Source organism: Lutra lutra, chromosome 12 (assembly GCF_902655055.1).
Source record: "Lutra lutra chromosome 12, mLutLut1.2, whole genome shotgun sequence".
Lineage (NCBI taxonomy): Eukaryota > Metazoa > Chordata > Mammalia > Carnivora > Mustelidae > Lutra > Lutra lutra.
Window position 1 is genome coordinate 84205982 of NC_062289.1, and position 285910 is coordinate 84491891.

A 285910-nucleotide genomic window follows, 5' to 3' on the forward strand; every position below is an offset into this window, starting at 1 on the left:
AAGAAAGAATTCTTGAGATGTCTTTTGTGGGAAAAGATGGTTTTCTTCCGGGATAGGACCCATGGACCAAAAGAGTTGGTGCCCCAGGGCTGTGAGGTGTGGCTGAATCTGTACTTGGGAGTTGGACAAGTCAGGAAGAGGAAAGTTTTCAAAACTTTCATATGCTAATGAAGACCTACAGGATATCCTAGGCATCTCCATTAGCAAGCTAAGGCTGTTTTTCCCTCCAGCAAGGCATTAAGATTTTGGAGCTTCCTGGAAGAATGTCCCAGGATGCGGCCAGGGTGTGGGCTCGTGCTTTCTCTCCAGCTAGCCTTCCGCTCCACTCCGTTATCATAAGGAAGCTTAATTTTATCCTCTATTTCTTTTGTCTTTGTTCCTCGTATCAGTTCCCAGGGGCTGGGAAAATGGCGAGATAGTGCGTTAGTGTTTAATGTGGATGGAATCTCAGTTTTGCAAGGCAAAATTCTGGAGATGGATCGTGGTGATGGTTGATACGCTCTGGGGCAAGAGAGAATTCTTGAGACGCTTTTGATGCAAAAAGGTGTTTTTGTTGAAGCAGGATCTGTGGGCAGGAAGGGTTGCACTGGGGTTGTGAGGAGTGACTGATTTATAGACCTTTTATTTGGTGGAGGTTAAGAGAGAAAGGAAGTCTCTAAGGAATTTGGAAGTGAGATTGTGAGGGCCTTGAGGGTCTGGCTGTTATTAGATAAGGTCATTTACTCCTGTCTAGTAAAACCTTACTGGTGACACCCTTCAGATGTCTATCAGTGGGCCATTTGATTGGAGGATGATAGCCAGCGAGATCTTGGAGAGGCAGAGATAAAGAAGTTTCCAAAGGGACTTTTATATGTGAAAGAAGACTTACAGGAGGTTGTAAGATTTAAGAGAGATTTAAGGTTATCTGCATCTCTTTTGCCCCTGTTCTTCCCATCAATGGTTACCCAACAATGTCAGTGTACTTACTACCAATAAACTGTATATTTAAAAACGGTTGAGGGGCGCCTGGGTGGCTCAGTGGGTTGAGCCGCTGCCTTCAGCTCAGGTCATGATCCCAGGTCCTGGGTTCGAGCCCCCCATCGGGCTCTCTGCTCAGCGGGGAGCCTGCTTCCTCCTCTCTCTCTGCCTGCCTCTCTGCCTACTTGGGATTTCTGTCAAATAAATAAATAAAATCTTAAAAAAAAAAAACGGTTGAAATGGTAAATTCTGTTATGTGCATTTACCACAATTAGAAACTCTCTTTAAATGTAATGAAAAAAAAAGAAAGAATACGGCTCCCCGTCTATACTGGGAATGTTCTGTGTCTTCATTTAGGTGCTCATTACACGGGCATGTTCACTTTGTGGAAATCCATTATGATTTCTGTACTTTTCTGTATATTACTTTACTCCGGTAGAATTAGTAATTATGTTTGTTTCTGATCAATGGCTAGGTAGAGAGCTCATGGTCATTTAAAGGAGAATATACTTCATCCAAATGATGTGGTTTCAGAAAATAGGGGAGGTTTGGTGGGGTGAGGTCTGGAGCCAACCGTCTTTGGTGCAAGATGGTTTTATCAAAGCACGAGGACAGGACCTGTGGGCAGAAAGTGCTGCTGCCCCAGGGTGGTGAGGGGTGACTGGTTATATACTTGGGAGCTGGGGGAGGTAAGGAGAAGGGAGGTTTCAACAGGATTTTCATGTGTTAAAGACACAGGATACTAGAGGCCTTTCCATTGTCAAGTTAAAGTTGTTTTTCCCCTCTAGCAAGACATTAATATTAAGATAGTTGGGAGCATCTTGGAAGAAGAGCACACATGTCCCACCCAGGAGTGGGGCCGTGGGGAGAGAGCAGGGGAGCAAGGGGAGGAGCAGAGGGAGAAAGGATCTCAAGCAGGGGCGCCTGGGTGGCTCAGTGGGTTAAAGCCTCTGCCTTCAGCTCAGGTCATGATCTCAGGGTCCTGGAATCGAGCCCCACATCGGGCGCTCTGCTTAGCAGGGAGCCTCCTTCCTCCTCTCTCTCTGCCTGCCTCTCTGCCTACTTGTGATCTCTGTCAAATAAATAAATAAAATCTTTATTTATGATAAAGATTTATGAAATCTTTAATTAAAAAAAAACAACCAACTCTTGGTTTTGGCTCAGGTCGTGATCTCAAGGACGTGAGATCACACACTCAGCATGAAGTCTGCTTGTCTGTCCCCAAATCTTTAAAAAAAAATGTAAAAGAGAGCCAGACAAGCAAGAACATATGCATTCATATCATTTGATGACAAACGTTTGCCTACACATTCCGGTTTCTATGATCAAAAACAGCAACTATAGGACATGTGACATAATGGAGTGGGAAGGAGAGGAGGAAATTTTGTAAATTACTACTTCTTCTTTTTGATGACATAACAAAAGGCAAGGTGAAGGCAAAAGGCGACCTGACACCCCACATACTCCCCCGCCCCAAGGTGGAAGTGGGATCTCTGTGACATTTCATAGGTACTTGTGACTGCCCAAGAACAAAGGAAGGAGAAAGCAAATGGCCACTGATAAAGATCACAGTCAGGAAGGACATAAGACTCCATCAGTTTGTAACTGTCTTAATGATTTACAAAAGAAGCACAATCTTGAGAATAGTTAGATCTTCGGAAACCCTTAGACTCAATTTCTTTTTTTTTTTTTTTTTTTTTAAAGATTTTATTTACTTATTTGACAGAGAGAAATCACAAGTAAGCAGAGAGGCAGGCAGAGAGAGAGGAGGAAGCAGGCTCCCTGCTGAGCAGAAAGCCCGATGCGGGGCTCGAACCCAGGACCTGGGATCATGACCTGAGCCGAAGGCAGCGGCCCAACCCACCGAGCCACCCAGGCGCCCCTAGTCTCAATTTCCTGGAGCCCTAATGTCATCTTCCCCCTCCGTAGGATAAAAAACGCTATATAATTAGTCACTTCACACTTACAATGCAGGTTTTTCTCCCCACGGGTCCTGTCCCATGCTTTTTTCTTCTTTTTTTAGTTTATTTATTTGAGAGATAGAGAGGTCATAAGCAAAGGGGAGAGGCAGAGGGAGAAGCAGACTCCCAGCTGAGCAGGGATACCAATGCGGACCTCGATCCCAGGACCCCAGGACCATGACCCGAGCTGCAGGCAGGCATCCAAACGACTGAACCTCACAGGCATCCCTGTCCCCGTGCTTTAATAAAATCACCTTTTTGGCATGGAAATGTCTCAAGACTTCTTTTTTGGCCATTTGCTCTCAGACCTATGGAATATGAGTAACATATCTTCTTAAGGCTTAAGAAAAAAATCAAGTCTATAAAAAGAATATTGGGAAAAAAATGACTTGGCAATAACCATGGTTTTGAGGGGCGCCAGACTGGCTCAGTCGGTTAGGCATCCAACTCTTGATTTCAGCTCAGGTCATGATCTCAGGATCGTGAAATGGAGCCTGTGTCTGGTTTGAGCTGAGCCTGAGTTGGCTTGAAATTCTCTCTCCCCTTGTCCTCTGACCCTCTTCCCACTCATGCTCTCTTCCTCTCTCTAAAAATAAATAAAAGCTTGGGGCACCTGGATGGCTCAGTCGTTTAAGTGTCTGCCTTTGGCTCGGGTCATGATCCCAGGGTCCGGGGATTGAGCACCACATCGGGCTCCCTGCTCAACAGAGAGCCTGCTTCTCCTCCCTCTGCCTGCCACTCTGCTACTTGTGCTCTTTCTCAAATAGATAAAACATTAAATACATACATACATACACATATACCTTTTAAAAAAATCCTGGGAGGGTGGTTCCTGGGTGGTTCAGTTGGTTGGGCATCTGACTCTTGATTTCAGCTCAGGTCATGATCTCAGGGTTATAAGATTGAGCTCCACATTGGGCTCTGTGCTGGGTATGGAGTCTGCTTAAGATTCTCTCTCTTCCTCTAAAATAAAGAAATCTTTAAAAAAATATTAAAATATAATCTTGGTTTTGAGATATCATTCCTCTGGTTGATCTCTTATCTCTTTGATAACAAGGAATGTCCCAATGCTTCATACGTATACACATGCATATTCACATAAATAAGATGTTCTCTCTCTCTCTCTTTTTTAAGATTTTTTAAATTTGAGAGCATGAGAGAAAGCACGAGACAGGGGAGGGGTCAGAGGGAGAAGCAGACTCCCTGTTGAGTGGGGAGCTCCACGTGGGACTTGATCCTGGGGCTCTGGAATCATAACTTGAGCAGAAGGCAGACGCTTAACCAACTGAGCCACTTGAGGTGCCCACGATCATTCAGTCTTATCTGGTATCTTGGATGAGTCTAGGTATACATATTGAAAAAATGTTGAAAAAATCTGAAAGTATCAAAGTGGTTCAAAAGCTATCGGGTATAGTGATGTTTTTCATAATAGCCAGAAGGTAGGAGCAACCGGAATGTCCATCAATGGATGAATAGATAAACAAAGCGTAGTCCTTCCATAATATGGAATTTCATTCCACCATGAAAACAAATGGAGCTGTGACACATGCTCCGTGATGAACTTTGGAAACAGCATACGAAGTGAAAGAAGTCAGGCACAAAGGGACACATATCGTATGACTCTATTTATAGGAAAGGTCCAGAATAGGTAAAGCCATAGCAGTGGTGGTTGCTTTGGAGAAGGCTAGGGTTGGAGGGGGCTAGCCCCTAAAGGACACAGAGTTTCTTTTAGAGGTAAGGTAAATATTCTCAAATTGACTGCGATGATGGTTATATCTGTAAAACATCCAGGTGTACACTTTAAATGGGTGAACTGTATGGTATCTGAACTATACCTCAAGAAAGCTTTTTTAAAAAAAGCTATAAGAGGGGCTCCTAGGTGGCTCCGTTGTTAGGCATCTGCCTTCGGCTCAGGTCATGATCCCAGAGTCCTGGGAACGGGCCCTGCCGATATCAGGCTCCCTGCTCAGCGGGGAGCCTGCTTCTCCCTCTCCCACTCCCCCTGTTTATGTTCCTGCTCTTACTGTCTCTGTCAAATAAATAAATAATATTTTTTAAAAAGCTATAAGTAGTTATCAAGGGAAAGTCAGTTCACAGGTCACATTCTTGAGTTCTATGAACACTGGATGGAGAGTTCAAAAAGAGGATTGCTCTAGAAATTTCTTTTTGCCCTTTAGAAAATAGTCAGCTTTGGTTGAGTCTAGAAGCACATGCTCTTGCTTTCTGGTTGTTTTCAAATATGCAAAGAATGCCAGAAAACATGGCTACCACTTTGTCTTTCTCTAATGTTTTGTAGAGTTTATGGTAAGACTTAGCTGTTGTGAGTTAACATTTAGACTCATTTCAAGGGATCCAGTGTGTTACATAAACACTGCAAACAGGTTCCAAATCTCTGGGCCCCAGAAGACACAGGAGAAAGAAGACTGAATATCCAATGTTTTGCCAGGCCAGGATTTCATCCAGAAGGGAGCAGAGGGAGAGCACCCTGCTAATAAAATTCTCTACCTCAAGTAGTTAAAAGCAATGGAAATCTGTCACCTCACTCAGAGCAAGAGATGATGAAAGTTTGGGCATGAGTCATGAGAATTAAATATAGTAGTGCCTTTAGTTGGTTGTTGCTAACTTCCCCCTTTCCGTGTAACCAGGTGCTGTCATGTGTTCACATGATCGTGACACATTCGAGGAAGGAATTTTACCCTGAAAATAGATAGTTAATTTATTTCATACATATTTATTAAGTCTATTATATGAGACTCTGTTCTACGGTTTGGGGACAACATGATTAGTGAGACTATAAACCCGTCAGCCAAGATGACTTCGGATTGCTTTAAGAAGGCACGAAGAGGGACACCTGGGGGGCTCAGTTGGTTAAGCCGCTGCCATTGGCTCAGGTCATGATCCCGGGTCCTGGGATCGAGTCCCACATTGGGCTCCTTGCTCGGCAGGGAGCCTGCTTCTCTCTCTGCCTCTGTCTGCCACTCTGCCTGCTGTGTTTTCCACCCTCCACCCTCTGCCCCGGGCTCTGACAAATAAATAAGATCTTTAAAAAAAAAAAAAAGAAAAAAGAAGGAACTAAGAATGTAAATGCCATAGCAGGTGACTGGTGGGGGGTAGGCAACTTTGGTTGGGCTGGTTGCGAAGGCTGGCCGAAGGAGAAAGTGGTAGACATCCAGGCTAGAAAGGAAGCTCAGTCTAAATCATGCAGGACCTTCCTAAGCCACTATACGAATGGAAGGTAGCAATGAGCTGTAACTGAAGTCCAGCTGTCTTTTAAGATTTTATTTATTTGAGAGAGAAAGAGTGCTTGCACACACCAGTGGGGAGAGTGGCTGAGGGAGAGGGACAAGTAGACTCTCCGCTGAGTGGGGAGCCCCTGCCTGGCTCAGTACCAGGACCCTGAGATCATGACCTGAGCTGAAGTCAGATGCTTAACTGAGCCACCCAAGTACCTGTGAAATTCAGCGCCTTTTTTCTTTCTTTCTTTCTTTTTTTTTTTTTTTTTAACAAATGTGACCATTTCCAGGAGTGCCTTTTAGCAGTAGATCTATCCAGGGGAGAGGCTTTTTCCTTTTTTAAAATTTTTAAATGTAGGCTCCACACCAGCGTGGAGCCCAACGCAGGGCTTGAATTCAGGACCCTGAGATTAAGACCTGCGCTGATATCAAGAGTCAGTCGCTTAACCAACTTGAGGGGAGCCTTTTTGTAACTCATCTTCCTAAAATGGGCACACAGAGTCATTCCCCATTTGTTACCTTCTGGTGCCACCATTTGACCCCTTCTGTGCCTTGCACATTTATGCCCAAGAAGACAATTCCAGGTTCTGCTTCCAAAAGCAGTCAGATGGTTTTCTTAAGGTTCCATCACATAAGTATCAAAGAAATACAGACGTAAATATCTGAGATGCCATTTTTACCTATAATACCAGCAGGAAGTTTTTAAAAGTCAGACTGGTCCATGTTAGGGAGAAGAGGTAAAGCAGACCTGCCTCTTGCTGGTGGGAATGGGCGTTTGTGAAGATCTTTGAGAACACACGGAGTTTGGCAATGTGCATCAAGAGCTTTTAAGATGTTCTTCGTTCCCTTTGATCTGGTCAGTCTGATCCTGGGAATCCATCTAAAGGAAATAATCCCAAATACGGAAAAAAGCTTTGTGAAAAATATTGGTATGGTCCAAATGTCCAGAACAGAGCAAGTGGAGGAGCATTTAAACCTCCTCAGGAGGTTTTACAAATGAGGGAACTAAGGCTTTGAGAAGTTACGTAACTTGTCCGGGATCATGTAGCTAGTATGGGGCAGAGCTAGGATGCAAATCCAGGTTAGTTTTACCCCACAAGCCCAAGTTTTTAATCACAATGCTACACTGAGTTTTCTGTATAGAAATAATGTTTTTCTCAACTGGAAAAACAAAGGGAAGCTCATTCTGATTTATAAAATTCAGATTATTTAAGTTATACACCTCTCTAGAAAAAGACTGCAGAGGCAGGGATGCTGGGGGCGGCTGCAGGCCTTCAGCTCCACACTGCCCCCCCCAGGCCAGCTTGCGTACTGCTGCGGCTGATAGCGGGCGCACTGAGTCTCCCGAGCCCCCCTGCCAGATGGGTTCTGGTTTGGTTCTGTCATTCTTGGCATTGGCACGAAAATTAGAAGGTTGGAAAACGCAAAAGACTTGCTTCTTTTCTATTCTGGTCGTGGCGCGCGGCAGCCATCGCAGGGGGGTGACCAAGAGCAGCTGTGGGCTCCTCCAACTCAGTGTTGCAAAGTGGGGGCGCCCAACCCAGGGTCCTCAGCAGGCTCTGATCTCGGCTAACATCCCCTTCCGGTTCTGCCTCTCTAGCCTCCCCCTGCCCCTCAACCGCCCCCCACCCCGCCCCCACTTCCCTGTTGTTTTTCAGTCCTTCTAACACCCTTGTAACCAATTCCTGGCATCCAATCCCTCTGCCTAAAATAGCTAGACAGTGGTTTCTGTTTTTCAGCCTGGCCACTGGTACCTCTGCAACAAAACTTAGGACATATTTACTCCAATTACATTAGAAATACTGACACTGTTCTTATTTGTATCTGAAGATACAGGATATAAGTAGTCCTTTATCTTGTGGAGGGAGCAAAGTATCTTTGCATTTAGTTACTTCATAGGGGGTGCAGAAAAGATAGTGTCCTTAAGTTTATACAAGTGACTGGTAAAGAAAAGGTTTATTAATTCAAGATGTGAGTTCTTTACTGCATAATTAGACTGCTGTGAAGCGCCTTAGTTGTTATTTGCTGGTTAACATTTGACAAGTTGTATCAATTGCACAATTTTAAAACTGTAATAAATATGATTAGTTAATAGTAGACTCCAAACTTCCCTTGGTTCTTCTTAAAAAAGGTTGGATGATCCACTATGATCCACTAAGAAACATCTAAATGGGAAGAAGCACAGAAGCATTTTTATTAGTGTCATTTAGTTTTTTCAATAGAAAAGTCTGATAAACTATAAAATTGAAAAAAAATTATAAAATTGAAGACTTAACTGTATTGCTAAAAAAATCTCTATATTAAATTATTTGGCATTTAGATAGATAGGACTAGAGAAAAACATACATTTTAAGGGCCACAAATCTGTATCCTGAATCAATAATCTCCCTTTTATTTTTTTATTTTTAAAGATTTTATTTATTTGACAGAGAGATAGCAAGAGAGGGAACAAAAGCAGGGGGAGTGAGAGAGAGAGAAGCAGATTTCCCACTGAGCAGGGAGCCAGATGCAGGGCTTGATCCCATGACCTGGGGATCATGACCTGAGCTGAAGGCAGATGCTTAATAGCTGAGCCACCCAGGCGCCCCAATAATCTCCCTTTTAAAAAAAAGTAATCTGGGCGCCTGGGTGGCTCAGTGGGTTAGGCTGCTGCCGTCGGCTCAGGTCATGATCTCAGGGTCCTGGGATCGAGTCCCGCATCGGGCTCTCTGCTCAGCGGGGAGCCTGCTTCCCTCTCTCTCTCTGTCTACTTGTGATCTCTCTCTGTCAAATAAATAAATAAAATCTTTAAAAATAAAAAATAAAAAAAGTAATCTATGCCATTGAACGCACAGACTGGAAGTGTACAAGGGAAGTTATTAATGAAAGTTAACAAAATGTAGGCTTATTTTATGCCTGATCTGGACCCAAGGAGGGAAAAAAAGATACAATAATTTAATAAGGTTTACTAAAACTACCAAAACATGATCAAAGTAAAAAATTTTAGGGGTGCCTGTCTGGCTCAATCAGTGGAGCATGCAACTCTTGGGTCTCAGGTTGTGAGTTCAAGCCCCAAGTTGAGTGAAGTGATTAGTTAAAAGAAAAAGTTAAATCTTGGGACGCCTGGGTGGCTCAGTTGTTGGGTGTCTGCCTTTGGCTCAGGTCATGATTTCAGGGTCCTGGGATTGAGCCCTGCACGGGGCTCCTTGCTCAGCAGGGAGCCTGCTTCTCCCTCTGCCTGTGCTTGTGGCTCCCCCTCCTCATGCTCTCTCTCTCTCTCTAGCAAATAAATAAATAAAAATTTAAAAAATAAAATAAAATCTTTTTTTAAAAAGATTTCATTTATTTGTCAGGGAGAGTAAGAGAGTACAAGCAGGGCGAGTAGCAAAGGAAGAGGGAGAAGCAGGCTTCCTGTGAGCAGGAAGCCCGAAACAGGGCTCAATCCCAGAACCCTGGGATCATGACCGAGCCGAAAGCAGATGCTTAGCTGACTGAGCCACCCAGGCCACCCCCCCAAAAAACAGAATCTTGAAAAAAATAAATAAATAAAAAAGAGTAAAAAATGTTACCCTATATTTAAGTTAAGGATAGGAGTTAGAATAACTTATATGCACACTGCACACATGAAAACTTTTGGAAGGATGTATACTAAAATGTTAACAGTGATCCTATTTGTGGTAGCGAGATTTCAAGAGATTAGGGTTTTGTTTGTTTTCGGCTCTTGCAAAAATTTTTTTTTCTTAAAGAACTTATTTATTTGTCAGAAAGAGAGAGAGAAAAAGAGCACACAGGCAGGGAGAATGGTAGGCAGAGGGAGAAGCGGGCTCCCCACCAAGCAGGGAGCCCGATGTGGGGCATCCATCCCAGGATCCTGGGATCCTGGGATCCTGGGATCATGACCTGAGCTGAAGACAGATGCTTAATCGATTGAGCAACCAGGCACCCCTCAGTTTTTTTTTCTATGGTGAACGTGTTTTTGGGAATTAAAAAGGGGAAGAATTAAAAGGGATTAATCCCCAATTAATCAATGCTTCTTGAAATTTTTCACTTGCTTCAATATGAAAAATAAGACTTTATGAGGAATTGTAATGCTGGAAAGCATCCAAGAGACCATGGGGTCCAGATCCAAAAACTAAATCCTGCACAGGCTCAGCGACTGGCCCGAGGCCACACTGTCCGCTGAGTAGAATCATGGCCTCTTGATTTCTGGTCTAGGACCCACTTACACAAAAAGCAAAATACAACAATATACACAGTTACACATAAAAATAAATTTATCTCCACAACACCAGAACAAGTTGGTTCAATGTCAAGACCCTAAAAATATAAATGGTGTCAGATCAGGACCCAAGTAACAGTGGGCCAGCCTTACCTTCAGGATTTCACAGGGAGTGGTGTCTGGCGGTACAGGTTTCCCACAGTGCTTTGAATATTCAGTTATAAAGACTGAAGCTTCATCTAAACTATGGAATTGGAAAGCAAAAGAGAGTCATGAGGAAATTCTCGGGAGTAGGGGAGTCATAAATATGTTTGCTATCTTGACTGTGGTGATGGCTTTGCAGGGGTATATAAGTCAAAATTGATCAAACTGCATACTTGAAATATGGGCCTATATGTGCATGTGTGTATGTATATATATATATATATATATAGATTATATCTTAAAAAGTAATGTTTATAAATGACAACATGTAGCACTGGCTGGATCACAAGCAGGAAAGGAAATGCATGGAAAAGCAGAAGGAAATGCATGGCATGGTAATGAGAAAGGGATGCATCCTGAGTGGCCAAGGCAGTTAGAAGAAATGTGTGGATGGCCCAGGAAAGACTTCCGTCCTGATCGGGCTGCCATTCATCAGTGCCAGCCATTTCTCCCTTCTCCTTTTCGCTTTCCAAATCCATTCCCAACCCAAGAAGCTGGTTTCTAAACTTGTGGGTGTGGGAAAGTTAGACAATCAGGCTTAGCAAAAATTATATTACATAAAAGCCCCCAATTCTCTGAGCGAGTGTCTAAGGAAGAAAGCTATAACTCAGGCTTTGAAGCAGGACTGTGAGACACCTATCTGGGGGTTCAGAAAGCTTATTTGATTGTCTGACTCCAAGTTCATGGTCGAAGGGACTGAGTTATAGGATGACCAGCCTGTGGGTGTGTGTAGTAATGCTATAGCTTAATACACCGAGCCCTTTGTTACGGCCAGAGAATTGTGCAACTGTTTGACCTTTCCCTCCAAAATAAAGGTAAATTTTAAGGAAATTCTACAGTAAGATGTTTTTGTTTGTTTGCTAATTAACTTACCTTAACTCACTTGCCAGATAGTTTACCAAGTCAGTGATGTTGCTTGCATTCATCATGTGCAATTTCAACGCTTGGAAGTATTTTGTCTTTGCCAAAATCCCAAAGTCCTTCTTACTTATGATATTATTCAGAATCAGATTTCTAATCTATAGAATAACAGGTATCATTATATTAAAAATGTGTGAAATTCCAAGGCCTTATGCAATACCCAGAAGTTTCTTACAGTCACAAGTTAAATGAGCATTTTGTTGTAACTAAGCCTTTTTTCTAATGGAGTGGGGAAGAGGAGAGGTTTTGGCCCATTTTAGCAACAGATTAAATCAGCAAGTAATTACTGTTAAGCACTTTGGGACTTTTTCCGAATAAGATCTACTTACAACAACAAGCATTTAAGGCTACAGATTTTCCACTGAGCACAGCCCAAATAAGAGAGAGGGGTCTCTGCCTTTTAAAAAATTTACAAAAAGGGGCGCCTGGGTGGCTCAGTGGGTTAAGCCGCTGCCTTCGGCTCAGGTCATGATCTCAGGGTCCTGGGATCGAGCCCCGCATCGGGCTCTCTGCTCGGCAGGGAGCCTGCTTCCTCCTCTCTCTCTGCCTGCCTCTCTGCCTGCTTGTGATCTCTCTCTGTCAAATAAATAAATAAAATATTAAAAAATAAAAAAATAAAAAAAAATTAAAAATTTACAAAGGTTTTAATAAAAGCAAAATAATTTTACATATTGCCAAAAAGATATAGTAGTTTTCAGCTTAATTTTCATTTGGGGAAAATTATTACCTTCTAATATCAAATTTTTCATAGCAAAAATGAAATGAAATTGCCACTTACTTGATGTGAAAATCCTGCCAACTGGCCAGTATTCATATGCTCTTCTAATTGCTGTAAAATGATCTGAGGATTGCATGAGCCCAGAAAATTCTAGAGGAAAAAAAAAAAATCAAAACACAGTTAATGGAAAAGTGCTATTACTACTAATTTCTGTTAAATCTGAAAGGTTTTCATTTTTAAATTTGGAATATCTTTAAGAATTTCTATTATAGGAGGGGCGCCTGGGTGGCTCAGTGGGTTAAAGCCTCTGCCTTCGGCTCAGGTCATGATCCCAGAGTCCTGGGATCGAGCCCCGCATAGGGCTCTCAGCTCAGCAGGGAGCCTGCTTCCTCCTCTCTCTCTCTGCCTGCCTCCCTGCCTACTTGTGGTCTCTGTCTGTTAAATAAATAAATAAAATCTTAAAAAGAAAAAAAAAAAAGAATTTCTATTATAGGAAAAAAACCCCACCTCTATCATGTAACAAAAAATTATGGAAATAAGGAAGAAGACATTTTACAAATACCTATTGTAACAGCAAGAGCTGTTTAACAAGTATTTTGTCATTCTAAGTGCCAAAAGGAATCTATTTAAATACTAAAATTTTGAAAAGCATCAACGGATGAGTTTATGAATAGTAAAAAATAATAAAAAAAAAAGTAAAATAAAATAACCCGAAGTCAAAGACAAGCACAGATGGCTGTTAAAAAATGAACAAACCAAATGACAGATGAAAAAAATATGCATGTTCATTTATGTAGGTCTCGATCTACTGGCTTATCTACCTTTGGGGAAACACCGAAGATCATTACCAAGTGCTTTGTTCTATTTCTTCTGTATTGTATAGGGAATGAGTTATTTTTAAAAGTTCTGTCCTCAAAGTACTCATGGCTCCCTTTGTCAGACACCCACACACAAAACCCTCTCTCATCTCCCACATCCAATCACTAAGTCAAGCTGCTCTATTCAGTTCATCCTCGATGCCACCACCCCACCTTGGGGACGGACCCCCTCAAGCCTTTCTGGGCCGCCCACAGGCTGTTGTGTGTGGATCAAGTAAGATACATGTCCAGTCAACGGCTTCCCACTTCCCACTCTTCCCTTCTTGCCGCCTCTCTCCTCCGATCAAGCCCATGGATTGTTCCTTCTAAAGCAGTGCCTGAGCACTTCATCTTATTCTTGTAGGAAAACTGATTGTCCCCCGACCTCTACCCGATGGAGAACAAGGTCCAAATCTCTCTCGCCTTTTTTTTTTTTCTTTTGTGACAGACAGAGATCACAAGTAGGCAGAGAGGCAGGCAGAGAGAGAGGAGGAAGCAGGCTCCCCACTGAGCAAGGAGCCTGCTGTGGGGCTCGATCCCAGGACCCTGAGAGATCATGACCTGAGCCAAAGTCAGAGGCTTAACCAACTGAGCCACCTGAGTGCCCTGGTCCAAACCCCTCTTAAGGCATCCCTCAGATGGACCTTGATCTATCTTTCAGGCTTACCTCCTGCTAAACCTGCATACAAACCTCCCGCCCCACTCAAACGGATGCACTCAATGCCTTGCAGGTCTGGTAAAAAGGAAAATGCAAGCCTTTTGCTGGGGACATGCAGTATGAGACCTTCTGTTTCTTGGGCAGCCCCAGAGGAATAATTTGCCAAGATACCTTAATTTGCTGACGTCTTTTTTCGGAGTGGGGCATGAGCATTAGACAGGCCAGTGCAAAAGCAGGGAGCTCTAACTGGACATACTGCCTGGCTATTCCAACCATGTCGAGATCATCTGAAACGGGACATCTTCGAGAGAGCACATGAGTTTGTTAGTATTACTTACATTAATCCATGAGTTAATTACCCGACGGTGCTTTCAATGATTTTAAGCATTAAAGTGCTGGGGCATAACATACACTTAGGAAGGAGTAGCTCGAGTCTTTCACGGTATTCTTCGTGGAATAAAACAACCTACGGGAGCACAGAGTGCTCCTTGCTGCTGTGATTATGTCTGAGAGCCCACACGTGCCTGAAGACACGTTCTCTGAAGACTCAAAACCTCTCTGAAGACACTGCGTGATGGAGGTAGTTGGAAAAGTACTCTGTACATTAATTAAGACTAATTTTATTTTATTTATTTTTTTTTATTTGACAGAGAGAGATCACAAGCAGGCAGAGAGGCAGGCAGAGAGAGAGGAGGAAGCAGGTTCTCCGCTGAGCAGAGCCCAATGCGGGGCTCGATCCCAGGACCCTGAGATCATGACCTGAGCCGAAGGCAGCGGCTTAACCCGCTGAGCCACCCAGGCGCCCCTAATTAAGACTAATTTTAGAGAAGGCTTACTGACTTTCAGTTTACGAGCTGCTTGTGCAGAGTGGACACTGTAAAAATATGAGAGACAGTTTACCCTAGAAACAAGTGCTGTGCTTAACATCCCCAAAAGAAGGAATGACTCGAAAGACAGGTTTATTAGAAAGGAATTTTATAAGCAACAGGTATGACTTTTTGGGGTAGGAAGACAAGTATTTTACTTACTCTAGAACAGCGACGAGACTCTCACAGCAGTCTGACAACTGACTCGGGCTCAGAGGACAAGACGCTGAAAATAAACAGCAACAATGCACACACACGTACAGAGCTATAAAATGCTACTGTTGATGTTTCAGGGGAGAGAGAAATACCTGAAAGCAGGGGTATCTGAACCACACACTGCCAAGCTTTGCCGAAGTAGGGAACCTGGGGAGACAAGCACATTTTAGGATTCATGCCTGGGGTTTCACGAACTCTCTGGTTTTGTAGTCACAGAACTATGTGCTTAGAGCTTATGTTCAGGATGCTAAGACCAAAATCGTACACTGGCATCTTCCTGTTTGAGATGGTTAGATTTTAGGACAATTTCTCTCTCTCTTTCTTTCTCTTTCCTACCCTTCCTTCCTTCCTTTCTCTCTCCCCCTCCCTTTTCTTTTTATTATTTATTTATTTATTTTTTAAAAAAATATTTTATTTATTTGACAGACAGAGATCACAAGTAGGCAGAGAGGCAGGCAGAGAGGGGGAAACAGGCTCCTTGCTGAGCAGAGAGCCCGATGTTGGGCTCGATCCCAGGACCCTGAGATCATGACCTGAGCTGAAGGCAGAGGCTTAACCCACTGAGCCACCCAGGTGCCCCTTTCTCTCCTTTAAAAAAAGATTTTATTTATTTATTTGATAGAGAGAAACAGCAAGAGCAAGAACACAAGCAGGGGGAATGGGAGAGAGAAAGCAGGCTTAATGCTGAGCAGGGAGCCTGATGTGGGACTCGATCTCAGGACTCTGGGATCATGACCCAAGCCGAAGGCAGACGCTTAACTGACCAACCTCAAAGTAAATGAGGATCGTACAAGCCCCAGGCACTCACGCGCCCTCCTTCTTTCTTTCTCAAAGTAAACTCTATACCCAAAGCAGGATTCAAACTCATGACCCCAAGATCAAAAGTTGCATGCTTTACTGACTGAGCCAGGCAGGTGCCTTTAGGTAATTTTCTTCATAACTGTATAGTTCAGGGTCATATTATACAATCTTGGCTGATTCATTATTGTTTCATTTGGGGAAAAAAAGCATCAGAGCCCAACTCGGAAAATAAAACTTATACTATTGTGTGCCAGACGTTACGTAAGAGCCACAGGAAAGGGCCAAGCAGACAAGAGAAAGGATTTCGAAAAATGAATAAGGCAACATAAATTTCCACTTATAGGGGAAGGGTGAAGTGACTTATGCAACATTTTACTCCTTATTATAGAGAATAATTAAGAGTTAACAGTAATGAGATGCAAAAAAAATTATATGTAGAGGTCTCATAAGATCTAATAATCCCATACCTAACTAAATGCTCACAAGGAAAAAAACCACATATATCCACATAAAAACTTGTACACAAATGTTCATGGGGCATTGTTATTCTTTTTTTTTGGGGGGGGCATTGTTATTCTTAATAACCCAAAAATCCATCAACTGATGAATGGATTTTTCCAGTCATCATCATCGTGGGTGTGTCTGTACAGTGAACATCAGTTGGCAGTAAAAAGGTATCAAGCCCCGACATCTGATACCCAAGGATGAACCTTGAACACATGATGTCGAGTGAAGGGAGCCCGAACGGCCCTGTACTGCATGAGTCCACTGATATGACATGTCCAGCAAAAACACTTCCAGGGGTTGGAAGAGGGAGGAATAGGGAGTGACTGGTAATGAATATGGGGCATACTTTCGGGGTGAAGAAAATGTGCAAGAATTAGAGAGGTGGTGATGGTTGCACAATGCAGTGAATATATTAAAAACCACTTAATTGGGGCGCCTGGGTGGCTCAGTGGGTTAAGCCTCTGCCTTCGGCTCAGGTCATGATCTCAGTCAGGGTCCTATGATTGAGCCCCACATTGGGCTCTCTGCTCAGCGGGGAACCTGCTTTCCTCCCACTCTGCCTGCCTCCCTGCCTACTTGTGATCTCTGTCTGACCAATCAATCAATCAATCTTAAAAAAAAAAACTCACTTAATTATACATTTTATTGATTTCTGAATTTTATTTTTTTAGTAATCTTTACCCCCTATGTGGGGCTTGAACTCTAGACTCCAAGATCAAGAGTCACAATCTCTATGCACTGAGCCTGCCAGGTGCCCCTTAACTGTATACTTTAAAGGGGTACATTTTACATGGGAATTATAATCTCAATTAAAAAAAGAAAATAGGTCTCTATGTGCTCTATGGAAGAGTCTCCAAGGCACCAATGTTATGTGGGAAAAAAAATTATCTAGAATGTCATTGCATTTATATGTACAAAAATGTATACACACCCACACACATACAGACACACACATGTGCTTATATGATAACAGTAAAGTTCCAAACATAGTGCAAACATTAGTCACTTCTGGGGAGATAATTTTGATGGGAAATGGTAAAGGATAATTTTCATGTTTTATTCAGCATGTTTCTATATTGTTCTAATGTATTAAGCTAAGAATAAGTGATATATTTCCACATTACATAATGATTATATGGTACACAATCTGTGAAATGTAGAAAAGGGAAATAAGACATGGCGTCTGATTTAAAGATCCTCCAAGTCCAGGAGGGGTAGTTGAATGTGTAGCAAAACAAATTACACTGTGACAGGTGCTACCATAGAGCCAGGGTTTGGAGCGTCTACATGAAGGTGTGGCTCAGGAAGCCTGGAGGGCTGGGGCTGGTGAGGTCCTCGGAGAGGTGACCTCTGAGCCATGTACTCTGGGTCCTGGCCCTATTTTAATGGGATATCAGTTCTGTTCTTTACTGAGGAGCTGGTTACTTTACCCAATGCAACTGGCAGCCACAAGGCCATCAAGTATAAATATTAAATTCTTTTTGTTGTTGTTGCTAAAGATTTATTTACAGAGAGAGAGAGAGTGGGTACAAGTGTACATGAGCTGGGGGAGGGACAGAGAGAGAGAGAATCTCAAGCAGATTCCCCATTGAGCGCAGAGCGTGCCAAGAGCCTCGATTCCAGGACCCTGAGATCAAGACCTGAGCTGAAATCAAAAGTCAATGCTTAACTGAGCTATCCGGGTGCCCCTAAGGATTAAATTCTATAAAATTTACTTTAGGCGGGCGCCTGGGTGGCTCAGTGGGTTAAGCCGCTGCCTTCGGCTCAGGTCATGATCTCAGGGTCCTGGGATCGAGCCCCGCATCGGGCTCTCTGCTCAGCAGGGAGGCTGCTTCCTCCTCTCTCTCTGCCTGCCTCTCTGCCTGCTTGTGATCTCTCTCTGTCAAATAAATAAATAAAATCTCTAAAAAAAAAAAAAAAAATTTACTTTAGGAAACCACGTACCTGCCATAAAGAATGGATACTAGAGATGGCGGTTAAAACTTTCCTTAGATAAGGAATCTGGGGAAAAAAAATACAGTTCAGAAAATGACCAAAATGGAAAACTTCAACATGAAATATCAGATTCTTAAATTTTCAAAAAGGGATCAATAGAATGTATCTACCATGAGAACCACCAGGGAAGTTCAGTCACTAAATGACAAATATCAAAAAAGGTCAGGGAAGCTTCCATTTGTTTCCAGTGAAATTATGTCATTTTTGAGCCAGCACTTCCTCTGGCCCAAGACCAAGTTAAGTTTGGCACGAAACCAAGGGGAGTGAATGTTTGCAGCATACATCTGTGCGATCACCAGCCTCCGTGCAGAATGCTCAAGACTTGCTATGCAAAACCTTTCACACAGACTGCAGTCCAGGGCACAGAATCTTACCATGTTGAAGCCAAGAAGCTTTTGTAAGAGTCCGTTCCAAAGCTGCAGGTCATAGATTTTGTACTCCAAACAAAGCTCAGTCACCAATCTGACTGCCTGAAGCAGAAAAGGAATTAAAAAAAAAATCATACTGCTTCAAGATACCAGGAGATCAAACCACCTGTGGAAGAGGTAGGGCAGCTACACACAAAATATGCTTATAACCTAGGTGTGCCTACTGCCTGATTTCAGTGAAGGCCCCCAGTCTCTCTAATGAAAGAAAAAAAAGAAACTAAGATTATTCTTTTTCTTTCTTGCTGTCATGGATTCAAACAGCATCTCGGACTTTTCCCACCTTCTTCTTTCTACCCAAGAGCCGTTTGCCTTTTGGCCCCGTAACCTTCTCACCCTGGGCTCCAACTGCCTCAGAGACTGAATTCCCACAGGCAATGGAGAGAGAGGAGGAACACCCCTCCTGGCACGGGGACAGTCTCTTTCCCCCATCTGGATGTGGACACACAGGGCCTGGGAAGGGACTACAAAAGTGTCCTCTTGTTGGTGGTGGGGATCAAGCCCTAAGCTTTCAAGGACAGAGTGAAGCGGACCCTCTAAGCTGCGTGTCACCTGTCATGATAGGAAAGGAGAAACGGTCTCCGAGCAGTAGGCTTGTTCAGGAATGAAGAGCTTCTCTGGCTTCAGGCGTTTGGGTGAGTACGAGCACATCAGAGAAGATGAGGCACCCACCCTCAGACAACTCCAAGTACGTACCATGGATTCATGGCTGTGGTTTTTCCATAGACCCTTAATCATTCCTTCTTTAGGACTATTGCAAAATAATTCATATGTGATGGGGATATTCAAAGTCTCAAAGGATGCCAGAAAAGTTACACATTTCAAGTAAGATCTGGAAAACAGAGGCATGGATGGGAGTCATTCTGACGGACCACATTTACATTCAAGATAAAAGCCACCGTAGAGCAATATTAGGCCTCTTTATTTTATTTTATTTTAAGATTTTGTTTATTTGACAGATAGAGATCACAAGTAGGCAGAGAGGCAGGCAGAGAGAGAGAGAGGAGGAAGCAGGCTCCCTGCCAAGAAGAGAGCCCGATGCGGGGCTCGATCCCAGGACCCTGGGATCATGACCTGAGCCGAAGGCAGAGGCTTTAATCCACTGAGCCATGCAGGCGCCCCTAGGCCTCTTTACTTTTAAATGTCTATTTTTTAGGCTTCTAAATATATTCACTGAATATAATAGTAGAAAGAGATCAATATGAGCAAGATCAAGAAAACATTCAGTTCCTAAATGCCTCAAACAACTAGGGAAACAAGATGTTCTCAGAGGTCTATGTCCCCTTTGCCAAAATGGCAAGGATATTGGAGGCACCAGAACTAGGTTTACATGGCTACTCTCATGCACTCTTATAAACTGAGGGGCCTAAATGTACACTTCCAAAGAACCAATCTGTTTCCTTTTTCCCTTTTTTTTTTTTTAAAGTAAGCCCTACACCCAACTTGGGGCTCAACTCATGACCCCAGAGCAAGAGTCGAGTGCTCACTACTCGGTATTTGCCCCAAAGATACAAACATAGTGATCCAAAGGGGCACATGCACCCTAGTGTTTATGGCAGCAATGTCCACAATAGCCAAACTATGGAAAGAACCTAGATCCTAGATGTCCATCAGCAGATGAATGGATAAAGATGATGTGGTATATATATACAATGGAATACTATGCAGCCATCAAAAGAAACGAAATCTTGCCATTTGCAACGATGTGGATGGAACTAGAGGGTATTATGCTGAGCAAAATACGTCAATCGGAGAAAGACAATTATCATATGATTTCCCTGATATGAGGAATTTGAGAGGCAGGGAGGGGGGCTTCTGGGGTAGGGAAGGAAAAAATGAAACAAGATGGGATCGGGAGGGAGACAAACCATAAGAGACTCAATCTCACAAAACAAACTGAGGGTTGCAGGGGGGAGGGGGGTACGGAGAGGGTGGTTGGGTTGTGGACATTGGGGAGGGAATGTGCTATGGTGAGTGCTGTGAAGTGTGTAAGCCTGATGATCCATAGACCTGTACCCCTGGGGCTAATAATACATTATATGTTAATTTAAAAAAAAAAAAAGAATTGCGTTCTCTACCGACTGAGCCAGCCAGGCACCCCATGTTTCCTATTTCTTTTCTTTTCTTTCTTTCTTTCTTTTTTTTCTTAAAGATTTTATTTATTTACTTGACAGAGATCACAAGTAGGCAGAGAGGCAGGCAGAGAGAGAGGAAGGGAAGCAGGCTCCCTGCTGAGCAGAGAGCCTGACTCGGGGCTCGATCCCAGGACCCTGGGATCATGACCTGAGCCGAAGGCAGAAGCTTTAACCCACTGAGCCACCCACGCGCCCCGTTATTTCTTAACATAATCTACAAAATACCACTTACTTCACTTCTTCCATGGGCTTTTTGAAGAGAGATTCTATAGTTTCCTTGTCGGCCAAGTACAGGAGACACTGAAGAGCTCGTGCTCTGTGGGCAAATGTCAGCTGGCGCACGCCCAGGCTCTGTAAACCAAAGCAGGTGAGCAGAGGCACGCACGCGCATGTGCTGGGCCTGCGTGCGTGAGTTTCAGCTCAGGTAGCATAAACCTCACGTAACCAAAAACACTTAAGGTCAGTCTCTGCCTTTAGGGAGCCAGTGGTTCTCGGAGTGTGGTCCGCGTAGCCCTGGTGGGCCTCTCTCAGACTCTTCTAAGTGGGAAAGGGTCAGAACTAGGTTCACAGTGATGCTAAGACGTTATTTGCCCTGACACTGCATTGACCCTTGAGTTGGCGGGTAAAACGGCTGGTGCCGGTCAGGGGAGAGACAGCCACCCACCGGCGCAGTCCTAGTGCTCCCCACCGCTGAGCAAAGGGGACTGGTTTCCACTCACCAAGGTTCTTGGTGAGGCAGTAAAAATTAATTTTCTGATTTGTTTTTCTAATTAATTTTCTGATTAACCTCAACTCCCGAATACATTAACGAGTTTGCACTTGAGTACATATTCATTAACTAGAATGTATTCATCTGTGTTCCAGGCCCCGGAAGGGAAAGCACATGTGGAGCACAGCACAGACAGATGGTTTTTCAGGGAAAAGCACGTGGATGACTGAGCTATGAGCTGAACGGGGCACTTCTCACGGAGCACCATTTTTATCTGAAGCCACGACTGTCAGAAAAACTAATACACAAGGAAAGATAAAAGGGATGTCCATCCGTGTCCCCCCGTCCAACCATTGCTGGCATCTCAGATTTCCCCTCTTTTCTTCCTTCTGTCCAAGACCCATTTGTCTCCTGGCTCCACACTCTTTCTCTTCCTTGGTTCCAAATGGCTCAGAACAATCCCACAGACAAAAGCCTGAAGGCCGAAGAGGTGGTGTTGCCTTTAGGGAAAAGGGAAAGTTTCGTGTAGCTGAAGATTAGTGGGGAGGGAGGGAGGCAGGACTGGAGGGAGCAGCTCGTCCTGCAGGGCCCCTGGCAGAAGGAATGTTGCCTAACCAAGGAGTTAATAACTGCGAATGCAGACAACCGTGGGAACTGTCCATAGGTTCAGTTTGCCAACAGGAGATCACAGAAGCCAGCACTAAATGGGGCTCGCAGATACTGCAATCCTGATTACGAAGTAAGCTATGCAGTGCTCTGAATAAGTGTGTCAGTGAGCGTTATCTAAATCATCTGTTCATGGTATCAAGCACGGTAAAAATGCAGGGGAAAAATGCTAAGCTGAGGGGCGCCTGCGTGGCTCAGTGGGTTAAGCCGCTGCCTTCAGCTCAGGTCATGATCTCAGGGTCCTGGGATCGAGTCCCGCATCGGGCTCTCTGCTCAGCGGGGAGCCTGCTCCCTCCTCTCTCTCCGCCTGCCTCTCTCTCTACTTGTGATCTCTCTCTGTCAAATAAATAAATAAAATCTTTAAAAAAAAAAAATGCTAAGCTGAGATGCAGAAATCAGTTTTGACTCCGCGTCTCGGGCTTACGGTTGTAGCTGATGTTGCAAACACGAACAGCATTCTTGAACTGTAATCAATCGGACGAGACTGAAGGAGATACAGAACTCTGGAAAAAATATTGTAAATTACATTTCGATTTTAATTTAGGGATAGCTTACCCAAACAACAGATCCATTTTTATAGTCCTTAGAAAAAAAATCACTAGGCACCCCAAACATGGGTCTGAAGGGTCAAAGGCATTTTTGCTTTTCCCTTTAATGGATGCTTAATCTTTACTTGAGTTCTAATCATATCTAAAGACAATAAAAATAATAAATGCGAGCCCTCAGTCTTCTCACCTATCAGCTAGTCAATCTCTAACAATTAAAATTCTATTTAACAAATTAATACAAACGATAGCTACAAAGAACTTGGATACTACACATGGAAAATTCTGTTTTAATTCACAGAACCTGTTTAATGTTCAACCTCTAGACTCGGGCTGAATGGCCCCCTTCAGAGGAGAGTAAGATGGATATGGTGGGCGGGGTACAAGGGAGGGAGAGGGTGGAACTTTCAGTGGGAAAGGCAGGAAGTTACGAAATTGGCACGAAGTATCCCTTTGAGATCTCCTTGGGATTTTCATTTTTTCTGCTCTTTGAATTGTTTCCAAGACTTTCCATTATGACTGATTCAGTTAGACTTTGCAAGATGAATCGACCTCTTGCTTAGACAAAGGCGCCCTTGTGCTTGAAAGACTAAGCAAGGACAAGGTGGGGTCCATAGGAAAGGAGGGAATGGAGGGGGTGGTAAGCAAGCTCTGCCCAAAGCAGGAGAAATTCTTCTCTTGGGTTCGCCCTTCCCCATCCCCTCTCACTATCAGACCTCCAAGGCTGATACAGGGCTTCACAAGTGACTTGACCTATTTTTGGTCTGGAGCAGGAATGGCAAAAGGTTGGCATGCATGTCACCACTCCCTCTCCTGTCCCTGTGCCAAGCATCATTAGTAGATTACCACATCCTTTATGATCTGGGCCCAGATACAAGTCAGCAAGCCATGACCAATCAGATTTAGCACTTTAGACGAAACCCAAGTGCCTTCCTTGGTCTCAGTGTTAGATTAGAAGGGGAAATGGAATCCTGGTGGCCCATATGGGAACCAGCCCAGGTTACCAGGGTGAGAGAATACAAAGCAGGTCTGAGGCCAGAGTCCTAGCAAATAAGAGAGTTCTCCTTTGCTTGAGGTGCTTTCTCTGCTAAGGTTATTCTAGGAACCCTCAACATTAGTAGGGACTCACTGAGGGTTCAGAAATTCTGGATCTTGGTTGTTTCTTATTTATTCCACTAGAGACAGTTGTACATACTCATGGCCATATAGCAACAGAGTGATTCTTCTCAAAGACTCTGACCCAAGTTACATGAAGAAAGTCTTTTCAAAACCAACTTCTGACAGATTTATTGTAAGATTCCCACTGGGCAATAAGATAAGGGTGCATGGAAGTAAAGAGAGTACCTTCGTAGTGCTTCGTCTTCTTGAAGTTCAAATAATTCTGATGGTTTCTTTGAAAAAGTGAAAAAAAAGAAGTATAAAAACCACAGAAAGTTTCTTGACTATATAAGTTAACACAATCAAATGAAAAACCCAATATACAGAATTACATTTACACAGAAGAAATTAGAGTAGAATTGTGAAATTTTACTCTATTATGAAAAGATTTTTCCTTTAAAAAGGGGTTTCCTGAGGGTGCCTGGGTGGCTCAGATGGTTCAGCATCTGCCTTCAGCTCAGGTCATGATCCTAGCTTCCTGGGATCGAGCCCCACATCAGACTCCTGGCTCAGCGGGGAATCTGCTTCTCCCTCTCCCTCTGCCTCTCTCCCTGCTCATGCTCTTTCTCTCTCTGTATCTCTGTCTCAAATAAATAAATAAAATCCTTTAAGTGGTGGGTTTCCTCACATTTATTCACTTAGTAAATATTTACTGAGCACTTACTATGTGCCAGACACAATTCCAGGCACAAGGGTGGCCTGAGTGAACAAAAGAAATGTTCCTGTACTCCTGGTGTTTAGAGTCATTGGATAATTTTTTAAAAGGAAAGGACTCCATGAATTTTAAATGAGTCGTTCAGTAATTCCATATAAATTTATAAAAGTGCTCGGTACAGACACAGCTCCTTGCCTCAGGTGCTTTCGTTCAGTTTTCCACATTTACATAAAAGTTAAAACATGCTGGTTTCTGAGTCAACCAGATTCTACGCGGCCCAGCTCTGCTTCTAACCATGCCCAATAAGACATAGTCCCTGCTCTTCATAAACACTAAGTAAATAAAGTAATACTTGCTACACTGAACACCAAGGGATATAAAAACTAATTAAGAACTTAATGTCATTTTGGCTATGATATTTATTTACAAATAGATTTTTTTCCAAGCGTTTTTGCCAGGAAGATAGAGGAAGTCTCTCTGGTTGAGTTCTGCCTGCAAACAGTAGCAGTAGAGAAAATTCTGCATTTAGACTGCTGAATCCCAGCATAAAATCAGATGTTAATGACACTATTTCTAAAAAAGTGACACTATGTGCCTCCCGATGTGATATACTAAAAAGAACACATGACCTAAAAGGTGTTTGTGCCCAAAACACACAACCTGAATCTAATCACGAGAAACATCGTAAGACCCAGACATTTTGCAAACCAACTGGCCGGTGCCCTTTAGAAACATCAATATTCCACTAGAGTCAAAACAGACTGGAGTAAGCATCATCAATACATGCTCAATCAGGTTATATGTGTCGTGGGGAAAGGAGTATCAAGAGAAGCAAGTTATTATTATTTTTTAAAAAGATCTTATTTATTTATTTGACAGAGATCACAAGTAGGCAGAGAAACAGGCAGGGTCGGGGGAAACAGGATCCCTGCTGAGCAGAGAGCCCAATGCGGGGCTGGATCCCAAGACTGAGATCATGACCTGAGCTGAAGGCAGAGGCTTAACCCACTAAGCCACCACCCAGGACCCCCAAGAGAAGCAAGTTATTAAATTGTCTCCAAACACCTCCCCTAATAGTTACAAAAGGAAATACAGGAGAACTTTGTTAACAGGGACACTGACAACATTGTAACCAAGTTATTTAAATTCACATCACCTATTAGGGCAAATAGGTATCATGTGCCTCCATATGTCACACCCTGAGAAGGACACGACATCACTCAGGCAGGATTCTAGCCCAAACTGCATCATTTGAATCTTATCATGAGGAAAGACCAGAGGAACACAAACTGAGGGGCAGCTTATAGAATAACTGGTCTGTACTCTTCAAAAATGTGTCATAAAAGACAAGGAAAAGCCATGGAATTGTTTTGGATTAAGAGAGACTAAAGACACGAGAAATGTATACAATGCATGGTCATAGACTAGATCCTGGTCCCAGTGAAGGAGAGGAGAGGAAAGATTGCTATTAAAAAGAGCATTATTGGGGTGCCTGGGTGGCTCAGTGGGTTAAAGCCTCTGCCTTCAGCTCAGGTCATGATCCCAGGGTCCTGGGATCGAGCCCCGCATTGGGCTCCCTGCTCAGCGGGGAGCCTGCTTCCTCCTCTCTCTCTGCCTGCCTCTTTGCCTACTTGTGATCTCTGTCTGTCAAATAAATAAATAAAATCTTAAAAAAAAAAAAAAAGAGCATTATTGGGTCAATTCATTATATCGAACATGGATCAGCCTATGTTTATGGTACATAAATAGTGTATCAATTTTCAATTATCTAATTTTAAAAAAAAATTACTATTCTTTAATCTTAACAGTATTATTTTTCTTAAAGATTTTATTTATTTATTTGACAGAGAGAGACACAGCAAGAGGGGGAACACATGCAGGGGGAGTGGGAGAGGGAGAAGCAGGCTTCCCGCTGAGCAGGGAGCCCGGATGTGGGGCTTGATCCCAGGACCCTGGAATCATGACCTGAACCAAAGGCAGATGCTTAACCAGTGAACCACCCAGGGTGCCCCTCAATTATCTAATTTTGATAATGATACTGTGGTTAGGTAAGAGAAAAGCCTTGTTATCACTTCTCGGCCTTTTGGCTAAGGTCAAATGTAAGAGAAAAGCCTTGTTCTCAGGAAATACAGACTTCTTAAGGGGTAAAGGGCTATGCTATAGGCAATTCATCCTCAGACGGTCCAGAAAAATATTGTGAATATATATATATTATAGGGTGAAACAAATATGGCAGAATGTTAAACATTGATGCAGCTGTGTGGACGGTCTATAGGAATTCTTTTCAACTATTGCAACTTTTCTAGATATTTAAAATGATTTCAAATAAAAAGTTAAATCACATGACTCTAAGAACAGGCCACTTCTTTTATACAAGAATTCATCTAGAGTCACCATTCAAAAGGTAAAATAGTTGCAAAACAATATTTAAATGAAAAAGTAAACAACCTCATTAGAACTCATCAGATAGGGGCGCCTGGGTGGCTCAGTGGGTTACGCCTCTGCCTTCCGCTCAGGTCATGATCTCAGGGTCCTGGGATTGAGCCCCACATCGGGCTCTCTGCTCAGCGGGGAGCCTGCTTCCCCCTCCCTCTCTGCCTGCCTCTCTGCCTACTTGTGATCTCTCTGTCAAATAAATAAAAATAAAAACTTTGGGTGCCTGGGTGGCTCAGTGGGTTAAGCCTCTGCCTTCAGCTCAGGTCATGATCTCAGGGTCCTGGGATCGAGCCCCACAGTGGGCTCTCTGCTTGGCTGGGAGCCTGCTTCTCTCTCTCTGTCTGCCTCTCTGTCCACTTGTGATCTCTCTCTCTGTCAAATAAATAAATTTAAAAAAAATATAAAAATAAAAAAATAAATTCTTAAAAAAAAAAAAAGAACTCATCAGATAAGAGAAGGTATCAAAAAGGAGCTGTCATTCCTGGTTCTACGAGACTGGTTTCCTCATTAGAAGGTTCTTAGAAGGTTCTGTCAGTGCGGGATAACAGACCGAACAATAGACCCTCCAGGAGAACAGACTCACCTCCCCAGGCTTTGTGGCTGGGCACAGCCACTTCTCCAACAACATGTCCCAGACCTTCTCCAAATTAATTTCATTAACTTCGGCAATTTCCTTGGCGGCTGTGTGAATATCTGAGAAATTCAAGATAAAGAATTAAAAAAAAAAAAAAAAGAAAAGAAAAGAAAGAAAAACCCAAGTTTTTAATGCAAGATAACTGGGAATCAAAATGCTAATTCTCCTTGAGCAGAAAGATGAGTAGCGTCTTGTCCTCACCAGGATAATCTCTGCCGGACGGGTTCTGAATCCGTTGACTGATGCTCGGGTGTTCGTACAGACTGACGAGAAGATGTGCGGGTTTCCCTATGACTCTCAGACACTCCGCAGAGTCCAGTCTGTGGGCTCTGAGCACAGCTTCGGTGCCTGACCGCCGACACTGCACATGAAGTTTCTTCAACAAAGCCTCCGCTTTTTCGCGTGCCTCGTCCTTTAAAAAAAAAATCACAAGCAAAAAGAAACTCTCATGCTCTAAACCTCAGGCGAGATGAAGAATCCGTCTTTGTCAATCAACGTCCTTGTGTAGCTACACAAACCCTAACCTTCTTTCTCCCTTGTAGGCATCCGACCCTCCAAGACGCCCATCCCCGGGGCGGGATGAGAAGGGACATCTGGCATGAGTTAAGTGAAAAGAGAGAGGAAGGAGACTTCCACCATGTAGTCCAGACACACCTGAGATGGGATATTCTGGAGCCATCTCTCAGCTAGATACAAGCAGAATTTCAAGCTGGACATCTTGAAGGAACCTGAAAAGATGAAAAGATTTATAAGCAAATTTTAATCCAGACAAATGTATTTGAGTCAAATTTAAAAGACTATGTTTTTCTTTAAAAAAAAAAAAAAGACTATATTTTTAAAATGAGAATGCATATTCAGAGTAAAGAAACAATTTAAACAGGACAGAAGGATACACACATTTTAACCCAAATGGGATAAGGTCACACATGTAGTACATACGGTTTCCTTGTTCTCCCTATGCAGGTTCGTTGGATATCTTCCCAAGTTAACTATATAGTATTCCATTCTATGAATAGGCTCTATTTTTCTTTTTAAGATTTTATTGATTTATTTGACAGACAGAGATCACGAGTAGGCAGAGAGGCAGGCAGAGAGAGAGAGGAGGAAGCAGGCTCCCTACTGAGCAGCGAGCCCGATGCGCTCGATCCCAGGACCCTGAGCCGAAGGCAGAGGCTTAACCCACTGAGCCACCCAGGTGCCCTACGCTCTATTTTTTAAACAAGTTCCTGACAAATGAGCATGTAAAAAAATAGTTATTTTCAATTATTGATACAACTGAAAACGGAGCAGTGCGTGCCCGTGTTTGCGTGCTTGTTTAGTTACGCAAGAACACGTAAGGATTCATTACTAGAAGTGTGATGGATACTAGAAAGCATCAATTTCTATCCCTACCGACAAGGTGGAGAGTGCCACATCCCTGCACCCTGATGTGCTGGAGTGAACTGTGCTGACCTCACTGGAGCCTTTTCAGCATTCAGCAGATTCTAACAATGTCAGTAATGCACCAAGTGAAGTCTGAGGGCACACATAACATTTTTAACCACCATCAAAAGTTTTAAATGCCTCTCCTTAGAGATAGAGAAGTCCTTTTTTTTTTTTTTTTCTTTACTGCAAGTTCAAAACAACAAGCCAACCATACTGAGCCCATTTAGAAAAAGAATCCAATACCTTCTGGGATATCCTGGGTAAGACTGATGCCGATAGCCACAGCCCACTCTGGATTAACTATAGATAGTAAGTAGGATTCGATGGTCTGAGTGATCTTAGTTATGTCCTTGTTAATCAGTGTTGAGGATTTAGCTTGTGTTAACTTCAGGAGTTTGGGTTTCAGTTTTTTCTCAAAAACATGCTTGGCTGTAGACACGTACAGAGTGTCCAAAGAGAACTTCAAAAAGAGGAAAAGAAGAGTTAAGGCTGATTTATAGGCACTCCTCTAAAGGTTTACCTGAAAGCAGCCCCAAATCCTCCTACACAGGGTCTAAGTTAACTAGAGGGTATATACAGATACGTCTTACAAAGTCTCAACCCATTACCTTCATTAATTTGGAAATTAAGAGCAGTGTTGGGAATGATTCTTCACTGAGTTCTGTTGCTAAGAAGGAAATAAGAAGAATATGATTTGCTTAAGAAGAAAATAACTTGACTATTCAGTAATATTCATAAGTTAAGGAACATACAGAGAATTTTCCAGAAGTTCTGTGCTGTGCCAAAGAATATTAGGTGAAAAGGCAGTCTAGTTTGGGCAGCTGGCGGCAAACTTATCACATGCTCCAACATATACTGATATTCTAGGTCCACTGGAGGAGATATTCTTCTGTATGATTTCAAATGTTTCAGAAGACTCAATGCCTAGATTAAAATACAAATGTAATTTCCTGTGAGATTAAACCAGTCCTGTTTCCGAATTGTCTAACTTGATAGCATCACAGATTTCCATTCCTGAGATGGCCTGGTTTCCATAAAGATACACAAAACTTTTGTAGTTTTACCTCTAAGGTTATTCTTCTAAACCAAAACCATAATGTACATGATGGTTAAAGAAATTATGTGCGGAGAAACTAAAGGAACCCTGTTGTGGGTGGGATGTTTATGAGTCTGATAGTTCTCCATTCCTCTTCGAACAGTCTGACAGATCTCAAAAATGCTTGATTTCACTTCAAAGACATAGGCAGTCGATCTAAAATTAATCCTCTATACCCCTTACATCTCTTTAGCTTATATCGGATATTTTGGTGGGCTTGTAAAACCGTTTGAATCAACCCACTGTCTTTCAATCTTTAAAATCTAATTTAAAAAGAGACAAAAGCTACTGCAACCAAAATTCAGAGAAAACTAAGAAGTTACGGAAAGCACTAGGATTGAGTCAGTCCTACCTACTAATATAGAAAGTAGTATCTAACTTTAGGTCCCACATACATTTTTTTCCCGTCTGAATCACAAAAATTTTGCTTTAATTCTTCCAAATCAGTACTTTAGTGATGTCATGCTCTTGGACAAACTTAAAGTACTTTAGGAAAGCAAAAATAGGATTAAGATAAATGATAAAATATAGAGAGCATGAGAAGTCTTTTTATCTCTATATTCCTTTCAACGAAGAAGACAAGAATAAAATAGGAAGCACAAAGGATAGTCCAGAAAGATATCTGACTGCAATTTTGTAAATGATCCAAAAAGAAGCATAAAGGTAATTTTTAAATGTTTAATATATTAGTCATACCTGATTAATATTAATGTTGGTTATCTTTTCATCGGCTCTTTCTATAACTTTTAGGACAACTTCAATCATTTCATAGTCATAGGGATCCAACTGTATAAAAATAAAAATATATCAAAACTTAAGAAGATGGTCAGGGCAGGACATGGTTTTATTCAATACAGATCACAAACACAAAATCTCTGCACTATGGTGTGAGATTATTCTTTTAAAAATGAACTGAGGGGTGCCTGGATGGCTCAGTCATTGTCTGTCTTCGGCTCAGGTCATGATCCCAGGGTCCTGGGACCAAGCCCTGTATCAGGTTCCCTGCTTGGTGGGGGGCCTGCTTCTTCCTCTCCACTCTCCCTGCTTGTGTTCCCTCTCTCCCTGTGTCTCTCTCTGTCAAATAAAATCTTTACTAAATAAATAAATAAAAATGAACTGAAATGGGGGGACCTGGGGGGCTCAGTTGGTTAAGTGTCCAACTCTTGATTTCAGTGGCAGTCATGATCCTCAGGGTCATGAGATCGCCCCAAGCCCTAACCCCCATGTCTGGCTCCACACTGGGCATGGAGTCTGCTTAAGATTCTCTCTCTTTCTCACCCTGTGCCCTTCCCCTCATCTCTGCTTACATGCTCTCTCAAACACAAACAAAAAACCCTGAAATGTTCTTATCTCAAAATTAGTTCTTTATTAGTTCTATCAGGATAAATAAATGTTAAAATGTTTCCTCCTTCCTCTTTCTCTCTCTCTGCCTGCCTCTCTACTTGTGTTCTCTGCCTGTCAAATAAATAAAAATAAAAATCTTAAAAAAAAAAAAAGGGGGTGCCTGGGTGGCTCAGTGGGTTAAAGCCTCCACCTTCGGCTTAGGTCATGATCCCAGGGTCCTGGGATCAAGCCCTGCATTGGGCTCTCTGCTCAGCAGTAAGCCTGCTTCCCCCCATATCTCTCTCTCTGCCCACCTCTCCGCCTACTTTTGATCTCTGTCCGTCAAATAAATAAAAATAAAAATCTTTAAAATGTTTCCAAAGTGACTTTAAAAAGAAAGCTATTCCTAGGGTACTAAAAATCTAGAAAGAATAAAAATTTTCATAATTTATAAAATTTTATACTTTTTAAAATTTATTTTATTTTTTTTTTTAAGATTTTTATTTATTTACTTGACAGAGATCACAAGTAGGCAGAGAGGCAGGCAGAGAGAGAGGAAGGGAAGCAGGCTCCCTGCCGAGCAGAGAGCCCGATGCGGGGCTCGATCCCAGGACCCCGGGATCATGACCCGAGCCGAAGGCAGAGGCCCAACCCACTGAGCCACCCACGCGCCCCTAAAATTTTATATTTTTAAAAATTTTTTAAAAGGATTTTATTTTTTGTCAGAGAGAGAGAGCACACAAGCAGGGAGAACAGCAGGCAGAGGGAGAAGCAGGCTCCCCGCTAAACAAGGAGCCTGATGCAGGACTCGATCCCAGGACCCTGGGATCATGACCTGAGTCAAAGGAAGATGCTTAACCAACTGAGTCACTGAGGGGTATCCTTGTAAGATTTTTTTTTTTTTTTTTGACAGACAGAGATCACAAAAAGGCAGAGAGGCAGGCAGGCAGAGAAAGGGGCGGGGGGAAGCAGGCTCCCCGATGAGCAGAGAGCCCAATGTGGGGCTCGATCCCATGACCCTGGGATCATGACCTGAGCCCAAGGCAGAGGCTTTAACCCACTGAGCCACCCAGGTGCCCCCTTGTAAGATTTTTTAATTAGAATTCTATATCTTCCATTTAAGACAGGAAAAGTACACTAGGAGGAAATGAACCCTTTCTTGGTAATGATGTAACTGAAAGAGTGGGCCTCCAAGCAAAAGTTTCTCAAAGGACTGCATTCTGGCTCTAAGCATATACTGAAATGCAAAAATTAATTGGGTGGCATCTATGTATGCTCATAAAAAGAAAGGAAGTATTCTCTTTGTTCTTTGTTTTGCCCACACACCATTACTTTTTATTCCCATTTCTTTTTTTTTTTTTTTTAATTAATTTATTTATTTGACAGACAGAGATCACAAGTAGGTAGAGAGGCAGGCGTAGAGAGAGGAGGAAGTAGGCTTCCCGCCAAGCAGAGAGCCCGATGTGGGGCTCGATCCCAGGACCCCGGGACCATGACCTGAGCCGAAAGCAGAGGCTTTAACCCACTGAGCCACCCAGGCGCCCCTATTCCCATTTCTTAAATGCCAAATAAAGTCACAAGAATAACAGCACTTAACTAAGTGGGAATAGGATTTCTGTAGGACCTAGAACTTTTGAGCAAGTCTACATTATTTTTGGCTTTCAGGCCAAATATAAAACATAAGTATTTCTTGCAGTCTTACAATCCTCTTCACCCTTCCATCCACTTTTACTCCCTCAAGAAACTACCCTTCATGGGGTGCCTGGGTGGCTCAGTGGGCTAAAGCCTCTGCCTTTGTCTCAGGTCGTGATCCCAGGGTTCTGGGATCCAGCCCCGCATCCGGCTCTCTGCTCCGTGGGGAGCCTGCTTCCTCCCTCTCTCTCTCTGCCTCCCTCTCTGCCTGCTTGTGAACTCTGTCTGTCAAACAAATAAATAAATAAGTCCTTAAAAAAAAAAAAAGAAAGAAAAAGAAACTACCCTTCATCCTAAAAATTTCAATTCTCATAAAGATCTCCTAAGAAAATAGACAAGAGGGCAAATAGGTATATATACTAAGATACTCACTGTAACTTAGAATTGTGAAATGTACAAGTGATTTAAATATCCATTCATAAAGGCCTGGTTAAATACAGTGTGTTTCGTCCACACAGTGGAATAATTCCTATCTGTCAAAAATGAGACAGATGTATGTGTACTGTCATGGAATGACAATATTTTAAGTGAAAAAAAGAGAGTAACAGGATAGGATGATTAGCCTAAGATAGTCACCAAACTACTAACATTTTTATCTATGGGAATGGGGTTATAGAGAAATCTCACTTTTTGATTTATACTTCTCTCTAGTTTGACCTTTTCCAAGAATGTATACTAGAACACAAAGAATGTGTTTTCAAAAATCTAGAAAAAAAAAAGGCTATTTCTGAGGATGCCTGGGTGTCTCAGTCAGTTAAGTGTCTGTCTTCAGCTCAGGTCATGATCCCGGGCTCCTGGGATCAGGTCCCCACTGCATCAGGCTCCCTGCTCAGCGGGGAGCCTACTTCTCCCTCTCCCTCTGCCTGCTGCTTTTCCTGCTTATGCTCTCTCTCTCTGACAAATAAATAAAATCTTAAAAAAAAAAAAAAAGCTATTTCTATTTTCAGGAATAAAAGACCAGAAGGTTGCTGTATTAAACTAGTAACAAGATAGAAATCTAAAATAATTAAAATTTTTTAAAAATATAGGACTTGCATTTCCAGCTTAGTGATCCACATCTCTAAATGAACTAAGGGTAGGAGGCATGTTTGATGTGACCCAATACATTTGCTTCCCGTTCATCTACCTTATGGAGTATTCCACTAAGACTGATGACCAAATCTTTCGTGCTCGTCAGGAGAGGAACCATTTCCAGGGCTTTGGCCAGGAGTTTGGGGTGCTGCTGCTTGACAGGCTGCGTGCTCGCATCTCCCTGGTTCTGGCTGGCACTGGTGTTGTGTAGCAGTGTTTCGATGAAGAGCTGAAGAGCGGCATCACAGTCCAACTGAAATGTGCTAAGAGAAGTTTTCCATTACACCCTCTTCACCATGTGTGTGTACGTTTCCATACAATTTCTCCCCGACCCGATCCCATCACGAGACTTCCAACAACCCTCTCGTAGCCCAGCCTCAGTATCAGACCATAGCCCTGTCATCAGAATTAATTACTGCCTTTAAAAAAATCAGATCTTCTTCTTGGCAGATTTGTTGACATGGCACAATACTGGAAAGAAATTTGTAATAAAATTGAGAATATTTAATCCCTTTAACGGGGCAATTCTACTTTCACACATTTCACAGAAGTAGCCAAGATACATGTATAAGGGTGTCCACTGCAATAACTGTTTGTAATATTTAAAAACTGAGAACCACTCAGTCATCCATCAATGAGGGGCTAGTTGAATAATCTGTTCATAAAAAGGAATACCAGTGTTCAGGAGCTGAGGAAGGGCTCTATGTACCAGTCCTGTAAGACATCCTGGTAAGTAAATGATGCATACTACAAAATGGTTTGTAAAGTAGGATTCTGTTTTTGAGGAATGTAAAGAATGCATGTCAGCATTTGCATAGGGGAAATAAAAGAACAATAGAGGCCAAACTCTTTTAACAGTAATTATTCCTGAAGGGTGAGACTATGTGGAGCTTTGATTTGAGTATGTTTCATCTGAGTTAGAAAAATAATAAAGACTTAAAAATTAAGAATGCGGTTGGGGCGCCTGGGTGGCTCAGTGGGTTAAGCCTCTCCCTTTGGCTTAGGTCATGATCTCAGGGTCCTGGGATCGAGCCCCGCATCGGGTTCCTTGCTCAGCGGGGAGCCTGCTTCCCTCTCTCTCTCTGCCTGCTGCTCTGCCTACTTGTGATCATGCTCTCTCTCTGTCCAATAAATAATCAAATAATCTTTAAGAAAAAGATTAAGAATGAGGTTAATATAGACAGACAATTCCAATGTCTTAAGCCCTATTAATAAGATGGTAGTTTAACCCACTGAGCCACCCAGACGGCCCAGTAAGATGGTAGTTTAATCTGCTGCGCAGAGTAACAGAAATATCAAGAAAAGCTTTAAGTAGGACCATTTTATTTTTTTTATATTTTTATTTTTTATTTTTTTAAAGATTTTATTTATTTATTTGACAGATAGAGACCAGAAGTGGGCAGAGAGGCAGAAAGGAAGAGAGAGAGGGGGAAGCAGGCTCCTGTGAGCAGAAAGCCTAATGCGGGGCTCGATCCCAAGACCCTGAGATCATGACCTGAGCCGAAGGCAGAGGCTTTAACCCACTGAGCCACCCAGGCACCCCTAAGTAGGACCATTTTAAAGTCTTTCCCTGAAATTCTAAAAGCCATCTAAATTTACTCAGCTGGATTCCTCGGGGTAGAAGTGTCGCTATCACACAAATACAAATCATCAATGCCACAAAAGCAACAAGAATGTGAAATGAACTTGACATTATTCTAGCTATTTATATTGTAGAAAAGGGCTCAGTATGACAAAACCACACAAAAATCTGCCGGGAGTTCAAATTAATAAACGAGACAGTGTGCGTACCCCATTCTGGATTTGCAGCAGTCCAAACTGAAGAACGGCATGGTTCTGTTATTTCAAAGTACAGTTAGTCAAAGCTGCTTAGAGGTACGAGCACCCTGTAGCTTTTGACTTCTGGGTTCAGGATGGTGGCAGCCAGGGTCTGCTACCCCGTCCTCCGTCCACGGAAGAGCTGGGTACCCGCCTGGTGAGGAAGTGTGCTCGCAACAGTAACTCGGACTTCACTCATCTGCCACCAACTGGATGAGGGTTATAGCACTGTTGGTATTTTAAAAGCAGTCGCTTATTATTTGACCTTGAGCAGGTCACCTAGTACGGGTTTGTTTTCTCATACATAAATTGATGATAGTATGCAATAAAAATTGTAAAAAGGGGAGCCTGGGTGGCTCAGCGGGTTAAGCCTCTTCCTTCAGCTCGGGTCATGATCTCAGGTCCTGGGATCGAGCCCCACATCGGGCTCTCTGCTTATCGGGGAGCCTGCTTCCCCCTCTCTCTCTCTGCCGGCCTCTCTGCCTGCTTGTGATCTCTGTCTGTCAAATAAATAAAATCTTAAAAAAAAACTTAAAAAAATTATAAAAAGTTAAATGGTGGTGTGTGTGAAAGCACTTTGAAACTGGTAACGTGACAGCAAAATGGTCATCCTATTTATTAAATAAACGCCTGAGATAGTATTTATTCCTACTCATCACGGTAAACTGTTACCTGTCTATATCTATAAACAAAACATTCAGCCTTAGTGTTCTCTATTCACTTACTAAATTACTTTTAAAATTTCTCCCTAAATCATACTTTTCATTATGTCTTAATAAAACAACCCTGCCCCTGAGTTAATCTGATTTATAAGTTCAATTGCTCATTAACAATATTCCCAAATTTTCCTGAACATGGGGATCACCTAAAAATTAAGGATTAGATTCCTGGGCTTTGGCCCAGATCTGCTGAGTCAGAACCACCAGGGAGGGACCCAGGAATCTGTATTTTAGATCAGGTGCCCCAGGTCCTGTTCATCAAGAGGCAAGTCTGGGAAACGCTTAACAGTGAACTGAAAGGGTGATAACTTAAAAGAATTTAATCTGGTTCTGGGGTTTACTCAGTTTAGGGATGAACAAAAGTAAACACCAGAGGTCCATGGACCACGAGCAATAATCCTCTGTATTATCATGTTCTTGCAGTAAGGACTTCCAGTTCGTTAAGCTAACAGCAAAAAATACCACTAAGGTTTAAAGAATTACCAGCAATATTCCAGAATGAGGCTTGTGTCCATATCTATATTCTCCACGAGTGCTTTAATGAGGTCTTTCTTGGTGAGAAAATGTTGCCTGAAAACAGGTTGGAAAGAAATCTAGAAACAAAAAGAGCAAAAAAAAAAAAAGTAAAACTTACTACAATAAGGACACCACAGTGATTTGCCTTTTTATAGAGAAGACTATAAAGACTAAAAGACTCCTCCAACTTTTTTTTTTTTTAAATCACCCTACTCAATTGAGCATCATTCTGAGATTTCAGGTGTATTTGACTGTGGATCCAATATCTCTCTCAGTCACACTAATGTGGGGCCCTTCATCAGTCAAGTGGTTGGTTATCAGTACCATTACTACTGCATACGAATTAGGCTTCAAAACACATGCCATTTCTGCAGTGATTACATTCCTGATAAGCCTACTGTTCGCGAATAAGGTAAAATGTTTCTCATGCACAGTGTAAAGAAAATAGGGTTTCGTTTGTTTTTGCAAAGTGAAAAATGACGTTTCCCTAGCAGGAGTTCTTAAACTTTGGTATACCTGTGTATACACTGATGTTATCTTTAACCAAACAGCAGCACAGAAATATGAGACTAAAGGCTAGGTCTGAAACACCTTAGATCTTAATGCTAGATAAATATTTCTATAAATGAGAAAGCTAAGCAGATAAAAATGTCAAGCCCCTCCTAATTTCCTTAAAAATATAGAAAAAAGGAAATGAAGCCAATGGTCCTTATTTCTTTGAAAACACCAATGGGTATACTTAATATAACTAAAATCTATGCATCTACAATATACATCTTTTCTCTAAAGAAACAGACAATGAGATCTTTGTTTTAAGTTTTCCTGGAGAAAATCATCAGAACTGTGGTGCCTGGGTGGCTCAGTGGGTTAAGCCTCTGCCTTTGGCTCAGGTCATGATCTCAGGGTCCTGGGATCGAACCCCACATCGGGCTCTCTGCTCAGCAAAGAGCATGCTTTCTGCCCTCTCTCCTTCTGCCTGCCTCTCTGCCTACTTGTGACCTCTCTCTCTCTGTCAAACAACAACAACAACAACAACAAACCTTTAGAAAAATCATCAGAATGAACAAAACTTCATGGCACTCCAAAGAATACTCACACCAAGTTTGCCAAGACGAATACCCCACCGGGCATCAGTACTGAGCTCCCGGAACTTAAGCTCCGTTTCTATTTCCTGATAGAGGCTGGCCAGCTGAGAGCCCACCAGAGATATTGCCTGAAGAATTAAAATATAAAATTCAGTTGCAAATAGAATATTGGGTTTCATCTAAAAGGTGTTAGAATGTATTCTATTTAACAAAACTCATAACCTCTCTTTGGGATAACGTGGTGGAATGCATACATATTGCTTGATACAGTCATTATTCATAGGATAGTTAGGTCATTCAACTTTTAGTATGATGCCATAAATTTAGTCTGGCTTTTCTTCAAAGGAAAAGCCAAAGTTTGGTTATTCTGCAAACAAAACCCCTATAAAAAGCAAATTTTAAAACAAACAACAACAAAGACAAGTTTTGCATTGGTTAAACTTGTCCTTCAAAAAGAACTGGCTCATGGGTCTAAGATTTCAAATACCCTCGGGTAATTATAAGAAGTCAAGTTCTCTGGCTGCATACAGATTTAAGAAATAAAAAATATAATCCTTCTGGTTGAGCAATGCTTATAACCTGCATACACATTCACCGGTGAGCCAGTAGTCAAGGAAAAGTTTGTAGAAAGTGAGTGAGTGAGCTCAATGTGTCTTTTGTTTAAATCTTTAAGATCTGAGGGCAAAGCCGTTTCATTTCTTCCCCCTAAATGTTTTAATACTTGAAGAACTGAGGCCGTGTTTCCTTAGACCATACCAAAACTTTGTCGTAATTATGCCATGCTTTATCTATGAGCTTCCAGAGATTTTCAACCACTTCTTTTTGGGGTAAGAGAGTGCAGTAACCCAAGGCCAAGTCAAGATCCACCACGCGACAATTAAATACCTATCAGAAGAAAGCATTGGAGAACATTCTTTACAATCAAAACGGAATTTGGTCTCTGAAGGCTTGTTACTGAATTTAATTACAGACCCAAAGAAAGAATAAGTGTTTCATGAAAAGTTATTCAAAGTAACTCAGTTCTAACTTGTTTGCTTCGTTTTAACATCCTTTATCATTATCACAAATTTAAGGAAACAACTCTAGCAAGTTCTATATGGCATGACAATTCCATCACTTCTCTTCAAAACCCCAACACCCCCTCCCCCCTCTTATCCTCACTGAGAAATCAGAAGCAACCAGAAGAGGGAAAAAAAGAAAAAAGAGAGAGAGACAGCTTACCAAGAACAGATACTCACTTTGTGCAGTAATGTTGTAGCATTTCCCCTGATAAATGTAACGGCTTTCTCTTTCAATTCCATAACAACATGCTTTGATTTAACTAGTGTGGCCTCTCCAAACAACTTTTAGAAATGAATAAAAGAATATTTAGGTCCATTTCTAGCTATGCATCATTCTGAAAACTTTCCTCAAATATTAAGGAACTTTGAAAATTCATCATCATATGAAAAATGTGTTGGCATTTAATTTAGGATGACTGACCACAGTAGGCAGGGCAGGGGGAGGGTGGCGCTGGGTGGTGGAACTGACTGGCATGGGGCAGATAAAGTTTCAACCTAATGGGGTCACTGGGTTTGGAATAAGACGACACACCACTGCAACGTTAAAAGCTCGGGCGACTCATCTCACTTCTCGCAGTCTGCTTCCTCATTTGCAAAATGGAGACTCTCAGGGTTGTTGTCAAGATCGAGTATGAAAAGTGCACCCTGAACCGAACCCGAATCTTAGCAGCTAGCTGCTCAACAAATGTTTCTTACATCTGACAAATTATCAATGTCCTTGCTCCAGAGCCAAATGAGAAAATGTGGACTCCAAATTCCTTCGTTTGGCAGTGCTTTTGTATCTACATTCACCTGGAGTGAAAGCACTTGTTCTCCAAACTATACCTTTCCGCTCAGACTGGCATTCATGAAGCTAGATGCAGAGTGCTGAAGACAGGTACCAAATGAACCAACGACAAATCTTAGGGCCAGCTCCCACTGGCTAGATTCTTGAAGGTTCTGGAGCAAGGCAGAGATGGAGTTTATAATAGGTAAAATAAGGTTGTCTCCTGTGGAATGATAAAAGTATTTCATTTCAGTAGCAGTATTGTAATCCATTTAGATTTTTTTCTCAAAGAAAGAAGATCATATTACTGAAAATTTTTTCCAGGGACAAGCTACATCTTTAATGCAGAGGATGGTCATATATTTTGGTTCTCAAAGTGAGTAAATGAGAGAATTAACATGGGCTTGATTTAAGCCAGAAAATAACTAAGTTTGATTGTAATTTGTCTGTTTTGAGATGCTTAAGTCTTTAGCTGAGAAAAACCCATTTCCCTATTGGAAAGAGCAAAATTTATGAATAGATACATAAAAGTTACTGTTATAAGCCAAATGACAGAAGATCTTTCTGATCTTTCAGAAGAATAACACTGTAACAGTAATAACCAAGTAACCACCTCAAGAACATTAAGGCAGACTCATATTCAGGATTTCAAGGAATTTCCATATTGGTGTATTTATAAAATCATAACACAATATGTACATTTTTGATGTCAAATACCTTCATTAATAGAGCAGTATGGTAAGCTTGTCGAATCCAAGGGATATCTCTTGTTTTCTACAAAAGAGAGTAAAGTACATAACACTGAATAAAACAACTAACTCATATTACAAGAGATATTTAAATATTGTGCTATTATCAAATAATGTCCTAAAGCAAACTTCCACTTTAAATAAAATTTTTAAGTGTATACGGAAAAATACACAGATGAGTGTACAACCTGAAAAAGTGCATACATCCACATAACAGCACCCAAACCAAGAAACAAACCTCACCAGCACTCGAAGCCCCCGCTGGCCTCCATTCCAGTCACTACCCATCCCCAAGGGTAACCTAACCAGCCACTACCCTGATATCCAACAGCACGTCTTCCTTGTCGCCTGTCCTTGCACTTTATGTAAATGGAATTGGACAGTATGCCTTCTTTTGTGTTTGGCTTCTTTTGCTCAGCATTATGCCTGCGAGACTCACCATATTACCGTGTGGAGTTCTAGTTTCAAATCTCTGCAGTTTAAACTTGCATAAGGCAGGGGCGCCTGGGTGGCTCAGTGGATTAAAGCCTCTGCCTTCGGCTCAGGGCATGATCCCAGGGGCCTGGGATCGAGCCCCGCATCGGGCTCTCTGCTCAGCAGGAAGCTTGCTTCCTCCCTCTCTCTCTGCCTGCCTCTTTGCCTACTTGTGATAAATAAATAAAATCTTAAAAAAAACTTGCATAAGGCAGAAATACATGGAAAACAACAACACAAGTGACATTTACCAGCGAGAGGCACAAGCGATGCAATCAATTCATAAATAACCGGGAGCACCATCTGGGACTCAAGGACTATCCCATCTTCACTGAAGAAGTCACTGTAAGACCACTCTTCATAGGGATCTTTGTGAGTTCCGAAGGAAGTCTGAACACCAAACCACATGAGATGACACAAGTAAATACACTCCAAAACACAACGGCCACCTCCACCAGGCAGAACCCACGAGCAGATGTATTAGAGCCAAACACAGTTTTGAGGGTCAAAACGAACCATGGAGTCTGTTTTTTCAGGTCTGTGGCTTATAATAACACCATTTTAAATTAAATTGCTACTCTAAGAGAAGGACAATGTCCAGAGATGCCGGGATTGAGGCCCAACATTTCAAAACATAGTGCAACTTAAATTAGCCCATACATGTGATAGGAAAAGAGGTCTCATGCCCTTGAGTTTTCCAGGCTCGAATAAGAAAACACAAGAGGTAGGTTCATTCTTTTTGTAAAGTACACAAGTGATTTAAAAGTGGTACATAAAGGATGGGTGGGGTTTTATTTAAGGAAAAGAAATTCAATGGGGCGCCTGGGTGGCTCAGTGGGTTAAAGCCTCTGTCTTCAGCTCAGGTGATGATCCCAGGGGCCTGGGATCGAGCCCTGTATGGGGCTCTCTGCTCAGCGGGGAGCCTGCTTCCCTTTCTCTCTCTGCCTGTCTCTCTGCCTACTTGTGATCTCTGTCTGTCAAATAAATAAATAAAATCTTAAAAAAAAGAAAAAGAAATTCAAAAGCAATTACCTTCATTAGAATTCCACAGTCATCCATTTGGCACTGTCTGGAAAGCTCTACTGCCGTTAAGGTATATTTACATAGTTCTAAAGCATCCAGTAAAAAATCTGAAAGAAAATGGGGAAAAATCATTATACAAATATTTCATGTGCTTGGGATAATGAAAACAATCTTCCAGTAACTACCATTCAAAATTCTGAGGAAGGCCACAAGGTAGAGAGAAAAGTTTCCACAAACCTCTGACTACCGTAAATAATGCAGTTCAAGTTTTTCCTTAAGCTCAGATGAGAAATAAGATCATAGATGGAGAGGTAAGGAATTTCACAATGCCATTAAAGTGAGTATCAATAGGCGGAAATGACATTGTTAATACCTGTAAATATTTTCAAACAGTAATCCCCATAGAGGATTGATTATAACTGGCTCTTTATAAAATGGAGACAACGATCTTCTGTCCTTATGGCAACGTCCAATGGTACAGAGACAGCATGTGGGAGCCCAGTATGAAACAAAGCTATGTATATTATAAATCTTGTCACCTGGGCTGCAGATGGTGGCAGCTTGGCAAGCTAGAGCATGTATTTCGGAAGGAAGATTGAGGCCGACAGGTGTTGCCATCCGGACGTCGTTAGCCAACATGTGACAAAGCTTCTGACATGTCAGAAACAGCAATTTCCCGGTGTCCGTGTTGCAGTGATACCTAAATAAGTCTCTGGAAGAAAGGGTGTGTTGGAAGTTAGAGCACGCAGAGCAAAAGCAAATGCATTTGCCTTTCTTGGATTAATATATGACCACCACCATCATTTAAAATATCTTTATGCTGTATTCATGGTATCTAATGTGCTTCGTCTTCAAACTTACTTGGGATACCATTAACCAGAGTGCAAAGGCAAACTAAATTCAGTAGTTAGCTTACCCAACGACTCCGTGTTAGTTACTTGCCTTCTATGCTATGACTTTCTTTTTTCTTGAGAGGGAGAGAGAGAATGAGGGGAAGTAGAGGGGTAGAGAGAGAATCTCCACACCCAGTGTGGAGCCTGATGCGGGGCTCGATCTCACAACCCTGCGACCTTGACCTGAGACAAAATCAAGAGTCAGGACGCTTAATTGACTGAGCCACCCCGGCGCCCCTAGACTACCACTTTCTGATCCCGAAGTCCAAACTAGGCTCTGAGAGTGAGAAACCAAGAATGACTTCCATGAAAATGAAAATGTCACTGACCTGATCCCACCACCACAGAAGTCACGGAAGCAAGCGTTCCTTTCAGCCAAGCCATGCTCGCGCACACTGGGACTCGTGCACGCGCGTGCTCGCGCACGTTGGGACTCACCTGCACTTGGCCAGCGCTGCTTCCACATTCCCGTGGTTTAAGGCTCTCCAGGTCAGCTCGGCCTCCCGCTCCTGCGCAGACACCTGCAGCGCCAGCGCCTGTCTGTGCAGCTTGGACTCAGTGCTGAGGCTCCTGCCTTTACGGGCTGCAGGCTCCACGGTGCTCTGGGATTTGTGCCGGCTCTGCGTGACTTCGTGGGCTCTGATGTACTGTTCCCGGAGCTCTGCGACCAGGGCACTGTTGCTGTAATCGCCAAAGGACAGGAAGACCTCGAAGTTCTCCTAGCAAGGCAAGCAGGACAGCGCACATCTGTTTACTTCATGCTGTTAAAAACCACTGGCCAGGCTCAAACCTCGCCTTATTTCTTCCTCAAAGACTATTTGTAAATTAGTCTATTTACAAATAGACTATTCCCTTGTAAATTAAAGATTTGAGACTTCATATTTCAAATTATGAAAGTCATAGTATTAGAAAAAGTTTGGAAAATAGGAAAAGCCATCTTAATTCAGGATTCTCTCCGTGTCAGCGCTATTGACACCATTTCTCAGTGTCAGATCATTCTCTGTCGTGGGGGAGCCCAGACTAGCAGGAGGGACAGATTAAGTATTAGATTTGAGTGATTTCATGCTGGTGGCTCGAAGAACCCAGCTTTGCTCTTCTCTGTAATAACTCCCGGTTGGCCGCTAATTCCAGACCTAGAATTTATTTTTCTGACCCAATTAAAAAATCCCAGAGGCCCTCGGAAGGATACCAAGAAGTAGTGACAGTAAGTCAGCTCTTCTTCTTTTTTTTTTTAAGTAATCTTTAAGCCCCACTTGGGGCTCAAACTCACCACCCTGAAATCAAGAGTCACATGTTCTTCTGATGAACCATAACCCCTAGACCTTCTGTTTTGATGCCACACTTTAGAGCAAGGTTTCTCGGTCTTGCAAGATCCTTCTTTGTTGTGGGGGCTGTCTGCACATCGTAGCAGTGTCCCTGGCCGCGAGCCACTGGATGCCACCAAGCACCCTCCTTGCACTACTTGTGACAATCAAAAATATCTTCAGATACTGTCCCCTGGGCACAAACACACCTGAGTTGAGAAATGGTTAACCTAATAAACAGTGACCATTTGGTATTGCCTGAGTGTCTTTTCACCAGCATTTTGTGGCTGTGTGGGTAATTTCATGTATTACCTTCTGCAGTTAACTCTATGGCATTTCCCCTCTCTTCATCACTACATAGATTCCACAAATAATATTATTATTTTTTAAAGATTTATTTAAGAGAGAGTCTGGGTGAGGTGCCTGAATGGCTCAGCGGGCTAAAGCCTCTGCCTTTGGCTCAGGTCATGATCCCAGGGTACTGGGATTGAGCCCCGCATCGGGCTCTCTGCTCAGCGGGGAGCCTGCTTCCCCTTCTCTGCCTGCCTGCCTCTCTGCCTACTTGTGATCTCTATATGTCAAATAAATAAAATCTTTAAAAAAAAAAAAAAGAGAGAGTCTGGGTGGCTCGGTCAGTTAAAAATTTATTTGAACAAGTGAGAGAGGGGCACCTGGGTGGCTCAGTGGGTTAAAGCCTCTGCCTTCGGCTCTGGTCCGTGATCTCAGAGTCCTGGGATTGAGCCCCGAATCAGGCTCTCAGCTCGGCAGGGAGCCTGCTTCTTCTTCTATCTGCCTGCTCGCTACTTGTGATCTCTGTCTGTCAAATAAATAAATAAATAAATAAAATCTAAAAAAAAAAAAAAACCAAACCCACATTTGAATGAGCAAGAGAGAGAGAGGATGCGTGAGCCAGGGGAGTGGAGGCAGAGGGAGGGAAGCAGTCGGGCTCCATCCCACCCTGAGATCATGACCTGAGTCGAAATCAAGAGTCAGTTGCTTAACCGACTGAGCTACCCAGGCCCCTCACCACAAATACTATTTTTGATGGTTGTATAATAACTTGATCTATGGTGCAGCAATATTTATAAAATGTAAAATTTTGAAACTGACGTTTCCCCAAAAATATTAGTGATCTTTCCCAAAGGGGATGCATCATGTAGATACACTCACAGAAATAAATACTTATTCACAGAAATAAATATATTATTTCCTATATTTACTACAGATAAGATTTGTTATATGTCGCAGCTCCTGCCTTACTAGGAACCACAAAAATGTTTCTGCTTATGTAACCATAGACTATCTCTGGAAAAATACACAACAAACTGGTGCTGGTGGTGGCACTTAATGTGGGAAACTGAAGAGCTGGGAGTGTTAAGACAGAAGGAAGACTTGTTTTGCACTATATATATATATATATATATATTTTTTTTTAAAGATTTTATTTATTTATTTGACAGAGAGATCACAAGTAGGCAGAGAGGCAGGCAGAGAGAGGAGGAAGCAGGCTCCCTGCTGAGCAGAGAGCCCGATGCTGGGACTAGATCCCAGGACCCTGAGATCATGACTTGAGCTGAAGGCAGAGGCTCAACCCACTGAGCCACCCAGGTGCCCTATTATTTTAAACTTTTTTTTTGGATCAAAGAATTAATTTCTTATTGTTTACAACATGCAGTACAGAATTTTAGTAAGTTTATTTTTTATTGTGGTAAAATATACATAAAACTTACCATTTTAACCATTTTTAAAAACCTTTTGAATTATGTATCATCCATGAATAATCTAGTCAAAGATAAACATAGAAGTGATTAAACCAAGGAGTTTCTCTTTTTTTCTTTCCTTTTTTTTTAAAAGAAGATTTTATTTATTTATTTATTTGGCAAAGAAAGAGAGAGAGAGAGCATAAGCAGGGGAGCAGCAGGCAGAGGGAGGAGAAGCAGGCTCCCTGCAGAGCAGGGGGAGGCTGATGTGGGACTCGATCCCAGGACCCCAGGACCATGACTTGAGCCGAAGGCAGTCGTTGAACTGACTAAGCCACCCAGGCACCTGGTTTTCTTTTTTCAATGTGGATCTTTTCCCAAAGGAATGCAGCTTCTGTGTAGAGTCAACGTATTTCATGATTTTTAAAGGATATATACATTTTTTTATTTTCAGTAATCTCATTTTAACTGTTTACTGCTGCTGAGACAGTGCCAAATAGAATAAGCAAGGGTACTGGGGTCAGACAGGTGGGGTTTGAGGAGTGGTTCCGGTGTCTCACTCACCATGCTCACTGCAGCACTACTCACAACAGCCAAAAAGGAGAAACAACCCAAGGGTCCATCAACAGAGGAATAAATAAACATAGTCCATCCTCAGTGGAACGTGTAGCCATAAAAAGGAATGATGCACTGAAACCTGCTACACTGGGGATGAACCCTGAAAACATCATGCTGCCTGAAAGAGGCCAGACATGAAAGGATAAATATTGTGGGCTTCCACTTATACTGGAAATATACAGAATAGGCAAATTCAGAGACAGAAAGCCCATCAGAGGTTACCAGGGGCTGGAAGGAAAAGGGAGTGGGGAGCTGCTTCTTAATGGGTAAAAATGGATAAAACGAATAAAAAGCAGAGTTTCTGCCAGAGGTGATGAAAAGCAGATAGAGTTGAAGGTCATATCACACTGTGAATGTAATTAATGTCACTGAACTATATTGAAAAATGGCTAAAATGGCAAATTTTACATTGTTACCACAATTACGAAAACTTAATAATATACCCAAACCAATGATTATACACTTTGTTTCATGGAAGTGGGTTTTTTTTTTTTTTTAATTTATTTGATAGAGAGAGCAGAGAGAGCACTAGCTGGGGGGAGGGGCAGAGTGAGAGGGAGAAGCAGGCTCCCCGCTGAGCACGGAGCCCAATGGGGACTCAATCCCAGGACCCTGAGATCATGACCTGAGCCAAAGGCAGACACTTAACTGAATGAGCCACCCAGGTGCCCTGAATTACACACTTTAAATGGATGAACAGTGTGGTATATGAATTATATCTCCATAAGATTGTTTTTTAAGTGACAGAGACAGAGAAAAGGGAAACCATTAAGCTGTATTTAAAATTCCTGAAGGCTAGTACAGAAAATTTTAAGACTAATCATTTATGTCAAGTTCACTCATTAGTAATGTAATTAGTAAAGTAATAATGTTCAATATACCAACATCTTTTTTTTTTTTTTAAAGATTTTATTTATTTGACAGAGATCACAAATAGACAGAGAGGCAGGCAAAGAGAGAGAGGGGGAAGCAGGCTCCCTGCTGATCAGAGAGCCCGATGCGGGACTCGATCCCAGGACCCTGAGATCATGACCTGAGCCGAAGGCAGAGGCTTAACCCACTGAGCCACCCAGGCGCCCCAATATACCAACATCTTTACCTGCAAGCTAGCAACAACTTTAAATAGTTTCAGGATTTCTTCACATTCATCCTTCTTCTGTAGATTGTCTGTAATTAAATTTTTTAAAGTTATAGCAGACATCCAAATTTCCGTGCTGTCAGAATTTTTAAAAGCTAAAATTTTAGTTGGCTCTGGTTTTCTCATCTCAAGTCTTTTCAGAAGCTGAGGTAAGAGAATTTAAGTACAAAAAGAAATCTAATTATTCTATCTGAAGGTAGAAAAGAGAAATTTATGGGTAATAAAGAGCAATGACAATTTTTCTGAAATAAATTGTAGCTTTTTTCTCCAAGAGCATTTCTTTGTTAATGTTTTACTTAAGTTCAAGTTTAAATAGGTTTTTGCCTGATCATGACCAAATGATAAGTGAGAAACATGAGCAATAAGGACAAGGCACTAAAGAAATCTAGTGTAGCCTTAAACAGCTTACTGAAGCATGTAGTTGATAAGCTGATTTTTAGATGCTTCTGTTTCAACACTGGCAATCAAGAGAATAAAGCAAGGAAGACTTTTCATGAGGAAAAATGAGTGGGATCAATGGAGATAAATAAAGCCAGAAAAACCAGGGAAAGGACGAGGCCTGTCACTGATGCTACTTTCTGAAAAGGGCAAGCTTCAGAACAAAACCGAGATGAGGGCAGAGAGGTACAATCTACCTTTCTGGATGTCACACAGTATTTTAAGAATGTCTACGGATGTCTTCGCTACGGACATTCTCCAGGCCTTGTCCTGAAAAGAAAAATAGAAAATGAAATCTGCTTCCTTTATTTGCCACTTAGTATACATACAAACAAATATATAAACACCACAAAATCAGAAAAAAACAGTAAAAAATGTGAAAAAAAATGGGAGATCCATGTTAGAGGATGTCAGGCAGCTGAGAAATGGATCATAACTGAATCACACAGGGGGCGCCTGGGTGGCTCAGTGGGTTAAGCCTCTGCCTTCGGCTCAGGTCATGATCTCAGGGTCCTGGGATCGAGCCCCGAATCGGGCTCTCTGCTCAGCAGGGAGCCTGCTTCCTCCTCTCTCTCTGCCAGCCTCTTTGCCTGCTTGTGATCTCTGTCTGTCAAATAAATAAATAAATAAAATCTTAAAAAAAAAAAAATAACTGAATCACACAGAAGGTAAACATGAAAAACACCAGTATGAGCACTTAGATATATGGTTTAGAAATACCAAGAATACACAAATCCCACAAATCACCTTTTGGCTACACTATAATTAACCGTAACTCCAGTTTCGCCTTTTTTTTTTAAGATTTTATTTATTTATTTGACAGACAGAGATCATAAGTAGGCAGAGAGGCAGGCGGGGGTTGGGGAGGGAGAAGCAGGCTCCCTGCTGAGCAGAGAGCCCGATGTGGCACTTGATCCCAGGACCCTGGGATCATGACCTCAGCCAAAGGCAGCAGCTTAACCCACTGAGCCACTCAGGCATCCCAGTTTCACTTTTTTAATAGTTTTTATTATTTGACAAAACATTAGGCAAAGTTCTCTAGAAAAGTCAAAAAGAACTGAAGTTGTTTAAGTTCAGAGAATGAAAGTCCAAGAAATAATCATTATTTTGAAGGCCGACAAGATTAAAACAAACAAAAAGACAAGAAAAATCAAAGAAGGAAAAGCTTTAAAGATGAAACATGAAACGCTTAGACAGTGCTAGGACCACACAAAGTACTCCATTTCCACTACTGGGTACAGTCCAAGCTGGTGGTTAAGAATACGGACTCTGCTATTAGAGTTTGAGCTGAGGTTCTGCCATTTTCTAACAAGCTTGCAAAAGTCACTTATTTCAAAATGTTAGGTTTTTTTTTTTTTTTTAAGATTTATTAATTTGAAAGAGAGAGAGAGATACAGAGTACAAGCAGGGAGGAAGGGGCAGAGGGAGAAGCGGACTTCCTGTTGAGCGGGGAGCCCAATGTGGGGCTCAATCCCAAGACCCTGGGATCATGACCTGAGCCTGAGCCAAAGGCAGATGCTCAAGCAACTGAGCCAACCAGGTGCCCTTAAACTGTTATTTTCTGCACTTAATCTATAAGGAGCTGAGAACAGGAACGATCTCACAACTGTGTAGATAGTTCATTTAAAGTATTTAACCTAAGGCCTCCAGTATAGTAAAAGCATAATAAATATTTGATGCCAAAATAACCAAACTAATTTCCCTAAAGGCAAAAAAATTACTGAGATGGATTGCTGAGAGAGGTTGAGGGATAACTATCTCTAAAGGATAAAAAATATATATATATATGCCAACTATCCTGAATAAATTAGGTATTTGGTTCCTCACCTCCCTAAAGAAGAGAACTGGCGCTCTTGAAACTTCCCAGGTTTCAATGTTCTAAGATTACTTAGATTTCCATGCATTCTGTGGCTGACATGACTTTTTTTTTTTTTTAAAGATTTTATTTATTTATTTGACAGAGATTACAAGTAGGCAGAGAGGCAGGCAGAGAGAGGGGAAGCGAAGCAGGCTCCCCGCTGAGCAGATGTGGGGCTCGATCCCAGAACCCTGGGATCATGACCCGAGCCAAAGGCAGAGGCTTTAACCCACTGAGTCACCCAGGTGCCCCTGACATGACTTTTTAAAACTTATTTACTTGAGAGAGAGAAGCAAGAGTGAGTGGGGGGTGGGGCAGAGGTAGAGAATCTTCAAGGAGACTCCCCGCTGAGCTTGGAGCCTGATGTGGGGCTCAATCTCATGATCCCTGAGATCATGACCTGGCCAAAACCAAGAGCTGGATGCTTAATCGACTGGGTGTGGCTGACATCATTATTTGACAGTAATGACTATGTCCTATATAACACGAAACATGTTTATATTGCAAAGGTTTATGGAAAACCCTTCGTGTACAACATCTACTTCAATTAATCCTTCTGGTTTGTAGATCCCAGATTATCAGTGAGGGCTCAAGCCGTTGCTCCAAAACAGTCATATGTGGTTCTTTTCTATGCAGCAAATTTATACAAGGAGTTTTACATTAGGATGTTCTAGCAGTGAGAAGAGGAGATATTCCTATCTGCTTATCTATCTTTTCTATCCTGTTGATTACTATCCATAAATACTGGATTTATCTGTATTTAGTGAAAATCTCACCTCTTTAGAATCATCTGGTTCTTCTTGTAATGCCAACCGTGCCCATATGATTACCCGTTCTGCAGTTTTCTCAGCTTCAGCAGGAGGCAAAGACCTCAACAGAAGGACACAGTCTTCACCCTATAAACAGTGTTTGAAAGGAAGAAAAAACAGCTGGTACTTGTTAAGGACAGTTTAGACTTACCTCTTGCTTTTTTCTATTTAAAGGTGAAAAGACAGTATTTAAAAAAATAGAATATGATTTAATATTTTTAAAAAGCTGATAACTCTGGTTTTGATGACAGCAAACAAAAAAAATTAAATTCAAATACACCCTTTTGTATTTCATAATTCTTAACTATGCTCATGGTTATAGAATTATATCAGAATAAAGACATTTAAAATATAAAAAGAAAATGCACGCCCTATTCTGGAATCAAAGGGTCCTACAGTGTACAAAAAACATGAGTCTATGTTTCATAAACACCAAAGAATATGAAAGCCCAATAGCTAGTCATAAAATACTTTTAAAGAGCCTACAGATATGGGGGCGCCTGGGTGGCTCAGTCATTAGGTGTCTGCTTTTAGCTCAGATCATGATCCCAGGGTTCTGGGATCCAGCCCGCATTGGGCAACCTGCTCTGCGGGAAGCCTGCTTCTCCCTCTCCCCCTGCTTGTGTTCCCTCTCTCACTGTGTCTCTGTCAAATAAATAAATAAAATCTTAAAACAAACAAACAAACAAACCTACAGATATAAAGAATATGGCCAATCTAATATCTAATATTTTCATCCTCGTGTAACTTATTTTAAGATTTTATTTGTTTATTTGAGAGAGAGTGAGTGAGAGAGAGGGCACATAAGCAGTGGAAGTGGGAGAGGGAGAAGCAGACTCCTCACTGAGCAGGGAGCTAGACGCAGAGCTTGATCCCAGGATCCTGGGATTATGACCTGAGCCAAAGGCGATGCTTAACTGACTGAGCCATCCAGGTACCCCTTGGTATAACTTTCTTTTGTGATAATCTATTCAGATAATTTGAGTGATTTGAGCTTTTACAGATTTACTTAACAAAGAAACCTAAGAAAGGACAATACAGAAGTTTCATACCTGTTCTCTATCAATGAGGTCAATAATCCTTAGACTGTAAATTTCATCATTGGGCAACATATACGCTTGAGCCACCTTCAAAGCATCTTCTAAGGAAGATGGGACATCTTGCTTGAGAATGTATCTGACCACCCTCTGAAGCAGAGACAATATATACATTTCTTCATTATGAAATCTCAGAGAACCCAGAAGTCCTTTGTTCATAAAGGCAAAGTACTCATCAAATTAAAGTCAAGCAGCAAAAAACCCAAGCTGTGTGAAAAATTAAAACACGATTTATATTCTGAATTTTATGATAGTCTTGTCTACCTTCCCCCACCCTGGTTTTTTGGGGTATATAACTGACAAATAAACCCTGCGTATATTTAAGGTGTACAACATGATGATTTGATATACTCCTTTAGCTTCTTAATATCCTTGTTATCTTTACTATCCTAATAAACAAGTGCATACAAATTTTTTTAAAAAGACATTATTTTTTTATGTTTTATTTATTTAACTAAGTAATCTCTGCACCCAATGTAGGGCTTGAACTCATGATCCCAAGATTAAGAGTTGAACACTCCATCTACGGAGCTAGCCAGGCACCCCTGAACGTCCTATTCACACTCTATCCTACAAAAGGAAAGTAGTGGAGAACTTACCTCTGTTAGTCTTCAAGAATATGAAGTCCTCATTAGTTTTCCCAAGCTGCCCTCAGAATGGAACAGCGGGGTTCAAGACCCTTCAACTACTGTACTCACCATGATTTCCTTGTTTAAGAGGTTCACCTCCCTTATTCCATAGCCTCGTAGAAGTTTTTTCATCTCCATTAGTTTGTAACTTTCCTGTAATAACTTGACTCTGAAAGGAAATTTGCTCACAATTTTTAAAATGATTTTTAAAAAGATTTTACTTATTCATTTCTTTGAGAGAGGGAGAGAGTGAAGGAAGCTAGCACAAGGGGGTGTGGGGGGGATGGAAGGGCAGAGGGAGAGGGACAAGCAGACTATGCGCTGACCTCAAAGCCCAACATGGGGCTCGATCCCCAGACCCTGAGATCACAACCTGAGCTGAAATCAACAGTCAGACGCTCAACTGACTGAGCCACCCAGGTGCCCAAGAAATTTGCTGATATTAACATGGATTGTCTTTTTTTTTTTTTTTTAAATACTAAGGGATACAGTAAAGGGCATAAAACATAAATGAATGTCAAGGGGAAACAGGAGGCTTATCCAGCACCAACACCATTATCTGGGAGACTGCCATCTTACTTGGGATGGTCCATTTCTAGGTGCTGTCTCACCAGCTGCTCCACCGCTGCGCTCCAGGGAACCACCGCCGCGTACATTATCTTAAGCACAGCGTCGAATATGAGCTATGAAGATACACAAACACTGACCGTGCAGAAGAGCCCTCGGATTCACGTTTCATGGAAATTAATGACACTGCCTCATCTATAGCAGCAGAGGTCTTACATCTACAGTGTGGACGCTCAGAGTATCTCCTCTGACTGCAAAAGTATATGTTCCTTCTGATTCTCACATATCACAGGCAATTTCATTATTTAGAAAAACTCAGAAAAATATTTTCTCTGCTGAAAGTGAAGTCATATAGCTCGATTCCTTTCAACAGTCTCTAGTCTCTGTGTTTAAAAATATTTTGCATGACTTTATTCATAGTTTATAATGGTAACAGTGGGAAGTCATAATAAAAGTGTGTTATAACTTGGGGCGCCTGGGTGGCTCAGTGGGTTAAGCTGCTGCCTTCGGCTCAGGTCATGGTCTCAGGGTCCTGGGATCGAGTCCCGCGTCGGGCTCTCTGCTCGACGGGGGGCCTGCTTCTCTCTCTCTCTCTCTCTCTGCCTGCCTGCCTCTCTGTCTACTTGTGATTTCTCTCTGTCAAATAAATAATAAATAAAATCTTAAAAAAAAAAAAAAAAGTGTGTTATAACAGATTTTAAAAATGTGTCCGTGGGGACGCCTGAGTGGCTCAGTTGGTTAAGCAGCTGCCTTCGGCTCAGGTCATGATCGCGGCGTCCTGGGATCGAGTCCCACATCGGGCTCCTTGCTTGGCAGGGAGCCTGCTTCTCCCTCTGCCTCTGCCTGCCACTCTGTCTGCCTGTGCTCACTCTCGCTTCTCTCTCTATGACAAATAAATAAATAAAATCTTTAAAAAAAAAAAAAAAAAATGTGTCCGTGTTTGTGTAATCATAGAAAAGCCTAGAAATATATGCACCCAATCATCCATGGTAGTTTTTCTGGGGATGGGAATGAGAAAATTTTTACTTCTTCTTTTCTTTTTTTTTTTTTTAAGATTTTATTTATTTATTTGTTCGAGAGAGAGAGAGAGAGCGCGCATGAGCACAGGCAGACAGAGTGGTAGGCAGAGGCAGAGGGAGAAGCAGGCTCCCTGCCGAGCAAGGAGCCCGATGTGGGACTCGATCCCAGGACGCTGGGATCATGACCTGAGCCGAAGGCAGCTGCTTAACCAACTGAGCCACCCAGGCGTCCCTTTACTTCTTATTTTCTATAATGAAAGAAAATGGAATTATGGGTGGGTTTTATTTATTTTTATCCTTTTTCCGAACTTCACAAATTCTTCTTAACAAATTTGCTATTGCCTTTGTGATCAGAGAAAAGATGCAATGCTCAAAGGAAAATCTACATGGTCACTATCTACTTACATCTGTGTCCGATAAACATCCTATGACTGCCATGGCTTTTGCTTCCCATGCGGTTTCAAAGAGTGATGTGGACTTCGAGCTACATCTCTTCAATAAATCCTAAAAGGGGATAAACACATATTTTTTAAATTTCAAACTCTCAATAAAAAAAAAAAAAGTAAAACACATATAGATATAGAAAAACAGCTTTTATAGACGTGAAAAGAAAAAAAAAAAAACCAAAAACGACTTAACCATGAATGTGAAACAATGCTCAAAAAACAAAATTGCCAAGGCCTTGGCCTTTCGTTTTATATGGACAAGGAAACTTAAGAAGGAAATATTCTTTTTTTTTTTTTAAAGATTTTATTTATTTTTTCGACAGACAGAGATCACAAGTAGGCAGAGAAGCAGGCAGAGAGAGAGAGAGGAAGCAGGCTTCCTGCTGAGCAGAGATCCCGATGTGGGGCTTGATCCCAGGACCCTGGGATCATGACCTGAGCCGAAGGCAGAGGCTTAACCCATTGAGCCACCCAGGTGCCCCAAGAAGGAAATATTCTTGAAGAATCCACAAATGAGATGACTGCAGCTTATAAATGTGTGAAAACACGTGCTCACATGATTGAGCTCCTGTTCCTTTTATTTCACAATAAGCATTTGGAGGAAATCCTAATATTATCCCATTCTGCCCAAGGTTACCAGTCAATCAGTATACCATGTTAACCAATACAATCCACTGCATAAATCCCGATGGTAAAGCATGACATTCCCTATAGCGTTAGATGTTTATTTTATTTTATTTAAGATTTTACTTATTTATTTGACAGAGATCACAAGTAGGCAGAGGTGGGGTGGGCGGGGAGCAGACTCCCCACTGAGCAGAGAGCCCGATGCGGGGCTCGATCCCAGGACCCTGAGATCACAACCTGAGCCAAAGGCAGAGGCTTATAGGGTTAGATGTTTAAACAGTGACACACATAGACACAAGGGGAAAAGACTAGAGGTAAAGAAGTTACCTCTATGTAGAGCAGAAGAAGTTCCTCCTCTTGTAAGCCATGTTCCCGCATGTAAACTCTTATAAACTTCTCTAAGACAGAAGGAATCAGCTCTGGGGCTAACACTTTATCAAACATGCGGAACACAATGGTAGTTGTAGTCTCCTGGATGCCAAGAGAAAGGCGGCAGAGATGCAAGTTCTAGTCATGGTGGCTGTCATTAAAAAATAACACTTCCGATAAATCTAGGTTTTTACCTTCTCGAAATCAGAGAGGGCCAGTTTGCAGTTGTATTTCCTATGCAATGTGATCAATTCCTGCAAGTTATTTACCAGAGTCCTTAGCTGACGTACTTCCTCCGTGTTCTGATAATCCTTCTAAAAACAGAAGTGTGAGAGGGGAAATACACAGAAAAATCAGAATTATTTCAGATAAAATAAAAAAGGACCATGATTATGTACATAAGAGGAAATCTGTACCTAATGCCTGTAAATTTTGTGGAATTTTAACACATTAACTAGTGCAAATTTATAGATTAGAATCCAACAGAAATCTAAAGGCAATTTTTTTTCTCAACAAACAGAAAAACTTCAATGTTAGGGGTGCCTGGATGGCTTAGTCAGTTAAGCATCTGACTCTTTTTTTTTTTTTTTTAAAGATTTTATTTATTTATTTGAGAGAGAGACAGTGAGAGAGAGCATGAGCTAGGAGAAGGTCAGAGGGAGAAGCATGGAGCTGAGAGCCTGATGTGGGACTCGATCCCGGGATTCCAGGATCATGACCTGAGCCGAAGGCAGTCGTCCAACCAACTGAGCCACCCAGGCGTCCCTATGCATCTGACTCTTGATTTCAGCTCAGGTCATGATCTCAGGGTCCTGGGGGGATCAGGCCCTAGTTAGGCTCTGCATTCAGTGGGGAGTCTGTTTGAGGATTTTCTCCCTCTCCCCCTACTTGTGCTCTCTAAAATAAATAAATCTCCACACACCCAGTGTGGAGCCCGACGCAGGACTCAGTCCCGCGACCCTGAGATCACACCCAGAGCCCAAATCAAGAGTTGGACATCCTCAGTTGGACTGAGCCACATAGGCTACCCTAAGATTTTATTTTTTAAGTAATCTTTACACTTAATGCAGGGGTTGAATTTACACTGTGAGATCAAGAGTCTCACTCTCCACTGAGTTAGCCAGGTATCCCTGAACGTTAGTGTAATATTTTATGCTTATCTACAAAAACATCATTTAGATGGCCCTCAATATCCCATCTGTATAGATCAAGACATAGAGATCAGATATAAAGCTGTAACATTTCATAAACTTATATACAAGAAATACAATTTTCAATATTGATAAATACAATTAACAGGGAAAAGACAGAGTAGTGCTTTTTGACTTTTTTTTTTTAAGATTTTATTTATTTAATTGCCAGAGAGCACAAGCAGGGGAAGCAGCAGGCAGGGGGAGAAGCAGGGTTCCTGCCGAGCAAGGAGCCGGACGTAGGGCTCGATCCCAGGACTCTAGGATCACGACCTGAGCTGAAGGCAGATGCTTAACCAACTGAATGACCCAGGCATACCAGGACAGGGTAGTGTTTTATAGCAAGAAGAAAAGCTCTTCTATGGAAAAATGTATTATAATGATCAATATATACTGATCATATATATCAATACTAGTTGAAACGTATACCAAAAAATTCCTGTTTAATTTTTAATAGTATATAACCAGTAGGTACAATTATTAGCAAGAATCTGCTACATCTGGGGCGCCTGGGTGGCTCAGTCATTAGGTGTCTGTCTGCCTTCAGCTGAGGTCATGATCCCAGGATCCTGGGATGGAGCCCCACATTGGGCTCCCTGCTCGACAGGAAGCCTGCTTCTCCCTCTCCCACTCCCCCTGCTTGTGTTCCCTCTCTCACTGTCTGTCAAATGATTAAATAAAATCTTTAAAAAAAAAAAAAGAGGGGCGCCTGGGTGGCTCAGTGGGTTAAGCCGCTGCCTTCGGCTCAGGTCATGGTCTCAGGGTCCTGGGATCGAGCCCCGCATCGGGCTCTCTGCTCAGCAGGGAGCCTGCTTCCTCCTCTCTCTCTGCCTGCCTCTCTGCCTGCTTGTGATCTCTCTCTCTGTCAAATAAATAAATAAAATCTTAAAAAAAAAAAAAAAAAAAAAAAAAAGAATCTGCTATATCAGAAAGCAGAAGGAAATTTATTATTTATTTTTAGGCTCCAGAAATTTTTTTTTTTTAAATGATTTTATTTATTTATTTGAGAGAGAGAGAGAGAGCATGAGAGGAGAGAGGTCAGTGGGAGAAGCAGACTCCCTGCTGAGCTGGGAGTCTGATGTGGGACTCGATCCCAGGACTCCAGGATCATGACCTGAGCTGAAGGCAGTCGCTTAACCAACTGAGCCACCCAGGTGCCCCTAGGCTCCAGAAATTTAAGGAGTAGGTGCAATTTTATAATGTATATTACCATATATAAGGTTTACCTTCTGGTACTTAAGTCCTTAATACTTCAGAGTTGAGATCATACCGGGATGTCTCACATATTAATTTATAAACTAATTTATGGCACTCCAATGGACTTTTTTAAAATACAAGAATATACTTTCCTTCTTTTCAATATAATGAATGCTTTCTAGTTTTTAGAAACTTAAGGGGAAAAAGATATTAATTTCAGAAATTTAGAAGTCAAATACTAAATTCTGTTCAAGAACTTCAAATTAACATCAAATATAACAGCAGTGTTCTTAAGCTTAGTAACCTTTCTAGCACTGTTATTTTTTTTTCAGTCAAAAAAGTCCCAGCATTATTTTTTTTTTAATTTGATCTTTTAAAAAATTCACTAGTACTTAAGCCATAATGGCTATTGGAATGCCTAAGAACTGCAATCAGAGGGCGCCTGGGTGGCTCAGTGGGTTAGGCCGCTGCCTTCGGCTCAGGTCGTGATCTCAGGGTCCTGGGATCGAGCCCCGCATCGGGCTCTCTGCTCGGCAGGGAGCCTGCTTCCTCCTCTCTCTCTGCCTGCCTCTCTGCCTGCTTGTGATATCTCTCTGTCAAATAAATAAATAAAATCTTTAAAAAAAAAAAAAAAGAACTGCAATCAGAACTGGGAGTGGTTTGCTGGTTTAAATAAGATCTTGAAAACTAATCCTAAAGCATTATTAAATTTCATTCCTTTAAAGGACTGTAAATTGTTGCCAATGCAGAAAATTCCAATTATACTACTGAGGAGTACGTTTATATACAGTTTCCTGTTTGGTTGGTGAATTTTAGATGTACACATTAAAAGAACACACAAACAGAAAATGTAAGAAGTAGATGTATCTCTTAGTACATGTACACAAATCCTTTAACATAAACTGAATGCTTTATTACTGAAAATTCATTTTCTATTATCATACCAAGGAAATCCAATGCCAACAGGACACCAATGCCAGCTCATCTGGTTTTTCTGCTGTAAAAAATACCTCTGCCAGTTGAAGTCCATTTTCTGGCCAGTTTGCCTTTAAAGAGGAACACAGACCATTAAAAGTGATGTTGTATGCCACTGGGAGTGTTTGAAATGTCTTTTCAGTGCTAATTATACTAGTATTACCTTATCAGTTAATTCAAGGTTCCTGCCTGCTTGTTCCAACCATTTTGCAAGAATTTTCTGAAACAGACATATCATTTGAAAATAGTCAGTAGATAATCAAGGAAATAATTTAAAACCCCCATGATAATCTTTCAACAGAGACACTGAACTACCTGGCGTTACCGCCCTTTACTCTGCAGTGTTATAAGGCAAAGGCTAGACTTGAATGACCCAGAGTGGAAATACTGAAGGCCACTCACCTGTCCTTCAGGTACAGCCCTTCTCACGAATGGTATCACATCATTTTTAAGCCACGGGCAAAGCTTTTGCAAAGATACTGGTGTAGAAATTGAGTTGAGCAAGTTCTCAAGCATTTTCACATCAAATCTGCTTTCAAAATTTGCCTAAATTATACAGAGTGAGAAATTAGGATCTATCGGACGGATTTAAAATGACAGCCTCCCAAAATGGAAAGACTCATTAGGAAGTCATTTTAGGAAATATTTTACTGTCTTAATTACAAGCACGAAGGGTGATTTACTCTATACTGATGAATCGTTGGCAACCATGAATCCCATGAGCTCTCATGGCAGCAAGGACCAACTCATAAATTAGGGGGCAGTGGAACTGGCGGAGGAAGGAAAACTTAGCAGGAGGTGACAGTGCAAATCCAAACAAGCCATGTGTCCACGAGTGACATCACACCAAGATGCCACTTTCTGGACCTCACAATATCGGCCAGCATGGAGGGAATCTGAGCAGAGCTGCTAATGCACAATCCTTTACACAGTCTGAGCTGTAACAGGAACAACTTCACCAGCAGTACTTAAGAAAGCCCATCAATAAATCATTCAATAACACGTTGTTTTCTTTTTTCTTAAGATTTTAAAGATTCTATTTTATTATTTATTTGACAGAGATCACAAGTAGACAGAGAGGGAGGCAGGGGGTGGGGTGGGGGAAGCAGGCTCCCCGCTGCACAGGGAGCCCGATATGGGGCTTGATCCCAGGACCCTGAGATCATGACCTGAGCTGAAGGCAGAGGCTTACCCACTGAGCCATCTAGGCTCCCCCTTTCTTTTTTTTAAGATTTTAAAGTAATCTCTGAGCCCAATGTGGGGCTCGAACCCACAACACTGAGATCAAAAATCACATGCTCCACCGACTGAGCCAGCCAGGTGCCCCAAAATGTTGCCTTTTCAGCTAAGTTTAGGAGTTAATTGGACTTTGAATGAGATAAAACACACTTCTAAAGTAACTTCACCTCTAGTTTAATATCATCAGGAAAATTTTATCAAACATTCCATTGCCCACTCACACCTGACACCCTTCATTCACATGAAGACAATAGATTCAATCACCTATCCCAGGAGCCATAAAGCCATTAACAACAAAACCCAAAACAGATTACCCTATGTCGAAGCCAAAGGTACTGTGCACAAACAAGGTTTCCTTCTCGTAGCTGTAAAAAGATATCCTTAAGGTCATCTTCATTATTCAGAAATTCAATCCAAGAACTACCACTGCAAAGTAAGAGAGGGATAAAATTAGTAGTTAAAAAATTAAGGTCATAATGTTATAAGTGGATACCATTAGAAATTTTAACTAGTGGTTTAGTTTTTCCCCCGCCTCGAAGTTAAAAAAGTTCCAAAGATTGTACAGTAAAAAGTGGTTTCCTTCCTATCCCAGACTTATAGAGCTCCTGTCATCCTCCCTGAAAGTCATCTCTCCTTATAGGTTCTTCCTGGGATAATCATGCATATACGAGCAATTCTTTTAAGATTTTTTTTTTTTTAATTTATTTATTTGAGAGAGAGAGAGAGAAAGAGCACAAGCAAGAGCAAGAACCTGGGAAAGGGCAAAGGGCGAAGGAGAAGCAGACTCCCCAGTGAGCAGGAAGCCTGATGTGGGGCTCAATCCCAGGACCCCGAGATCATGACCTAAGCTGAAATCAGATACTTAACCAACTAAGTTGAAGTCAGATACTTCCTAATAACTTTTTTAAATGAATGAAGGGCTCCTGGATGGCTCAGTCAGTTAAGTCTGACTCTTGATTTTGGTTCAGGTCAAGATCTCGAGGTCCGGGACTGAGCCCTGTGGTAGGCTCTGCACTCAGCGGGGAGTCTGCTTGTCCCTCTCCCTCCCTCTCTCTAAAATAAATAAAATAAAATCTTTAAAATATATATACTGTTCTGTAAGTACCAGTCAATGAGATGAGGTAAGGGGAAAAAAATGAGGCAAAATTATCATTATTTGAATATATAATCACACACTTAGAAAAAATAAGGTCAGCTGGGACATTGTTTTTTTTTTTAATTTTTATTTATTTGACAGAGATAGAGAGAGATCACAAGTAGGCAGAGAGGCAGGCAGAGGCAGAGCGAGCAGGCTCCCTGCTCAGCACTGAGCCTAATGCTGGGCTCGATCCCAGGACCCTAAAATCATGACCTGATTTTATTGACCCAGCAACTGAAGCACGATTAAGAATAATAAAGGAATGCAAAGGTGCCTGGGTGGCTCAGTTGGTTAAGTGTCTGCCTTTGGCTCAGGTCATGATCCCAGGGTTGGGATTCTACATTGGGCTCCCTGCTCAGTGGTGAGTCTGCTTCACCCTCTCCCTCTGCCTCTCCCCTCTACTTGTGCATGCTCTCTCTCTAAAATAAATAAATAAAATCTTAAAAAGAAAAAAAAAAGGAATTCAATAAAGTAGTTGATTAAAAAGTAATTTTTAAAAATCAATAGTTTTTCATAGCTTTTCAAAAATATGATGGAGGGTGCCTGGGTGGCTCAGTGGGTTAAAGCCTCTGCCTTTGGCTCAGGTCATGATCCCAGGGTCCTGGGATCAAGTCCCGTATCTGGCTCTCTGCTCAGCAGGGAGCCTGCTTCCCTTCCTCTCTCTGCCTGCCTCTCTGCCTACCTGTGATCTCTGTCTGTCAAATAAATAAATAAAAAATCTTAAAAAAAATATATGATGGAGATATGTCCCATTTATAGCAGTAGGAAAAATATTTAAGAGCTATATAAAGACAACTGAGTAGATACTGCTCAGGAACGAAAAAAAGGACAGAATGAATAGGACATAATGTTCCTAAAAAGGAAGATTCAATAATGTAAAGATGCTGGTTCTCCCTAAATTGATCTTCCATTCAGCATACTCCCAATAAGAAAATAAAAATAAATAAAAATTTAAAATCCTAATAAAAGAGGATTTTTAAAAAAAGATTTTATGTATTTACTTGACAGAGAGAGAGAGAGAGAGACAGTGAGAGAGGGAACGCAAGCAGGGGAAGTGGGAGAGGGAGAAGCGGCTTCCTGCCGAGCAGGGAACCCAATGTGGGGCTCAATCCCAGGGTGTTGGGACCATGACCTGAGCCAAAGGCAGATGCTTAACGACTGAGCCACCCAGGGGCCCCCAAATAGGATTTTTTTTTTTAAAGATTTTATTTATTGGGGCACCTGGGTGGCTCAGTGGGTTAAAGCCTCTGCCTTCGGCTCAGGTGCTGATCCCAGGCTCCTGGGATCGAGCCCCGCATCGGGCTCTCTGCTCGGCGGGGAGCCTGCTGCCCTTCCTCTCTCTCTGCCTGCCTCTTTGCCTACTTGTGATCTCTGTCTGTCAAAATAAATAAATAAAATCTTTAAAAAAATATTTTATTTATTTATTTTGACAGACAGAGATCACAAGCAGGCAAAGAGGCAGGCAGAGAGAGAGGAAGATTTTATTTATTTGACAGACAGAGATCACAAGCAGGCAAAGAGGCAGGCAGAGAGAGAGGAAGGGAAGCAGGCTCCCCGCCGAGCAGAGAGCCCGATGCGGGGCTCCATCCCAGGAGCCTGGGATCAGCACCTGAGCCGAAGGCAGAGGCTTTAACCCACTGAGCCACCCAGACACCCCCACAAATAGAATTTTTTTTTAAGATTTTTATTTATTTATTTGACAGAGATCACAATAGGCAGAGAGGCAGGCAGAGAGAGAGGAGGAAGCACGCTCCCTGCTGAGCAGAGAGCCCGATGCGGGGCTTGATCCCAGGACCCTGGGATCATGACCTGAGCTGAAGGCAGAGGCTTTAACCCACTGAGCCACCCAGGCGCCCCTGAATAAATAAAATCTTTATTAAAAATTCTATTTGGGAGGGTGCGCCTGGGTGGCTCAGTGGGTTAAAGCCTCTGCCTTCAGCTCAGGTCATGATCCCAGGGTCCTGGGATGGAGTCCCGCATCGGGCTCTCTGTTCAGCAGGGAGCCTGCTTCCTTCTCTCTCTCTCTCTCTGCCTGCCTCTCTGTCTACTTGTGATCTCTGTCAAATAAATAAATAAAATCTTAAAAAAAAAAAAAGATTTTATTTATTCATTAGAGAGAGTATGTATGCATATGAGCAGGGGTGGGGCGGAGGGAGAGGGAGAAAGAGAATCTCAAGCAGACTGGGCACTGAATAAGAAGTGTGACGCAGGGCCCGACCTCAGGACCCTGAGATCACAACCCAAGCTGAGATCAAGTCATACACTTAACTGACTGAGCCACTCAGGTGCCCCCCAAATAAGATTTCTTTAAACTGGGTAAGGTACTACCCCAAAGATACAAACACAGTGATCCAAGGAGGCACCCGCACCCCACTGTTTATAGCAGCAGTGTCCATAATAGCCAAACTATGGAAAGAGCTCAGATGTCCCTCAATAGATGAATGGATAAAGGTGACGTCGTGTGTTTACAATGGAATATTAATTAGCCATCAAAGAAATTAAATCTTGCCATTTGCAACAACATGGATGGAACTAGAGGGTATTACAGCTAAGCGAAGTAAGTCAATCAGAGAAAAACAATTATATGACCTCACTGATATGCGGAATTTAAGGAACAAGGTAGAGGATCATAGGGGAAGAGAGGAAAAAATGAAACAGGTAAGGGAGACAAACATAAGAGACACTTAATCTTAGGAAATGAACTGAGTGTTGCTGGAGGGGAGAGGGGTCGGGAGACAGGGTGGCTAGGTGATGGATACTGGGGAGGGTATGTGTTGTGGCGAGCGCTGGGTGTTAGGTAAGACTGATGAATCACAGACCTGTACCCCTAAAATATAATACATTAAATATGTTAAGTAACCGAACTTAAATTTTTTAAAAAATGAAAGAAAAATTAGGAGTAAAAACACAAACATAGAAACAAACAAAAAAACTTGAATAATATTGGTTTGAAGGAATTAAAATGTAGGCATGAATCAAATCTCAAAAGAAGAAAACCAGTGAAGATGGTTTCTAGTTGCTGCTGTAACAGATTACCACAAACGTAACTGCTTAAGACCACAGAAATTTATTATCTTATAGGTTTGCGTGTTAGAAGCCCAATAAGTGTTCTCAGTGGGTCAAAGTCAAGGTGTTGGCAGAGGTGTTCCTTTGCAGAGTCTCTAGAGAAGAGTCTCTTTCCTTGCCTTTTCCAGCCTCTAGAGACCTCCCATAGTCCCTGGCTCGTTGTGCCTTCTTCCACTTTCAAAGTCAGCAACGTTGTATCTCAGACCATCCATCCTTTGTCACATCTCCTTCTGACCACAGCCAGGAAGGCTCCTCTGCTTTGAAGGACTCCAGTGATCCGAAGTTAACTCCCCATCTCAAGGTCCTCAACCTTCATCACATTTTGCCATGTGATTAACGGGGATTTGGACCTGGACATCTTTGAGGGGTTGTTATTCTGCCAACCGCAGGACCCTCACAAGCATAATGTCTCTAAGGTTTGTCCATGGGGCTGTGTGTGCACCAGCAGTTTGTTCTTTCTATTGCTAAGCAGTATTCTGTTGTATGAACACACCACAGTTATACACCTATTCTTCTGTTGGTGGATGTCTGGGTTATTACCCGTGTTTGGCTACTATGAACGAAAATGCATTTTTAAGTACACCTGAGTGATTCAATCAGTTAAGTGTCTGCCTTTGGCTCAGGTGATGATCTCAGGGTCCTGGGATCGAGTCTCATGTAGGGCTCCCTGCTCGGCAGGGAGTCTGCTTCTCCCCTTCCCTCTGCCTCTCCCCACTGCTCATTCTCTCTCTCTCTCTCTCAGATAAATAAATAAAATCTTTTAAAAAATGCATTTTTAGATTATTTTTTATTTCTCTTGGGTAAAGATGTAGGAGAATTGCTAGACTGCAGGGTAATCCTATGTTTGACTTTTCACATTTTCGGCCATTCATATATCTTCTCTTGTCAACTGTGTGTTCAAGTGTTATGCCCATGTTTTGTTTTTACTAGGCTACTTGCCTTTTTATTATTAGGTCATAAGTGGTTTTTCTATGTTCTAAAAACAAATCCTTTTTCAGATTAGAAAAAAGAGGATGTGGTATATCTATACAATGGAATACTACTCAGCCATCAAAAGAAATGAAATGTTGGCATTTGCAATGACATGGATAGAACTAGAGGGCATTACGTGATCAGAGAAAGCAATTATCATATGATCTCACTCACATGTGGAATTTAAGAAACAAAACAGAGGATTATAAGGGAAGGGAGGAAAAAACAAAGACAAAATCAGAGGAACAAACTATAAGAGACTCTTAATCATAGGAAACAAAGTGAGGGCTGCTGGAGGGGAGGGGGATGGGGGAATGGGTGATGGACATTAAGGAGTCTTGTAAGACTGATGAATTACTGACCTCTACCTCTGAAACTAACAATACATTATATGTTAATTAATTGAATTTAAATTTAAAAAAATTATAAATAAATAAACTGGGTAAGGTGATTCTCATTCTAAATGTCATACAGAAAAACAAACATGAGAAAATTGCCCCCCAGATTCTGAAAAGTATGGAAAGTATATCAGGGCTAGTTTATCAGATAATACGACATTCTAAAATCACATTAATTGGAGCGCCTGGGTGGCTCCGTGGGTTAAAGCCTCTGCCTTCGGCTCAGGTCATGATCTCAGAGTTCTGGGAACAAGCCCCACATCAGCCTCCTTGCTCATTGGGGAGTCTGCTTCTCCCTCTCCCTGTCCCTTCCCCCGACTCAGGCTCTCTCTTTCTATCTCTCAAATAAATAAATAAAATCTTTAAAAAACCCGAAAAACTATATGATACTGGTGAAAGAAAAATACAAAATCCACTGAATATAGAGTCCAGAGATAGACAAATACAGCAGGGAATGGGGATTGACTAGCCCCAAGGGAAAAATTTAAAGCTTCCCCCTTCATTGTTAATTTGCAAATAATTTCTATTATCTTTAAGATAACTACCTCTCATATGTGTAAATAGTGACATTCTTGGTGCACATGTTAGTATATCTAATAGAATCAACTGCCAGAAGTGAAATTGCTAAGGCAAAGATACGTGCATTTATTTTTTATTTTTTTAAAGATTTTATTTACTTATTTGACAGACAGAGATCACAAGTAGGCAGCGAAGCAGGCAGAGAGAGAGAAGGAAGCAAGTTCCCTGCTGAGCAGAGAGCCCGATGCGGGGCTTGATCCCAGGACCCTGGGATCATGACCTGAGCCGAAGGCAGAGGCTTTCACCCACTGAGCCACCCAGGCGCCCCAGATACGTGCATTTAAACTTGCCTTTCAAATCTATTAGTTCCACAGATGGTGGAGAAGAGTATCTACAACCTAGCAGGAAAATAATATTTTCCATCACCCGATTCCCAGAAACACATTTAGTCTAATTCATAATCTAAAAATAAAAAACGAAGAATGTACACACCTGAATTTTTCTGGTCCAAATGCTCCATAAAAAGTAGTCAATTTTGCATGAGCCCTTAGTACCTAGAAAAAAATAACATGATAATTTGAATGTCATATGCAAGAAAATTAAATTAAACCCCCCCCCCCTAGAAATTAGGCCTTCTATTTCAGAAGTCTGGCACATTTCACTTCATATTAGAGATCAATTCTCATAAATATAACCCAAAAAACCTTGGAATAATGGAAACATTTCCAATCACATTCAGTGCAATAAAATTGCAAAAGAGAAGGCATTTACACAATAATTGTAGGTGCTTTCAAAATTAACTAGTTTTCCCAGTGATTTATATAAATGCCCTTATGTTAAAATGCAGTTGGATTATACCAAAAATTTACTTTGCTTTAATAAGAGTTTAAACCATGATAGTTACCATCACGGTTAATATTTATTTGTGTGGTTAACCAATGCCAGACACAATGCAAAATGGTTTATATAAATTATTTCATCTGACTTCAAAATAACCCTATAAGTACTATTATTATTCCTATTTTTCAGTAAGGATACAAGAATTAAAATAAGTTGCTCTTGAAAAAATACAGGTCTATCTTGAGTTGAAAGACATACTGTAAAGGTACATTTACCCTCAAATTAAGTACAGTGTAATTACCTCTTTTAAACCATCAGAATAGACAGGAACAGTTTTATTTTCTTTTTTCAAAAGCTAAGATGAACAATGAGAAACAAAGTTAATATATCTGCTATATTAGTTTTTTTCATGAAGGAAGATGGATTTTCTGTGAAAGGACACAAATTATCAGGTCACAGTGAACTCTGAGATGAACAGTGAGTGATTAAAAAATGACATATCTTAAAAAAATAATGCAGCTTATGAAAACAGCTCACAATATTTTGCCCATCTATTACACCTTGATTTTAAGGAACATAACTAGCAACGGTATTCAGAGCTCACTGACGGAAACCTACGGCAGAAAATACACTTTAGGACATGTGTGCGATGGAGACAAGATTCATTTTTTCTGAGATGGTTTCTTTTGCATGAGACAAACTAACAGGTACAAATGTTATAAAAACCTACCCGGGTTTTGGCATAATTTAGCATTTCCTGTGTTGTTTCATAGGTTAGCCACTGAGCCTCCAAGCAGTAATTCACCACAAATTCATCGTCCTGTTTGAAAAATGCCAGACACAGTCAGGTGACCTAATGTCTATCAGTCTGTCCATCTGAATGCTGTCATACACGATGGGCAAAACACACCTGGATTTTATGTAGATTGTTCTTAGCTTCATCTATGAGTTTTTGCCATTCGGTCTGCTCGCTGGTGTCTGCGGAACTCAAGGCTAATCTCTCTAATATATCATTGGATTTCACCTTGTAAACAAGCTGTAATACAAACATGCTTCATTAAGCAACTTGAAGCAAAATACTATCCGTGCACGACTTCTTAGGCTGCAGGCAACAGGCTGTTATGAAAAAAAGGGGAAGCCTCATGTGGTCCAAGACTAAACAGTAAAGCAGGGAACACTCAGATAACCCAAAGGTAATCTAGATTGCCAAGAGTTACGGAGACCATTTGAGTCCTAAACTACACATGTCAAGCAGGGTACTAAGAGCCTTACGTGAATTGTCCCATTTAATTCTCATAAAAACCTGAGCAAGCATTTACACCTCATTGTATAACGGGATGAATACTAACATTCCCATTATACCACCAAGAAAACCAAGACTCCAGGAAGGGTAAGTAATGTACTTGAAACTATGCAGTTCCAAAGCGATGGAGCTGCTTTTTAAAATATGTCCACACGGGGCGCCTGAGTGGCTCAGTCGGTTAAGCATCCAACTCTTGGTTTGGGCTCAGATCATGATCTCAGGGTCATGAGATTAAGCCTCTTGTCAGGCTCCATGGAGCCTGCTTAAGATTCTCTCTCCCTCTCCCCGTGCCCCTCTCCCAGCTCACACACACTCTCTAAGAAAGAAAGGAAGAAAGAGAAAGAAGGAAAAAGAAATACCCAAAACTTTAGGTTCCTTTCTTATAACCAAGATGCCAACTTCAACAAGGACTCTCTAATTCTGAAAGCTAAAAATGATAAGAAAGCATAGTTTCTCTACTCATATTTTCCCACTCCCTGAAAACTGGTTTCACGGATTCTCATTTTTCACTCCATTCACTTTCCAATTTTAATTTTATTTATATTTTTAAAGTAATCTGTATGTTCAGTGTGGGGCTCAAACTCATGACCAAGAGTCACAAGCTCTACTGACTGAGCCAGCCAGGAGCCCCCATTCGTTTTTTTTTTTAAATTAGATATTACAGGGGCGCCTGGGTGGCTCAGCGGGTTAAACCTTTGCCTTGGTCTCAGGTCATGATCTCAGGCTCCTGGGATGGAGCCCTGCATCAGGCTCTCTGTTAGCAGGGAGCCTGCTTCCCCACCCCCTCTGCCTGCTGCTCTGCCTACTTGTGATCTCTCTCTGTTAAATAAATAAATAAAATATTTAAAAAATTAGTTATTACAGGGACGCCTGGATGGCTCAGTTGGTTAAGCAGCTGCCTTCGGCTCAGGTCATGATCCCAGCGTCCTGGGATCGAGTCCCACACCGGGCTCCTTGCTCTGCAGGGAGCCTGCTTCTCCCTCTGCCTCTGCTTGCCATTCTGTCTGCCTGTGCTCGCTCTCTCTCCCTCCCTCTCTCTCTCTGATAAATAAATAAAACCTTTAAAAAAAAATTAATTACAAAACTTTCAGATGTTCAAAAAGATAATATAACACTCATGTACTCATCACCCTACTTAAAAATAAATATTACCAATATAACTTAAGAACCCCCTCCTCTTCTTCCCAAATACATCATTCTCCTTGTCCCAACCAGAATTATCCATTACTCTGATTTTGGTGTTTAATATCCCATTAATCTCTATCCCTTTACTCATATACCTTTCTAAACAACACACAAAATTGCTTTGTATGTTTTAAAATGTCACACTTTTATTCATTTATTTTTAAAGATTTTGTTTATTTATTTTTGAGAGAGACAGAGATGGAAAGCGAGTGTCCGTTGTGGCAGCGGGAGCAAAGGGAAAAACAGACTCCCTGCTGAGCAGGCAGCCCAATGCGGGACTCGATCCCAGGACCCTGGGATCATGACCGGAGCAGAAGGCAGAGGCTTAACCCACTGAGCCACCCAGGCGCCCCGACATCTTCCACTTTTAATACTTGATCTTATCTATGGTATTTGAAACTACTAATCACTCTCCACTAGAATCTAAAGTTTCTCTTTCCTTGACTTCAATCTATAATCCTACATTCTTGCAGTTTTCCGCCTTCATTCCTTCCCACATATGCATACAGCCCTTCTTCCTCACGTCCTACATGCCAGTGCCCCTGGATCTCATCCTGAGATGCGATCTCTCTACTCTACACACTCACCCAGAGCGTTCTGAGCCATTCCCCGGTGATACCCCGACACCCAGAGGGGGTCTGGATTCAGCTCAGATCACTCTCCAACCTCCTACCAGATAGTCTCATTTCATAAGACCCCGTCCATGCAATTTTTACAAAGCAGACCCTTCATCTTCTACCACTACCTGCTCATCCACACATATTTCTCATTTTAGGGAGTGCCATCCCCATCCTTACGAGTATGCTGAGCCAGAGTCCTGCCAGGCCATTTCCTACATGTGTCCTCCCTATGTCTGATCACTTAGTCCCAGTGATTCTACCTCCTCTGCGCCTCTCATGTCTGACCGTCCCTCTTGTACATCTTCACCTCACTGCACGCACTGGGCTCAGGTCTCATGCAGAAAGCTGTTCAGTCTCCCAACTGGTCTTCACACTCCTAAGTCTGCCCCTTTCCAAACAATTCTCCAGCTTTACAAAGTGATAATCTAATCAAGACCCTTCTAGTAGTTCCCCATCACCTGCAGAATACAGTCTAAATCCTCTGCAGTGCACACAAGGATCCCCAGGCTCTGACCCCCTACTGTTCATCATCAGCTCCTTTTTTTTTTTCATGGTTTTTTTGTTTTGTTTTTTAAGACTTATTTATTTATTTGACGTACAGAGAGAGATAGTGAGAGACAGAGCACAAGCAGGGGGAGCAGCAGGCAGGCAGGCACAGGGAGAGGGAGAAGCAGGCTCCCTGCTGAGCAAGGAGCCCGATGTGGGATTCGATCCCAGGACCCTGGGATCATGACCTGAGCTGAAGGCAACCACTTAAGTCACTGAGCCACCCAGGCGTCCCATCACTAGCTCCTTTTACTCCTTTTCCCATATCACCTATTCTCCACTCCTACTTATAATCAGTGGGCATTCCTGGAAGCCTCAAAAGCCTCCCTTGGGGAGCCTGGGAGGCTCAGTCATTAAGTGTCTGCCTTTAGCTCAGGTCATGATCCCGGGGTCCTGGGGTCGAGCCCTGCATCGGGTTCCCTACTCCGCAGGAAGTCTGCTTCTCCCTCTCCCTCTCCCCCTGCTTGTGTTCCCTCTCTCCCCGTCTCTCTCTCTCTCTCTGTTAAATGAATAAATAAATATTTTTTAAAAAGCCTCCCTCACGTTACTCATGCTGTCCTTGCACCTAGAATTCCCTTCCTCTTCCCGGACCATCTGGAATATCTTCAAGATCTGACATAAAAATTACCTCCTCCGTGAAGGCTTTCCGCCCCAGTAAGCGTCAATCTCTCCTTTGAATCCCTAGTGTACTTTGGTCATATCTTAATTATAGGCTTGATCATTAAATTCCAATTATACTTTACATGTCTGTCTCCCCAGTCCCTGTTGCATGAAAAAAAGTGTTTGATGAACAAATGAATTCATGAATGATTTACCTCAACATCTAGTCCAAACTGAATTGCAAAGCTCTCGGCTTCGGCAAATCTGTGTTTGTGAAGTAACCGACTCAATCTGACAAGTTGAAAAAGAAATTTTAGTTAAGTTTTTATTAATCAGGGAATTTAAGTTTATCATTAAGTGGTACAGTCTAAAAGAAAATGAGCAGTTACCTGTTTTCTGGTAAAGCTTCTGTAAGACATCTGAGTACCACAACCGAGACTGAATCTTTAGAAAAGCTGAAAAAAGTTTTCACTGTAAGTCTTTTTATCATTAATATTAATAAGCAAATTGTAAGTCAGCTGCTATTTAACAACTTATTTGATAAAACAAAACATGACTTACGTTGAATCGTTTTTGCAAATTCCTTCCAGAAGGTATATGGTATCCTACAACAATTAAAAAAAAATGTTTAAAATTGAAATACAGAAATAATTCATTTTCTAGTTACTAAAGTAACAACTAGTTTGGGTGAGAATTATCCATCAACGGATTCTAAATTCACTGTCCAAAAACCACTGGGAAAAAGGATATTCCTGGAGTCTCAGGATAATACCACAGAATTTACTCAGCAATTACAAACAGGAAAAAGTACCTTACAGTGGAGAAATCTGCAGAACTGCCCTAACCAAGTAATCATACTTGTCATCACTAGTAATAGGACAAATGGCCATGAGCCCCTTAATGTGACACAGTTCAATACAGTATTACCTATGTGGTATCCTTGCCAAGAAAGTTCAGCACGCATCTAATTATGACAGATCCAAACAGAGAGACGTTCTATAACACAACAGGATAGGATTCAGAAAATGTCAAGCTCTTACAAAAACAAAAAGACTAGGGAACTATTAAAGCAGACTACCCTGTGACCGTGACAACAAAATTCCAAGCATGATGCTTGATTGGATGCTGGATCAAGGGAAAAAAAAAGAGTTTTAAAGTAATTGGCATCATTGGTAAAATCTGGATCTGGATGGTATGTTTCACAACAGCATTGTATTAATGTTAAATTTTCTGAGTGATAATGGTGCTATAGATGAATGCCCTTATTCTTAGGAGAGACCTGCTGAAGCCTTTAGGGGCAACAGGCCATGATGTCTGCAAGTAAATACAAATGGTTTGGAAAAACACTGTGTGTGTGTGTGTGTGTGTGTGTGTGTGAATATACGAAACAAACGTAATACGTTTTTTAACAAAGTCATAATTAAAAGGTAAGTACATAAAAGCAATGACCCTCCCCCCAAATTACTTATCATATTTCCTGCAGAAACACAAGAAAACTGAGAAGTAGATGATTCAGGTTTTATTTAAATAATATGCCTTTCTTTTCCTTATATGAAGACTAGTATTTGGCAAATGTATTTGAAAACACCTGGTAACATGAAATATACTTGTCCACCTGAGATCTTTCCAGGTATTATACCAGTTTCCACTCATGCTTAGTTTACTTAACTTTAAAGAAAAAAAAATTTTATTTAAGTAATCTTTACAGCCAGCGTGCGACTCAAACTCAGGACCCTGAGATCAGGAATTGCATGTTCTTCTGAGTCATCCAGGTGCCCCCTAGCTTACTTAATGGTTTTTTATTATAAAGTACAAAATACACATCAACATACTGTGCTAATTCCGGATTGGACCAGAGAGGAAACGCTAGATACTTCCAAAGAATACAGTATTTCCATCGTAGGTAATGAATAAACCATGAGATTCTTCATCTAGGAAAAACAGAAGAGCAATTAGTTTAGTAGGTCATATAAATTTATAAGAACAAGATAGTACCTCATAATCATGGGCCTAGATTAAAATATTTGGTACAAGGCTAAATGCAAAAAACAATTTTATAACTAAGTCCATTAGTGAATTATTTAAATGTTACATATAAAATTATGCTCTATTCCAACTTCCAAGTCTGCTGGATGAAAAACAATATGCCTGAAGTTCATTCTACAATTTGTATTTAAGGTGAATGTAATTCCTAATTATGAGTCACTCTAATGAACATTTTCTTGTGGATATTTTTAATTCTGCAATGCTCCACTTAAATGGGAAGTGGAGACTTAGAGCCATTTTTTAAAAGATTTTATTTATTTATTTATTTGTTTGGGGGTGGGGGAGAGAGAGAGCGTGTGCATGTGAGTCGGAGAGGAGCAGAGGGACAGGGACAAGCAGATTCTGTGCTGAGTGCAGGGCTCAATCTCACAACCCTGAGATCATGACTAGAGCTGAAATCAAGAGTTGGATGCTTAACTGACTGAGCCACCCAGGTAACCCTCCATTTCTTTCTTCTTTTTTTTTTTTTTTTAAATAAGAAAAAAAGAACTCTGGGGCAACTGGGTGGCTAAGTGAGTTAAGCCTCTGCCTTCAGCTCACGTCATGATCTCAGGGTCCTGGGATGGAGCCCCGCATCAGGCTCTCTGCTCAGCAGGGAGCCTGCCTCCCCGTCCCAGTGTTCTCTCTCTCTCTTTGTGAAATAAATAAAATCTTAAAAAAAAAAAAAAAAAAAGAACTCTGCAGGATTATTTCTGATTTGTCAAGTGTGTGTCAACAAAGAGTTAAAATGCTATGGGCCCTACTTAACCACTTCCATATTAGTTAATGCTATTTCTAACACATAATGGGGACAAATGTGAAATAGAATTTTGTAATACCTTCTTATCAGTAATAGTTGTCAGAGCTACTAATTTGAGATTTGTAATCCCTTGCCTGAAAGAGAAAAGAAGGTTTAAGTGAACCAAATAAGCTCTGCCAATTGCTAGATAAAGGCTAAGTCAAAGGAATATTCGAAAAGGTTAAAACTGATTCCTAAGAGGACAATGAACCTGGTTTCTTCATGCTCATGGTCCAGACTGACACCCTTTCTAACACAACCACTTGCAGGTTCGTAATGCCCGTATGTTCTCAATGCAGTGGGCTAACAATGGAATAATCCTTACCCTGTCAGTCTGTCCAGAGGGTTAGGTAGAATGTAATACATAATGAATGATTAAGAAACCTGGTTATAACAGAAGGGAAATCACTACTAGTGTCATAATGTACCACGTGACTGATGAGGGAGAATCTGCTTCTGTGGTAAGAAGAAAGTCTTCGATGTGAAGAGAGGGCCAGTTCCATACGGGAGTCAGCGTGTAAATGTCCCAGACGCTCAGCACATTCTGCAAAAAGGAACATTTCAAGGACATATCGTCTTAATGACATTTCAAGGTCTTCCATTGCAAGGATCTCTCTTTTGATACGTGTACTGAAATAAAGCACAGCACACCAGAGAGTAATTCACCCCAGCTCAAGTCCTTGTCTTTGTTAAGTTTGACAAATTTGTGTTACTCAACATAATACCAAATGAAAAAAATTGAAGGAGAAATATCAGAAACATACATCAGTATCAAGAACAAAAAGTAGATTGTCTATCAACTGGAACTTCTTTGCACCTACAAAAGAGAAAGCAAGGTGTGTAAAGATTACATTTTTGTGTTATAGATAGCCATGTTTAAATAATAAACTACCATTATTTACGGAAAGGCAGAACTACTACCCTTAACGGAGAAGCTCCCATTCTCATATTCCTGCCTCTGTATATTTTTAGATGACCACTAAAATGGAAAACCTCCCAAAATGAAGAGTAAACACTGCAACAGGTCAAGAACAATCATGTGTGTGGACAATTATCACACTAATCTGGCTTGTTTCAGAGCAGTAAAGTACAATGGCCCATTCGCCAGACTTAGCATACTGACATGAAAAGTAAAACTCACTCAGAGTGATCCCAACTAGATTCAATAACTTATTTTACCTCTGATAATCTCTGAATCAGTAACATTCTTAACTGTCATTCCTTCTCTTGAAGAGTCTGGTTCCCATCTTGAGAATGCACAATTACCAGCTCCCTACAGAGATGAAACGCCACATCAACTGCAAATTTGGTTCTTAGACCTGAAGTCTCCTCGAAATAGAAACACCCAAGTTGTACACGTGACTAATTTCAAAATATACTTATGTATTCAAACCCAACTAGTTTTTATCTTCCAGTTCCTCTCTTAGTCTGTTTTCAACAGAATAGAATAGAAAGAACAGCCAACTTGGCTGTTTGTTATCACATGAATTTTTATTTATTTATTTTTCTTTTTTCTTTATTTGACAGAGAGGTCACAAGCAGGCAGAGAGGCAGGCAGAGAGAGAGGAGGAAGCAGGCTCCCCGAGAGAGCAGAGAGCCCGATGCGGGGCTCGATCCCAGGACTCCGAGATCATGACCTGAGCCGAAGGCAGCGGCTTAACCCACTGAGCCACCCAGGCGCCCCATCACATGAATTTTTAATAAGGAGCGGGCACATTCATGCAAATTGCTCCAAAGACATGCGGTAAACTCTAAGACCTTCTCCAGCTGGATGAGATATAGTTTTTGGTTAAGTATTTTCATTAAAGTAACCACAGACTTTTGATAAAAAATTCAAAAATATTAATTTTAAATCATTTGAACCCCTAATGATACTAAACTGGAAAGAGAAATGTGACTGCTTCTTTTTTTTTTTTTTTTTTTTAAGATTTTATTTATTTATTTGACAGACAGATCACAAGTAGGCAGAGAGGCAGGCAGAGAAAGAGAGAGCGAGAGAGCGAGCAGGTTCCCCACTGAGCAGAGAGCCCAATGTGGAGCTCGATCCCAGGACCCTGAGATCATGACCTGAGCCGAAGGCAGAGGCTTAACCCACTGAGCCATCCAGGCGCCCCAATGTGACTGCTTCTTAATATAAAATACAAACCTGGCAGGTAAAAGTGTTACAAATGGCATAATTCTATCGAATCGTTGCTTATTTCTTGAATATAATTAGAATACACTCCTTGAATATAATTAGACTTTTTTGTTTTGGCCTAGATTCATAATTGAAAGGAATGCTAAATTTCAGATAGAAATTAGTGAAAATAAAGATGCACTATGTTTTCCAATATAGAAACTTAGGTGTTCTTATTGAGTTAATTTTACAACCTTAATTTTATAATTTCTCTGTTTCTGTTACACATTATGAATTAAATTGTAACTGAACCCAAACAATATGCTAATGAAGAAACACTTCTGAAGCAAAAAAATTAAATTTTATAGAAAGAATTACCCCAATTATCACGGTAATTGCACTTGCTAAATCTCCAGCCACAAGGTTGAGACAACCAAGAGTATGATAATTTTCCGTAGAAATGAAACCAGACTTGATTTGTCCTTGTAACTGCAAAATTTTAAAAAATAAGAACGTCATATGTTCCACAGTCCAAATTCCTTAGAAAGATTGATAAAAATGAGTTTAAACCAATCTGTTATAAATGCATTTTTATTTTTATTTTTAACTACATCTTTTTTTCTTTTAATGATTTTATTTTTAAATAATCTCTACACCCAACATGGGGCTCAAACTCACAACCCTGAGGTCGAGTCACATGCTCCAATGAAAGAGTCAGCCCCTATAAATGCATTTTTCAAGGGTAATGTTTTTTTTAAAACGGCAATGTTATTAAAATGTTATATCACCCTAATACCCAAAATATCAACCTTAGATAATATCCAGAAACACTCTACTAAATTAACATTAAATGTAAGTTTCAAGAGGACAATGTGGTTTTCTTTTCTTACCTTTTTTGCCATATTGAAGTCTACATTCTCAATCGCTGTATGAAAGGAGAAAAGAGACTAAAGTTATAGTATTAACCTATAAAATATATGCAAGTCACCCTCGTGGGTCAAGGTGAGATTAAATACACTATTCTTCTAGTGAGAAGCACTGATGACTTTTCAGTTTTGCCCTTGATCACAGATATCAACTGTGACAACATGTCTTAGTCAGGGTACCCACCAGGCTGCCTCTTAGTCCCTGGTGTGCCTCTGCATACTTTCCCTTACCATGTTTCTCCCTCCTACAGGGGTCTTCTCTCTGCTCCAGCTCTCCTATCCAAGCTCTGAAGTCCTACCTGTAAAGTCTTCATCACTTTGCACACCATTTTGGAAGAGCGCTTTTAATTTGTCTGTTTCCTTCATTAAACTATGAAGAACTAGGTCTTGTGGCATCCCCAGGACTTTGTACAATTTTGGCACAAAGACCACGAAAAAATATTTGTTGAACCCATGCCCGAACCGATTCTCCAAACTTTCCCAGCTCAGAGGCATGTATGGTCCATCCCACTTAGCACATAATATGGATTACTGCTTGAATTGTTAATGTGTTTATGCAGTCATTTCAGCTTCCAGGTTCGTTCATTCTGTCAAAAAGCATGTATCACTATGCTAGTGTGTGTCTTGTCTCCCCAACTAAGCTATAACCTCCTTGAAGGCTGTAAACAATGTACATTTCTTCAGATTCTGTTGCAGCCCTAATAGTGAAGAATAAGTAATATATGAATACTTAAAAGTATATCTGGTTTTATAGACTCTAATTAAACTAAAATAATATTCTAACAGAGAATATTTAAAATTTTACCCAAAAAACTAGTAAGAAATATTGCGACAAATCAATAATAATAATAAAAAAATCCATTACTTACCTTGCTGAATTTTTGCAAGTTGAAGGTTTGTGATGCAAAAAAATCCACTGTTTGTAAGCAGTAGCATATAATAGGTACCTATTGAAATAAAATCAAGCCAGTTTCTCCAACAGGTGCATGAATATAAAATTGAAGTGTCTGGGGGCACCTAAGGGGTACAGTCAGTTAAGCGACCAGTTAAATACCCAATTTTGGTTTCAGTTCAGGTCATGATCCCAGAGTCACGAGATCAAGCCCTGCATTGGGCTTCCTGCTCAGTGTGGAGTCTGCTTGAGACTCTCTCTCCCTCTCTGCGTCCACCCGCCCCCGCTCCTGTGAGTACCCTCTCTCAAATAAATAAATAAATAAAATTTAAGTGTTTAGACCTATGTTAAAAATGTGTCAATTTATTCATTATTAAATTCTAATCATCAAATAATATGGGAATGATACAGATAAAGCTTACTTAGAAAAAGTTATTTGCAAAAATAATGCTAACTTCTTTGAAACTTTTATAAATCAAACTTCACTTGCCAGGAAAAAAAAAATCACAGATATAATGAAATAAATTAAGGTCCAGTTAACATTTGTTGAAATAAAAATATAATATGCTGAAACCTACAAAAACATTTTAAAAGAATATAACATCTCCTTGGTAATCTATAGAACTCTCAAAACTATAAAATTGAATTTAGAATATTATATTCAGGGAAAGTACACCTAAATCCCTGAAAAGAGCTAAAGTATAAAAACTTATTTCTTATCATAATGTTATTCAAACCCCTAGAAAATTTAACATTGAAGAGGAGGTATAAAAATGAACTGTAGTTAATAAATTATTAGATTTGTAGTTAATCTGATTTTTTTATTGGGTATTAGTCAGAGGATATTGAAAAAAATTTTAAAAACTTACCTTCACTTGAACCATCTTTCTCAATAACAAGGTTCCGGTAAGTACACTGATTTTCATCATTAGCTTTCCGAACAAAAGCCTAATTGCAAATTCATTTCAAATGATAAGATTAAACCCAGGAAAATCCAATCAAGAATTATATTCTTTAAAGCCTAGTATTATCAATAATTCTGCCTATAATCCAAACAATTTAGTTTTAAAACAGTAAACTATTTTGGACAAGCATACTAGGAATATATTCAAAGCTTAATTTTTCAATATTTCACTTACTTCATATATTTCTAAGGTGTGATTCTTAAATTTAATGTAAGGATATTATTCTTTTAATTAAAAACATATTAAGTAATGGTTTGTGACCGTTTTAGTTGTCTAAGAGGTAATTTTAAATTTAAGTGACAAAAATGAAAAACATAACAGGGTCTTACATTAGTGAGTAATGTTTGCTTTGATGTTACATGAATAAGATGTAAGTTGCCATTTCTTTCCCCAACCAAAAGAAACTTTCCTTCTTGACAGAGGCCAACTACATCCACTTCAGTATCTGAAAATTTCAAATCAAAGTTACTAGCTTCCATTGAAAATACTTATTTTCAATATAAAAAAGTGCAAGTTTTAACATTAAAAGTCAACTATTTAGGGCTCCCAGGTGGCTCAGTGGGTTAAGCCTCTTCCTTCGGCTCAGGTCATGATCTCAGGGTCCTGGAATTGAGCCCCGCATTGGGCTCTCTACTCAGCAGGGAGCCTGTTTCCCCCCTCTGCCTGCTTGTATCTTTCTCCCTCTCTCAAATAAATAAAATAAAATCTGGAAAAAAAAAAAAAGTCAACTATCCAAGCTTCTTTTAAGTATGTCCAAAAATAAAAAACGAATGAGGGGCGCCTGGATAGCTCAGTCGGTTAAGCGTCTGCCTTCGGCTCTGGTCGTGTTCCCAGGGTCCTGGGATCAAGCCCCACATCGGGCTCTCTGCTCAGCAGGGAGCCTGCATCCCCCCCCCCCCTCTCTGCCTCTCTGCTACTTGTGATCTCTGTCTCTCTCTGTCAAATAGATAAATAAAATCTTTTTAAAAAAATAAAATAAAGGGGCGCCTGGGTGGCTCAGTGGGTTAAAGCCTCTGCCTTCGGCTCAGGTCATGATCTCAGGGTCCTGGGATCGAGCCCCGCATCGGGCTCTCTGCTCATCGGAGAGCCTGCTTCCCCCTCTCTCTCTGCCTGCCTCTCTGCCTACTTGTGATCTCTCTCTGTCAAATAAATAAAATCTTAAATATATATATATATATATATATATATATATAAAATAAAATAAAAAAGATTGATACTTTTATTTAGTCAACAAATATTTACTGAGCACATACTACAAGCTAAGTAATGTTCCAGGCCTTTTGCATATATCTGAGAACAGTAACAAAAGAGTCCCACCTTCATGGAGCTCAAATTCCAAGGCAGAAATAGATGATAAACAATTAGGGAATAATAAATTATATTTCATGTAAGAAGGTGGTAAATTCTCTGGAAAAAAGAAAACGTAGAGCAGGGGAAGATAGCGTGGAAGAACCACACATGGTATAGGGCTCACTGGAGCACTCAGGATAGCCGTCTTGCATAAGATATAAACAAAGACTTTGCACAAATGCATTACACATTAACAAAGCCCACTATTTCATGGTGAAATTGTGACTCTTGTAGACCATTCAGGGTAGATAGGAGATTCTACAAAATAGGAGTTCCTTGCCTCCATACTGCAATCAAGATTGCCTTCTCCCATGCATACCTCCTGACTCCTTTTCTGCTAAGTTCTTTTTTCTTTTTTTTAAGATTTTATTTATTTATTTGACAGAGAGATCACAAGGAGGCAGAGAAGCAGGCAGAGAGAGAGGGAGCAGCGGGGAGCCTGCTGAGCAGAGAGCCTGATCCGGGCCTTGATCCCAGAACCCCGAGATCATGACCAGAGACGAAGGCAGAGGCTTAACCCACTGAGCCACACAGGCACCCCAGTTTCCATGGTATTCTAATTAAAAAAAATCATGCAAGGGGCGCCTGGGTGGCTCAGTGGGTTAAAACCTCTGCCTTCAGCTCAGGTCGTAATCCCAGAGTCCTGGGATCGAGCCCTGCATCGGGCTCTCTGCTCAGCAGGGAGCCTGCTTCCCTTCCTCTCTCTCTGCCCGCTTCTCTGCCTACTTGTGATCTCTGTCAAATAAATAAATAAAATCTTAAAAATAAATAAATAAATAAATAATCATGCAAGTAAAGTTCATTGTTGCTTTATATGTATTAACATATACATGTACTCCTTAGATTTATTGAGAGAAGGGATCATCTCAGGATCCCTTGTATTTAGTACTCAGCACAAAAAAGGCACTTTAGGGGCGCCTGGGTGGCTCAGTCGGTTGGGCAGCTGCGTTCGGCTCGGGTTGTGATCCCAGGGTCCTGGGATCAAGACCCACGTCGGAGCCCCACATCAGGCTCCCTGCTTGGTGGGGAGTCTGCTTCTCCCTCTCCCTCTGCCTGCTGCTCTGCCTGCTTGTACTCTCTATCTCTCTGTCAAATAAATAAATAAAATCTTTAAAAAAATTCTTAAAGGCACTTTAGATTAATTTTTTGAAATTAGTTCAATTTCAAGTCTTAGAAATAACAGAGTAAAGAAAAGGCAATGCGGTATAAATTGGTAGCAAGCTATACCTGGTTTCCAATTTATTTGCTGTATTGCATTAGACTTACCAAATTCCAGATGCAGCTGCAGCAGTCTGCAAACATGGTCAAGCAGGAATACCGACTGGTCCACCACAATAATAAACCCGCTACTTAAGCTGTGCGCTTGTATCTTTGGATTTAACGAGGCCTGTGGGAGGGAAAAGCAGGACTAAAATAAAACGTTCTTATGCACCTTTAACAATACTTACCAAGAATATCATCATTGTCCCAAGTACCCGCATTAAAAGTTAACTTTTTTCTTTAGTCTATTTATCTCTAATTAGTCAAGTTTTTCTTTCTATGGTATATCGTGAATCCATTCAGAGTCCCAAACAGGGAAACATTCCAAGATTGCTAGGAAAGGGCAAGCGATTCTCATGGGCAAGTCTTTGTTTCCTGGGGGTGGATCTTACGCCTGTAGGAGCAGGCAGGCATCAAACTGAATGAATGAGCCAAGACTGGCACAAAGTCTCAGTGTCTGAGATATGACTGGGGCCCGGGGTTGCGGGGGGAGGGTGTGCTGTGAACTGGAGGGCTCACACCCCCTCGACGGTAAAGAGAACAGAAACAGATTAAAGGCGGGTGGAAATGTAACCCCGGCATGGCCACAACCAATTTACCTAAAAAACTGGATCTTTATGTGAAATGTTCTGAGTTTTAAATATTGGCAGCTGAGTCAACATTTTAAAAAATATTATGCAAGCTAATCATGAGTCTCTAATTTTTAGTTTCCAGTAATTACAGCTTTGCATGCAAATGTGTCCTTTTTTTTTTTTTAATGTTATTTATTCATTTGACAGAGAGAGAGAGAGGACAAGCAGGGGGAGCAGCGGACAGAGGGAGAGGGAGAAGCAGTCTCCCGTTGAGCAAGGAGCCTGACAAGGGGCTCAATCCCAGGACCCTGGGATCATGACCTGAGCTAAAGGCAGCCACTTAACTGACTGAGCCACGCAGGAGTCCCAGAAATGTATCCTGAAGCAGTTGGACACTTTAGTGTCCAGTGTTGACAATGCTGAGTAATGCTGGGCAAGTACCTCAACAGACTCTCCTGAAAAACAGGAATAATAATTCTGAATTCATGTAAAGGCTTAGAAGATAGCCCTGCATATAATATATGCTCAATAAATGTTAACTATATTTATTCTTCCCCCACTAAGTTTTAATCCAATCACTTCATTTTGTGCTTGTTTCAATAGTCACCTTCTCCAAGGGAAATTTTTGGAAATGCCACCACATTCTGATGTTTTAAATTGAACTTCCTTGATGACAAAATGTGAAGCATCTGGGGCGCCTGGGTGGCTCAGTGGGTTAAGCCTCTGCCTTCCGCTCAGGTTGTAATCTCAGGGTCCTGGGATAGAGCCCCACATCGGGCTCTCTGCTCAGCAGGGAGCCTGCTTCCTCTGGTCTCCATGCCTGCCTCTCTGCCTACTTGTGATCTCTGTCTGTCAAATAAATAAAATCTTATAAAAAAAAAAAAGATGCAAAGCATCTTTTCTTATGCTTATTTGTCTTCTGTGTATCTTCTTTGGGGAGGTGTGTGTTAGGGTCTTTGGCCCCTTTTTAACCAAGTTATTTGTCTTTTTATAATTAAGTTGGAAGTTCTTTGTAGTGTTTGGATACATGTTCCTTGTCAGATAACTATAAATACGTCCTTCCATCCTGTGAGTTGTCTTTTTACTTTTTGGACTGTGCCCTTTGAAACACAGCTTTTAATTCTGATGAAGTCCAATTTATTTTTTTTTCTCTTGTCACTTGTGCTTTTGGCATCACATGTAAGAAGGCTTTGCCTGGGGATGACTAGGTGGCTCAGTGGGTTAAGCCTCTGCCTTTGACTCAAGTCACGATCCCTCGATCCTGGGATCGAGCCCTGCATCGGGCTCTCTGCTTAGCAGGGAGCCTGCTTCCCCCTCTCTCTCTGCCTACTTGTCTGTCAAATAAATAAATAAAATCTTAAAAAAAAAGGGGGGGGGCGCCTGGGTGGCTCAGTGGGTTAAAGCTTCTGCCTTCAGCTCAGGTCATGATCCCGGGGTCCTGGGATCGAGCCCTGCGTTGGGCTCTCTGCTCCGCAGGGAGCCTGCTTTCCCTTCTCTCTCTGCCTGCCTCTCTGCCTACTTGTGATCTCTGTCAAATAAATAAAATATTAAAAAAAAAAAAAAAAAAAAAGGCTTTGCCTGATCCAAGGTCACAAAGATTAGTTTGGATTATGTTTTTAATTTCAAATTCCATTTGTTCATTGCTGGCATACAGGAAAGCAGCTGGCTTTTGCATATTAACGTTATATCCTGCAACACTGCTCTAAGTATTTTAGTTTCAGGTGTTTTTTGCCAACTATTTCAGATTTTCTGCATAGAGAATCAAGTCATGTGCAAACAAAGTTTTATTTCTTTCTTCTCAGTCTGTATGCATCTTATTTCCTTTTCTTGTCTTATTGAATTAGCTGGGACTTCCAGTATGTTGTTGAAAAGTATCTTTGCCTTGTTCTGATTTTATTGGGAAAGTTTCTAGTTTCTTCCCAGTAAGTACAATGTTAGCTATAGGTCTTTCTTTATCAAATGGAGTAAGCTTCCTTCTATTCCTAGTTTACTGAGAGTTTTTATCATGATTGTTAGATTTTTTTCAAATGCTTTTTTGGCATCTATTGATAGGATTATGTGATTTTCTTTAATCTCTTGATATAAAGGAATACATTGATTTTTTCCAGCTTTATTGAGATATAATTTGCAAATAACATTGTGTAAGTTTAAGGCATAAAATGTGGTAATTTAATATACATATATATTGTGAAATGATTATCACAATAAGGTTAGTTAATACATTCCTCACCTAAACATTAACTGATTTTCAAATGTTTAAGCAATCTTGCATACCTGGGATAAATCCTACTTGGTTATAACATATAACTCTTTTTATATATTGGATTCAATTTAATAATATTTTGTTGAGGATTTTCGCATTTCTGTACATGAAAAATCTTGGCCTATAGTTTTCTTATAATGTCTTCACCTGGTTTGGGTATGACGGTAATGCTGGGCTTATAGAATGAGTTAGGAAGTATTCCCTCTGCTTCTATTTTCTGAAAGAGATTGTAGAAAATTGGTATAATTTCTTCCCCTAAATGTTTGGTAGAATTCACCAGTGAACCCATCTGAGACTGGTTCTTTCTGTTTTGGAAGGTTATTAATTACTGATAAAATCAATTTCTTTGATAGAGGCCTATTCTGATTGCCTATTTCTTCTTGTGTGAGCTTTGGAAGATTATGTCTTTCAAGGACGTGGTCCATTTCATTAAGTTACCAAATTTGTGGGCATAGAGCTGCTTTTAGTATTTCTTGATTATCCATCCTTTTAATGTCCATAGGGTCTGTAGTGATGTCCTCTCTTTCATTTCTGATATTAGTAATTTGTGTTCTCTTTTTTTCTTACTTAGCCTGGTTAGAGATTTACAGATGTTATTGATCTTTTCAAAGAAACTCTTGGTTTCATTGATTTTCTCTACTAATTTCTTGTTTTCAATTTCATTGCTTTCTGTTCTTTTACTCTTTTTTCTATTTATTGTGGATTTCATTTGCCCTTACTTTTCTGGTTTCCTAAGCAAAAAACTTAGATCTTTCTTCTTTTCTAACTTATACATTCAATGTTATAAATTTTCCAGGAAGCACTGCTTTTGCTGCACTTCACAAATTTTGATAACTTTTTTTTCCCTTTTCCCTTTCCATTTTCCCTTTTTCTTAAGGACCAAGTTAGGTGCTAATTTTTTTATGAAATGCTCCTTAAACTGTCCCCACCCACAACGAACTCTCCTCCTAAAATCCTTTTTTTTTTTTTAAAGATTTTATTTATTTATTTGACAGACAGAGATCACAAGTAGGCAGAGAGGCAGGCATAGAGAGAGAGGGGGAAGCAGGCTCCCCGCTGAGCAGAGAGCCCGATGCGGGGCTCAATCCCAGGACCCCGAGATCATGATCCAAGCTGAAGGCAGAGGCTTAACCCACTGAGCCACCCAGGCACCCCTCCTTCTCCTGAATTCCTACTGCATTTACTGTCTATATCATTCATTTGATATTTAGCATATGCTGACTTGCACAACTAAGTAGTTTTTATTGCTGGTGTCCTGTCTGCTTTACTTTAAGGAAAGATCTTAAAAATGTGGCATAATAGGTTACCTTATATTCTAAGAGCTTAGTATATGGTTTTGAACATAGCATTTGCTATGAGTGACAAGTGATACTTCAAGCTAATAACAGATAGAATTTTAGTTCCTAGCTGTATTTGAAACTCAGTACACACGTTATTATTTTTCAACAGGAGTCCTCAGAGCTCAAGGGAGGCATGGGCTACTCCATATTTTGAGGCCCCTGATAATGCTAAAAATAGCCACTTTCTCATTACAGAACTTCTAGTATACTTTAAATTAAAATTTTTGCTTTTAACAAATAACAATTTAATACCAAAGAAAATAATGTATTTGTTTTACTCATAATGAACATTTACAAATTCTGTGATTCACAGTCTACTAAAGGCAGTATATTTCAACAATAGTATGCAAGCTGTATAAAGCATGGTCTATTTTTTTAAAATCCTATCAGCCAGTTTCTCTGAATACATATAGAACCTCACTTGAAAAATAAGCCAAAAAGCCTACATTTGAGGTCCTTTATGAATAAGGTCCTCAAAAGAGGCCCTTCCTTTCAAGTCCTAGAAGATATAATCTTGTCTTTAATATTTTTTTTTCTTTTCATTTAAATCTTTTTTTCTTAGAGGATTAAATATTATATTGACTTACTAAGAGAAATGAAGGGATCGTGGGCTATAATATTGTGAATACAAGTCAGATGTACTTTCTTTACAAAAAAAACCCTTTGTTTACAAAAATTATTTTATCAGATGCAAATTACTGAAAAAGAAAATGTAAGATAAAAAACTAACTGTAATATCTTCTACAGGATGCCAAAAATAAGGTTCCAAACCTGGACTAAGAACAGTAGAATTATTGTTAAAAGAAGAAAATTAGGGGCATCTGGGTGACCCAGTGGGTTAAATCCTCTGCCTTCGGCTCAGGTCATGATCCCAGGGTACTGGGATCGAGCCCCGCATCGGGGTCTCTGCTTAGCAGGGAACCTGCTTCCTCCTCTTTCTCTGCCTGCCTCTCTGCCCACTTGTGATCTCTGTCTGTCAAATAAATAAATAAAATTTTTAAAAAACAAAAAAGAGAAGAAAATTATTATGTGTAAAGAAATGCATAGAAAGGATAATGTCAACCTCAGCAGAATGCTTAACTCAGGGGTGGAGTATAGGGGGAGCATGGGATTGGGAAGGGACCCCAGGGCCTTCAAACCTATTGGTAATGTTTTATTTCCTAAGCTGGTGGTGGGTATTCTTTCTCTTTATTTACATTCTATTTGTCCCAATGTCAAGAAGAGCTATGAAATGTTCAGTTTTGGAAATAGTGATCTAAGACAATGAAGGGAGAATTCAGATGGAAATTTCCAGTAATCTGAGACTGAACTTTGATTCCCTGAGAAATGCTATACCCATTTATAGAACATTTACCATGTGACTACTGGGCTTACTAAGCACTCAGTAAAAGTGTTATAAATGAAAACAGTCAGCATCATAATCAGTACCTTTTCAGAGGAGATCTTTGCTAGCAAATCAACTTGATATAAAGCAGTTCCGTGTTCTTTTCTTGAACCAACACTTAGGTACCCGCTTCCAGTATCATCACTTGTCAACAGTTCAATATCATTCCACATGTTTCTGAGATTATCTTCCTGAGTCAGGAACCACTGCTTTCCCTGTGACAACTTGTAAAATTAGAGAACACATAAGTTTAAATACACACACACACACACCAATCAATGAAGACTTTTCTGCGTTATTTCTGTAGTCACTAGATACTTCAGACCAGTAAGATAGATGGAACTAGAGCTATGATAATCATCAGAGAACAATACAGCAATCTAGGGGCGCCCGGGTGGCTCAGTTGGTTAAGCCTCTGCCTTTGGCTCAGGTGATGATCTCAGGGTCCTGGGATCGAGCCCCGAATCGGGCTCTCTGCTCAGCAGGGAGTCTGCTTCCCCCTCTCTCTCTCTGCCTGCCTCTCTGACTACTTGTAATCTCTGTCAAATAAATAAATAAAATCTTAAAAAAAAAAAAAAAAAAATATATATATATATATATATATATATATATATATCTGTCTAGGAACAGACAAATCTGATCTCACCAATGTATCCTAGAGCTTCTAGTATGTTGTGTGCCTAGCTTAAACTTATAACTTAAACTTATAACAAGTTTTCATTTGAAATAAACCTTTTAGCAGTATAGCAATAAATAGTGGAAGATCTAAAGTCAGACTGAGAAGATATCTGAGGATGGTTAAGGTTCCAAATGAACTTTTTAAAAAGTCCATTAATGTTTCCAGTATAACAAATGAAAATGCTAAGGGGAAAAGGGAAAAATTGGATTAGGTTTCTGACTGAATCAAAGATTATACCTGTAACCCTAGGAGAGTCACTTGAACATCTCATCAGCCAAGACTTATGTAACTCATTTTGTGTGCTGTGAGTTGGAATAGAATACTAAGATGAAAAACAATCCCTGATCAGTCACTGGTGGAGAATAGCAACCAAATAATTACAACTGTTTTGATAAGTGCTAGCAAAAGTAGGTTTTAAATTTTATGGAACATACAGCACAGCGAAGGTGCTTTTTCACTTTTAACCAGTTGTCTTCAAGAAAGCAATGTAATCCTTCTTCTGTTCCTCAGTTACCTGTAATAGGAATAGTTGTACCTGCAAAGGTAATGAGTTTTAAATACTCATGCACCAGTGCTTGGTTCATGGCAAGCACTCAATATTAAGCGTTAGGTAATTTATCATTTTCATTGGTGAAAATAGGTAACATTTAGGCTATGGTCATAGGAGGTTTTTAAATATAGGCAAGGAGCTGTTACCAAGAGTGTGAGCAAAGGTACAAAACAAAGCTTGTTAGAACAAACAATAGTTCTAGGGGCTCCTGTTTTTGGGTGGGAGTTGGAAGGAGATTAAGTCAGGAGGGACAGGCTCGGGTGAATACTTTGATGGGTCTCTGTGCCCCACATATGAAAAAAATAGAGAAATATTATCAACCTTCCAGAGCTGTCAAGTCACTCATTCAACAAGTTTATTGATGCCTACTTTGTATCAGGGAGTGCTCTAGAGCAGGAATACAGCCCAGAAGGCAGAAAAGCCCTGTCATCATTACAAAGTTTATATTCGTCTAAGAAGGACAAACAAAACAGTTAACATGTATTGAGTATGCACAGCAGTTTTGAATGCTTTACTCATTTAATCTGCACAACAACCCATTTTACAGCAGAGACACGAGCCAGGGATTAAATAAATGGCCAAGTCACCTAAATTGAGTAAATGATATAGTCAGACAAGACTCAAATTCACACCTATTAACTGTTGTGCTACCTCCCTACAAAAATAAGTAAGTGCCCAATTACAAACAGTGCTAAAGTTTTGAACTAAACGATGCTCAGGTGGGGGGCGAGGGGTCACATAAGAAGAACCTGTTGGGTAAAGGAAAGAGAGAACATGTGAGCTGAGATCCCAAGGGCAAAAAGCCAACTCTGCAAAGCTCGGAGAGAAAAGAGATGCAGGCCCGTGCGAAGGCTCGGAGGCTGGAAGGAGTTTCGGGCGGCTGCCGGGCCACAGCAAAAATGGAACAGTTCAAAAGCTAAACGAATCCTCAACTTAAAGATTGGGTTTTTATGCTCGGTACTACAGGGGAAAGACCCTGAGGAGACGATTTGATCTGATTTGATAAACGATTTTTGATCAGTCGAGAGGCTGGGTGGAGAACCGATTAGCGAATTAGGTGAAATGAAGGTGTCAGTTAGGCCCCCAAGCACAAACGCTCCCAGCCGGACAACGGACCAGCAAGAACCGACTTCAAACTCTCTCCCGCCAGCTTCTTGATGGGAAAACACCCGAACGGCGCTGAGGCCGCTGTTACTACGACCTGAACCCACCCCCAGGTCTCTACAGCAGCGCATTTCCCCCTCCTCACCTGCAACTGAAGAAACTAAAGAAGAACACTCAAACTTATCGTCCCTCTTCCTGCCACCGACAACTGTCCCTAATCGCTTCAGGTTCTGGCCCACGGGTTTAAATTGGCGGGAGAACACCAAGCCCAACCCCTTTTACGGCAGCCGGAGGAGGCCAAAATTACTTTAAAATCGAACTAGGAAGTAGCCCCACCTTAAATTCCGCCCATTCCGATTTCCCCGCCGCGCATTCTAGGGTGTATTCTTGGCTCCGCCCCACTGTCTGGCTTTACACGCCCCCTTCAGAAGAACAACCAATCACCCCCTCGAATCACGTTGCTATAGAGACTCTTATCACCACCCTTTTTTTTTTTTCCCAGCAAGCTGTGCGACGCGCCGGGCCTCATCCCCTTTGTGCCATCCGGGTCTCTCGCGCGAGCGATTTAGTCTGTGGCGAAGCGTCGGGGCGGCCGGTACAGTTGAGAGCGGCAAGTGGAGGCGCCGCCCTAGCGGCCAGGACCCTGGACTATGGCGGTAGGTGCCGACGCTGGGTATAAAACCCGGGATATTTTTCTGCTACTCTCCAAAGAGCGGGTGAACGGCTCCCAGAGCTGTTGTCCGCGCGTGTGTGGACAAAATGGCGCCGCGGCCTTCTTCTGCGCCCGCCATCATGGCTGCCTGCTGTAGGGAGGGGGAAATGAGGCGGTGTCGGTGGGGGTGGGGAGCCGCAGGGAGTGTCTTTTTTTTTTTTTTTTCCAGAACTTTCCTCATCCCTTTCCTAGCCCTGTATTCCGTTCCACTCGTAGACCGGCGTCCAGTTTAGCTAACTCATTTTTGTTAGTCGTTTTTATTGAGTTTCATTAGGGCTTGGGAATTTCTGTTCGCGTTGGGGAAGGGCTGGGGAAGAGAGAAAAGGGATGGGGGGGTGGTCTTTGAAAAGTATGGGATCAGAAAGGCGTTGTCTGTAAGGAGTAGAATGGAAGAAGAATCGTAACGTTTTGGGGGGTGATTTTTTGCTTACGCTCAGTAAAATTATAGTTGCATAATTTTAATTAGTGTTTCTTCAGTGAAAACCTTAGTTTATTTCTTAGTACGGAGCTGAGGAAGCTGTTGCTCAAAGGGAGTAAAAAAAAAAAAAATCGACTTAATTCCGAGAAGGCTTTGAACTACGAATTCCGATTGTCGTTCGTTTCCGAAGCGGCTCGTGATGTAATCATTTTGAAGTCTTTGAGAAGGATTATAATAAAGCCTTATCATTGGCGTTGTTTCTTAAATTTAAGAACCCTTCATTGACCCATTTAATTTTAAATAAGAACACTAGTTCTTTTAAAAAGCCTGCTTCGGGTATAGGATGCTCAGTTCTGCTGGATCACATTATTGTGACTACTTCGTTTTTCTTAACCCTGTTAAAAGAAAAATGCAAGCGTCTTGTGTCCTTTTCGACTAACTAGAAAGTTCTATGTACTCATCTTCAAAAATAAGTAGGACTATAAACATACCGGAAGATTCGTAGTTTGCCCTTGCTAAAAATTGGGGTATCTGAAATTAGGATGGTTTCTGCACTCCCCTCCCCCAATACCTAATTGAATTAAGAACCTATTTTTTTATAAGGTTTCAAACAGTTGGAAGGCTGTTTGGTGTTTGTGCAATTAATTGATGTAATGTTTTCCTTAGTTTAAATAGTGTTTTGGGCCTTTTAAGGTACTTTAAAGAATAGTGGTGTTTTACTTGGGCTCAAATACATTAAAAAAATGAAGTCCGTTCAAACATTTGGTGCTGCAGTGCCTCCTTCAATAAAGAGACACAGTTCCCTGGAGAAGTGGCCTAGTATTAAATCCAGTGTACCTTCTTTGCACTGGAGAAAGATTTGTGTACTGTCTTGAGCATTATTAGGGTTTTAAACGGGATGTAAATGTTAAGGTAACAGTGGTGGCCTTCTAAAAAAGCAGGTGCTGGAGTAGAGGACAGTTTTGCAGTTAGCATTTAAGATTTAGTATGTACACCCTGATAAATTGAAATAAAGCTTAGTAATTTTCAGAGAAATTTTATTCAGTTCATTTTTTTGGATACTTTTCATTAGGGCACTATAACCTCATGGAAATAAAAGTTTTGTGTGGGAGGAGTGGCCACCTATCATTTGTACTCTGTTTAGTGATAGAATGGTTGTTTTTGTTTGTTTCTATAGTGTATTTTACAGGTGAAAATGGCTTTTGGTGTAAGTTATTATCTTGTATTACAGGGTACCTTTCTAAGCAAAGGGCATTTGACTTCCCTAATGCCAGGCTTCTCCCTTTTTTTTTTTTTTTTTTTAAGATTTTATTTATTTGACAGAGAGGCAGGCAGAGAGAGAGAGAGAGAGAGAGCGAAGCAGGCTCCCTGCTGAGCAGAGAGCCCGATGTGGGACTCGATCCCAGGACCTTGAGATCATGACCTGAGCTGAAAGCAGAGGCTTAACCCACTGAGCCACCCAGGTGCCCCACAGGCTTCTCCCATATTAAGCATGTAAATAAACCATTGACTGAAAACTTGTACTGCGTGGTCTAGATGCTTCCTTTTCCATCGGAAGGTTGTTTACATTCTCTTCATGATCTCTGTAAGAGTGAATGAGACATGCCAGTGGTTGGTTCAGGAATGCTGGTTTTGGTAGAGAAGTCGCATGCATTAAGAGAAGTGAGCAGTGCTTCAGTTTTTGCAGTTTTATTTTACCAAATGTAAGCCCTACCGGCCTTCACAGCATCAGAGACATAGGAAATAGTTTGTAATGATAATGATGAGAACGAGAATTAAAAGGAAATGACCAGTATTGTGAAAATCTTAAGTATCCTTACCTGTGGATACAGCATCAGTTATTTAATAGTAGACAGCAAAGAACTGGAGTACCATCCTAGGAGAGGCAGGTAATGTTGCTGGATCTCCTTTGTAAGATCAGAAAGTTGAACTCGATTCTGTGTTGAAAGCTTTCCTCACAAAATTTTATGATTCCAGAAATCACCCATACATAGAAAGCTGGAGAAAGCATGTGTGGTCACCTGCGAGTCTCTCCAGCAGTTAGTTTCTTCTTTGTCCTTGGTTTGGTTTGGCTGTGTTTTTTTGTTTTGTTTTGTTTTTTTACCATTGTTAGAGGTTTAACACATTTATGTCTTTCATCCTAGCTAAGCGTTTATCATTTTATTCTTTGAGTCTAGCATTGAGTTCGGCACATTTGTGACTCTCAGTAACTAGTTGTTGAAATAGTGCAATCTCTCACACTTCATTTGTTAAATTACTCCCCGTTTAGTTTCCTTGGCATTTGTTTTCTGGATTGATTTTCTTAAGGAGTTCGTTGTCATGTGATTATTTCTCCTGCTGAAAATCCGTATTTATCCAGTCCAGTTTCTTTTGTAAACAGCATGGTAATAAATATTTTAGGTATTGTGGATCACATATAGTCTCTGTCCCATTCCTTGCTTAATAATCCTTCCAAAATGTGAAAACCTTTCTTAGGTCAAAGGTCAAGTAGGCCACCTTCTACATACTGCTGAAACTGTTCCCTCTACCTTTTAATCAAAATCTGACTTGGGAACATTCAGGTTTTAGCTTCGCAAAGCTTTTTTCTAGGACTCCTTGAAATCAGAGTCTGTGTGTGATACTCTTATTAATATGTAATTTGGACCACACCGTTCCACAGAGGCACAGAAATACTTCTCTTTTTTAATTGAAAACTAGTAACAGGAATTCATTTCCTCATTTGTTGATGGATTGCTTTGCTCAGTACTCTGTTATGAGCAAGTAAGTTGGAAAACAGGGAACTGATATTTAGATGAAGGAACGTCCTTTTGAGTAAATCAGGGCTCTTGGGAAAGTGTAATACTTGATTATTTTTTTAACTTGTACAAAATTTGCATTGTGAAAATTTATAAAATGCTTTGAAGCAGAAACGACTTAATGTTTCCATAGCGCAGAGCATATGTGAGGAGAGGCAGACCATATTTTGCAGCAGCACTGTGCCAAGGGGCTCTTTTCATTAAAGCGGGTTAATGAAATTAAGAGTGGGTTCTCGGATAGGTAAGTTAATTTCGTTTATTCTTTTATAATCTAGAAGCATTCTCTGCTGTTCTTAGATTTTACAGACTTAAGTCTGTTTAAATTTTACTACATTTTAAATGCCTTTTTAATGTTTGCTAATATAAGATAGAAGTATTGGTAAAGTCACGCAAATGACTTCGCAAATCTAAAATGGACTATTTTCTCTGCTTGTTTTATTGGAAATACTTGGAGCCCTTATTCTTCTCGTTTCCCCATTGTTTTGAAAGTTATGAAAATGATTTTTTTTTAATAATTTTTAAAAGTTAAAGACATCAGCCTAATTACATATGTCTGTTACCGAGTTAGTCATTTCAGTTTATTCAGGCTTGTTTATCAGGTACAAATAATACCTAACTACTTAGAAATTGGCCATTCTGGTTTATTGATTTTTTTTTTTAATTTTGTAAAACTCAAGGATGATTCTCCTCCCTCCTTCTTTTAAGAAATTAGAAACATTTTAAATGTAATTAAGAACTTAATAATCATTTCTCTTTAAACTTTTAGGCTAGTGATACAGAACGAGATGGACTAGCCCCAGAAAAGACATCCCCAGATAGAGATAAGAAAAAAGAGCAGTCAGATGCATCTATTTCTCCTAGAGCCTCAAAACATCATTATTCAAGATCACGATCAAGGTCAAGAGAAAGAAAACGAAAGTCAGGTATGAATTGTTGGAAAACTGTAATTACCTCTATCCATGTAAATGTGTGTATATAAGCCATAAATTTAGTTTTTTATATAATTAATAGGTGTTCTTTTCAGTTGAGAAATCAATAAGGAAAGTACAGTGGTAATTTTCTGGACAATTTTTTAGTTATGAGAAACCTAAATGTCCTCATGCAGAAATGTCATGACTTGTCCAAAGGCAAAAAATATATATATGTTTAAATTTTTGTCACAGTAATTATTTTTTAACCCTGAATTGTTTAAATTTCAGTCTTTCAACATTGGTAAAATATTTTGAAAGATGTGCCTGGGTAGTGGTATATTTTTCTGAGCTTATTTAATGTGCTTTTTGATGTAAGTTATGGAAAATTTTTAACCTTGTTTTTCATTTAATTTAATGTTAGACTATTTCTGAAGTGAGAGGTTTTGGCATTCTGAGGTGTTTCTTACTCATTTACTTGAAAAAGAATTAGACTGATGTGGTATAGAAAGTATGATGTTTTGCTGTATGTTTTTTAAATTAGTATTGCTACTTAATGAAGAGGTTAAGTGAGAAGTAGAATACTAATGAGTTAAGAGTTTTAAGACCTGGGCTCCGTTTATTTATGCTTTATGGCCACAGATAATCATCTGTAAGTAGTTAAAATGTAATCTTATGTGTATATTTGTAACTGTACTGTATAAAATCACTTTTGAATAGAGATTTCAAAACTGTAGCATCCTTTTGACTACTTATACCAGATATAGTTCAGATTATATTCTCTTGCATTCTTGTTTTGTTCTTGTTTGTTTCTACTAAGCCACTTTATAAGTTTTCTGTGCGCTGTAAAGCAAAATGGGCTAGTCACAGTGGTTTGTGAATTAAGAATCTGTGACAGACTGAAAGACAGTATATATGTTTTTGATTTGTCATGAAGGATTTGGGGGGGGTTGTTTGTTTTGCTTGCTCTCGGTTATATTTTTGTTTATTCAGATTGCTTGATTCGTTTCAAATATATACAGTGGTGTTAAGTAGAATAATCCCACCCTTCCATAAAAAATAGTCTTTAGAAGATAGTAAGTGGAATTTTAATTTAGGAAAGTGGATTGGAAATCGTCCTTTTGAGTATTGGAATTTGTGTTTGAGATGTTTCTGTGTCTTGTTTATGATGAACTTTTGTATGTATTTACAGATAATGAAGGAAGAAAACACAGGAGCCGGAGCAGAAGCAAAGAGGTAATTAACACTTTGTAGTGAATAGGCACTGTAAAATTCTTATAAAGTATCTGGTAGAAATGTTTGTGTGAATATATGATACTATCAAGGTAAGTACCAAAACTTGAAATTTAAAAGGTTAATTGGGTATAAAATAAGCATGATATGGATCATCATTTTTCAAGAAGATAGTTGTTTATATGAAAAGTTCATTCAAAAACTATTAATTTTATTATGTTGTGAAAATATTCACAATAAAAATTTCATATGAAGATTATAATTGGTTTTTTTAGGCCTGTCACACAGAGCTTCCATTAATCTGAGGTCCCGAGTCTCCTTATACCTGACAGCTGCTCAGGATTTTCATATAGCAGTCATCCTTAAGTACCAATATCCTAGATAACTGTGGGCTTTTTCTTTATGGAAGATAACGAGTCCTCTTTGCATTAGCAAACCAGCTCAGTTTCCCTGACAATAGTATCGAATTTTGAAATAAAGTGTCTGTGAGGGATAGCTGGAAAGGTGGCAGTGACAGCAAAACTTGAGGAAAAAGAAAGACAGCAGCTGTATGAAAGAGAAGCAGGAGTTAACTTGCTCGCCCACCTGAGAAGACAAGGAATGAGCCAACAAGGAAGAACAGAAGTAGGAGCCAAAAAGGGAGGAGAAGAGTCTTGTGGGGGCTGGGCAAGGGACTCCGGAAAAAAATGTGGGCAGGGACTTCACCTCTTCCCCTAATGGAAGCTCTGTTAAATTTTTAATTTAGGAGAGTTTTTGTGAAAATGACTATTTTGTTTAGCTCACATGATAACATTTCTATAATAAATCATACTCAGCGTGCTAATGCGCGAAGAGACTGAACTGAAGACGCTGCAGACTCAGATAGCAAAATAATAAGCCTACTTCATGATAAGGTAACTATTAGTCATTCAAACTCCTATTTCCCTTAAGTATATCTTAAATCAGTTAAGGGTTTTAATGTCTTTTTTTTTTTATAATAGTAATGTTATGTTTGGAAAACTGGTTTGAAATAAACTCTAAAACCTTTGGAAGTTGAACCACTTAAAGCTTTTCCAGTTTGCCATTATATGGCAAAACCAAGGAAATACTTTTATAAGCTCATAATACAGAGAACTGGCAATGAAATTAAAATTTAGCTGTGTCTCCAGGTCTCTCTATTTTTCTGCAAAATATTAAATAACATACTACGATTCTTTTCAGATATATCATGCATGTTCCAAAATGTTTGGCCAGGTTTTCGGTTTTAAGCAAAGTTAATCTTGAGTGTAAAGAAAAAATGCTATGTTTTGGGAAACCTGAGTAAGTGTCCAGTTGTAGAAAAGCGGTGGCCTGGCGTAAGAACAGCACGGGGTCCGGGCCGGCTGCTCCCCTGTAGTTTTATGACTTTAGATCTTCATTTAGTCGTACTCTAAGGGAAGCTTAGAGGATCTGAGTTTCCTTCCAGCTTTAAAATTGTGTTTCGGAGATGTCCAGGTTTCTAAGCTTTAGCTGAAAGATGGATTTGACAACTTAATGTGAGGAGATCTGATGTTTATCACTTCCTAATTTGGCACGTGAGAATAGGATGGAGACTTGATCATGCAATTAATTTTAGCTCAGTCTCTGAATGCATATGTTGTGAAAGCAAAAGTCTTGGTTTTTATCTCTCAGAGTGTGGGGGAAGTATGTATTGTATAATGGTATAGGGATTAATTATGTTATGACTAGTTTGATTTCATAAAAATTAAAACAGATACGGTTGCCATTTTCTACCCTAGGTACATGAAATGTAATAGAACTTCAAGCCCGTTGGGATATTGCAAGATGAAAAGTGATTTCTTCACAGTTTAGAAATTGGGAGAAAAATCAAGAGCCGTCTTTTAGAGAGAATGTGGCAGTATAGCTATAAAAAGGACACTTCAACTCTGCGTAAAGTAACTTAAAATTGCAGAAAATACTAATTAGTAAGATTAATCTTATATAGCTACCTAACTGAAATGCGTTTTCTGTGCATTTCTTTGTGTCCTGATCTTCATTATTGTTTTTAAACCTAAAATAATATGTATTCTGGTTATGGAAGTTGATGTATACGTGTATACATGATCTGTTTCTCTAAAAGGTTTGTTGGAAAATTTTGAAAGTCTTGATATATGTGTACTTCCCTTATTCCTTTAGATAAAAGAAACACCAGGGATTCCTCTTTTTTCTGATAATAATGGTTTTTCAGTATTATTTCAATATTGAAAATCATTGTTTTAATAATGTTATTTTGGGGAGGAAACTGCAATTTGGGGGATATATAAAGACAATAAGATTAGTAATATTCATCTGCAACATTTGGGTGATGTGAAACTAGATCATTATTTTTATTTACCACACACTCCTAAGGTTACTAATGTTGCATCACAACAGTTTTGTCTACTGATACCCATACTAACTCTCTTTGTTGCACTATTTTCCTGAAAGAACCAACTTCTTCTTAAAACAGGCAAGAAGACATGAATCCAAAGATAAATCATCTAAGAAACACAAGTCTGAGGAACATAATGACAAAGAACATTCTTCTGATAAAGGAAGAGAGCGACTAAATTCATCTGAAAATGGTGAGGACAGACATAAACGCAAAGAAAGAAAGTCGTCGAGAGGCAGAAGTCACTCAAGATCTAGGTCTCGTGAAAGGTAAGTCATTTTGGTACTTATAAGTTGGTGCCATGTAAAGAGCTATACTATGTAAAGCTTCTCATGAACCCAGCAATACCCAAACAATCTTTTTTTTTTTTTTTTTTTTTAAAGATTTTATTTATTTATTTGAGAGAGAGACAGTGAGAGAGAGCATGAGCTAGGAGAAGGTCAGAGAGAGAAGCAGACTCCCCGTGGAGCTGGGAGCCCGATGCGGGACTCGATCCCGGGACTCCAGGATCATGACCTGAGCCGAAGGCAGTCCAACCAACTGAGCCACCCAGGCGTCCTCCCAAACAATCTTAATTAGAAAATAGATGTTTTTTCCTAGGATCTATTCCTTTGCTATCTAATGTCTGCTAGTAGCTGAAGTCTTTGGGGCATCGTTTTCTGATAAAGGTAAAGAAAAGTGTTAAAGACTTGGGGATTAAAAGATGATTGTGTATGATTCACATTCATCTAGCCAGTATTTTTTAATTTCATGATTTATCTGTCACAGTGAAAAAATTTATATAGCTGACCTATGTTTAAGCCAATATAGCAATACTTTTATATTGTCAATGTAGGATTTATTTGCTGCTAAACTAATTTAGATTTCCTTTTGTATTGAAAACTGGATCATGGCAGAAAAATTGTGGGATTTTTGTTAAAAGAAGCCAGTGTTTAATGTATGTTTGAAGTTTTCTGTGGGAATATATATATGTGGTATATCAGATTATGTCTGAATTTTTTGGTAGTAGATTAACTTGTCATCTTTAAGTTGCATAAGTACTTCACTAAGGCAATAATTGACTTTAAGCTATTAAAGAGGATCTTAAGTTGGGTTAGGAATTTTAGCATTGCATTTTTAACATGTAGCTTTATTGTGTGCCCTCTGAGACATCATCAAACAAGAATAAAGGCTCATTTGTTGTTAGAATTTCTTCCAGTAGATGCCTCAATTAGCCTTTCTCTACACAATACAGATTAGTTTATTGCCTGGCTTGACAGTACACACTGCAGATAATTAATTCATAATGTCTATAATTTGAGAAGACGCAGCTCTAAATAACTACACACTTACATGTTTTAATTTCAGGCGTCATCGTAGTAGAAGCAGAGAGCGGAAGAAGTCTCGATCAAGGAGTAGGGAGCGGAAGAAGTCAAGATCGAGAAGCAGGGAGAGGAAGAAGTCACGATCCAGAAGCAGGGAAAGAAAACGCCGGATTCGATCTCGTTCCCGCTCAAGATCCAGACACAGGCATAGGAGTAGAAGCAGAAGTAGAACAAGGAGTAGAAGTCGGTAAGTAGTCATCATCTTGAATAAAATCAGATAGCTCCCTCACGGGGTCTGTTTATCTTCCCTCAGTCTGAGAATATCAAAATTGTGGGTCAGAATTTTGAGTTACAAAATATTTTAACAATATTCTGACTAATAAAGAAGAATTTAAACACTTGCCATAGCATTCTTACAGATACTCATTTAATCAGATCTTCTGTGAAGTGCAGGTAGAAATAGTCCTATTAAAATTACTTCATTTGTTTTGGGTGTTGAATTGTGTTAATTGTGTAATCAGAGTAGCTTACATTTATTGCATGCCTGCTATGTGCTGGGTATTGTCAGCTCTTTCATGCACTAACTACCTCGTCTAATTCTCAAAACAACTGTTTTGTGAGTTAAGATTGTGGGGCTTAGAGAGCTTGAGTAACTTGTCTAGGAAGCTCCAAATCATAGTTGTTAAATGGTACTGTCATGACCAAGTCCCAAGTATGTCTGAATGCAAAGTCAGTGTATATGTTTGACCCACCATAGTGTATATGCTATCTCGGGTATTCAAAAAGATGAGCTTAATTCAAATCTATCTTGATTGAGAGGAGGCCTTAATTTGTTGAGACAGAAAGTACAATGAAGCGCACAAGAGAAAAATTTTTAAATAATCAGGGAATATATTTAGTCTGTACTTGTTTATATCAGACAATTATTAATAATACATATACACAGGTACTGTTATTAATTAAGGGGAAAGGTTTTTTGTTAATTGTTCAAGTTAGTCTATAAAGACAAATTACTTGGCTTTCTCTTGTTTATCAAGGGTTTTTGGGGAGTTGGGATGCAAATGGTGGGTGTTTTAGATTTTCATTATTTTATTTTATTTTTAAGATTTTTATTTATTCATTGTTCTCACACACAGAGAGAAATCACAAGTAGGCAGAGAGGCAGGCAGAGAGAAAGGAGGAAGCAGGCTCCCCGCCAAGCGGAGAGCCTGATGTAGGACTCTATCCTGAGACCGTGAGATCATGACCTGAGCCGAAGGCAGAGGCCCAACCCACTGAGCCACCCAGGCGCCCTTGATTTTCATTATTTGAGCAAGAGCAGTGAGTGTGCAGGAGATAAGAGTGGGACAGCAGCAGAGGGAGAAGCAGATTCATTGCTGAGAAGCTTGCTGGCTGGGGTCCCTGGGATCATGACCTGAGTCACCCAAGAGCCCCTCAAAGTGGTCTTTTTATTTATTTATTTATTTATTTATTTATTTATTTTTAATTTTAAAAAATTTTTAATTTATTTTTAAAGATTTTATTTATTTATTTGACAGAGATCACAAGTAGGCAGAGAGAGAAAGAAAGAAAGAAAGAGAGGAGGAAGCAGACTCCCTGCCAAGCAGAGAGCCCGATGTGGAACTTGATCCCAGGACCCTGGGATCATGACCTGAGCCGAAGGCAGAGGTTTAACCCACTGAGCCACCCAGGTGCCCAGTGGTGGTTTTATTAAAGCACACAGACAGGACCTTTGGGTTGCTGATGATCAGTTTTTAATCAATAGTTCAGTTTTTAGTAGTTTACTAATTTAAGCTTTACCAGTTAAGAGTTTTAGTGAGTTTAGGTAAATAAGAATTTCATCATTATCATTAATATTTTATTCTCCATGTGGGCATACAAGCCATTATTTGTGGTATTTCTAGTTTTTTATATTATGGCATTTCTAGTTTTGACCACTGTTACTCTTATTTTATTTTGCTCAGTGCCTGTTGTTTTTTTATCTTCCCATTCCTAATTATTTTGTTTTACTGATTTTTGTGCTTGGGATTTTTTTTTTCTTAACTTTTACAAAGTCATTGTAGATTAAAATACTAGGAACATTTAAACTATGGATCTCATTACTAGGGATTTATCCTGCATACTCACCTATGTGAATATAAAATGACTGATGTGCAAGTCTAATCTTTGCAGTGTTGGGTGTAATAGCAAAGAATTTGAAAACATCCTCAATTGTCTGTAGCAGGGAATGTTAAATGAACTTACGGAAGACTAGCAGCATATTCAGGGAACTTCCATACCCTGTGGAAGCTGTAGTACAGGGATAGGAGGAAAGGGTTCTAAATAGTTTGTCTGCTGTTTGCATTTTTGTTGAACCTCTGCAAATATAATGGATTTTGATAAAATGAACTAATTATCACTGCTTTGCCATATTGCAACACGTGAAATACGATTTATTACAGAGATAGGAAGAAGAGAATTGAAAAACCTAGAAGATTTAGCAGAAGTTTAAGCCGAACTCCTAGTCCACCTCCCTTCAGAGGCAGAAACACAGCAATGGATGCACAAGAAGCTTTAGCTAGGAGGTGGGCATATTTTGTCTTTGATGCATTTTTCCTTTTCGACTTGAAGTTGATAATCAGTTGTACGGACAAAGTGAATGCTTTCAGAGTTTAAGTTAAATAATTAAATATAGCCATGATACATATTGTGCCAGTTTTGATCTAGAACTAAGTAGTTGGTTAATTCTCATTTTAAACATTTACCTATTTGTGCAACTGGAAAGATTACAATGTCTGCAACAATTTCTTTGTTTTCCTTCATGATTAACTGATTCATTTTTCTCAAATTTAGGCTCCTAAATATTTTTGGTTTGCAATAAAAACTTTTTTAGAAATCTAAATCTGATTTAAGAGCTCTTAAATTTTGCCTCTGAAACTGCATTGTCCTTTTGTTTTTCTTCCTCAAGAAAACAGTCTGAGACAATTGTGTCAATGGGTGTCTTACTTTAAAGGTGGCAAATAATAAACATTACAAGGTGATTTTTTTGATCTTGAAAATCTTACTGCTGATAGCATAGGGAGACCGTTTCAGGTTTTAATTCTGTAAGCATTCCAAAGGTGTTCTGGTAACTGTGGGACTGCACACTCCGGGGCTGTCTGGCTGATACGTGCAAAAGCTTTGCAAGAACGGCCTCCTGTAGAGGGGCGACAAGTGAAGTAGAATCCAAGTGCTTGTTGGCAGGTTTTCCCGTATTCTGAAAACTATACTCTTGATTTTGGGGTTTTTTTCCTTATGAAATTGAGTTTGTATTTTTTTTTCATTACAAAAATACAGTTATCACAATGTAACCTGATGGGCTGCTGCCCTGTGAACCCAGCCTGGCAGAAACTCCAGCTGAACAGCAGCAGCAGCAAAGGTGTGAGCTCGCCCCTTCTTCATTCCATTCACTGTAGTGAATGGTGTTAATTCCAACCTGCAATGGCCATTTTAAATATGCATCAATAGTAGTGACTCCTACTTTCTTTCTGAATCTGAAATCCACAGAATTAAGGAGTAATTTATTATAATATCTGAAGTAACTTATAAAGAATGATCTGTTAAGTCTGACCAGTATTTTTTTAAGCCCTAAAGTTTATTCTTATTATAAGTTGGTTGTGCTTTAATTTTTGGCTTTTATTAAAGTTGAAGCTGTTAGTAGCATCTAAAACTTCAGCTTAAAAAAATAATCTTACTTAGTGATTTTCAGATGATAAGTTTACATGAAATAACTCTTTTTAAACCTTTTTTTTTTTTAAGATTTTATTTATTTATTTGACAGAGATCACAAGTAGGCAGAGAGGAAGGCAGAGAGAGAGGGGGAAGCAGGCTCCCTGCAGAGCTCAATCCCAGGACCCTGGGATCATGACCTGAGCCAAAGGCAGAGGCTTTAACCCACTGAGCCACGCAGGTGCCCCTGAGATAACTCTTTTAAGTATCAGATTGGTCCTTGGCTACTTTGAAATTCAAAGGGATATCTTTTGTTAATAAGATACTACAGTATATAGGCCTTTTCTTGTTCCTTTTTTGTTTTTAAATATGGACTTTTTAAACTACTTTGAAAACAGTTTTAATATCTATGTACCAACATTTTAATGTTACCCCTAATCAGGAACTTTTATTCCCAAGGACAAAATCAAGTCTGTACTGTGTCTATCTTGAATGTGTTCTCAGAGGGAATGAAATTATATTGTTATGTTCATTTGATGTAAATACAGCAGTTGCTAAAGCCAGTGCAATTTTTCTACCCATAGTACACCAAAACAAAAAACCTTTTCCTTAATCTTTGCCCCTTTATACCACAGTAAAGGAGAAAGGGTGACTTTTGACTTAATAATTGGGAAATCAAGGAGTCTTGAAAAAGGTTTCTCTTCCAGGAACTCATGAAGATGCTATTATTAAAGATTTTGTTGTATAAGAAGTAGATACTGACTTGACAACACATTTAGTATATGTATTAGTAAATTTAGTGTGAGTGAACTACAGTCTCTTTTTTGTTTTGTCTGAGGATGAATTTGTGTTTCAGGTTTCTAGTTCCATTGCTAATAATACATTTCTTAAGCTGCTAAAAGTTAGTTCCCAAATAGGATTTATTGGCCCCTTTTTTATTTTTGGCTATTTTTAATTTTTACTGGTTTAAGGTTATATGATAAAAAGTGTGTTTAAGTAGAAAAGTCATAATTGGCATGTTTTAATTGGCCTTATCCTGTATCAGCATCCCTCCCAAGAAGCCTGTAGGTAGTTCTGTAAACACTGTTTACTACTTTTAACATACCCTAAGATTTACTCAGTTCTCAGTATGTCATTTGCAAGATGTAATGTTATCCATACTGCTAAAACCAGCAATGATAAAGGTTGAATAATTTTTATTTTTTAAAACTAGTCTCTGTGGGAAGTGTGTGTAAAAGCTATTCCAGTTTTTTGGCAATTCCATGAATTTAAAAATGTTTAAAACCAGTATTGAAATATTCTTTAACTGTGACTGTCTTAAAGATGAATGCGTTTTTCCCCCCACATACAGATAACAATTTGTGTTAAAGTTCTGTTAAGTGTTTCATTTCTATACATGTGGAGAAATACAAAGATAAATACTGGTTTTATATTGAGCGTTATTATAAACTTACTGAAATTACCTTTGACAGGTTGGAAAGAGCAAAGAAATTACAAGAACAGAGAGAAAAGGAAATGGTTGAAAAACAAAAACAACAAGAAATAGCTGCAGGTAATTCATTTTCTTTACTATAGAAGTGTGGCATTTTTTTGTAAAAAATCTGGAAAGTTCAGAAAAATAATAGGAAGAAAATCACCTATGAGCCTTGCTACCCATCAGTGTACTGTAAAACTGTTATTATTACTGAAATGTGAACATTTTTAATGTTAACTTTCATTCCTCATAAATCCGTCATGCATACGCACTTCTTACCTGGTTGATACGCCTGATCTTGACAAGTAAACAGTCGCTGTTCTCGTTCGTATGACACTGTAGCCATCACGGCGTATTTTTTTACTCATGGTTTTTGGAAAAATGCAAATTGTTGAAGATGACAACGGATCTTGGGTGAGAAATCAGGTTATTAGACATAACACAAACAGTGCCTGTGGATGATTGAAGGTGATCAGAGAGACTGACTGAACTACGTGGAATGTAATCTGGAAGGTGTTTTTTGTTTGTTCACATTCCTAGTAAATTGGTGGTACTAGAAATAATCTAAAATTGTACAAATTAGGGTACCTGGCTGGCTCAGTTGGTAGAGCATGTGACTCTGAATCTAAGTGTTGGGGGTTGGAGCCCAGTGTTGGGTGTAGATTACTTAAAAATAAAATTTAAAAATTTTTTTAAGAAATGGTACAAATTGGGGCGCCTGGATGGCTCAGTGGGTTTAAGCCTGTGCCTTCAGCTCAGGTCATGATCCCAGGGTCCTAGGATCTAGCCCCGAGTTGGGCTCTCTGCTCAGCAGGGAGCCTGCTTCCCTCCCCCCGCGCCCTCCACGCCAGCCTCTCTACCTACTTATGATCTCTGTCAAATAAATAAGATCTTCAAAAAAAAAAAAAAAGAAATTGTACAAATTGCCTTTAATAAGTATTCATGCATTTTATTTATTTTATATGGAGGGGGTAGAGGGTGAGGCGGAGGGAGAGGAAGAGACACGTTCCACATGCACCTTGGAGCCCAGTGCAGGGCTCAATCTCACAACTCTAAGATCATGACGTAAGCCAAAATTAAGAGTTGGAAGCTCAACCGAGTCAGCCACCCAGGCAACCCTGCCATTTTGCTTTTAATACGTGAATAGAACAAAAACTTCCATAACTGGATTCCCATAGTATTAGTAATTAAAGAACTTTATAAGCTTTATTCTGGGCTGACAGAAAAACATATAATCAGAATAGTCTTTGTGTTCACAAAAAATTGTCTAAGTTCCTGACTGAATCACTTAAAATAATGGGAATACCAGGTGTGGCATTTAACTTCTATAGGATTTGGGCTTACTGCTTGCTAAATGTGCATAATACTTGTTTAATATTTTAAACATCAGATGAACGTCTAAATAACCATTTTGTAAGCTTAAAGACCCATACAAATAGTATTCATTGTTACAAGTTTAGCTACAAGTACCATAGTTCATTTTCATTGAAATCACAAATTTTTTTATTTGTAGAATTCTTTTTTAAGATTTTATTTGGGGCGCCTGGGTGGCTCAGTGGGTTAAGCCTCTGCCTTCGGCTCAGGTCATGGTCTCAGGGTCCTGGGATCGAGCCCCACATCGGGCTCTCTGCTCAGCAGAGAGCCTGCTTCCCTTCCTCTCTCTTTCTGCCTGCCTCTCTGCCTACTTGTGATCTCTGTCTGTCAAATAACTAAATAACATCTTTTTTTTAAAAAAAAGTATTTATTTGACAGAGATCACAAGTAGGCAGAGAGAGAGAGGAGGAAGCAGGCTCCCCACTGAGCCACCCAGGCGCCCCTTACTTGTAGAGTTCTTACTATTTTAAGGTACATAAAGTATTAGTATATAGGAGGGATCATATCCAGAAATGTCTATTAGAAATAAATTGAGTAAATTTTGCTGAAATATTAATTCTTAGTAAACTAACCTGCATTTCCTTATTTTGGTAAACGTATTCTGCCTTTTTGTTAGATTAGTTCTTACCTATAAATGCACTATTGTAAATCAGGAGGTTGGTTTTGTTTAGTCTTAAAATCTGTGCTTGGGACGCCTGGGTGGCTCAGTTGGTTGGACGACTGCCTTCGGCTCAGGTCATGATCCCCGGGTCCCGGGATCGAGTCCCACATCGGGCTCCCAGCTCCATGGGGAGTCTGCTTCTCCCTCTGACCTTCTCCTCGCTCATGCTCTCTCTCACTGTCTCTCTCTCAAATAAATAAATAAAATCTTAAAAAAAAAAAAAAAAAAAAATCTGTGCTTATGTCTTTAGCAGCTGCAGCCACCGGAGGTTCTGTTCTCAATGTTGCTGCCTTGTTGGCATCAGGAACGCAAGTAACTCCTCAGATAGCAATGGCAGCTCAAATGGCTGCCCTGCAGGCGAAGGCTTTGGCAGAGACCGGAATAGCTGTACCTAGCTATTACAACCCAGCAGCTGTGAATCCAATGAAATTTGCTGAACAAGAGAAAAAAAGGAAAATGCTTTGGCAAGGCAAGAAGGAAGGGGTAAGTTCTTTAATTCTACTCCTCTTTTGTCATTTATTCCTAATTAGCAATTGCTTAGAAAAACAAATTTGGATTGGAAAAGATTGGTTTGTGTTTATTTTTGTTCTCCAAACTTGATTGTAATAGTTTAATTTACCACAGTTTAATGGTGGAAAAAGATTGATCTAAGAAAACCAGTAGTGATTCAAAGAAATACAGTATTCCCATACGTTTGTAATGGAGGAAGATGCTCCTTGGCTTAGGCTTTTTCATAAAGGGTGTATTATGAAGTACTATTTCTTTACTTCATTACTTTGTAATAGAAATTTTAAAATAATCATAAACTGAAAATAATTATAACTGCACTGTTACAATACTATAAATGTTATCATTTCTTTTAAACCTTATTACTTAGAAAGCTAAATTTTATCAATTGTAAAAGTTCATTGTTTTCTTTACAGGACAAATCCCAGTCTGCTGAAATATGGGAAAAATTGAATTTTGGAAACAAGGACCAAAATGTCAAATTCAGGAAATTAATGGGTATTAAGGTGAGTTACACACTTTGAATTAAAATTCGTTTTAACATTTTCAGATTAACATTGGTCCTTACCCTAAAAGTTAATTTCAGTAATGTATGAACTCTGGGTACTTTCTAGTGTTTTTATGTTTCGTGCTTCAGATTCATTTCACAGAATTACATTGTCATCATTAGTTGACAATACAGATGATTTAAATTAACATGGTTGTTGATTATACCTATTTATACCTTAAAGGAACCTTTTTCTAGTAAATAAAAATGAAATTATAAATGGGAATTAATGAATTTGCTTTTAGAAAATGTTCATTTGAAGCGAACTGTAGGGACACCTGGGTCACTCAGTTGGTTAAGCGTCTGCCCTCTGCTCAGGTTATGATCTCGGGGTCCTGGGATGGAGTCCTACATCAGGCTCCTTGCTTAGCAAGGAACCTGCTTCTCCCTCTGCCTGCTACTCCCTGTGCTTGTGCACATGTGCTCTTTCTCTGACGGATAAAATCTTTTTTAAAAACTGAGTGTACTTGGAATCAGACCTTAATATTGAAAGTTTCCAGAAAGCTATTATACTTTTTAAGATTTACTTATTTATTTGACATAGAGAGATCACAAGTAGGCAGAGCAGCAGGCAGACAGTAGGGGGGAAGCAGGCTCCCCACTGAGCAGAGAGCCTGATGCAGGGCTCGATCCCAGGACCCTGAGATCATGATCTGAGCTGAAGGCAGAGAGAGGCTTTAACCCACTGAGCCACCCAGGCGCCCCAGAAAGCTTTTTTAAAGATGTAGGGGTTTGTTTTTTTCTTTGGTTTTTGTTTTCTGATGGCATTGTTTGGGGTTTTTTCTTGGTGTTTTCTGTTTTGTTTTGTTTGAATAAAGTGGAAATATACAGATCTCATATTAGATTTCATGTAACAATTTGGAAAAAAGTTCACAAACGCTCAGGTATTGGTTATTATTACTTTAAGGGAATTGGTTTTTCATTGAAGGGATATTTGGCTTAAACTAAGCTTCACTGGGGCGCCTGGGTGGCTCAGTGGGTTAAAGCCTGTGCCTTCGGCTGAGGTCATGATCCCAGGGTTCTGGGATCAAGCCCCTCATCGGGCTTTCTGCCCACCGGGGAGCCTGCTTCCCCCCCCCCTGCCTGCCTCTCTGCGTACTTGTGATCTCTCTCCGTCAAATAAATAAATAAAATCTTTAAAAAACAAAAAACAACTAAGCTTCACTGAATTGGCCTTTTTGGAATGATACCAAACAATCTTTGCATTTACTGCTAGCTTTCCCTGTTCTAATTCTTTCCTTAGCTTCCTGCATCATTCCTTCCTTTGGTCTCTGCTCAGATGTCAACTTTTTAGTCTCTCTCAGATGTCAACTTTTTAGTCCTTCCTCACTTGCCTTTTTAAAAATAGCAAGCATACCATCCCCATTTTCTGCTTTTCTCTTAGACTTTACCTAGGTATTAAATGATATGTTCGACATTTTCTTTCTCATACCCACTAAAATGAATTTGATTTTTGTTACATCCTGGATTATCCCCATACCTAGAAAGAACAGTGCCTTGCATTCCATAGGTACTAAATGAATAAGTGGAAAGTAAATACCTATTCTGAAAATGTGATTTATTGGTACTGTCAGTTGAGAAGAACACCTTATTCTCATTTCTGTTTATTTTAATAATATATCTTTTATTTATGTTTAGAGTGAAGATGAAGCTGGATGTAGCTCAGTTGATGAAGAAAGTTACAAGACTTTGAAGCAACAGGAAGAAGTATTTAGAAATCTAGATGCTCAGTATGAAATGGCAAGGTCACAAACCCACACACAAAGAGGAATGGGATTGGGTTTCACATCATCAATGCGAGGAATGGATGCAGTTTGAAAAAGATCAGACTTAATTTTGGGACTTTATGGACTTCTGGTTCTGATGTCAGGTCCTTGTTCACCAAACAGCTAGCATTCTAGCTTGCATGGGTGTTGCATTGACTTTAATTTATTGAAAAATACGATTTTTTGTAAATATCAGATCAGTGATACTGGTGTTAGTGTTGTAATCAGGTTAAACGCACTTCCATTAAACTTGACAGGACTATAGAAGGACAATATTTTTTAGTTCATGAATTCTACTTTTCAAATACGTAAAAGCTGCAGGTGGGATAAAATCTCATACATGGATATTTCGTGTCCGCTGTCTTGTGTACTTTTGTACTTAACCTTGTACAGTTATTTTCATCTCTTGAAACATGAAAGAAATGTTATGTAGATGTTCTTTAGAAGATCTGGCCATTTGGTACATAATCCAGCACAAATACGCTGGGTGGTGATGACAATAAAAATGGTTTTCTCAACACTGGTGTTAATTTAAGTTACCTGGAATTCTTATTTGAATTTGTTTCATAGTTTTTTGTAGCATTTTGCAATTGCTATTAGAGAACACTAGGTAGAATTTTTTTTTTTTTTTTTTTTTTTTTTTTTTTTTTTTTAAGAACAGTTAACTGCTCTAGGCAATACTATGGTAAGCAGAAATGTAAAAGGAAGCTGGGAGAACTAGACAAACTTACTACGATAATACTGTTTTCCTACTACTGTAAGGAACAGAATGGTGTACAGTATTTGTTCAATATTCCATATGTTATTCAGGAAATAGATTAATACATTAAAGGGATGTAAGCACTTTTATTTTAATAAAGTGCCTTATTACAAGTTCTTGGTATGCCCTTTGCTCATTATCCCTTTGAAGTCTTCAGTAGCACAAAGTACTAAAATACTAGAAAACTACTTTGTTAAATAGGGCATAAATCTGGTGAAGGAAGGGGACTATAGAACTTAAAAATCACTTGTTTTTATTACTACAAGATCATGATTCACCTTTTTCTAGAGAAATTGGGGAACTGTACTTAATGGTGAGACTTATACCTTTATTTATTTATTTATTTATTTATTTATTTATTTATTTATTTAATTTATTTTGGGGGAGGGACAGAGGAAGAGAATCCTTCAAGCAGACTCTTCACTGAGTGCAGAACCTGACATGGGACTGGATACCATGACCCATTGACCCATGAGATCATGACCTTAGCCAAAACCAAGAGACAACCAGCTGAGCCACCCAGGTGCCCATTATACCTTTATTTTTTAATTTTTTAAAAGATTTTATTTATTTGACAGGTAACAAGAACGGTGAATGGGAGAGGGAAAAGCGGGCTTCCTGCCAAGCAGGGAGCCTGATGTAGGGCTCAATCCCAGGACCCTGGGATCCTGACCTGATCTGAAGGGAGATCATTAACAACTGAGCCACCCAGGTGCCCCAATCCATTATACCTTTATTTTTAAAATGAGTTCATAAGTCTGGCCAATGTGTTTGTTGGGCACATTGTTTGTGCCAATGTGTGTGTTGGGCACATTTTGTGATAAATGAGAAGTGTGGTTGTGTTAAATAAGACTTTTTAATGTATTTCGGTAAATGTTTAAATTTCACTTTCGTAGAGCACAGTAATTTCATGAAGAAATGGCTCTTCATCACGTTTCAGTGACAGTTTCTGGGGGAATGTCATGGTTTTTTTCATCCTGGAGTCCCCACAATTCAAATTTTTCAAGTTAGCTGTACCTTCTCACATCAATTTCATTAGAGATTTTCATGGGCTAGGGTACCTGGGGGGCTCAGTTGGTTAAGTGGTTGTGTGGTGGGAGCCATTTAACTGCTTGGCTCAGTTGGTAATTAGTTTATAGGGAAGTCATACTCAATTGTTTTTACATGTTAACCTTCGGTTCCCCTTTTTCCTGGCTGTTAACTGTGTGTTCAGTTTCAAAGCCTTGTACTCCGTGATGGATATGTTGGGGTTAATCCTTGTAAGCAACATAGTTGCTCTCCAGGATTTATTTTATTTTTAATTTAATTTAATTTTTTGACAGAGATCACAAGTAAGCAGAGAGGCAGGCAGAGAGAGAGGAGGAAACAGGCTCCCCGCCAAGCTTCACCATGACCTGAGCTGAAGGCAGAGGCTGAACCCTCTGAGCCACCCAGGCACCCTTATTTTATTTTTAAATAGGCTCTACTCACAACCCTGAGATCAAGACCTGAGCTGATGGGGCACCTGGGTGGCTCAGTTGGTTAAGCCACTGCCTTCGGCTCACATAATCTCAGGATGTTGGGATTGAGCCCAGCATCCGGCTCTTGCTCACCCAGAACCTGCTTCTCCCTCTGTCTGCCACTTCCCCTACTTGTGCTTTCTCTCTCTCTCTCTCTCTCTCTCAAAATTTTTTTTTAATTTAATTTTATTTTTTTATGTGACAGAGAGATCACAAGTAGGCAGAGAGAGAGGGGAAAGCAGGCTCCCTGCCGAGCAGAGAGCCCGATGTGGGGCTCGATCCCAGGACCCTGAGATCATGACCTGAGCCGAAGGCAGTGGCTTAACCCACTGAGCCCCCCAGGCGCCCCAACTCTCTCAAATTTTTGTTTAAACATTTTTTAAAATTTTACTTATTTGACAGAGATCACAAGTAGGCAGAGAGGCAGGAAGAGAGAGAGAGGAGGAAGCAGGCTCCCTGCCGAGCAGAGAGCCCGATGCATGGCTCGATCCCAGGACCCTGAGATCATGACCTGAGCCGAAGGCAGAGTCTTTAACACACTGAGCCACCCAGGTGCCCCTCAAATATTTTTTAAAAAGACCTGAGCTGTGATCGAGAGATGGACACCATAAGTGGGCACATGATGTAATGAGCACTGGGTATTATATAAGAATAAGGGGTGTCTGGGTGGCTCAGTCATTGGGCTCAGTTCATGATCCCAGGGTCCTGGGATGGAGCCCCACATCAGGCTACCTGCTCGGCGGGAAGCCTGCTTCTCCCCCTCTTATTGCCCCTGCTCGTATTCCCTCTCTCGCTATCTGTTCAAATATTTAAAAAAAAAAAAAAGATGAATCACTGAACTCTACCTCTGAAACTAAAAATACAATAAGTGTTCATTGAATTTTAATTTTTAAAGCTGGACACAACCGACTGAGCCACCCAGATGAGCCCAGGAGATACATAAATTTTTTTAAAGATTTTTGAGAGAGCACATGAGAAAGAGCAGTGGGAGAAGGACAAAGCAGTATCCCCGCTGAGCAAGGAGCCCAAGGCAGGGCTCTGTCCCAGGACACTGGGATCGTGACCTGAGCTGAAGGCGGATGTTTAATGGACTGAGCCACCCAGGCATCCCTTAAGAGGTATCTTAAAGACATGGTAGCTAGGCAGGGTGATAAAAGGAGAACACATAGCTCAGGCAAGATATGATGACCAGTGTGAGAGCAATTGGCCTTCAGGGTAGGTAACTTGGAAGGTAGAATAGGACTTGGTAGTTGTACATTGGTGCTGAAAAAGCAGATTCAAAGATGAGGTTTCCAACTTGGAGGGATTTTTTTATTCCATAAATTTAGAAAAACGTAAGTATCGTTGAAGATATAATTGGTACAAGGAGATGGAAATGAGTTTTACGTATTATTCCAAGCTAGAGTTTCACAGGTCAAAAGGTGATTAAAGTGTATTCTTAACTATAATTTTGAGGGGCACCTGACTGGCTCAGTTTGTATAGCATGAGACTTTTGATCTCAGGGTTGTAAGTTTGACCCCTACATTAGTTAAGGATATTACTTAGAAATTAAAAAAAAAAAAAAAAAAAAAAAGATTTTATTTATTTGACACACAGAGGGAGAGCAGGAGCACAAGCAGGGGGAGTGGCAGGCAGAGAAGGGGAGAAACAGGATCCTCACCAAGTAGGGACCCCGGGGTGGGGGTTGACCCCAGGACCCTAGTGTCATGACCTGAGCCGAAGGCAGCTGCTCAACCAACTGAGCCACCCACGATTGTATTTATTTGACAGAGAAAGACAGCGAAAGAGGAAACACAAGCAGGCGGGGTTGCGGGTTGGGGGGGGAACCAGTATGGGTGCCCCAGTATGTATATATACATATGTGTGTGCATATATGCATACATATCCACACACATGTACACACAAACATATGCACACACCATTTCTATTGGACCCACTCCTAGTTCTTCCACTCTGTCATTCACCAATTTCTGTAATTGTCTTGTCCTCAGTCCCAGCCCTTTGAGTATCTCAAGACTCAACCACAGACTCCTCTCACTCTGTATTCTTCATTATGCCATTACCCTTCACTATAGTTGTATTTAATGTCCTTAAAAATGGGGGCCAGGGGCGCCTGGGTGGCTCAGTGGGTTAAGCTTCTGCCTTTAGCTCGGGTCATGATCCCAGAGTCCTGCGATTGAGCCCCACATTGGGCTCTCTGCTCAGCAGGGAGTCTGCTTCCCCCTCTCTCTCTTTGCCTGCCTCTCTGACTACTTGTGATCTTTGTTAAATAAAATCTTTTAAAAAAAAGTGGGCCAGCCAAATGTTAACTTTAGTTCAGATTTACCCAAAGATTCAGCTGCCTAGTAAACATCTCAACTGGGGCTCAGATTTTACTTTCAATTTATCAATATGTAGGGGTGCCTGGGTAGCTCAGTCAGGTGAGTGTCCCACTCTTGGTTTCCTCTCAGGTCATGATCTCAGGGTCGTAAGATCAAGCCCCACATCAGTCTCCACACACAGTGCTGAGTGCTGAGCTTCTCTCCCTCTGCCTCCCTCGCCCCCGTCCCCTATCTCTCTAAACAAAATCTCCCCCCCCCCAAAAAAAAATCAGGGCACCTGGATGGCTAAGTGAGTTAACCCTCTGCCTTTGGCTCAGGTCGTGATCTCAGGGTCCTGGGATAGAGCCCCGCATCAGGCTCCCTGCTTGGCGGGGAGCCTGCTTCCCCCTCTCTCTGCCTGCCTCTCTGTCTACTTGTGGTCTGTCGTGCTCTCTGTCAAATAAAATCTTAAAAAAAAAAAAAAAATCAGTGAATAACAAAAATGCTTCAAAAAATTTCTTTTACCAGTCCAGTTGCTTCTCTCTTGCCTCTGAGGATAAAATTGCCTCAGGGTACCACATAACTTCCCTCATAGCTACCAAACCTGGTCCGCATCCATTGATCATTTTTATTGATAAATGATTTATCATTGGTCATTTATTCAACCAGTTTTTCATATATGTATATATACACATATATATGTATATAAATATTTGACAGCACAAGGAGAGGGAGAAGCAGTCTCCCCACTGAGCAGGGAGCCTGATGTGGGGCTTGATCCCAGGACCCCGGGATCATGACCTGAGCCAAAGGCCCAACTGACTGAGTCACCCGGGGGGCCTCTATTCAGGTTCTTAAGTCAGAATCTCGAGAAATAATCATTACCCGTTTTCTCTCATTTTCTGTATCCAACCCTCCAATTAGCTGTTGCTTAAATTTTATCTTCTAAATATTTACTACTTCTAAACAACTGTCCACCACTATTTCCACTGCACTAATCCCAATATTTATTAGTTTGACTGCAAAAACTTATCAGTCTTCTAGATTTGGAGTTTTACTTTTGCAGGATTTGTAATCATGCAATCAAGACTATCTTACTAAAATGAAAATGGGTCACGAACCTCTTTAAAATGTTGAAATAAGGGACGCCTGGGTGGCTCAGTGGGTTAAGCCGCTGCGTTCCGCTCAGGTCATGATCTCAGGGTCCTGGGATCGAGTCCCGTATCGGACTCTCTGCTCAGCAGGGAGCCTGCTTCCCTCTCTCTCTCTGCCTGCCTGTCTACTTGTGATCTCTGTCTGTCAAATAAATAAAATCTTTAAAAAAAAAAAATGTTGAAATGATTTCCCAATTTGGGGGATGGAGAGAGGATCCCTAAACTTGGTGTGTGCACTGGCCTAATGTACCAGCCTCATTGTGCTCCACTCTCTTTTCATTTCACAGCCAGATTTCTTCCAAGGAGGATGCTCTTCAGTCCATCATCGGTGCGGTGCTCTCACCACCAACTTTGCCCTTCTAACACTTAATGTTTCAGTTCAAACTTCAGGTCCTAGTTCATGGATTCCCACAGATTCTGTCAAAGTAAATCATTACATACCGTAACTTGCTGTGTTTTTATTTCACATTTTAAAAAATTTAAAATATTTATTTATTTGTCAGAGAATGAGAGTGAGTGAGCACAAGCTAGGGAGCGGCAGGCGCAGGGAGAAGCAGAGCCGGGAGCCTGCTGGTGCGGTACTGGATTCCAGGATCTTGGGATCATGACCCTAGCGGAAATGGAAGCCAGACGCTTAACCGACTGAGCCACACAGGCCTCCCTTCACATATTTTTTAAATATGATGGACACCTATCAGCATCCACCTGGACCCAAGAGCAGGAGCAGTTATGGTGATCTTGTTGTCTGTTTCTTTTGCTAGCCTACAGGTTCCACCAGAGCAGTAACTTAGCTATTTTGCTCTCCCTTGCATCCTCGAGCTCTGGTATGTTGAACGTGGTAAATAAATGTTATTGAACGAATAAGTGATTGAATGAGAGAAACCACCGAAACCCGCAACAGGCGAATCGAAAACGGTCTGATGTAGCTAGTTTTTCATGAAAAAGTGCAACAAGCTCAATAAACTGATCACAAAGGTAATCTGTGATAAAAACTAGTGTTTCTTATTCTCCTGTTGCAATTTAGCACGCACACTAGAATCTGCTATAAGACATACGTCGTGTTCTGATTTTTCAGCTTTAGACGCATCTCAGGGACAATATATATTGTTTTAACACATTCTGTTCTATGCAGGCTTCCGGCACGTTTAAAAAGGACCAATCCCAGTATGCAATGCAAACAATGAGTTAACCGTCGCTTAGAAACCACATGTCCCAGCATCCCATGCTCCGGAGCAATCTCGGAAGTGGCCCTGAGAGACGCCACTGCATTCTGGGAGTTGTAGTCTCTCGGGAGTGGCCCCGCCCCTTGTGCAGCTTCGGCGGCGTACGACTGGAGAAAACCGTACGGGTTGCCTTAGCGCGGCCCAAGCCCGAGCGAGCGGTGCCGCCCTACAACCTTCACCCCCGGCCGGGCGGCCAACTCCGCCTCTTCTCGAATCTCATCCACAGCCCAAGATGGCGGCGGAGGTGGATTTTGGCGACCTAGAGCTGTTCGAGGCGTTTGACCACCCAGAGGAGTCGATTCCGAAGCCCGTTCACACCCGCTTCAAGGACGACGACGGCGACGAGGAGGACGAGAATGGGGTCGGCGACGCGGAGCTGCGGGAGCGGCTTCGGCAGTGCGAGGAAACCATCGAGCAGCTCCGCGCCGAGAATATCCTTCCCGTTTGCCTGGGCCCGGTCACCGGCGTGCGGCGGGCGGCGTGTCTGGGAGGGCGCGGGCGGAAATTCCAGGAGGGCCAGAATTCCGAATAACCCCTCTCTCGCCCCGCAGGCGGGCGGAGAATCGAGGGTTCGGCTTGCGTAAGCTGCTCCGGGGCCCCGGCGCGACCCTCTCCCCTCTGGGGATCTGTGCCCCGTCGGGATCCGTACCCCGGACTAGACGCGCTCCCCGCGCCCCCCAAGCTGGGACTGGTTTTTAGGATTTTTTTTAAGACGGCTAGATCGTAGGCTGGTCACTACTTCCTCTCCTCCTCTCTGAAGTCCTTATCCAGTTTCATTTTTTTTTTTGTAGCCAGGCTTAAGTTGATGCCGTCTTGCTGTCGTTGTCTGTAGGCAGATAGCCGGATCCTCAGACCTTAGGGTAGATCTGTGTTTTATAGGGGGGTAGAAGCTAATGGTCTTAGGATGCGGGAGTTGGGAGTTGAAGAACGTGAAGCATTCGGACAGAAATGGTTAATTGCCTGACTGAGGTTGGGGATTCATTTTAAAGTTCTTCGACTTTGAAATCCCTTCCGTGGTGAAGGTGCGTTGCAAAGCCTTGGGAAAAAAACGCGCCAAATGAGTTTCCGTTTGGCTTAGCTACATGATTATAGCCTTTCTAGCAAGGGTTGTTAGTATGGATGTTTACATTCTTAGAGGTGTTTGGTGGTGGTTGTTTTTAACTTTGGGCAGATGATTTTGGTTCAGATAGTTTCCCGTTTAAAGTGAAACACTGAAAGCGGTTGGTAAATCATCTTTAAAGGTTTTTGAAGTCTGATTTTGTTTTTCATGATGTTTTCCTTTGCACTTTAATATGTAAAAATTTCAAATGGCAGGAAAGTTGAAAGGATTGTACGGTGAACATCCGTAGTTCTATCCTCGTTTCTCTGGCTTTAACAGTTTGTTTCATTGTATTTATCAGTTATCATGCTGCTCTTTATTTTTCTTTTTGTTGTATTATTATTATTACTATTATTATTTTGAAAGAGAGAGAGCATGAATGAGCGGAGGCAGGGCAGGAGAGGGGGAGAGAACCTCAAGCAGGCTCCACCATCATCATCGGGGAGTCCTTTGGGGCTCCATCTCAGGACCCCCACTGAGATCATGACCTGAGCCGAAATCAAAAGTCAGATGCTTAACCTGCTGAGCCACCCAGGCGCCCCCATGCCGCTCACTCTTAAATGAATTGCTGTTTAGGTTTTGATGGGGTATGTTGAATAACACTTTGGGTTCAGTCTGTTACTCTCTCTCTCTTTTTTTTTTTTTAAGATTTTATTTATTTATTTGACAGTCAGAGATCACAAGTAGGCAGAGAGCGAGGAGGAAGCAGGCTCCCTGCGGAGCAGATAGCCTGATGTGGGGCTCGATCCCAGGACTCTGGGATCATGACCTGAGCCGGAGGCAGAGGCTTTAACCCACAGAGCCACCCAGGTGCCCCTGTTACTCTCTTTTGAACTACATGACCCTGTCTTAGAGTATCTATGTTGGAAGAGATGAGAAAACTGTTTTAATGTTTAGGTTTAAATGCCTAGCCATGCAACAAAACAGGAACTCAGTTAAGTGTGTCATCCTCAAAATACTTGTGGGTCTTCTAACATTTGTAACATTCTGACACTGAAAGTAAGAGTGAGTAGTTGAATTTTATGATAGTTATGATTCTATTTAATGAAGGCTTATATTTCTTAACAAGTAATAACATCAAGAACTTAAAAGAAAATTGAACATTCTGACTCGACCAAGGTATGAGATATTACACCGTTGTTCTTTATTTATATTTAATATTTAGCTATAATTTCATTATTAAAAAAAAAGGTAGGACTTCTGTATCGTTTTTGTTTAGCATTCTCCGAAGAAATCAGTAATGATCCTTTATTTTTAATTTCTGGAGGTAAAATTTGAATTCTCTTAAGTACATTAAATTTTTAATTATTTTGGGGGGATGTTAACTAGATTTATTGCGGTGATAATTAAACAACACATACAAATTTTTTTTTTATGATTTTATTCATTTATTTGAGAGAGAGAGGATGAGAGAGAGAGAGAGCATGAGAGGAGAGAGGTCAGGGGGAGAAGCAGACTCCCTGGCGAGCCAGAGAGCCTGACGTGGGACTTAATCAGGGACTCGGGATCATGACCTTAGCTGAAGGCAGTTGTCGCTCAACCAACTGAGCCACCCAGGCGCCCACAACATATACAAATATTGAATCATTATGTTGTATATCTGGATAACTTTTAAACTGACTAAACTAGATAAAAAATATTTGTGAAACATATCCAGAAAAATTGTTTGTTTGTTTATTTAAAAGATTTTATTTATTTGACAGAAAGAGAGAGAGCACGAGCATGGGGAGAGGCAGAGGGAGAGGGAGAAGCAGGCTCCCTCCAGAGCAAGGAGCCCAATGTGGGACTCGATCCCAGGACTCTTTTAGGATCATGACGTGAGCTGAAGCAGAGGCTTAACCAACTGAGCCACCCAGGCACCCCTATCCAGAAAGTTTTGACTTAATGTTCAGAACAGGCAAGTTGCCAACCTAGCTGTTTTTTTGTTTGTTTTTTTTTTAAGATTTTATTTATTTATTTGACAGGCAGAAAGAGAGAGGGGAGAAGCAGGCTCCCTGCCGAGCAGAGAGCCCGATGCGGGGCTCGATCCCAGGACCCTGGGACCATGACCCGAGCGGAAGGCAGAGGCTTTAACCCACTGAGCCACCCAGGCACCCCAACCTAGCTGTTCTTATTCCACAAACATTTCTGGGAAGTTAGAATTAAGATTACAGTATTATTCTTGGTGAGGGTTTATTTACAGAGTTAAAATGTGTTCCTAGGGATGCCTGGGTGGCTCAGTCAGTTAAGCCACTGCGTTCGGCTCAGGTCATGATCTCAGGGTCCTGGGATCAAGTTCCGAATCTGGCTTCTTGCTCAGCGGGGAGCCTGCTTCTCTCCGCCTCTGCCAGCCACTCTGCCTGCTTGTGCGCTCGATCGCTCTCTCTCTCTCTCTCTCACACACACATAAATAAATAAATAAAATCTTTAAAAAAAAAAAAAACTGTTCTAAATAGAAATGATGCAAAATTTCATTTTAGAAAAAGAGAAATTAGGGGCGCCTGGGTGGCTCAGTGGGTTAAGCCGCTGCCTTCGGCTCAGGTCATGATCTCAGGGTCCTGGGATCGAGCCCCGCATCGGGCTCTCTGCTCAGCAGGGAGCCTGCTTCCCTTCCTCTCTCTCTGCCTGCCTCTCTGCCTACTTGTGATCTCTCTCTGTCAAATAAATAAATAAAATCTTAAAAAAAAAAAAGAAAAAGAGAAATTAGTGTGCTTTTGAAGAAAGTACAGTGAGTAGATTTGCATTCAGACATCTGATTTCAAGAGATAGAAGAGCAAATGCTGGTTTCTTAATACATATTTACTTCACGGGTTACTAAATCTAAAATATTTATCGAAGTACGAACTTATTATGTGGAATGGTATCACCAAGCTTTTGGAATTTGGAGGGCTGTGAGCCAGTGTCACATGCCCTTTTTTTGTCTCTGGTACCAGCCGAAGTAACTAGCTACATTGGTGACTAAAGGTTTAAAATTTCAGAATTTAGATGTATTTTGGAAACCTCCCCATGCCCTACCTTCCTTCTTCCTCCATGTGTGCGCACTTTGTGGATCTAAGCTTATTTCTGGTTAGATATTAAATGTATTGAATATAACTGGGATTCCTGAAAAAAAATCATAATTTTTTTGGTATTTAAAGATAACTTAGATAAGCACACTTTTTAATAGAGTTGATAATTTAAACACTCAGTTACGAAGGGGTTATAATCACTCGAGTTTAAATGATAGCGTCATGGGTTTTACCAGTACATGAGATAGCCATTAGTATCCTCAAAAAAGAATAAATTAAAAATTTCTTTTTAGAATTAGTGCTCTTCATGTTATCAGACATTAATAAAGTGCTCTACAGAAAATTTAGAAGCAAAACGACCTAAAATTATATAGATAAAATCTGTACCCCCATCCTCTTGGTTTAATCCTTATTTTTGGAACTGTCGTGATCAGAAGTTTCTTTCCTTTTTTGTCCAATAAACATTTTTAACTTTATATTATGGAAAATTTCAAATGTATGGAAAAAGAAAAGAATAATATAATACACATTTTCATCCTATGTGCACATTTTACCCTAAATATTTCAGCACGTAACTTTTTAAAAACAAGACTTTGGGACGCCTGGGTGGCTCAGTCAGTTAAGCCGCGCTGCCTTCAGCCCAGGTCGTGATGCCAGGGTCCTGGGATCAAGTTCTGATTCGGGCTCCTTGCTTGGCAGAGAGCCTGCTTCTCTGTTTGCCTCTGCCTGACACTCTGCCGGCTTGTGCTCTCTCTCTCTCTCTCTGACAAATAAATAAAATCTTTAAAAGCAAGACTTCGTCATGCATAATCACAACACCACTATCCCAATAAATGGCATGATTTTTCTTTTTCTTTTTTTTTTAAGATTTTTAAAATTTATTTGACAGACAGATCACAAGTAGAGAGGCAGGCAGAGCGGGGGTGGGGGGGTGGGGGGGGAAGCGGACTCCCCGCTGAGCAGAGAGCCCGATGCAGGGCTCAATCCCAGGACCTTGAGATCATGACCTGAGCCGAAGGCAGAGGCTTAACCCACTGAGCCACCCAGGCGCCCCTGGCATGATTTTTCTTAATAACACTCCCAGCTCAGCCCATTTTCAGATTTCTCCAACTGAATGTCTTTCTCGCTGTTGCTCAAATTGTTCTCTAGTTAAGGACCATACAATTGTGTGTGGTTTTTAGAAACATGTATTTTTTTTTTTAAGGTTTATTTATTTATTTTAGAGAGTTTGTGAGAGAGCCTGTGTGCCTAGCTGTGCACCCGGGCAGCTGGGAGAGGCAAAGAAAGTCCTCACCAAATTCCACCCTGAGTGTCTCTGCCCCGAGCCCTTCCAGCCCTACCTTGGGCTCAATTCCCAGAACCCTGAGATCATGACCTGAGCCAAAACCAAGAGTTGGTCGTTTAACCAGCTGTGCTACCCAGGCACCCTCCAAAAAATCATTTTTTTTTTTTTTTAAGATTTCACTTATTTATTTGAGAGAATGCATGCCTGTGAGTGAGTGAGCAGTGGGAGGTGCACAGGGAGAGGGAGGGAGAGAATCTCAGGGGGACTCTACTCCACCTGGAGAGTGGTGGGGGCTGATCCCATGACTCCCAAGTAATGACCTGAGCCCATATCAAGCCTCAACTGTTTAACCGACTGAGCCACCCGGGCACCCCCAAATATCGTGGTGTTTTGTTTTTTTTTTTTTTTTTTTTTTTTTTTGGTAAAGATTTTATTTATTTATTTGACAGAGAAAGCGAGAGAGCGCAAGCAGGCAGAGCAGCAGTGGGAGAGGGAGAAGCAGGCTCGCCACTGAGCAGGGAGCCCGATACGGGGCTTGATCCCAGGACTGTGGGATCATGACCCAAGCTGAAGGCAGACACTTAACGACTGCGCCACCCAGGCGCCCCAATATTGTGTACTTTTAAGAAGAGAAGTTTGGGACGCCTGGGTGGCTCAGTTGGTTAAGCGGCTGCCTTCGGCTCAGGTCATGATCCCAGCATCCTGGGATCGAGTCCCACATCGGGCTCCTTGCTCGGCAGGGAACCTGCTTCTCCCTCTGTCTCTGCCTGCCTCTCTGCCTACTTGTGATCGATCTCTCTCTCTCTCTCTCTCTGACAAGTAAATAAATAAAATCTTTAAAAAAAAAAAAAAAGAGAAGTTTGCGCAAATTCAAACAAACTTCTGAACCTCTCCATGTTTTACTTTTGTTTCTTGACGCGAGCAATCCCAAATACAGACTGACTGACTTCCCTTGCTGCGAAGGTAAAGGAATAGGAGGCAGGTGGGGAGAGGAGGAATCTTAAGACTCAGCTGGTGCAGGTTACCACCGAGATCTTGTTCTGGTTTGGAGGCCGAATTCTACTTTTGTTTGTTTGTTTGTTTGTTTCCTTTTTGGCAGTATTTGAAAATCAAATCCAGGAAGAATATATATTTTTTTTAAGATTTTATTTATTAATTTGACGGGGAAAGTGCACAAGCAATGGGAGCAGCAGGCAGAGAGCAAAGTAGGGCTCCCCCCTGAGCAAGGAGCCCAGTGTGCAGCTCAGTCCCAGGGATCATGACCTGAGCTGAAGGCAGATGCCTAACCGACTGAGCCACTCAGGCGCCCCGACAGTATACTTTTTATATCTCTGGTTTAGTGTCCGGGATTTGAAATACTGATGTACTCTGCCCTCTAAGAGGCTATCCATTTAAAGTGTTTCATTTTCCTATATATTTCAAAGCTAAATTTCTCTGATTCTTTTAGAAATATATTCTTGGGGCGCCTGGGTGGCTCAGTCCATTAAGCAGCTGCCTTTGGCTCAGGTCATGATCCCAGAGTTCTGGGATTAAGCCCCGCATTGGGCTCCCTGCTCGATGGAGAGCCTGCTTCTTCCTCTCTCTGCCTGCTGCTCTGCCTGCTTGTGTCTCTTTCTCTCTGTGCAAATAAATAAAAATAAAATCTTAAAAAAAAATACATATATATATATTCATTCTTGTAACCTGCTGGTTTATCCAAACCCTCCCTTCCCCCAGTCTGTAAAGTGACGGGCCATTAGGGGCGCCTTGGTGGCTCAGTGGGTTAAGCCTCTGCCTTCACTCAGGTCATGATCTCAGGGTCCTGGGAGACCCACATCGGGCCCTCTGCTCAGCAGAGGGTGTGCTTCCCCTCTCCCCCCGCCTGCCTCTCTGCCTGCTTGTGACCTCTCTCTCTCTCTCTCTCTGTCAAATAATAAAATCTTTTAAAAAAAAAAAACAGACGAGTCATTAGATAAGGAATTTTTTTGGTTGGAAACTGAAAGATTAACTACAGTTTTAAGTTTTTTGTGAAATATTTTTTAAAATATGTAAGGGATACCTCTATGTAAAATCATGAAAGTAGGTAAAATTCCATGAAAAGTTTGTTGGGGTTTGTTTGTTTGTTTGTTTGTTTTGCAAAAAGACGTGTTCTTGGTTGTTCTTAATCTTATTTGTAAAGTATTCTGTGATCTTTGGTACTTAATAATTATAAAAGTTGTGTGTTTATATATACATTTATGGATTTTACTTTAAAATCTTCTAAGAATATATTTTAACTTCTGTTTTAGTGGAATATTGGTGAACAATACTAAGTTAGATGGACCTTTATTACAGATTCTATTTATGAACAATGTTATTTCAAAGTAAGTAATTTTCCGTTTTCTATGTAAAATGAATTAATATGTTTATGAAACAATGTCTTCTATATGCTGTTTTCATTTGTACTTATTCCATCTTCATTTTACTTAAAGCCTCGGGAATCATGATTAAGAGTAAGGATATTAGCATCTATAAATATGAATTTGAATCTGGGCCCTACTTTCTCTATATGTGAATGTGGGCCCCTACTGTCTCTATATATGAATCTGGGCAGGTCACAGTCCTGTCTGCTATCAGTTTCCTCACTGGAAAACAGGATACTAATAATAACTACTTCTTGGGTAGCTAAATGAGCACTTGTGATAGCCTCTAATGAGCATAACAACTGCCCCCCACAGCAGTAAGAAATGTTAGTCTGTTCTACCCCAGAATCAGGTAACTGAGTTTACCCTGTTGGCTGTCTTCAAGGCTTCCCCACATGACTTTGTGTGTATGCGTGTGACAGACCTTTGTGGGCCTTCCAGCGTGCTTGGGTCTAGGGTGACTCAGTGCATTCCTGCAGTGCTTGCTAGAATGTCCTGAAATGGCTTGAGGCTTTGCCCTGTCCTTCCTCGGAGCACGGTCGGAGACATTTCAGACAGCTGGCTTCTGTCTCTGGCTGGCTGAATCTGTTGTTATCTCATAGGTCCTAGGCAAGGTAAAGAAGGTAATGGGAACCATGTAGAGAGTGTTAGCTGTGTGGTGGGCCCATTACCTACTTTGTCTGTCTGGGCCCAGGTGGAACCCGAGACTCAGAGGGGAGGGGACATCCGATGGTGAATGTGGCAGTAGCAGGGTGCTGGGCACTAGCACTGTTGTCACCATCGGATTTGAATCAGCGTCTGCTCATGGCAAGCTAAGTTCTGCACCGTTTATCTGCCATTTTGCTTGCAGCAATCTTAGAATGTCAGCGCTAAACAGACCTGAAAGATCAAGTCGGCTGCCCCACTCAGCCGAGCTTGGTCTCCATCCGCACCTTCTGAGCCGAGTGTTAGGAATAAGCGATGAACGTGGCTCTTGACAGCTAGAAAATTGGGGAAAGTAGACCTCAGTAGTTGTCCTGTTTACTTTGTGTTTCTATTGCATTTTGGTTTAATTTTGTTCAGTTTAACATTCATATAAGTGTGTCCTTATGCGTGCATAGGGAGTCTCTGGGAGGAAGGTAGGGAAGGATGCTTTGGTTGTCTCTGCGAAGCTGAGGTAGGTGGCTGGAAGGAAGCTTTTCCTTACGTAACCCTTTTCCTTCTTTTGGATTTTGAACCATGTCTTATATGGATTATGTATTCAGAATTTAAAAATGTAAAATTTATAAATAAAATCGTCTATTCACAGCACAAATGTTTGCCCCTGCTACATACCGAACACGGAGTTAGATTTTCATAATCATTCCGTTAACTCAGCAACAGTGTCTATTTTTTCCTAAGAAATGGCTTCCTCCATATTCTGGTTACTGAGTGATTTGATAAACCTCTGAAAAGCAAGATAACAGAATTACCTCCTGACACCTTCTGATAATGTGTAAGATTTCAGTCTGTTCAGTGATTACTCTGGGTTCTGACTGTTGTGTCCTCTCATGCAGGCAATATCATCAAGAAATAGAGGAATTTGTATCAAATTTAGTAAAAAGATTTGAGGAACAGCAGAAAAATGATGTGGAAAAGACTTCTTTTAATCTTTTGCCCCAGGTATTTAAAACTTAAGAGACTTTAAGATTAATAGATTATGTTTTTCACCGCCAGTTTTTAGGCCACAGGGAGACTTTTGTATCAAAATGAAACCACTGTGTCCTCCACCTGAAACTAATACAACTTTTCTATGTTGACTATAACTTAAAACACCAAGATTGTTAAGATAATATGTTCCCCTCCCATCCTTCAGTTGGTCATCCTTCACTGATCTGACCAGCCTCAGGGCGTTCTTCTGCATTGTGACTCCTCTCTCTCGGAGGAGTTGTATTCAGACCTTGCTTCACTTAAAATTAGTCTTTTTTCCCCCATTTCCTCACTTGGACATGTGGTTTGGGGCAGAAAATTAATTTTAAGCCAGAAAAAAAAAATCTGTATTTCTGGAGTTTACAAAAGGTGAATTATTTTTCTCTAAAACCAACAGGTTCACATGCCATCCTTTCTCCCCCCTTCTGCTTGTTGGGAGAAAAATCAATAGCATGCCCAAAGAAATCTGAGAAATTTTGCTGTGTGACTATTAGAGTATGAATTTATATTTTAAAAAATCAGAATTGTGATTTCGGGGCTTTTTCTTTTTTAATTCCCAATTAAGGTAAGTAGAGTCCTTCAAGTAAAGGTTGTTAGCTGTTTATCCGCAGGTTGTAGAATGGTGTTCTGATTAGTTAAATTTTCATCATCTTTAATTTTCATGTGTTATATATAATTTTTAAAGATTCAAGAAACAAAATACATTTAACAATAAAAACTATACTGAATATTACCTAATTTTTTATTCCGGGAACACTTCAGAATTTTAGAGCAGCCTGAGGTCTATGAGAGTTATATTATCCATATTAACCAGTAGTGTAGAATCACATATTTTTAAAGTTTTCTGGTTACCTGACTTCAAAATAAAGTCTGCTTTGTCATTTTAAGTATTGAGAATTTAAATATTTATTCATTCAGTTTAATGCATGAATTAGTGAAAAGCATAGTGAAAGCATAACGTGAACTAATACTTCAGAAGGTGCTGTCTTTTGTATCTTTTATAAAATTTTTAAATTTTCCAACTTGTGAAATTTATTTCGTAAGCATTTCTAGCTTCCAAATTTACTGATTATGACAGTAATGAATTAAGAACTGTATGTACCTTAGTGATACGTATTAGAAAATAAAGGGGTGTATTTAAATTTCAAATATTAAAAATTTGAAGTGTTAAAAATTCGTTATTTTGGTAACGTGTGTTTTTCTTTGCGTTAGCCATCTAGTGTTATGCTAGAAGAGGACCATAAAGTAGAAGAATCCTGTGCCATTAAAAACAACAAGGAAGCTTTTAGTGTAAGTATGGACATTTTAGTTTTGAATTCTGTAGATAACATGTTTCCTATTCTGTGTCATTTGGGTATCATTAAGGTGGTATAGCCATGTGGCCTCAAATGATCCCCATCTTTTCATGAAATTTGTTATAAACAAGAGTGTAGACTTCAGCCTCTAAATAGTATAGTTTGCTTTTTAATAACTATCGCATACGCCATAGACATACTTTGGAGGACTTCTGTCCTAACAGCCTTCTTTTTTTTTTTTTTTTTTTTTTTTTTAAGACTTTATTTATTTATTTGACAGAGAGAGATCACAAGTAGGCAGGAAGGGAGGCAGAGAGAGAGAGGAGGAAGCAGGCTCCCTGCTGAGCTGAGCAGAGAGCCTGATGCGGGGCTCGATCCCAGAACTGTGAGATCATGACCTGAGCCAAAGGCAGAGGCCCAACCCACTGAGCCACCCAGGCACCCCTGACAGCCTTCTTTTTATTGATATTCATGATCGTGGATGACGATCTAGAACGCGTGGATGACGATCTAGAACATGTGCATGTTGCACTTATACATGACTGAGGCTGAGAGGGGACAGATAAGTAACTAACATAACAGATGGCAGATAGGAGATTAAAAATGTTGACAAGCTCAGATGGTGGGTGAAAAATAGAAGCATAACAGGGATGAGCCTACATTTAGGCCTTTCCGTACCTACGAGGAATCTCACTGTGTCAGTGCAGTGGAGTGGTGTGATTTTTCAACTTAGAATTTTTTTAAGAAAATGAAGTAATCTTGGATTCTGTTGAAGGCAGACTAGTTTTCATGTTTAGGGAGTATCGTGCCCCATTGACAGACCATAGTCTTGAAGACGTGGGGCTGCTGGGGTGATGAGTCCCCAGCATTGCTGAAGAGATCGACGGGGTATCACATCTCTGCAAATGTCCTAAAGGCTGTTACTTCCAAAAGGTGTCATTTTCAATCACTCTGTAGTGCCAAGTGGCAGAACCAGGACCAGTGACTGGATAGACTACAGACAGGCGCATTGCAAGTCAATTTTTAGTGCACATTTATATCAGAGATGTGAAAATGAAATGGTAGGTCTCATTCAAAAAAAAAAAGAAGAAAGCAAATTCCATGTCACTGTAAAAAGTCAAAATCTGAGATCCTGTCGGTGCTTTAAACAAAGAATTTGAGCTACATGACTTTTCATGTCCCATCTGACTCTCGGGTTCTGGGATTTAGAGTGGCACCTGCCTGGAAATTGGGAATTTTAGGTGTTATTCAGTTAGTCCTTTAATAAAGAGTAATAAATATTTACCAAATGCTCCCTTATTGCCAGGGACCCCTTTGAATTCAGGGACCCTGCAATGAAGAAGAAGGGCAAAGTCTGTGCTCTCGTTGACTTACATCCCGGTGGGGGAAAACGGAGCTCTGAAGGACATAAATCCGCGTAAGCTAGGGTTTGAATCTAGTCTTTCTGACCCTGGAACATAAGCTCCAGATCTTGATATGGCCTTATAAGCCATCGGGGTATGGGCTATGCCCACTTGAGGCTTTTCCGTAGAAATGTGACATGATAGGACTTGCATTTTTAAAAGAACTGGCTTCTCTGTGGAAGATAATCTGTCGCTGGTTTACATGTAAAAGCTGGAAGCCAGCGAGAAAGTTACTGTATTGATCTCAGGTGAGGGAAGATGGCAGGTTAGTCTGGAGAGCCAGCGGCGGAGGTGAGAAGTGGTTCAACCGTGGACATACCTTGGAAATAGAACTGATCAGATGTGCTGATGAATTGGGTGTGTAGAACACAAAAGTGAGAGAGCAGTCAAAATGACTCGGGTTTTTGGCCTTAGCAGCTGGAAGAGGGTCCTCGCCTTTACTGTGATGGGAGAAACTGGTGGGAGGAGAGGGTTTGGGGGGAAATGGGAATGCAGTTCAGTTTTAAGTAGGTGAGTTTGAGATGCCTCTTACGTGTCCGGGAGAGCTGTCAGTTGGCACTTGAATTTACAAGATTGGAGTTGAGGCAACACTGGGTATTTGGGTGTTGCCAGCATTTACTCATCCTTCATACCATGGGTCTGGATAAGTCACCTCGAGAGCACAGGTAGAGAGGACTGGGACCAAGACTCATAGAAGATGGAGAGGTAAGAAGGACTGGTCAGCAAGGTAGAGCACGGTGTCCTAGAAGCCAAAAGAAGTGTGTCTCCGAGGAAGGAGAAATCACCTGTCAGTTGTGGCTCAGAGACTGAGATGAAGACGGAGCCGTCCAGTGAGTTTGGCCATGTGCGGGTCATCGGGGCGCGGACTGCCATGAAAGGAACAGAAGTCTTCCCAGAGACATTCAAGAGAGAATGGCAGGGCCACCTATGGGGGGCAAAAAAAAAAAAGTGGGGGACTAAAATGGTTTAACACCTAAATACAACACATGAACCTTAAATCCTGGCTTAGGGGGAAAAAAGGCATTTGGGGGACAGTTGGGAAAACAGTAGAAATTGGATATAGATGATATTAAGGATTTATTAATTTTCTTAGGTGTGACAGTGGTATTGTGGCGTGTAGGAAAATGCACTTATTCTCAGAAGACCTATCCTAAAGTGTTCACGGGTGAGGGGTCATGAAAATAGTGTGTAGCTGGTTACGTGTGGAAGCTGGAAACCAGTTAGGAGTTACTATGTTAATGTCAGGTGGGGGAAAATAATAGCTCAGACTAAGTCGGTGGTGGCAGCACTTTCTCCCCACGGCTCAGTGAAAAGTACGTGTGTGCACATGCGCACGTGCGTGGAAGATACCAGCAGTTGAATCTGGGTAAAGAGGATGTAGCTGGGTGTTCGCTATACCATTTTTTTCAATTTTTGTCTATGAAATTTTCCCCCAGAATCAGAGGGAAAAAGAAAAGGGGGACTGGGAGGGAGGATGAAAATAGTAAACACAGCTGACTTTTCTGAATTGTCTTGCCACCAAGGGAAGCAAAGAGATGGGGAATTGGAGGGAAACATGAGAGTCAAAAGTTTTTATTTTTAATGTCTGAGCAGAATGCAGCTAATAGTAATGATCTCCTGAGAGGGGCGCTCTGATCTGGGAGACACAGGAGCATTGAAAGAAGCAGCTCTGGCTTGCACCTCAAAATCTGGCTCCTTTCTAACTAGGGAGCGCATTATGACTTCTAAGAATTTCCTCCAAAATTAAATGGTTAAAACAATTAATCATAGTCTTACATAACTTAATGTCTTTTTTTTTTTTCTGCTTAAATAGCAATATTTTTTGACTTGTTTTCTGCAGGTTGTAGGAAGTGTCCTGTATTTTACTAATTTTTGCCTTGATAAATTGGGGCAACCGCTACTAAATGAAAACCCTCAGCTTACCGAAGGATGGGAAATACCTAAGTATCCTACATAGTGAATGAAGATCTTTTATGCATCTTGCCATTAAGTTCACCTTTTAAAAAATTTACCAAATTTTGCAGACTATGATAACTATTCCTTAATAAAATTCACTAAAGGTACCAGCAAGTCTTCAGCCACATTGTTTCTCTAGAAGGGCAAGAAATACAAGTAAAGGCAAAAAGGTTTGTGTGGGGAGTTGTTTTGTTTTCTTCTTCTTTTTAAGACTTTTTTAACCAAAACCATAAACTCTTTTAGCTTGAAAAATTAATATTCTTCATTGCTGGCTTACTATAAGTAAGTTACAGATTAAGCTAGAATTTTCATATATAGACATTTAATATGTTTAAATCAGTCATCTGTTTATTGGAATTCATTGGTTCATGCCTAATATGCTTGGGTGGGTGGAAAGGTGTCGTTGTTGCTGTCAGTTTGATTGCTGTCTTAGTATGACCTGCTCCTTCCCAAGTTAACCTAAAGGAAATATAACCTGTTTGCCTCGGTTCTTCTCTTATTAACCACTCACAAAACCCAGAGGTGACAGATCAGTCGGGAACATAAGGGTCCTTGGTTAAAAGAGTTGGTTAAAAGTACTGTTTAAGTCGCTGAGTACAGAAGGTGAAAATGTACTCATGAGTGCAGACACTAGTAATCTGTGATCTACGTGCCTTGTCTCTCTGATACACTTTGCTGTCATTAAAGAAATGTATTGATTTGCTTTTATGTCCTCATTTACATTATGCACGTCTTTGTTTTTTGACCAAATAGGCCAAAGCCTCACTGTTTCAATTGTGGTTCTGAAGAACATCAAATGAAAGATTGCCCAATGGTAAATTTTTCTCATATAAAAAAAAAATCTTTGACCTAGAACTTTCTAATGTTTTCCACACATTTATGCCATTGTGTGAGATAAAGAAACTTGTGTTCACTTTCTTTTGAATCTGAAACCTTTTCACATTTGTACTTAAACTTTAAGACCTTAGATTTTAAAAAGAATTATTACAGTGCTGCGTGTCTGAGATGAATGAAACAGGAGAGTTACTTTTTAGAGTTAATTCTAGAAACTTGATTTTATGTTAAGATAATATCGAGGTAATCAGAAATTAAAATGACTGCTTCTTCTCTTTGCCTGTTTTTCTAGAATATCTACTCTCTTTTTTCGTTCGTTATATATTAAAACTGGGATAATCTGTTTGCTTGACCTAAAACAGAATGCTTGTATTTATTTAATTCCTGAAATAATTTCTAAACTGCTTCTTAACACTTTTTTCAAATGCACTGTGATCTAGCCGCGGAATGCTGCTCGAATAAGTGAAAAGAGAAAAGAATATATGGATGCCTGTGGTGAGGCAAACAGCCAGAATTTTCAGCAGCGGTACCATGCGGAAGAGGTGGAAGAAAGATTTGGAAGATTCAAGCCGGGAGTCATTAGGTACCTCTGTGATTTTTTTCCCATAGAGTGTCGTTTCTGTGTCACCTGTGTTTGGAGCGTTCTCTGTGTCTGGAGGGTAATCGCAGGTATAGAGGCGTGCCCCAGCACGGAGAGAATACACATCTGTTCCTTCTGGAACATTCATTGGCATCTCTTCTGTGCGTTTGTTAAGCACCGTGTCACCATGTGTAACGTAAGACACACAGTGGTTTTAAAACATGGGGGACAGTTTGTGTTTTCATCCAAACACGACTACTGTCTTTCTTTCTCCTCTTTTGTTTATCCTTAGTGAGGAACTTCAGGATGCACTCGGGGTGACGGACAAGAGTCTTCCACCTTTTATATATCGGATGCGCCAGCTCGGTTACCCCCCCGGGTGGCTCAAAGAGGCCGAGCTGGAGAACTCAGGACTTGCACTCTATGATGGAAAAGGTATAGTATGTTAAGTTAGCTAAGTCAGGTTCAAGGTTACTTCCCTACCCGCCCCCTAGAGAATTACAGTAATACCTGATAGGAATGGCTGGCTAATTCAGTGTGTGTGGAGCTAACTAAAAACTATCATGATGGTCTTTCCTTTGTTTTACAAATAAGGAACTAAAACTTCATTGAGAATTATCAGATGGTTTATCTGGACCTGCTCAGTGACTACCAAGGCCAGAGCATTGGCTCTCCAGCTAATCCTCATAAACTCTTGCCTTCCTTAGAAATGGTAACAGAAGGGCACCTGGGTGGCTCGTGGGTTAAGCATCTGTCTTAGGCTCAGGTTGTGATCTCGGGGTCCTGGGATCGAGCCCCTCAGCAGGGAGTCTCCTCCTCCCTCTCTGCTCGATCTCTCAAATAAAATCTTCAAAAAAAAAGGAGAGAAATGTTAACAAATCTATTCCCATCAGTGCCAGTAGACCTAGACATAAAGATTCTATAAACCCTCCTGTGATCTAGAACCCCTCTCTTTGGTATCTACTCTAGAAAAATATTCACACTTGCACAAGGAAAGTATGTATATTTTTGTAGCATTGACTGTGACTGTGAAAAATTAAAAACAACATTAAGGCCCTAAAGAAAAATGGCTAAATCACGATAGTGGATCTGGGCTGTGGAATCCCTGCCGTCTTTAAGGAATAGAATGAATCTGTGTGAGCTGACGTGGCTAAATCTCTGTGCAGTACTCCATTTCTGCCTAGTTTACCAGTGACGCCATTAGTCTTACATGAAAGGTAGGGAAGGAAGGAAGGAAAGAAAGGAAGAAAAAAGAAAGAATTCCACATGGATGAAACCATGCTCATTGATTTTCTGAGGACATTTATGTAAAATATTTTTAAAAGATGTTAACTGAGAACCTTTTAGATTTTAGGATTCAGACTCAAGAGATGCCTCTCCTGACCGTCTTTATCTGTTTGTCTACCTAAGATTTACGTCTTGATTTGAGAGGGAGAGAGAGGTGCACATGAGCTGGGAACACTCCCACTGATCAGGCAGGGCTCGATCTCAGGAGCCAGGAGATTAGGACCTGAACCAGATCCAGGAGTCAGATGCCTAACCATCTGAGCCACCCAGGCGCTCCTGACCACCTTATTTAAGTACATCTCTCCCTCTTTGGCTTAAAAAAAAACTTAAAACATCTTAATCGATGTGGGAAGCTCAACAGTGTTTCCCCCTGAGAAGGAAAGAAGATTAGACTAGAGACTCGATTCTCTCTGATGCTCTAAATCTTTTAAAAATGAAATGTTTCTTTGTATTATTTAGGTAATTAAAAAAATACTTTTTTAAAGATTTTTTATTTATTCTTGTGAGAGAAAACATGAGCGGGGGTCGTGGAGCAGAGGGAGAAGCAGATTCCCCTCTGAGCAGGGAGCCCAGTTGTGGGACTCAATCCCGGGACCTTGGGATCATGACCCGAGCCAAAGGTAGATGCTTCACTGACCAAGCCACCCAGGCTCCTGGTAATTAAAATCAAGCCATCCCTTCTCAGTTAGTGCTGAAGAGCTATTTAGGACAGTTCCCAAGTCATTTTGGCATTCAGGTATCCCTCCTGCCACTTTCTGTAGGTGTTCTCATTTCTGTTGTCTTTCCTTTTCCTCTTTTTTTTTTTTAGTTTGTTTGATTAGAGAGTCTTTGGACAAAAGGTTATGGATGATTGAATCTCTTAGTCTATAGATTGCCTTCCTTGTTTTTAACAAAACTGTGTTTTGTCCTTTTGAGCTTTCGAGATTTTCCTGCCACATCCCCACAGCATGTTGCGTTAGCACGGTTCTCTGTCCTTCCTCTTATTGTGACGGAACCAGTCACTGATGACCATTGCCTGTCTACACCTGTTAATGATAGGCTGCAAAATGGTTATAGTCTCATCCTTCGTTACTTCTTAGCTTATTAGCTGGAATACTTGTCCAAAGAGAAACTTCTCGCAAACTGACTACCTTACATATGTAGACATCTTCGGACCGGCAAAACAAACGCATGATTTATTCAGTAGTTTTCAGAATAATAAAGTGGTTCCCAAATACCCTTCTGTCATCTGTAAAGCGGGTTTAATAGTATGTACCTCTTAAGGTTGTTATGACAGTGAGCGGAGCTAATACTTGTAAACCATTTAAAACAGTGTGTGGTACATAAGAAATGCTTATTTACTAAACAGAATAAAGGCATTGAAATAGAGGATCAGGCAAGTCATCAGATCAGTGCAGACTAGGCTTTTAAGCAACCCACAGATGAACCCAGGTTTCCAAGATTTTTTTTAGAGTTTTTTAAAATTTATTTGACAGAGAGATCACAAGTAGGAGCGAGGCAGAGAGAGGGGGAAGCAGGCTCCCTGCTGAGAAGATAACCCGATTCGGGACTCGATCCCAGGACCCTGAGATCATGACCTGAGCCCAAGGCAGAGGCTTAACCTTCTGAGCCACCCAGGCACCCCGGTTTCCAAGATTTTAAACACTTACTTTTATTAAACTATCCTGTCTACATTGTTTAAAAGTCCTAATCTGATGTTCCAGAAAAACTGTAATCAAAACTATTCTCAGAATGATTCTGTTGCTGTGAATGTAAGCCCTTGCCCAGCCCACTTTTGGTCTGGAGAGGGACTGGTGTTGGCATCCAGCAGTATGAACGCTCTGCCGGTCTGCCGCAGATGGTGCTGATGGGGAAGCGGAAGCTGGGGAAGCCCAACAGAATAAAAGCGTCACCTACGATCTCTCGAAACTGGTAAACTATCCAGGTTTTAATATATCTACTCCCAGAGGAATTCCAGATGTAAGTATATATATATATATATATATATATATATTTTTTTTTTTTTTATTCTTCTGGGGTGGGACATTATTGTAACAGTTGTTCAAAACATTAGTTTAAGTAGCAGTTACTGTTATGTAAAGAAGTAAATATGTTACTAGTGTGTTTAATTTTGTTACTTCCCTTATGTTGACTAGAACCCTTTTTTATTTTTTTAAGATTTGATTTATTCATTTGAGAGAGAGACAGAGCAGGTATGAGGGGTGGGGAGGGCAGAGGGAGAGGGGGAAGCAGGCTCCCTGCAATCATGACCTGAGCCACAGGCAGATGTGTAACTGACTGAGCCACCCAGGCCCCCACGTTGATGAGATGCTTAAGTGAAATCTTGGGTTCATTTAAAAACCAAAAAACATTTTTTTCTGATTTTATGCCTTATGAAAAAGAGCTTAAAAGAATGGTTAGATTCTGTAAGTCAAAAAGTAAAAGATTATGTTTTTAAAACATGGGATGGTTCTGAGGCAGTATTGTAAGTTCTGTGTAATCCTTGGAAAGTAAAGCCTTTTTTCTATGTTATAACTCCTTTCCCCCTGTTCTTTCCTTTCTTCTCTTCAAAGTAAAATTTCTCACTCTATAGAGAATGGTTTTCTACACTGAATCTCTCCCAACTTTCATTTATGTTTCAAGACTTGACAGTGGCCTGTTGTAGTGGTGGTGGTGGTGACATTTCAGTAAAAAATACCTTCTTAGGTGTTCTTAGAAAATGAGCAGCAGAGCAAAAGCCAAAGGTCTGCACTTAGAGTCTGACAAATAGATGGGAATTCGGGGCTAAACTGCATGGCTCGAGCCATCCGAGCCTCTGGAAACAGTCCCAGGACCAGCCTACATCAGAGTCCCCCGGGGGTGCTGGGAAGACGTGCACGTGGATGAGTCCCACCCTTAGATTTAACAGACTTGACCTGGAAACTGTAGGTTTGACAGGAGCCTGAAGTGATTTTCCTTGAGAACCATTGTAGTACGTGCTCTTAAGATGAGAGGTGATTGTTGAACCATAAAGATGAGGGCTGGGTTTGGAAAACCAAAGAACAGAAGAGGGAAGCTCAGCGTGAGCGAGCCTGTAGGAGCAAAGGTGCTGTGGTCAGTGCCGGGGCCTGAGGGGAGGGAGACCTGACGAGGCCACGCCTTCACGCCACCACTGCTTAGAACTTCTGCTTGCAGTAGGTGGAGCCCTTTTGGGCCAAGTGATTTTGTCAGTTAGGCTTTTAGTATTCAGTTCAGATCATTTTGCAGGTGGAGTTGGTTGGCTTTTTTTTCTCCCTTAAAAATGCACCATCGCTTTCATTAATTCCCCCCAAAAGCAAAAGTCACGTATGAAGCAGAAATGTAATTTGAGACCTCCACTTTACAAAATCTCAAAAGTATGATGTTTTCCAAATCCAGACTTGCTTCTTCCTTCTGTCTTCATTAGGAATGGAGAATGTTTGGGTCCATACCGATGCAGGCGTGTCAGCAGAAGGACGTGTTTGCCAATTACCTGACTTCTAACTTCCAAGCGGTAAATAGCTTTTTAGGGTGTGGTTGATAAGAATGTATTGCCTGTATTTCTAGGATTTTGTAACCCTAGCATCTCAGTGCTCTTTTGTTTTGTGTGTAAAGCGCTCGCTTTTCTGCTTGAGTCATAAAGAAAAGGGTCGCGGCTTTGACCCTGCACCTGCGCTCGGCTGCAGATTGGGTGTCTGCAGGGTATTGGAGGAAAGGCATGGAATCTAGTTCTTTGTCTACTCCATTAACTCGTGCTTGGCGTGACTCCTCTCTTAGCCAGGTGTGAGGTCTGGCAGCAAGAGGTCCTCCTCCCAGTCCAGCCCTAGCAGCCCGAAGAAGCAGAAGAAGGAAGGCGGTTCAGCAGCCTCGCCTGCAGACATGGAGCTAGACTCAGGTAGGTGTTGTCCTCTGGTCTTGGTTTCACTGAGAAGGTAGGGCCAGTGTGTGTGCTCCTGAGTTCCATTAGGAAGGAGGGCGGGGGCCTTAGGAGCACCAAAAAGAGTGCTTTGATTTTGTCCTTGTAGATGAGAGCAGTGCCTCTAGTGCTGGTTCGAGGTCTTGGTGTGAGGGCCAAGGGGGCCAGCTTATGGAGTTCCTGAATCAGGCAGTCGGGCCCAGCCAGTCCTGGTGGTCTCGGATCTGGACTGCCCCTCGAATAGGCACAGTGCTCTGGGACAGGCGGTGGAAAGTGGTCTGCTTTAGCAGCTCCGTGCCAAGAGCAAGAAGGACAGAGCCAAACTTTCCCCTTTATTCTTCCCATAATACGCCAACTCAGTAATTCACCCTTCCCTTCAATGAAGAGAGGCCATAGGAAATCTGTCCTTCTGGAAACCCACAGGGGAATAGAGGTCTTGCCCTTCGAGAGTTCTCTGGCTTTTCTTTCTCTTAATCCTGTGGGGTTAACCAGGGAAGCTGTGGCCAACCAGCACTGTGACAGGCCTCAGCAGGCGAGTAGTGGATCAGGGCAAACGCGTACCCACCTTGCTGAGTCCCTAACCCCCCAATACCGGCCACAGGTCCTTTGGGCTTCCCCTTGGGACTGCTGCTGTGTAGCCTAGGTGTTGCCCCCAGAAAGCTCTGGAATGAATCAGGACTTTATGTTAATTTGATAAATCGCAGAGCTACTCTGAATGCGAGACTGAAAACTCACTCTTTGCGCTACCTCCCATCCCAAATTACGTCCAGCTCTTTTGGTCCTTTTTGCACATCAGACGTTCTAGAGTGCGATTAAATGGCAACATGAAGATGAAGTGCATGTAGATACCGTGATGAGAAGATGCTGGCGGTACAGATGGCCCCAGTGAGATTGTGGATCCTCCTCTTAACTATAAATTCCCAGGGAGAATTTAAAGGTTGCAGATTAAATCCCCTTAAAGTCCAAGGTAATTAAAGTCTCAACTCAAAGTCCCCCACTCCCCTTTCCCAAAATTTTTGCTCTGCTTAGTCTCAGCCTCCAGAGTTCTTGTTACCAGAACAGCGGTCACAGCCCCGGCGTTTAGTAACTGCCACCTGATTTCAGTACCCAGTGTCACTTCTCACCAGGTCAGCGAGTTCACAACAGGATCATGACGGCCTTTGCCACATTTATGAACTTTTATGAAAACAAGCAATTCTCCATAACTCGAAAGCAGTTGTTCCAGACAGGATTAGGTTCCTGGAGGCCACAGTTCTCAGTGTTATCAGAGGCCATGGCCAGGATTTCTGAGCGAGGGCAATTCATGGTTTCTGTCTCTTAAGGACTTCTGTCGGTACCGGTGCCAGTTGTCTGACGTGCACTTAAATTACAAATTACGTTGGAAGGAATCTCCCGTAGGAGGTGAATTTTGGTCTTAAAGCATTTTGAATATCTGTGGGGAGGAGCCACCTGTGCTTGGTGTTTTGAACCTTTTTTTTTTTAAGAGGGGGAGGGGCGGGGAGGGAGGAGAGAGAATCCCAGTGCAGGGCTGGATCCCAGGACCCTGAGATCATGACCTGAGTGGAAACCAAGAGTCACGGGCTTAACTGAGTCACCCTGGTGCCTCAGTTTTGGACCTTTTGAGACATAGTTTCTGCATCTCAGAGTTTGAGAAGCAGTGGAGCACCCTGTCACCAGGCCCGCACTTGTCGTGCAGGTGTCTTCAACCCTGTCCCGGGAGCATTTATTTCCTATTAGGGAATTGCTGAGGACTGAGAAACCTGCCTCCCAAGGGAAGTTTCTCCCTCCTCTCCCCCACTTTCTTTCCTTTCCCCTCCCTCCCTCTCTCCCATGTACCATTGACCAGTCCAGAGCCAGCCTGAGCCCCTGTGATAAGGTAAGATGCTTCATCTCAAGTCCCTAAGTCTTGAGAATCCAAGTTCAGTGCCTGCACCTTCCCTCCATGGCTCTCAGTCTGGAGTGGAATTGGGAGCAGAAGACCACGCACTTGCATAATAACCCTGGGTTGAACAGTTTGGTTAGAACCTCACTGGGTGTCTGCAAGGCAAGTAGGACCGTTCAGAACAAAACCCCTGGGGCCTGAAAGGCCCGATATGGCCGTTGCCACACTGTGCTGTCGGGTCTGGCGTGGGCACATTTCCCGACGAGTGGCTGTGCCCCGCAGTGAGCCGCACGTTGTCCTGCCACCCTCACCTTCGCCAGCTGGGCCTTAGCTTACCCCGTGACCTTGAACTGAATCCTTTCATCAGTGGTGCCTAGTGCGGGGCCTCCACTGACACCTGCTGACTCTTCTGCCTGCTGGCGCATGTTTGCTAGGGGTCGTTCAAGGTCTCAAGCTACTTGTCGAAGGCCCACTGGTCCCAACCATGGGCACTGGCAGCTGGTTTTTGTTTATAAGCCTCTGCCTCTTTAGAGGAACCACACTTGTAAATGAAGCCGCTGTAAGATGCACTCACCCCCTGAGGACAAAGTACCACATGGCAAGAGCTTCCTTGCCCAAACCACAGGCTTCCAAGATGAGCTGATATGAACGTCTACAAAATACCAGGATCACTGGCCACACACTAAAGCTCAAGGCCTAAAGCCACATGTCTTGACCACCATGTGTCTCCAGGCATGTCTCTATCCCCAGTCAGTCCATCCTTCTGAGAATAATTGTCGTGTTTCCTCTCAACCCACCAGATGTCAGGGGCTTTGAGAGTTGCTGATAGCAACCTGCTTTCCCACCTAGGTTCTGAACAACTTAAGTGATTGGTCAACAAGTAGTAATATATCAGATTATCAGGGCCAGATATTAGAGCTGCTTACACAAGAGCCACCTTAGTGAGGCTTGCTCACTTAGGCTGGTTTAGTTGACACCCAGGAATGTGGTCCTAAAGCAAGACGAGCCTTCCCACCTCCAGGACTGGCACAGCCCCAGCCCAGCTTCCTGCCTTGCAGGGGTAGAACTCTGGCTCAGCTCACTCCCAAGAAGAAACTTTGAATTGGTGTGATTATTTTCCTGTGGAAAACTTTCATTAGCAGATGTGGTCAGTGAAGTGGATCCCATCTCACAAACCCATGGGTTGTGAGCTAGAGCTGCTTTCAGGTCTTTACCCGGTGTGTGTTGACGTTCTCCCATCAAGAATACATAGCACCTCCTGGGATCGAGCCCCGCATCGAGCTCTCTGCTCGGCAGGGAGCCTGCTTCCCCCTCTCTCTCTGCCTGCCTCTCTGCCTACTTGTGATCTCTCTCTCTGTCAAATAAATAAATAAAATCTTTAAGGAAAAAAAAGAATACATAGCACCATATTTTGTGCAGATGAACAAATGAAGCTTGGGTTACACTTTGGAATGGTTTGTTCTTAAAGGCCTAACAGCCAGTGGTGGTTAACTCACTGACGGGTGTTCTGTCCTCCCTGCCACCTGCTCCTCCCCTCTTCCTCCGGGGAATTCATTGTAGTGGAAAGCACCTGTGGTGTCCGTGGGGTTCCCAGACTGAGCGATGCCGTTCATCTGCACTTGGGTCTGCCCTTCATCTTGGCGCCGTTTCTAGCTGGGTATCCGGATCCCAGCACCACCTCAGTAATGGCATCTTCGTTCAGGCTTTTCTCTCTTGATGGCTCTCCCTGCCCTTCTCACCAGTGTTGCATCCTTCCTTTCAGCTCTTAGCCTTTCTTTACTCTTCTGAGTTGATTTCTTTTTTTTTTTTTTTTAAGATTTTTTTTATCTATTTACTCAACAGAGATCACAAATAGGCAGAGGGAGAGGGGGAAGCAGGCTCCCCGCTGAGCAGAGAGCCCGATGCGGGGCTCGATCCGAGGACCCTGGGATCATGACCTGAGCCAAAGACAGAGGCTTTAACCCACTGAGCCACCCAGGCACCCCCTGAGTTGATTTCTTAAAATCTAAGTGACAGTATGTTACCTCCCAGACCTTATTACCCATATGAGAAAGTTGGCTGGTTTTGTGTAGCTGTCAAGATTGTGTTACTTGGTTGGATTTGCCAAATTTTTAAAACCTGGGCTGTTCTGGACCCTCTATTAGACCCCGAGGATAGGAGGATTCATGAGACCCAGCTGCTGCCCTTAGTTTCCAGTCTGTGTCGCTTACGGAGTGCAGAGTAACAGTGTCATTTTAATACAAATGGCTGTGGCCAGTGGTAAGAAGACCAGAGCCACAGAGCTGGTTACAGGCTATGCTGGTTACAGGCTCTACTGGTGTCAGGAAAAGCCACACCGCTATGCTGGATGAGGTTCTAGACCCTGATCAAGACCAACTTTGAACTGCATCTTGAGGGATAAATTCAAGGATTTACCATGGAAATGAACAGGGTTAGGGCATTTGAGTCCATGGGAAATGCCATTGTGGAAGCATGAGACGTCCCTGCACAGTGGTGCAACAGAAGAGTGACACCTGGGGCTTAAACCCGCCAGTGAGAAATGACAGTGGAAGTAGCCAGATTCTTGGTCCTAGGGGGTCTCCAAGGTACAGCCTTTGTCCTGTAAGTGATGGGAGCCCTGAAGGGTTTCTAATGAGGTGGGAAGGTTAATGGGACCAGATTTGTGGTTTACAAAGGTAAATAGTTTGGAGAATGGATATAAGGAAGCTGAGTCCAAAGGCACAGATGACTCCAATATTCCTGATACAATGCCATGGCTGGGGCAGTCTGCAGGAGAGTGGGCCCCAGAGGGCCAGGGACCAGGTCTGGGGACAGGGAGAGGAAGGACTCCTGATGAACAGGTTCAGTTCAGGAGACTTCAGCCAGACCCCACAGGTGGGACCGTTAGTGGGAACAGCATGTCGGAGCAGAGTTCAGGTTTGAATAAACGATCCTTTGTTTGGGACAGGCCAGATCTCTTGTGTCTGGGACATACAGGTGTCGAGGAGCAGTGACTCGTGAGTCACACGAACCCACTGTCAGGCAGACAGTCTAGACCAGAAGTGCAGAACTGGGAAATAGGCCAGGGCGTATCCCACTCTGTCTCCTCGGCTTGGTCCCCTCCCTCAGCAGCCTGCCCAGCTTGCATCCCCCGCCATTGTCCCCTCCGCTTTTCCAGGGACCCCAGTGTGCCGTGCCCGCGGACTACCTGGAAAGGACTCTCTGCCTCCGTGCCGTCACTGCTCTCTCTGCAGCGGTGCGCACAGCACAGAGATGGATTTTCGGGGGGTTTCCTTCAGGTGTCCTCGCTGTTCTCTTTCAGACGCAGAGGTCCCGCACGGCTCTCCAAGTAGCGAAGCTTTTCAGTTTCAGCCCCCGCTGCCCCCCGGCACCCCTCCGCCGCTGCCGCGGGGCACTCCTCCACCGGTCTTCACCCCTCCGCTCCCCAAGGGCACCCCGCCGCTCACTCCCGGTGACTCCCCCCAGACCAGAACGGCGTCCGCGGCCATGGACGAGGACTCGCTGACTCTGGAGGAACTGGAGGAACAGCAGAGGCGGATATGGGCGGCCCTCGAGCAGGCCGAGAGCGTGAACAGTGATTCCGATATTCCAGGGGATACACCTCTAACCGGGAACTCGGTCGCCTCGTCGCCTTGTCCCAACGAGCTGGACGTCCCTGTTCCAGAGGGGAGAACCTCCGAAAAGCCGGTGCCCGATGAGCCTGAAGTACCAGACACTTGTACAGAGAAGCCCAAAGCCGAACATTCTCCGAGCTCAGATTCTGAGCCTCCGTTGCTTTGTCAGAAGGAGGAGGAGGCGTCTGCCCCGTCGGACTGTAAGGATGCTCGTCTGGGTAACGGCGGGGTCGTGTCGAACTGCGACCTGAGTAACGGAGGCGGCCAGAAGCCCCTTCACGGGGACACCAGCCCTTTGGCCACTAAGACTCACAGTCCTGTACCCGACATGAGCAAGTTTGCAACCGGAATAACGCCGTTTGAATTTGAGAACATGGCAGAATCTACTGGAATGTACCTCAGGATAAGAAACTTGCTAAAGAACTCACCCCGAAACCAGCAGAAAAACAAAAAGGCCTCTGACTAACTGCCTGACTTAGCACAAAGAGCTATTTAATTATCTATAACTTTGTGTTCTGTTAATTAGTACCAAGTGGAGATAAAGTTGTTTTCTGATTTGTCCCTCCCATGTTTAAAAGTCTGTCCAAAGCTTAATTGTGGCCTGAAGTCAGGCCTGTTTTAAAGAACAGGAAGGCTGGGCTTGCTGGTTTACTATATTTTATTCTTACCGATAAGAACTTGGGTTGGGGGATAAAAGTATGAGCTGGTTTAGAGATAGTTTGCTAAGGTTTCTACTACTTTTGGATTGTGTCTGTCAAGAGTGATGGTTTTTATCTGTCTTTTGTACATTGTTTTCCCTTTCTACATTTTGCTAATTATCCTGTATATAAGTTTAATATATCATTTTTTTAAGAGAAAGAAATTCTAACCATTTTAAATTCATGTTGCAACTCTGACAACCAAATGAGAAAAATCAGGGATGAGCAGCTTTACCCCATTTGGGGTATTTTTGTAAGTGATTTACACGCATCAATTTTAATAACACTTTTACTTTTTTGTAACTTCATTCCTCATATAAGTTTGCTATACAGGTATGTTCATCTTTGTGTACAAAGGTTTAATAAATTAGCTTTCATATACATAATCTAAGACTTTGAATACAAAAAAGTGATTCACAGTTATATTAGTGTATACAACCTTGTAAGTTTGGACATAAATTATGTAATTGCAAAAATTACTGGTAGCAAAGAAAATCCGGGAAAATGCAAATTTGAGTATTTTTAGTGTTCTCTCAGCCTTAACTATAGAGACAGCAGAATCTTTTAAAGTAATTTTGGAAAAAAAAATGGAGGGCAGCTAGCCTTTGTATAAAAATAACTTTCTAGATTTGAACCCTAAGATAATTAGTACTTAGAAATAAAAGGTAGACATAAATTGCTTTTAATTGTCAGATATATAAGATAGTGCTGGACTATGTTTTTTGTCTTTAAGTGGAATGCTATTACACTGTTACACTTCGCATCCCTGAAAATAAACAACTTGAACTTAGTCTCAGGTAGTGTGATCCTGCTCTCAGGCCAGCAGAGGGAGCATACTATAACCATTCCAGACCATTCCAGATTTCGTTTTCATTTTGAGGACTCGAATAACCATGTCTACTCTTCTAGAAACAGGAAAGGGAAGAAAATCTAGGAAAGGGGCAGCTTATTTTCAAGGCCCTCACAGAACCTGAGAGATTGAATTAAAGGTTAGATACTTGTTTTCCTCCGAGTGGAAGTATATAATAAAAACAATCCAAGTTTACGTAGTGTTTTTATATACACTGTCTTAATATTTTTGTCAGTGCATATAATAGCACCACATGACGTCTGTAACCTGAGGAAACGTGTGGCACTGGGGTTCCAGGGACTTGTCAGCATGCAGGAAGTGGTTGTGAACAGGCCAGTCTTCCACTGAGGACTTGACTGCTCCCTAAGTCATAATAGGTAGTAAAGGGCCCCTGTGAGGACTGGGAGCTCCGGGGAGAGACACCTAGCAGTTCCTTCCTTGGCACAAACCCCAGGTCTCATATTAAGGTGTGTTTGTGGCACTCCCCACCGTGTTCACAGTCCCCATATCAGACAGGTATGGTCAATGTCATGTTGTAGAGGAAGTGCCTAAGACCCGCTGCTGGTCAGTCACCTAGTGACCCTAACTTGAGAGTGACTGACCCCCACATCCACGCTTTTAGCTACTGTGTTGCCTCCTTGTCAAAAGCTTTTTATTTTTTTTTTTTTTAAGATTTTATTTATTTATTTGACAGACAGAGATCACAAGTAGGCAGAGAGGCAGGCAGAGAGAGAGGAAGGGAAGCAGGCTCCCTGCTGAGCAGAGAGCCCGATGCGGGACCCGATCCCAGGACCCTGAGATCATGACCTGAGCCGAAGGCAGCGGCTTAACCCACTGAGCCACCCAGGCGCCCCTCAAAAGCTTTTTAAAAACTCTGGCTTCTCCAAAATTGGCTTCCATTTTCTACTTGTTCAGTTACTTATTGAGGACACACTTATGTAGTTCCATGTACTTGGGGCTTTAGAAGAAGAAAATGATAGCATCTGCCTCTAGGAGCTTACACACTAGCAAAAGATGATGGGTCCCTCTTAGTCACAGGATCCATGGAGTCACCAGATGGAAAGGTCAAGGTACTTAAACCATCTCACTCAAGATGGTCTAAGTACCTTGGGAGAAGCACCGAGAGAGGATTGGCTTCAAATTCACAGGGCCGTGGGTTCAAGTGTTTATTCGAAAGGTACTTAAAGACTCCTGAAAAGAGAAGAATCTTGAGCAAAGCCTTAGAGGGGAGGTAGAAGGATTTCCATAGGCGAAGCGAGCGTTGAATGTACAGAAAATGCCATGAGTAACCCAAGAACACTTGCAGGGTGGTAGAAAAAAAGACTTTAAAAAGGGCCATTGATTCATCAACGCTGAGAACTCCTGATTGCTTTACTATGGGGTTTGAATTTTATGAGGGAAAAGGATCTGCGTAAAGATCTTTCAGTAAAAAGTGACCTCATCCAAGTGGTATTTTAGGAAGATGAATCCTAAAGCAGAACTGAGAATCAGAAGAGACGTGTCACAGAAGGAAGCCTCCCCCAAATGAAAAGGAGTTGCCTTAGGAAGGTGCCCCATTTTTAAAATCTGTTCTGCCTGCCGTATTCGAGCATGATGGAGAGGGATGGGCGGAACAACAGGTCGTTGTTTGGGCCTGTCTGCTCCGGAACAGATCGCAGGGTGTGGGTAGGTGAGGTCATAAGCAAACACTTGTTCTTCTGGATGGACTTGGAGCCAGGCTGGGGACAGGTTTCTCATCTTTGCATTGGGTGAGAGGGAATGTGGATTGTAATAGGGGTTGCTAAAGCAAGACCAGCTGTCAGCTCCTGGGCAGGTAAGTGGAAAAAAGGCACTGCCCTTACTAAAACCAAATAGCAATTTCTTCTTTCAAAAGCTTGCATTTCCTTAAGTAGTCAAAAATAGCTTGCTTTCTGGGGCGCCTGGGTGGCTCAGTGAGTTAAAGCCTCTGCCTTCGACCCAGGTCGTGTTCCTGGGGTCCTGGGATGGAGCCCCGCATTGGGCTGTCTGCTCTGCAGGGAGCCTGTTTCCTCCTCTCTCTGCCTGACTCTCCGTCTACTTGTGATATCTCTCTCTGTCAAATGAATAAATAAAATCTTTTAAAAAAAAATAGCTTGCTTTCTGCTGACGACAGACTTTCTCCTAGTTGGTTCTCCTCTTCAAGTTCTCTGCTGGGACCATTTTGCCCTTCTGTGTCATACTTTGTAGACTGTCATTAGCACGCAAAGTCAACAAGGGTGTTGTAACAATTTTGAATACCCAAGTGGTTTGTAAGGCATGACTTGTTTCCTGAGAAGCCGGTGTGTCCACACAACCTGTGTTTTTCTTCAGCAGTTAGTAAAGTCCTTTTTCCTTCAACCTAATGTATCCATTAATTTAATGGTCTAAATTCACTTTAGAATGTTCAGGGTGATATTCTTTTGTTGAAGTGTTCATAAATTGTTCTTAACTACAGAGCCATTTCTCTATTAATAGATTGTGAGTTTCTGAACAGACATGTTTTGTAAATTACCAGCAACCTAGGTAGAATGTTTATAGAATATTGGAGTGGAAGGAAAATATGACAGCTGTCTAAAAGGAAATTTCATATATATATATATATATAGAGAGAGAGAGAGAGAGACTCCTAAAGAAATAATTGCATTTGCAGGGTGGTGGGGGAATGGAGGGAGACTGTAAAATTAAGCGGAAAGACCTCCCTCCCTACTTATTACTTGCAGAGCATGTTTTTGTCATTCATACTTGGATTTCGAATTTGTAGATTTTATAATTTTAGAAAACCAGCCCTCTGTAAAATTCACATCTCATACCCTTCCAGCTGATGTTAATCGTCTATGTATTAGATTTAATTTCTAGTGAATTTCCATTTGCAAGTATACCCCTTTGTAACTATTTAAAGAATAAAGTGAGAGACTTGATTTTTCTTTAAAACCTTTACTTTTTGAATTGTAAGCAGAAGGAGTAACAAAGCCATCAGTTCGAAGGGAAGTCTCCTGTAAAGGAAACCCACACAATTTTTCTTCATACAGTATAGAAATTTATTTTTTTACCAGTTTCCTAAACCTCAAAGTTTTTTTCTTTCCCCAAATGGAAAGTCTTGATTTTTTTGTTGATTATAAATGTAGTACATATTTGTTTTATAAATTCAAACAAAACAATAGTATATAGTCCTTTATAATCACAACTTTCAGAGAAAAATCATTGTTTGTGGTTTGGTATACCTTTTCCCCAAGCAAATACCTATAACTAAGAATTTTTAAAAATGTTTTATATGTATAAGTGTTTCAATAAAAGTGAAATTATACTATACTCATAAGTATTTGAAATCTAGTTTTGTTTTTTAAGATTTTGTTTTGGGGAAAAAAAAAAGATTTTGTTTTGGGGTGTCTGGGTGGCTCAGATAGTTAAGGTTTTGTTTTTAAGTAATCTTTATACCCAATGTGGGGCTTGAACTTAAAACCCCGAGATCAAGAGTCCAGTGCTCCATGGACTGAGCCAGCCAGGTGCCCCTCCAGCTATTATTGTTAATGGCTATATGTTAGCATACCACGTTTATTCAATATTGTTTATATTTTTCCCTATAAATGCTGCGATGAACATTTTTTTTTTTTTTTTTTTGCATCTTGGCGATCACATTTATTGAAAGCATTGGAAAAAAAATTAAAATGCCCATTAGCTTAAGAATTTTTGAGTTATCTGTAAATAAACTTATTTCAGGAGTGGAAGAATCCTTGGTCACTTCTTAATATCAAAATTTACGCAGGTTTCTTTTTTGAATGTCTTCTACATTTAAAGAGGCAATCATACAAAAACTCCTATATTCCAGACACGATAAATTCTTCGTTTCAGCCAACTCTTAATGGAGGGGCAACTAGTACAACACCATCTCCCCGGACAAAAAGCATCGGAATATTCCGTTTTGTTGATTTATATATCTCTTCATATGTTTCCTCATCAATTTCTATAGTAGTCACAGTTTCTTCTACATCTCCCAATATCATATTTAAATGCTGATCATAAGCATGTAATCTGCCTCGAAGCTCTCTGTCATTTCTCATTTTCACATAAATTCGCTCATCCAGGCTGAGCCTGATGAGATCCAGGGGCTCTTCTACGGTGTTGGTGGTTTGTTGCTGGTCCACGTCGTCCGCCATGTTTCAAACCCTCCGCCCTTTCCCTGCTGCGATGAACATTTTTAAAAAATTTTTTGAGAGAGCACGCGTGTGTGAGTGGGGGGTGTGGGCAGAGGGAGAGAATCTCCAGCAGATTCTATGCTAAGCATGGAGCTTGATTTAGGGCTCGATCCCACAACCGTGAGATGGGGTGGAAATAGAGTCAGAAACTTAACAAACTGAGCCATCCAGGTGCCTCTGCAGTGAAGTTTCTTTGTTTTTTTTTAAGATTTTTTTTTTTAATTTGAGTGAGTGTGCACAGAGGAAGAAGCAGGCTCCCCGCTGAGCAAGGAGCCAGATATAGGACTCAACCCCAGGACCCCGGGATCATGACCTGAGGCAAAGGCAGATGCATAACAGACTGAGCCACCCAGACACCCCTAAAGGTAAATCCTTAAATATTTATGGTAATATGTTCACAGGATGCATTCCTAGATTATCAGATATTTTATGGGTGTTTTGGCAATTTTTATTTCTTCTGTAAATTGTCTTCATATCCCTTGCTCATTCTTTGTTTAATGATACAAATAACTCTTTATTAAAATGTATTCTTTTGTTAGGTAACACTGAACAATTATGTTTTTAATCTATCTTGTATATTTTAGCTTGTTTATGATACCTTTTGTAGTACGGAAGTTTTCAGATTGTTACCAGTCAAATCTTTGAATCTTTTCCCTTATGAATTAACAATTTTGTTATGATGTTCTATTTTCCAAAAGACTTTTTATTTTGCAAACTCACCATCTGATATCCAATAATGGGGTTATTGGTTGAAACTGATATTGAAAAATTATTTCTTCCCCAGTATTTAAGTTGTGTGATTAGTAAGACTGTCTCTCCTTGTAACTCTCTCAAGTTTATTTTCTTTCTTTTTTTTTTTTAAAGATTTTATTTATTTATTTGACAGAGAGAGATCACAAGTAGACAGAGAGGCAGGCAGAGAGAGAGAGAGAGAGAGAGGGAAGCAGGCTCCCCGCTGAGCAGAGAGCCCGATGCGGGCCTCGATCCCAGGACCCTGAGATCGTGACCTGAGCCGAAGGCAGCGGCTTAACCCACTGAGCCACCCAGGCGCCCCATTATTTTTAATAAAATTTATATGGTAATGGGAAGTTCTGTATATCACAAATTCTAAATATCAGAAATGCAGGGGCGCCTGGGTGGCTCAGTGGGTTAAGCCGCTGCCTTCGGCTCAGGTCACGATCTCAGGGTCCTGGGATCGAGCCCCACATCGGGCTCTCTGCTCTGCGGGGAGCCTGCTTCCCTCCCTCTCTCTCTGCCTGCCTCTCTGTCTACTTGTAATCTCTCTCTGTCAAATAAATAAAATCTTTAAAAAAAAAAAAAAAAGAAAAAAAAAAAGAAATGCATTTTTTGGGCACCTCTCAGCCCATCGGGTGGCTGCCTTCAGCTCAGGTCATGATCCCAGGGTCCCGCATCGGGCTCCCTGCTCGGCGGCGAGCCTGCTTCTCCCTCTCCCACTCCCCCTGCTTGTGCTCCCTCTCTGTCTCTCTCTCGATCAAATAAATAAATAAATAAAATCTTAAAAAAAAAAAAAAAAAGAAATGCATTTTTTAAAACAAGTATCAATGACCCGGCTACATTTGGAATTTTTATAATACAAGGAAATACAGAAAATGCAAGAGATTTAAGTGTGACTCAGCTTTCTGTCGTTTTGGACAGCTGACGTTGCTCCTCTGTAGGGGTGACAGACATCATACCAGAGCGAGTTCTTAGTGTTTCCAGCGGCGGAGGCGAGTTCATTAGTCATAAGTGAGAATGACACATGAAACTGGATTAGGACAGGTTGTGGGATTAGACCCAGGGCCGATTTCTCACGGGCTCCTAACAAGTTTCTTTCTATTCCTACCATGTGGCTTCCATGCCTGTCCCGATCTGTGGTTCCCTAAACCAGTTACAGTTCTGGGTGTTGCCCTGGTCTGGTTTAAAGTCTGCGTATTTGAATACACGGGGGACTGCTGAGACCTGACTGTAGGAGGGTGGTTGGAACCTAATACAGTTTCATGACTTAAAGAATCAAGGATGGGGACAGGTCACAGGCATGTGAGAGGACCAGAATGTGTTGCCTACGTTCATAACTGAAAGAAAGGTGAAGTTCTCCCGAATTCTCTCCAAAAAGTTTATGACCCACCATTAAGAATCTGGCATTAGAGACCCAAAGACGTTGCGTTTCTCAGGCCCTTGCGGGGCTTTTGCTCTGGCTGTTTTTTCCTCTGAAATCCAACTGGCTGAGCCCCTCACCAGCTTAAAGTGTGTGCTAATATCCCACCTTCTCAGTGAGACTGCCCCAACCACCTGGTTGAAAACACACACACATACATGCCACCAAATCGCTCCTGATGTCCCTTAATCAACTCTTTTCTGTAGCATTTTTCATTCTCTAACATATTACATAATAACTTATGGTTTATCATCTGCCTTCCCCAACTAGACTCTCAGTTCAACCAGGCAAGGATCTCTCGGTCCACGGATGTGTCCCAGGCTCCTAAAACAGTGCCGGGCACATTAGTAAATACTCAGAAATGTTTGCGATTTTTTTTTTTTTTAGATTTAATTTATTTATGTATTGGAGCTGGGGGGAGCAGAGGGAGAGGGACAAGCAGACTCTGCTCTGAGCACAGAGGCCCACATGGGGCTTGATCCCACGATCCTGAAATTGTGACCTGAGCCAAAACCAAGAGTCTCACACTTTAACCAACTGAGCAACCCAGGCGCCCCCAACTTTTGTTGATTGACTCGATTTGGAAGCTGAAACATCCTACCTATTTATGGCACTAGGGAGCTGGCTAACACCCTGGTAGGTAAGTAGACTCACGCGCAGGTACAAGTTTGAATTCTTGACCTTAGTCCCTGCCAACTCAGGAGTTTCTGTGTGTCATCCTCACTCAAGCTCCCGTCACCATGAACTGCTTTTCATTTTTGGCAAACCAAAACAGTTTCTGATCCCATTCTTTATTTGATCTTCAGAGCAAAATTACCGTCATATTTAATATGCTTTGTGTGACCGATTCACTCCTGGGTCTATTTATATAGTGCACAGGCAGACATAAGCCTCATTGCACTCTTAAGAAGTTGTGGGGCACCTGGGTGGCTCTGTCGGTTAAATGGCCAACTCTTGATTTCAGCTCAGGTCATGATCTCAGAGTGGTGAGATCGAGCTCTGCACTGGGCATGGAGCCTGCTTGAGATTCTTCTCTCTCTGCCCATCCTTCCCAACATGTGTGTGTGCGCACGTGCATGCGCACACATGCAAGTTCTCTCTCTCTTCAAAAAATTTCTCTCTCTCTTAAAAAAGCGATGTAACCAAGTGTGTATTACAAAGGAATACTTAACTGCAGACACAAAACATAAGTGGTCTCCTGAATATTCATCAGTGAGGATGGAAATGGGTTGTGTTGATTTCCTAGCTGTGAAGTAGTGCTGAATTTTGTCAAATACCTCTATTGTATTGAGACTATTCTATTGTAGTTTTGTCCTTTATTCTCTTGATACAATGTATTCCATTAATTAATACAATGTACCCCATTAATTGATTTTTCAGTTAAACCAACTTTGCATTCTTGGGATAAGTACCATTAGACCATAAGGTATAATCCTTTTTCTATATTGCTAGATTAAATTTGCTAGTATTTTGTGAAAGATTTTACATCTATAGTCACAAAAATATTGGGGTATGGTTTTTTTGTTGTATTGACTTTTTAAAAAAGTTTATTTATTTAAATAATCTCCACAACCCAAAGCTGGGCTTGAACTCACCACCCCCGGATCAAGAGTTGTCTGCTCCTTCAACTGAGCCAGCCAGATGCCCCTGTTGGACTGATTTCTAAAGTACAAGGAAGATTAATGGGTTTGTGGGTAGTAATCCAATTATCTAAGAACTTACATCCTTGAACAATTTTTTAAATAACTTTTCTCATCCTTTCATTATTCTGAGTTATTATTAATCCTAAGGGCAAGGATATGTTCCATTCCTAGTATAAATTAATCATAAGTACATGCAAAGGGCTGCTAGTAAATTTATTTCTAAATTTCTACATACTCATTATCTAATTTAGTTGCTTATTTAACTTTGATTTTACCTCAAATTCTGCTTTCTGGGCATTTTACTTTTTTTTTTTTTTAAGATTTTATTTATTTGACAGAGGGAGAGGGAGAGAGAGCATAAGCAGGGGGCGCAGCAGAGGAAGAGGGAGAAACAGGTGCCCCTCAGAGCAGGGAGCCCAGCACAGGGCTCGATCCCAGGACCCCGGGATCATGACCCAAGCCAAAGGCAGATAGATGCCTAACCATCTGAGCCACCCAGACACCCCAAGATTTCATTTTTAAATAATCTCTACACCCAGAGTGGGGCTCAAACTCATGACCTCAAGCTCAAGAGTCACATCCTCCCCTGACAGAGCCAGCCAGGCCCCCCATGCTTAATGCTTGAATGTATTCAAGGTTGTATCTGTGGAAGTTATCATTCGCTGTGTGACAGATGATCCCAAAACATAGTGTCTTATAACATCAATAATTTATTATTTCTCATAATTCTGTAGTTCAGGGTGTTCTGCTCATCCTGCTCAGATTCACGCATGAGGCTACATTCATTCGGTAGCTCGACTGGGGACAGGGGCCAAGATACTTCCCATGGCCAGGGCCTTGGTACTAGTTGTCAACTGGGCCCCTCTCTCCACGTGGTCTTACATCATTCGGTAGTCTAGACTGAGCTTAGTTACAAGTAGCAAAAGCATTTCAGGAGGGCGAAAACAGACACCGCAGGCCTCTAAAGGCCTAGACTATGAAATCCCCACAGTGTCACTCCCACCACATTCGGACACAAGTTGGCAAGACCAGCTCAGATCCCACCTCTTGAGGACTTGAGCTGCAAAATACTGTGGCCGTTTTTTCAAAATCTACTATTATGCAGATTTCAAGCAAAGTATTGTAAGTCGCTTCAGTTCTTTGAGAATTCTCATGCATCAAGTAATCAGTTAACTCAATCTGTAGTCTTGTAACTATATGATAATTTTTTAAAAGATTTTATTATTTTTTTTTATTTGACAGAGGGATCACAAGTAGGCAGAAAGGCAGGCAGAGAGAGAGGGGGAAGCAGGCTTCCCACTGAGCAGAGCGCCCGATGCGGGGCTCAATCCCAGGACCCTGAGATCATGACCTGAGCCAGAGGCAGAGGCTTAACCCACTGAGCCACCCATGTGCCCCAACTATATGATAACTTTAAATATTATTTTGAAACTCATCTATTTTAGAAATATCTGAGGTTAAAAATAGGTAACTTCCAGAACAGGGGGAAAAAAAAATAAGTGGAATAAGAGTGTTTAAAATCAGAAACCGGGGCGCCTGGGTGGCTCAGTGGGTTAAAGCCTCTGCCTTCGGCTCAGGTCATGATCCTGGGATCCTGGGATCGAGCCCTGCATCGGGCTCTCTGCTCGGCAGGGAGCCTGCTTCCTCCTCTCTCTCTGCCTGCCTCTCTGCCTACTTGTGATCTCTCTCTCTCTCTCTGTCAAATAAATAAATAAATAAAATCTTAAAAAAAATAAAATAAAATCAGAAACCACTGAGATAACAACGTCAAGTAGTAATGCTAACAAACCAACCTATTTTTGTGCACTAACGTTTTAAAACACTCTGCTCTTATCCATTTGGCCTACAAGGACAGATCTCTCTTCCAAGGAATTGTTTTATTATTGGCCCAAAGTACTACATTCAAGTTTAATGTGGTCTATTTTTGTATCAAGTGGTTGGTGATAAGTAATAGTCATCAGTTTGATAAAATTCAAAGTTGGCACAAATTGACTCCTATCCATATGAATAAGATAGGAGATGGTAGGGGCACCAGGGTGGCTCAGTTGGTTAAGCATCCTGCTCGATTTGGGCTCGGGTCATGATCTCAGAGTTGTGAGATCAAGCCCCACGTTGGGCTCCTCACTGGGGATGGAGCCTGCTTGGGATTCTCTCTCTCCCTCCCTCCGCACACAATCCCCCCACTACCACCTTCTCCCTGGCTTGTGCATGTGGGCTCTCTCTTTAAAAAAAAGTTTTTTTAGGGGTGCCTGGATGGCTCAGTTGGTTAAGCCTTCAGCTCAGTCATGATCCTGGAGTCCCAGGATCAAGTCCCGCATCAGGCTCCCTGCTCTGCAGGGAGTCTGCTTCTCCCTCTGACCCTCTCCTCTCTCATGCTCTCTCTCTCACTCTCTCTCTCAAGTAAATAAATAAAATCTTAAAAAAAAATTTTTTGGGGGGGGGCGCCTGGGTGGATCAGTGGGTTTGGGCTGCTGCCTTCGGCTCGGGTCATGATCTCAGGGTCCTGGGATCGAGCCCCGCGTTGGGCTCTCTGCTCAGCAGGGAGCCTGCTTCCTCCTCTCTCTCTGCCTGCCTCTCTGCCTACTTGTGATTTCTCTCTGTCAGATAAATAAATAAAATCTTAAAAAAAAATTTTTTTTTTAAATAAAAAGGAGATGGTGTCAGTAGTTGTTCAGCACCTACCATGTGCAACACACTTCCCTGAGACCCCATCATGCGGAGAGGAATAAGACCTCTAGCCCCCAGAGGAAAAGAAAGCACAGGATTAACAACTGGGTGGGGCAGAACCTGGTAAACATCCCCCATCACTACAGAGTCCCCCTTGAAAATTCAGAGTAGGCTGAGAACACTACCACCTAATCAGAATGCCATTGACTTAGGTCAGATTTGAATGAGAAGCCCTAGTGTAACCTCAGAATAAGAAGATTAAACTTCCTGAAACCATAATACAGAGGAAGATATGCTTGCTGAAATAAACACCGTTAGCAATTGGGAACTGGTTGTTCGGTACTGGGTGCTGGGCTGTGTTCCCGGATAATATCCTGAGAGAGGATACACGTAGTTGGTGCCAGAATCAGGGTCCATTTAACTTCTATTTGAAGATGTTATGACTGACCTCACCCCCATGTGGGATTAAATAGTGACCTCCCCCCACAATCATGTGATCCAGAACCTCAGAAGGTGACATTATTTGGGAACCGTGGTTGCAGCTATATTTAGTTAAGAGGAGGTCATCCTGGAGAAGAGTGGGCCCTTAACCCAATATGACTGATGTCCTTACAAGATGGAAATTTGAACACAAAGATGAAGACACACAGGGAGGAGGCCATGGGAAGATGGATGCAGAGACCAGCTTGATGTGTCTACAAGGAATGCCAGCAGATTCCAGAAGCAGAAAAGAGGCATGGAGCAGATCATCTCGCAGAGAGCCCGGAAAGAATTTGCCAACATCCTGCTTCCAGACTGTGAGAGAATGAGTGTCTGTGTTTAAGCTACCCGGATTGTTGTACTTTTTACAGCAGCCCCAGGAGACTAATACAGTTAGTTGATTAGCATGCTTACAGATTCCATTATCAGGGCTCCACAGTCCTCCTCTGTTAGTGCTCTGCCAGTCACGAGTAGTTTTCCATCTGGGGTCAACATAACGATTGCAGCTCCAGCCATCACGTCTGTATTCCAGTCAGTGTGAAGTAAAGAAGAAAGGCAAGGCATTGCTCTCTTCCTTTAAGAATCCTTCCAGAAGTTACATGGGCCACTTCAGCTTGGCCAGAACTTAGCTGCATGGCCGCACCTCACAACACAGGCATCTTGGGAATATGTCTTCATTCTGGATGTGTGTCTGCTAGGAAAAGTCAGGTGCAGAAACAGGGAAGAATGGCTTTTGCGGGGGGGACATTTCATCATCTCTGTGATAGTCTTCGAAAACCAAACCAGTGTAGTGAATGTAGTGAAAAACAACACTCACTTTACCCTGATTGTAGTATGTTCAGATCGGGCAGAGCTGGGGCCCCAGGTGGCTCAGTTGGTTAAGTGTCCTGCTCTTGATTTCTTTTTTTTTTTTTTTTTAAGATTTTATTTATTTAGGGGCGCCTGGGTGGCTCAGTGGGTTAAAGCCTCTGCCTTCGGCTCAGGTCATGATCCCAGGGTCCTGGGATCGAGCCCCGCATCGGGCTCTCTGCTTGGCGGTGAGCCTGCTTCCCCACTCTCACTCTGCCTGCCTCTCTGCCTACTTGTGCTCTCTCTCTATCAAATAAATAAATAAAATCTTTAAAAAAAAAAAGATTTTATTTATTTATTTGACAGACAGAGATCACAAGTAGGCAGAGAGGCAGGCATAGAGAGAGGAGGAAGCAGGCTTCCTGCTGAGCAGAGAGCCCGATGCGGGGCTCAATCCCAAAACCCTGGGATCATGACCTGAGCCGAAGGCAGAGGCTTTAACCCACTGAGCAACCCAGGCACCCCAGCTGACTCTTGATTTCATCTCAGGTCGTGATCTTGGGGTCCTGGGATGGAACCCTGGGTTGAATTCTGTGCTCACCAAGGAGTCTGTCTCAGATTCTCTCTCTCCCTCTGTCCCTACCCTGCTCATGCTCTCTCTCTCAAATAAATAAAATCTTAAAAAAAAAAAAAAAAAAAAAAAAAGGAATGGGCAGACAGAGGCCAGTATGGGCCAGTCAGAGGCGAAGGGAAGCAAAGGGAGGATGCGTGTGTGTGTGTGTGTGTGTGTGTGTGTGTGTGTGCTTAGAATGCCACATGAAAACGTGAATAAGGAAATGTATTTTATCCACTGCTCTGGCAACCATCTTACAACCAGCCTTAGGAGCAAACAGACTCTGCAAATGGCTGGGAAGGGGAGGAAAAGGCTTTGGGTGCTTGAGAAAATTGTCGAGTCATTGAATCAACCGACCCTGGCGCTCAACCCCGCTCCACACTTCCTGTTTTATGAGCTAATTATTTTTCTGATTCTTTAAGCCAGGCTCACTTAGACGAGGTGCCGACATCATGCTCCCTGATGTAAACGCTGTTAAAAATGTAGGAGAATTTTTGAATAGCAGAATATGAACGTGAACATCTGAGCAGTCTTGGCAAATTGAAGAACTCTTATCTTCCTTCCGCTTTAGGAATTTCACTGGGGACTCAAATAGCTTTATCTGGCGGAACACACACATAGTTATTTCCAGGTAGCTTCTGATGGCCTGGCTGTGATGGAGAAATATTGGTTCTGTATTTAGGCACGGTTCAGGTGTGGGCTTGAGTGGAGGCAGGGAGAGAGATTGATTCTCATGCATCGTTGGTGGGGATGAGAATTGATTCAATCATTTTTGGGAGGGCAATTAAAAAGAAATTTAAGTGTACATCCTTTAAGTATGCAACCTATAATCTGAGAATGAATCCTACAAATATATTTGTATAATGCAATTGTTTGAAAAGAAACAGCAGGCCCCCAAATGGAGTCACTTGTGCTAAGTCCATCTCAGCAAACTAAAACTTAATACCTAACCTGACTGTGGCTTCCGCCTCTCCCAGGGACACAACTTATAACCACTCAGTCTGGAATTACCAGGGCAGCACTAGTGAGGTCGTCTGCTTGGTGGACCCCTGCAGTCCCCTGCAGGAAGGTGACCTTGCCTGAAAACAATGCTCATTGTGCTAGAAACTTTCTTTTCCTGCCCCCTTCTGCTTATAAAGCTTTCCATTTTGTATAGCTCCCCAGAGCTGCTTTCTTGCTAGATGAGATGCTGCCCAATTCATGAATTGTTGAAGAAAGCCAATAAGATTTTTAAATTGTACTCAGTCGAGTTCTGTTGTTTTAGTCCAATATACATGCATACACTGCTTAGTACAGCAGTACATGTAATAACGAATACTGAAAATAACCTAAATGTCTATCAGTAGGGATTGAGCAAATCATATGGCACTCATAATCCTGCAATGAAATCACTGAAAGAAAAGGAAATGCCCTCCATCTTCGGATATGGAAAAAGATCTAGCTATCCCCTACGGTATGTGTTACCTAGACAGGTCATGTCTGGATGTATTCTGTGTGTCCTGCAGACAGCCCCCAACGTGCCATGATGCAAATTACAATTTTTTGATTCTATGGTAGTGGGAAAGGAATACACATAAAGTAGAAACCGCACTTTGAGTACTTGAATCTGGATCTTGTTCGGAGCTGGTAAGCTGTGGTCCCGTCCTCTCCCACAATGCTGGGCAGTGGCCTCAGCTCCCCGTCAGCCACGGGATTACGAGGGTCAAACAACTGATACACTAACACGGCCATTCTGTTTGTCACTCTCAGTACAGAAGTCAGTAAATTACATGGGGGTAGTCAACACTTCCTTATAAAATAGGCTTTGTGGTAGATGATTTTGCCCAACTGGAGGCTCATGTCAGTGTTTGGAGCATGTTTAAGGTGGGCTGGGCTCAGCTATGGTGTTCAGTAGGTTAGGTGTATAAATTGCATTTTTTAAAAAGATTTTATTTATTTGACAAAGATCACAAGTAGGCAGAGAGGCAGGCAGAGAGAATGGAAGGGAAGCAGGCTCCCTGCTGAGCAGAGAGCCTGATGCTGGGCTCGATCCCAGGACCCTGGGATCATGACCTGAGCCAAAGGCAGAGGCTTACCCCCTGAGCCACCCAGGCACCCCATAAATTGCATTTTTAACTTACAATATTTTCAACTTACAATGGGTTTATCAGGTTGTAACCTCATCTAAGTCGAGGAAGATACACATATATTTACATAGAAGTTAATAAATATAATACTTATATAATATATATTAACTTTTATATTGTAACAATATGCATGTTAGCTAAATTATATGCAAATATGTTACATTTTATATTGTTCAGGAAACATGTATATCCTTAGTTCTGATACACACACATAAACACACATGTTTAAAGAATTTCGATTCTCTGCCTCACCTCATACAGAAAAAAATCTACCTGAGGAGAATAAAAGATTTAATGTAGAAAGCAAAACTTATGACAATTTTTAAAAAGATTTTATTTATTTATTCGACAGAGAGAGAAGTCACAAGTAGGCAGAGAGGCAGGCAGAGAGAGAGAGGGGGAAGCAGGCTCCCCTCTGAGCAGAGAGCCCGAAGCAGGGCTCAATCCTAGGACCCTGAGATCATGACCTGAGCTGAAGGCAGAGGCTCAACCCACTGAGCTACCCAGGCTCCCCAAGACAGTATTTTTTAAAGACTTTATTTATTTGTCAGAGAGAGAGATTGAGATCATAAGCAGGGAGAGGGGCAGGCAGAGGGAGAAGCAGGTTTCCCGCTGAGCAAGGAGCATGATGTGGGACTCGATCCTAGATCATGACCTGAGCTGAAGGCAGAGACTTAACCCACTGAGCCACCCAAGCGCCCCTCCCCTCCAGCTTCTTAAGTCAAAGCCCTAAGGTGTTGATATCGGAAGGTGGGGTCTTTGGGAGGCAGTTAGGTCATGAGGGCAGAGTCATTATGAATGGGATTAGGGTCTTTAGAGACGAGACCCCAGAGAGCCCCCATGTCCCTTCTGCCATGTGAGGGCACAGAGAGGGACGGCAGCTAGGAGCCAGGACGGCAGGCCCTCACCAGATCCTGAATCTGCAGGTGCCTTGATCTTAAACTTTCAGCCTCCAGACACTTAAGAAATAAGTGTCTGTGTCCTATAAGCCACCCAGCCTGTGGTGTTCTGTTAAAGCAGCCCACGTGGGCTAAGACACCCCCTAAATGAGAAATGTTAAATTATATTAAACTTCCAGTATAATCATATTAATTATTTAATCTCTCCCTAAGAAGAGAAATTAAATTCTAAAGAATAAGATTTTGTCAGATAAGAGGCACCTGGATGGCTCAGTCAGTTAAGCGTCCTACACTTGATTCAGGCTAAGGTCATGATCTCAAGGTCCTGAGATGGATCCCCCCATTGGGCTCCCTGCTCAGCAGGGAGCCTGCTCAAGATCTTATCTCTTTCTCTCCCTCTGCCTCTCCCCACTGCAGTCTCTCCTTACCTCTAAAATAAACTATTAAATCTGTTTTTTTTTAACATTTTATTTATTTATTTGAGAGAAGAGAGAGACAGTGAGAGAGAGCACGAGCGAGGAGAAGGTCAGAGGGAGAAGCAGACTCCCCGTGGAGCTGGGAGCCCGATGCGGGACTCAATCCCGGGACTCCAGGATCATGACCTGAGCCGAAGGCAGTCGTCCAACCAAATGAGCCACCCAGGTGCCCTAAACTATTAAATCTTAAAAAAAAAAAAAAGATATTGTCATAAGTTTGAGCTTTAGAGGGCCACAGACCATTGTAATGTCTGAGATTTTTTTTTTACTCTTACGCGTAAGATCAGATTTTCATCCTCTTGGGGGCAATAAAGCTCCCATTTCCAGTGTATATTCTAGCCCCAGTCAGGCCCACAGATAGCCCCGGCTGGTATCTTGACTGCATGAGACCTCATGAGAGCCTTTGAGTCAGAAGACCTGGCTCTTCCATTCCTGGATCCTTGACCCTCAGAAACTGCGAGATCGTATTTATGGTTTTCAGCCACTCAAGTTTTAGACCGATTTGTTACACAGCAATTGATAATTCAGACAAGGGGGTCATGGTTCAGCATATGATGTGTACCATCTCAACTTGTCTAAGAGTCAAAGGACTGTCAGGGACCTTGTTTTGACTAGTGCCATGAAGAGAGGAGATACCTACCTTGCTTTGGGTTTCACACAGGCACCATGTCACAATAGATGTGAGCAAATTATTATTAGGTTAAACCATATGAAGTTGTGTTTTTTGGACACAAAGTAATGAAACACCAACGATTTCGTGCAGTTCAACCTAGTGGCTGGCCAGAGTCTGGATGCGGGAAATCATACTCAACCGTTTTTTTAATAAAGATTTTATTTTATTTTTTATTTTAAAGGATTTTATTTATTTATTTGAAAGAGAGAGAGAGCATGAAAGAGGGGAGGGTCAGAGGAAGAAGCAGACGCCCTGCTGAGCAGGAAGCCCGATGTAGAACTCAATCCCGGGACTCCAGGATCATGACCTGAACCTAAGGCAGTCGCTTAACCAACTGAGCCACCCAGGCACCCAAGATTTTATTTATTTACTTATTAGAGAGAGAGCACAGTGGGCAGAGGGGCTGAGGGAAAGAGAGAAGGAGACTCACTGCTAAGCTGGGAGTCTGTTCCATGGCTTGATCCCAGGACCCTGGGATCATGACCTGAGCCAAAGGCAGACCTTTAACCAACTGAACCACGCAGCACTCCGCACTCATCAGTTTTGTAGGAAGACCTAGGCATTCTTTGAGTTTCAGTCGTGGTTGACCGCTGTAGCCCTGAGGTTTTCATTTACCTGGTCTCGATTCTCTAATCTGTGAAATGGGGATAATAACACTTTACTTCCTGTTCTCAGAAGAATACAGTATTACAACAAGCAATTAGCCGTAGCTCTTCTGATCCAGAGATCTGGAACCGCGCATTACTGCTGGTTAATACTCTGGGTGTATTTTTAGCTTGAAGACACAGAAAATATAAGTGGCCAGCTTTCCTGGCAGGCAGTTTTCTAAGACAGATCTTTACAGGAATGAGTAGCTGGAAAGCCAGATTTTCTGCAGGCAAGAGGTTGTATTTTTCTTCCCCTTGAGCAACAATACTCTTTGAGCATCTTCATTTGCTCTGTTTTGTGAAGACGAGGTCATATGTGAATACATTCAATTAGATAAAATTTGTCTTAGGACTTCGTGCATTTAGCATTAAACCCAGTGTGTGTTTGTGTGTGTGTGTGTGTTTGCTTTTGATCTTCTGTTTGCATTTTTATTGCCAAACCAGAAACACTGTATAAAGATAATATAATAGAAAAAAAATACAAATTAATTTTCTTTTGCACTTAAGCTCCTTGAAATAAACGCAGAAAGGAGAATTAACTTTAGCAGCCTGAAGCTTTGCTCCACCATGACAAAGGGAACATTTGAAACTAAAATTAACTTCCTCACCAGAGGTGCTAATTTTTGCGTTTATGGTGTCCACGTAGTTACAAAGTGAAAAGCTCTGTGGTGCAACTTTCAGAAAACTGATTTTAGGGGGCACCTGGGTGGCTCAGTGGGTTAAAGCCTCTGCCTTCAGCTCAGGTCATGATCTCGGAGGTCCTGGGATCGAGCCCCACATCGGGCTCTCTGCTCAGCAGGGAGCCTATTTCCCCCCCCCCCCCCCCCCCGCCTGCCTCTCTGCCTACTCGTGATCTCTGTTGAAGAAATAAAATCTTTAAAAAACAACAACAACAACAAAAAAAAAACTGATTTTAGGATGCCAGGAAGACTCATGGGTCCTAGGGCCCCGTGGACAACCAGTGAAATGCAAGGTTTGTTGTGATGATTTCTGATCCCAGTTTATGATTTTTTTTTTAAAGATTTTATTTATTTGACAGAGAGAGATCACAAGTAGACAGAGAGGCAGGCAGAGAGAGAGAGAGAGAGGGAAGCAGGCTCCCTGCTGAGCAGAGAGCCTGATGCGGGCCTCGATCCCAGGACCCTGAGTTCATGACCTGAGCCGAAGGCAGCGGCTTAACCCACTGAGCCACCCAGGCGCCCTATGATTTTTTTTTTTTAAAGATTTCATTTATTTACTTGAGAGAGAGAGAGAGCATGTGAGTGGGCGCAGGGAGGGGCAGAGAGAGAGAGAAACTCCACCAGACTTGCTGCTGGGCTTGGAGTCTGATGTGGGGCTTGATCTCACCACCCTAGAATCGTGGCCCAGGTCGAAACCAAGAGCTGGACGCTTACCCAAATGCCCCACCCAGAGGTCCCCCAGTTTATGATTTTTGACAGAATAATGATAATTTAAGAAATGAGAAGAAAACTCATTAAACTCAAATTATGGAATCTCTTATAGAAGGTAACAACATGAAAATCTCCAACGTGCAGTTGTCATCCTTAACGTTTGGGGGAGATCAACAAAATACTCTAACCCTTTTGATGGCGAGATATTTATTCAAACGCAGTAGTTGTCCTTATGACTGCTTTGAACTGAAATGCTTTGTTCTTAGACAAGGTGGTAGAGGGGCACCTGGGTGGCTCAGTCGTTAAGTGTCTGTCTTCAGCTCAGGTCATGATCTCAGGGTCCTGGGATCAAGCCCCGCATCAGACTCCCTGCTCTGTGGGGACCTGCTTCTCCCTCTGCCTCCCCCCATCCCCAACCCTACTCCCTGCTTGTGCTCGTTCTCTCTCTCTCAAATAAATAAATCTTTAAAAAAGGGTGGGGGGAGGCAGACATGTATCCTTTTTTTGCTGCCTAGAATTCAAACGCCATTCTAATTTGGGGAATCTTAAGGTAGGTTCTGAGCCCCTTCTCCCGATACAGAACCAAAGAGACAGTGCTGTGCCCTCTCGAGGGTCCCCAGTATCTGGGGCACGGCCCTGTGACCGAGGCTGAGCAATTGGATGACCCTCTTGGGACTTAGAAATTTGAGGAAGGAAAAGGCCCAAGCAGGGCTAAAAAAGATCCCCGAGGAAGCAAGAATGCGAGAAGTCCAAGGGTGTCCACAAGCGTCCGGTGACATAAAGCCAGGCCGTAATTCATTCCCATCCTTTGCGGAACCCGGTGTCTCCAGCGATGTGCTTTCCCAGGGTCCTGGCCCTTATCAGTGTTTCCTCTGAAGTTATCTTAAGTCTTACTCTCTCTGATAAAGGCAATGTTCTCCCCACCTTCCAACCACCAGATTTATGCCCCTGGGAAGGGAACAAAAAAATGTGTTGTGGGCCCTTCTCCTTTTCTCTTTATCCTTGTTGGTTTTCATCTCCTCACTACCATTTTGGTAAGACTTAAGAAGGGATTAGTGAGAAATATGTAGTGAGTTTTCCAGCGTGCTGGAAATTGAAGATATAATACAATGAATTCCCACCTACTATAGGCCATCACTTAGATTCAACAATTGCTAATATTGTGCCACTTAGTTTTATCTGTGTGTGTATGCATTGCTGAACTATTTGAAATTAAACTATAAACATCATGGGGGCCCCTGGCTGGCTCAGTCAGGAGCGTGTGCAGCTCTTGATCTCAGGGTCGTGAGTTCGAGCCCCACAATGCGGGGAGAGTTTACCTAAAAAAATAAATAAATTGTAGGGGCGCCCAGTCGGTTGAGTGTCTGACTCTTGATTTCAGCTCAAGTCATGATCTCGGGGTCTTGAGATCAAGTCCCACATCAGGCTCTGCGCTCAGCAGGGAATCTGCTTGAGATTCTCTCCCTCCGCCCCTCCCCCTGCACTCCCATTCTCTCTCTCAAGTAAATAAATCCTATTAAATGAATAAATATATTGTAGACATCACGATACTTCACCCCTATATACTTCAGTGTCCATTTTCTTGGAATGAGGACATTCCCCCTAGATAACCACAATAGCATCTGGGTCCCCAAGAAAATCAGGAATCTAATAAAAGTTCATACCCTTGGTTATTACATCCCTTTATTCTCTTTTGATCAAGAACAACTAGCCCCCCCCCCCAGGATGATTTTTGTTTCTTTTAACCTTTCTGTTTTGAAATACCGATTCATGGAGGTTGCAGATGAATGTACAGGAAAGTCCCATAAACCCCTCGCCCCAGTTTCCCCTGAGTTTGCATCTTCTACAACCACAGCATAATATCAAGGAAAGAAATAGACATTGGTACAATCCAGGAAGTTTCTCAGATTTCTCTAGTTATACATGTACTCATTTATGTGTGTTGTAGCTCTGTGCAAAATTTTAATGACAGATTTGAGATATAACTCATATAAATTAAATTCACCATTTCAAAATTTATAATTCGGTGGGCTTAGCATATTCACAGAGTAGTGAAACCATCACCACCATCAATTTTGGGACATTTTCATCAAGCCCAAAAGAAATCCTGTATCCGTTAGCTGTTTCTTCTGTTTTCTTCTCCCCACCCCCTGCTCTGGCGAACATGGGTCAACTTTGTATTTCTATTGGTAAACGCCTATTTATTTATTATGCCATTTCATGTAAATGGACTCATACAGTGTGTGGTCTTCAGTATGTGGCTTCTTTCACTCAGCATCATGTTTTCAAAATTCATCCTAGTTTTATTTTATTTCATTTTTATTTTTAAAAGATTTTATTTATTTATCTGACTGAGAGAGAGATCACAAGTAGGCAGAGAGAGAGGGGGAAGGGAGAGAGAGAGCCCGATGCGGGGCTTGATCCCAGGACCCTGAGCCATGACCCAGCCATGACCCAGAACCCATGACCCATGAGATCATGACCTGAGCCAAAGACAGAGGCTTAACCCACTGAGCCAGTCGGGCGCCCTGTCATTGACCCATTTTAATTTGTATATGGCATTAAGTAGGGGTCTAACCTCATTCTTTTGCAAGTAGATATCCTTTTATCCCAGCACTATTTGTTGAAAAGATGATTCCTTCCCCCCATTGAATGGTTTTGCAAAAGATCACCCTGTCAAAAATCAATTGATCATGGGGTGCCTGGGTGGCTCAGTGAGTTAAGCCTCTGCCTTCGGCTCAGATAATGATCCCAGGGGATCCCATGATCCCCTCTCTCTCTGCCTACTTCTCTGCCTACTTGAGATCTCTCTCTCTCTCTCTCTCTCTCTGTCAAATAAATAAATAAAATCTTTTAAAAAAATCAATTGATCCTAAAAATAAAGTTTTTTTCCTGGACTCTCACTTCTATTCCATTGGTCTATGTCCTTTTTTTTTTTTTTTTAATATTTTATTTAATTGTCAGAGAGAGAGAGAGCACAAGCAGAAGCAGGGGGAGCAGGAGGCAGAGAGGCAGGCAGAGGGAGAAGCAGGATCCCTGCTGAGCAGGGAGCTCGATGTGGGACTCGATCCAAGGACCCCAGGATCATGACCGGAGCCGAAGGCAGACGCTTAACTGACTGAGCCACCCAGGTATCCCTATATGTCTGTCCTTGTGCCGATACTAACCTGCCTTGTTTACTGTAGTTTTATAGTAGGTTTTGAATTTGGGAAGTGTGAATGTTCCAATTTTGTTCTTGTTTCTTTTTAAGATTGTTTTTGGCTGTTCAGAGTCTCTTGCAATTCCATGTGAATTTTAGGATCAGCTTTTTCACTTCTGAAAAAGTCTGGTTGGGATTTTAATAAGAATTGTGTTAAATATGGGGAGCTTTGAGGAGATTTGCCATCTTAACAACACTAAGTCTTCCATTGCATGAATGTGGGACTTTTCATTTATTTAGTCTTTAATTTTTTTTAAGTTTTATTAATTTAAGTAATCTCTACCCCCAACACAGGGCTAGAACTCACGACCCCAAAGATAAGAGTCTCACACTCCACCCAGTGAGCCAGCCAGGTGCCTCTAGTCTTTAATTTCTTTCAACAATATTTTGTAGTTATTTAGTGTTTAACTGTCTCCTTTTCAAAATACCATTGAATAGGGGAGCCTGGGTGGCTCAGTCAGTTGCATGTCTGACCCTTGGTTTTGGCTCAGGTCATAATCTCAGGGTTGTGGGTTCAAGCACTGCATGGGGCTCTGTGCTCAATGGGGAGTCTGCTTGTGATTCTCTCTTCCTTCTCCCTCTGCCTCTCCTCACCATGTGCTCTCTCTCTCTCTCAAAATAAATAAATCTTTTTTTAAAAGATTTTATTTATTTATTTGACAGACAGAGATCACAAGTAGGCAGAGAGGCAGGCAGAGAGAGAGGAGGAAGCAGGCTCCCTGCTGAGCAGAGAGCCTGATGCGGGGCTCGATCCCAGGATCCTGAGATCATGACCTGAGCCAAAGGCAGAGGCTTTAACCCACTGAGCCACCCAGGCACCCCTCAAAATAAATAAATCTCTAAAAAAAATGCAATTGACTAGCTAAGAAAACTGGGCCTGTCCTGCCTTCTGAATTTATTATTTAACTTTTCCCCTAGCCCCTACATTTCTCATAAACTAGAAGCTAGCCCTAAAGGTGTGATTACTTTCAGGTTCAATTATTGTGGGGGGAATACTTCACAGATGGCTCTGTGTCCTTACATTGTAATATATTCAGACCCATATAAAGGTTGGTTGTCCCATGGAAGAGTTTTGAGTAGGAGAGTTGTATCAACTTTGCCTTATAAAAAAGGTCATTCTGATAACAAGACAAATAAGGGATTGAAAGTCAATAATGTGAGTCAAGACCAACAATCACATGTTGCTATTATCCAGAAGGAAGGACACAACTTTTTGCATTGTGATTGTCCCATAATGATGGTGGTCTAGCCTAGAATGGCAGGAAGGATAGAGAAGGGTAGATGCATTAACCACAAATATGATAGAATTGACAGAATTTAGTGACCAACTGCAGGAATTGGACCTACTTGCATGTGGATAGGAATGAATGAATTAAACAGCCTAGGGGAGGAATTAGAGTTCAGTATTGCATATGTGCACTTTATACCTATGACATAATCAAGAAGTATTTATTCAATAAATTGAAGCGACAATATCCAACATCCATTTGTATGTACTAATTTGAAATTCAAGAATTATGGGCTGGAGTGTGGATTTGGGGATTATTTGGACATGGATAGTCATTGAAAACAAGTAAATTGGTGAGATAACACAGAGAAAAAAAAGATGGGTGGGAAGAGAAGAGGGAGCTAGAATAGATCCCGGAGGTACATCAATGTTAAGGGGTCGTTAGAGAGAGTCCTGAAAAAGAAATTGAGAAGGACTAGCCCGAGAAGTAGGAGGAAAACAAGAAGGGTATGATGCCATAGAAGACGAAGGATGAGAAAGGGATATGGAAAGAGGATGTATCAATTAGCTATTGCTGAGTAACAACCCACCCCAAGACAGTGCATTAAAAGCACAACCATTTATGTAGCTCATAATTCTGTAAATTGGAAATTTAGGCTGTGCTTAGATGGGGGGTGCTTCTGATCTCAGTTGGGCTCCCTGACAAATCGCAAAGACAATCAGTTACAGGTTCTCTAGGTAGCTCTTCTCATGGATTTTGGCATGTATAATTGTAGTCATTTTTTGCAATATACCAAAGAGAGAACAACCAACAGCGAAAATGCTGCTAAAAGGTCAAGTAGGTGAAATTCTTGTCTCCACTGCTTAGCTGAAACTCCCATTGCCAGAGTCATCAGTAATAGCCACGTCAGTAAGTTCATTAAATGACCCAGTGTTCGTTGATGATATTGGCAGTAACCACTTCAGGTAAGCCATGTGGCCGGATTGCAATGGGGAAACAGTGGCATCAGGCATAGAGAGCTTGTTCAAGAAGCTTGGCTGGAAAAGTGAAGATGTGTTGATGGAGGGTTTTGTTCTGTTTATTTTGTTTTCAAGATAAAGGAGTTTGAATATATTTACATGTTAATGAGGAGTCAGTAGAGACAAATAGGGTGAAGATACTGGGGGAAAAAGTGCATAATTCATATGTTTGGCATTAATGTTCAATTTGAGACCTACCCAGGTATGCAGAAGGTTAAACAAGAAAGAATATGACAGGGGCGCCTGGGTGGTTCAGTTGGTTGGGCATCTGACTCTTGATTTTGGCTCAGGTAATGATCTCAGGGTCGAGGGATTGAGCTCTGTGTCGTCAGGCTCCCCACTCAGTGGGGAGTCTGCTTCTCTCCCTCTTCCTCTCCCTCTGTCCTTCCCCTGATCTCTCTCTCTTTCAAATAAATAAATCTTGGGGCGCCTGGGTGGCTCAGTGGGTTAAAGCCTCTGCTTTCGGCTCAGGTCATGATCCCCAGGGTCCTGGGATCGAGCTCTCTGCTCGGCAGGGAGCCTGCTTCCCCCCGTCTCTCTGCCTGCCTCTCTGCACTTGTGATCTCCATCTGTTAGATAAATAAATAAATCTTTTTTAAAAAAATTAAAATAAATCTTAAAAAAAGAAAATGATAACCTACCTTATCTAGTAAAGTCCAGAACTCATGAGATGATTTGTATATGAAAATGCTACACGTCGGGCGCCTGGGTGGCTCAGTGGGTTAAGCCGCTGCCTTCGGCTCAGGTCATGATCTCAGGGTCCTGGGATCGAGTCCCACATCAGGCTCTCTGCTCAGCAAGAAGCCTGCTTCCCTCTCTCTCTCTGCCTGCCTCTCCATCTACCTGTGATCTCTCTCTGTCAAATAAATAAATAAAATCTTTAAAAAAAAAAAAAAAGAAAATGCTACACGTGCTTGTATTATATGTGGATTATTCACATTACGAAATGCAAGGGTCATTTGAGGACTCCCCACTTAGTGAGAAAACTCCTGTAAGAAGCTTTTGGTCTCCCCCAAACCCATGTCCACCTTGGCACAGGACTCAGAACTATGTGGCATCTCCCCAAAGCAAATTTCAAATTGACAAAGCATTAACAAGTGATGTACATTTGCTGAAATATTTGGAGTAAAATACACTTACACATAACATACAGAAAAGCAATAAAAATCCTCAGTAGCCATTTTTAGTTTCTTTTTTTTTTTAAGATTTCATTTATTCATTTGACAGAGATCACAAGCAGGCAGAGAGGCAGGCAGAGAGAGAGGAGGAAGCAGGCTCCCCGCCGAGCAGAGAGCCCCATGAGGGGCTCGATTCCAGGACCCTGACACCACGACCTGAGCTGAAGGCAGAGGCCCAACCCACTGAGCCACCCAGGCGCACCCCATTTTTAATTTCTTTAAAGCATTTCTTTGCAACCGGGCTGGGAGCCCTCAAATATTTATTTTATTTTTAAAGATTTTATTTATTTATTTGACAGACAGAGATCACAAGTAGGCAGAGAGGCAGGCATAGAGAGAGTTGGGGAAGCAGGCTCCCTGCAGGGCAGGGAGCCCGATGCGGGGCCCGATCCCAGGACCCTGAGATCACGACCCGAGCCAGAGGCAAAGGCTTTAACGAACTGAGCCACCCAGGCGCCCCAAGTATTTATTTTATTGTTCTAAGTATTCAAATATTTGCCCCAGATGAATAGGTCTCTTCTTCGGATAGGAGTTGTGTTCTTTCCATCCTTCTATTCTGCCTCCTTGGCCTGTTGGTTTTTGTCTTCATGTTCATTAATTACCTCAGGGTAACAACATAGCTGCTTTGGCTCCAGATGGCACATCAGTGTTTGTCTCCACTGATCAGGGAAGGAAAGGCTTTCCCAGAAGGGCCTCCAGCTGACTTTCCTAGGGAAAGTCTGAGTAAGTGAACATAAAGTGTTGGGCACATTGCCATGTCCAGTATAATTGGGGCTTGTTAACTAAGAAAGGGGGAGGGAATCTTGGGGGAGGCAATCAGCAATGTCCACCACAGCTGACTGAGTTCTTGGAGGGTGGCTGTTCTGGTTCTGTGTCCAAGTGTTTGCGTGGAGTCTGCTCCGAACATATGCTATTTCTTGGCTCAGTCAGAGCCTCCTCCTGCTGACTCAGGCTCCCCTCCTCCCACGGGCACGGCAGGGACTTTTGAGTCTCTGCCACCTTGCAATGCTGCCCCCGTGGCTCCCAGAGCAAGCACAAAGCTCTCAACCTAGCCATTCATGCCACTGAGCGTCTAAGTGAGGCCCAGAAGCACAAACCAGATCTCCTTTATGCCTGAACTTGCCGGCCATCTTCCTAACAATGTTGGCATAGAGCTACCAACCTGCCTGCGGGCTTTCTTCCAGACTCTTAAATGTGGACTGGGGACAAAGTCTCCTGTTCTGGGAGCCACCCCTCTTCCTTGCCCCAGATCTCAACCTGTGGATCTGTCCTCCTCCCCCGACTCTCTTCTTCATTCTTCCTCATCAGCTCCCAGGCCTGGAAGGATGCCATTCTCTTATTCCTTCTGTGTCACACCCCCTTTCTTCCCATCTCCAGCCTCTTAGCTAAGCCTTAATGCTAGGAAGGAGTTTCTTCTGCATATCACAGTGGAAACTTGAAGGTCTTCCAGGCCCTTGGTATGACAAATGAGAGGTAAAGGGTTTTTAATAATCCTTTCTCACTTGACAATGCTAGAAGCCATTCTTTTCCTCTGCAAAGTCCTGTTTTGTGTTAGAGAACACTGTGACTGCAACTGATATCCCTGAGTGTACACTTAGAAATGGTTAAACTGGGAAATTCTATGTTATATATTTTTTAACCACATTAAAAAAGTTAATAATGTAATATACTAAAAACCATTAAATTATATACTTTTTTTTTTTTTTTTTTTTTTAGAGAGGGAGAAAGAGGAGGGTGGAGGTAGGGAGGGACAGAGGGAGAAAAAATCTCAAGCAGTCTCCCTGCTGAGCACGGAGACCAACGTGGGGCTCCATCCAATGACCTTGAGGTCATGACCGACTGAACATCCCCCAGGCACCCTGAACTATATACTTTAAAATGGGTGAATTGTAAGGTAAGTGAATTACATGTCAATAAAGCTGTTGAAAAGATCCTATTTTGGGGGGTGCCTGGGTGGCTCAGTTGGTTAAGCCGCTGCCTTTGGCTCAGGTCATGCTCCCAGGGTCCTGCGATCAAGCCCCACATTGGGCTCCCTGCTGGGCGGGGAGCCTGCTTCTCCCTCTCCCTCTGCCTGCCCCTCTGCCTACTTCTGCTCTATCTCTCTGTCAGATAAATAAATAAAACCTTAAAAAAAAAAAAGGGCAGTGAACTCTAACAGCAAATTCTTTAAAAAAAAAAAAAAAGATCCTATTTTTGGAGGCGCCTGGATGGCTTAGTCCATTAAGTGTCTGCCTTCAGCTCAGGTCATGATCCCAGGGACCTGGAATCAAGCCCCACGTCGGGCTCTCTCTCTGCGGCTCCCCCTGCTTGTGCTCTCCCCCTCCCGCCCCCCCATCAAATGAATAGATAAAATCTTTAAAGAAAAGATCCGATTTTGAATGATAAAACCTGAATATTAATTTCTTCTTTTTCTCTCCTCTTCTTGGCTAACAATCCGACTTCTCTTTCACTTCCACCTCACGGTCACTGCAAGCGGAGGACTTGCACCGTCCAGGGTCAGGATCAGCTATGATGAAAGACAAGGCAAGAAAAGCATATTAATATTTTGCGTTCTATAAATACTTTCATTAAACAGTTATCTGCACCTCTCTCCCTTATTTAAAAAAAAAAAGGCATGTTACACACTGTTTTGCCTCTTTCTTTTTTTTTTTTTAAAGATTTTATTTACTTGACAGAGAGAGACAAGGCGAGAGAGGGGAGCAGAAGAGGGAGAAGCAGGCTTCCCACACAGCAGGGAGCCCAGTGCGGGGCTTGATCCCAGGACCCTGGGATCATGACCTGAGCCGAGGGCAGAGGCTTAACCCACTGAGCCACCCAGGTGCCCCTGTTTTGCCTCTTTCTTTTTTATTTTTATTTTTCATTATTTATTTATTTATCTGACAGCGAGAGAGAGATCACAAGCAGGCAGAGAGGCAGGCAGAGAGAGAGAGGAGGAAGCAGGCTCCCTGCCGAGCAGAGAGCCCGGTACGGGACTCGATCCCAGGACCCTGAGATCAGGACCTGAGCCGAAGGCAGAGGCTTTAACCCACTGAGCCACCCAGTTACCCTGCCTCTTTCTTTTTGTTGTTTAAACTCTTTTACCCAGGAAATCCTGATACCAGTCTCACTGACCACCATTAAGAGTATCCCAAGTATATCCAACTCACCTGTTTACAAGTACTAAACCTACACCCAGAAAAACACACACACATATCCTCACTCAGCCTGTGAGGCGTGCAGTCAGTGAAGTTAGTATGACAGAGTTAAGTGAACTAGTTAATCGGTATTAACATTTTTTAGTTAAAATCACAGAGACTAGTTGGTGTCTCCAGGTCGTAGGATTGAGGATAGTATTACATTTGCCTATTCGGGGGGCACCTGGGTGGCTCAGTGGGTTAAGCATCTGCCTTCAGCTCCGGCCATGATCTCAGGGTCCTGGGATCAAGTCCCGCATCTGACTCCTTGCTCATTAAGGCACCTGCTGCTCCCCCAGCTTGTGCTTGCTCTCTCTTTCTCTGACAAATAAATAAAAATAGAATCTTAAAAAAAAAAAAAAAGATGTGCCAATTTTGTTTGGGCCTTTCCTTTTAGAAGGTGTCTGAATGAGAGTGAGCCATTTTCTCAGAGCCCTGCCAGGGGCTGGCAAGTCCCTGTGCACCTTCCCTTAGATTTATAGTCCAGATTCCATTTTTGGTATTTTTTGTCCAGTGAGACTTCAGACCCAATACAGTTGTGGTCGCCCCCCTTGTCAGGTTGAACACCTAAGAAAAAGCTGGGTCTGTAAAAAAATAGAATATTAGAGTTAGGAAGGCCTGACTGGCTCAGGCAGTAAAGCCTGTGACCCTTGATCTCGGGGCTGTGACTTTGAGCCCCATGTTGGGTATAGAAGTGACTTAAAATCTTTAAAAAAATATAAAATAACATCTCTTTTCCAAAATCTCCTACCTACCTGGTTATCATCCATTCTTTGCTCGACTTTTTTTGCAGGGGGGAACATTTATTTATTTATTTATTTGAAGGATTTAATTAATTAATTTATTTGACAGAGAGATCACAAGTAGGCCGAGTGGCAGGCAGAGAGGAGGAAGCAGGCTCCCCACTGAGCAGAGAGCCCGCCCCACTGAGCAGAGAGCCCAATGCGGGACTCAATCCCAGGACCCTGGGATCATGACCTTAGCCCAAGGCAGAGGCTTAACCCACTGAGCCACCCAGGTGCCCCGGGGGGGACCATTTATTACTTCTATCTATCTATCTAGCTATTTATTTATTTACTTATAATGATATATTTATTTATATCTCATTTATTTATATTTATTTACACATACCCGTTTATTTTAATACTTATTAATTTAAATTTTTATTGAAATAATATTCAAATAGCATGAAATCAACCATTTAAAAAAGATTTTATTTATCTATTTGAGAGAGAGAGAGAGAGCAGGAGCTGGGGAAGGGACAGAGGGAGAGGGATAAGCAGACTTCTCATTGAGCTTGTCCGGCTTGATCCCAGGACCCTGAGATCATGACCTGAGCCAAATTCAGACACTTGACCAACTGATCCATCCAGGCACCCCCAAAATCAGCCATTTTAAAGCACGCAACTTGGTAGCATTTAGTACATTCACAATGTTGTGTGACCACCACCGCTGTCTGGTTCCAAACACTTGAATCACTCCAAAAGGAGACCCTGCACCCTTTAAGCTGTTGCTCCCACCTACTACCCAGCGCCCCCAGCCTCTGGCAACCACCATTTACTTTCTGTCTCCATGTATTAACTTATTCTGGGTATTTCTTATTCTTTTTTTAAAGATTTTATTTATTTATTCAACAGAGAGAGAACGAGCACAAGTAGGGGGGCAGCAGGCAGAGGGAGAGGGAGAAGCAGGCTCCCCCCTGAACAGGGAGCCCAATGCAGGACTCGATCCCAGGACCCTGGGATCATGACCTGAGCCAAAGGCAGAAGCCCAACCGACTGAGCCACCCAGGCACCCCTGGATATTCCATATAAATGGAGACACAATATGTAGTCTTTTGTGTCTGGCTTCTTACACTCAGCACCATGTTTTTGAGGTTGATTCGGCTTGTAGCATGGGTCACTACTTCATTTTTTTTCTCTTGATTGGTACTATCTCACTGTATTTATATTCCATACTTTTTTTAACCTATTCATCTGCCGACGGACATTTGGCTGTTTCTACCTTTTGGCTATTATGAATTGTACTGCTGTGAACATGTGTGTACATGTATTTGGTTGAGTCTGCTGGTTTTTTTGATGAAGTTAGGATCAGCTTTTCATGAACTCAACAAATATTTGTTGAATTAGGTTTGAACGGCTGCATCAACTACTGATTTCACCAATGTTTTGCTTTACTGGAGAAAAGTCACAGAATCTTAAAAATGTTTGTGGTAGGAACTTGATAAGTCATCTTGTTCAATCCCCTCTTCATGAAACTACAAGCACTCAAAGCACCAGTCTATTTAGAAGACCTAAAATACAGTTTACATCATGATGTGTGGTGCCCTGTTGATATTGTTCTTTGTTAACTCAATGTGTACAATGCGGCTTTTGTTGTCACAAGATTGTTCCCTTTGAGAAGTGACGGTAGGAATCTAAATTTAGCTTGTCATTCTCTTTTGTCATTTTGCTTTTTGAAAAATTTCATGAAACCCTACCATCAGCATTCTTTAGTTTTTGTTTTTTTAAAGATTTTTTAAAAGATTTTATTTATTTATTTGATAGACAGAGATCACAAGTAGGCAGAGAGGCAGGCAGAGAGAGAAGGTGCGGGGAAGCAGGCTCCCTGCTGAGCAAAGAGCCCGATGCGAGGCTCGATCCCAGGATCTTGGGATCATGACCTGAGCTGAAGGCAGAGGCTTAACCCACTGAACCACCCAGGCATTCCTTCCTCAGTTTGTTTCTTCCTTTCTTTTTTCTTTTTCTTCCTTCTTTTTTTTTTTTTTTTATAGATTTTATTTATTTGACACACAGAGAGAGAAACCACAAGTAGGCAGAGAGGCAGGCAGAGAGAGAGAGGGGGACTCCCTGCTGAGCAAAGAGCCGGATCCGGGACTCGATTCCAGGACCCCGAGATCATGACCTGAGTCAAAGACAGAGGCTTAACCCACTGAGCCACCCAGGTGCCCCCTCAGTTAGTTTCGTATCGTTAATAGTCTCTTAGTGTTTGGTTGCTCCTCTGATTTTGTCTTATTTGCAGAGTATATTCTTTAATCATTTTATTTGAAGATCTTAAATACTTTTTTGGGGGGAGGGGAAGCAAAGTAACGCATGCACATGGTTTTAAAAAATAAAGTATATCAGGGTTTATAGTGAAAAGCAACATTGTTCTGCCCACCTTCCTCACCCCATCTTCCCCAGAGATGACTACATATTTTTTTAAATAGATTTTATTTATTTTTTTTTTTAAGATTTTATTTATTTATTTGACAGAGAGAGATCACAAGTAGACGGAGAGGCAGGCAGAGAGAGAGAGGGAAGCAGGCTTCTTGCTGAGCAGAGAGCCCGATGTGGGACTCGATCCCAGGACCCTGAGATCATGACCTGAGCTGAAGGCAGCGGCTTAACCCACTGAGCCACCCAGGCGCCCTAAATAGATTTTATTTTTAAATAATCTCTACACTCAACATGGGGCCCAAACCCACAACCCTTGAGTCCAGGAGTCTCGGACTTCTACCAACTGAGCCAGCCAGGTGCCCCAAGACCACTATTTTTCTGCTTCTTGCTTTTCTGGTAGTAACTTCTGTATGTCTAAGAATACACGTATAGGGCATCTGGGTGGTTCCGCCATTGAGCGTCTGCCTTCTGCTAGGGTGGTGATCCCGGGGTCCTGGGATTGGACCTTGTATGGGGCTCTCGGCTCAGTGGGAAGCCTGCTTCTCCCTCTCCCCCTCCCCCTGCTTGTATCCCCTCTCTCACTGTTTTTGTCTCTGTCAAATAAATAAATAAAATCTTAAAAAGAAAAAAGAATACACTTATATTGCTACTTACTTATCGTTTGTGGACACCCTCTACTGACAATCTGTTATGATTGAAGCACTACTACCCTCTCTCCCTCGACACAGTTCTACCACTATTTGTAGTTACGCCTACATCAAGGATATGATTAAACCTTTATTTTTTCGTTCCAGAAAACAAACAAAAAAAAACACAGATATCTACTAACTTCCTCACTTTGTAAAATGAAGACTTGGGAGACCCTTCCTGGTTTTCTACTTTGCTACCGTCCTCCATCTTCCAAAGTCTTGTCAATTGAGCTGTTCTAATACTTTTACAGAAGACATGCATTTTAAAATGATCAGTGGCTAAATCTAAAAATGGAACGTGAGAGCTTATTTTGAGGTAGGACCGAGCATGTTCTTTAGTCTTAATATTGGCCACTCTGGGGGACTGATCCCAGTTACTGTTCTGCTAGGAGGGCTGGGACCAGGCCTTGGTCACTAAATTTAAAGTTTAGAGACAGAATGTTTTGACACAATATTTAAAAAATAGAAATAAATGCAAAAAAATATATAATGAACAAGACATCAGCATTTTAAAATAAAGACAGGCTCAGCAGAATGAGTAGGGGAGAAAAGATAAAAACAGAAGTGTTTACAGGAGTACCCCACCATTAGCAGTGACCTCATTTTATGGCATCTATGATTATATAGGTTGCTTCTTAGAGCTGAAGTGTTCAGATGAGGGGGTGAGGTGACTCTTTTAGATATGGAATGTGGATTCTGGATTTCCGGGGTGCCCCCACCACATTGACCTCACAGCTTGAAAACCAGGGCAGTGCTGAATTCAGAAATATAATTTTTGTGATTTAAAACTTGAATCGAGGGGAGGAGCCAGCAGATATTTACTTTGTCCGAACTTCGAGCATTTCCAACATAGCTCCCTGCCTGGATATATACTCAGTGCGAGCCTGTTGTTTCCAGCAGCACAGTGCTTCGAATAAAGGTCAGCAAAGGGGTCGCCCTCCCGATTATTCCTTTCTACCCCGCAGGACGAGGAAGCCCTGGGGCCCCTTATCCACCTCGGAGTCGCTGCAAACCGCAGGGCTTCCCTGACAGCTGCAAATTCCTCCCAGGAGTTGCAAAGCTTCTGGGGTTGCCATGGTCGGTGAGAGTGAAATGCTGGCCGCCCTCTGTGGCAGCAGCCCCGGGCAGGCTGCGGCTGCCTCCTCTCCAGTCCCTTTCAAAAGCTTTTAAGGGAGATCCCCGCGGGGAGGGAGGGAGGACGGGGCATTAACCAGGGCTTTCGTCCAAAGCGGCAGGGGCGAATAAAAGAGGCTTTTCTCAAACTAATGGAGCAAGTGCTGGGCTTATTTCAAGGGATTTTAAAGGCCCGGTCTTTACCCGGAGGAGAGGAGACTGCAGACAGAGACGGTCCTTCTCAAGCTTCACTACTCGCTGTAGGCGGCTCCTTCCAGGTTTTCCCAGGGATTCCGCACCGGGGGTCTTTCCCCGGAGGGAGCGGAGGGCAGAGACGACGCTCCTTAAACTTAACCTGCTGTGGGCAGCTCCTCCTAGCTGGTATCCAAGGATTTGTCACCCCGGGTCTGGTCAAAAAGGAAAAAAGGGGGAAAAAAAAAAAAGGAAAAAGAGAGAGAAAAAGTCAATCAGCCCCACGCTAGCAGGCTGTGGTCAGGACACTGAATGGAGCTCTCGGGTGTGACCCGCCAATTCTGGGGACACTTTCAGAAAATGCGCCACTAACCGAAACGAGGAGAAGCCCCTCGGTCCGGGCCGCTGGGGGCTTCCCCCACACCTCCCTCCCATCCCGGTCCTCAGTGGGATCCGAGGGCTGGACGGCGGGCGCGCCGGGCGGCTAGAGCGCGGCTCCCAGGCAGCGGCGGGTGCAGACAAAGAGGCGGCGGTGCTGGGCTCGGGCCGCGGGCCGGGGTGGGCGCGGAGCCGGGGCGCGGGGCTCAGGCGCCGGGCGGCCCGGCCGGGGGCGGGCGCGGAGGTCGAGCGCGCGGGGAGGAGCCGCGGCGGCGTCTTCTCCTGGCGGCGCGCGCCCGCCCGGCCCCGCGGCGGCTGCGGCGGCGCGTCACGCTCTCCCCCGCCCCGAGCCGACGAGCCGGGAGGCGGGAGGCGGCGGCCGCGCGGCTGCTGCTGCTGCTGCAGTGGGGCAGGTGGCGGCGACTGGCGGCGACCGAGGCGGCGGTGAGCGGGGCGCGGCGCGGGCCCTCTCCCCTTCCCTGGTGCCCTCCTCCCCTTCCCCTTGCTCCCGGCCGGGCCCGCTCCCGTCCGCCGGGCTCGGGGCCGGGGGTTGGGGGCCGAGCCCGGCGTCCGGGAGGGCCCCGAGTGCCTCGAGCGGGGCGCTTCCGAGGGGACCCCAGGGGTCCCGAGCGGGTGGCCCTGGAGGCCGGGGGTCCCTGGGGTGCCCCACCGCGGAGCCGGAAAAGTGGCCGGCCCTGTCAGCGCCGAGCCCGGCCTTCCCTTCCTCCGTCCGCCTCAAGATGGAGCTTGGACTCCTTGCCCCTGCGCCGCCCCAGGCGCCGCTCCCTCCCGGGCTCCCCGCTCTCCTCTCCTTGGCCCTGGGGGGCTTGGGGGCTGCCGGGACCCCGCAGAGGCCGAGCCCCGGCGGGACCTGTTGCCCCTGGGCGCTGCCGCCGGGTCTCGGGAGCGTTCCTCGGGGCCTGCCACCCGGTGCCCGCGAGCCGGAATGGAGGGCACCCTGGCCCTGGCTTCCGTGCGTGCGCCGGCCGGCGGGCTGGCCCCGCTGGCCTCCGGCCTGCCTGGCCGTGGCTTTTGTCCCTCTCCCCCAAGGTGGGACTGTGATTCTCGGAGAGGGTGGATGACACGAGGTGACAAGGATTTCTGAAATAACACCACTGCCCCGTAACCCGAGCCTTCTCCCTCGGCAGGGGATTGGCTCAGAGGACAGATGACACTTGTTTAGAGGTTATTTTAAAAGCAGAGCCTTCTGATTCCCCTAATTTGGAGGTCCTGTGGTTCAAAAATCTGATTTTGATTTGGGGATAAACCCTGAACGCGGCTGTTTCTCCACTTCATGTGGCTTTCCCATCTGGCAGAAACCGAGCACCACCCCCTCCTCCCTTCACAGCCCCACCTCTTTGGGATGAAGAAATTCCACGTCAAGTCTGTAATCTTCTACATACCTGTTTTTAGCAAAACTTGGTCACCAGTTACCGTATTTTAAAAGGAGGGTAGAGAAAAATTGGATTTTTTTTTTTTTTTTTTTTTTTTTTTAAGCGACCTTGCCTTCTTCCTGTTTTAGGTTAGGACAGTGCCTGGCCAGTAAGAGCTCAATAATTTGTGTTGCTGCTGTTGGGGTTATGATTCTGGTTGGTGTTACTGTTTTATTATTATTACTATAACCTGTGGTATCCACAAATCAGGAGAACAAATGTGTTTGGCTTTGGGGTTTAATGATAACCTTTTACAAGGATCCTGTTATGTTGCTCCTCAGCCTTGGGGCAGTTTTTTCCTCTGGAAATAATAACAATTAACCTTTAGTGAGGGCTTCCTTTGGTCAGGCTTTGGGCAAGTCTTTTATGTTTTATCTCATTAATCAGCTTCACCCAAGGAAGGTGCTGTCATTATCCCCATTTTACACAGGAGGCATGGAAAGGTCAAGTACCTTGCCCAGGGTCATACAGCTAATAAGTGGTGGTATCAGGATTTGAGCTCAGGTATTGACTCCAGGTGCTTAGTTATGAGATTAGTATAGTGAATTCCTGGCAAGGAGCAAGGCTGGGCTTTATGATACCAAAGGAAGTAGACGATTGCTAGAACAAGGCTGGTGCTGGGTTTTTGACATTCACAGAAAGAGTACATCTTAGGCCTCCTCGTTCGAAGGAGTAAAAATAAAATTGAAACTGGGTGGGATCTCTTGTACATATTGTCTGAAGATAAAGATGGTGCCCTTCCCTACCTTTTCAAGAATGGCTAAGCCGATCTGGTTTCTGTTGTTAAGGAGTTTCAAATTTGGTGCCTTTCTTACTTGTATTAATTTTTTAAAAAAAGATTTTATTTATTCACCTGACAGAGAGAGAGAGGTCACATGTAGGGAGAGAAGCAGGCCCCCCGCTGAGCAGAGAGCCTGATGTGGGACTCGATCTCAGGACCCAGGGATCATGACCCGAGCGAAGGCAGAGGCTCAACCCAATGAGCCACACAGGCACCCTCAAATTTTTTTTTTACCCAGTGTCTAACATTGAGTCTTTTGCATCCCATGTCACTCATACACATTAATACATGTGAACTTAATAATATTTGACCCTTGCTTTTAAATACTGTCTCTGTTGGGCTTCTAAGCCCAATCGATGATTAATAAGCAATGAACTGGTCCTCTTGTACTCCATACAAAGGTAGGCATGTTTGAAGTTTTCACTTCAACACACCCGGTGTTCCTGATTATTATTTACAGATATATTTCTGGCCTTATATGGCCGCACAACACACACACACACACACACACACACACATTTAATATATGTGTATTTCATTCTGGGAATGTATATGGTAAGGACCTTTCACTTTATTTTAAGATTTTTAAAAGTTAAAGAAAAAAAAATTTTTTTAAGTAATCTTTACATCAGTTGGGGCTCAAACCCATAACCGGGAGATCAAGAGCTGCATGCTCCAGCAACCAAGCCAGCTAGGCTTTGATTTCACTTTATAGCACCCTCTGCAGGTTTCTGAAGAATACTGTGTTTGGTAAAATAGCAAATATGAGGTCAGTATGTTTTAAGATTGGCTTTAGAGGGCGCCTGGGTGGCTCAGTGGGTTAAGCCTCTGACTTCAGCTCAGGTCATGATCCCAGGGTCCTGGGATCGAGTCCCACATTGGGCTCCCTGCTCAGTGGGGAGCCTGGTTCTCCCTCTTCCTCTGCCCTGCTGCCTGGTTGTGTGCCCTCTCTCAAATAATAAATAAAAACCTTTAAAAAAAAAAGATTGGCTTTAGAGAGGTCAAACCTAAAGAAAAAAGCAGAGGGTAGGGAGTAAATTTACATGGAGATGGACAGAGAGAATAGAAGCAGGGGGAAGAGCAGAGGGAGAAGCAGGCTCCCCGCTGAGCAGGGAGCCCAGTGCGGGGCTCAATCCCAGGACCCTGAGGATCATGACCTGAGCTGAAGGCAGATGCTCAACCGACTGAGCCACCCAGGCATCCTGAGATGGCTTAATATTAACATTAAAAGGAAATTGTATTCAGTATTAACCAAAGTGAGACTTTTTAACCCCATATAACTTTCTACTTCATCCCAATTATCAGCTTCTTTAATTCTCTTTCTTGTACAAATGAGGTGTGAGGGCCAGTGTTTTTTCATATGTTAAGAGTGGACAGTGTTGTTGGTCAGTCCCGACAAGCTGATAGTTCTTTACAGTTTTTTAAGTGTTGTGATATTCTCCCCAAAGGCAGCAGGTGGGGCTGTGGGGTACCTATCTGTGGGCTGTATTGAGTCTCATTTGGTATTCACGCAACAGATATTTATTGAGCATGGCTCTGTGCCAGGTGCTGTTCTGGGTGCTGATGGTATAGCAATGAATAAAACTGAGATCTTTGTTCTCCTAGAGCCCCCTTCAAGTAGGGGAGGAATACAAATAACCATTTCGATTTAAAATATTGTATGTTGTACAGTATTACATGGTATGAAAAAAATAGGGAAGGGGAAAAATGTAGTTTTGGGGACAAGAGTTAAAGTAATTGAAATTTTCGATAGGGTGGCAAGAGGAGACCTTGAGGAGAATGTGACTTCAGTTAAGAGCGAGAGGAAGTGAGGGAATGTAGATCCCTGAGGGAAGGGCACAGTAGGAAGACGGAACAGCAAGTACAAAGGTCCTGAGGTGGGAGTTTGGGAGGGGACGGATGATTTAAGGCCATATAGTTTGTAGTCCTTAAAATATGTATGTATTAAAATATTTTAAAATAGTGAAAGATACAGATAACGTTATTGATTTTGTTGAAGAAGAAGAAGTTAAATATGTGGGAGCATATGAGCCTCAAAGAATTTTACCAACTTGCCTAAAAGGCCACATGGCTAGTGAGTACAGGGCTAGAAATTGAACCCTGCTTTATGGTATTTCAAGCAGTGTGCAGGATATGTTGGCAATGGCACCTTAGTACCAAAAAAGGTACTTGATGTTCACAATTGCTGCAGAGTGTATGCTTTGCTATTTGTATGCAGGATCTTTGCTCAACCCTGGGAGGCCTTGTAACTGACATTTGCATATATAGCTTTTTCCTGGAATTGTGCTCCTGGCAGCAAAACCTTCCTTTTTAGTCTTAAAAGTTTCATGGTTCAAAAATCTCTGTTTAATATAAACCTTCATGTAAGTCTCTTCAGTCTTAATTGGAAAGCATTGTCAGCATTGCCCTGGATGTGAATTTTTTAGATTACTGTTTTGGGAGGCTTTAAACTATTACAGCATCTTATATATTTTTAATATATGTAGTGTATGTTTCCCATGTACATGGGACTCAGAGAATCCATATGCTTTAAATCAGCATTTCAGTTACAATGCTCTTTTAAGGGAAAACAGATTGACTGATGGTACTACACAAGAATTTCAAGTAAGAGCGACCTCTTTAGATTTCAGTTGGGAACAGAGAAGGTGCCTTTTTTTTTTTTTTTTTTTTAAAGGTTGGCAGATAGTAATTAACCAACCTTGGATTTGGCTAGGAATTCTGGGTTAATATCCTGGTCCTGGCACCCAGTGCCAAGGAATCTTGGCCACCATTAGTGAAGAGATTTTTTTTTTTTTTTAATCTCCATCTGGCACTTCCAGAAGGACAGATTCCACTAGCACTAACTCAATGGGTGGGTCTGGTTTTTAATTATCTTTCTTAAGTGGTTCAGCAACAAAAATCTTAAAACCATTCTTTGTGAAATCTTTGAAAAGAGGAACTAGTCCTATTACAGAATCCCTACTGGGAACTCTCTTTGGTATCTCTTTTTCTGGGGAAATGTATTCTCTTCTAACTCTTCACAGGGATCCTAATGAGAGTACAGACGTTTTCCTGCCCTAATGTTTTACATAAGCATAAGGTCTAATATACTTGCGACTCAAATCAAGTAGTTTGATATTTGTATTCACCTTTGCTTACTTACGTCTAAGTGTAGCTTGGATTAGATCCCAGTTTAAACTCTGCCCATTTTTCACACTTAAAATTGCCGAGTCCTTGATTTACTGTATCTTCTCCAAAGTTAAAGGCCTGAAGATCCAGATGTTCCAGATGTACAAATCACCTGAAACTTGGGTTTGATGTATAAAGGGATGGCAACCATAATGAGATTTTTTTCTCAGATCCTATAGATCCTAGTCGTGTAGTGCATTAAAATATTTGGCATATTTTCTCCCCCTCTCTCCTCAGGAAAGATAAGAGATATTAGGGATATTTTCCTTAAAATCTTGTAAACAAATCTTTTGACTTCCTGCCTTATCTCTTTAACTGATTTACTGCTAAGAATGATATCTTATTGGAGACATTATGTTCAAATACCTTAAGGCAGGAAGGATCCTATTAGACTTTTCTTTTCCGGACTATGGAAAAAATAAGCTTTATAGGCATGGTAATTTTTTCTTTTTTATGGCGTAAGTGAAAGAAAACTATTATCATTAAGTTTCTTTCACACATGGATGACTAGAAAAAACTGTAGATCTTGAAACCATATTGCTGATTTCTGTTGTAAGGCATAGATGGCTTATTTAGGTTGCTATATTGAGAATCTGGTTGCAGAGTCAAACTTAGATCTTATTTTATTTTATTTTTTTAAAGATTTTATTTATTCATTTGACAGAGAGTACAAGCAGGGGGAGCATCAGGGAGAGGGAGAAGCAGGCTTCCCGAGGAGCAAGGAGACTGATGCGGGGCTCCATCCCAGAACCCTGGGACCATGACCTGAGCCAAAGGCAGACACTTAAGTGACTGAGCTACCCAGGCGCCCCTCAAATCTAGATTTTATTTTATTTTTACAAAAAGATTTTATTTATTTATTTAACAGAGAGACACAGAGAGAGAGGGAACACAAGCAGGGGTGTGGGAGAGGGAGAAGCAGGCCTCCCGCTCAGCAGGGAGCCCAATGTGGGCCTTGATCCTAGGACCCCGGGATCACAACCTGAGCTGAAGGCAGATACTTAACCGACTGAGCCACCAGGCGCCCCAGTCCTTATGTTTTAATAATATATATTAGTTGTCTTATAATATGTGGGTTCAACGCATAATGTATAAAACAAACACATACAGAGACTCCTGGGTGGCTCAGTTGGTTGGGCGGCTGCCTTCGGCTCGGGTCATGATCCCAGAGTCCTGGGATCGAGTCCCACATCGGGCTCTTTGCTTGGTGGGGAGCCTGCTTCTCCCTCTGCCTCTGCCTGCCATTATGCCTGCCTGTGCTGTCTCGCTCTCCCTCTCTCTCTCTCTCTCTCTCTGACAAATAAATAAATAAAATCTTTAAAAAAAAAAAAGTAAAACAAACACATACAAAACACAGAAAAAAGCAAGTTACCCATAATCCCACTGCCCAGAGAAAATCATTTCAGAGTTTTAGAGTATGTCCTTCCACCTGAATTTATATTACTATTTTTAATTAATTAAAAGTGTAAAATTTTCACTGGTAATACTCTTAGCAAACCAGCATGAGAAATCAGAACTACAGTTAAGAAGTTTGAGGTCCTGGATTTGCTTCAGCCTCAGCTTGAGCAAACTGCTTAACCCCTCTCTGGTTGTTGCTCTGTAAAGTGGGGTGACACCTGTCCTGTCCACGCTGTGTGGTTGCTGTACTAATGGAAGGAATTCGGCTTTGTTGAACCAGTTGTTAGGTGGTAGCCGTATGGCGGAGGGAGTCCAGGCTTTCAGATGCCAAGTTGGCCAGGGAACATGAAGACAAAGGAAAGGCGAGTTCTGTATCACTGGTTCCCTGTGATTGTTTTGTGCGTGGAAGGTTTCTAGAAAAGCTTTTCAGGTGAATATGACCAATAGAAAGTGTCCTGTGTCTTTGGGGAGAAACCTCCAGAAATGCCAGTTTATCAAACATCTGTTGTGTTCGCAAGACTCTCCTAGGTACAGGGAGCTCTGTGTCTCACGAGTGAGACAGGGGCAGTGAGTATGGGGGGGGGAGCCTAAGGTGGGACCTGGATGGTCATCACTTCTTAGAGTTGGCTGTGTGTCTGTCTGGGAGGGAGTCCAGGAAGGATTCCCACGTAGGAATCAGCACTTGTGTTTGCTATTGATGGAAATCTGGGGTTTTGAGGCAGGGATGGTTTAGGTAAGACATCTGAGACCAGACTGAGCAAAGATAATGAGGCATAAAAGTAGCGCGTTGAGGCAGTAGCAGATAGTCTGCCGCTCTATATTTGAGGGCAAGTAACAGGAAGTAAAACTGAAGTGTGCTTTACATCAAGGAGCGGCTTCCCTGCCCTGATGAGTTCATCCTACTTGTCTCCAGCAGTAATCACTGAGTTTTCTGCAAGTCCTTTTTCTGTTGTTTGGTCAAAAATAGCGGCTCGTAGGTGGTAAACAGAAAAAACTGCTGGATAAACGGTCTTGTTCCCGCAAAGCTGGGCCACTGTCACCACTATCAGTTTTAGTATCTTTTCTTCATACCAGGAAGAAACCCTGTATTCCCAGCCCTGCAGTCTGTCTCTACAGACTTGCCCGTTCTAGACATTTCACATAAATGGAATCATACAGTATGATTGACTGACTTCACTTAGCAAAACGTTTTCAGAGTTTATCTATGTTGGAGCATGTGTCAGTTCTCCATCCTTTTTAGGCTAACTCATTTTCCATTGCTTGGATATACCACCTTCTTTTTTTTTTTTTTTAAGATTTTATTTATTTATTTGACAGAGAGAGATCACAAGTAGACAGGGAGGCAGGCAGAGAGAGAGAGAGGGAAGCAGGCTCCCCGCTGAGCAGAGAGCCCGATGTGGGACTCGATCCCAGGACCCCGAGATCATGACCTGAGCCGAAGGCAGCGGCTTAACCCACTGAGCCACCCAGGCGCCCCGATATACCACCTTCTTGTCCATCAGCCGATGGACGTTTGGGTTGTTTCACTTTTGCCTATTAGGAATAACGCTATTTTGAGCATTTGCATTTGTGAGTGGACTTATGTTATCATTCATCTTGGATGTATAGCTAGGAGTGGAATTGCTGGTTCATGTGGGTGCTCTACCTTTTGAGGAACCACACAGCTGTTTTCTAAAGTGATTGTGCCATCAGCAGCGAGTGAGGTTCCATTTTTCCCACATCTTTGCCAACTCATTCTGGTTTATTTTATTTTATTGCAGTCATCCTAGTGAGGGTGAAGTGCCGTATGACATCTCACTGTCATTTTGATTTGCATTTGCCTCATGACTAGTGATGTTGAACTCCTTTTCATGTGCTCATTGGGCATTTGTCTAGCCTCTTTGGAGACTATACCAATTATCTTTTATTTCGACCTCCCAAATATTAAGTGTAAAAACAGTGTGCAGAACACTAGTATGTTAGTGTTTAGCATAAAAGTATACAAAAGAATACCGACTGTCTTCTTTGCCAGTTATTTTTATTGTGGTAAAATACATGTAAAATTTACCATTGTAACCATTTTAAAGTTTACGGTTCAGTGACGTTACCTTCCTGTCGTGCAGCTACCGCCACCATCTGTTTCCAGAACTTTCTTCATCTTGCAAAAGTGAAACTCTGTATCCATTAAACACTAGATGTCCATTCCCCCTCTCCCTGCCCCTGGCAACCACCATTCTGCCCTCTGTCTCTGTGACTTTGATGACCGCATATAAGTGGAATCACACAGTACTTGTCTTTTTGTGAGTGACTGACTTCACTCTGCATGCTGCCCTCGGGGTTCATCCACGTTGTAGCAGGGGTCAGAGTTTGTTTCCATTTGAAGGCCGAATCCTATTTCATGATATGTGTAGACCATGTTCTTCTGCCTGTCCTCTCATCTGTGCATGGGTTCTCAGGGTGCTTGTGTGTTTTAGATACTATGAGTAATGCTGTGAACGTGGGCATACAAATACTGCTCTGAGACCTCGCTTTCGGTTCTTTAGGATCTGTGCCCAGCAGTGGAATTGTTGGGTCATATAAATTCTTTTTACCTTTTTGAGACACCGCCATTCTGTTTCCACAGCACCTGCACCATCGTGCGTTCCCAGCAGCAGTGAGAAGGGCTCCAGCTTCTCCACGTCCTCGCCAACCCTTTAATTTCCCAATTTTTGGTAGTAGTCATCATAATGGGTGTGAGGTGGTATCTCCCTGTGATTCTGATTTGCATTTCTCTAAAGATTTGTGACGTTGAACATCTTTTCAATGTGCCTGTTGGCCATTTGTGTATCTTTGAAGGAATTGTGTATTCTAGTCCTTTAGCCAGTTTTAAGTTGAGTTTTTGTTGTTGCTGAGTTCACCAATTATCTTTTATCTCATGTATCTGTCAGGCATTTATTGAGTACCTATTGTAGGGAACTAACCTAGATGTTGGAGATACGGAGTTGAGTAAAACAGGCACACCTCTGCCCTTGCAGAACGCAGGGCTTGTATGGAAGTCAGTCCTTTGCCTCGCAGCAGATCCTGGCTCTGTTACTTTATGAAGACCTCCTGCCAACCACTTAACCTTTTGGAGCTCAGTGTTCTCATCTGTAAATTGGGGATTATAGCTACTTCATGTAGTTGCAGTGCAGATTAAATGAATTAATGTGTGGAAAACTCAGTAAATGTTAGAATACTTCTTTCCCTTTCATGTAGTCCCTGGTGTCTTCCTGGCTGCCTGTTGGTAAGGAAGTTAGGTGTCAGCTCAGTTTTCTTCTTTCATTTAAGTAAGAATGGGGAAAAACCCACTTCTACCCGTATAGGAAATTAAAACCTGTCTTCCTGGCCATGTTTTTGAGTTAGTTTGAGTAGGAGTGCCTTACCATTATTAAAGGGCACGTTTTTAATGAACAGTTGTCACTGAAGAAGTTGTAATTTATGAGGAGTTAAACATTCAGGGAGAGGCATCTCCTGCTCCTCATGTCAGAACTCGTGCCTTGCCAAATTTCAGGCCCTTTGTATGTTTGTCAGTTTTATTTCCCAGAGTTTAATTAAAGGTGAAGTTTTTCTTTTCTTTTCTTTTCTCTTTATGGTTTTAACTAATGTCTACACCCAGCGTGTGACTTGAACCCACAATCTGGAGATCAAGAGTCACGTGCCCCTATGGACTGAGCCAGCCAGGCACCCCAAAGGTGGTCTGATAGGACCTGCTGTGTGTCTGATGGGACCTGCTGTGTGTCTGTATGGAAGATTACCTAAGCAGGGAAAAAATAACCAACAACGAAGCTGGGTATTAAGTTCCAAATGAAACTATTTCCTAGTCTCTGTTGATAGTATCTAGGGTGCTTATACAGAAAAGCATCTCAGGGACTTGTACGGAAAACGAGTAGAGTGGTACCTTCTCTTGAAATAGTCAGGTGTCCTTCAGTACTGTGAAGACAAATGTGATTTCTGCCCCCCTTTGGATCTGAAAATCTATATAGGACATATTAAATTTGCTTATTTGCAGAGTAAAAACAAGAGGGATTTTATAAAGAGGGAAAAAAAAACAAGTAATTGTTTTGTGAGTTATCTTTGTGCCTTTTTCTTGTTCAGAACAAACAGCTGGTGTGTGTTTGCTTTTAATATGGGCAGGGTCTAACTATTGAAGGGGAAGAGACAGTATGCTTTCATTCTTTTGTGAAGACTGGAAAGGGACACCAATTTTAACCTGCCTGGGGATTGACTCCTCTCCCTGCTGTATACAACAGCTTAGAAACTTCTGTTCATCAGCACTCTTTAGGGTCAGGAGTTTTTACTCTGGAGATTGAGGTTTTATGTCTTAGACTCTTAAGTAACTTGGACCTTAACAAGTGATTTCACTTTTTAGAGTCCATTTCCTCAGTAGTAAAATGAGGAAGTTGAACTAGATTGCTAAGGTCTCTTCTGAGTCTGAAATTTTATGATGCTATATTAAGCACATTTGTGCCTTTTGACATGTTAGTATAATTGACTGCTGTCGACCTATTAAGTAAGTTCTTCTGGGAGACACTAACCAGGCCTAGTAATTTCCTTTTTAAGATCTTTCTCCAAGCTGGTGGTATTAGAGTTATAGAGTCACAGGAATTTTGCAGAAATTTGTGTAAATGAGCAAAATAGCTCAAATTATTCAGCTTTCTATGTTCCCTTTTTACAAATTTTTTTTTTGCAGATGGAGGAACTTGGGAGGCTGCATATTTTCTGTTTAAGTAACAGGAACATAAAATCTCCACTCAAACTTAGCTGTACAAAGACATTCATAATTGCAGGTGGTTGCATCATGACATAGAGTTTCATCTTCTAGAAAGATTGCCTAATGCTCCAGATCTCTCTGGCTTGGTTGGATTTCGGTCTCCCTCCTTCTCCTTTTAAAAACTGTTACAGGCTTTGAAATTCTGGGTACAATTTGTATTCTGTACTATGTCATACACTGAGTCTTAAAAACATGATTTTCAAGCACAGAATAATTTTTTAGTTGGTCATGTCTGTCTGTTGATACCCTATTCTGACTTCATTCAACATACATCCTGTACTGAGTCTTCACTTAAAATTCTACTTCTGACTTTGATAGATGTAAAATTTTCTGTTTACCTTCAATAACTTATTATATGATACTCTCAAACCAGCACGTAAGGTTGGTAGACTGATTTTATGAATTGCTTTGTAAGGCCCCTACCTTAGAATTTGGAAGTACAACAATTCAAATGTGGCACCATTTGAATTAAGGAGTCAGTTAATCTCCTGCTCCTTCCTGGCTTGTGTCCTTTAGTGTCTAAATGTACTTTTCACATCGATTCTTTTTTTTTTTTTTTTTTTTTAAGATTTTTAATTTATTTATTAGAGAGCAAGCAAGCATAAGCAGGAAGAAGGGCAGAGGGAGATGCAGACTTTAACTGAGCAGGGCCTTTTAAGGGGCTTGATCCTAGGACCCTGGGATCCTGACCCGAGCTGAAGGTAGACACTTAAGTGACTGAGCCACCCAGGTGCCCCTCACATTGATCCTTTTAAGCAAACAGTGACTACACTATTTACTTATCTTTTATCTTTTGTACTCTATTCTTGCTAGAAGTGTGCACTTTGTTTTTAATTTTTTTTTTAAAGATTTTATTTGTTTATTTGACAGAGATCACAAGTAGGCAGAGAGCAGGCAGGAGCGGGGAAGCAGGCTCCCCGCTGAGCAGAGAGCTCGATGAGGGGCTCGATCCCAGGACCCTGAGACCACGACCCGAGCCGAAGGCAGAGGCTCCTACCCACTGAGCCCCCCAGGTGCCCCTGTTTTTAATTTTTGTGTTAACTTTAAAGCTGTTTGACTCTGGTTTGTTTTAAAAGTTACGTCATGTATTGTGTATTTTGCTTGTTCTCAGTCTTAGGCTTATGCTACTATATATTAAACATTTTTTTAAAAGATTTTATTTGAGAGAGAGAGAGAGGGACAGACAGAGCACAAGCAGGAGGAGGGGGAGTGGAAGAGGGAGAGAAGCAGACTTCCAGTTGAGCAAGGAGCCTGACGTGGGGCTCAATCCCAGGACCCTGGGATCATGACCTGTGCTGTAGGCAGATACTTAACTGACTGAGCCACCCAGGCGTCACTATATTAAACATTTGTTATACTGTATCTCAGTATTTCATGATACTCTGTTAAGAACACCACTATTTTCAGATGCTCTGGCCTCCTGAACAAATTTGAGACATTGTCCACCCTTTTAGGTTTATACCTTGGAAAGACAGAGTCAGCCCTCAGGAAGATGGATTCTCTTTCTCTTCTTTCCACTCTGGAGAATTGTTCTCTTCTCATGTATGTTTGTTTCTGACAGGGCTGCATGGCCTTTTCCCCTGGCTGATCTTTTCAGTATTCCTGAGTCTTTTAATCCTCTGCTGGAGATGGTGGGATAAAGAAACAGAGGAGGGGCAGTTTGGAATTTCCTTGTAGTCACAGGCACCAGCCTTCCTAGACTTACCTCTCAGGTTTAAGACTTTATCCTGTTACCCTGTAAGCCAATCACTTAGTTGCTGCTGAAACCAAATGGCCCCGGACTCTTCCTTGCTCTTCTCTCTGGTTTACCTCACTTGTTATGGCCCTAATTCGAAGCAATGGTTCTGGGGCCTGTGCCCAGAGCTGTGTTTGGTGACCTCTCCTACGTTTTCCCTCCGCTCAAGGGGCTAGCTTCTGGGATGTCAGCTGGCCTTAGGCAGCTTCATGTCACTCATCATCAGTTCATACCAACTGACCCTCATGTGCTTGACAGATACTCCACTCTGGAGGAGATGCTCTCCATGTCCAACCAGTATTCTGTGTCTTCAATGAGAAGACAAGTTCCTCAAAAGTTAAAATGTGGGACAGTGCCTTTTCTTCCCTGGGTCTTAAATTTTAAATTATAGCCACTAGACTTCAAAGTCAAAGACAATTTACTAAAGTTTGGGGGACAAAAATATTGGATTAGTAAGAAATGAATAACTGCCTGCAGTTAACCCTTAGCGTCTCTAATGTCCTGCAGTTTTTCCCTCCAGTCCCCAAGCTTGTCTTTTCACATGTTCTGATCTCTCCAATCCTCAACTCTGCCTTGGTTTCTTACAATCAGAAAGGCAGCAAAAGCTAAGCATGATGCTGCTGCACTAGAATAATGTCTCATTCCCCTCTTTGTACTTGAGATGCGGCCCCTGCTATATTGGCCTTACATCTGCCTGTCACTAACTCTCCGGTTCCTCTCGTGATTCTTGAGACACACTTATTAAATTTTCATCCGTAACTCAATCTCTGTGCTTTGCTTTGAGCTTTACTGGCCAGCGCTTTGTGCTATAAGCAGGTCATCTTTATACATTATATATCCCCTGTCAAACAGATACTTTTTTATTTTAATTTTTGTTTTTTAGAGAGAGTGAGTATGCATGCACACACACACTCAAGCTGGGAGATGGGCAGAGGAAGAGGGGGAGAGAGAATCTTAAGCAGGCTCCATGCTGAGTGGAGCCCCAAGACCCTCAGATCATGACTAAGCCAAAATCAAGATTTGTATGCCCAACTGAGCTACCCAGGCATCCCTCAAATAGATATTTTTAAAAATTTTTAAAAAGATTTTATTTATGTATTTATTAGAGAGAGGGAACACAAGCAGGGAGAGTGGCAAGGAGAGGGAGAAGAAGCAGGCTCTCTGCTGAGCGGGGTTGGGGGGGCACTCCATCCCAGGACCTGGAGATTAAGACCTGAGCCAAAGGCAGTTGCTTAACCGACTGAGCCACCTAGGTGCCCCAATTGAATAGATATTTTAAAGATCCTCTTACTATAAATGCTTTACCCCCTTTTTTATCTTAATAATTAAATTATTCAGTTTTTTTTTAAAGATTTTATTTATTTATTTGACAGAGAGAGATCACAAGCAGGCAGAGAGGCAGGCAGAGAGAGAGGAGGAAGCAGGCTCCCTGCTGAGCAGAGAGCCCGACGCGGGGCCCGATCCCAGGACCCTGAGATCATGACCTGAGCCGAAGGCAGTGGCTTAACCCACTGAGCCACCCAGGCGCCCCAAATTATTCAGTTTTATATTCAGGATTTTACAGGATTTTTCCTTTTCCTCACATGTGTGTTTTAATGAAGTTGGAAAGATGAATGTTGTACACCCAGGGGGATTTAAGGCAACTGGTAACTTATTACTGATGCCAGGAGGAAGGCCACTGCATTTACATTCTACTTTAAGCATGTGTTCTAGACCTATACTGTCCAGTACAGTAGCCACATATGTTGAGCACTTGAAATGTGGTAAGTCCTAGCTGAAATGTGCTGTAAATATAAAATACCCAATGGTTTCAAAGACCTAGTAGAAAAAAAGAACGTGATACAGCCTATTAAATTTTTTTTAAAAGATTTTATTTATTTATTTATTTCAGAGAGAGAGAGAGAGAGAGCAAGAGCACAAGCAGAGGGGGGAAGGGCAGAGGGAAAAGGGAGAAGCAGGCTCCCCACTGAACAGGGAGTCTGATGTGGAACTTGATCCCAGGACCCTGGGATCATGATCCCAGCCCAAGGCAGATGCCCAACTAACTGAGCCACCCAAGTGCTCCAGTCTGTTAATAACTAATATTGATTACATTTTGAAGTAATAGTTTGGATATATTCGGTTACATAAAATGTTATTCACTGTTTTTAGTTTTCTGAACATAATTACTAGGTAATTCCAAAATTTTGGATTTGTCTCACAACATATTTTCATCAGACAGTGCTGTTCTAGAAAGTATGCTGGTGTCAACAGAGATAATGATCTAACTTGAGACTTACAGCTCTTACGTACCATTCACTAGAGGTAGTAATTGAATAGTTTACCCATAGCATCATTGACCTACTTTTAAAAAGAACCCCCCAGGTGGGAAACTGTATTGCTGTCATCTTTGTCAACGGCTTGGAGATAGTAAGATAGAGTTACTTGGTGCTTTAGTTTGAAAATCGCAGTATTGCATCATTTTATGGGTTCTTGTTTTGATGTTGAGTCAGTTTAGAACTTTTTTGAACTCTTACTGTGTACCAAATACTTTCTTAGGTCCTTTGGATGCAAAGACAGATCTCACCCCCGACCATGAGGAACTTAGTCATCGCGTGCTGTGCAAACAAGACAGGAGTGTGATTCCTTGTTCATTAATAGAAGACTGCACAGTGGCTAGTGGAGGGCCCAGAAGGATGAGCTAGGCAGGGACAGTCGCCAGGAAGGACCCGGTGAGGAGGGGATGCTCTGCCTGTGTTCTTTCAGAGAATGTCCGGGATGGAACGTGCAGTGCGGAGCAGTAAGGGCTTTGCTGTATGAACATCCCATCCTCGGGAGGTGACCGCTCTTCCCATCCCAAGAGTGTAAGCTCAGCCCAGCCAGGAAAGATGTGTTAAATTGGCCCCAGGCAGGCCTGTCAGCTTATCGTTTGGCTTTTGGTGGTCTTGGGTGAAGTTGGAATACTTGACCTTCTTTGTTTTACTTAAAAGTGAAAGAAAATACATAAATGCTCTTCAGTTTTGTCTTCTCCAGGCCTTTCTGTACATAGATACGAATGTGAATGAAACTGAAAGAGAGAATAAAATCGAATGACTTGCCTTTCTTTAGTGGAAACATGAGTCAGTTTGGAAAGCTACCAGAGTGTTGTGTAAGTGTTTTCAGTGGCTGAAGCAGACCAGCTCGGGTTACACTGAATCTCCCCTGTTGGGGGTGGGGGACAGCAAGTGACACAGCATACAACTGACACTTACATAACCATGACTCCAGTGGACAGGATTAAGCTGTGAATGAACCTCCCGGACTCCGGAATATGATACTAGAGCACAGCCTTTGAATTTTTCTCTAAAGCTGGACTTGAAAATGAGCTTCAGAAACACCTCACTCCAACTAGACTTTCTATTACCCTCGGAACTTCTTTACCTTCCCTTCTGTTATTAAGTTCATGAACTCTGATCCTTTTAGAATTAGAAGGGAACTCAGAAGTCTCAGAGTGTGGCTGTCTGTAGGTAAGTCTTCTAACCTGTCTGGGGCGCAGGGCACAGTTGAGACCTGGGTCTCCAGCTGTCCCTCTACGACAGCATGTGGCCGTCTTCCCGGGGCTCAGTGCCAAACGCCCTCTCCTGGCAGATGAACTTCATTGCAGTCTCAGATTCTTGAACTCTCCTTTGCCTCCCAACAGAATTTCCAGAGTGAGTAAATAAAGGAGGATTTTTGTTTTGCTCATAGGACACAGTGGACCATGAGGGCACTAGGCGAGCTCTGGGGATGTGATTTGCCTGGGAAGCTGCCATGCTGTGCTAGAGGGTGCCAGGAGATGCTGAGCTTCCTGGGAGCTGATCTTATCAGACAGGTCTCTCTCCACACATGGCAGAGTGCTCTTACTGTGACAAAGTTAGAGCCACAGTGGCTTTTCTTCCACTCTGGACCCTTGCCGTCTTGCTTAGGGAGTTTGGATTTGAAATCGAAAACAGTCAAACCACGAAAGGATGGAGTTGGAAATGGATCTGACTTAGTAACCTCTAGTTATAACTGAGGACACCAAGGTCTGGGAAGGAGTTAAAGGCTAATTCAAGGTCATCCAGCCGGGACAGAATCCAGGTGTTCATTTTTTAGTCTAGAAATGTTAGTTTTTTTGGTACTTTTTTCTAAAGCCATAACTTTTTTTTTTTTTTTTGAGATTTAATTTGACTCACAGAGAGAGATCACAAGTAGGCAGAGAGGCAGGCAAAGAGAGAGGGGGAAGAAGGCTCCCCGCTCAGCAGAGGACCCGATGCGGGACTCCATCCCAGGACCCTGAGATCATGACCTGAGCTGAAGGCAGAGGTTTAACCCACTGAGCCACCCAGGCGCCCCCTAAAGCCATAACTTTAAATAATAGTAAATGAAAATAACAAAACAAAAATGAGTAAACAAAACCTTAAAAAAATCAGAGAGGAGTTATGAAGAATATTATTCTTTTTGTTTGAATGATTTATACTGTGTTTATTTGGGAACTGCTTGTTTGGAGGAATCTCTTGTTTCTGTAAACTGCTTAAGCTTCTCTTAGGTTATGAGGGAGAAGGTGAGGTTTAGATTTTACTAAAATAATTCCTATAATAAAAACTTTACATTATGGAGAATTTCAGATGTGCACAGAAGTAGAGAAAATACCGCCATCACCTGGCTGAACAGTTGTCAACTCATCTGTCTTAGCTCACCTAAGTTTCAGTGTGCTGTAATCAGACTTGTATGTTTTTTATACCTGTTTTGCCCTTGACAGTAAAATGCCTTTTTGCCCTTTAAAAAAAAAGATTTATTTATTTGAGAGTGAGTATGTGTGTGCTTGTAGGGGGTAGAGGGAGGGAGAAACCCAAGCTGATTCCATGGTGAGCCGGGAGCCTACGTGGGGCATGATCTCACCACCCTGAGATCACCACCGTGAGATTAGGACCTGAGCTGAAACCAAGAGTTGGACATTCAACTGATTGCACCATCTAGGAAAATATAGTACTTTTAAGAAAATATAGTACGTTTATTTATTATTCATATAATTATGTTTTTTGTCGTATGAAATATTTTCATCTCAACTGCTTGTCTTAAGAATTTCTTCAGTTGGGCATCTGGGTGGCTCAGTCGTTAAGCATCTGCCTTGGGCTCAGGTCATGATCCCAGGGTCCTGGGATCAAGGCCCACATTGGGCTCCCTGCTGGGGGGGGGGAATCCTGCTTCTCCTCTCTCAGTCCCCTGCTTATGTTCCCTCTCTCTCTCTCAAATAAATAAATAATCTTTAAAAAAAAGAAGAATTGTTTCTTCAGTTGACTTAATAGAGGAGATTGTAAAGCTCCAAGCGAAGTTTTCCTTTTTTTAAAGATTTTATTTATTTATTTATTTTTAAAGTAATATCTAGCGGTGCCTGGGTGGCTCACTGGTTTAAGCCTCTGCCTTCCACTCAGGTCATGATCTCAGGATCCTGGGATCGAGTTCCCAGTCGGGCTCTCTGCTCAGTGGGGAGCCTGCTTCCCCCTCTCTCTTTGCCTGCCTCTCTGCCTACTTGTGATCTTTCTCTGTCAAATAAATAAATAAATAAAATCTTTAAAAAAAAAAAAATCTCTACCCCCATCGTTGGGCTTGAACTCACTACCCAGAGATCAAGAGTTGCATGCTCTATCGACTGAGCCCTCCCCGCGCCCTTAAGTGAAGTTTTTTATCTTTGTCACCGTATTAGGTAAGAAGAGCTAGCTGCTCTAACAGACCCCACCGATTTTGGTGACTTAAACAGGTATAAATTTATTTTCAGTTATGTATGGAAAAGTCCAGGGTGGGTTTTCTGATGGGGGACGGGAAAGAAGGGATTCAGGGAACCTGGCTTCTTCCTAGTTGTACACCACCGTCCTCAAGCCATGCTCCTGCGGTTGCCCAGTTGGTCTCCAGCCCACTAGCGGAAGGGCTGGGATGCGGGACCACGTAAGGAAGATCTTAGGGGCTGGGCCTGAGCTCGGCCCACCACCCCGCCCCCGCTCCCACTAGTAGGGGGACACTCCGCCCCCTACACCTCGCATCCTATTGGCTTTGCCTCAGTCACGTGACCACACTGAGCTGCAAAGGGCCTTGGGGAATGTGGTCTGGGACTCCAAGAAGACCGAGAAATCAGCTTGGTGAACGCCTTGCTACTCTGTGCGCATATCCACTTGTGGTGCTGCCCGTATGTGCTGTATTTATGTTCCTGTGTGGAAAGCAGCACAGTAGAGTGTTTTCTTTGTGGTTGAAGCCATTTTACTATGTCTTAAAAATATTTTTTCTTCCTGCTTAAGAAATGCTATCAGTTCATTAAATTTAACTTAACAGACTCAAGAAAACACAAAGAAGATCTAAAAACCACCACTAATCCCAGCACCTGGAGATAATTATTAGTACTCCTTTGTAACATTTCCTTTCAACTCAAGCATTTTTAGCTGCTTAGAAATAACAGTAAATTTTCATAAATCTTATTTTGTGCATGGCCCATGAACTCCAAAACTTCTAAGAGGGGGAAGATACAACAGTTACCAGTAGTCTGGAAATTTTGCCCTTTCTTAGCAAAAATATACAATTGCAGAGCTGGGGTTAGGCTTTATGCTTTTGGCATTTTCTTTTTTTTTTTTTATTTATTAAAGATTTTATTTGTTTGACAGGCAGAGATCACAAGTAGGCAGAGAGGCAGGCAGGGAGAAAAGAGGAAGCAGCCTCCCTGCTGAGCAGAGAGCCGGATGTTGGGCTCCATCCTAGGACCCTGGAATCATGACCTGAGAAGAAGGCAGAGGCTTTAACTCACCGAGCCACCCAGGCACCCCTGGGTATTTTCCAAAATTAACTTGTAGGTTACCCATCTTAATCCTCACTCCTCTTAGTAAATAGAATAAATATTGGAGCTGGCAAAGTTAGATTGTCAAGGCAGAGATAACATTTTAAGTTCATGATTCACTTCCTACTCAGTTTTCAGAATTCTTAAATACTGTTTAATTTTCAGGAGAGAATACTAAGAAAAGGTGTTTGAAACTGAGCCAGAATTAAAACTTGCCAGCTTGAAATACATAAAAATATGTTTCTGGTGGTGAGGTGAGAACTTAGGGTGGATGTGCTTTTCTCTGCTTACCTGCATTGCTTGTTCTGGTTGGCAGTCCAGAAAGATGCTGCTTGTCTCAGATGGGAGAACACTTTGGGATAAGGTGCATTTCTTGAGTCATCAGTTCCAGTTTCAGGGATGTAGAACCATCTGTGTTTTTTGTTGTTGTTTTTAAGTAAGCTCCATGCCCAGTGTGGAGCCCAGTGCAAGCCCAAGGCTTGAACTCATGATCCTGAGGTCAGGACCTGAGCTCAGATCAAGAGTCAGATGCTCAACCGACTGAGGTACCCAGGGACCCCTGGTTTTTCTTTAAAGTGGTAAGGTTGAGGTTGTGTCTTAGAGGCAGACCCACATCAGAATTCTTCTTTGTGATGTCATCATCATGACCTCATAGGCAGGGTTGCTCAAATTGTTTGTGCACCTTTTGGCAGATATGAGCTGAGGCCTGGCCTGATTCTACAGACACCATGAGGTATCACTTTGTCTCATGTTGGTAGATTGTGTTGGCTTTCCTGCAACTTCTGTAGATTAAAAAAATACATTAATGTTAGGCTGTCAGTATTTTTCTGAAGATTATGTAATGGTAAGAAAATCATTGTTTTAAAATATCCTCTGGTAAGAAATTAATAAAAGAAAACTAGTAGGGGCGCCTGGGTGGCTCAGTGGGTTGGGCCACTGCCTTCAGCTCAGGTCATGATCTCAGGATCCTGGGATCGAGCCCCGCGACGGGCTCTCTGCTCAGCAGGGAGCCTGCTTCCTCCTCTCTCTCTGCCTGCCTCTCTGCCTGCTTGTGATCTCTCTGTCAAATAAATAAATAAAATCTTTAAAAAAAAAACCCCAAAAACTAGTAGAGCAGTTTTTTATTGTGCAAATGGGTATATGGTTAATCGTTGGCTCTATTTGCTGCATAAATGGCTATCAGTTTTCCTGTTTCCTGCAAATCTAAGATTTTTGTTCTTTGAAAATACATCTTCAGCATCAGGGGCAAGTAACAATTTGAAATGATCAGACTTGGTTGTCAGAATTAGTGTAGATTATTCATGACCCAGAGGTCATAAATAAATGCAATATGCATTTATCAATAAATGCAGAAGCATCACACTTGAGAAGTTATCATTTGTTTTAGAATATATTGCTTTGCTCTTTGTACCTGTTTTAGCTGGAGTTGGAAGAAAAAGTGTTGGTTCACACAAAGGTCCAGAAATCTAGTCTCTGATGGTTAATACATATAATTTCCTCAAGTACTTTCCTCCTTTATTTTTTTGTTTTTATTTTTAAGGATTCTGTTTACGCATTTATATGAGAGAGAGAGGGGAGGGAAAAGCAGACTCTGTACTGAGCTCAGAGCCTTACCCTGGGCTCGATGCCACGACACTGAGATCACAGCCCGAGCAGATACCAAGAGTTGGAGGCCCAACCCGACTGAGCCCCTCAGGTGCCGCTATTTTTATTTTTAAGATTTATTTTAATATTTATTTATTTTTTAAAAAGATTTTATTTATCTAACAGAGAGAGTGAGAGATCACAAGTAGGCAGAGAGACAGGCAGAGAGGGGGAAGCAGGCTCCCTGCTGACCCCACCACCTGGAAATCATGACCCAAGCCAAAACCAAGAGTTGGATACTCAACCGACTGTGCTACGCAGGTGCCCCAAGGATTGTCTTCCTTTAAACAAAAACTTTCAAAAACCTTGTGTCCTTATATACTGGGTGCAAGCACTTGATAAATTATCCCCTCCCATCTTTTATTTAAGTAGATACTGGTCTCTTCTAAATTTGATTGTGTGAGTTTAAGTTGAGAGATTATTAGGTGGCCAAAAATTTTCTTTTTTGTTTTATACTGCTTTTCCCCCTCACAGAGCATGTCAGAATTAAATTCAACATCCTATTTTTTAGACTTTTTCTAATGTCCTGCGTTTCCCTCTGTAACAGTCGCATGTCCCTATTTCTTTTTTTTTTTTCTTTCAAAGATTTTGTTTATTTATTCGACAGAGACAGAGATCACAAGCAGGCAGAGAGGCAGGGAGAGAGAGAGATTGGGGGGAAGCAGGCTCCCCACCAAGCAGAGAGCCTGGTGCAGGGCCAGATTCCAGGACCCTGAGATCATGACCTGAGCCGAAGGCAGAGGCCCAACACTCTGAGCCACCCAGGTGCTCCACATGTTCCTATTTTCTTAAACAAAAAGACCTAGAGTCTTAAAACATTCACTTTAAAACTACAAGCCCTCCATGGGTCCACTAGATGTGTTCCCTTTCCGGTTTGTCTCTTTAACTGGGATGCCTATAAGACATCTTCCTAAGGTCCCTGGGTGGTTCAGTGGGTTAATCCCCCCACCTTCTGCTCAGGTCATGATCTCTGGGTCCTGGGATCGAGCCCTGCATCAGGCTGTCTGCTCAGCAGGGAGCCTGCTTCCCATTCTCTCTCTCTGCCTGCCTCTCTGCCTACTGGTGATTTCTGTCTGTCAAATAAATAAATAAATCTTAGAGGTGCCTGGGTGGCTCAGTGGGTTAAAGCCTTTGTCTTCTGCTCAGGTCATGATCCCAGGGTCCTGGGATTGAGCCCTGCATTGGGCTCTCTGCTCAGCGGGAAGCCTGCTCCCCCGCCCCACCTGCCTCTCTGCCTACTTGTGATCTCTGTCAAATAAATAAATAAAATCTTTTAAAAATTAAAAAAAAAATTAAAATTAAAAAAATAAATAAAATCTTAAAAAAAAAAAACAAAAAAGACAGCTTCTTAGAAGTGAGCAGTCCTGTGTATATAAGTTGACCAGTTTTCATGGTTACAAACATTTCTACGTTTTTGGCATATATTCTTAGGCAGGAAGAATAGAAGAACCTTTGATTTTTGAATTCCCATCCCCTTTGCAAGATCTCTTTAATGGAGGGTTATCCAGTGGGGTCTGAACAGTAGCAGAGCATAGCAGAGGGGGAGTCATCCCAGAGGCATCTCAAAATGACTGTTGGGTAGTTTCCTGGGGCAGCCAAAATAGCGTTTGCTTGTTGTGCTTTGCAGTGTTAGGTGGCTCCGGTTTTATTTCCAGCCTTGGGATTCATTCCTAGAGTCATGTTTTTACTTTTCCTTCCTCCCAGGTCTTGGTAACTAATCCATTGGTTTTTTTTCCTAAAAGCAATTTTTTTTTTCTTTATCTGGGTATTTTCAGTATTCTTAATGAAGCATAAATTGCTTATTAAAAGGAGTAACTCAAGTAAAGTTATGTTCTGTGTTTTGAGAAGGGGTAGTCTTGAACTGTATCCCCAACCCCTGAAGATCTGTTTAGAACAGAAGGCTGATAGCTATGTAATTTCCTGTTAAAAGATTGTGTCGTGAGAGAAATTCTGTCTGAGAGGAGAGTGGGGTACTTGAATTCTTAGAAATAACAGCCAGCCGTCTGGGTGCTTACCAGGTACTGGCATTAGCCTCATCACGTGAAGCCTCCCCAGACGCTGGTCTCTGCCAGTATCTAACACACTCAACAAATGTGTCCCAAATCTTAACTTCCCTGAGGGGTAGGACGCATTTTTTGGTTGGGTGGAGGAGAATAATTGTACTTTCTGGAATCCTGGACTTGGAGTAAAGCTGACATTCTCAAGAAATGTAAAGCACACTTCTTTTTGGGAAATACCAAAGAAGATAGGTCTTCTAAGGTTATTTGCTTCCCTGAAATAAGTATCTTGCCCTTTTAAAATTTATTTAGGTCAGATCTCAGAGTTAAATCACAAACTAGGATATTAATCTACTTCAAATTTTGTGCTTATTTGAGGCCTGGCTTTTTTGGTCTCAAAGTAAACGGATAGATTACTCAGGGGAAAACCGAAACCCAAACCCCTGTTCCTCTAGTTTTGGTGTTTAGCAACAAACTTCCTGGTAGGTGTGATGTAAACCTTGTCCTGCGAAGGAAGAGCATTGGGAGGGATAGTGCCACGGAGCTACTTACATATCCTGGAGTCCTGTCTGGTACGAAGTTGGTGCTTGGAAGATCTCCCTCCCTGCATTTCCCGTTTGAGGATGTATAAACAAAATAGCTATTTTTGACTCTTCAGAAGTAGGTTCTAGAGATAAACATCTTGCAAATGGTTCTTGGCTCGGGGAGGCTTGGTGGCTCAGTTGGTTAAACTTCTGACTCTTGATTTTGGCTCAGGTCATGAGCTCAGGGTGGTGAGATCGAGTCCCTCATCGGGTGCTGTGCTAGGCATGGAGCCTGTTTTAAATTTTCTCTCTCCTTATCCCTTTGTTTTGTCCCTCCCCCCCAAAAAAAAACCCCAAAACAACAATAATTTCTTGGCTTGAAAAGATATTAGAACTATGGCATTAGTCAGGTCAGTGGTATAAATATAGGATTCTTGGGGTTAGTGTGTAGTCTGTGTTGCAATATTATAATTTGGAAATGGAGATTATAAAATAATATGACTGGCTTTTAAAAATACATGAAAAAGGGTGCCTGGATAGCTAAATGGGTTAGGCGACTGCCTTTGGCTCGGGTCGTGGCCCTAGAGTCTTGGGATTCAGTCCTGCATCCCGCTCCCCACTCAGTGGGGAGCCTGCCTCTCCCTCTGACCCCTCATGCTGTTTCTCTCTTTTTCTCTCTCTTTCATAAATAAATAAATAAATAAATAAATAAATAAAATCTTAAAAAAAAAAAAAACAACACCTGGACTTAGGTTTTGTCATCTAGGGAAGTATTGTTCATCTATAACGGTGATAGGGCCATTAGTAATTCTTAGAACTCTTAGAATTATGTATATGCCTTGTATATATTTTTGCTATGTTGAGTAGTTGGACATCACATTTTTTTTTAAAAAGACTTATTTATTTATTTATTTGACAGGCAGAGATCACAAGTAGGCAGAGAGGCAGGCAGAGAGAGAGAGGAAGGGAAGCAGGCTCCCTGCGGAGCAGAGTGCCAGACGCGGGGCTTGATCCCAGGACCCTGGGATCATGATCTGAGCCAAAGGCAGAGGCTTTAACCCACTGAGCCACCCAGGCGCCCCTGAACATCACATTTTAACTTCTTTTTTTTTTTTAATTCAAATTTTGGAAGCAGCCAGTAGTGTTTTATTTTTATTTATTTATTTTAAAGATTTTATTTATTTATTTGACAGACAGAGATCACAAGTAGGCAGAGAGGCAGGCAGAGAGAGAGAGGAGGAAGAAGCAGGCTCCCCGCCGAGCAGAGAGCCCGACACAGGGCTCGATCCCAGGACCCTGGGATCATGACCTGAGCCGAAGGCAGAAGCTTTAACCCACTGAGCCACCCAGGCGCCCCAGCCAGTAGTGTTTTAGAGCCAATGAAAAGCTTTGAGATCTTGAGATGGCCACTACCACATTGGGTCACCAATAAAGTACAACTTGTAACCTATCTCTGAAGTTATTTCCAAAAGAGGAGTCAAAAATATTTTGACCAAAGGATTATAATTCAGATAACCTTAACATTTCCTTAGGCGATCACATTTGGCAAGTAGGTCCTCTCTGAATGGAGGAGGTTCTAGAACAGTGCTAACAGAACTTTCTTTGATGGTTGAAATTGTTCTATATGTTGCACTGTGGTTATTAAATACTTGAAATGGAGCTGTGGTGACTGATGAGCTAAATTTTTTTTTAAAGATTTTATTTATTTATTTGACAGAGACAGTGAGTGCAGGAGCACAAGCAGGGGGAGTGGGAGAGGGAGAAGCAGGCTTCCCGCCAAGCAGGGAGCCCAATGCGGGGCTCGATCCTAGGACCCTGGGATTGTGACCTGGGCCAAAGTCAGATGCTTAACAACTGAGCCACCCAGGCGCCCCTGAACTTTTATTTCATTTTGAAGGTTTATTTTTAGGGGCATGTGGGTGGCTCAGTCGGTTAAGCATCTGCCTTCTGCTCAGGTTATGATCTCTAGGTCCTGGGATCGAGCTCTGTGTTGGGCTCCCAGCTCGGCAGGGAGTCTGCTTTTCCCTCTCCCTCTGCCTCTACCCCTGCTTGTGTTCTGTCTCTCTCAAATGAATAAAATCTTGAAAAAAATATTTATTTTTAGAGAGAGACCACGTGTGTATGTGTGTGTACATGAATCTGGGGAGGGACAGAGGGAGAGGGAGAGAGAGAATCCCAAGCCAACTCCCAGCTGAAGTCAGAGCTGATCATGACCTGAGATGGAACCAAGAGTGGGATACTCAACCAACTAAGCCACCCAGGTGCCCCTGAATTTTTATTGCATTTTAAAAGAATTTAAACTTTATTTTAAATTTTTAAAAAGAATTTTAAAAGAAATTAAGCTTTAAGCAGCACGTGGCTAGTGACTACCATACTGGGTAATGCAGAGCTAGAATATTTAGCTTTCAGTATGACTTACAGACCGGTATGAGCAGTTGATGGTAAGATACCATAAAAATCTTAAAAATTATTTAACCAGCAAAGAATGAGTTTATTTGTAACTAGCAGGTAATTGCAATTCAGAACAAGCAAGCCATACCAAAAAGCATAGGTGAGTCCAACAAAGGAGAAGCACGTTCCTTTATGGAGAAGGAAGCTGGGAAGGGTGGTTTTTGAGGAAAGTCCACTAGAGAAATGCTGGAGTTCAAGGTCATGACTGTTTCTTGTTGGCTGAGTAGGGTAGTCGATTTCTTGGAGGAGATGCAGTGTAGGTCCTCGGCTTCTCTAATTGATGGTTTTTCCTGTTGATAGTTCTGTTGGGGTTCATCCTTGAGGACAGGTACTGCTTGAGAGCTCCCCCTTCTGGCCTCCTGGCTCCATGTTGGTGGGTTTCCCTTTATAAAGGTTCACGTTATCAAGGCAGGGTAGGTCGAGGAACATGGTCTCTGCTGCCCCATGCGCACAGTAGCAGAGAAGGCCAGAATTTGTCATTTGTGTTCGGTGGTATCTAACCTTTATAGCCTCTCCAAATTTATCCTTGCTAAGGTGTTACCTGAAGGATTTGAGGTGAGAACCTTCCTTTGTATTTCCATTTTGATCACTGACTTCACATGCTTATGGCTCCTCTTCCCTGAAATTTAAGACCTACCTTGGCAGCCCCTGTCTGTTACTTGGACCCATGGTTGGTGTGGGTGAAGGCTTGGCAGGCCACTAGAAAAAACCTGCCAACCCTTGGTTTAAATCTTTGCTTGACAGTGGTAGCCAGGTTAAGATAACTGAGATGAACCACTGACATAAATTCAGGGTTTAACAGGAAACTCTAGCCATCTTTCATTTCTTACCACTAGAATTTTGAAGTAAAGGAGGATTTTCCCTTGGGGTGAAAGGCAGGTAAAAGCTGATCATAGTAAACTTCTTAGATTGAACTCTGGGGAAGACTCTTGTCTAACTCGATTTCTTGCAAGAATCTTCTGACGTGTGTCAAACCAGGCTTCTCGCTGTCTTGCATGCTTTATACCTTTCCTCCTCCTCCTTCTCTGGAGTCTTACCTCTCTGCCTTTTTAAAAATCCTGACTGCCAACTCCCGCACAGAGGTGTTACTTTCCTTTGAGCCCCCTCAGAAATCCTGCCTTGCCATCGTGCCTTTTCTTTCTGCCTTAATCCGCTCTACCCTTTCCTCTTCAAAAACACTTCTAGGATCATCACGTGGTATTGGTATTTGGTATTTCTCATAAATTATATGTATTCTTAGTTTTTTTTTTTTATGTATATATGGGTCTTTCTTCCCAACTACATTACAAATTCCTTGAGCTTATGTTTAGGACCTGTATTTTCCATCAGCTATAGGTAGCACAAGGTATGACTTTTTTAAGTTTGTTGAATTAAGCAATCTCCATACCCACTGTGGGGCTTGAACTCATGACCCTGAGATCAAGAGTCATGCGCTTTTCCAACTGAGCCAGTCAGGTGCTCCCCCCACTCCCAAGTATAACTTTTAAAATACTGATATACCCGGCCTGGTTTGTAGAGTCATTTAAACAATTGAGGCTACTTTCCTCATTGATTTTATTTAATGAGGATTATTTATAAAGTACTGTGGGGAAGGGGTGCCTTCGTGGCTCAGTGGGTTAAGCCTCTGCCTTCAGCTCAGGTCATGGTCTCAGGGTCCTGGGATCGAACTCTGCGTCGGGCTCTCTGCTCAGCATGGAGCCTGATTCCCCTCTCTCTCTGCCTGCCTCTCTGCCTACTTGTGATCTCTGTCAAATAAATAAAATCTTAAAAAAAAAAAGTACCGTGGGGAATATAGCAATGACTAAAAGGCGCTTCCAGTCTGGTGGAATGCACAGACTACACACACAGCTCAGTGTGCTTGGTGCTAGGAAGAGGTCCAGACTGTGCTATGGGAAGTTGTAGGATGGGCACAGTTTCACTGGCGAGCATTGGGGAAGGTTTTGTGGGGCAGATGAATGCCTGAGTTTGCCCTTGAGTAAGGTTTCAGTAGATGGAGGTAACTAGACTTGGAAAGGGCTTCAAGGCTGAGCAAACCACCGGAAACAGCAGCAGAGGGGCCTGTAGTGCCAAGGGCTCTGGAGTGGCATTTGGGGAATCGGACACCTGGATGGTTCGCATGATCAAGGAAATGAACCTCAGGGGACTTTTCTTACCAACAGATCCCCGCAGGGAGTGGTTCTCAGACATAAGCATCAGAATCCCAAGAAGAAGGGCTTAAAATCTAGGCCTACCCCCAGAGCCCCAGAGTTCGTTTTAGAAAGTCTGGGCAGGGGCCCTGATGACTCGTGTTTCTCACAGGTTCCCGGGTGACACTGGTGCTGTTGCACACTTTGACAACCACTGATTTAGAAGACAGCCCGTCTGAGAACTGTCTGAGAGAGACGCCTAGTTTATGCATACAGATACCCCGATGGTAGCGTGTACTTGTGTGTTCTTTTTGCTATGTATTTACTTCTCGTCTGGATCTGCTAACTGGGTGTCCTGACCTGTAAACATCGGAACCAGAGGCACATGCTTCTGGAAGCCCTTAGGCCATGGGGGTTTTCAACCTTTGCAGCTCGAAATGTAGAGCACAAACGAACAGAACGGTAGTTCTCACCCTTTTCTCCCCAGGACCCTTTTACCTTCTTAAAAATTGAGCTTTTCTTTATTTAGGTTTTATCCATTGATGTGTACCATATTAGAAATTAAAGCTGAAAATATCAGTTCATCAGAAATTATAACAAACCCATTACACATTGCATACATTTTAAATTAATAACTGTTTCTCTAAAATAATAACTTGAGTGAGAAGATGACACTGCTTTTACGTTTTTGTGGACGTGTCTTTAATAGAAGACAGGCTTAACAGAAGGCGGCTACTTCTGCATTGGATCTGTAGTGAGAAGTTGTTTCCATTGATGTGCATGAAGAAAATTGGCCTCAGTTGAAGAGAAGAGGAAAAAAGTATTTTAAGAGCATTTTCAGATAATTATGGATTTTCTTCCTTGATACTAGGCCCAAAATTTGATAGGTTGTAGTTTCATCAAAGTGCCATCTGAAATTGTGTGAATGAACGTTTATTGTTACATAAAAATCCATTGGTCCCCCGCTTTGTGCTCTGATGATTTTGTAACATTGTGCGTTGTAGGTTGAATGATACTGGTTTGTGGAGAGGCACATTTCCATGTACTGACACATTTCATTATATAATATACAAAAATTACATTTGTGAATACTGTTGATCTCATCACAAAAGTCTTTCGTATTAGGAAGCTGTCGAGCTTACATTAGAGGATATGTTTTCCAAAATTCTAAGTTTAGGGGCGCCTGGGTGGCTCACTTGTTAAACATCTATCTACCTTCGGCTCAGGTCATGATCCCAGGGTCATGGAATCGAGCCCCGCATCGGGCTCCCTGCTTGGCAGGAAGCCTGCTTCTCCCTCTCCCACTCCCCCTGCTTGTGTTCCCTCTCTCGGTGTGTCTCTCTCTGTCAAATAAATAAATAAAATCTTAAAAACAAAACCAGCAAAAACCCCACAAAATTCTAAGTTTCTCTTGAATGCTTAAAATCTCTCATTGTCAAGTTGTTTTCCTTGAAGTGACCGTTCACATGGTTCCTTTTCAAGAACATGTCTGCCAGATATCCACGCCTCAGTAACCATAGTTTACCATTTTCTTCAAGTAAAATTGACATTCTGTGAAAGAAGTGGCGAATTGAGCCTGTGCCTCCTTCGCCCCCGTTCTTCCCTGAGACATGGTGCAGTGGTTCACAGCACCTGTGCTTCGTGTGTGTGTCCCACTTTGTGGCAGGGTATTAAAAAGGCGCATATTTGGGGCGCCTGAGTGGCTCAGGCTCAGGGGTTGTGAAATGGAGCCCCATGTCGGGCTCTGCACTCAATGCAGAGCCTGCTTCAGGTTCTTTTCTCCTCTCCCTCCTGCTCACTTTCTCTCTGTGTCAAATAAATAAATAAAATCTTTTAAAAAGCATATATTTGAGGGTTGAAATGTAATAAAATGATTTGTTTTTCGGCTATACCAAGTGCTTCACATTGTTATGGGAAAGTGGCTTCTCCCCCTCCTTGCACGTACGTGGGCACGAAGAACGTGCAGTGTGTTCTCATTGCCCTGACGTGGCACCTGCGGTCCGTGCCCACCAGCACTTTCACACCTTCAGGGGAAACATCAACGAGGTGGAAAAGGCAAAAAATGTCTTAGTAATACTGTGCAAATAGTTCTGTTTCCCTAAAAGGGTCTCAGGGGTGTCCTAGGAGTACATGGACCTCATCCTGAGAACCACGGTATCACAGTAATGAAAGTCAGAGTTGGCAGAATGGCATATTTCTGTCACTCCTACCGTGGTGAGCTTACCTTCCACTCAGTAAGTTCAGAAACTCATTTTTTAAAATCCATTTACTCAGAGGTAAGACTCTTGAATCATAATAATAGACTTAGAGGGGCGCCTGGGTGGCTCAGTGGGTTAAAGCCTCTGCCTTCAGCTCAGGTCATGATCCCAGGGTTCTGGGTTCGAGCCCCCTGTCTGGCTCTCTGCTCAGCGGGGAGCCTGCTTCCTCCTCTCTCTGTCTGCCTCTCTGCCTACTTGTGATCTCTGTCAAATAAAAAAAAAAATAATAGACTTAGAGATTATGGCTTATAAAATATAACTTCGTATATTTATAGTGAGAGAAATACCAAAAGGCACCATTCCTTTTGGTCACGGCTGGAGACCCAAAACTTAATCCGGGCGTGGAATTTTGGAGCCTTGTTTCAAATATCCTTAATGCTGATTTTCATACAATTTTTGCAATCTTGACTCATCCTTCTCTATACTACCCTTGTTTATTTTCCAGAGAACCTTTTTCCAGTGTCCATAAAATAGACATTTTCTTTTTAACTCCCTTTTTCTGGACTTTCTGGGTTATACGTCTCTTTACTTTGGCAATACAATACCTTTCATCATTTTTTATCTATTTTCCCTTTTTTAAATGCTAAATTATATGTAAGAAACCAGTATGGGTGTGTATATACATATACAATGTAGAAGGAGAGGAAGAGAGAGAATCCTAAGCCGGCTCCAGGCTTAGCGAGGACCCCTGTGTGGGGCTCCATCTCCTGACCCTGAGGTCATGACCTGAGCTGAAATCGAGTCAGAGGCTTAACCCACTGAGCCACCCATGTGTCCCAGAGTGCCATCACTTCTTTGACCTTGAGAAAGCTGCTTAATTGCTCAGATCTTCATTGTCTTTGACCACGAATAGCCGTTATGACAATTGTTCACCTCCCTGGGACACTTTGAGATGCAGATAAGACAGTTTTATCTTGGTGCTTTGGGCTCTCTTGGTGCTGTACGCATGTAGGTCATGTTAGTAAGATGAGTCCTAATCTTTTTAATTGTGGTGTGCTGTCCCTCCTAAGTGTGAATGTTAGGTTTATCAGAAAGAACTTGGACTCTGGAATCAGGCCTGCACTGCCTGAGGTCACTTGGCTAAGCAGCACAGATGTGACCCTGCTGGTCACATCTGTGCTGCTTAGCCAAGTGACCTCAGGCAGTAGATCGTTAACAAATGAGGAAATGCATCTGTTAATTTCTGAGGTGTTATTTCGTTTGTTAAGGAAGGATAATAGTAGCTGATCCCACAGAATTGTAAGCTTCAAGGTAATAGTATGTGTAAAAACTATCTATAGATTATAATCTGTGTATTGTCCTTACATGTTGGGAGGATAGAGGAGATGGGTGGTTTGTCTTCTTTTAGGTTCAAAACTCTTGAGATTCAGTAAGCACAAACATCAGAAATTTAACTGCGCTCAGCATATTAGTGAGGCAAGAACGTCTTTTTTTTTCTGTTTGCATGTTTTGAAATTGATTAGTTTTAAGGTGACATTCACTGACCTTGAAAGATTATGCAGAGATGTTGCTTCTTGGTCATTACAATTTGTGGGTACCACGACCAAGACTTTGATATTTTGTTTTTCAGCAAATTGATTTTTTTAAATCAAGCCTGACATGCCATTCATTAATAATACATGAAGAAGAAACTTGAATTAGAAGATTTAAAAACCCAGCATGGCTGGCGTTGCTCCTGATTCTTTTATTGAGATAGACTGGACTTTTTTCCTTTGTTATTATATCTTGGTCACAGTTCTCTGCTTTGGGATTCAAATGACTCAGATGGACCATGAGGCAGAGGCATTCACATTAGACCACGAAGTCCTAGACTTTGGGTTATCACTATTCTTAGGTTCTTTTTTTTTTTTTTTTTTAAAGATTATTTACTAATTTGACAGACAGAGATCACAAGCAGGCAGAGTGGCAGGCAGAGAGAGAGGAGGAAGCAGGCTCCCCGCTGAGCAGAGAGCCCGATGTGGGGCTCGATCCCAGGACTCTAGGATCATGACCTGAGCCGAAGGCAGAGGCCTTAACCACTGAGCCACCCAGGTGCCCCTATTCTTAGGTTCTTAATAACCCCATGCTCTGTTCCTTAGGCTGAGGCTTTAGATCGTCAGATTTTTGTGAGCTCAGGGAGTTGAGCTGCAAAATTTGAAATTGGCTGAGGCTTCCAAGTTGCTGATTGTGGTGGTTTTCAAAATCTCTCTTTAGGGAGGAGTGCTTGACCAGAGCCCAAGAACTCACTGTTCTGCTTGAGTGAAAGTATTTTAAGAAGCATGTCATCCTCTTTTCTTACCATCATAATAGCTTCCCCAGGACCATTGTGCTCTGTCCTGTTCTTACCTACCTGACCCTTTTACCTTACAGTGTTGGCGAGGGTGAAGGGTAGACACAGCATAGCAAGTCCCCGTGGCAGCTTCTGCCCTTCACCTGTCCCCACCCTTCTCAGATTCTCTGGACATGTAAATAGTCTTTCTTAGCTGAAGTTAGGAGGGACTCAGCCATTCCCTTCCATCTACGGCAATAACAAGAGCCAGTAAATCTGCTTGTAACTTACAGGCTGTGTGTGGTGAGGGTCTGATAGTGAAGCCAGTGGTTTCAGACCTGACTCTGGATCAGCCACCTGTCCTGCCATCCAGATTCCCACACCCACTGCCCCCCTCATGGCAGGGACGATGACGGTGGAGACAGAAAGGAGCCTGGGGATTTTGTTTTAATAGTCAGGATTGGCCTTCCAGGAAACAGCATTTCTTTCTCTGTTAATCAGAGTCTTCTCAAAACCATGTAATTTACTTTGACATTTTAAAAAACACTTTGTACCATTTTGGACCCTCTTAAGAACCATGGGGAATCTGCAAATGGAGCCTAATGAGGCAACTGTCTTGGCATGATTTCTCTTCAGTCTGATTATCTTTCAACAGAAAAGCTGATGTGGCTGTATTAGTCTTCTAGGGCTATCTTTTTTTTTTTTTTTTTAAGATTTTATTTATTTTTTTTTAACACACAGAGAGAGATCACAAGTAGGCAGAGAGGCAGGCAGAGAGAAGGAAGCAGGCTTCCTGATGAGCAGAGAGTCCGATGAGGGGCTCGATCCCAGGACCCCGAGACCATGACCTGGGCCGAAGGCAGCGGCTTAACCCATTGAGCCACCCAGGTGCCCCTTCTAGGGCCATCTTAACAGATTGTCACAAACTAGAGGTCTTAAAACAACAGAAATGTGTTCTCTGGGTTCTGGAGGCCAGAAGTCAAAAAGCACTGTGCCCGCAGTCTGGTTCTTTACTGGCGCCCTGAGGGAACACTTGTCTCATGCCTGTCCCTGGCTGTTGGTGGCTCTTTTACCTTATGATGGATACAAGGATGTCGGCCATCCTTGGCTTCGGACACATCACTGCAGTCTCTGCCTTCATCTCCTGGTGCCTCCTTGGTGTGTTCTCTTCCTCTAGTAAGGACCCTTGTGGTTGGCTTTAGAGCCCACTCAGGTAATCCAGGGTGATCTCATCTCAATATCCCTAAGTGAATCACATCTGCAAAGACTCTTCTTCCAAATAAGGTCACATTCACAGGCTCTGGATGGATACATCTCTGTTGCGGGTGGGGGCAGTGAGCACCCTTCAGCCCACTTCAGGGACCATAGAGGCTCCTCCGTCATCCCTGGCTAGATTTTTTCGCTGGTGCTTGTCATTACTTGTAAGAGAGATGGGATGGCAGAGTAACATCAGTGCGTCGTTGTCCAAGCTCCACTAGCAGCAAGTACAAAAACACAATTGTTTGACAGAGTCAGTGAATAGCATTTTTCTCTTTGATTGAATTATTCCATTTTTAAATGTAATGTCTGGAAATCTTTCCCCATATTCCAGAATCCCAAAGCCTTTCCAGTCTTTTTTTTTTTTTTTTAATTTTTTAAGTTAGTTTCAGAGGTAGAATTTAGCAATTCATCAGTTGGAAATAACACCCAGTGCTCATTACATCAAGTGTGTCTCTCCTCTTCTTAGACTAAGACAAGATCCTATTTTGCCTGAGCCTCAAAGTTGTAGATTCATACCTGGTCTTGAGTAAATCAGAATTATATTGCATTTCTGGGGTGTCTGGGTGGCTCAGTGGGTTGGAGCCTCTGCCTTGGGCTCAGGTCATGCTAACAGGGTCCTGGGATTGAGTCCCACATCAGGCTCTCTGCTCAGTGGGGAGCCTGCGTCCCCCTCCCCCATTTGCCTGCCTCTCTGCCTACTTGTGATCTCTCTCTGTCAAATAAATAAAATCTTAAAAAAAAAAGAATTATATTACGTTCCTATAGACCGAACAAAAAAATTTTTTTTTCCTTAGGCACTTCCCAGATACAGCTTTTTCTTAGAGTTTGAACCTTACTCTAGTCTCACATAGACATGGTTTTAGATCGAGCGTTGCATAATTCTGTGAACTTAAAAAAGTATGCAGTTAATACAGGCTTGTGGTCATAAAACTTAAGCAACATAGAAATTGAATGAAGTAAAAACTGAACGCTCCCTTCTTCTCCTGCCATTAAGGTTGGTGCACATTTTTCGGAACCCCCTTCTGTGGACGGTGTGGACTTCAGGCACCGTACCGAGCTCGTAATGTTAGGTAAAGAGAAGTGAATGTATTGTTAGGCTCAACTGCTTGTTTTTAGTGTCATAAATTGCATCTCAGCAGCATCTTCGTGTTTTAATCTAGCTTCCTGGATGTAGTGTGGAGACAGTTTGTCATCGTGTGTGAGGAAAAGTTGAGCTGGTGAAAGCTGCTTTAATAATAGATGTTACTTCTGCTTTCTTCCTCCCATAGATTCTAAATTCTGTTTATATTTTTCTCCTGCAGATTTAACCCAGAGACTGACTTCACCATAGAAACACCCACAGTTGTATCAATGGTTGGGGCAAGATAGTGGCAACAGGCAAAGGAAGAACAGCTCTGACACACTAAGGACAATGAGTATGCTAAAGCCAAGTGGGCTTAAGGCCCCCACCAAGATCCTTAAGCCTGGAAGCACAGCCTTGAAGACGCCTGCTGCTGGTAAGGATGATTTATATCTAAATTAGAATCCTGTTTGAAAACTTTAAAAAGACAGCCTTAAACAATTTCATATTTTTGAAAATACTTGAAGAAGTTTTAATGAAAAGACATGGGCCTTTAGGGGCACCTGGGTGCCTCGGTTGATGAGGGGTTTGACTCGTGGTTTTGGCTCAGGTTATGATCTCAGGGTCCTGAGGCCCAGGCCTGCGTAGGGCTATGTGGTTAGTGGGGAGTCTGCTTGTCCCTCTCCCTCCCTCTCTGCCACTCCCCCTGCTCGTGCTCTCTCGCTCTCTCTTTGAAAGTACAGAATTTTATACCTAAAAATATTTTTTTAAGATTTATTTATTTGAGAGAGAGAGAGAGCGAGTGAGCAGGGTGGGCGGAGGGGCATAGGGAGAGAGAATCCTGCAGCGGACTCCCCCCTGAGTGTGGACCGCCAGCACGGGGCTCCGTCCAAGGACCTGGAGATCGTGACCTGAGCCAAAAATCAAGAGTCGGCTGCTCAACTGGCTGAACCGTCCAGGCTCTCCCTGTATCTACAGATCTTAAGGAAGAGCTCTTAGTTAATTTAGTGCAAAGTGCTGAAATAGTTAAGTGACTTCAGTATTTAATCCTTACAACGTTAAGATATTTTTTCTCGGGGCGCCTGGGTGGCTCAGTGGTTAAGCATCTGCCTTTCGCTCAGGTCATGATCCCAGCATCCTGGGATCGAGCCCCGCATTGGGCTCTCTGCTCTGCGGGAAGCCTGCTTCTCCCTCTCCCACTCCCCCTGCTCGTGTTTCCTCTCTCACTGTGTCTCTCTGTGTCAAATAAATAAATTCTTCAAAAAGAAAAAAAAAAAAAAAGATACTTTTTCTCTCGGGGTCTCCCTGAACTCAACTGGGCCCTTCTCTTTGGGGTTTAGGGATGTGTAAAGAAAAGAAGGATGACCCTGGCTTAAAAGATTTGATGACACTGAGTGATCTGAAGTTGGCCATTGGTGTCAAGGGAGCAGGCAGTGCACTGGCTTGAGTCTAGGCCACGCAGGAAACCCTCCCCATGTCGTAGATGAACCCGTGGCCTTGATGGTCTCCAGCAGCCTCTTTCCCATCTGCTCTCTGTCTCCACCACCGTTTCAGTTTTCAGCCCATAATAACCATGTAAGGTCTTCAATAAGAGAGTCAGGGCATCTGATGCTTGCTTTTCTGGTCTTTTTGTGTGGTTTATATGCTATTAGATAGGTTATTAGCCATTCAGACAGGTGTCCACCATGAAATATTAAGTCCAATATTTTTCTTCAGATTTTTCCTTAAAACCTCATTGATCTTCCACGAGGGCAAGGATCTTTGTAGTTTTTTTTCGCTGCCCAAATTTACCCACATACCTAGAACATTGTCTGGCTCTTAACAGGAGCTCAGTAAATATTTGTTGACTGAATGAAGATCCCAAGTTATTTACGTTTTTTTCTCTTTTTAATTTATTTTTATTTTTATTATTTTAAAAGATTTTATTTATTTATTTGACAGACAGACAGAGATCAGAAGTAGGCAGAGAGGCAGGCAGAGAGAGAGGAGGAAGCAGGCTCCCTGGTTTGCAGAGAGCCTGATGCGGGGCTCGATCCCAGGACACCAGGATCATGACCTGAGCCGAAGGCAGAGGCTTTAACCCACTGAGCCACCCAGGTGCCCCCTATTTTTTATTTTTTTAAATATTGTTTCATTTTATTTTTTTTCGGTGTTCCCAAATTCATTTTTTATGTACCACACCCCGTGTTCCATGCAATACGTGCCCTCCACAATACCCACCACCAGGCTTACCCAACCCCCCACCTCCCTTCCCTCCAAAACCCTCAGTTTGTTTCTCAGAGTCCACAGTTTCTCATGGTTCATCTCCCCCTCTGATTTCCATTTTGTGTATCATGATAAAACTGGGGTCTTACCAGGGAGGCCATAAAACATGTTAGAGGAGAAGAAAGCTTTACTGTGGTGTCTCCTGTTCTCCTTCTCCTCCAAATCCTTCCTCTCTTTAGGACCCCTTTGAGTGTTACCTGTTCCCTGCACCCTCCCACGGTCATACTCACACCACCCCAGCGCAATTTAGCATTGTCTTTTTCACTTTTTAGCACTTTTTGTGCACATCCCTTAGCATGTAAAGTCAGGCAGGGGATCATGAGAAATTCATCTTGGTTTCCTCAACAGTACTTGCCACACAGTGCATGTTGTTATTAAGAGTAAAGTAGCTTATAAACACTAAAACTTAGATGCTTAAAAGGAGATCGTTTCCTGTTTGGGCCCTTTTTTGAAGATTGTTTTTCAGAAACTCATGCTTGCAGCACCCTGTCAGGAAGAATGGTTCATGTACACAACTGGAATGGATTCTAAGAAACTGACTTGGCTGGCCTGTCTTTGGCAGATTATTATCTGTTTGATTTGAGATAATTTATTGTCTTGTAAAAAACTGGAAAAAAAAAAACCTTCACAAATCGAAATGACAGTCTCTTCTAATAGGTAGCATAAGGGGATGTTCAGCACCTGCTATAGGTTGGCCAGACCACTGTTTCCCAATCTACCCATAGTTCACACTTTCTTTCTTTCGATCAGGCCTCGGGCCAGATGTGACCTCTTCCTCCAGGAGGCCTTCCCTGACTGCTCTGCCTAAAGGCCCTGTCTCCTCCACAGCACTTCTGTCATCTGAGATTACCTGGTGTGTCTCTTGACTGTGTCCACACCTCTAAGCTCTGGGCTCTAAAAGGGCATGGACTATGCTGTCTTGCTCTGTCCCCTAGTGAGAACAATGCTTGGGACTAGTGCTGGAGTGGTAGAAACCCATAGAAAGGGGGAGCATAAATAAGTACATTATTTATTTTTAAACCTCTTTTTAAAAAAATTTATTTGACAAGAGAGACACAGTGAGAGAGGAAACACAAGCAGGGGGAGTGAGAGAGGGAGAAGCAGGCTCCCTGCTGAGCAAGGAGCCAGATGTGGGACTTGATCCCAGGACCCTGCGATCATAACCTGAGCCGAAGGCAAGCGCTTAATGACTGAGCCACCCAGGCACCCATGATTTAATAAAACTCTTTATATACTACTTTCCCCTTACAGGTGAAGAAATTGAGCTCAGAGAGGTCATGTACCAGCTAAGGTCACAGTCTGCCTACTAAATGGTAGAGCACTTAAGAATGTGGGCTTTCTTTGCCAGTTCATACCAAATATTTAATAAATGCTTAGTGGTTGAATGCTTGAGTTTCTGGTGTAAATATCACATTTCTGGCAAAATATAACTTCTGTTTTTACCGCAGGGTAGAGATTGCATGAAGTCATCTTGCCTAAGCAGGGAGTTGGGCCAGGTGCTGTCTTTCCCCCTTGCTGTGCTTTCTGTCTCTTCCAGCAAAGGAATAGGGTTCACTTGGTGGTCTCGGAGTGAGATGGCAGGGCTGTGGCCCTGAATCTCCTCCTCCTCCAAGCCTGAGTGTGGATCTGTGGCTCCAGGGTCCTGGACTTGTCAGCCTTCCCTGACCACTCTAACCTGTGGGAATAGAGCCCATCTCCAGGGATCGGGAAGTTGTTTCCTCAAGATATGCGTGGCAGGGGATGGGGGAAAGAATGAAATCGGGCCTGTGTTATGAACTCGGGGAAATGGACTTTTTTCCCCACTTGCTTTGACTTTCCAGTCTTTTTTTTTTTTTTTTTTTTTAAATAAGTAGATATTTATTTCCTTAACTAACATGGTACTGGGCATATAATTTATCATTGTTTAAAGTTAAGTACACAGATCATATTGTACAACTCCATAAATTTTCACAGAGTGAACATACTCATATTACTACTACTCATGACAAGAAATAAAACAATTTTCAGTACCCCAGTAGCTCCTCCTGTGCCCTTCACAGTCACTACCCTCTCCTCTACTCCATAAATATTTTCTGTCCAGTCTTTTTTTTTTTTTTAATTTTTTTATTTTTTCAGCATAACAGTATTCATTATTTTTACACCACACCCAGTGCTCCATGCAATCTGTGCCCTCTACAATACCCACCACCTGGTGCCCCCAACCTCCCACCCCCCACCCCTTCAAAATTCTCAGATCGTTTTTCAGAGTCCATAGTCTCTCATGGTTCACCTCCCCTTCCAATTTCCCTCAACTCCCTTCTCCTCTCCATCTCCCCTTGTCCTCCATGCTATTTGTTATGCTCCACAAATAAGTGAAACCATATGATAATTGACTCTCTCTGCTTGACTTATTTCACTCAGCATCATCTCTTCCAGTCCCGTCCATGTTGCTACAAAACTTGGGTATTCATCCTTTCTTTTTTTCTTTTTCTTTTTTTTTTTTTTTACAGCTTTATAAACATATATTTTTATCCCCAGGGGTACAGGTCTGCGAATCGCCAGGTTTACACACTTCACAACACTCACCATAGCACATACCCTCCCCAATATCCATAACCCCACCCCCTCTCCCAACCCCCTCCCCCCATCAACCCTCAGTTTGTTTAGTGAGATTAAGAGTCACTTATGGTTTGTCTCCCTCCCAATCCCATCTTGTTTCATTTACTCTTCTCCTACCCCCTCAACCCCCCATGTTGCATCTCCTCTCCCTCATATCAGGGAGATCATATGATAGTTGTCTTTCTCCGATTGACTTATTTCGCTAAGCATGATACCCTCTAGTTCCATCCACGTCGTCGCAAATGGCAAGATTTCATTTCTTTTGATGGCTGCATAGTATTCCATTGTGTATATATACCACATCTTCTTTATCCATTCGTCTGTAGATGGACATCTAGGTTCTTTCCATAGTTTGGCTATTGTAGACATTGCTGCTATAAACATTCGGGTGCACGTGCCCCTTCGGATCACTACGTTTGTATCTTTAGGGTAAATACCCAGCAGTGCAATTGCTGGGTCATAGGGTAGTTCTATTTTCAACATTTTGAGGAACCTCCATGCTGTTTTCCAGAGTGGTTGCACCAGCTTGCATTCCCACCAACAGTGTAGGAGGGTTCCCCTTTCTCCGCATCCTCGCCAGCATCTGTCATTTCCTGACTTGTTAATTTTAGCCATTCTGACTGGTGTGAGGTGATATCTCATGGTGGTTTTGATTTGTATTTCCCTGATGCCGAGTGATATGGAGCACTTTTTCATATGTCTGTTGGCCATCTGGATGTCTTCTTTGCAGAAATGTCTGTTCATGTCTTCTGCCCATTTCTTGATTGGATTATTTGTTCTTTGGGTGTTGAGTTTGCTAAGTTCTTTATAGATTTTGGACACTAGCCCTTTATCTGATATGTCATTTGCAAATATCTTCTCCCATTCTGTCAGTTGTCTTTTGGTTTTGTTCACTGTTTCCTTTGCTGTGCAAAAGCTTTTGATCTTGATAAAATCCCAAAAGTTCATTTTTGCCCTTGCTTCCCTTGCCTTTGGTGATGTTCCTAGGAAGATGTTGCTGCGGCTGACGTCGAAGAGGTTGCTGCCTGTGTTCTCCTCGAGGATTTTGATGGATTCCTTTCTCACATTGAGATCCTTCATCCATTTTGAGTCTATTTTCGTGTGTGGTGTAAGGAAATGATCCAATTTCATTTTTCTGCATGTGGCTGTCCAATTTTCCCAACACCATTTATTGAAGAGGCTGTCTTTGTTCCATTGGACATTCTTTCCTGCTTTGTCGAAGATGAGTTGACCATAGAGTTGAGGGTCCATTTCTGGGCTCTCTATTCTGTTCCATTGATCTATGTGTCTGTTTTTGTGCCAGTACCATGCTGTCTTGATAATGACAGCTTTGTAATAGAGCTTGAAGTCCGGAATTGTGATGCCACCAACTTTGGCTTTCTTTTTCAATATTCCTTTGGCTATTCTCTGTCCAGTCTTTTGAACTTTATAGAGATGGAATCATATAGTACAATGTTTTGGGGAGACAGGTTTTGTTTAAAATTAAGTTTATTTTATATACCCATTTTATTGTAAATAGCAGCAGTTTTAAATTTTTTATTATAGATAGCCTTCTGTTGTATGTATATAGCAAAATTATTGATTTATTCTACGCTGAGTGGATATTTGGGTGATTCCCAGTTTTGACTATTATAACTAATGCTGCTGTGATTATGTATGCATAGTTTTTAATGAACATTTACATGCATTTCTGTTAGGTATTGAATTAAAGTAGAGTTTCTGGGTCATAGGATGTGTATTTTACAATAATAGAGGATATATATTTTTTTTTTTGCATAAACAAGGGCAAATGTATTTTGTGATTTATCAAATGAAAAGAAACAGAAACTAGAAGCCAACTCCAGAAACAGAAGTCAGTCTGTGCATCCATTTTGATACCTTTCAGATAGTGGTTGATTTTCTGTTTCTAGAATTGCTGTTCTTCTTCTCTTCAATCTCCCGTTGGATTTGTAGGTGTTTGCAATCTTTAGATAAGCTATTTAGCTGATCTCCTGCTACCCGAAGTAGTCTCAGCTGCTACTTCTCCGCCATCTTGACTCCTCCCCCAATAATCTGACTTTCCAGTCTTAATTGCCAATAAAGATTACATCCTACCGGCTTACAGAGTTTCGACAGAATTGAAAATGGTAGTGATGGGCTGAGTCCTTTGTTTTGTTTTGTTTTTTTTTAAGTTTTATTGATTTAAGTGATCTCTACACCCAACATGGGGCTCAAACTCATGACCCTGAGATCAAGAGTCCATGTGCTTCCAACTGAGCCAGGCAGGCACCCGAATGGGTCAAGTACTTTTGGCCTCCTTGCTTTAAAAAAAAAAAACAAAAAAAAAACAAAAAAAAAAAAAACAGAATAGAAGGACAGATGTACAGAATATCTTAGAAGAGCCGTGAGTGCTCCTGTTGCTTGGGCTTTCTCCAGTTTATTTTCTTTCAAGTTATGAGTTGTCTGCATATGAGATTCTTTTCTGATCCTTTCTTCTCTTTGCAGTTGTAGCTCCGGTAGAAAGAACAACATCCAATGAGAAAGCATCAAACACACCGTCCTCTGAGGCACAAGAGGAGTTTGTGGACGACTTTCGCGTCGGGGAGAGAGTTTGGGTGAATGGGAATAAGCCTGGATTCATCCAGTTTCTGGGAGAAACCCAGTTTGCCCCAGGCCAGTGGGCCGGGATTGTTTTAGATGAACCCATAGGCAAGAATGATGGTTCGGTGGCAGGAGTTCGGTATTTCCAATGTGAGCCTCTAAAAGGCATTTTCACCCGCCCTTCAAAGCTGACAAGGAAGGTGCAGGCAGAAGATGAGGCTAACGGCCTGCAGACAACGCCTGCTTCCAGAACGACTTCGCCTCTGTCCACCTCCACAGCCAGCATGATGACCCCCTCCCCAGTAGCCCCTTCAAATATCCCCCATAAATCAGCCCAGCCAACAACAAAGGAACCTTCAGCTACGTCTCAGATCAGCAACCTTACAAAAACTGCCAGTGAATCTATCTCCAACCTCTCAGAGGCCGGTTCCATCAAGAAAGGAGAGAGAGAGCTCAAAATTGGAGACAGAGTGTTGGTGAGTCTAGAAACCTTCTGAGATCATTGTGTTGAACTGACGAATGGTTGAAATGCACACAGACAGACTCTGAGTCTGTTCTAGAAAGACCATTCATTAATAGAGAAATTAACCCAGCTTTTCTAGTGTTTGGTTTATGTGTGAACATGGAACAAACTAGAAGCTGACTATATGGTTTGAGTGTAGTTATGAGCTTAAGTGTGTAATGATTGGTTTTTGATTCTGTCGACCAGTTTAGCCAAAGGAACATTGAGTTTATTACTCGTAACTATTACTTGACAAAACGAGCTCAGAAGTGGACTGGGGTGCCTTTATAAAAGGTTTTTTCCCCTTGATTTGTAGTTTTTGCTGTAAGGATGGTGTGTGGGCATGTATAAGATCCTGCTTCCTGAGATGTCTTGAAAAACTCGAGCATCATAGGAACTTATTTCAGAATTTCTGTGCCTTAGAAATAATCTCCGGTATTTTTTCCTTTAAGGTTGGGAGTTGTCTGCTTAAGATCTAGGAAGAGGAAGGAAGTGTATAGTAATTTCTATTTACTAATAAGCAAGAAACAATGTATAAAGTCAGTGCTGTGACTAGTGATTTTGTTCTTTGATTGACTGATTGACTTTTTTTTTTTTAAGATTTTTATTTATTTATTTGACAGATCACAAGTAGTCAGAGAGGCAGGCAGAGAGAGAGAGAGAGGAGGAAGCAGGCTCCCCACTGAGCAGAGAGCCTGATGCGGGGCTCGATCCCAGGACCCTGAGACCATGACCTGAGCTGAAGGCAGAGGCTTTAACCCACTGAGCCACCCAGGCGCCCCTGACGGATTGACTTTTAAAAGATTTTATTTATTTATTTGACAGAGAGAGAGAGAGACACAGCGAGAGAGAGAGAGAACACAAGCAGGGGGAGTGGGAGAGGGAGAAGCAGGTTCCCCGCTGAGCAGGGAGCCCAAGGCAGGGCTTGATCCCAGGACCCCGGGATCAGCACCTGAGCCAAAGGCAGATGCTTAACCGACTGAGCCACCCAGGCGACCGGTTTGTTCTTTGTTTTGAACAAGAGGCCCGAGCTGACTCCCAGCTCTGCCTTTGTGACCTCAGCAAGTTCTTTAACTTCGAGGTTCCTCATCTGTAAGAATGAGATGATACTGGTACTAACCTCCTAGCATCATTGAAAGGGTTACGTTAGATAATGCATATAAAATTCTTAGCAGTGCCTGGGATACAGCGAACACTCAGGCAACTCTGTCTCTCCCTGATGGAAATCTGAAGCTTTACTATTTTACTCTTCCCACACTTCAGTCAGTTCAGTGTAGGGTCTGAAGTTGGCCAGCAGTCTCTGACCCGGTGCTCTGCCTTTCCTTGTATCTGTTCAGCAGCTATAAATTCCTCTAGGCCTGGCAGCTTCCAGGAATGCCGCAGGAGGACGAGAAGAGCTCTTAGCCCTTAGTGTACCATATGTCTCATGGAACATTTCCACAGTGCTCTGGAGCAGCCTTGGGGAACTGAGGAGGAGACGGAGGCTTGGGGGAGTGGGGTCACCAGTCCAAGGGCTACCAACCCAAGGAGGGGTGGACTTGTCCTTTAAACTGTGGTCTTTTTACTCCAGGGCCTTTTGTGGAGAGATGATGATTGATAGTATAGTTATAAAATTAGAAGTGTTTTTGATGACTGTTGTCTTACGGATAAGGAAGCTTAAGCCCAGAGAAATGAAGTGACTATCTAATCACGTAGTGAGTTCTCAGCAGATTTTAGAGTTAGAACCCAGAACTTCTGCCTCCCAGGCCCATAGCACCTCCATGCATTGAGGAGACCTCACATATCTTTGGGGGGTCCACTAATACTTCTTACCGTTATGGGGTTCCTTCTGGATCCCTTAGTTTCAAGGTCAATAGGTTCCCTCTTCAGTTACGATCATCACGAATTTCAAAGGTTGATGCATCAGAACTTAAAGCATTTTTAAGATAGCATTTCTGTGGGATGGAGCTCAACCTATATCTTGTTTGTTTAGCTGATGTTCACTGATGTACCAGCTTTGAATTTGGTATAGCTGCTCTTTTGTGGCAACAGAGACTTTTTGATACCCCTTTTTTTTTTAAAGGATCTTTTTATTTTTAAGTAATCTCTACACCAATCGTGGGATTTGAACTCACTACCCAAGTTCAAGAGTCATGATGCTTTTTTTTCTTCTTTGCTGTATAGATATTGCTACCATGAATCTTCTAAAGTTTTTTCTGGGTATATATCTTACTTTTATAGGATAACTTCATAGAGGTGGAATTACTAGGTTAAACGGCATAGACAGATTTTTTTTTTTTTTAAAGATTTTATTTATTTATTTGACAGACAGAGATCACAAGTAGACAGAGAGGCAGGCAGAGAGAGAGAGAGAGAGAGGGAAGCAGGCTCCCTGCTGAGCAGAGAGCCCGATGCGGGCCTCGATCCCAGGACCCTGAGATCATGACCTGAGCCGAAGGCAGCGGCTTAACCCACTGAGCCACCCAGGCGCCCAGCATAGACAGATTTTAAGGCTTATGGCCCATACTTACCTAGTGAGCTTTGGTTAACTCAGAAACCTATGACCTCAGCAGAGGACCACCTTATAGATGAGACTGAAGCTTGTATGCAGTGCTGTCCTAAGCTGTCCTAAGTGCTTATCTGTAAAGGACCTCTTTCCCATTCAAGAACGCACGGGGTGGGGCGCCTGGGTGGCTCAGTGGGTTAAGCCTCTGCCTTCAGCTCAGGTCATGATCCCAGAATCCTGGGATCGAGTCCCATATTGGGCTCTCTGCCTACTTGTGATCTCTGTCTGGCAAATAAATAAATAAAATCTTAAAAAAAAAAAAAAGAAAGCATAGGGCACACTTTCAAAACAAGAAACTCTCCCTTTCCTCCGGCCAATGTGACAAACAGGTAATTGAAATACTGGTCCAGGGGCATACTGCTTGGCTGCTAAGACAGCCGGAATGACACGGTCAGCTTGGTTTAACTGACAACCAAAGACTTCCAGGAGGCTGTCATGATTAAAGTGGACCTGAAGGATAGGAATTGGCCTGGCAGCAGGAAGTGGTGGTGGGGAGACAGAACCTTCTCGCTGAGGGAAGACAGACTCCCTGAGACGGGAAGGCTTTGGCGTGTTTGGGGAAAGGGCCAGTGTCCTTAACCAGATGCAGTGAGTGTGTGGTAGGAGGTGAGCCTGGTTAATGATGTGGGGTCTGCAGGGACAAGTGCCATGGGGCCTACAAGGACCATCTGTTCTCATTAAGAACAATGAGAGTGATGTTGGATTTGTAGCTTGGGAACACCACTCTGGCTGCTTTGTAAGAATGGATTGGACGTGGGTAAGAACGGGTTGGAGGTGACCATTCTTTGAGGAGGTTGGAAGTTGGAGGAGAGCTCAGAGGTCAGCCTGGAGGAGTGTTGGGTCTCAGAAAGATTTTGTTTATTTTCTTTTTTTCAAGATGGCAGGGTCTGGGGTATTTATATCCTAACTAAACTGAGCTAGACTCGGGAACAGGTTAAAGATACAGTAAAGAGGGGTGTCAGTGGTGGATAAGGTTCCTGGAAGGAGGTGGCACCCCCCAGCTCACCCAGGGGGATCGCTTGGCCTTTGATTAAGGGAGGGAGACTTCCTGCAGTTCTATGGGAAGAAGGAAAGAGAATGTACAGATGCTGTTTGGGTCGTAGAGACTTGAACGGTGTATTTCTAGGAAAATTTTAATGACATGTCCAAAACTAGTGTACTTGGAACAGAATTTCATTTGAATCTGTGAGAATCTAAAGTCCTATGAGTGTGTTATCAGAAGTGATAAAATGATTTACTGCCTTTGGTTAGTATTTCTGGGAGAAATTACAGGAGTACCTTAGAACCACAGCATTTTAGAGCTGGAAATAATCTTTTGAGGTCACCAAATGCCTCTTTTTGCTTATAATACTGAAGCCCAGCGGCACTGGGTGGCTCAGTTAAGTATCTGCCTTTGCCTCAGGTCATGATCCGGGATCCTGGGATCAAACCCCACATCGGCTCCCTGCTCAGCGGGGAGCCTGCTTCTCCCTGTCCCTCTGCTGCTGCTGTGTCTCTCTCTCTCTCTGTCAAATAAATAAATTTTTAAAATCTAAAAAAAAAAATCCATCCATACATATATATAAAATACTGAAATATAGATGTATATTATATATACACACATATATGTATGTGTGTGTGTGTGTGTGTGTGTGTATGTATATAGTATAGTGAAGGCCAGAGAAGAAACAGGACTTGCCTTAGGTTGTATAGGTGTGTGATAAATGTGTTCATGTCTCATTGTGTCCTCACGCCCCAGTTCAGATTTTTTTTTTCCTTTAACATGCTGCCTTGCTTAATAGAAATCTTTGATTTAGAAATAGGGAACATTTTTACTTCAAGATTAATTTTATTATTATATTATTATATATAATATTGTAATATTATTAAGGAAATTAGGTTTAGAAATCTAAAATATTTATCTGGAATTTTCCTAATTAAAGAAAAATGCTGTTGATTACCAAAATCCCAGTGTAACTGAGATCATTAGATCCTTGTTATGCGAGGTTTGGTCTAGAATTTTCCCAGTCCTACCCACAGGGCCCTCTCATGGCTCTTGCCATGCTGAACTAGTGCAGAGGAGAGGGAGGTGAGCTTGCCTTCTCTAAACCTTCGCCCCGTGTAACTTTGCTTCTTCCCTCCATTGCAGGAAGAGCGAGCAGATAGGTTTCTGCATTGGGTGCGATGTCCAGCCAGACGAGATGAGCTGTGTGAGAGCCAGGCAGAAGCTCTGGAGCTATGACTGAATCAGGCACATGTGTCTCAGGAAGGCAGTCAGGGGTTGCAGAAGCTCCCCCTTGTCACCTCTCCCCCGCACCTTATGCTCACAGTCACCAGTGGAACGAATTAGCCACAGAGTAAGCTGTGCTGATTTGGGATTAGTATCTGGAGGCTCGAGGAGGGACCTCAGAGCTGCTTGTCGCAAACCCATCTGTGTCTTTGCCATGTGTCTCCGGCCTCTCTGTGCTCCGTCTGTCCTCATGAATACCGCATGCGTCTCACTGAAGGCTGCTTTCTGCTGCGGTTTGCTGGACTCTCGGAAACACACCTCTTCGCAGACTGGGAATCTCTGGGGTAACTAATTGCCCTGGTTGTTTTTCAGACGGTCTTGCTGCGTTTTTAAGGTATATTTGATTATTCAAGGAGGCTACCGACTTCCAGCTGTTGTGTTTCAACACAACTGTGTGTTCTATGCTGAATTCTTAGCTTATGACTGTATATGGGGAGACGTTTCAGCATTTTATTTTTGAAACGACAAGCTTTATTTTTTTACGAGCCTCTCCCAGAGCTCTTACATGAAGAATCTTGCAGTGTAGATCTGTAGGTCTTTCGGATACTGTGAAAGAGAAAAAAGTCTTCCTGAGAGTCAAAAAAGAACTTTATTCATAAGGGTTTTTTGTGTGTGCTTGAACCTCAAAAGAACTACAGTTCACGCAGCACGCACTTCCTTCTTGTGTCTTTCTTGATTTGTTCAGTTATGTTTGTGAGATTTATCTGTACTTACTTAAAACATTCCCGTAGCGGGGCCATTTAGTGTAAACACTTCATAATATACTTCTGTAGATTCGAGGCATTTCTACACTAGTAAATACAACTCTATTTATTTTTAAAGATTTATTTATTTGAAAGAGAGAGAATGAGAGAGAGCACAAGAAGGGGGAGGGTCAGAGGGAGAAGCAGATTCCCTGCTGACCAGGGAGCAGGATGCAGATCCTGGGACTCGGGATCAAGACCTGAGCTGAAGGCAGTCGCTTAACTGACTGAGCCACCCAGGCGCCCCAGTACAACTCTGTTTAAAATTTTTTTTTTTTTTTTTTGACGGAGATCACAAGTAGGCAGAGAGGCACGCCAGGCAGGGGCGGGGAGGGGGAGGGGAGGGGCAGAGCTTGCTCCCTGCCGAGCGGAGAGCCTGATGAGGGACTCAATCCCAGGACCCTGAGATCATGACCTGAGCCGAAGGCAGAGGCTTTAACCCACTGAGCCACCCAGGCGCCCCACCCCAATGATTTTTAATAAATGTATACAGTTAGGAAGTCACTATAATTCAGTTTTAGAATATTTCTCTTACCCTAAGAAGTTCCCCTCTTACCACTTGGCAAGGCATTTCTACTCCACCTCCAACCCCAGGCAATCACTGATCTGCCTCCTGGCATACACCTTTCCTGGACATTTTGTCTAAATGCCATCATGTAACAGAGGTTTTTTTTGTGTCTGGCTTCCACATAAATTTTGTTTTAAGGCCCACCGTGTTGTAGTTCATTGGTTCTCATGACTAAAATACTCTGTTTTATGGATATACCACATTTTAATTTATCCATTCACTATTAAGTTTTTGTTAAAGGGATTCATGTTCGTAGTTCAAAATACTTTGATTTTGGTACTTATAAGTTTGTATGAAAGAGTTAGTAGTTCTGTGCCCACATTATCCCCCGCTCTACCCCATCCCCCCTTTTCTTTCTGGGAAGAGAAGATGGATTTCAAGAGTTAACATGCAAGTCAAACATAACTTTTTCTTCTTTTAGCCATTATCTTCATAATTATGTCATCTTTACCTGTTTGTTTTCAGGCGAGTTAGAGTTTATGAGAGAGTATCTGTTCTACATCATCTGTGCTCATCATGTTAATTTTCTAAGGGGATTTATTTACTGTCATCTGTTACAGATTGATGGCATAAAGGGAGTAAAGAAACCACAATGTTTGTTTAGCCTAGAGAACCTGTAACAGCTGTATTGAATACCCTCCAGTCCATTCAGGAAATATGTCGATTGTCTCCTCTGTGCCAGACCTTGCTATAGGCCTCTTGGTGCTATAGATTTGCAGTGACCAAAACCAACACACTGCTATCTAATAGGGCTTCCCATCACGTTCAGATAAAAATCTGACTTCCTTTCCAGGACCCGCAGGGCTCACATGCTCTGTACCCTGCCTACCCTCTCAGAGCTCCCCTTCCTCCACACATCTCCCCGCCTCACCCCACTCAGCTACCCTGGCTTCTGTGCTGTTTCCTAAACCCCAGACTCATCTGCACCTTGGGATTTGCTGTATCTTCTGCTTGGAATGTTCTACCCCTATGTCTCGGCATGCTTGATGCCTTGTAGTTAGGCGTTGGAGCCTTGGCTCAGAGGTTACCTCCTCGGGGACCCTTTCCCTGTCACCTGTGCAGGCAGTGTGACATCACCCATTTTGTTTTGTTTCCTAGCCCTCTACACTACTTAAAATGTTCTTCTCAGTTATTTACTTGTTCATTGTCCATTTTCCCCTGACTAGAATTTAGGCTCTGTGAAAGTCTAGAAACTTTGTATGGCATTCATGTTCATCTCCCCATCACTTAGGATAGTGCCTGCCAATCTAATAGGTACTCCTAAAGATTGTTAAGGAGCTAGAGGGTTTTAGGTATAGCTGTCACATACCTTCGAAATGGAGGAGTAAAATTGTAAGGTATGACAAGAGGTAAAAACAGGACAGGAAGGTTTTACCCTTCTCTGTGGGAGACTTGCCTGGAGGAACCAACCCAAAAGAGGCTGGGTCTCTAGTTGAGGTAATAGAAAATATCTATGCTGACACCTTCATTTCACAGCTGATTAAATTTTCAGTCAGAGCTAAATCTGTACTTGGTAAGTAGCAATTAGCCATATTTACCTTTTTATAAGTAAGCGGCTTGGGGCATCGGGGTGACTCAGTCTGTTCGGCGGCCAACTCTTGGTTTCAGTTCAAGGCCCTGCACAGGGCTTGGTGCTCAGCAGGAAGTCTGCTTGAAAGTCCCTCTCTCTCCCTCTCCATCTGTGTCTCCCGCTGCTTGCTCACTCCCTCTCTCTCTCTCTCAGATAAATCTTTAAAAAAAAAAAAAAAGCTGCTTCACTTAGTACAGGGCAAGTTAGAGACCAGTCCACAAAGGTTTGCTGCTCACATATTCCTGTGAGACAGTCCCTCGTTAGCACTCACGGGACAATTGATAGCTTTGTAAACTGAGGCACAGGGAGAGTACACGGTTTGTTTGGGATTGATCGTAAAAAGATGGGGGGAGTTCAGAGAGCGTCAAGTGTTTCTGCTTTCCTGTCTGTGTCCCGCTCATTAGCCGGCAGAATTTGTCAGTGTTCCTACAGCATTTTGTAGAAATGTCTTAAAGCACTTACTACTCTTCAGTGGAATTACTTGTCCCTGTTTCTCTCTCCACCGGTGGCCAACACTGTATTCTGTTTATATTTGTGTCTCAAGGACCCAAGCATTCAAGAAATAAATATCAAATGAGTGCATGAGAACTTACAAATCTGAGATTTGCTAAAGCATGATGACTGGCTTCATTTTCCTTTAGTTGAGTTTCTAGTTTAAATTAATTTTGTCTCCAGTAGTGACTTCTAATTTTGACTTAGACTGACCACAGTTGAGGAGTTAATATGCTCATATCTTGAGAGTAAAGATAGGAAATGGTAGTTATTTGTGTCTGCCATGGATCTAGTTTTTTGTTTTTATGTTGAAAATTTTTTTTCTCTAAGAATCTTGATATCATCCCCTAACACATAGATTTTGAAAATTGGGTCTTATACCTTATGTAACTGCACCTACTAAAATACTGTGGATTCTCTAAAACACTTGAGAAGTAAAACTAACTTTATGCAATCATGTATAAATGCTTAGGAAAAAAATCTAACTGTAGAGTGATTAAGCAGAAAAACATTTGAGTGATTTTAGGACTTCATGTGACTTCCTGTCTCTGTTGAAGATATTTTGAGCAACCACTGATGATATTTTACAGGAAGAGGGAAAGCATATTGTCTGTCATATGAGTCAAAAGTTCAAAGTTTGAGGGTGCCTGGGTGGCTCAGTGTTGAAGCCTCTGCTTTCGGCTCAGGTCATGATCCCAGGGTCCTGGGATTGAGCCCCGAGTCGGGCTCTCTGCTTGGCAGGGAGCCTGCTTCCCTTCCCCTCTCTCTGTCTGCCTCTCTGCCTACTTGTGATCTCTGTCAAGTAAATAAATTTTAAAAATCTTAAAAAAAAAAAAAGTTCAGAGTTTGGTAGGAGAAAAAGTATAGAAAACCACCCATCCTAGGAACCAGTAGTCATACATTTCAAATAAATTTTGTGGCATGGTATTTTTTTTCTTCAGGGTAAATATATATTTTATCAGTTGCATTTAGAGAAATAGTTGCTTATCTGCTATTTGTGATATTTTTAACTTTCTTTTAAAAGATTTTAAAAAGTTTATTGGACACAGAAAGACACAGCAAGAGAGGGAACACAAGCAGGGGGAGTGGAAGAGGAGGAAGCAGGCTTCCCGCTGAGCAGAGAGCCCGATGCGGGGCTTGATCCCCGGACCCTGGGATCATGACCTGAGCTGAAGGCAGGTGCTTAATGACTGAGCCACCTAGGCGCCCCTGTTTTTACCTTTTTCAAATTTTTATCCTTTTATAGTAAATGACATTTATTTTCCATAAATTCATTTGGAGGGAAGGAGAAAAGTCAGTTTCCCCTACCTAATGATGGTCCTTCTGAAAGAGTCTCCATTCATTCCATGGAATTGGATAGGTTGCTTGATCTGAGGATTTTGTACATTTAATTCATAAAGAGGACTTCCTTTGAAGAGAGTGGTCAAGGGCGCCTGGGTGGCTCAGTCGGTTAAGCGTCTGCCTTCATCTCAGGTCATGATCTCAAGGTCCGGGGATCGAGCCCCATGTCGAGGTCCCTGCTCTGCAGAGTCTGCTTCTCCCTCTCCCTCTGCCTCTTACTCCCTGCTCATGCTCTGTCTCTGTCTCTCTGCGTCTCAAATAAATAAATAAAATCTTTAAAAAAAGAAAAAGAAGAAGAGAGTGGTCAGAGGGCGAGACTTTGAGAGCAGCTCCGCTGGTGCATTCCTCTCTGAGTGAAGCTTTTCCCACGTGGACCACGCAGATAGGGTGTCTCTCCTTGTGGATTTTGCCAGGTAGCAGGTAGGAGGATTCAGAGCCCTCTGGTGTAGAAACTCTTCCTGCCCTGGGTACAGGGATAAGGTTTCAGGCCCATGTGGACTCTGATGTGAACAATGAAACCTCCTTTCTGACTAAAGGCTTTTCCACACTGATCACGTCTGTAGGGCTTCTCACCACTGTGAGCTTTTCTATCAACAGCAGGGCTACTTTGATTCCTGAAGCTTCTCTGACAAGTAACACGCGCATGGGGTTTCTGTCCAGTGTGGATTTTTTCATGAATGGCCCGACTCTCTGGTTGGCTTAAGTTTCTCCCACACTCCTTGCCCTGGTGGGGCTTCTTCCCCGTGTGTGTTCACTGATGTTTAACGGGATTGCCGTCGGCGCTGAAGCTGCTCCCGCAGTCGGTACACTCAGCGGGCCTTTGGCCGGCCTGGATTCTTGCATACAAGGCTAGATTGCCTTTTTGCCTGCGGGATTTTCCCACATTCCTGATGCTCAGTGTCCTCTGTCTGACTCCAGGTGACTCTGTGGTGTTCTAGAATCTGGGGATTTTTGTTACGGCTTCTCTCTTCCGAAAGAATTCTGAAAATCCCAGCTCGAGGATCCTGTGACCTCGAGTGGTCCTGTTTGCGGTGGGCTTCAGTTGTCACACTGAAATATGCTATATTCTGGCCACCTCTTCCGTGACAGGCCAGCAGGGTAGCTGCTGGAAATCCAGATGCATCCACGCCTGCCAGAGGGCCTTAATCACCGCCTCTCATAGGTTCTTCCCTGGGCTCTTGTTGAATGCCACAGCCGCGTGGGCCGGCAGACAGACCCTGCCGGCCTGCTTGTGGTATCTTTTTAAATAAAGCTTCTGAATGAGGTTTGTGGTTTGCTTGGATTATGTACTGACCACAACCTGTTGGACGCCTCTTGGAAAAACAGTTGTCATGACAGTAGCTTAGACTCACCCCCAAAGAACTCCACAGATCCCATGAGATCACGTTATCTTTACTGACCCGTGCTCTGTTCATGGGATGCTGGGTAGCCGGCAGCTCTGAGTGGTGTGGTACGGGGGGTGGAGAAAACGGAGTTCAGCTTCTATAGGAGACCGTAGATGCTGTGAACACCAGTAAAAGTACTGAACAGTCGAATGTGCCAGATCTAGAACTAGTTCTCGCGTTAGTGTGGGCAGACTGGCTGCCAGAGGAATGTGACTCTTATACTGTCAGGCACCAAAGCAGTTTCTTGTGGATTATTTTCCTTAATCCTCACAATAGTCCCCAAATTATCACCATTTTACTTATGAGGAAACTGAGCTTTGGAAATTAAGCAACTTGGCTAATCAACAGAGCTGGCATTTGAACTTACCCAGCTTCAGAGCCCACACACTGTGTCAGCATATCTTCTCCTTCACTTGCTTCTGAGACATCAAATTCAGCCTCAGCCATAGGTGATCTTTTTCCTTTGGTCATTGTATGTGGAAAAGTGGCCTTTTCTGTGTAGGTTCCAAAGGAGAAAGTCACCTTTCATTTATCCAGCAAATGTTTGTTGAGTGTTTGCTGGGTTGGGCTGGGCATTGTGGGTCACGGTGCCGGACACAACAGGGCTTCTGCCATGGAGTCTTCTCCAACTCCACCTTGCCTCAGTGACCCTTGTCATGACACCAGGGCACTTCTGTAATGTCCTTGCTCTGGTTGCCCTCTTTTACCCTTCCCGAGCCCTTCCTGCGTAGAGCACCTTAAGCCATCTGCCTTGGTTCCTTAAATCAGTTTCACAAAAAGTTTCCCTTTTAGAGAAAAAGAACATAGGCTTGAGGTCTTAACATCTTTCTATCTTCAACAATTGTTAAAACTGGAAAGAAATGTGTCATCCCAGATTCATTGAAAGCTGTATTCATAGAAAATTTAGAAACAAGTGCCTTTAGTATTAAAAAGCAAGACAAAAAAAAAAAGCAAGACAAAAATAAACTTCATGTTGGTCTTAACCTAGGAAAAAGGGATGCCCAACTGTCTCAGTTGGTGGAGTGTGTGACTCTTGATCTCGCACTCATGAGTTCAGGCCCCACCTCAAATGAAAGATTCTTTTTTTTTTTTTAAGATTTTATTTATTTGAGAGAGAGAGAATGAGAGAGAGCAGGAGAGGAGTGAGGTCAGGGGGAGAAGCAGACTCCCCGCTGAGCAGGGAGACCTACGCGGACTGGATCCTGGGACTCCAGGATCATGACCCGAGCCAAAGGCAATTGCCTAACCAACTGAGCCACCCAGGCGCCCCTCAAATGTAAATTTTTAAAAAGTTTAAAAAGAAACTAGGAAAGCAAGAACAATAAACCAAAAGGAAGCAGGAAAAAGGAAATAGGATAAAATGTGATTTCAAGACAATAGAGAACATCAAAAACAGGAGGAAAAAAAACCTAAAAGCTGGTTTAGGATCAATAAAATAAATTACCTTCCCAAGGTAATCTACTTTTAACGCAGCCCCATTGATCTTGTTTTAGAATTAGCCAAAATGATTTTTAAATGTGTTAAACAAATTAATTAAACCTGCTTAAGTGTCGGGGCGCCTGGGTGGCTCAGTGGGTTAAAGCCTCTGCCTTCGGCTCCAGTCATGATCCCAGGGTCCTGGGATCGAGCCCCGCATCGGGCTCTCTGCTCAGCAGGGAGCCTGCTTCCTCCTCCTCTCTCTCTCTCTGCCTACTCACAAGTAGGCACGCACATAATAATAAATAATAAATAAATAAATAATAATAATAAATAATAAATAAATAAATAAATAAATAAATAATAAAATCAATCAATCAATCTTAAAAAAAAAAAAACAACCTACTTAAGCGTCTGTCAGTCCGGGCTGACTAAATGAACTGGAACGCATCCGCACTAATGACAGCGGTTGCAAATACAAAGAAGGAAGTTGTCTGTGTTCTGCAAGGTGCAACCCAGTGGATATAAAACACCGCTTTTGTGTAAAAATAAAAGGGAGGAATAAGCATACACAGTAGTGCTTGCTTTCATCTGCATGTAGTAATGCTGGGAGGAAGTGTGCATCTCCTGTCAGTAACAGCGCTTCCCTGCGTGGTGGGAGGGGTCGAGTGGGACTAGAGTTCAGTGAGGGAGACGCCCTCCCTCGAGGCTTGCTCCTTTATGTTATTTATTTATTTATTATGTATTTATTTATATATATAATTATTATATATATTATTTATTATTATATTATATATTATTTATTTATTTTAAGAGATTTATTTCTTTGAAAGAGAGGGAGTGTGCATGCATGCACAGGGTCGGGGGTGAAGTTGAGAGGGGTGGGAGGGAAGGGGCGGGGGGGGTCTTTTTTTTTTAAGATTTTATTTATTTATTTGACAGCAAGCACAAGTAGGGAGTACAGCAGGGAGAGGAAGAAGCAGGCTCCTTGCTGAGTGGGGAACTGGATGTGGGGCCCTGTCCTAGGACCCTGGGATCACAACCTGAGCCGAAGATAGATGCTTAACCACTAGACTGAGCCACCCAGGCACCCAGGGAGGGAGTCTTTTAAGCAGACTCTGGGCTGAGCCCGAGCTAGGGACAGGGCTTGGTCTATAGACCCTGAGGTCAGGATCTGAGCCCAAACCAAGAGCCAGGTACTTAACTGAGTGCTCCACCCAGACGCCCCTCAGTGCATATTTGCATTAAAATTTTTGGAACCATGAAAATGTGTTAGCTATTCAAGAATTAATTTTTTATTTTTTTAACTTTTTTTTTTAAGAATTAATTTTTTGAAAAGACTTTATTTATTTGAAAGAGAGAGAGAACGAGCAGCAGGGAGGGGCAGAGGAAGAGGGAGAAGCAGACTCCCCGCTGAGCAGGGAGCCCAGTGCAGTTCTCTATCCTAGGACTCCAGGATCATGACCTGAGCTGAAGGAAGATCGACCTTCTGAGCCACCCAGGCGCCCCTATTCAAGAATCAAGTTGTCATGAATAAAGAGGGTTTTTTGTCTTGTTTTATTTATTTTTTGTTTTTGTTGTTGTTTTTTTAATCAGTAAGAAAAAGGAACTTTTTCCTGAGACTTCCTCTCAAAGGAAAAGTGAGGGAAGTGCCTACCGTGATAGCCTGCTGCTGCGGGACCCTAGCCTGCCTCCAGGGCAGGGAGAGTGGCCACAAGTGTTGAGAATACAACATAATAAATACAAAACATTTATTTTTTGCTTATAATGTTCTTACATTCCTGCAGTGACTGCTCTTGGTCATGGGGGAGGGCAAATTTCTAAAGCAGCAGTTAGGAAAAAGAAAGCTTAGAAAAAAGGAGGAAAACGAGGACTCTGCAAGAGCCATGAGGGACACCAGCACTCTCCCAGGAGGGAGGGGGACAGATTGTGGAGTGGAGGAAATTCTAATGCCTGTAATGTGCGGCGGTAGCACAAATACTGAACCTGTAGAAAGACTCACACACGTCAGTGTGTTCCTGTGTGTTTGCCCATGGCAAAATGAGTGTTTGGAATAGAAAAGTAATGGCAAAGGAAGGAATAATTCATAAATGCTGGTGGGTAGTTTTGGAGATAATGTTTGCATAGTACATCAAACAATGGCTGGGACCAGGAGTTACACCTTCAAAAAGACAGCTTTGTTCATGGGAAGTAAAGTGTGAGGAATAGTAATCTTAGTCGTGAGGAGATGGCCTCCCAATGGAAAATATCCGTAGAGTCAAATTATTTTAAAGAATTTTCATTTTCATGCGGTGTGCACTTAGGCCAAAAGCGGATGTGTGCGCATGCGCGGATATCCATCCTGTGTGTGTGTGTGTGTGTGTGTGTGTGTGTGTGGGTGGGTGGTCGCTTTCCGTGGATGGAGACGTAAAGGATGAGGACACAGCAGCTGGTACAGTGTAGGGAGAATGGACGAATTCTGTTTGCCTTCAACGGATGTATGGGTTTTATTTTTGTAGCCAATACTTATTTTGAAGGGGGAGAATCCCTCTGGAGTAATAAAGTATTTTCTAAGGAGGGGACTGATTCATTGGGTGGACAGCCCAGCCACCCCACAGTAGCTAGGCTGTTTCATTACTGGGATTTATCAGATCACACTGGTAGTGTGTCACCCTGGTATACTTCACCAGTCTTTGGAGGAAACTCTCTTAAGAGCTGAAGAGAAGGTAACGAGAAGAAGCCATCGGGGGAAATGTGGAGCCCCGCACTTGATTATCCATTGTAACTGCAAAAGGTTAAGATCTGGGATTATGTCCATCTCTTTATTTTTACTGTCTTTTTCCAGGTTGGTGGCACCAAGGCTGGTGTCGTCCGGTTTCTTGGGGAGACAGACTTTGCCAAGGGGGAATGGTGTGGTGTGGAGTTGGATGAGCCTCTTGGGAAGAACGATGGGGCAGTTGCTGGAACCAGGTTTGTCTGGAGCTGGAATCTTGTCTCCTTCCTGCGTGTAAAGGTGCTCAAGCAGATTTTACCAAGAGCTGCATTTTAAAATGTTATGTATTTATTTATTTTTAAGATTTTATTTGACAGAGACAGACAACGAGAGAGGGAACACGAGCAGGGGGAGTGGGAGAGGGAGCAGCCGGCTTCCTGTTGAGCAAGGAGCCTGATGTGGGACTTAATCCCAGGACTCTGGGATCTTGACCCGAGCTGAAGGCAGATGCTAAATGACTGAGCCAGCCAGGTGCTCCAAGAGCTGCATTTTTTTTTTAAAGATTTTTTTGTTTGAGAGAGAGAGAGAGAGGCAGAGGGAAAGAAAGTCTTTTTTTTTTTTTAAGATTTTATTTATTTATTTGACAGATCACAAGTAGGCAGAGAGGCAGGCAGAGAGAGAGAGAGAGCAAGAGAGCGAGCAGGCTCCCCACTGAGCAGAGAGCCCAATGCGGAGCTCGATCCCAGGACCCTGAGATCGTGACCTGAGCCGAAGGCAGAGGCTCAACCCATGAGCCACCCAGGCGCCCCAAGACTTTTTTTTTTAGAGCAACTTTAGTTTCACAGCAAAATTGAGAGGAAGATATGGAGTGTTCCCATGTGCCCCCCACCCCCCGTTTTCAGCCTCCTGCACCCTGGTGGTGCATTTGTTACAACTGACGAACCCACATGACCCTGTCACTGTCGGGACCCCACTGCTGTTAAGTTTGTCAGACAGTAGCAATGTTCAGTCCCTTTGCACCTGAGGACCACTTCAGTAGTAGCTGGTAATTCTGTCTCTGTGTATCATACTGTTACTCGTTAATGTGTTTTCTAAAACGTTGTTGAGGTTATCAGCCTACATATATGTGAACGCTGTGTGCTGCTTGACCGCCCCGGTTTGCTGGGAGGACTCAGAGCAAACCCGTCATGAGTGATGACCAAAAAAACGATGCTTTTGTTTATAATTGTTATTTCTTGTAATTAAGTTTTTTGTCACTGCTTTTATTGTTATTCTCTAAAGGTATTTTCAGTGCCAACCCAAATATGGCTTGTTTGCCCCTGTCCACAAAGTGACCAAGATTGGCTTCCCTTCCACTACACCAGCCAAAGCCAAGGCCGCTGCCGTGAGGCGAGTGATGGCAACCACCCCCGCCAGCCTGAAGCGCAGCCCTTCTGCCTCTTCTCTCAGCTCCATGAGCTCGGTGGCCTCCTCCGTGAGCAGCAAGCCCAGCCGGACAGGATTAGTAAGCCTCCCTGTTCTCACTGCATGCTTCTACGTCCAGGCGATGAGCGCCTGCTGCTGGCAAACCCGCTTTGCTTTCAGAGCTATTAACTGCCTTGAACTGAATGTTCGCTGTAGCTTGTAGAGGCCCGTTCTAGGTTTCACAAAACAGAGCTTTAGCAAGAAGTCAAATTTGGAAGTAGAATTTTGAACATCGCTTTCAGAGTCTTAAGGTCCCAAGATGTACCAGTTCTTGCTGAGTCTGTAGTAACTATTGTTGAGTCTCACGTATGGGATGATTTCTCTTTTTTTGAAATTATTTCGGGCACAAGAGTGGCAGGAAAGTTGGGAGGGATCCTTTTCCTCAATGACCTCAGTCTCTCGGACGTCAAACAATTTGAGGAACTAAAGTATTTTGAGAAAAGGCATGTTCTTAGAATTTTGGTAGTATGCTAATCGAGTCTAACCCACTGAAAGCGGTTAATGTGTGGAGTGTTCCTGACTTGGGCCAGAGGACACAGAGGGGAACCAGCGGGACGTGAAGGGATGCTAGGAAAAGCCATGTCTTGTCTCCTTTCTCCATCTCCTCCTCTCCCTTCCACTTCCTCTCTCCCCCTTTCCCCCATTTAGACCCATAAAAGTAGAATCGTCAGAATTAAAATAGGCAACAGCGGCTCATTCTGTTTGTTAATATGGTGTTTTAATAGGGTCAAAAAATGACTTCTTGACTCTTCTCCCGCCAGTCAATTTATTTACTTGAAGTGAGGCAAATACTGTCCAGGTTTGTAGAACTGCACCGCACTGGCAAACTGCAGACAGGAAGGAGAATGGTAAGTGGTGCAGTTGGTCAGAGTGAAGCTGCCAGCCCTGTCTGCCTTCTCTTCTGTGGTCCTTGGGTCCTCTGGGAAGGGAGAGGGGAGGAGTCTTTCCTTCAGTGCAGGGGGAGGGAGCCGTGCTTCTCTGGCAGCCAGCTGGACTTTCTCTTAGGTTTTGGTAAAATACCTGCTCAGACTTTTTCAATTTGTATACGAAAAGAAAGTCTACATCTTCAACAAAAAAAGTCACAAATGGACTTCTACAAGAAAAGCTTGACGAGAACAATGACACAGAAGGGAATCCCCCCTCCTCTCTGGACAGAGCCTCGTTCAGCAAACTCATGTGGACAGCTAGTCTACTTTGCTAACCCGGGAGCAAGTCCATGGAGGTGTTTTCTCTGGAATAGGAATTCTTTCTCGAGTAACTTTTATTCTGTTGTAATTATAAGTGTCCATCTCTTTGGAAGACAAGCAAGCCCTCCCCTGTTTCCCCCAATCTCTCCTCTTTTCAGACCATTTCTCATTCATCTTAGCTCACCTCCCTCAGTGAAAAAGAGTGACAAAAGAGAAAGGAGTCTTCCTACCTTGTGAAACAGCTAGTTTTTGTAGATCTTTATAGAGGGTCGCTATGGTTTCTAAACCAAAAATCACCATAAAAGAATATGCCAAAGATACAGAAAGTGTGACTTCCTAGAAATATATCTCCACAGCGTAACCCCTTGCATGTATATGAAAATATTTAACAATTCTTTAGTGCAAGATGGTTTTCTGGAAGTATTGACACAGAGGGGCCCAGACACTCTGCCTAGCACCTGCTGGCCCCGTTACTTTATGTAGTGCCCCAGGCCAACAGAAATAGCTAACAGTCCTGTCTGTTAAGCAGCTAGGTGCACAATTTAATATTTACGTTCCAGCAATTTAGTAACTGTTTGAAAAGAACGATACACATAACTGTGAGAAAACATATTTTTGGTTCATTCTTAAGTAACCACACTTACTATTAGGTTACGTGCGCGTGTTGGGCACTGCATGTCCTTGTCAAACCTTGGAATCTTCCCGAGCACTGCCACCCTCATTTCCTGTGACACACTGGGTTTTTTTTTTTTGCACAGTACTGGCTTTTTGTCACGGCAGCAGCCAAAACCTCGCTTTGGGAAGATACGATGTGATTGAAAGGAACGTCGTACAGTTGCCTCAGACTTAGTTGCCTCGAGCTGGTAGTTTGTATGGTGTCCAACAAGTGTTGGAGTGTTTCCCTTGAAGTTTGAAAATACTCCACAGTGCCCCGTGACTTTGCTGCAAGGCCCCGGGGCATCTCTGCGCAGGGAACCTCAGGTTTGGTGCATTTCAGGAAGAAGTGTTAGTACCAGAAGGTATAATTTTAACCGTGTAATGAAATTGGAAAGTTAAGGTCAGATGCTTAAAATAACACCCCTTCCCCCATATGTTTAAGTAATTTTAGAAATTTCACTAAATAGAAACAGCAAAGGGCAATTTGGGTTTGACTGGATTTCTTTACTCTTATAGTTGTCAAATTGTCCATTTTTTTTTTTTAAAGATGTATTTCAGATTGGGGCAAGGGGGGAGGGGAAGAGTAGAGGGGAAGAGAGAGAATCTCAGTCAGACTCCCTGCTTAGCCAGGAGCCTGACATGGGGTTCCATCCCATGATCTTGAGGTCATGACTTGAGCTGACACCAGGAGTCGGACGTTTAACCGACTGAGCCACCCAGGTGCCCCCCAAATTGCCTGACTTTTAACTGATGACAGATCCTTGCTCTGTCTGCCTCCTGGACGGGGGCTCCGACTGATGAAGGGCATTCAAGGGGCAAAGGAGGCTTTGATTGCAGATGAAGTCAGGGCCCACTCGATCCAGATCCAGCAATCTGGTCTCTAGGTCAGTGGCCTTGGACAAATGCATGCCAAGGGACGAGGCTTTTGCTGAACTGCCTCCCTACCCCGGAGCCTCGCTTGGAAGAATGCTGTTCAACTTGGCCACGTTACCCATTGCCGTGGTAGGAGGTTATTTTCTCTGTGTTTTTATTTGACGATTAGCCTCAAGATGGAGGAATCGGTATGGGAAATAGCACAGAGTAGCAGGGGGACCCCTGAGAGCCTTCTGCACCCCTCCCCCATGGCCTTTCTGCCCCATCTCTTACTTCCTCTCTCCTCCCACTTCCCTCCCCTCCCCTTTTTTCCCTCCTTCCCTCCAGTTTTTTCCCTCCTCCCCTCCCCCTCCTCCTCTTCCTGCACAGATTCCCTTTCCCTTCTTTTCCTCTCTCTGCATGTCTTTTCTCTCCCCACACACACTTCTGAAGGCACATAGAGTTTCCATATTAATCTGATCTTCATAAATCTCTCTGGTGATTGAGATTCAGGTCCTCAAGTTCTGGATTCCCGGGTGAGCTCTCCTGTGCTTTTCATTCTTTTTTTTGTTTGTTTTTATTTAAATTCCAGGTAGTATGCAGTGTTAATATTAGTGTCAGGTGTACAACACAGTGATCAACACTTCCATACACCACCCGGTGCTCATCCCGACAAGTGTGCTCCTTAGTCCCCATCCCCTGGTTCCCCCAGTCCTCCCACCCTCTCCCCTCTGGTGACCATCAGTTTGTTCTCTAGAGTTAAGAGTCTGTTTCTTGGTTTGTCTTTCCTTTTCCTCCCTTGGCTGGCTTGTTTTGTTTCTGACTTACTTCCCTTAGCATGATACACTCTAGTTCCATCTGCATCGTTGGAGATGATGGCAAGATCTCATTCTTTTTTATCTTTCACTTTGAAAGAAAGATGAAGAAAATCCTGAGAGAATCCAACTGTTTAATCGATACAAGGAAGGTTTGTGACTCCAAGGGTGACCTCTTGGTTTCCTCCTGGTAGTTAGAAGCTTAAAAAGTTGAAAAAAAAATTCTACCTCAAGTCCGAGGAGCAAAAAACTGACCAGAATCTCCTAAGAAGATGCCTATTATTGAAGCTCGGACAGAAATGAAGCTTAGAGAAACTTGCTAAATGGGTTCTGTGGAATTTTTCTAGATTCCGGCAAGGCCCTGTCAGCTGAGCTCAGGGTCCTTTGATTTGAGCCGCTCATTCTCCTTCTAAACATCTTTCTGATTTTTCCGTGACTTCTCACATTGATGTGTTGTTTGTGATGTTCACAGTCAGGAGGCACATGCTGTCTTGTTTCCTTGATGAGAAGCTTTTGCTAATAATTGGCAAGCTTGGGAGCTGGGACAGCACCTTTGCTTTGCCGAGGAGATGCCTGCCTGCATGCCTCGCGCCCTCCTTGCGTCCCCGAAAGCATCATCGCCCTTCACTTCTTTAACTTTCCTTTGCAGTTGACTGAAACCTCCTCCCGTTACGCCAGGAAGATCTCCGGCACCACTGCCCTCCAGGAGGCCCTGAAGGAGAAGCAGCAGCACATTGAGCAGCTGCTGGCTGAACGGGATCTAGAGAGGGCGGAGGTGGCCAAGGCCACGAGCCACGTGGGGGAAATAGAGCAGGAGCTAGCTCTGGCCCGGGACGGACACGACCAGGTGAAGTCTCGTGCTGACCTTGTTTCCGAGATGGTGATGGGTTCTAAGCTGATCCTGTGGAGAAGCTGGTGCTTGCTAAGTGGAGGGAGAAGGCTGAGCAGCACCCCCGGTGCTTGGAGCCGGGGGGCTAGTCTTGGGAGCACAGGAAATGAGTAGCAATGTCTTTGTTGGGCTTGTTGGAAGCTGTGACCTGGGGTACCACTTTGTAGCGTTATAAAGATGAAGTTTTGTTCTTCTTGAGTCGACCTTAGTCTTTCGGTCTTTACATCTGGGTCTCTTGGCCCGCGTCAGGGGACCTCATTTACTAGGACCTTACCCACGACGGCAACTCCTGTTTCGTAGGTTATCCTTCGTACGCACTGCAGCTTCAAAAAAGACGAGCGTTGTTTTAACGTTGCCCTCTGTTGCTTTAATGGTGTGGTTTTTCATCGTCTAGTTTCCAGGAATGCGGCCGAGAAGTAACCTATTAAAGATCGTAGGAAGCGTTTCAGTGTGGAAAGGTTTTAGAGTCACGCCGACCCACAGTGGTACCACTTAGCTGTAGCTCTTGGAGGCACCCTTGGGCCTGCGTCTGGGTCAGGGAGAGGCCACTCACTGACACCCTTGCCTTCCCCAGCATGTCCTGGAGTTGGAGGCCAAGATGGACCAGCTGCGAACAATGGTGGAGGCGGCCGACAGGGAGAAGGTGGAGCTTCTCAACCAACTTGAAGAGGAGAAAAGGTGACCTCAGACTGTTCCTTGGGTCAAGTGTGGCCTTTTCCTCTTAAATGACCTTAGGAAAACGTCCTCATTAAGGGGCCAGCCCTTAGAACCAAAGGAATGACCGCGTATTCAGTGGAAATGAAACTCTTTGTACTGCATGAGGAGGGTCTGCTTGGATTTGACTTTTTTTTTCTTTTTTTGGAGAAGTTTGGAATCATCTAGACATACCCTGCTTCATTTAACAGCTATTTATTGAGTCCTTGCTATGGGCCAAGCATCCTCTTGAGGCTGACCTCTCAGTGTCATGAGATTAATTCAAACCCTGCTTCCATCTGCAACCATCTTTGGTGAGAGGACATTGTGGGTCCAAGTTACCTAGTATTTGTGGAACACCTTCCATGAATCTAGTAAAACTATCACTGGTGAGTGATACAAGGTCTCTGCCATTGAGAAACTCAGTACCTTAGTAGGAAAACAAAACTTCCGTGTGAAGCCATTAGAGCGTTATCCAGGTCAGGATGGAATCGGTGCTAAATTGTGTGAGACAGCAAGTTTGGTTCTTACAGGTTTCTTGAGGCTGTGACCAATGCGATCTGTGAAACAGGTGTCTGCATGGAAACCATTGGAAGTGGTAGTGGGGCATTTGTCCTCTTGCATTTGATGCCGTCTTCTGTCCTTTCTGATGGCAGCAGCCTAATCCACTAGCTCTCTGGTCTATGAGTTCAGGACAGTCAGAAGCTCACTGCTGTGAAAAGGAATATAGTGGAGATAGGATACAGTCTCTCACCAAGGAAATGATTTTCTCACTAGAAAGACAAACACTATACATAGGAAATTCTCTTCACATCTTAAAAATGGGTACAAATAATTGAGAGACAGTAACAGGCCTTTTCTCGGCCCTCCTGGATGCCAGGGCACCCGGACCGCTGGCTTTGGCTCTGAAGCCAGCTCTTGGTCTGCTGCCTGCTGGGCTTGAGGGCTGTAAATTACTGACGATTAGTTCTGATTTCACAGAGTAGAATTTTTCTTAACTTTGTCAAAAATGCTAGTGAGTTTGACGGTTTTGATTTCTGTAGACAGGTTATGAATTTGTTCCCTTTTCTTCCTTATGCTCAAATTTGTGAAGATTTCTAACATGGATGTTACCTGGATTTTGTAATTCTTCACGATATCCTATTTCATTGACGTGGTGACAGCACTGATTGAAACCTGCACCCAAATCAGAGATTTTTAAAATGCAGGAGAAAAAAAAAGTGACTCCAACTGTTCATAACCTTGTTCTCCCAGGCTTAGAACAGGTCCTAGCATGTTCCTGGGGCTTTCTGCGGGGGTCGCCCGCTAGCCTTACCCTGACCCATCCATATGACATATGGAGTTGTATCAACAGAGACTGGTTTTCTGTGCCACTTCCCCCTATGTTCTATAATTGGAAAGTAAAAATTACAGACTTGAAGTTTCAGAACCTATTTCTGTGGTCATTAGACTTTTTCCCTGTAGGCTGGTCCTGTCCTGATTAGATTCACTCTGTTGATTGTGACCAAGGGAAACCAGCTGATTTTTTTCAACTCTTACTTCCTGCCTCATGGAGTCAGTACCTCTAAAACACTGAAGTCTCCTACATAGAATAGAGCTACTGGATTTCTTTTCTTTTCTTTTTTTTTTTTTTTTTTAAAGATTTTATTTATTTATTTGACAGAGAGAGATCACAAGTAGATGGAGAGGAAGGCAGAGAGAGAGAGAGGGAAGCAGGCCTCCCGCTGAGCAGAGAGCCCGATGCGGGACTCGATCCCAGGACCCTGAGATCATGACCCGAGCCGAAGGCAGCGGCCTAACCCACTGAGCCACCCAGGCGCCCCGAGCTACTGGATTTCTAAGCCGGATGCCTAAAAATACATTTCTTTGTTTTCTTCCATCATCATCTGTTACAGTCACCAGGGTGTTGATGATAAATCCGGTTTTTGGTAAGGCAGATGTGTTCCTTGGCTACTTATGTGCTCTGTTTTGGTTTTGTTCCACAGGAAGGTGGAGGACCTTCAGTTCCGGGTTGAGGAAGAATCCATCACGAAAGGCGATCTTGAGGTAAAACCCCTCCGGCTCTCTGCAGCTTTTCTGGGTACTAGTATTCACAAATTCGGATGAGCTCATTGTGCCAGAACAGACAGCAGAAGGAACTTGGGCCGGGCTGGGCTGTGGGCGTGGCTGCGGGTCCATGGGCCTGGGACGGTGCTGTCCTGACTCCAGTGACCCAGTCAGATTTTTACTACTCTTTTCTTGCGCTTCAAAATTCAAATCCTGGAATTGGAGTTAATCAAGTTACAAATCTGGCGCTCTGTCCACGTGAGACTCTAGATGTTCTTCTGATGATCAGAAATGGCATTGCAAGGAGCACTTTTAACTTCATCATGCTAGTCCCCCCAAAAGTTTCGTGCTTTCTCTCAGCTTTGCTTTTCAATTGAGCAGGATCAATTTTTTTATAGTCTTGTAAAAGGAATAAACATGTGTTCCAGTAATTGATTTTTTAAAAAGTAATTACCCGAAGAAAAAACAAGAGCGATTTCTATATCAGCTTCTTTAACTTCTGTGGCATATTTTACATTCACAGAGATTTCCTTTAGCATCAAGTTTCTCATCTTTAGACAATTATTCATATCAGTTTTTTAGATGCCAGATTCATGTGATTTTGATGCTTTTTAAACCACTGCTAGATGTATGACAAATACTAATTATGAAATTATTCAAAATTTGCAGGTTTTTGATACTTTAGTCTGTAATATTTTAGTAAAACTTGCATTTGACTGTGCAATTCCCAGAATATCCATTTTTGCTGCTATTACAAGTTCAAAGCCTATTAGTGACCCACGCCATGATTCCATTCCAGGGGCCCTTCCTGATAGGATCTCTGATTCCTTTGGAAATTGTCTTTGTAGTCAACCGAGAGTAAGGAAGACATTCTTTAAGTTCTAGTTTTATAAGGCCCAGAATTTAGTGGATTATTCCTAATTCAATAGTTCCCTTCTTTGCTCATTTCATATATGGTGACATTCTTTTAGTTGACTTTTGTGTTGTTCTTATCCGTTTAAAAACACCCCAAAGTCTCATTAGAAGTTTCACATCCTCATCTGATTCATGTGAGACACAGCCGAGGGTGTGCTGGGGAGGGGCAAGTGAAATCTTCCCCTTGGCACTAGGCTGGCATAAGCCGGCCAGTAAACTCACTTGAAATTTATCAGAGTTGTTTTGAGACCCTTAACACATAATTGAAACTTTAGTGGAATTTCTCCTTTTGTCGACGTTTAATTTTTTCATTTTTTTACTGATAGCAAAAGAGCCAGATTTCTGAAGATCCTGAGAATGTAAGAGGGCACTTAACTGTGTGGAGATTTCCCTTGTTAACCCAGATTGATGACAGATTAAAATGCTTATTGATAAACTCAAATACTAACGGCATCATCTGACCTGAGACATTGATCTTAATATCTCTGTGCATGTGGCTTTCAGAGCAGTTACATTTGTAGCCTGAAGAGATTGTAATGATTGTAATGATTGTAATGAATAAGCTATATAAATCCATTTATTTAATGCATAAGCAAATGTTTACTTTATGAAAAATTTTGCCAGAAAGAAAAAAAAAAAAAGATTTTGTTTGGGGACCTGGCCTTCTCCACTTAACTCAGAATGTCTTCTCATTTTGATAGAATTATTCTGAAAGAGAGGATAGATAACTGAAACGTAAAACACGTAAGAGGAAGGAATTAGAGAAATTCTGCAGGAAAGTTTTCCCAAGTGGTTTTGGAAAGTATTCCAAGTGGAGTAATTTTATTCCCAGGTAGGGAGAAGGGCATTCGGAGGGCCCTTATGTGAGATTCATTGTCTTTTTGTGAGCTCCCTCTGCTGGCCGGTGCCTGCCAGTGCAGGTGACAAGGAATTCAAGTGTCCGTGTGTTGTGGGTGCAGGGTTTTCCCTGAGTTGGTGAAAATAGAGACGAGCATTCTTCAGTGAAGACACCATGTGCTTTAAATTTATTATTATTGAAGTGCGATTTTTCTAGTAGCCGTGCTACCAGCCACGTAGGTATTTCTTCTCCCTCCTCCCTCTGATCTGGACCAAATACCCAACTCAGATCTCACCTAAACAGCCTCCAAAGCGTGGCTTCCCCCTGGCAAGCTGCCGGCTGTGATGCCGGTAGAAAAAACCTCCCAACTTTTGGCTTTGTTTTACCACCATAAGAGAATAAAATTAAAACAGAGATTTTTCTCCCTACCACCTCCTGGCAGCTGAAAGAGACAGCTTAAGACCGGACTTTTAAAAAGCCTCCGTTCTGAAGGTCTCCTTTTTGTGAAGCTACTTCAGTGATCTGGGTCTCTTCTCTCCTCCCCAAACAGGCTCCGCTGCATCTGGTGTCAGTCTGCATGGGGTCTTCCTCCCGCCTTTCCTGTGCGCTTCTGGCAGAGCCTTTGCTTTCCCTCTCAGTCCCTGTCCCAGAACTTCCCTCTCGGGATGCTCTGTCTTAATGTGAGAAAGGAATACTTTTGAAAGGAGGGGTGTCCTGTCCAGTGTAATGTTTTGACCACACACCGAGGCATGGACAGGGATCGATAGTTCCCTCGCTGCTGATGGCCCAGACAGCTGTCGAGTCCCAGATGGTTTGTGTGCACACCCGCCGGCAAGGCAGTGTCGCAGGCATCTGGAAGACCTCGCGATGGGAAGAAGATCACATTCAGTGGATATTTGCTTTTTATCTGGAAGTAGTGAGCTTCCACCCAGAGGACACTGAACTCAGTGTCAGAAGTGAAGAAAGGTTCTGTTGCCTTTTGCTTTTTACCGTTAGTTTTGGATTTCAGTTCTTGAGGCTGTGACCCCGATTACGTAGATCTGGATTCAATCCTTTTCTTGTAAAAGCAGGTAAATTGAAGAGCTTCTGTCTGAGGCACATATGGGCCAAGGGGACTGTTCAGACAGGTTTTGAATTTTTTAAAAAAGATTTTATTTATTTATTTGGCACAGAGAGAGAGAGATCACAAGTAGGCAGAGAGAGGAGGAAGAAGCAGGCTCCCTGCCGAGCAGAGAGCCCCGTGCGGGGCTCGATCTCAGGACCCTGAGACCTTGACTTGAGGCGAAGGCAGACGCCCCAGGTTTTGAATTTTATTTCATTATTTCTGTTGAGTATCTAGAGCTGAAGCAGATGAAGAAATTAAAAAAAAAAAAATTGGGGGGGTCATTTTTAAAATGTTCCATGATGGTTTATACTTGGTTCTCAAGCACACCAACCTCTTTTGTGTTGGAATCCCTAGAGGACCGCTGGAGTCAGTGAAAGATAATGTTAGCATGGTCCACCCCGTCCTTTAGAGTTTCTTGTCATTTTTGCGTTGCCCGTAATCGTCCAGACACAGATCTGGCCAGCTAGAACCACAAAATATTTAAATTAATACCAGAGGCTGGGAGCAGCTCTGTCCCTAGGTTTTGTCCCTTCGTCTGCTGATAACCCCTCGGGTGGGGAACTGGTTGGGGAAGAGGCCTGTTCAAACTGACATAGAGATTATTTCCCATTGAGTGAGACTCCACTGTTACAAAGAGATTGCCCTCTGGGTTCTCTGTCAGTTTACAGCTAATTCAAGTGATGATGGGGAGTCTATGAAGTTTTTGAAACACAGTTAAGGATCTTACCAGCTCTTTCTGCATGGAGTTCAAACTCATGCCTCTGTGCCGAGTCCCCCATTTCTCACTCCTGAGCTGATAATGGCTCCATCCTAGGATGGAGAAGACGAGCCCTTCACCAGCTCGCAACTTCTCTCCTGGTCTGAGTCTCCGAGATGGAGGCCGTCAGACATAATTATTACTGAATTTTCCCCTTGTAAATAGGATCCCCTCCTTTTTCTCCTTGGTGACAAACCGTTTTTGGAGACCCCACTGTTGGAAGGAAACTAGGCAACTGGGAAATGTTGCTAAGAATGCCAGACCCTTTTGGCTCATCTCAGCAAAGGCCACTGGTGTGATTTTCTCAGCTCTGGTTTCTGGATTCCCTCCATTAGGCTTAACGCTTCACGCTTGTTCACATCATAGCACTGGGATCTGCCCTCGGGACTTACTGGACACTTGGAGGATTTATGAGCTTGTGTTGGCCATATTTAGGGGGATGGCAGTGGTCATTTTGAGGGTCAATTTATTTGTTGAAAGTCACCGCGTCAGTTACATACACAGTAATGTCAAACAGCTGTTGCGGGGTGGGGGAAATTGATAGTTTAGAGGAATATTAACGATTCTAATTTGTGCTGATCAACCTCACTTATCAATGTAACATATTGGGCTGCACGCATCTGACACCGCTCATCCTGCCTCACATGTTTCCACTTTCGTCGTTCTCCGTAGACTAGCTCGCGTCCCCTGCCCACCTCATCCTTTCATCCGGTAGCGTTCATCCGCACCCCAGCCTCCCCATCTCAGCCCATCCTCTGCCCTTCTCCATTTCCCTTTTCGTTCATCCTTTGGCGGAAGGTACTGGTGGCTCAGCCTGCATGCCGCTGTCTCTCCTCTCGTGCTGGCATGTCACGGTGGCACTGTTGTGTTCTCTTCCTCTTCCTTTTTACTAACAGACGCAGACCAAACTGGAGCATGCCCGCATTAAGGAGCTTGAACAGAGCCTGCTCTTTGAAAAGACCAAAGCTGACAAACTCCAGAGGGAGTTAGAAGACACTAGGGTAATGGTTTTCACTGTTTAATGAAGCAGACCCATGTATGTGAATGGTGACGCCTCGGGGGACGTGCCTTGGCCCAGTGGTTCCACCTGAGTTTGGTCCTAGTGCCGTTCAGGGGCTCAGGAGCGTAGACTGATGGGTAGGCACGGCTGTTGCATATCCAGTCTTTTGTCCAAGGTAAAGACTCATTCCTTTGGTTGACTCAACCAAAACCAAGGTCAGAAGCTCTCCAACTGTATGTAGACTGCGTGGACGTCCACAGCCACATTTGAGGCTCTTTGTATCAGTACCTTGAAATACGTCTCTCCAGTTTGCCACGAACAGTCAATTGTCCTCTTGTTCTCATATTCCCAGTGACGGGGTTTTCTGAAGAATTTTTTTGTTATTATTGTTTTACTTTACCTCTCTTTTCCTGCCTTCTTCCCTGACCTGTAGGGGGAATCGAAACACTGGCTCTTTTGAATGAGAGTTAAGGACTTTCATCCCAGTAACCTTTTTTTCTTGATACCTGATCTGTCTTTGCACTTTCCTCCTTTTTGTCACCAGTAGGTGAAAATCTCAGCTGTCAGCAGGGAAAAGTATGCTGAGAGCAGAACCACTTCCTCCAGCCCCGGCTCCCTGTCTTTGGCCCCTGGAGCCAGTGCATGAGTCAGGTTTTCACTTGTTGGTGTATCTCTGCACCTACAGAGTGCTGACCGGTGCCTGGCACTGTTCCGAGCACGGCCCCGGCATTAACGTACTCGGTCTCACCTCAATCCTGAGGGACGGTGGCATCACCCCCATTTTGCAGATGAGGATGCTAAGGGATGGAGAGGTTAAATAATTTGCCCAAGGTTACACAGCAGATAGGAATAGTGGAGCCAGAAATTGTATCTGGAACACTTGGCCCCAGAGTCAGTGCTCTTGACCACCACAGGATGGAGTCTGTTTCAGAGCTAGTTTTGTGCTGGAGAATTTAATAAATAATCCGAGCATTTACACATAAGAGGACATGTATGTTTATATACCTTTTAAATCACAAATTTGACTGTCAGTGGCTAAATTGCCCAGATCCTCAAGTATAAAATTTTTAAAAATTACTGTGTCTCTGATCAAATTTGGTATCCCTGATTTTTTTCTTTTGAATCACTAGTATTTGTAGAAATTTCTTTTGTTGAGAAATCATTGACTGATCTAAAAATCTAGCTAATTGAGCAATTTTTCTTCTCTAAATCATAAGCTTTTCTTTTTTAAAAAGAGAAAATGTTCTCAGTTGGCCTCAAAAGTAAAGGTATCTCCTGTGTATTTGGTAAGGAAAAAATCCCGGTAGTTTGTCGATGTTTCTTTCTCACCTGAGAGCCAAAGACTTGATCTGGGAAATATAAGGGACTGATGATAAGACTGGGCTCCTTTTGTGGGAATGGCTGTTGAAGCAAGGAAATACATATATATATATATATCCATTTTTTTTTTTAACCTGTGAACTCCTCCTACGTGCCTTTGTCAGCAAACAACTCAGATGGATGCCTTTTCTTTTCCCCCCATGGATACGAAGGTATCATTTGCAACCTAGTGTATCCAACTATTCCAGATTCAGACTGTTGTCTTTCTAATAAGAACTCATGCCTTTGGCCAAGTGTGAAACCAGCCAGTGAGCCGCCCGAGTTCCCTGTCACCTCCTTTCCTCTTAGGAAGCGCTTTAGATGTCCTCCCAGCCAGTAAGCCCAGTTTATGTGCCGGATGTTTGCTGCCATGGGGAAAGTCACCAGAATGAGAAATGATACTTGACTTTTATGGCCTCATCCTGGTGGGAGAGGCAGACACATAGCTTTGCTCAAGGGCAAACTTTGGGAAGTAAAACAAAACAAGAACGGAAGAGCTGTGGAAATGCTACAGTGTAATCACACTGTTCTTTTTTCACTTATTTTTTATTTGACATTGACTGATAGAGAACTCTTGTCTCTTTGGATTTATTCAGATCCCAGACCTTGTAGCATTGGGGTTTATTAAAGTTTTGTACCTTATTCTGTGGCAACAAACTCTTGGACACCCCATCCCCCACCCCAGAAAAAAGTCCGTAAATAAACGTCTTTAACCTGGAGCATCTGTAGCCCTGAAGCACACACCGTAGCTGGCTCTGAGGTAGTCAGTGACTCCTCATGCCGTTTCAGACTCGGTTGCTTTCTTTTCCCAGCCCTCTGTGGACGTGTTAATGTGCGTCTGTACCACAGCCCGTAGGTGGACAGAGGAAGCAAAGGAAACACGTCCATCACTTTCTGTCCCAGTAAAGGCAGTGAGGGAGAAGAGCCTTCAACCCAGAGGAGTTTTGATCCTTGAAATTTGTTTTTAAATCATTCATGTTCCCTTCTCTTTCCCAGGTTAGTCCAATAATTCATTTTTATGCCTGAAGCGACCAATTCCCGCATATTTTGTGCCCTACACTGACTGGCTTACAGGTATCAGAGGGAAGTCATTTCTTAAGAGAGAAGGACACAGGTTAAGAAAGTGTTTTTCCTAGTCCTGGGGTGTTTAAAAAAAGCAGATTCCTGGGTGCGGTCCCAGAGCTCAAGTAGAATCAAAACATGTGGGAGCGCATGGGAACCCGCATTTCAGACATCATCCCAGGAGACGCTCATACTAAATTCTGAGAACCACTGGGTTAGGTAAGCAAGAGATGTACGTTAAAATGCCAATTGAATTACCTAAAAGGGGGGACTCTCTAAAGACTCATGTATGTAAGTGAAGGTAAGTAATTGTTCCTATTTTGTCTTTCTAAAAAAAAAAAAGTTAGTGAAGTATTTCTTCATTATCCAGCTAAAGCTCTGATTCTACCGCTGATTCACTGTAACGTTTGATAGGTAATATCACAGCTTTTATACCAGTCATAGGCCACAGAAGTGGAATACCAACCACATGTATGTAATCGAAAACTCTGCCACCCATGTTAATATACTTTTTTGGTAGATAAAGAGAAACAGGTAAAATTAGTAATATATTTGATTTAAGCCAGTTTATCCAAAATGACATCATTTCATCAGTATAAAATTTATCAGTATAAAAATCAGTATAAAATTATCAACAAGATATTTTATGTCCTCCCCCCTCCCCAAGTCTTCAAAATCTGTCTCTGTTAGCCTTATAGCATCGGTCACATTTCTGGTGCTCAGGGGCCATTTGTGCTATTACACCAGACAGCACAGGTCTTTAAAATCACCCTCATTAGATAAGTGAGCATTTATACATGCTGGGTGAAGCAGAGGAGGGAAAAGCCAGGTAAAATGAGGAGGCTTCTGTCTTCCCTCAGCTGGACATACATGAGAACTTTGAAAGCCGTTTTTTCTAGTAACTTACCATCAGTTGATGGGCACTTCTCTAAGTTTCTTTAGAGGAAAAAGAAGTAATTCCAGAGTAAGTTAAATTGCACATCAATTTTCGATTCCTTGAGCATCTCCAGCTGGTGGAAGTTGGCCAAAGATGACGACTTTAGGGTTCTCAGAGTTGAGCTTCCTCCCTGATGGCAGTTAGAGGTGGGGCAGCCTTCCGGGGTTCACACGAGCTCCACGACTGCCTGAGGTGGGGGAGTTATTAAAGATCTTCAAGGTTAAAGAAGATCATCAGTGACTGGTTATTTACCTGATTTGTTTTTCTTTGGACTGCGGTTACTAGGTGGCTACGGTGTCGGAAAAGTCCCGTATAATGGAACTAGAAAAAGACCTAGCATTGAGAGCACAGGAGGTAGCTGAACTGCGGAGGAGGCTAGAGTCCCATAAGCCTGCTGGGGATGTTGACATGTCATTCTCCTTTTTGCAAGAGATAAGCTCTTTGCAAGAAAAGTTAGAAGCCGCCCGTGCTGACCACCAGAGAGAAATCTCTTCTCTGAAGGAGCAGTTTGGAGCCCGTGAAGAAACACATCAGAAGGAGATAAAGGCTCTTCAGGCTGCCACAGAGAAGCTTTCCAAAGAGAATGAGTCCTTGAAAAGCAAGCTTGATCACGCCAACAAGGAGAACTCTGATGTGATAGTCCTGTGGAAGTCCAAGCTGGAGACGGCCATCGCGTCCCACCAGCAGGCGATGGAGGAGCTGAAGGTGTCCTTCAGCAAAGGGGTCGGGACGGAGACAGCAGAGTTTGCCGAGTTAAAAACACAGATAGAGAAGATGAGACTAGATTACCAGCACGAAATAGAAAATCTGCAGAACAAACAGGACTCTGAAAGATCTGTTCACGCGAAAGAGCTAGAAGCCCTCAGAGGTCAGCTGATGGCGGTCATTGCAGAGAAGGAGAGCAGCCTGGAAGCCCTCAAGGCGAAGCTGGACAGAGCGGAAGACCAGCATTTGGTAGAAATGGAGGACACCTTAAACAAACTGCAGGAAGCTGAAATAAAGGTAAAGGAGCTAGAGGTACTACAAGCCAAATGCAGTGAACAAACCAAGGTTATTGATAATTTTGCATCACAGCTCAAGGCTGCTGAAGAAAAGCTCTTGGATCTTGATGCACTTCGGAAAGCCGGTTCCGAAGGTAAATCGGAAATCGAGAAACTTAGACAGCAGCTTGAGGCTGCTGAGAAACAGATAAAAAATTTAGAGATTGAAAAGAATACTGAAAGTGGCAAGGTTTGTATTGACATCCTCCGTCCTTTTATTTTCTGCTTGTCAGTCTCACTTTGCATTGTATGTCACTTTGGAATGGAGCTCATTCATCTTCCAGATTCCCGATTGCTTACAGCAGCCTGCCCGGCTAGCGGATTTCCCAGTTGGTGCGCCGTTTCCTCTGAGTATCTTGAGTGTGGTTCATCTGAGGAGATTAGAGAAAATAATGGCTCAACTAGGTTAATTTATTTTGGTTTCTTAGCATCTGTGTACTTAACGACTTTGTCTCTGGGACATGCTCTGTGCTCTGTTTAAGCTTGGTTCTAGTCTCTAATTTCTTTTTAAGGATTTATTTCATTAAGAGAGAGAGAGCACATGTGCAGAAAGAGGGGCAGAGGGGGAGAGAGAGAATCTTAAGTAGCCTCTCCCTGCTGAGCTCGGAGCCTGACGTGGGGCTCAATCCCCTGACCCCAAGATCATGACCTGAGCCAAAGTCAAGAGTCAGATGCTCAACGGACTGAGCTACGCATGTGCCCCTGTAATCTCTTTTAAAATAGAGAACTTCCTAAGAGGATGTTATTAAGGTAAATGAAGGAATAGACAAGAAAGAAGCTTATATGATTATCTCCTCCTCCTCTGCATTTACATCCTTGTCCTGTCCATCAGCCCTTGTGCAAACACAGCTGTGGATGCTGAGTGCCACGGGACTGGTCAGTTAGCACGCTGTGATAAGTAGACAGCAGAATAAGGTTCAGAGCCCGGAGCCCTTTGCATCGCTGCTTCTGGCCTGTTGGAGAGCTTTTCCTATGCCGCAGTGAGAAGGCCTACTATTTCTTGCCTTTTTGAGGACAGACAGACAAGTATGCTTTTGGTCGAGGCATAGGAAATTGCCTGAAACATTGGCCGGCTACATCCCTGTCTAATTAGCCTTGCCAAATGTCATTTTCATCTTTAAGGACTGTTTGAGGAATGAATAGTCCCAGTCCTCCTACCACCAGTGGGAGTGCCGGGGCTGATGCCCAGTGTTCTGAGCTTTTTGTGGGAGAAAATACTTCTTGGACGAAGGGTTGTAAGGTTAGATGGGGGAGGTGGGAGGACAGACTGAAAAATCGCCAAGTAACCTTAGTTGAAGATGACAAGCTAATTACAGGAAGATTTTCTCAAATCTCCTCACTTGGATCCGAAATACCAATCAAATCACAAAAATTAATTAATAGAGAATCCATAGCTAAGGGCTGGTCAAATTTTTTTATATCAAGATTTGATGAAAACCAATTTCTGATTACTATTGCCAGTACATTTTAAAATTATTATTATTATTTTTTTTAACGCTGAACTACTTTAAGCACATACAAACATAGAGGAAATAACACAGGCCACATGTCTGCATTCTTCCTGCTTGACGGCCTTTAAAGTCCAGAAAATGAAGTTGCTTGATTTAGCTATTTAGAAAGTAAGCGTCTGCACTTTCTGCTTTAGATCATGTGGATATTCCAAATTTTGGTATAGAAAAATACTCCTTTTGACTATTTTAAATAGTCATTAGATCGTACTAGCTAGAACTGATTGTGCGAAGTCATTGCCTTCTTAAAATTAACCAAAAACCAAAAACAACAACAACAAAATAGTTTTTTGTTGTTTTCTTTAACCCATGCCTTTATTCCTTTCAGTTTTATTTGGTTGTGTTTGTTTCTCATGTTTTTTATATTTGTTTTACTTTTTGTTCCTCATTCATTCTTTTTTGTTTCCTCGTGTTGGTTTGCTTCTGCACCATGTAACGCTATACGGTAGGCTAGTAGCGTTACCAGAGAGCTGCAGGGGAGAGAGCTAACACTTAATAACCTTCAGGAAAACTTGCGTGAAGTCAGTCAAGTGAAAGAGGCTTTGGAAAAAGAACTTCAGATTTTGGTAAGTACCTCTTGGGAATCGGACTCTCAGGGTTTCTGGCCATTTGAATAACGTTCCTGGTTTAAAAACAAAAATCTCCGTAAAGAAAGAAGTATTGGATCTCTTTCCCTTTCTCTTTCAAAGTATTCATTTAAATTGAGTGTATTAGTCCTGGGCTGGTAAGTACCTTGAAGGGAATCGGAACAAACCCGACCTAGCAATAAAGGTAGGTATTACTTTTTCTTTATCTAAATCTGTCCTTTGCCTCTGGTAAATGAGCCGCTTTGGCGTGTGATTGCCTGGTTTTGCTAAACACAGGGGCCTCCCAAGCTTATATGCTCAGCACATGAGTGTTTCATTTACAATGAGGTTTAGGCTGTGCCTTCTCCCTCCTTGTGACAGCATGCTGGAGAGTGCAGTGCTGGACCGTTGGCACCCACTGTTAGCACGGAGTCCGAGAATCCTTTCTTCCAACTCACTATAACCCACCTCAGCAAATTACACTTCTCATCTATCCTCTCGCCTTAATCACAAGTTGTAAGACATTTTGTTTTTCTTGCCTTTTCTCAACTGTTCTCCCTTCTTCCTGCATCAAAAACTGAACTTAGTCAAGGCTGACAACCGTAAGCACACAGCACGGGAAAGGAAAAGTCATAGGCGTATGGAGAAACCGGGAAAGAGAAACGTGAGTTAGGAAGGGACACTTGTCTTAGGTCCTCTATACACCATTTCTTCCTGGTTTATTATACTTATGTGCTAGTACCAGAGGTGAATAAGTGTTTGCTTTTTTAAAAAATGCCAATATTACTAAGTTCTACTTTTTCAAATGTCAAGTATGTAGCTGCACTGTTCACTATTGTAGCCACTGTCCACATATGACTATATAAATTTAAATGAATTAAAATTAAATAAAATTTAAAACTCAGTTCTTCAGTTGTGCTAGCCACTTTGTAAGTGTTTAATAGCCTCATTTGGCTAGTGGCTACCATACTGAACAGCACAGGATAGACTATTTCCGTCATGGTGGATGGTTCTGTTGGGCAGTTTTGATATGCCGTATTTTAGCTACATTTTGAGAGCAAGTTGGCTTGGGAATCATGATTTTCTAATATTATGGCCTTTAAAAAATGTGTTTTGAGTCCCACACTATTTCTCTGGCCTTGTCTCCCCGCCCCCTCCCAAACTTTGAGGCTATTTACTTTTCTTTTAAGTTAGTGTACACCTCTGTATACTCAAGAGAAAATTTGCCACCTAAGTCTGGCTTTGGGGATAACACAGGGGACAGTCTTTGGGCTTTGGTGGACTTGTGTGGCTTGTGTGCCCATTTTATTCATAATCCTGAATAGTTAGAAATACTCACTGAAAATTTTTCTTGGTGCCTCCAGCTCAAAATTCATCTCAGGAAAACCAGGAGAACATTGCGTTTTTTAATTTTGTTTTTTGTTTTTAAATCTATTGTCTTGTTCAGAAGAGAGTAGGTAAGTGGTGGGCCTTTTTGGTTTAAGAAGTAGTTGATAGTAGTTTCAAGATACTGGCTCTGATTACTCTCAGACAGAAAAACACTGCAGAATTCTGACCACTGTCTCAGGCAGATTCCTGAAGAGAAGTTCTGCTGCTTAGGGTGGCAGCATGGAAAAAAGCATACGCATGTATCACACATATGCCCAAGCACACACGTATGCACGTTCACACATGCGTACAGATGTACATGCATGCTCGGGCCAGGACATGGATGTAAGCCCCGTTCCCCTGTGTCACATACACGCATGGTATATATATGGTGGTATTTGGCATTTACACATTTTTAAGTATAAATTTTAATGAAACAAAATCGGTCACAAAAAGTAGATAGTGTTTTAGTTATAACTAGTTGAAACGTTTTATTTCTGCAATTTGAAATCTTTCTATTCTGAAGATCCCGTTCTTAATTTTAGAAAGAAAAGTTTGCTGAAGCTTCGGAGGAGGCAGTCTCTGTTCAGAGAAGCATGCAAGGTATGTCTTACTAAGTATGGCTTCGGAGAATGTCAGGTTCCCAAGCTGGAGCTGGCCTCTGGAGTACAGGGAATAGATGGCTCATGCAGTCTGACGTCGTGCTTCCAGAAGCTTCTGCAGCACACGGAAATGCCAGATTGCACCGGCTTCCTGAAGCCTCAGACTCCCAGTTACTTCGTTCTTCTTGTGACTAAAGGCTTGTTCCACGTAAAAATTAAGTATACTTGGGAAAAATCGTATCTTACTTGATCTTTAGTCATTAATAGCTTTATTGAATTTTAGCTGGAAATAAGAGAAAGAGGCCTGGAAATGTATGCCCCGTGCCTGCCTCACCCACAGATATGGGGAGGTGAAAAGAGATGCATCCTTTCTTCTCTAGTCATTACACAGTGGTTTGCTGTTGTAATGGGACTCTTTAGTATTTCTGTCCTCTCAAATCCCCAGTATGTGATTTGATTTGGTTGTAAGACTGTCAACCTCTAGATGGCTTATTAAGTATGAAATATATTAAACTTTTAACTCTATCCTCAATAGAAACTGTAAATAAATTACACCAAAAGGAGGAACAGTTTAACGCACTGTCTACTGAATTGGAGAAGTTGAGAGAAAATTTAACAGGTAAGTGGTCTGTGTTTACTAAGCACTGAACACAGTAGGTTTCCTAGGATTTGAGATAACTGTAGTACATTATAATAACATTATTCAGGAGTCACTTCTCTCCTTAGTGTAGTATAATGTGATAAAATATTTGCTTGGGATCTGTAACCTCTGCAAGCCCTCTCTGGCCTGTTTTCAAACGAGTCGGAATCCACCACACATCACCACTCCTCCCACTGTCCTTGATTCAAGCCCGCCATCGTCTTTCACTTGAGCTGCTTTAACACCTGGCCGCCTGCTCTGCCTGCTTCTGCCCTCATGTCCTTCAGTCCATTTCCAGCACAGCAGCCAGAGCCATCCTTCCACTAAGTCAGGTCATGTCACTTTTCTGCTCAAGATCATGCAATGACTCCCATCTCACTCAGAGTAAAATCTGGAGTCCTTACCAATGTCAAGTCTTGTTACCTCTTTGATGACCTCTCATACTATCCTCCCCTTTGTTCGTTCTACTCCAACTATATTGGCCTTGTTGACAATACTTGCAAGTTAAGCATTTTTGTGCCTCAGGGCCTTTGCACGTGTTTTCCCTAAGTTCCTTTCAGTCTTTGCTTAAATGTCACCATCCAGAGAGGTCCCACCCAAGATTTTAGCCCACCAACTCTTTCTTGATTCCTTTCTCTGCTTGTATTTTTTTCCCCTCTTAGCAATTAACACAATTTTTATACTATTTGTGTTTGTTTGTTTGTTTGATGTTGTTTCTTGTCCATCATCTTGGCTAGAATATGATTTTCATGAGGGGAGGGATTGCTATATACAAATATTCCCAGAGCAAACCTTGGAATATAGGATGCGGTCAATAAACTTTTGTTGACTATAACACTACAATGATTTTTTTCTATATGTATTCAGATATGGAGGCAAAATTTAGAGAGAGGGATGAAAGAGAACAGCAGTTGATAAAGGCGAAGGAAAAGTTGGAGAACGACATTGCAGAAATAATGAAGATGTCCGGAGATAATTCTTCTCAGCTGACAAAAATGAATGACGAGTTACGTCTGAAAGAAAGGTATGTATGAATGGTTGTAAGGGCGCCTGATTTAGGTTCACCTCTGAAGCGCGGTCTAGGAGCGAGGGGAGCCAAAATTCAGGATTGTTCTGTTTTTTTTTTTTGTTTTTGTCTTTGTTTTTTAAAAGATTTTATTTATTTGATAGGCAGAGTTCACAAGTAGGCAGAGAGGCAGGCAGGGAGAGAGAGGAGGAAGCAGGCTCTTTGTGGAGCAGAGAGCTGGACGTGGGGCTCGATCCCAGGACCCTGGGATCATGACCCGAGCCTAAGGCAGAGTCTTTAACCCACTGAGCCACCCAGGCGCCCCAGGATTATTCTGTTTTAAGGTTTCCTGCCGCTCTTCCTTTTTTCTTACTACGGGAGTGTCTGCTTAAATCAACTATGGAACCTTCTAAGCAATACAGTATTAGAGGCTTTTAGATGGCTTGTAAAGAAAAGGCAGGAGTTTACCAGGGGCGGGAACATCTTTCACAGGCAGCTAACGATATTTTTAGGCTGTTTCAGTGTAAGGAAGGGTCACCCATATCACAGGCGAACTGGGTATGTGCTCCGCACCCTGTGGACATCTTTAGTGGAGTGGGTTTTCCGATTCTCCTAGTAATCCTGTGAGGTGAGTGTGTTCTTGTTCCCATCTTGAGGAGAAAGGAATTGAGGCTTCATGAGGTGATGTGACTTGCCCAGGATTTCAGGCCTGTGCGGCCGGTCCCGGGGCCCCGGCTGGTCATCAGCAGTTCCTGCTAGGGCCACGAGCTACAGCTCCGTAGTCTCCACCCCTCCTGTCTTTATTCTGAGGCCATTGTTGCTTCAAGCTTTCTTTGCTTTTCATAGCTGCCGGGTAAAAATCAAACGTTTTATTTTGTAAGGCAAAAACTTTGTGCTCGCTTCGGCACTATATATACTAAAAAAAAAAGGCAAAAACTTTGAGAGGACATTTTAGGGCCATGAGACCCATGATTCTGAAAGTGTGACTGGTTGGCAGTTAGGTTTATCTCTGGCCATGCACCCCCACAGTTCAGCATGATGGTGATGGGGTTGGGGGGGAGGTTGGCACCTGGGCTTTGATTGGCCATCTGTGGTCAGACTTGCTGGGGAGGGGGCAGGGGGAGTGAGCCGCACAGGTGGTGGTGGCGGCCTGGTGCCCCAGGGAGCTCCACCACTGCAGGTGTCGGACGGCCCAGAGGGACCATCCAAGTTTTCCTCCTCTGTTCTCGGAGTCTTCTGATAGCCCGTTCTCTAGGTTTGTGTCACACATTTTCTGTACGTCTTATTGACCCACATTGGTATCTGGAGGCTAGATCTTCAAGTTACCACTTGTCATTTTGTATCTTGTGTTTTCAAGGGACGCTGGAATGAGTTTTTGATAATCTTGTCTGCTAAGATTTTTGAACCTTACTAAATAATTTCCTCATTTATGTTTACTTTTCATTCCTTTTTCCTTACAGATCTATTGACATAAAATACGACACCTTCATAATTACAATAATTGTCACTCTAAGTAGTGTATCTGTAACTGTCTCAATTGTTAAAATTAGTCTTCAGGGCAAGTCAGGCCATTTTTTTGGTTTATTTCAGATGTTGTTAATTACTTACAAACTATAATCATTGGTACAATTATGAATAGTATCTTTCTAAGTATGACTGGAATTTAAAGCATTCTTTTGAAAACTCTGACACCTTGTGTTGAACCTTGTTCTAGAAATGTAGAAGAATTACAGCTCAAACTTACCAAGGCTACTGAAAACGCAAGCTTTCTGCAGAAGAGTATTGGGGAGGTAACTCTCCAAGCAGAACAGAGCCAGCAGGAAGCAGCCAAAAAGCACGAGGAGGAAAAGAAAGAGCTATTGAGGAAGCTGGTGGATCTGGTAAGGAGAGAGTATATGAGACTAAGTGCTGGTGAGGGAGGAGAGGGCGGTGCAGATACGGCTAGGTGACTTACTGCTTCCCTCGGGGTTTCTGCAGGAAAAGAAGATGGAAATGAGCCACAACCAGTGCCAGGATCTGAAGGCCAGGTTTGAGGAGGCCAGTTGTGAGACAAAGGCGAGGCATGAAGCCGTCGTGCAGAGCCTGCAGAAGACACTGTCGGACATGGAGGAGAGGCTGAGGGCCGCGCAGAAGGAGAACAGCGACTTGATGCAGGAGATGGCAGAACTGAAAAAGCAAGCCGACAAAGCCAAAGTATGTTCTGGGAGAGGAGCACGTTGCTGCGTGGCATCACGGCTGCAGCGGGGCTCACAAAGCAGCAGCAGATGGGGTGGGTCGCACCGACCTTCACAGATGCTAACCTCCGAGCGCATGGCAGGATGGCAAATTACATTTTCCTGGCTTCCAGTGCTTTCTGCCAACTGCTGCTCCTTCTCAGGGGTGGCGGTGGCTACCGTCCAGGTCTTTCCCCTGAGTGTCTTGTGTAGCCATCGCCCCCCACCTCTGCGCTGTGGGCTTCCCAGCTGTCCCAGAGAATCTTGTGTTGTCTGAGCTCTCTTTGCCTGCTTGCAGGAGACCCTGTTGTGGCCTCTGATCTTGGCCATCTTACTGCCATCTTGCACTGGGGTTAGGAGAGACATCTTGCAGCAAAGCAACAGGCTGAGGCCAAGCGAAGCAAGTGAGCCCTGGGGAAGCAGGGTTCCTATAGAGCACATTAGAGTGAGGGCTCTAGAGAGGACTTTTATATGTCCCCGGAAGGCACACTCCTGTTATTAAATAGAGTAGAATTTAATGCATTGTGTTTCATTTTACGGTGTCAGGATCATCTCTGCAACCCAGTATATTTTTTGACTCTGGTCACTTAATGAAGTTCAACCGTCCTACCCGTGTTTAACTTTTTCCTGCCACCATTGAACTTGCTCAAAGAAAAGTAAATACTTGTCTTTAATTATTTTTAATGTTTGTCTAGGAGTTTAGTGAAAAGGAAATGTAAAAGAGCATACATGAGACTTGAAACAAACCCCACCTAAAACTCGTTAATTAAACTGGACCATGATATCACACGTGCTATGTATGTATACATGCACTTTCTCTCCTCTCCGTGCCGCTGTCAAGGCTTCGTCCTCTCCCTGTAGAACATCTCCAGTTTTATGAGCCATTTAACACTGGATATAATTTCCAGATCTTTTGTCTTTGTGCTTCCCTTTATCTGGACAGACTCCTCTTTTTTAGTGTTTCCGTTAAAATGTGGCAGTCTGACCAAACCACAGCATTCCAGTAGTTTGTATGAAGACTCAGTTCTGCTTCCTAGTGTTGTAAATTTTTTTTTTAATTTTTAATTTTTTTACAAGGGTCATTTGGTTAGGATTGTTTCCCTTCCAAAGTTGTCTCGATATCCGATTCCTGAGGATGTCAGTGTTAACAATAGTGGCTCACAAACTATTTTAAGAATCTGATAATACCTTAAGATGTACTTCCCCCCCTCCCCCGGGGATAATTTATATGCTCAACAGGTTTTTTATATAAGATGTCGACGTTCAGGGAGCCCACAGAGTTGCTGTGTTTCCAAGTTAAAGAGCCAGTGATCTGTAGCTGTGCTGTCCAAGGCACTAGCCACTGGACACATTAATTTGAGTTTGAATTTGTTAAATCTCAATAAATTAAAGATTGAGCCCTTGAGTCACACTCGCTGCACTTGACGTGCTCACTAGCGGCTACCGTATTCGTGCAAAGAACACACACATCACTGCAGAAGGTGTGGACAGCGCTAGGACAGATAATGTGGTCAAGTTATTATACAAATCAGTATATTTTTTAAAAAAAACTATTTTATTCACCAAAGCCTAGCAAATTGGTCTGTACTTTTAATAAGTTAGACTTAATATTGGGATTAAATTGGTCAGGCCAGTGACTGTCCTTTAGAAGGTCAAGGTCTTGTGGTTAGTTTGAAAAGCAACAGTTTATTTTCCCTCATCCTTCCCCCCCCTTTTTTTGGTTAAAATACACTCACTTTTTGTAGTTCTCTGGTTTGGATTTTTAAAAAATTCTTCCCTGGGTTCTTCCTACAGTAGAAATAACTGGGAAGTTGGGAGGGCAGGAAAGACTCTCACGCCCCAATGTCGAAGTCAAACTACACTTTTTGCCTTGTTAGTTACCACTCAGGGATGATTTCAGAAGTGTTGCAAAGAAAAAATAAACCAGTAGGTAGACCAGCACTTTGCAAAGCTAAACCTGCTTTGTATTAATTATACTTTTATGGGCTCTTTTCATCTAGTTCCCCCCCCCTTGTTATCCAGGTAGTTTCTATGACATTTATTGTAAAAAAAAAAAATTTTTTTTTTCAAACTTTTACAGTTTAGGTTACATTAAGTTATTTGGGCTCGCATTTGTCTGCTTGATTTCATTTTGTTTCCATTCTTTCCACCCTTTGTCTCTGTAGTCGCTAACTTATTTGTTAACATCAGCCAAAAAAGAAATTGAACTAATGTCAGAAGAGCTGAGGGGTCTGAAATCAGAGAAGCAGCTTCTTGCACAGGAGGGAAATGCTTTAAAGTTAGAAAAAGGTTCACTTTTATCAAAGCTGGTAGAGGTGGAGGCCAAAATAACTTTGCTTCAGGAAGATCAACAGAAACTGTGGTCGGTCAATGAAACGCTTCATTTAGAAAAGGAGAAAGTCTTAGAAGAAAAACAAGATGCTGAAAAGCTTTATCGGCAGGAGCAGGTCCATAAGGAATCCTTAGCCGTTGAGAGAGCGCAGTTACTGGGAGAAATTAACACGGCGCAGGAAGAACTCTTGAAGATCAGTATGGAAAACGACTCTTTGCGGGCTTCCAGAGCAAGAGTGCAGGAGCTCGTGGAACAGCTCCAGCTCAGCAAAGATACTTTGATTGCGGAATCTAAGAAGGATCAGGAGGAAAAAAATCACCTGGAGGATCACATCAAGAAGCTCGTTACTGAAAACCTTGCCTTGGCCAAAGATAAAGATGAAATTATTCAGAAGCTCCAGAGCTCTTACGAGGAGCTGGTCAAAGATCAGAAAACCTTGGTGCAGGAGATCGAAGATCTCACCACTGAGAAAAAGTCAGCTTTGGAGAAGCAGTCAGGTCTTGATAACATGTGCCTCGCCTTAAAAGTGGAAAGAGAAAATCTTCTCCAAAGCAGCAAAGATCTGCAGTTTGAGAAGGACGTGCTCCTTCAGGACCAGGAAAAGCTGAGTGCCAGCCTGGAGGCCGCCCTCCAGATCAAGCAGCTGCTCAGCACGGAGGCCAGTGGGCTCCGCACGCAGCTGGACGAGGCCCAGCGGGCTCTGAGGAAGGCAGAGCTGGAGATGCGGCAACTTCAGGCCACGAACAGCAGCCTCACCAAGCTCCTGGAAGAAATCAAGACCAGTCGGGAGATCACAGACTCTGAGTGCATCCAGCTTCTGCATGAGAAAGAAACCTTGGCTTCCTCTGAGAGAAAACTCTCGGCTGAAAAAGAAGAACTCCTAAGTGAAAACAGGCTCCTTGCTGAAAAACTGAAGAAGTGCTCAGAGGAGGCCGCCCAGGTCGAGATGAGCCTGAACGAGAAGATCGCGTTCCTCACTTCTGAGAAGGAGGTGGTCTGTCAGAAGATTACCAAGCTCAAAAAGCAGCATGACAGTCTCTTGAAGGAAAAGTCTGTCCTGGAAATGCAGAATGGAGATTTGCTTGCAGAAAGGGAGAATTCCGTGAAAACCATGGGAGATCTCCAAAGGAAGTGTGATCAGGAGTCCGCCAGCAGAAGAATCATGGTGCACGAGAAGATGAAACTCCTTGGGAATCTCGACACTCTGGAGAAGGAGCTTCAGGAGAGGAAAAGGGAAAACCAAGAGCTGGCCGCCACCAAGCATGAGCTCTCTCTGATGCTGAAAGAGGCCCAGAATGCCAGGAAGAGTCTAGAAAAAGAGCACACGAGCACCCTGCAAGCCAAGGAGAGCCTGAATGCTGAGCTTCAGACGTGCTGTTCTGAAAAGAACATCCTGCTGAGGGATGGGCTGAACCTACAAGAAGAGTGTCAGAGGCTGAATGAGGAGATCCGCGCCGTGCAGCAGTCCTTTGTCCGGGAGCAGGAAGCCAGAGCGCAGGAAAATGAGTCGTCCCTGTATGAAAACAATAAGCTTCAGGGGCGGATGGCGCTCCTAGAGCAGGAGCTGGAAGAGTTAAGAGTGTGTACTAAACAGCTGCAGTCTGAAAAGTTCGTGCTTGTCCAAGAGAAGAGCAAGTCAGAGCAGAAAGTGGCAGAGATAATTAAGGAGAAGGAGCTCTTGAGTGCAGAAACAGCTCGGCTTGCTGCCAACATAGAGACTCTGAAGAGCGATTTCAGCACCTTGTCCAAGTCCAAGTTAGAGCTGCAGGAGCTGCACAGCTACCTCACCAAGATCCTGGACGATCTCCGGCTCAAGCACGAGATGACGCTGGCCGACCGCGCCAAGGTGGTGCAGGACAACAAGAACCTGCTGGCCGAGAAGAGAGACATGATGCTGGCCAAGGAGGAGCACCTGAAGGAGAAGGAGAAGCTGGCAGAAAGCTACTTCATCCTTCAGAAAGAGATTAGCCAGTTGGCCAAAACCAACAGCCACATCTCAGCCAACCTCCTAGAATCTCAAAATGAAAACCGTACTTTGAGGAAAGACAAGAGCAAGCTCACTCTTAAAATTAGAGAGCTCGAGACTCTTCAGTCATTTACGGTAAAATGGGAGGGTCAGGGACCAGGCCTGGACTACTAACCCCCGTGCACTAACTTCCTAGCGGCCCTGGGCAGCTTGTCCTCCCGCCCAGCAGGGAAATGCACCCCACCCAAGTAGCTGCGCGTGTGTCTCAAGCTGTTTGTCTGACCACCCGAAGGGACAGTTCTGTACTAAATCTCTAATTGCAGCTGTCTTTCTCCATTGGAAAGAATCATAAACTGTGAATAAAAAGGATACATTTGGGGCGCCTGGGTGGCTCAGCGGGTTAAGCCGCTGCCTTCGGCTCAGGTCATGATCTCAGGGTCCTGGGATCGAGCCCCGCATCGGGCTCTCTGCTCAGCGGAGAACCTGCTTCCTCCTCTCTCTCTCTGCCTGCCTCTCTGCCTGCTTGTGATCTCTCTCTGTCAAAAAATATATATATATATTTTTTTTTTTAAAAAAAGGATACATTTTTTAATTTAAGGAGAAATTTTCTTGAAAAGGTCACCTGTGGTTCTTTTTTTTTTTTTTTTAAGATTTATTTATTTGACAGAGATCACAAGTAGGCAGAGAGAGAGAGAGGAGGAAGCAGGCCCCCTACCGAGCAGAGAGCCCAATGCGGGACTCGATCCCAGGACCCTGAGATCGTGACCCCAGCCGCAGGCAGAAGCTTAACCCACTGAGCCACCCAGGCTCCCTTACCTGTGGTTCTTAAAGGATTAAGAACGGTAGTAAAATGGGGACATAGCAAAACATAGTATCTTCTGTTTGGCTTTTAACTGTTTTGCTTTTGTCTGTCCAAATGCAGTTGGAACACTCCAGTGAACTTTTCCGTGGCTGGTGGTAGGGAAGGCATAATGCAGAATTCCCATCAGCTTTATAAGACTGCATGAAGTTGTAAGCAAGTGCCTAAAAATATTTTCTTTCTCATAAGAAATAAACAAAAAATTTTAATTTTTATAATTATTTTTATCTTATCAGCTAAGGATTTGTGTCCATATCCATGTGATCTTTTTTATTCACAGCCATGTTTATATTCATTACCCACAGCTTCTCTCTCAGGCTTTTCCATTTAATGCTTCTCATTAAACACTTGAGCCTTTATGTTAATAATTGCCCAAATAATTTTTATCTTTACTTGAGAAATCCCCAACCTAAATTACAAGTTATTTCAAAAGCCCCACATCTGAAATAGCGAGAATAGTGTTGCCGACATACAGCAGTAAATACGACAAAGGGAAAATTCAGCTACGTAAGGATGTTACTGTTTATTATCAGAGAAGTGAATGTTTCTCTCCAACACAGGTCAGAGTGATGAGCATGACTGTCAGTGTAACTTTGGAGCTTGGAAAGATGTAGGGTTGGAAGGGTCTGAAAATATGCAAATATCATATTGTAGTTGGCTTGTTTGAAGAACGGCACAGAAAGGGTCTGTAGCTTGGTTCCCCTTTCATGGCTCAGACTGTTTGCCTCAGCATTGGATTGGTAACTGGTCCTTAACCTTTACCACACAGACAGTGAGGGCTGCCTGAGCCCCACAGCCTGAGTGTCCCCGACGGGCTTGCCCAGGGCTGTCCTCTTTTCTCACGATGTTTTCTTGTGTTCAGGCTGCTCAAACGGCAGAAGACGCCATGCAGATAATGGAACAGATGACCAAAGAGAAGAGCGAGACTCTGGCCTCCTTGGAGGATACCAAGCAAACAAATGAAAAACTACAGAATGAAGTAATCAGATTTAAATGGCTTTTTGTACAAAGGACAGCTTACCGACTTCATGGAATGTTTGATCACTAACTCAGGATTGTTTATTTTTTGAAGTGTGGCCTCATACAGGTTTGATCCATGTTAGTGGAGTTGCTTGTACATCAGAACCACGATAATATTAAATAAAGTGTATGACTTCATTACTCACTTAGTAGGGTCAACCTTTAAAAAAATAATGAGGGGAAAACCCCGATAGCGTGGCTTTCTATAGTAACTTCAGTGATGGGACTGTATCTTTGATCTGAAATCACACAATTTTTTTCCTCAGCACTCTCCCAACTGGAGCCACTAAATTCCGCTTCTCAGCCCTGAGTTTGACGTAAGCCTTTTCTTGCCATCACTCAGTCCTGGTTCCCTTTTGTGTCCTCTCCAAACAGCCACTTCTGGGTCTCAGACAGATTGTGGCATGGAGATCACCTCGATTCTGTCCAAAGTAGCATATTTCTCATTCTTCCTGGACCCATTTTTGGTCCTCCTGCTCCCCATGCCCAGCTCATACCAACCCCTCCTTTCTTCGGGAAGCAGTTACCTGTGAATCCTAAGTAGATGGATTTGCCCAAATCGTTATGCTTTTGAAAGGGATAGTCAGGTGAGACTATTAAAGCAAGGAAAGGGCTAGCCACATTGAGGAGCTGCCGTGTTGAGGCTAGGCCTTCTCATTATGGAAGGTCAAAGATGGAAATCTGTAAAGACCTGCACATTTTGAGATGATTATAGGGCGAATACAACTGGACGAAGAAGGGGGTACATTTTCAGAACTGATAGTCCTAAGACAAGAAGAGAAAGCATTAAAAAAAATCAGATGATAGTCACATAAGCTAAAATGAGAAGATTTTAAGGAATGGATCTAATTTTTAAGGGTAGAATCGGGGAGAATTGTGTGCCTTCATGACCTAGCCCTTGGTGTCCTTGTTATATAGCAGAATACAAGACCAGATGAATCATTTTTTTGGACCCATTGTGATACTTGGTTTTTCTTATTCTATGAATCTGGAATTCCAGATTCCTCTATTAGTTGTAGAGGGCATTAAAAGTAATATTGTGATGGTAAAACCATCGAGGCAATGTCTGGGACTTCTGACTGGTAGCATGTGACGTGGCAAAGGTGTCTCTGACCATAGGAAATACCCAAGTCCCAGAAAGCCCCCGTGGTGCCAGGAGCGCACCCTGGGCAGTGGACGGCCCCGAGCGAGCTCCCTCTCCTTGATCGGGGCTCTGCACCTAGAACTCTGGTCACCTGTCAGAGCCTATAGCTGGTCACATCCCCACTCATTCCAATCATGTGTCTGGTGTTCCCACCAGGGCCAGGCCCTAAGCTGGCTGCCTCTCCCATGTGCAGATGATGGAGCTGAACGAATGAATATGAGGCTTTTCAGCCTCACTTGCCTGGCTCTTTTCCTTGTCAGATCAAAGTTAAGATGGATAATCAAATATTGTCCCACCTACAGATAATTTCATTTGGAAGATTGTTACAGTCAGGACATTTGGTACTAAGGTTGACAAATACATCTGAAATTACTAATCTGTGGGGAAGGAAAGGAGTTTTTGTTTTCATTACAAAGAATAATCCTTGCTGATATAATGCCTTTGCAATTTATTTCTTGGCTTCTGTTTTTTTTTTTTTTTTTTTTTTTTTTAAGAGGGGTCATACTTGAATAGCAAGTTCAATGGTAAATATCGAGAATTGTACACAAAATGAAAGTAAACTTTGGTTGTAATTCATGTAGCAATTTAGTTTGACATTTTGGCCGGGTGTACGGGGAATGTCTGACTAAATGTAAGGGGGAGGCTTGCAGTTTATAATGTCATGGTCATTTGTCATCTCCTTACCTGGTGGCTTTTCTTTTTTTTTTTTTTTTTTTTTTTTTGCAAGTGACTAATATCACCTGTCTTTTTAGTGCACATTTGCATGAATAATTTGTCTATCCAGTCATGTTACTGGGAAATGAAATAATTTCATCAAGTTTTTTTTTCTTGGTCTTTAAGTTGGATACACTTAAAGAAAACAACTTGAAAAATGTGGAAGAGCTGAACAAGTCAAAAGAACTTCTGACAGTAGAGAACCAAAAAATGGAAGAGTTCAAGAAAGAAATGTAAGTTCATTTCCTTTGAGAGAAACCGGGGGACTTAATATTGCAAAAGTGAAGACGAGACTATTTAAAAAAATAACTTGACAAGTACTTAAAAAGTAGTTGCCCCTTTCCTGTCTCCCAAATGTGGTAGCATGCCTGGAAAGTAGCCCTGTAACTGTTTAGCTGGAAGGTAGCTAAGTCACAACAGTAACCAGGTTAAAGGATCAAAGTGAGTGTGTGCTGGCTGGTAAGTGAGGGCAGGTGGCATTCGAGTATGACTTTATGAAGAAAATACAAGAGGAATTGGAGTTGTTGTTGTTTTTTTTTTTTTAAGCAGTGTGCTTTAAAAATCTCTCAAAACCCTATCTGTAGGGAGAAAAAAGGCATCTGCCTTTCAAGATTATCAACAATCTTGATTTTAAGAATAAGCAAACCTTCTCGCATGGGAATCAGGTGAGAGAATTGTGGAAGAATCTTTCTACTCAAGGTTTATCCCTCAATCTGCTCCCTTGATTTCAGGCAGACAGGCTGACCGTGTTTCCTCTGTCAATACCAGCTCCAAGTCCCGGCCATTCAAGTCCAATCGTCATAATCGTTGGTGTTTATCAGGCATTTGAAATGATAGTTCAGGTGTAGAATTCATTTTGCTCTTCTGTTCTGAGAGCTACACCATAAACCAGCTGTGTAAACCTAAAAATTTAAAGCCAGTTAATGTGGTGAACGTTTGTGTCTTCCAAGCTGGAAAGGACACAGAGACGGATTTACACGGCCCCTACCCTTCCAGGGCTTAAATTATTTGCTTCCTGTTCTGAGCAGACAGAGGCACGAGATCAGTCAGACAGTAGCACCACGTCCAAGCCTCCATCCTCAAGGCGAGCTGTTGCTCAAACTCAGACTGAACCTAGGACACGTCGGGTTCTTCGGAGAGATCGTAAAATGCCTCTTCCGAGTGACTCAGGGAGTGTGATTAATCCCTTCCTCGGTCTTTGTATTTTGTTTTTAATTTTTATTGAAATTCCAGTTAACACACAGTGTCGCGTTGGCTCGAGGTGCCCAGTGTAGTGACTCGGCACTTCCGGACCTCAGTCTTAGTATTTCTCCAGACGGTGCTGAGAAAGTTTGCACCAGCTCCCTTCGTATTCACAGACTTCTCAGCTTACACATGCGCTCAGGACCGGCAGGAAGTTCAGCTTGCGTTTTCTTGGCCTTCTGAAGCCACGGCACGCAGGCACATAGAGGTCACCGTGATGGGAAACCATGGCAGCACCAGCTCTGAGAGGGTGGCCGTGGGCGTGCTGCGGGGCTTTGCCCGTGACACAGAAAGGAGTTAGGCTGAGCTGGAGCGTTCAGAGCATTGTTGACTTGAGTTCATTTGTGTCACACAGGCAGCTGGTGAGGGAGGATGTGAGCAGCAGGAGAAGATTCCCTAACCAACCTCCCACTGCCATAACCCCACCTGTGAGCTCTCTGGGCCGCACTAGGTAATGGAGGGGCAGGGTCAGCATGGACCTAGCCGAGAGAGCCCTTGGGACGTCGCTAAGACCCCTCTCCCCCGCAGTACTACTTAGCAGTCTCTCGTAATGGCCATTGCGGGTCTAGTGTTTAGGCGTCCAGCGTCCTCACTGTGTCACTGTCCTGTCACCCGCCCCCAGTTAATACGGGGTGGCTTAACCTCTGTGAAGAGAGAAATTTTCTGCCCTTCTTTGAGTGATTCCGGTGAATAATAAAAGCCTGGGCTCCTGGCTGTGGGCACAAAGGATCATGAGCGCAAGACTGTGGGCCCTGCTGCTGCTGCCTCTAACCGTGGCCTGTCACCTGGAGCCACTGTCCCCAGATCTCTGAGTAAGGGGGAACCAGGACCACTGGGCAAACAGCCTGTGCCGCTTCTGCCTCTCCACCTTTCCTCTGGCCCACCGGGCCTGAGGGAGTCGTGTCTTCTGTGGGTGACCTGGCACACTATGGCCAGGGTTCCTTAGCCAGAGGGAAGAGCCGTGGGAGACACCAGTGACAGGCTTCAGAAGCTGGTACAGGGAGTAGGTTGGAAGAGCCCCTGCCCCCAGTGACTCATTGTTCCCTGTGGTAGACTTGGCCACATTTCAAGGACCATCTAAAATAAATGTACTATGTAATGGGAATGGTGCTTCTCAAAAAAAAAAAAAAAAAAAAAAAAAAAAAGGCAGTCATTTTACTGCTCCTTAGTTCCTCAGTGCCCAAAGCTGATGATTTCTCTGTGGTTCAGCATGTATCCGGGGCGCTTCATAACCTTCAGAACATTCCTGGTGTCTCCCCTCACCTGACAGGACTTCAGTTCCTGGAGGAAAATGGACCCCAGTGTAGACACTGGAGTTCTAATCGGAACTACTTCCTATGGAATATTGCCCTTGGCACTGGCAACTCAGTGCTTGTAGCTAAGTGTTCCTTCTATGCTATTTATTAGACTGGTTTTAGGAAAATTCTTGGCTTTGGTTAGCTAAGTCCTATTTTCAGGTGGAGAGAGAAGATGTTTCCCCCTGATATATAATTTTAAATCTTAGGGAAAATGATACAAGCAGTTTAATTGTTGTTCTTAATTACTCACCTGACACAGTAATAAATCTAGAATAGATTTAGCATGGCCATTAATTGATTTATAATAGACTTGTAGGTAGAATGTTTGCAAGTCAGTGTGAAAAATACATATTTGCGGGGCGCCTGGGTGGCTCAGTGGGTTAAAGCCTCTGCCTTCGGCTCAGGTCATGATCTCAGGGTCCTGGGATCGAGCCCCGCATCGGGCTCTGTGCTCTGCAGGGAGCCTGCTTCCACCTCTCTCTCTATCTGTCTGTCTCTCTGCCTACTTGTGATCTCTGTCTGTCAAATAAATAAATAAAATCTTAAAAAAAAATACGTATTTGCCTTCCAGTTTTAAAACTGGGATAGTCTTCTGTCATGTAGAAAGAAAAGTAGCTTTAAAAATTGTTAGAAATACCTGAAGTATTTTCAGAATGGTTCCCTGGAGTATTTCTGGAAATTGGGCTATAAGAGCCTTCTTCCTGTATGAAATGCATGTACCCGCTACACTCTAAAGAAAAATGGAAAGGTGTTTCTATATTTGAATCACAGCTGAGGTCCATCGCCAGATTTAACTGCAGTTCTCATGCTTCTACAACTTACTGGATTTATGATTTGGGGAAAATCTCTTGCTTCCCTAAGCTTCAGTTTTCTTATCTTTAAAATATAGATAATAGTAGCCTCATTGGGCTTTGAGGATTGATTGAGAAAGTGTTCATGAAAGCATTGTATAGATTTTATGTTGAAAAAATAATGCTTTCATAGATCAATACTTTAGAAAATTTTGTAATTTCTTTGACTTCTTTTAGTTTTCTTTACTGTGGGCTCTTAATAGAAACCAAGGATTTATTTTATTTTATTTTATTTTAAGATTTTATTTATTTATTTGACAGAGAGAGAGATCACAAGTAAGCAGAGCAGCAGGCAGAGAGAGAGGGGGAAGCAGGCCCCCCGCCGAGAAGAGAGCCCGATGCGGGGCTCAATCCCAGGACCCCGAGATCATGACCTGAGCCGAAGGCAGAGGCTCAACCCACTGAGCCACCCAGGCACCCCTGAAACCAAGGATTTAAAAATCCATGAAGGGGCACGTGGGTGGCTCAGTTCGTTAGGTATCTGACTTTTGATCTCAGCTCGGGTCTAGATCTCAGGGTCCTGAGTTGGGCTCCATGCTGGGTGTGGAGCCTACTTAGTAATAATAATAATAATAATAATAATGATCAGCCATTAAAAGATGAAACTCTTGGGGCGCCTGGGTGGCTCAGCGGGTTGGGGCCTCGGCCTTCGGCTCGGGTCATGATCCTAGAGTGCTGGGATCGAGCCCCACATTGGGCTCTCTGCTCAGCGGAGAGCCTGCTTCCTCCTCTCTTTCTCTCTGCCTACTTGTGATTTCTGTCAAATAAATAAATAAAATCTTAAAAAAAAAAAAAAAAAGATGACCTCTTTAAGAGACAGCAGGATCACAGACTTACCACTGACCATCTACCCAGATGCTGAGTCCAAACCAAACATCTCCCAAGGAAGTCAGTGACACCTGGGAATTTTTAAAAAAGCATCTTAAGTACAATCTTCAGATTGATTTGTCAAGAGTTGATGGACTTGGGCTGAAGGCAAACTTTAGCTATTGTGTGTGTGTGTGTGTGTGTGTGTGTGTGTGTGTGTGTGTGTGTATGTGTGTGTATGTGTGTGTGTATCCATAATTAAAACCAACCCTCCTAGCTTTTGAATGACCTGAGGCTTAAATCTCTTCTGTTTTTCCTCACTTGCTATGTAGGCATCTCTGTAAAAGACCTCATTTAATGTGCTAGGACAGTTTTTGTGTAAATATATTCCCCTAAATCTTACCCCAGTAGGCATATTATAGGTGGATGGAGAATTAAAACTCAAAAAAAAACCAAAAAAAACCTGAAGATGCCAGGCATTGCCACCCATTAGACAATTGAAGTTAAAAATAGATGTGTTCCTGCATCAGCAGATGGATTCATACCCAGAGGACTTGATTCAGGATTCAGCCATGTATGACAGCTCCCTAAATGGAGTTTAGCCAGCACAGACTTAAAATTCATAGTGGCATTAAAATCTTCTATGACAGAAAACTAAAATCCAGTGATCAAACAAAATATTTTCAATATCCACGTGTAAAGGATAAGAATTTGAGATGTATATTTTGGATAATTTTAATATTGGGAAGATGTCTAACACATACGCTTAGCCTGTTCACGTTTTATATGCTGATATTTGTGACACAGGTCAGCAGGCTATATTTTTATTTGCTTCTTTTAATTACAAAGTAACATTGTGGAAAGAATACAATCAAAATGAAACACCTGTTATGTAATTGGAAAACCACGTTTCCTTTGGGCATTTCACCTGGAGAGATATCCTAAAAATACACTCCAGATTGATGCTAGCACTTGACTCTGACAGATACTGGCAAATGGAACCATTAGATTTTTATTTCTGCCAGAAAAAAACAAAAAACAAAACACAGATTACAGATCTGTGCAGTCAGAACAGAGTACCTTGACAGCAAAGGAAATCACTTTATCGACATAGTGGGTTTTCGCATAATTTTCTAATGGAATAGTCCTATAGACAAGAGGACTGACCACTTCGCTTGTCGTTTATTTTATAGTAACAGTGCCTTTTGTACGGGGAGTGTTTAGATAGAAGTGGGTGAGTGTGGGTGGAGAGAGGGTGGATATAGTGTTTATTAGGTTTAAAAAGAATGTAATAATTGTGGGAGGCAGTCCTCCTCCCAAGGGGTTAAAGCCGTTTAGCCTCTCCTGCACGTAGATACCGATGCCTCCTGTTCTTATAGATCCTATCAGGCACGTGACCCAGATATATTTTCCTCAGTGCTGTGAAGCCCGTCGTCTCCCACAGTTTCCTTGCCTGTCTTGTTTCTATGGTAACCCTGCACTCACTGTCCTTGCAGAGAAACCCTCAAGCAGGCAGCAGCTCAGAAGTCCCAGCAGCTTTCGGCATTGCAAGAAGAGAACGTGAAACTTGCTGAGGAGCTGGGGAGAAGCAGGGACGAAGTCACAGGTCATCAGAAGGTCAGTGAGCCTGGGGGGAGGGTGCCTAGCTCTGCCCTGCTCCCGCCTGCTGCCATCGGCAGGGCACTTGGAGGTCCCTTGGTGTGGTTGTGTGGCTCCAAATGGGATTCCAAGTTGCCTGTGTGATGTGTCTTCTTGCCTTCAAGTGTGCTGCTGTAGGACTTAGGGTGGGAGTTGACAGATTTTCTTTAAAAAAAAAAACAACCCAAAACCAAAAAAGACCAGTAACAACACGGGGAACTTGCAAGCAAGTAGAAAATACGATCTTTATTAGACAGTCTCATAGCATTGCATTTAACTGGAAAGGAAGGATCTCTTCTCCCTACTATTATTGCCTGGATTTCAAAATTACTTTTCTCTTAAGGTTCCTTTTTTCTTTCATCAGAACTGGTTTGAAGGAAGCAAATTCCCAGGATAAGGATTTGGTGTGGGGGTTGGCAGCCGTTTTTAAATAGAACTCTGCTTTTCTTTAAAAAAAAAAAATTTTTTTTTAAACATTTCCTAATGGAACTGTGTACGTATGTGCAATTGTGTGCGTTGGTATGTGTTATGTGCTGTGTGTTATCTCCAGAATGGGCGAGAAACTCACCACAACCCATTGGCTTCCGTATTTAAATCACAAAGATTTGTGGCAAGTTCATTAAACACTGAAACAAAACTGATTTTAAAGAATGCCTTATCCTGCTTTTTATTCTTTCCGAGTTGAATCCTAGTGCTAAATTGCTCGTCACATCTGGCCTCAGCAGTTTCTTAAAATGAGATTTTTAAGAGAATTTTACTGGGTGGTCATTAATTGTTGGTTTACATTTCAAGAGAGTTTTTCCCCCCCAGCATACTTGGCAAAGATTAATTCTCACTTAGGATGGAGTAATTTGGGGTAATTATATGGAGTACCTGTTGACATGGGGCAGTTTGTGGTGAAAGCACTTTTTGGATAGTTGATTTCAGACTTTAAAGTCGTTATCATAGTTTCCCACAATATTCTTCACAAAAGAAATGTCACATCTCTCCAGACTCCAGGATGGTGATGACGCTTTTGGTGTTAATAGCTCACATGTAGTGGCTCTTACTATGTGACAAGCACAAGTAAATGACAGCTATCATCTCACTTAATCTTTACAATAATTCTGGAAGATGGCCCTGTCATTATTTCTACTTGTAAAAGGAACACGAAGATAGTAATCTGCTTACCCTTGTTTAGGTAATAGTGTCAAGAAATGTTTGCCATCTAATGATTTAGGTCAGGAAAAGTTGACTTAAATGGGGCTACTGCCCCCTCCTTTGGTCAGTATATGAGAAACTGGAGTTCATGAAAATAGAAGCCCTTTGACCAGATGAGGTCCTTTTTTTCCTGGCACAAACTAGAGCATCTAAACATACGGTAGCTTTCTCAGGGTGTCTGTAAGTTCTTGCGGGAGAAGGATCTCTGAGAGGGGCATCTCACTTGACCTCCTGGAGCATGTCTGGTAGAGAGAGCAGATTCCATACGCGGGAGGAACAGAGAGATCATCCCTTCCTCTCATGTTGTGACCTTAACTGGGCTCTTGATTACATTCCTTGCTTCTGTCACTCAGAACGAGAAAGCAGTGGAAGGAGACATGCTTCCTCGGACAGAGCTTTGCAGGGCTCGCTGCCTCCCATGCTCTTCCCTTTTGCATGTTGGCATTTGAACTGCCTTCCTTTGGAAAAGGATTTGAAAGTCAGTGACTTCGATGGGTGTTACCAAGTAGGTGTGCAAAGATCTAAACTAAGAAAAGTGACTTCCCTTTAAAGGACAGATTGTTAGGCCCTTTGTAGTTCTGTGTTTTACTTGAGGAGAAATAAACGGGCATGAACTCAATAATAGGCTTCAGTGGTAGGGCTTGTTAACAAGGATATTGATCGCCAGGGAGGACTAGGGTAATTCTTCCCTTGAAATAAATAAATACAAATATAAATATTTTATACACACACACACACACACACACACGCATAATGTCTGTGTTTTTCATTTCAAAAATAGTGGAGAGACTCACCCATCCAAAATAATTTAGAAGCAGCCTTAGTCTACAGAAGACTGATTAATTCACTGGCTCTGTCACGCTTACTGTGTAATCTCCAGGAATCTAGAGTACTGCTTACTTCCATGAAATTACAAATTTCACTCCATTACTTACTGTAGTCAAGCCGAGTTATTGATCAGCTATGTTTAGAAATATACTACAGAGCCACCATGTTTGGCAGGAAACCCTGCTTTTAGAAAAAAAGAAAGGATTTGAATTGTCTGACTGTGGGATCATTATATCCTAAACTTAAGACAGTGGAGAGGAGGCTGACAGGGCATGGGTTAAATATTGACCCAGAACCTGAGTTCTATCCTGATTCCTTTTATTAGTAGCATCGTAATTCACTGAACATTTATCGAGGGGGCGGCTTTGTCTGTTTCACACTCATTACAACATACCTCTGAGATAGGAAGGTTTTTTGAAGATACGCTGAGGCTCAAAAGTTGACCAGTTTGCTAAGGACACTGCTAGGCAGTGGAGCCAAGACCTGCACGCCTCTCGGACTAACTCAGGGGCCTGTACCCTGCTCCTATCCTATACAGAGACTAAAACTTACTTCCACTTATTTCATAATTATTATTGTTATGGATAAAAAAGAAAGAAAAACTTATGAGCTAGGAATGTGGTAGGTGGGGGTCAAGCAATGCTATAGAAATGTACTCTCGGGGGACGCCTGGGTGGTTCAATTGGTTAAGCAGCTGCCTTCGGCTCAGGTCATGATCCCAGCGTCCTGGGATCGAGTCCCACATCGGGCTCCTTGCTCATCAGGGAGCCTGCTTCTCCCCCTGCCTCTGCCTGCCATTCTGTCTGCCTGTGCTCACTCTCTCTCCCTCTCTCTCTCTGACAAATAAATAAATAAAATCTTTAAATTAAAAAAAAAAGAAAGAAAGAAATGTACTCTCGGTTTATTGGTTTGTTGGTTTTTTTTTGCCTCAATTTTTTTTTTTTTTTTGCTTAGAAAGCCCAAGACACCCCAGAATCTGTTGTGAATCTTCATCTCACTGGGATTAACTTCCTTCAATATGAGGGCTGTTTGATTTCCTGTTTGTCCATTGGATGGGAGCTCATTTATCAAAATAAGAGAATCCCTTCCTTCCTGAGACGGTGATTTTGTAGAACCTACTCTCTTTTTTATCAATTTAAAAAGATGTAGGATATTCTGAGATGAGGAGGGCTGATAATGAGCAGGACTGGTTGGTCCAAGTTGGGGAGTGATGTTAGTTTCCACTTTTAGGGAGGAATTCTTATTTGCCTTGACTGACTCATGGGCATCGTGCGCTCCCGGGTGAAGAAGTATTGTATTTTGGAGTTGGAAGGACTCCTCTGTTCCTCTTCCTCTGGAACAGAGCTGGTAAAACTGGAAACAAAACCTACGTGTGTGCATTCTTTCTCGTCTGCTCTCCCTAGCAGACATTGTCCTTTACAAAGGAAATTGTGGGAGTTGCCTTTCCCAAGTGGGGTGCTTATCTTGTGGGGGGAGGGGAGCAAAAATTAGGATCAGCTGGGATCGTGAGAGGCTTGCTATATCTGGCATCAACAGTGACAGAAATCTTTATGGACGGTCACAGAGTGCTCTCTCTTTGAAAAAGGAACATACTAGATTGAACTGTATGAAACTGCTTGTTTTGCAATTTCATATTGTTCAGCCTCATGGTTAACATAACTTACCTCTTCTTGATAAATGATGATTAAGAGGATTGTCCTAATTATATGATTGACGCTGACTGTTGGCTTTCACCTTCACTTTCCTGCCTAATGGCCTGACTGGTTTCATGCTGCTTTAGGGTGTGCGCGCGTGCGCGTGTAAATACATGTAACAAGGTTTACTGTTTCAGCCACTTTACAGTGTACGATTCAGTGGCATTTGGTATGTTCCCCATGCAGTACGGTCATCATGCCTGTCTAGTTCCAGGACGTTTTCATCACCCAAAAGGAGAGCCCCTACCCGTTGAAGCAGTCACTTCCCATCACTCCCTCCTAACCCTGGCAATCGCTAATCTGTGTGTTGTCTCTGTGGGTTTTTGCCTTTTCTGGATGTTTCCTATCAGTGGATTCCTAGAGCAGGTGACCCTTTGTGACCGGCACTTTCTCTCAACGCCCTGTTTTCGGGGTTCTTGGGGTTGTAGCAGGTGTCAGGGCTGAATGGTGTTTGTTGGATGCTGGTACCACATACCGTTTGTGCATCCACTTTGGGTGTTTCAGGTCTCCTTTTCTCCATTCCGACTGTCACTGTCCCTCCTGAAGTCTGCGCGCCTGCCGGTGGCCGCGATGTCTGTTGGCCCCTTTGGATTTTCTGTGGGTTGGGACATCCTCCTCATTCTCTTAAAAGTGGCTTTCTCTCTCTCTCTCTCTCTTTTTTAGCTTATTTATTTTAGAGGGTGCGGGGCGGAGGGGCAGAGGGAGAGAGAATCTCAGGCAGACTCCCCGCCAGGCACGGAGCCCCACGCGGGGCTCCGTCTCATAGCCCCAGGATCATGACCTGACCTGAGCTAAAACCTAGAGTCGGATGCTCCACTGACTGCGCCACCCAGGCGCTCCTTGAAAGTGGTTCTAGATCTTGCCATACTGTTCACACTTACAGCCCAGTCTTCTTTTCTTTACTTCCAAACTTTTCAAAGGAGTCATATTTTCTGCCTTTAATTTCACCTCCCATTTTCTTCCCAGTCCCTCGCAGTCCTCTTTTCGCCACACCAGTGCACTACTGAAATGACTCTTGCTTGACTCATCACTAACCTAGTGATGGCACAAGTGCGTGGCTTCCCTTCCGTCCTCTGTGAACATTTGGTATCACCACCTACATTCTTGACTCTCCTCTTTTTACACCTTCCACACTGTTGGCTCATGTTTCTCCTGCCACACCTGGTCAGCTGACGTTCCCATGTCCACTCTGACAGCTCTTCTCCCCACCGTCCCCACGTGGGGAACTTCTCCAGGCTCAGGGCTAGCTGCTTCCTGCTCTGTGTTCAGGTAGCAGTCTCCGCGGTTCTCCGTCACACGCACAACACTGTGTTGTGGCTGTTTCTCATGCTTCTCCCCACACAGGCTGTGAGATGGTGGGAACCACAGTGCATGGTGTGCAGATTCAAATGAATGAGCGAGTGATTAGATGTGTACCCCGTTTCAAGCCAGGCCTCAGGATACAGAAACCTTGACTACTCTTACTTTTTTTTACATGATTTCAGTTCCTCCCAGTGTCACAGAGAGTTGTGCTTGCCAGAAGCCTGATCACCAAACGAGTGGGTCACGTGCCCTCTGTGGGTACTGGAAGCATACAGGGCAAAATGAGGCAGGGTCATGTTGTCTCAAGATTAATGGAAATGATACAGAGCAGTATTTCCTATGATAGAGAATACTAAAAGTAATCGTAACAATATAAGCTCTTCTACAGAAATAGCCACCTGAAGTAGTTACATCTGAAATGTCTGAGACATCATTTCCCGTGTATTCCTCCTTGTAAGGATTGCAGGTACACCGAGCTTTCACTATGGGCACAGTGTTGGTTTCTCCCTCCAACCCCCATCCCAGTTATTTGCAAAATGAGGTTACAGTTGGTTTGTAGAAACTGGACAGGGATTAGATCTCAATAAGTGCTTTATCAACACTTGTACAGCAAACGCAGTCTACGGAAAATTGGGGTTACCATCTAGATTGACTTATGAATGATTGCCTGCAAATGTTAAACAAGCCTGGATTCGCAGATGTGACTGTTGAGAAATGGAACACTGTTTTTAAGTAAACTCTGCTGCCCAGCATGGGGCTCTTTAACTCCTGACCCCAACATCAAGAGTCACATGTTCTCCCAGCTGAGCCTGCGGGTGCCCCAAGGCAACACGGTTTTTTGCTTGTCATAGTTTATTTTGGAAGACAGTGTACATTAGCCCTTGTAATTTTAATCTGGGCTCAGAGACTTCCGGGCGGGTAGGGCTGAGTGAAACTGATCATGGAATCTTTCTTCCTCAGTACCTAATGAAGTGAACACACTCTTCTGGTTATTAGAAAAAAATGTCTCCTCGGGCGGCTGGGTGGTTCAGTGGGTTGAGCCTCTGCCTTTGGCTCAGGTCATGATCTCAGGATCCTGGGATCGAGCCCCTCATCGGGCTCTCTCCTTGGCGGGGAGCCTGCTTCCCCCCTCTCTCTTCCCATCTCTCTGCCTACTTGTGATCTCTCTCTCTCTGTCAAATAAATAAATAAAATCTTAAAAAAAAAATGTCTCCAGGAAAATCGAGCAAAGCCAAAGGGCCTCATGCTGTAAATATTAAAACTCTCAACCAAGAGAAGGTACATGACTGTGGTTTGACTCTTTTGACACTGTTTCCAGTGGTGAGAGAAAAGAAAACGAGTAGCAAAATCCGGATAATTTTTTTTTTTTTTTTTTAGAGCGGGATGGAGGGAGAGAGACAGAGGCAGAGAGATAGAGAGACAGGGTGGAGGGGCAGAGGGAGAGAGAGAATCCCAGGCAGGCCCCATGCCCAGTCCAGAGCTTGATGTGGTGCTCAGTCCCACAACCTTGAGACCATGACCTAAGCCAAAATCAAGGGTTGAACACTCAACCGAGCCACACAGGTGCCCCGGAATCCTGAGAATTTTTACTCTGCTTCTCCTCATCCTTATGCCAAACCCAGTTTAGGGAAAATTAGATTGAAGAGGTGAATAGTCATCCTGGAAGAAAAGTCACAGAAGAATCTTTGAGGCTAGAAGCTCTCTTTGACCATCTCGGGATTCTACCAGCAGCAGGAAGAACTGCTGGTTGTCATTTTCCATAGCTAGTCATCAAAGAGTGGCTTAAGTAAAAGGAAGAGGAGGGGCGCCGGCGGTTCCTATCAAATGATAATAAGTCCTTAGGTGGGCAGTCCAGCTGAGTTCTCAGGAATGTCCTCAGGAACCCTCCCCTTCCTTTCTGCTCTCCTGTTGCCCTTAGCGTGGGCCTTGGTCACCAGGGCTCTTGTACCTCCAGGGATTGTGAAACTTTCCATGAGGAAGTCGGGGAGGGACAAAGTGGGGAAAGGCAGAAAGGCCTTCTCTTTACATGGTTTTGTCTTTTAATTTGGAGAAGAAAATTCCGATCTCTGTAATAGTGTCGTGTAACCACCTCCAGCCATAAATGAGGCTGCATTCCCCTCTCTGGGAAGGGAAGGCAGCAGAGGAGGTGAGACTAGATGGTGAAAAAGACAATTTTGTATCTGCCCGAGACTGAAGCCTAAAGACATGTTCCTGTAGCAATAGGATCCCCTTTGTTCAGAGGGGGCGCTAAAGGGAAAATCCATGAAAGAGACCTCCAATAGACTGTGCATGTCCCCTTAAAAGCACTTCCTCCAGCCTGGTCCTCCAGCCCTCCAGCTATAGAGATGAATGGACAATGGAGCGCGGTTTTCCTGTCGTACCTTGGGAGAGGGAAGATTAAAGGTCTCAGATAAAGTAGGTTGAGTGTCAGGGGGAAATGAATTTATATTACATGCGAACAAATGGAAGGTCTAAGATGAACCCTTGAATGCCTTTTGCACCAAAAGAAGAAGAAAAAAAGGAAGGGACACAGGAATCCAAAGAGAGATGAGGAATTCAGGCCATGAGAAAGCATTACCCAAAGTGGGATATTGCTTTGTGTTATATAAAAACTTCAGTGACTTAAATACAACCAGGGTTCAAAGATGATGAAATGACACAAGTGGAACAAAAGACGTGAAAAGTTAAGGAACTGAGTGAAGACCAAAACAGCACCATGTCAGGACTGTGAAATGAGTCAGAAAGGAGCCTAATGAACATTTCTAAACATCCGAAGGAAGGGCTTGAGCTAGTAGTCCTAATAAAGAGGGGAACAAAGATACTGAGGAGTTAGAGGGAGGATAATAGCTGTGGAGGACAGAGATAATCCTAATTAGGATAATTAGCATCTCTGCAGTAAGGAATTCAGCATATGTAACAGAAGAAAATGTTATGAGATACAATAAGGAAATTTCCCCCACGTGAGGAAACTGAGTCTGCACACAGGAAGGATATGGTGTGGTGGCCGTGGTGGAGGATACTAGTACGAAGCCATTGACACCAAAGCAGACACTGATTATTAATGAAATTCAGAAATCTAGAGGTAATTCTGCCCAGGCAGAAGAGGCTGTTAGGTCCCCCAATAATAGGTCCGTGATCAAAGGAGCGAGACTGATACAAAGTGAAGGTCAAGCCAAGCTTTATTTCGCGCCAAGCATCGAGAATCAAACCGACCATTCGGGGCTGCCTCTTACAGAGAGGGCCACCCCTCCCTGCCTCACAGACTAACTTTTATAGAGCAAAGGCCATGTGGTTGGGCCTGGCCACACACAGGGGCCACTAAGATTGTAACACACAGAGAAAGCTGCACAGTCATGCTAGGTCACACACGGGTGGCCAATTGAATTACAATTCACCCCATAGTAGCTATTTGAACTAGCGTATCACCTTGGTCAGAATTGGCGCCCAAAAGGCGGGGCCCACACTCCTTGGTAGCTAGGGAGACAGTATGCGCGCCCCACTGATTGGATGTCTCCACCTGGCCCGACTCATCCCTGCATCCGGGCTCTGATGTCTCTACCTGACCTGACCCACCCTTGTATTTGGGCTCTCTTATCTGGGACTGGTCAACCATATTTTACTGGTTTCCTGGACTTGCTTTTAAGTAGGTTCCCCTGGGGGGGGGGGGGGGTCAGTTTAAGCTTTACTGCATAAACAACAAAATGGCTGTTTAATCCAAGATGGAATTGCTCTGGCTAAATAGGTCCTTACAAGGCATATTCCTTATAAAAAGGTTTAAAAAAAAAACAACAAAAAACAAAGAACTGATCCACTGGGGCCACATTCAATGCCAGAAAACTGTGCCACACTGTTCCCAAAGTTTTCTAAGGGACAGAAAAAATGATCAGGAGTGTCCTATCCTGACAGTTTTTTCACAGATAAGAAGACAGGCAGGTGTTTTCAAAAAACATCTGAAAAAACATCATGAAAGAACTTAGAAGCTGTAGCATCTGTGAGTCCTTCTGGAAAGTAAGCCGTTTGCTGATAAAATCTGGAGGTGAATCAAAATTCAGGATTTAGCTAAAGAGAAATTATGGCAAAAAGGCCTAGTATTGGTGTGAGCACTAAATGCCGGTGAGTAGACAATTCAGCTAACAGCTCAGGGAGCTGCAGATACAGAATAGAGTCATGTTTCAACTTGATTTGGAAGTTATTTCAAACTTTGCAAAAAGTTATAAAAGGAGAACACAGAATACTCATATACTGTAAGGAGTTGTTTTTACCTAACCACAGTGCAGTTACCAAATTCAGGAATTTTTAACACTGTTATTTAATGTACATATATTTCTGTTTAGGCAGTTGTCCCAGTAAATGTCCTTTATAGTTCCCTCCCCGCCCCCCATCTGGTACAGGATCCAATCCAGGATCATGCATTTCATTCACTGACTCAAGTCTCTTTCATTTTCTTCATCTGGAATGCTTCTGCCATTCTTTGTCTTTTATGAATTGACTTCATGTTTTTTAAAAGAATAGACCAATGATGTTGTATAAAGGCCTTCATTTTGGGTTTGTGTGATGGTTAACATGATGGTTATGCATTTTT

At 42.5% G+C, this 285910-nt stretch overlaps 6 protein-coding genes and 1 non-coding gene across 29 annotated transcripts in view; 4 read left to right on the forward strand and 3 right to left on the reverse strand.

Annotated features, from left to right (window-relative positions):
• Positions 1–8088: 8088 nt before the first annotated feature.
• KNTC1 (kinetochore associated 1) lies at positions 8089–90085 on the reverse strand. 2 transcript variants are annotated; one of them, XM_047696923.1, is made up of 64 exons: positions 89944–90085; positions 87510–87689; positions 81913–82033; positions 79626–79741; positions 79201–79279; positions 78309–78386; positions 77404–77438; positions 76892–77002; positions 75577–75670; positions 75162–75214; positions 74826–74941; positions 74438–74492; positions 73406–73504; positions 72135–72178; positions 71963–72028; positions 71789–71864; positions 68230–68355; positions 68050–68139; positions 67621–67674; positions 66972–67033; positions 60701–60812; positions 59550–59693; positions 59311–59367; positions 59117–59218; positions 55980–56099; positions 55744–55887; positions 54749–54847; positions 53337–53440; positions 52827–52926; positions 52084–52218; positions 50999–51118; positions 48562–48634; positions 47888–47955; positions 43605–43885; positions 42813–42985; positions 42283–42380; positions 41502–41640; positions 40745–40801; positions 40087–40250; positions 39439–39543; positions 38957–39085; positions 38212–38328; positions 37083–37192; positions 34118–34325; positions 30673–30762; positions 29633–29804; positions 29489–29547; positions 29124–29340; positions 28110–28183; positions 27657–27867; positions 27405–27514; positions 23917–23963; positions 22452–22530; positions 20885–21003; positions 19214–19349; positions 18467–18562; positions 18042–18098; positions 14882–14936; positions 14736–14799; positions 13879–14008; positions 12253–12342; positions 11427–11572; positions 10503–10593; positions 8089–8316 (listed from the first exon to the last, which is right to left on the reverse strand). In XM_047696923.1, the coding sequence occupies exons 2-64, from the start codon at positions 87636–87638 to the stop codon at positions 8296–8298; spliced, it is 6627 nt and encodes a 2208-aa protein (XP_047552879.1). In that variant the 5' UTR covers positions 87639–87689; positions 89944–90085; the 3' UTR covers positions 8089–8295. The 2 variants fall into 2 exon arrangements, with proteins under 2 accessions (XP_047552879.1, XP_047552880.1); XM_047696924.1 differs by lacking the exons at positions 8089–8316; positions 10503–10593; positions 11427–11572; ... (6 more) ...; positions 19214–19349; positions 20885–21003 and adding an exon at positions 21739–22187 and having other exon boundaries at positions 22393–22530.
• A 223-nt stretch (positions 90086–90308) lies between these two features.
• On the forward strand, positions 90309–110216 carry RSRC2 (arginine and serine rich coiled-coil 2). Of its 4 annotated transcripts, none has more exons than XM_047696926.1 (10): positions 90309–90454; positions 94490–94646; positions 95824–95867; positions 98332–98522; positions 99601–99804; positions 101999–102121; positions 104717–104796; positions 107004–107236; positions 107677–107766; positions 109446–110216. In XM_047696926.1, the coding sequence occupies exons 1-10, from the start codon at positions 90449–90451 to the stop codon at positions 109623–109625; spliced, it is 1308 nt and encodes a 435-aa protein (XP_047552882.1). In that variant the 5' UTR covers positions 90309–90448; the 3' UTR covers positions 109626–110216. The 4 variants fall into 4 exon arrangements, with proteins under 4 accessions (XP_047552882.1, XP_047552883.1, XP_047552884.1 ...); XM_047696927.1 differs by having other exon boundaries at positions 107007–107236; XM_047696928.1 differs by lacking the exon at positions 90309–90454 and adding an exon at positions 96680–96757 and having other exon boundaries at positions 94548–94646; positions 98310–98522.
• A 6367-nt stretch (positions 110217–116583) lies between these two features.
• ZCCHC8 (zinc finger CCHC-type containing 8) lies at positions 116584–143757 on the forward strand. Of its 3 annotated transcripts, XM_047697054.1 has the most exons (14): positions 116584–116941; positions 118686–118728; positions 124149–124223; positions 125798–125903; positions 127143–127220; positions 130469–130572; positions 130689–130754; positions 131338–131398; positions 131859–132001; positions 132291–132433; positions 135123–135244; positions 136689–136775; positions 137039–137156; positions 142361–143757. In XM_047697054.1, exons 1-14 carry the CDS (start codon positions 116743–116745, stop codon positions 143137–143139), a joined length of 2124 nt encoding a protein of 707 aa, XP_047553010.1. In that variant the 5' UTR covers positions 116584–116742; the 3' UTR covers positions 143140–143757. The 3 variants fall into 3 exon arrangements, with proteins under 3 accessions (XP_047553010.1, XP_047553012.1, XP_047553013.1); XM_047697056.1 differs by lacking the exons at positions 116584–116941; positions 125798–125903; XM_047697057.1 differs by lacking the exons at positions 116584–116941; positions 118686–118728; positions 124149–124223; positions 130469–130572; positions 130689–130754 and having other exon boundaries at positions 125876–125903.
• LOC125082778 (small nucleolar RNA SNORA9) lies at positions 124689–124822 on the forward strand. The gene has a single exon (XR_007122095.1). It is a non-coding gene; the product is annotated as a small nucleolar RNA SNORA9 (small nucleolar RNA).
• Positions 143758–148060: 4303 nt separating the features above from the next.
• LOC125082001 (U6 snRNA-associated Sm-like protein LSm3) lies at positions 148061–148390 on the reverse strand. The gene has a single exon (XM_047697059.1). The coding sequence runs from the start codon at positions 148370–148372 to the stop codon at positions 148064–148066; it is 309 nt and encodes a 102-aa protein (XP_047553015.1). The 5' UTR covers positions 148373–148390; the 3' UTR covers positions 148061–148063.
• A 23573-nt stretch (positions 148391–171963) lies between these two features.
• Positions 171964–214263, reverse strand: LOC125082000 (proline-rich proteoglycan 2-like). Of its 3 annotated transcripts, XM_047697058.1 has the most exons (4): positions 214190–214263; positions 178294–178742; positions 177933–178135; positions 171964–172101 (listed from the first exon to the last, which is right to left on the reverse strand). In XM_047697058.1, the coding sequence occupies exons 1-3, from the start codon at positions 214214–214216 to the stop codon at positions 177970–177972; spliced, it is 642 nt and encodes a 213-aa protein (XP_047553014.1). In that variant the 5' UTR covers positions 214217–214263; the 3' UTR covers positions 171964–172101; positions 177933–177969. The 3 variants fall into 3 exon arrangements, 1 of the variants encoding a protein (XP_047553014.1); XR_007121853.1 differs by lacking the exons at positions 171964–172101; positions 178294–178742; positions 214190–214263 and adding an exon at positions 198672–198943 and having other exon boundaries at positions 176153–178135; XR_007121852.1 differs by lacking the exons at positions 171964–172101; positions 178294–178742; positions 214190–214263 and adding an exon at positions 179170–179834 and having other exon boundaries at positions 176153–178135.
• Positions 178611–285910, forward strand: part of CLIP1 (CAP-Gly domain containing linker protein 1) — a 125510-nt gene continuing 18210 nt past the window's right edge. For 2 of the 15 annotated variants that reach the window (XM_047697038.1, XM_047697042.1), the window contains exons 1-22: positions 178611–178742; positions 214190–214384; positions 221296–221867; positions 237047–237171; positions 238196–238418; positions 242539–242736; positions 243353–243456; positions 245457–245517; positions 246759–246791; positions 250029–250133; positions 253776–254720; positions 256488–256604; positions 258518–258575; positions 259110–259193; positions 260082–260238; positions 261935–262100; positions 262198–262413; positions 264599–266866; positions 268453–268569; positions 270595–270701; positions 272066–272161; positions 276163–276283. In XM_047697038.1, coding sequence (XP_047552994.1) covers positions 214300–214384; positions 221296–221867; positions 237047–237171; positions 238196–238418; positions 242539–242736; positions 243353–243456; positions 245457–245517; positions 246759–246791; positions 250029–250133; positions 253776–254720; positions 256488–256604; positions 258518–258575; positions 259110–259193; positions 260082–260238; positions 261935–262100; positions 262198–262413; positions 264599–266866; positions 268453–268569; positions 270595–270701; positions 272066–272161; positions 276163–276283 — 5958 coding nt within the window. In that variant the 5' untranslated portion in view covers positions 178611–178742; positions 214190–214299. Of the gene's footprint in view, positions 178743–194819; positions 195067–211739; positions 211825–214189; positions 214385–221295; positions 221868–237046; positions 237172–238195; positions 238419–242538; positions 242737–243352; positions 243457–245456; positions 245518–246758; positions 246792–250028; positions 250134–253775; positions 254721–256487; positions 256605–258517; positions 258576–259109; positions 259194–260081; positions 260239–261934; positions 262101–262197; positions 262414–264598; positions 266867–268452; positions 268570–270594; positions 270702–272065; positions 272162–276162; positions 276284–285910 lie in introns of those variants that run through there. The other 13 variants (XM_047697041.1, XM_047697048.1, XM_047697040.1 and 10 more) reach the window with 13 other exon arrangements.

Coding starts and splice junctions, on each gene's coding strand:
- LOC125082000 (XM_047697058.1), bottom strand. CDS start 214,216: ATGGTGAAGTCAGTCTCTGGGTTAAAT. Junction 178,743..214,189: donor AGTCAGTCTCTGGGTTAAAT/CTGCAGGAGAAA, acceptor CGCCCCGCTCAC/CGCCGCCTCGGTCGCCGCCA. Junction 178,136..178,293: donor AGGGGCTTCTCCTCGTTTCG/GTTAGTGGCGCA, acceptor CTTTTTGACCAG/ACCCGGGGTGACAAATCCTT.
- ZCCHC8 (XM_047697054.1), top strand. CDS start 116,743: ATGGCGGCGGAGGTGGATTTTGGCGACCTAGAGCTGTTCGAGGCGTTT. Junction 118,729..124,148: donor AACATTCTGACTCGACCAAG/GTATGAGATATT, acceptor CTTCTGTTTTAG/TGGAATATTGGTGAACAATA. Junction 127,221..130,468: donor ACAACAAGGAAGCTTTTAGT/GTAAGTATGGAC, acceptor TGTTTTCTGCAG/GTTGTAGGAAGTGTCCTGTA.
- RSRC2 (XM_047696926.1), top strand. Junction 99,805..101,998: donor AGAACAAGGAGTAGAAGTCG/GTAAGTAGTCAT, acceptor GATTTATTACAG/AGATAGGAAGAAGAGAATTG. Junction 102,122..104,716: donor CAAGAAGCTTTAGCTAGGAG/GTGGGCATATTT, acceptor TACCTTTGACAG/GTTGGAAAGAGCAAAGAAAT.
- KNTC1 (XM_047696923.1), bottom strand. CDS start 87,638: ATGTGGAATGATATTGAACTGTTGACAAGTGATGATACTGGAAGCGGG. Junction 19,350..20,884: donor AAGCCCATGGAAGAAGTGAA/GTAAGTGGTATT, acceptor TCTGTTTTCCAG/ATCTTACTTGAAATGTGTAA. Junction 18,563..19,213: donor ACCACAGCCATGAATCCATG/GTACGTACTTGG, acceptor TTTCTGCTTCAG/GCAGTCAGATTGGTGACTGA.
- LOC125082001 (XM_047697059.1), bottom strand. CDS start 148,372: ATGGCGGACGACGTGGACCAGCAACAAACCACCAACACCGTAGAAGAG.